Raw genomic sequence first — 288,358 nt, forward strand, 5'->3', positions numbered from 1 at the left:
CAGACACCACTCTATAACTCACCTGGACCAGCCCACGTTGACCCCATACACCACTTTATAACTCACCTGGATCAGCCCACGTTGACACCACTATATAAGTCACCTGGACCAGCCCACGTTGACCCCAGACACCACTATATAACTCACTTGGACCAGCCCACGTTTCCCCAGACACCACTATATAACTCACCTGGACCAGCCCACGTTGACCCCAGACACCACCATATAACTCACCTGGACCAGCCCACGTTTCCCCAGACACCACTCTATAACTCACCTGGACCAGCCCACGTTGACCCCAGACACCACTCTGTAACTCACCTGGACCAGCCCACGTTGACCCCAGACACCACTCTATAACTCACCTGGACCAGCCCACATTGACCCCAGACACCACTCTATAACTCACCTGGACCAGCCCACGTTGACCCCAGACACCACTCTATAACTCACCTGGACCAGCCCACGTTGACCACAGACACCACTCTATAACTCACCTGGACCAGCCCACGTTGACCACAGACACCACTATATAACTCACCTGGACCAGCCCGCGTTGACCCCAGACACCACAGTATAACTCACCTGGACCAGCCCACGTTGACCACAGACACCTCTATATAACTCACCTGGACCAGCCCACGTTGACCCCAGACACCACTTTATAACTCACCTGGATCAGCCCACGTTGACACCACTATATAAGTCACCTGGACCAGCCCACGTTGACCCCAGACACCACTATATAACTCACCTGGACCAGCCCACGTTTCCCCAGACACCACTATATAACTCACTTGGACCAGCCCACGTTGACCCCAGACACCACCATATAACTCACCTGGACCAGCCCACGTTGACCCCAGACACCACTCTATAACTCACCTGGACCAGCCCACGTTGACCCCAGACACCACTCTATAACTCATCTGGACCAGCCCACATTGACCCCAGACACCACTCTATAACTCACCTGGACCAGCCCACGTTGACCCCAGACACCACTCTATAACTCACCTGGACCAGCCCGCGTTGACCCCAGACACCACTCTATAACTCACCTGGACCAGCCCACGTTGACCCCAGACACCACTCTATAACTCACCTGGACCAGCCCACGTTGACCAAAGACACCACTATATAACTCACCTGGACCAGCCCGCGTTGACCCCAGACACCACTCTATAACTCACCTGGACCAGCCCACGTTGACCCCAGACACCACTCTATAACTCACCTGGACCAGCCCACGTTGACCCCAGACACCACTCTATAACTCACCTGGACCAGCCCACGTTGACCAAAGACACCACTCTATAACTCACCTGGACCAGCCCACGTTGACCAAAGACACCACTATATAACTCACCTGGACCAGCCCGCGTTGACCCCAGACACCACTCTATAACTCACCTGGACCAGCCCACGTTGACCCCAGACACATCTCTATAACTCACCTGGACCAGCCCACGTTGACCCCAGACACCACTCTATAACTCACCTGGACCAGCCCACGTTGACCCCAGACACCACTCTATAACTCACCTGGACCAGCCCACGTTGACCAAAGACACCACTCTATAACTCACCTGGACCAGCCCACGTTGACCAAAGACACCACAATATAACTCACCTGGACCAGCCCGATTTGACCCCAGACACCACTCTATAACTCACCTGGACCAGCCCACGTTGACCCCAGACACCACTATATAACTCACCTGGACCAGCCCACGTTTCCCCAGACACCACTATATAACTCACCTGGACCAGCCCACGTTGACCCCAGACACCACCATATAACTCACCTGGACCAGCCCACGTTTCCCAAGACACCACTCTATAACTCACCTGGACCAGCCCACGTTGACCACAGACACCACTATATAACTCACCTGGACCAGCCCATGTTGACCAAAGACACCACTATATAACTCACCTGGACCAGCCCACGTTGACCCCAGACACCACTATATAACTCACCTGGACCAGCCCACGTTTACCCCAGACACCACACTATAACTCACCTGGACCAGCCCACGTTGACCACAGACACCACTATATAACTCACCTGGACCAGCCCACGTTGACCCCAGACACCACACTATAACTCACCTGGACCAGCCCACGTTGACCCCAGACACCACTCTATAACTCACCTGGACCAGCCCACGTTGACCACAGACACCACTATATAACTCACCTGGACCAGCCCATGTTGACCAAAGACACCACTATATAACTCACCTGGACCAGCCCACGTTGACCCCAGACACCACTATATAACTCACCTGGACCAGCCCACGTTTACCCCAGACACCACACTATAACTCACCTGGACCAGCCCACATTGACCACAGACACCACTATATAACTCACCTGGACCAGCCCACGTTGACCCCAGACACCAAACTATAACTCACCTGGACCAGCCCACGTTGACCCCAGACACCACTCTATAACTCACCTGGACCAGCCCACGTTGACCCCAGACACCACACTATAACTCACCTGGACCAGCCCACGTTGACCCCAGACACCACTCTATAACTCACCTGGACCAGCCCACGTTGACCACAGACACCACTATATAACTCACCTGGACCAGCCCGCGTTGACCCCAGACACCACAGTATAACTCACCTGGACCAGCCCACGTTGACCACAGACACCACTATATAACTCACCTGGACCAGCCCACGTTGACCCCAGACACCACTCTATAACTCACCTGGACCAGCCCACGTTGACCCCATACACCACTTTATAACTCACCTGGATCAGCCCACGTTGACACCACTATATAAGTCACCTGGACCAGCCCACGTTGACCCCAGACACCACTATATAACTCACCTGGACCAGCCCACGTTTCCCCAGACACCACTATATAACTCACCTGGACCAGCCCACGTTGACCCCAGACACCACCATATAACTCACCTGGACCAGCCCACGTTTCCCCAGACACCACTCTATAACTCACCTGGACCAGCCCACGTTGACCCCAGACACCACTCTATAACTCACCTGGACCAGCCCACGTTGACCCCAGACACCACTCTATAACTCACCTGGACCAGCCCACATTGACCCCAGACACCACTCTATAACTCACCTGGACCAGCCCACGTTGACCCCAGACACCACTCTATAACTCACCTGGACCAGCCCACGTTGACCACAGACACCACTCTATAACTCACCTGGACCAGCCCACGTTGACCACAGACACCACTATATAACTCACCTGGACCAGCCCGCGTTGACCCCAGACACCACAGTATAACTCACCTGGACCAGCCCACGTTGACCACAGACACCACTATATAACTCACCTGGACCAGCACACGTTGACCCCAGACACCACTCTATAACTCACCTGGACCAGCCCACGTTGACCCCATACACCACTTTATAACTCACCTGGATCAGCCCACGTTGACACCACTATATAAGTCACCTGGACCAGCCCACGTTGACCCCAGACACCACTATATAACTCACCTGGACCAGCCCACGTTTCCCCAGACACCACTATATAACTCACCTGGACCAGCCCACGTTGACCCCAGACACCACCATATAACTCACCTGGACCAGCCCACGTTTCCCAAGACACCACTCTATAACTCACCTGGACCAGCCCACGTTGACCACAGACACCACTATATAACTCACCTGGACCAGCCCATGTTGACCAAAGACACCACTATATAACTCACCTGGACCAGCCCACGTTGACCCCAGACACCACTATATAACTCACCTGGACCAGCCCACGTTTACCCCAGACACCACACTATAACTCACCTGGACCAGCCCACGTTGACCACAGACACCACTATATAACTCACCTGGACCAGCCCACGTTGACCCCAGACACCACACTATAACTCACCTGGACCAGCCCACGTTGACCCCAGACACCACTCTATAACTCACCTGGACCAGCCCACGTTGACCACAGACACCACTCTATAACTCACCTGGACCAGCCCGCGTTGACCCCAGACACCACAGTATAACTCACCTGGACCAGCCCACGTTGACCACAGACACCACTATATAACTCACCTGGACCAGGCCACGTTGACCCCAGACACCACTCTATAACTCACCTGGACCAGCCCACGTTGACCCCATACACCACTTTATAACTCACCTGGATCAGCCCACGTTGACAAAACTATATAAGTCACCTGGACCAGCCCACGTTGACCCCAGACACCACTATATAACTCACTTGGACCAGCCCACGTTTCCCCAGACACCACTATATAACTCACCTGGACCAGCCCACGTTGACCCCAGACACCACCATATAACTCACCTGGACCAGCCCACGTTTCCCCAGACACCACTCTATAACTCACCTGGACCAGCCCACGTTGACCCCAGACACCACTCTGTAACTCACCTGGACCAGCCCACGTTGACCCCAGACACCACTCTATAACTCACCTGGACCAGCCCACGTTGACCCCAGACACCACTCTATAACTCACCTGGACCAGCCCACGTTGACCACAGACACCACTCTATAACTCACCTGGACCAGCCCACGTTGACCACAGACACCACTCTATAACTCACCTGGACCAGCCCACGTTGACCACAGACACCACTATATAACTCACCTGGACCAGCCCGCGTTGACCCCAGACACCACAGTATAACTCACCTGGACCAGCCCACGTTGACCACAGACACCTCTATATAACTCACCTGGACCAGCCCACGTTGACCCCAGACACCACTTTATAACTCACCTGGATCAGCCCACGTTGACACCACTATATAAGTCACCTGGACCAGCCCACGTTGACCCCAGACACCACTATATAACTCACCTGGACCAGCCCACGTTTCCCCAGACACCACTATATAACTCACTTGGACCAGCCCACGTTGACCCCAGACACCACCATATAACTCACCTGGACCAGCCCACGTTGACCCCAGACACCACTCTATAACTCACCTGGACCAGCCCACGTTGACCCCAGACACCACTCTATAACTCATCTGGACCAGCCCACATTGACCCCAGACACCACTCTATAACTCACCTGGACCAGCCCACGTTGACCCCAGACACCACTCTATAACTCACCTGGACCAGCCCGCGTTGACCCCAGACACCACTCTATAACTCACCTGGACCAGCCCACGTTGACCCCAGACACCACTCTATAACTCACCTGGACCAGCCCACGTTGACCAAAGACACCACTATATAACTCACCTGGACCAGCCCGCGTTGACCCCAGACACCACTCTATAACTCACCTGGACCAGCCCACGTTGACCCCAGACACCACTCTATAACTCACCTGGACCAGCCCACGTTGACCCCAGACACCACTCTATAACTCACCTGGACCAGCCCACGTTGACCAAAGACACCACTCTATAACTCACCTGGACCAGCCCACGTTGACCAAAGACACCACTATATAACTCACCTGGACCAGCCCGCGTTGACCCCAGACACCACTCTATAACTCACCTGGACCAGCCCACGTTGACCCCAGACACAACTCTATAACTCACCTGGACCAGCCCACGTTGACCCCAGACACCACTCTATAACTCACCTGGACCAGCCCACGTTGACCCCAGACACCACTCTATAACTCACCTGGACCAGCCCACGTTGACCAAAGACACCACTCTATAACTCACCTGGACCAGCCCACGTTGACCAAAGACACCACAATATAACTCACCTGGACCAGCCCGATTTGACCCCAGACACCACTCTATAACTCACCTGGACCAGCCACGTTGACCCCAGACACCACTCTATAACTCACCTGGACCAGCCCACGTTGACCCCAGACACCACTCTATAACTCACCTGGACCAGCCCACGTTGACCATAGACACCACTCTATAACTCACCTGGACCAGCCCACGTTGACCCCAGACACCACTCTATAACTCACCTGGACCAGCTCACGTTGACCCCACTCTATAACTCAGGTGAGTTATAGAGTGGGGTCAACGTGGGCTGGTCCAGGTGAGTTATAGAGTGGTGTCTGCATGTCAACGTGGGCTGGTCCAGGTGAGTTATAGAGTGGGGTCAACATGGGCTGGTCCAGGTGAGTTATAGAGTGGTGTCTGGGGTCAACGTGGGCTGGTCCAGGTGAGTTATATAGTGGTGTCTGGGGAAACGTGGGCTGGTCCAGGTGAGTCATAGAGTGGTGTCTGGGGTCAACGTGGGCTGGTCCAGGTGAGTTATAGAGTGGTGTCTGGGGTCAACGTGGACTGGTACAGGTGAGTTATAGAGTGGTGTCTGCATGTCAACGTGGGCTGGTCCAGGTGAGTTATAGAGTGGGGTCAACATGGGCTGGTCCAGGTGAGTTATAGAGTGGGGTCAACGTGGGCTGGTCCAGGTGAGTTATAGAGTGGTGTCTGGGGTCAACGTGGGCTGGTCCAGGTGAGTTATATAGTGGTGTCTGGGGAAACGTGGGCTGGTCCAGGTGAGTTATAGAGTGGTGTCTGGGGTCAACGTGGGCTGGTCCAGGTGAGTTATAGAGTGGTGTCTGGGGTCAACGTGGACTGGTACAGGTGAGTTATATAGTGGTGTCTGGGGTCAATGTGGGCTGGTCCAGGTGAGTTATAGTGTGATGTCTGGGGTCAACGATCTCAGTGACTTTCAACGTGGCACCGTCATTGGATGCCACCTTTCCAACAAGTTAGTTTGTCAAATTTATGCCCTGCTAGAGCTGCCCCGGTCAACTGTAGTTTTTTGTTATTGTGAAGTGGAAACGTCTAGAAGCAACAATGGCTCAGCAGCAAAGTGGTAGGCCACACAAACTCCCAGAACGGGACCGCCGAGCGCTGAAGCGCGTAAAAATCGTCTGTTCTCGGTTACAACACACAGATAGACATAGAGACAGACCAACACACAGATAGACATAGAGACAGACCAACACACAGATAGACATAGAGACAGACCAACACACAGATAGACATAGAGACAGACCAACACACAGATAGACAGGGAGACAGACCAACACACAGATAGACATAGAGACAGACCAACACACAGATAGACATAGAGACAGACCAACACACAGATAGACATAGAGACAGACCAACACACAGATAGACATAGAGACAGACCAACACACAGATAGACATAGAGACAGACCAACACACAGATAGACATAGAGACAGACCAACACACAGATAGACATAGAGACAGACCAACACACAGAAAAAGGATGAGCAGACTCTCTATGTTTAATTTAATGACATATTAGTTTTATTGAATGACACCAGAAAGTCACACAGACACGGCGATGACGATAACGTGGACAATTAATATCATACATCTATGGGACAACCGAGGTATCGATAGCACTGTCCAACGTGGCCGCTGTCAGGTAAACAACATCTGGGATTTTAGTCAAGATGAAAAATTATAAAGCTATAGGTCAAGCATGTGTGTCGCTGTGTGAGAGAGGTATCTGTGGCAGCGCAGTGTGGCGATAGTGGGCTTTGAGGTTGGTATATACAGTATTTGCGTGTGTGTGTGTGTGTGTGTGTGTGTGTGTGTGTGTGTGTGTGTGTGTGTGTGTATATATGAAGTGATCTCCAACAGTATTGGGACGGTGACACATTTGTTGTTGTTTTGTCTCTGTAATCCAGCACTTTGGATTTGAAATGATACAATGACTATGAGGTTAAAGTGCAGAGCGTTTGTGATATGTCTATATGTTATATGTGTATTAAAGTACTAAAAAGTGCGTATTTTGTCCCAGATTCACAGCGAGCAATGAGGACATTAAGCTTGTGACTCTGCACATTTGTAGGATGTATTTGCTGTTTGTTTTGGTTGTGTTACAGATTATTTTGTGCCTAATAGAAATGAATGGTAACTAAACTATTGTATAATTTTGGTGTCATTTTTATTGTAAATAAGAATAGAATATGTTTCTAAACACTTCTACATTAATGTCCTGAATGAATCGTAAATAATGATGAGTAAGAAAGTTACAGATGCACAAATACCACGACATGCTAACCTCTCACCATTACAATAACAGGGGAGGTTAGCATTTTATATCATACCCCCAAGACATGCTAACCTCTCACCATTACAATAACAGGGGAGGTTAGCATTTTATATCATACCCCCAAGACATGCTAACCTCTCACCATTACAATAACAGGGGAGGTTAGCATTTTATATCATACCCCCAAGACATGCTAACCTCTCACCATTACAATAACAGGGGAGGTTAGCATTTTATATCATACCCCCAAGACATGCTAACCTCTCACCATTACAATAACAGGGAAGGTTAGCATTTTATATCATAACCCTACGACATGCTAACCTCTCACCATTACAAGGGGGGGGGTTATGATATTTGTGCCTCAGTCATTGTATCATTTCAAACCCAAAGTGATGGATTACAGAGCCAAAACAACAACAAATGGGTCACTGTCCCAATACTTTTGGAGCTCACCGTATACGTCCTGTAAACGTGTGTGTGTGTGTGTGTGTGTGTGTGTGTGTGTGTGTGTGTGTGTGTGTGTGTGTGTGTGTGTGTGTGCGTGTGAGGTTGTTAAGCTTCCTTGTTTCTCACTGGCTCATCTCAGCTTCCTTCTCAGGGTTGAAGGGTCAACTAGCCAGACAGCTGGCTGTGGGCGGGGCAGCGCGCGGGCGGGGCAGCGGGCGGAGGCAGCAAGGGGTGGGCATGGCTAGACGCCCCTGGACGGTCCTCAGGTTCTTACCTCGCTGCAGTTTGGGTGTGCAGGACGCCGTAAGGGGCGGGGCGGCGGACATGGACTCTGGCCCGGCGGGCGTGGTCGGCAGCGCTGGTCCCCTGGCGTCCTCCGGTTGAGCCCCTTGAGCTGCCGCGTTGCACCGTCAAGACCCTGCTCATGTCCTGACCTGTTTCCGGCTGGCTGGGTTGACTCAGCTGAATCGTCTGGATTGATTGGCTACTGGGTTGGCTCATCTGGTTGACCTGGGCAACGGGGCACGTCCTTTGGCACTCGGCACGCGTCAGGAAATTGTTGTTGTTGCCGTGGCAGCCGCCGTACCAGAAGTGGGAGCACTTGGAGGCGGTGACGTCGTAGAAGTATCGGCCCGTCCAGCCACTGCAGGAGCCGGCTGCCTTGGGCAGCGAACAGGTGGTTCTGGGAACTTCAGAGGGGGAGGAAACAGGAAGACATTTTACACTTCTCTCCTTTTAGTACCAGCATCCATTAGAACATCAACAAATGAACAACAACAAAAAGGTGGTACGAGAAAGTGTAAAAGGTACAATAGGTTTTTCATGTTTTATACTGTATTAATATAATGTCATATTCAAGGAACACCAATAACGAATTAACAATAACTAGCTAAACCGCTACTGCCAGTCTCTCTATCGAGCAGAGATAATACCCCTCGTTCCCTTCCTCCCTCCTCCCCTCGTTCCCTTCTCCCTCCTCCCCTCTCCCTTCCTCACTGCACCTATTCTCTCTTCCCTTCTCCCTCCACCCCTCTCCCTTCCTCACCACACCTATTCTCTCTTCCCTTCACCCTCCTCCCATTCACTCCTCCCCCTCCTCCCGTTCCCTCCTTCCCCTCCCCTGTCCTACCGTTGTATGGTGGGTCGGGGCAGCCCTCTCCATTGGGACCTGTGGCTACGAACATACGGTCGAAACAGCACCCGTAGGTGGTTAGACGACACTGGATACTGTTCTCAGCTGGAAGAGGAGCCTGGGAGGAGGAGAGAGGAAGAGAGAGAGACAGTGATAGAAAGAGAGAGAGACCCCTATCAGATCACAGCAAAATCACAGTCCACTTGAACAGAGCAATACTCAATCACGAGGCATCAAAGCCAAAGGAACTGAATAATATTAAGAAATACTATAGATGGAAGGAAAGTAGTGTGGAAACAACAAATTCAATCCCTTTCAGACAACTTCCTGGGCAAAAGATTTCACTGTAATAGTGAAGGTGTAAACTTGGTAGTAGAAAACCTAAACTGTATATTTGACCTCTCAGCTTCCCTAATCAATCTAAAAATGTCAAGCAGACAACCTAAGAAAATTAACAACAACAACAACAACAAATGGTTTGATGAAGAATGCAAAAACCTAAGAAAGCAATTGAGAAACCTGTCCAACCAAAAACCATACAGACCCATAAATCCTTTGCCTTCACTATGGTGAATCACTAAAACAATACAGAAATACACTACGGAAAAAGAAGGAACAGCACGTCAGAAATCAGCTCAATGTAATTGAAGAATCCATAGAATCTAACCACTTCTGGGAAAATTGGAACCACAACACAAATGTATTGTTAACAAACTATAGTTTTGGCAAGTCGGTTAGGACATATACCTTGTGCATGACACAAGTAATTTTTCCAACAATTGATTACAGACAAATTATTTCACTTATAATTCACTGTGTCACAATTCCAGTGGGTCAGAGGTTTACATACACTAAGTTGACTGTGCATTTAAACAGCTTGGAAAATTCCAGAAAATTATGTCATGGCTTTAGAAGCTTCTGATAGGTTAATTGACAAAATTTGAGTCAATTGGAGGTGTACCTGTGAATGTATTTCAAGGCCTACCTTCAAACTCAGTGCCCATTTGCTTGACATCATTGGGAAATCAAAAGAAATCAGCCAAGACCTCAGAAAAACAATTGTAGACCTCCACAAGTTTGGTTCATCCTTGGGAGCAATTTCCAAACGCCTGAAGGTACAATGTTCATCTGTACAAACAATAGTACGCAAGTACAAACACCATGGGACCACACAGCCGTCATACCGCTCAGGAAAGAGATGCCTTCTGTCTCCTAGAGATGAACGTACTTTGGTGTGAAAGTGCAAATCAATCCCAGAACAACAGCAAAGGACCTTGTGAAGATGCTGGAGGAAATAGGTACAAAAGTATCTATATCCACAGTAAAACGAGTCCTATATCGACATAAGCTGAAAGGCCGCTCAGCAAGGAAGAAGCCACTGCTCCAAAACCGCCATAAAAAAAGCCAGACTACGGTTTGCAACTGCACATGGGGACAAAGATTGTACTTTTTGGAGAAATGTCCTCTGGTCTGATGAAACAAAAATAGAACTGTTTGGCCATAATGACAATCGTTATGTTTGGAGGAAAAAGAGGGATGCTTGCAAGCCGAAGAACACCATCCCAACCGTGAAGCACGGGGGTGGCAGCATCATGTTGTGGGGGTGCTTTGTTGCAGGAGGGACTGGTGCACTTCACAAAATAGATGGCATCATGAGGGAGGAAAATTATGTGGATATATTGAAGCAACATCTCAAGACATCAGTCAGGAAGTTAAAGCTTGGTCGCAAATGGGTCTTCCAAATGGACAACGACCCCAAGCATACTTCCAAAGTTGTGGCAAAATGGCTTAAGGACAACAAGGTCAAGGTATGGTCCCGTGTGGCTCAGTTGGTAGAGCATGGTGTTTGCAACGCCAGGGTTGTGGGTTCGATTCCCACGGGGGACCAGTACGGGAAAAATGTATGAAATGTATGCACTCACTACTGTAAGTCGCTCTGGATAAGAGCGTCTGCTAAATGACTAAAATGTAAATGTAAAATGTATTGGAGTGGCCATCACAAAGCCCTGACCTCAATCCTATAGAACATTTGTGGGAAGAACTGAAAAAGCGTGTGTGAGCAAGGAGGCCTACAAACCTGACTCAGTTACACCAGCTCTGTCAGGAGGAATGGGACAAAATTCACCCAACTTATTGTGGGAAACTTGTGGAAGACTACCCAAAACGTTTGACCCAAGTTAAACAATTTAAAGGCAATGCTACCAAATACTAATTGAGTGTATGTAAACTTCTGACACACTGGGAATGTGATGAAATAAATAAAAGCTGAAATAAATCATTCTCTCTAGCATTATTCTGCCATTGAACATTCTTAAAATAAAGTGGTGATCGTAAATGACCTAAGACAGGGAATTTTTACTAGGATTAAATGTCAGGAATTGTGAAAAACTGAGTTTAAATGTATTTGGCTAAGGTGTATGTAAACTTCCGACTTCAACTGTATAAATTTGTAATAATGACAATTACAACAATATCGAATGAACAATGAACACTTTTATTTTAACTTAATGTAATACTTAAATAAAATCTATTTAGTCTCAAATAAATAATGAAACATGCTCAATTTGGTTTAAATAATGCAAAAACACAGTGTTTGAGAAGAAAGTAAAAGTTCAATATGTGCCATGTAAAAAAGCTAACGTTTAAGTTCCTTGCTCAGAACATATGAAATATAATGGCTCAATATTCACAGTTCTTTAATATTCACAGTTGAGAAGTTTTAGGTTGTAGTTATTATAGGAATTATGACTCGTCGACTATTTCTCTCTATACCATTTGTATTTCATATACCTTTGGCTATTGGATGTTCTTATAGGCACTTTAGTATTGCCAGCCTTGTCTCAGGAGTTGATAGGCTTGAAGTCATAAACAGCTCTGTGCTTCAAGCATTGCTAACAGCTGCTGGCAAACGCATTAAAGTGCTGTTGGAATGAATGCTTACGAGCCTTCTGCTGCCTACCACCTCTCAGTATGACTGCTCTATCAAATATCAAATCATAGACTTAATTATAATAAAGACACAGAAATACGAGCCTTTGGTCATTAACTTGTTATGGATAGGGGGCAGTATTTTCACGGCCGGATAAAAAACGTACCCGATTTAATCTGATTATTACTACTGCCCAGAAACTAGAATATGCATATAATTATTAGCTTTGGATAGAAAACACTCCAAAGTTTCTAAAACTGTTTGAATGGTGTCTGTGAGTATAACAGAACTCATTTGGCAGGCCAAAACCTGAGAAGATTCCTTACAGGAAGTGCCCTCTCTGACCATTTCTTGGCCTTCTACACTCTCTTTATTGAAAACTGAGGATCTCTGCTGTAACGTGACACTTCCTACGACTCCCATAGGCTCTCAGAAGGCGGCAGAACGGTGAATGATGACTTTGCAGGCCATGGCTGAAAAACAGTAGCGCATTTGGATAGTGGTCGATCTGAGAACAATGAGACTGGGGGCGCGTGCATGAGAAGACTCCATGTTTTTATTTTCAGTCTTTGAACAAAAACAACGACTCCCGGGTGGAATATTATCGCTTTTTTACGAGAAAAATCGCATAAAAATTGATTTTAAACAGCGTTTGACATGCTTCGAAGTACGGTAATGGAATATTTTGAAATGTTTTGTCACGAAACGCGCCGGGCGCGTCACCCTTCGGATAGTGTCTTGAACGCACAACAAAACGCCGCTATTTGGATATAACTATGGATTATTTGGAACCAAACCAACATTTGTTATTGAAGTAGAAGTCCTGTGAGTGCATTCTGACGAAGAACAGCAAAGGTAATCCAATTTTTCTTATAGTAAATCTGAGTTTGATGAGGGCCAAACTTGGTGGGTGTCAAAATAGCTAGCCCGTGATGGCGAGCTATCTACTCAGAATATTGCAAAATGTGCTTTCACCGAAAAGCTATTTTAAAATCGGACATAGCGATTGCATAAAGGAGTTCTGTATCTATAATTCTTAAAATAATTGTTATGTTTTTTGTGAACGTTTATCGTGAGTAATTTAGTAAATTCACCGGAAGTTTCGGTGGGTATGCTAGTTCTGAACGTCACATGCTAATGTAAAAAGCTGGTTTTTGATATAAATATGAACTTGATTGAACAAAACTTGCATGTATTGTATAACATAATGTCCTAGGCGTGTCATCTGATGAAGATCATCAAAGGTTAGTGCTGCATTTAGCTGTGGTTTTGTTTTTTGTGACATTATATGCTAGCTTGAAAAATGGGTGTCTGATTATTTTTGGCTGGGTACTCTGCTGACATAATCTAATGTTTTGCTTTCGCTGTAAAGCCTTTTTGAAATCGGACAGTGTGGTTAGATAAAGGAGAGTCTTGTCTTTAAAATGGTGTAAAATAGTCATATGTTTGAAAAATTGAAGTTTTCGGATTTTCGAGGACGTTGTATTTCGCGCCACGCCCATCATTGGATATTGGAGCAGGTGTTCCGCAAGCGGAACGTCTAGATGTAAGAGGTTAATATTGTCAAATCCGGAAACTATAATTTAGAAAACAAAATGTTTATTCTGTCAGTGAAATACGGAATCGTTCTGTATTTTATTGAACGGGTGTCACGATTCCCACCGACGGTGGCGCCCCCTCCTGCTCGGGTGGCGCTCGGCGGTCGTCGTCACCGGCCTATTAGCTACTACCGATCCCCTTTTTGGTTTTCCCTTTTTTTGGTTTTGGGCACCTGAGGCCAATTAGCTATTAGAGGGGGTATTTAGTTTAGCTGGCCCGTCCGTTGTTTGTGCGGGATTAATTTTGTTCATTGACGACGTGTTGTTCGTCGGCTTTACCTTGTCGCCTAATTATATTTATTCCCTATGTTTGGGAACTTTTGTTTATTCTCCAGTGTTATTAAAAAACACCACTCCCTGTGTTCGCTGCTTCCTGCGCCTCATTCCTCCTACACGACTACCGAAGCCATTACAGAATCCCGCACCAAGAAAAGGCATGGAATCAGTGGGAGCAGCGGGCACTCCTCTTCCCTCGATGGAGGAACGTGTGCTTCACCACACTACGGTCCTACACCGCATCGGATCGGCAATGGACCAGATGATGGAGAGGATGGACCGATGGGAGAGAAGTGGAATCCTCTCTCCACCTCCACCTCGTCCGATACAGCCACCTTCGCCTCCTACTACGTCTGGCTCTGGCGCGCTTCGTTTGGCACTCCCAAGGGAGTACGATGGGGAGGCGGCTGGGTGCCAGGGGTTTTTGCTCCAGCTTGAGCTGTACCTGGCCACCGTCAGACCTGCTCCCACAGGAGAGGAGAGCGTGAGTGCCCTTGTTTCCTGCCTGACGGTCCGGGCTCTGGAATGGGCTAATGCGGTCTGGAACAGCCCAGACTCGGCGAGGGACCACTACCCAGAGTTCACCCGCCGCGTTCGGGCCGTGTTTGACCACCCTCCAGAAGGAAGAGCGGCGGGTGAACGGCTGTTCCACCTCAGGCAGGAGACGAGGAGTGCTCAGGACTTCGCGCTGGAGTTCAGGACCTTGGCTGCTGGGGCGGGGTGGAACGACAGGGCCCTCATAGACCACTACAGCTGCAGTCTCCGGGCGGACGTCCGCAGAGAGCTGGCCTGTCGGGACACAGCTCTGTCCCTGGACGAGCTGATAGACATGTCCATACGTCTCGACAATTTGCTGGCTGCCTGCGGGCGTTCGGAGAGGGTCCTGCCCGTTCCACCCCCGTGCACCCCCGCTCCTACCCCTATGGAGGTAGGGGGGGCCGTGCCAAGGGGCACCGGAGGAGGTGGCTCCTCCTGCACCAGCTGTGGTCGGAGAGGACACACGGCCGACCGGTGCTGGAGGAGCCAGTCTGGGAGTCGAGAGGGCAGGCAGAACACTTCTCGGTCACCTCAGGTGAGTCAGCACCAGAGTCACCCAGAACCCCCTGTTGGTCACGTGTTTTTACCTGTTTTGTTTACCAAATTTTTTCCCTCTTCCCAGCATAGGGCGCTAGTCGATTCAGGCGCAGCTGGGAACCTTATGGATCGTGGACTTGCCATTAAGCTGGGCATTCAGCGGGTGCCGTTAGATTCCCCCTTCCCCGTGTACTCCCTACATAGCCGACCATTAGGGTCAGGGCTAGTCAGGGAGTCTACGGTGCCACTGGACATGGTAACGCAGGGGAATCATAAGGAACGCATTCGTTTTTTCCTTATTGATTCGCCTGCGTTTCCGGTGGTGCTGGGGGTCCCCTGGCTGGCTGGTCACAATCTCCGTATTTCGTGGAAACAGGGGGTTCTCCAGGGGTGGTCAGAGGAGTGTTCAGGGAGGTGTCTAGGATTTTCCATAGGTGCCACGTTGGTGGAAAGTCCAGACCAGGTGTCCACCGTGCGCATTCTCCCTGAATACGCCGATTTGGTGATCGCTTTTTGTAAAAAGAGGGCGACTAAATTACCACCTCATCGACAGAGGGATTGTGCGATAGATCTCCAGGTTAACGCTGCGCTTCGCAGGAGTCACGTGTACCCCTTGTCACAGGAGGAGATGGCGGCTATGGAGACATATGTCACGGAATCCCTGGGACAGGGGTACATTCGGCCCTCCATCTCACCCGCTTCCTCGAGTTTGTTTTTTGTGAAGAAAAAGGAGGGAGGTCTGCATCCGTGCATTGATTACCGAGGTCTAAACGCTATCACGGTGGGGTTTAGTTACCCACTACCTCTCATCGCTACGGCGGTGGAATCATTTCACGGAGCACAGTTCTTCACAAAACTGGATCTCAGGAGCGCGTATAATCTGGTGCGTATCAAGAAGGGAGACGAGTGGAAAACCGCCTTTAGTACCACATCAGGCCATTATGAGTACCTCGTCATGCCGTATGGGTTGAAAAATGCTCCAGCCGTCTTTCAATCCTTTGTTGACGAAATTCTCAGGGACCTGCACGGGCAGGGCGTGATAGTCTATATCGATGACATTCTGATATATTCCGCCACCCGCTCCGCGCATGTGTCCCTGGTGCGCAAGGTGCTTGGTAGACTGCTGGAGCATGACCTATACGTTAAGGCTGAGAAGTGTGAGTTTTCCAAACGAGCCGTCTCCTTTCTGGGTTATCGCATTTCCACCACGGGGGTGGTGATGGAGTGTGACCGCGTTAAGGCCGTGCGTAATTGGCCGACTCCAACCACGGTGAAGGAGGTGCAGCGGTTCTTAGGCTTTGCCAATTACTACCGGAGGTTTATCCGGGGTTTTGGCCAGGTAGCGGCTCCCATTACCTCACTGCTGAAGGGGGGACCGGTGCGTTTGCGATGGTCGACGGAGGCGGACAGAGCCTTCAAGAAGTTGAAGACGCTGTTCACCGACGCACCCGTGTTGGCGCACCCGGACCCGTCTTTAGCGTTCATAGTGGAGGTGGACGCATCCGAGGCTGGGGTGGGTGCCGTGCTATCACAGCGCTCGGGTACGCCATCGAAACTCCGCCCCTGCGCTTTCTTTTTGAAGAAGCTCAGTTCGGCGGAGCGTAACTACGATGTGGGGGACAGGGAGTTGCTAGCGGTGGTCAAAGCCCTGAGGGTGTGGCGGCACTGGCTTGATGGCGCTAAGCACCCCTTTCTCATCTGGACCGACCACCGAAACCTGGAGTACATCCGGGCAGCGAGGAGAATGAATCCACGTCAGGCGAGGTGGGCCATGTTCTTCGCCCGGTTTAGGTTTACCATCTCCTATAGACCGGGTTCGCTGAATACTAAAGCCGACGCGCTGTCCCGTCTCTATGACACGGAGGACCAGCCCATCGATCCAACTCCCATCATTCCAGCGTCTAGGCTGGTGGCACCAGTGGTATGGGAGGTGGACGCGGACATCGAGCGGGCATTGGTGTTGGAACCTGCGCCTGCGCAGGTGCCCGTGGGGCGCATGTATGTACCGCTCGGTGTTCGTGATCGTTTGATTCGGTGGGCGCACACGCTACCTACTGCGGGTCATCCTGGTGAGGCGAGGACAGTGCGGAGTCTAAGGGGGAAGTACTGGTGGCCCACCTTGGCTAAGGACGTGAGGTCCTATGTCTCTTCCTGTTCGGTGTGTGCCCAGAGTAAGGCTCCTAGGCATCTACCGAGAGGGAAGTTCCAGCCCCTCACCGTTCCACAACGACCATGGTCGCACCTGTCCATCGACTTCTTGACAGATCTTCCCCCCTCTCAGGGGAACACGGCGATTCTGGTGGTTGTGGATCGGTTCTCTAAGTCCTGCCGTCTCCTCCCATTGCCCGGTCTCCCTACGGCCCTGCAGACTGCGGAGGCCCTATTCACCCACGTCTTCCGGCACTACGGGGTGCCGGAGGACATTGTCTCTGATCGAGGTTCCCAGTTCACATCCAGGGTCTGGAGAGCGTTTATGGAGCGGCTGGGGGTCTCGGTCAGTTTGACCTCCGGTTATCACCCCGAGAGCAATGGGCAGGCGGAGAGGGTGAACCAGGAGGTGGGCAGGTTCCTGAGGTCGTATTGCCAGGACCGGCCAGGGGAGTGGGCAAGGTATATTCCCTGGGCTGAATTGGCCCAGAACTCACTTCGCCACTCCTCTACTTTCAGTGTGTGTTAGGTTACCAGCCGGTCCTGGCACCATGGCACCGGAGCCAGACCGAGGCTCCTGCGGTGGAGGACTGGGTCCAGCACTCCAAGGAGACCTGGAGAGCCGTCCAGGACTCACTAAAGGAGGCCAGTGCACGGCAGAAGAGGAGTGCTGACCGCCACCGCAGTGAGGCACCCGTGTTCGCACCGGGAGACAGGGTCTGGCTCTCGACCCGGAACCTGCCCCTCCGCGTGCCCTGCTGGAAGCTGGGGCCGCAGTGTGTGGGGCCCTTCAAAGTCCTGAGGAGGATAAACGAGGTGTGTTATTGGTTGCAACTCCCTTCCTATTACCGTATTAACCCCTCGTTTCATGGGTCTCTCCTCAGGCCGGTGGTAGCTGGTCCCCTTCAAGATGAGATGAGGTGCCGGAGGTCCCTCCGCCCCCTCTGGACATCGGGGGGTCCCCGGCGTACAGCATACGGGCCATTCTGGACTCGAGACGCCGGGCGAGGGGCCTGCAGTACCTCGTGGACTGGGAGGGGTACGGCCCGGAGGAGAGGTGCTGGGTGCCGGCGGAGGACGTCCTGGACCCATCTATGTTGAGGGATTTCCACCACCTCCGTCCGGATCGCCCTGTGCCTCGCCCTCCGGGTCGACCTTGAGGCCGGTGTCGGCGCGCTGCGGGAGCCGCGCATCAGGAGGGGGGTACTGTCACGATTCCCACCGACGGTGGCGCCCCCTCCTGCTCGGGTGGCGCTCGGCGGTCGTCGTCACCGGCCTATTAGCTACAACCGATTCCCTTTTTGGTTTTCCCTTTTTTTGGTTTTGGGCACCTGTGGCCAATTAGCTATTAGAGGGGGTATTTAGTTTAGCTGGCCCATCCGTTGTTTGTGCGGGATTAATTTTGTTCATTGACGACGTGTTGTTCGTCGGCTTTACCTTGTCGCCTATTTGTATTTATTCCCTATGTTTGGGAACTTTTGTTTATTCTCCAGTGTTATTAAAAAACACCACTCCCTGTGTTCGCTGCTTCCTGCGCCTCATTCCTCCTACACGACTACTGAAGCCATTACAACGGGTTGCATCCCTAAGTCTAAATATTCCTGTTACATTGCACAGCCTTCAATGCTATGTCATAATTATGTACAATTCTGGCAAATTAGTTCGCAACGAGCCAGGCGGCCCAAACTGTTGCATATACCCTGACTCTGCGTGCAATGAAAGTTAATATTGCCTGCAGACATGAAGTTCTTTTAACTAAATATGCAGGTTTAAAAAAATATACTTCTGTGTATTGATTTTAAGAAAGGCATTTATGTTTATGGTTAGGTACAGTCGTGCAACGATTGTGCTTTTTTTGCGAATGAGCTTTTGTTAAATCATCCCCCGTTTGGCGAAGTAGGTAATACCTAGTAATATCATCAACCATGTGTAGTTGACTAGTGATTATGTGAAGATTGATTGTTTTTTTATAAGATAAGTTTAATGCTTACCTTGGCTCCTTGCTGCACTCGCATAACAGGTGGTCAGCCTGCCACTCAGTTTTACTCGTGGAATGCAATGTAATCGGCCATAATCGGCGGAAAAAAAATGCCATTTACCGATTGTCATGAAAACTTGAAATCGGCCCTAATTAATCAGCCATGCCGATTAATCGGTCGACCTCTACACTAAACAAACAACACGAAGAGTTATCTATCCAAAACAGAGAGTACACAGTGGCAGAATACCTGACCACTGTGACTGACCCAAACTTAAGGAAAGCTTTGACTATGTACAGACTCAGTGAGCACAGTCTTGCTATTGAGAAAGGCCGCTGTAGGCAGACCTGGCTCTCAATAGAAGACAGGCTATGTGCACACTGCCCACAAAATGAGGTGGAAACTGAGCTGCACTTCCTAACCTCCTGCCAAATGTATGACCATATTAGAGACACATATTTCCTTCAGATTACACAGATCCACAAAGAATTTGAAAACAAATCCAATTTTGATAAACTCACATATCTACTGGGTGAAATACCACAGTGTTCCATCACAGCAGCAAGATTTGTGGCCTGTTGCCACAAGAAAAGGGCAACCAGTGAAGAACAAACACCATTGTAAAATACAACCCATATTTATGCTTATTTACTTTCCCTTTTGTACTTTAACCATTTGTACATCGTTACAACACTGTATATATATACACATAATATGACATTTGTAATGTCTTTATTCTTTTGAAACTTCTGTATGTGTAATGTTTACTGTTAATTTTTATTGTTGATTTCACTTTTGTATAATATCTACCTCACTTGCTTTGGCAATGTTAACATATGTTTCCCATGCCAATAAAGCCCCTTGAATTGAATTGATTTGAGAGGGACATAAGGTTTTGATAGAGAGAGAGAGGGGGACATAAGGTTTTGATAGAGAGAGAGAGAGAGAGAGAGGGGGACATAAGGTTTTGATAGATAGATAGAGAGATAGCGAGATAAAGAGATAAAGAGAGAGAGAAGGTTTTGATAGAGAGGGGCTCAGAGAGGAGGTTATAGGATAGAGGAAGTACAGGTCCTTACTTGGGGAACATATTCCAGACAGTCTTCCCTGTTGGGCCTCTGTGATACAGTCACACCATCCCTGCAACATCCATACCTGAGGGATTTAGTCAGACAGACAGAGAGGGATTTAGTCAGACAGACAGAGGGGGAGGGATTTAGTCAGACAGACAGAGGGGGAGGGATTTAGTCAGACAGACAGAGGGGGGGATTTAGTCAGACAGACAGAGGGAGGGATTTAGTCAGACAGACAGAGGGAGGGATTTAGTCAGACAGAGAGAGAGGGATTTAGTCAGACAGACAGAGGGGGAGGGATTTAGTCAGACAGACAGAGGGATTTAGTCAGACAGGCAGAGGGGGAGGGATTTAGTCAGACAGACAGAGGGGGGGATTTAGTCAGACAGACAGAGGGAGGGATTTAGTCAGACAGACAGAGGGAGGGATTTAGTCAGACAAACAGAGGGAGGGATTTAGTCAGACCGAGAGGGAGGAAAGGAGGGATTTAGTCAGACAGACAGAGGGAAGGAGGTATTTAGTCAGACAGACAGAGGGAGGGATTTAGTCAGACCGAGAGGGAGGAAAGGAGGGATTTAGTCAGACAGACAGAGGGAGGGATTTAGTCAGACAGACAGAGAGGGAGGGATTTTGTCAGACAGACAGAGAGGGAGGGATTTAGTCAGACAGACAGAGAGGGAGGGATTTAGTCAGACAGACAGAGAGGGAGGGATTTAGTCAGACAGACAGAGAGGGAGGGATTTAGTCAGACAGACAGAGAGGGAGGGATTTAGTCAGACAGACAGAGGGAGGGAGGGAGAGTTTGAGCAGAGGACTGTGCCCAAGCCCATGTTAAAAATACCACTGGTCTGTAACCTAAATGCATGTAGACTTGTACGGTAGACCCCATTCTAGCCCCATAAAGACAACAACCTGCTGGTGGTTCTGAAGGATAGTCTGGACAGAGCTGTGTGTGTGTGTGTGTGTGTGTGTGTGTGTGTGTGTGTGTGTGTGGTCTACCTGGTGGTTGTACAGAAAGCCTGCTCAGGGCGTGGAGCCCAGCGGGACACCTGTGGGCAGCCTAGACCCCCTGTCCCCCCAGCTGCCGTGGTGCCGTCTGGGCAGCAGCCGTAGTAGGACTGGCTACAGTGTTGGGCCGGCAGGGAGCCGTGAGGGTGGTACACTGTGCTGGTCTGGCGGTTGACACTGTCTGGTCTGTGGACTGACAGGAACATGGGATTACATGGGGACCTTGGTGAGAGAACGAAGAACAGTCAATGGAAGGAGAGCTGCTGTCCGAGTTAAACATCAGTCTTGTCAGAGAGTACAGCTCACACAGGGGTCAGAGAGTACAGCTCACACAGGGGTCAGAGAGTACAGCTCACACAGGGGTCATAGGTCAGAGAGTACAGCTCACACAGGGGTCATAGGTCAGGGGTCAGAGAGTACAGCTCACACAGGGGTCAGAGAGTACAGCTCACACAGGGGTCAGAGTTCAGGGGTCAGAGGTCAGCGGCCAGGGTTCAGAGGTAAGGGGTAGAAAGAGACTGGATCACAGTAATGACTATTGTTATTAGAACCACAGTGAGAGAACATACAGCAACATGATGACAGGTCACACCACAGAGAACTCAGCTAGTCACATAGAGATCAAACAGCAGGGAAATGTCACACAGAGAACTCAGCTAGACACATAGAGATCAAACAGCAGGGAAATGTCACACAGAGAACTCAGCTAGTCACATAGAGATCAAACAGCAGGGAAATGTCACACAGAGAACTCAGCTAGTCACATAGAGATCAAACAGCAGGGAAATGTCACACAGAGAACTCAGCTAGTCACATAGAGATCAAACAGCAGGGAAATGTCACACAGAGAACTCAGCTAGACACATAGAGATCAAACAGCAGGGAAATGTCACACAGAGAACTCAGCTAGACACATAGAGATCAAACAGCAGGGAAATGTCACACAGAGAACTCAGCTAGTCACATAGAGATCAAACAGCAGGGAAATGTCACACAGAGAACTCAGCTAGACACATAGAGATCAAACAGCAGGGAAATGTCACACAGAGAACTCAGCTAGTCACATAGAGATCAAACAGCAGGGAAATGTCACACAGAGAACTCAGCTAGACACATAGAGATCAAACAGCAGGGAAATGTCACACAGAGAACTCAGCTAGACACATAGAGATCAAACAGCAGGGAAATGTCACACAGAGAACTCAGCTAGTCACATAGAGATCAAACAGCAGGGAAATGTCACACAGAGAACTCAGCTAGACACATAGAGATCAAACAGCAGGGAAATGTCACACAGAGAACTCAGCTAGACACATAGAGATCAAACAGCAGGGAAATGTCACACAGAGAACTCAGCTAGTCACATAGAGATCAAACAGCAGGGAAATGTCACACAGAGAACTCAGCTAGACACATAGAGATCAAACAGCAGGGAAATGTCACACAGAGAACTCAGCTAGTCACATAGAGATCAAACAGCAGGGAAATGTCACACAGAGAACTCAGCTAGACACATAGAGATCAAACAGCAGGGAAATGTCACACAGAGAACTCAGCTAGACACATAGAGATCAAACAGCAGGGAAATGTCACACAGAGAACTCAGCTAGACACAGAGATCAAACAGCAGGGAAATGTCACACAGAGAACTCAGCTAGACACATAGAGATCAAACAGCAGGGAAATGTCACACAGAGAACTCAGCTAGTCACATAGAGATCAAACAGCAGGGAAATGTCACACAGAGAACTCAGCTAGTCACATAGAGATCAAACAGCAGGGAAATGTCACACAGAGAACTCAGCTAGACACAGAGATCAAACAGCAGGGAAATGTCACACAGAGAACTCAGCTAGACACATAGAGATCAAACAGCAGGGAAATGTCACACAGAGAACTCAGCTAGTCACATAGAGATCAAACAGCAGGGAAATGTCACACAGAGAACTCAGCTAGACACATAGAGATCAGACAGCAGGGAAATGTCACACAGAGAACTCAGCTATTCACATAGAGATCAAACAGCAGGGAAATGTCACACAGAGAACTCAGCTAGACACATAGAGATCAAACAGCAGGGAAATGTCACACACACTGTCCAGACCAGCGCTCACTCACACATATTTTCAAATCAGACTGACAAAGCCCACGGACCCCAGAAAACGTGTTCATCAGAACAGGATGATTAGTGGGGGCTGTGAAAGGATGGAGTGATGGTGAGTAGTAGTAGATTATATTGAAGATTAGGTGAAAAAGGGGAGAGAGGAGAAGTGAGACTGGAACACAACTCACACACTGTCATGTGTTGAGAAGGGGAGAGAGCAGAAGTGAGACTGGAACACTGTCATGTGCTGAGAAGGGGAGACAGGAGAGGTGAGACTGGAACACTGTGTTGAGAAGGGGAGAGAGCAGAAGTGAGACTGGAACACAACTCACACACTGTCATGTGGTGAGAAGGGGAGACAGGAGAAGTGAGACTGGAACACTGTGTTGAGAAGGGGAGAGAGGAGAAGTGAGACTGGAACACAACTCACACACTGTCATGTGGTGAGAAGGGGAGACAGGAGAAGTGAGACTGGAACACTGTGTTGAGAAGGGGAGAGAGGAGAAGTGAGACTGGAACACTGTGTTGAGAAGGGGAGAGAGGAGAAGTGAGACTGGAACACTATCATGTGTTGAGAAGGGGAGAGAGTGTGTTCAGTGTTCAGCTACGATGCTTTTTGGTGACAGAACTGGTTAAAGGAACAAATGGATGAATTAAAAACAGAGTATCTGTGATATCAGGAGAAACCTGAATGAAAGTCAAGGACAAGTTGACTTGGACAGATAGACAGAAGGATGGAAGAATGAGTCAGATACCTGTGGCGTGGTCTGGCATGTAGGGAGTGAAACCATACTGTGTGTTGTCATGTCCTCTGGGATCCTGCATACTGGGAGTCACTGGACAGAGAGATAGAGACAGATATAAATATATAGGCAGCTATAGTATACTGGGAGTCACTGGACAGAGAGATGGAGTCAGATATAAATATATAGCCAGCTATAGTATACTGGGAGTCACTGGACAGAGAGATGGAGACAGATATAAATATATAGCCAGCTATAGTATACTGGGGGTCACTGGACAGAGAGATGGAGACAGATATAAATATATATTCAGCTATAGTATACTGGGAGTCACTGGACAGAGAGATGGAGACAGATATAAATATATAGACAGCTATAGTATACTGGGAGTCACTGGAGAGAGAGATGGAGATATAAATATATAGCCAGCTATAGTATACTGGGAGTCACTGGACAGAGAGATGGAGATATAAATATATAGCCAGCTATAGTATACTGGGAGTCACTGGACAGAGAGATGGAGATATAAATATATAGCCAGCAATAGTATACTGGGAGTCACTGGACAGAGAGATGGAGACAGATATAAATATATAGCCAGCTATAGTATACTGGGAGTCACTGGACAGAGAGATGGAGATATAAATATATAGCCAGCTATAGTATACTGGGGGTCACTGGACAGAGAGATGGAGACAGATATAAATATATAGCCAGCTATAGTATACTGGGGGTCACTGGACAGAGAGATGGAGATATAAATACATAGCCAGCTATAGTATACTGGGAGTCACTGGACAGAGAGATGGAGATATAAATATATAGCCAGCTATAGTATACTGGGAGTCACTGGACAGAGAGATGGAGACAGATATAAATATATAGCCAGCTATAGTATACTGGGGGTCACTGGACAGAGAGATGGAGACAGATATAAATGTATAGCCAGCTATAGTATACTGGGAGTCACTGGACAGAGAGATGGAGACAGATATAAATATATAGACAGCTATAGTATACTGGGAGTCACTGGACAGAGAGATGGAGACAGATATAAATATATAGCCAGCTATAGTATACTGGGGGTCACTGGACAGAGAGATGGAGACAGATATAAATGTATAGCCAGCTATAGTATACTGGGAGTCACTGGACAGAGAGATGGAGACAGATATAAATATATAGCCAGCTATAGTATACTGGGAGTCACTGGACAGAGAGATGGAGATATAAATATATAGACAGCTATAGTATACTGGGAGTCACTGGACAGAGAGATGGAGACAGATATAAATATATAGCCAGCTATAGTATACTGGGAGTCACTGGACAGAGAGATGGAGATATACATATATAGCCAGCTATAGTATACTGGGAGTCACTGGACAGAGAGATGGAGATATAAATATATAGCCAGCTATAGTATACTGGGAGTCACTGGACAGAGAGATGGTGATATAAATATATAGCCAGCTATAGTATACTGGGAGTCACTGGACAGAGAGATAGAGACAGATATAAATATATAGACAGCTATAGTATACTGGGAGTCACTGGACAGAGAGATGGAGATATAAATATATAGACAGCTATAGTATACTGGGAGTCACTGGACAGAGAGATGGAGACAGATATAAATATATAGCCAGCTATAGTATACTGGGAGTCACTGGACAGAGAGATGGAGATATAAATATATAGCCAGCTATAGTATACTGGGAGTCACTGGACAGAGAGATGGAGATATAAATATATAGCCAGCTATAGTATACTGGGAGTCACTGGACAGAGAGATGGAGATATAAATATATAGACAGCTATAGTATACTGGGAGTCACTGGACAGAGAGATGGAGACAGATATAAATATATAGACAGCTATAGTATACTGGGAGTCACTGGACAGAGAGATGGAGACAGATATAAATATATAGCCAGCTATAGTATATTGGGGGTCACTGGACAGAGAGATAGAGACAGATATAAATATATAGAAAGCTATAGTATACTGGGAGTCACTGGACAGAGAGATGGAGACAGATATAAATATATAGCCAGCTATAGTATACTGGGGGTCACTGGACAGAGAGATGGAGATATAAATATATAGCCAGCTATAGTATACTGGGGGTCACTGGACAGAGATATGGAGACAGATATAAATATATAGCCAGCTATAGTATCCTGGGGGTCACTGGACAGAGAGATGGAGATATAAATATATAGCCAGCTATAGTATACTGGGAGTCACTGGACAGAGAGATGGAGACAGATATAAATATATAGCCAGCTATAGTATACTGGGAGTCACTGGACAGAGAGATGGAGATATAAATATATAGCCAGCTATAGTATACTGGGAGTCACTGGACAGAGAGATGGAGACAGATATAAATATATAGCCAGCTATAGTATACTGGGAGTCACTGGACAGAGAGATGGAGATATAAATATATAGCCAGCTATAGTATACTGGGAGTCACTGGACAGAGAGATAGAGACAGATATTAATATATAGACAGCTATACTATACTGGGAGTCACTGGACAGAGAGATGGAGACAGATATAAATATATAGACAGCTATAGTATACTGGGAGTCACTGGACAGAGAGATGGAGATATAAATATATAGCCAGCTATAGTATACTGGGAGTCACTGGACAGAGAGATGGAGACAGATATATATATATAGCCAGCTATAGTATACTGGGAGTCACTGGACAGAGAGATGGAGGCAGATATAAATATATAGACAGCTATAGTATACTGGGAGTCACTGGACAGAGAGATGGAGATATAAATATATAGCCAGCTATAGTATACTGGGAGTCACTGGAAGGAGAGATGGAGATATAAATATATAGCCAGCTATAGTACACTGGGAATCACTGGACAGAGAGATAGAGACAGATATAAATACATAGACAGCTATAGTATACTGGGAGTCACTGGAAGGAGAGATGGAGATATAAATATATAGCCAGCTATAGTATACTGGGAATCACTGGACAGAGAGATAGAGACAGATATAAATACATAGACAGCTATAGTATACTGGGAGTCACTGGACAGAGAGATAGAGACAGATATAAATATATAGCCAGCTATAGTATACTGGGAGTCACTGGACAGAGAGATAGAGACAGATATAAATATATAGCCAGCTATAGTATACTGGGAGTCACTGGACAGAGAGATGGAGACAGATATAAATATATAGCCAGCTATAGTATACTGGGAGTCACTGGACAGAGAGATGGAGACAGATATAAATATATAGACAGCTATAGTATACTGGGAGTCACTGGACAGAGAGATGGAGACAGATATAAATATATAGACAGCTATAGTATACTGGGAGTCACTGGACAGAGAGATGGAGACAGATATAAATATATAGTCAGCTATAGTATACTGGGAGTCACTGGACAGAGAGATGGAGATATAAATATATAGCCAGCTATAGTATACTGGGAGTCACTGGACAGAGAGATAGAGACAGATATAAATATATAGCCAGCTATAGTATACTGGGAGTCACTGGACAGAGAGATAGAGATATAAATATATAGACAGCTATAGTATACTGGGAGTCACTGGACAGAAAGATAGAGATATACATATATAGCCAGCTATAGTATACTGGGGGTCACTGGACAGAGAGATAGAGACAGATATAAATATATAGCCAGCTATAGTATACTGGGAGTCACTGGACAGAGAGATAGAGACAGATATAAATATATAGCCAGCTATAGTATACTGGGAGTCACTGGAAGGAGAGATGGAGATATAAATATATAGCCAGCTATAGTACACTGGGAATCACTGGACAGAGAGATAGAGACAGATATAAATACATAGACAGCTATAGTATACTGGGAGTCACTGGAAGGAGAGATGGAGATATAAATATATAGCCAGCTATAGTATACTGGGAATCACTGGACAGAGAGATAGAGACAGATATAAATACATAGACAGCTATAGTATACTGGGAGTCACTGGACAGAGAGATAGAGACAGATATAAATATATAGCCAGCTATAGTATACTGGGAGTCACTGGACAGAGAGATAGAGACAGATATAAATATATAGCCAGCTATAGTATACTGGGAGTCACTGGACAGAGAGATGGAGACAGATATAAATATATAGCCAGCTATAGTATACTGGGAGTCACTGGACAGAGAGATGGAGACAGATATAAATATATAGACAGCTATAGTATACTGGGAGTCACTGGACAGAGAGATGGAGACAGATATAAATATATAGACAGCTATAGTATACTGGGAGTCACTGGACAGAGAGATGGAGAAAGATATAAATATATAGTCAGCTATAGTATACTGGGAGTCACTGGACAGAGAGATGGAGATATAAATATATAGCCAGCTATAGTATACTGGGAGTCACTGGACAGAGAGATAGAGACAGATATAAATATATAGCCAGCTATAGTATACTGGGAGTCACTGGACAGAGAGATGGAGACAGATATAAATATATAGACAGCTATAGTATACTGGGAGTCACTGGACAGAGAGATGGAGACAGATATAAATATATAGCCAGCTATAGTATACTGGGAGTCACTGGACAGAGAGATGGAGACAGATATAAATATATAGCCAGCTATAGTATACTGGGAGTCACTGGACAGAGAGATGGAGAAAGATATAAATATATAGTCAGCTATAGTATACTGGGAGTCACTGGACAGAGAGATAGAGACAGATATAAATATATAGCCAGCTATAGTATACTGGGAGTCACTGGACAGAGAGATAGAGATATAAATATATAGACAGCTATAGTATACTGGGAGTCACTGGACAGAAAGATAGAGATATACATATATAGCCAGCTATAGTATACTGGGGGTCACTGGACAGAGAGATAGAGACAGATATAAATATATAGCCAGCTATAGTATACTGGGAGTCACTGGACAGAGAGATAGAGACAGATATAAATATATAGCCAGCTATAGTATACTGGGAGTCACTGGACAGAGAGATGGAGACAGATATAAATATATAGCCAGCTATAGTATACTGGGAGTCACTGGACAGAGAGATGGAGACAGATATAAATATATAGCCAGCTATAGTATACTGGGAGTCACTGGACAGAGAGATGGAGATATAAATATATAGACAGCTATAGTATACTGGGAGTCACTGGACAGAGAGATGGAGATATAAATATATAGCCAGCTATAGTATACTGGGAGTCACTGGACAGAGAGATGGAGATATAAATATATAGCTAGCTATAGTATACTGGGAGTCACTGGACAGAGAGATGGAGACAGATATAAATATATAGCTAGCTATAGTATACTGGGAGTCACTGGACAGAGAGATAGAGACATATATAAATATATAGCCAGCTATAGTATACTGGGAGTCACTGGACAGAGAGATAGAGACAGATATAAATATATAGCCAGATATAGTATACTGGGAGTCACTGGACAGAGAGATGGAGACAGATATAAATATATAGCCAGCTATAGTATACTGGGAGTCACTGGACAGAGAGATGGAGACAGATATAAATATATAGCCAGCTATAGTATACTGGGAGTCACTGGACAGAGAGATGGAGATATAAATATATAGCCAGCTATAGTATACAGGGGGTCACTGGACAGAGAGATGGAGACAGATATAAATATATAGACAGCTATAGTATACTGGGAGTCACTGGACAGAGAGATAGAGACAGATATAAATATATAGCCAGCTATAGTATACTGGGAGTCACTGGACAGAGAGATGGAGACAGATATAAATATATAGACAGCTATAGTATACTGGGAGTCACTGGACAGAGAGATGGAGACAGATATAAATATATAGCCAGCTATAGTATACTGGGAGTCACTGGACAGAGAGATGGAGATTTAAATATATAGCCAGCTATAGTATACTGGGAGTCACTGGACAGAGAGATGGAGACAGATATAAATATATAGCCAGCTATAGTATCCTGGGAGTCACTGGACAGAGAGATGGAGACAGATATAAATATATAGCCAGCTATAGTATACTGGGGGTCACTGGACAGAGAGATAGAGACAGATATAAATATATAGCCAGCTATAGTATACTGGGAGTCACTGGACAGAGAGATGGAGACAGATATAAATATATAGACAGCAATAGTATACTGGGGGTCACTGGACAGAGAGATGGAGATATAAATATATAGCCAGCTATAGTATACTGGGGGTCACTGGACAGAGAGATGGAGACAGATATAAATATATAGCCAGCTATAGTATACTGGGAGTCACTGGACAGAGAGATGGAGATATAAATATATAGCCAGCTATAGTATACTGGGAGTCACTGGACAGAGAGATGGAGATATAAATATATAGCCAGCTATAGTATACTGGGAGTCACTGGACAGAGAGATGGAGACAGATATAAATATATAGCCAGCTATAGTATACTGGGAGTCACTGGACAGAGAGATGGAGACAGATATAAATATATAGCCAGCTATAGTATACTTGGAGTCACTGGACAGAGAGATGGAGACAGATATAAATATATAGCCAGCTATAGTATACTGGTAGTCACTGGACAGAGAGATGGAGACAGATATAAATATATAGCCAGCTATAGTATACTGGGAGTCACTGGACAGAGAGATGGAGACAGATATAAATATATAGCCAGCTATAGTATACTGGGAGTCACTGGACAGAGAGATGGAGATATAAATATATAGCCAGCTATAGTATACTGGGAGTCACTGGACAGAGAGATGGAGACAGATATAAATATATAGCCAGCTATAGTATACTGGGAGTCACTGGACAGAGAGATGGAGACAGATATAAATATATAGCCAGCTATAGTATACTGGGAGTCACTGGACAGAGAGATGGAGATATAAATATATAGCCAGCTATAGTATACTGGGAGTCACTGGACAGAGAGATGGAGATATAAATATATAGCCAGCTATAGTATACTGGGGGTCACTGGACAGAGAGATGGAGACAGATATAAATATATAGCCAGCTATAGTATACTGGGAGTCACTGGACAGAGAGATGGAGACAGATATAAATATATAGCCAGCTATAGTATACTGGGAGTCACTGGACAAGAGAGATGGAGACAGATATAAATATATAGCCAGCTATAGTATACTGGGAGTCACTGGACAGAGAGATGGAGATATAAATATATAGCCAGCTATAGTATACTGGGAGTCACTGGACAGAGAGATGGAGACAGATATAAATATATAGCCAGCTATAGTATACTGGGAGTCACTGGACAGAGAGATGGAGATATAAATATATAGCCAGCTATAGTATACTGGGAGTCACTGGACAGAGAGATGGAGACAGATATAAATATATAGCCAGCTATAGTATACTGGGAGTCACTGGACAGAGAGATAGAGACAATATAAATATATAGACAGCTATAGTATACTGGGAGTCACTGGACAGAGAGATGGAGACAGATATAAATATATAGCCAGCTATAGAATACTGGGAGTCACTGGACAGAGAGATGGAGACAGATATAAATATATAGCCAGCTATAGTATACTGGGAGTCACTGGACAGAGAGATGGAGACAGATATAAATATATAGCCAGCTATAGAATACTGGGAGTCACTGGACAGAGAGATGGAGACAGATATAAATATATAGCCAGCTATAGTATACTGGGAGTCACTGGACAGAGAGATGGAGACAGATATAAATATATAGCCAGCTATAGTATACTGGGAGTCACTGGACAGAGGGATGGAGACAGATATAAATATATAGCCAGCTATAGTATACTGGGAGTCACTGGACAGAGAGATGGAGATATAAATATATAGCCAGCTATAGTATACTGGGAGTCACTGGACAGAGAGATGGAGACAGATATAAATATATAGCCAGCTATAGTATACTGGGAGTCACTGGACAGAGAGATGGAGACATATATAAATATATAGACAGCTATAGTATACTGGGAGTCACTGGACAGAGAGATGGAGACAGATATAAATATATAGCCAGCTATAGAATACTGGGAGTCACTGGACAGAGAGATGGAGACAGATATAAATATATAGCCAGCTATAGTATACTGGGAGTGTCACGGCTGTTGTCGGTGAATGAGGACCAAAACGCAGCAGGTACGTGAATGCTCATCTTGATTTTTAATTATCTTTCAAAACGAACATACAAAATAACAAAAACACGAACGATCAACAAAAACAGTCTGGTAAGGCACAAGGCGAAACACAGAACAATCACCCACAAATCACACATACAAACACACCCTAATATATGGAACTCTCAATCAAAGGCAGATAGACAACACCTGCCTTCAACTGAGAGTCCCAACCCCAATCAACCAAACATAGAAACACACAACCTAGACTAACCATAGAATACTAAACATAAACCAAAACCCGGAATTACTAAATCAAACACCCTTTACACAAAACACACCACCCCGAACCACATAAAACAAATACCCCCTGCCACGCCCTGACCAAACTACAAAACAATTAACCTTATATACTGGCCAGGACGTGACAGGGAGTCACTGGACAGAGAGATGGAGATATAAATATATAGCCAGCTATAGTATACTGGGAGTCACTGGACAGAGAGATGGAGATATAAATATATAGCCAGCTATAGTATACTGGGAGTCACTGGACAGAGAGATGGAGACAGATATAAATATATAGCCAGCTATAGTATACTGGGAGTCACTGGACAGAGAGATGGAGACAGATATAAATATATAGCCAGCTATAGTATACTTGGAGTCACTGGACAGAGAGATGGAGACAGATATAAATATATAGCCAGCTATAGTATACTGGTAGTCACTGGACAGAGAGATGGAGACAGATATAAATATATAGCCAGCTATAGTATACTGGGAGTCACTGGACAGAGAGATGGAGACAGATATACATATATAGACAGCTATTGTATACTGGGAGTCACTGGACAGAGAGATGGAGACAGATATAAAAATATAGACAGCTATAGTATACTGGGAGTCACTGGACAGAGAGATGGAGACAGATATAAATATATAGCCAGCTATAGTATACTGGGAGTCACTGGACAGAGAGATAGAGACAGATATTAATATATAGCCAGTTATAGTATACTGGGGGTCACTGGACAGAGAGATGGAGATATAAATATATAGCCAGCTATAGTATACTGGGAGTCACTGGACAGAGAGATGGAGACAGATATAAATATATAGCCAGCTATAGTATACTGGGAGTCACTGGACAGAGAGATGGAGATATAAATATATAGCCAGCTATAGTATACTAGGAGTCACTGGACAGAGAGATGGAGACAGATATAAATATATAGCCAGCTATAGTATACTGGGAGTCACTGGACAGAGAGATGGAGATATAAATATATAGCCAGCTATAGTATACTGGGAGTCACTGGACAGAGAGATGGAGACAGATATAAATATATAGCCAGCTATAGTATACTGGGAGTCACTGGACAGAGAGATGGAGATATAAATATATAGCCAGCTATAGTATACTGGGAGTCACTGGACAGAGAGATGGAGACAGATATAAATATATAGCCAGCTATAGTATACTGGGAGTCACTGGACAGAGAGATGGAGACAGATATAAATATATAGCCAGCTATAGTATACTGGGAGTCACTGGACAGAGAGATGGAGATATAAATATATAGCCAGCTATAGTATACTGGGAGTCACTGGACAGAGAGATGGAGATATAAATATATAGCCAGCTATAGTATACTGGGGGTCACTGGACAGAGAGATGGAGACAGATATAAATATATAGCCAGCTATAGTATACTGGGAGTCACTGGACAGAGAGATGGAGACAGATATAAATATATAGCCAGCTATAGTATACTGGGAGTCACTGGACAGAGAGATGGAGATATAAATATATAGACAGCTATAGTATACTGGGAGTCACTGGACAGAGAGATGGAGATATAAATATATAGCCAGCTATAGTATACTGGGAGTCACTGGACAGAGAGATGGAGACAGATATAAATATATAGCCAGCTATAGTATACTGGGAGTCACTGGACAGAGAGATGGAGACAGATATAAATATATAGCCAGCTATAGTATACTGGGAGTCACTGGACAGAGAGATGGAGATATAAATATATAGCCAGCTATAGTATACTGGGAGTCACTGGACAGAGAGATGGAGACAGATATAAATATATAGCCAGCTATAGTATACTGGGAGTCACTGGACAGAGAGATGGAGACAGATATAAATATATAGCCAGCTATAGTATACTGGGAGTCACTGGACAGAGAGATGGAGATATAAATATATAGCCAGCTATAGTATACTGGGAGTCACTGGACAGAGAGATGGAGACAGATATAAATATATAGCCAGCTATAGTATACTGGGAGTCACTGGACAGAGAGATGGAGATATAAATATATAGCCAGCTATAGTATACTGGGAGTCACTGGACAGAGAGATGGAGACAGATATAAATATATAGCCAGCTATAGTATACTGGGAGTCACTGGACAGAGAGATGGAGATATAAATATATAGCCAGCTATAGTATACTGGGAGTCACTGGACAGAGAGATGGAGATATAAATATATAGCCAGCTATAGTATACTGGGGGTCACTGGACAGAGAGATGGAGACAGATATAAATATATAGCCAGCTATAGTATACTGGGAGTCACTGGACAGAGAGATGGAGACAGATATAAATATATAGCCAGCTATAGTATACTGGGAGTCACTGGACAGAGAGATGGAGACAGATATAAATATATAGCCAGCTATAGTATACTGGGAGTCACTGGACAGGGAGATGGAGATATAAATATATAGCCAGCTATAGTATACTGGGAGTCACTGGACAGAGAGATGGAGACAGATATAAATATATAGCCAGCTATAGTATACTGGGAGTCACTGGACAGAGAGATAGAGACATATATAAATATATAGACAGCTATAGTATACTGGGAGTCACTGGACAGAGAGATGGAGACAGATATAAATATATAGCCAGCTATAGTATACTGGGAGTCACTGGACAGAGAGATGGAGACAGATATAAATATATAGCCAGCTATAGTATACTGGGAGTCACTGGACAGAGAGATGGAGACAGATATAAATATATAGCCAGCTATAGTATACTGGGAGTCACTGGACAGAGAGATGGAGACAGATATAAATATATAGCCAGCTATAGTATACTGGGAGTCACTGGACAGAGAGATGGAGACAGATATAAATATATAGCCAGCTATAGTATACTGGGAGTCACTGGACAGAGAGATGGAGATATAAATATATAGCCAGCTATAGTATACTGGGGGTCACTGGACAGAGAGATAGAGACAGATATAAATATATAGCCAGCTATAGTATACTGGGGGTCACTGGACAGAGAGATGGAGACAGATATAAATATATAGCCAGCTATAGTATACTGGGAGTCACTGGACAGAGAGATGGAGACAGATATAAATATATAGCCAGCTATAGTATACTGGGAGTCACTGGACAGAGAGATAGAGACAGATATAAATATATAGCCAGCTATAGTATACTGGGAGTCACTGGACAGAGAGATGGAGACAGATATAAATATATAGCCAGCTATAGTATACTGGGAGTCACTGGACAGAGAGATGGAGAGATATAAATATATAGCCAGCTATAGTATACTGGGAGTCACTGGACAGAGAGATGGAGACAGATATAAATATATAGCCAGCTATAGTATACTGGGAGTCACTGGACAGAGAGATGGAGACAGATATAAATATATAGCCAGCTATAGTATACTGGGAGTCACTGGACAGAGAGATAGAGACAGATATAAATATATAGACAGCTATAGTATACTGGGAGTCACTGGACAGAGAGATGGAGAGATATAAATATATAGCCAGCTATAGTATACTGGGAGTCACTGGACAGAGAGATGGAGAGATATAAATATATAGCCAGCTATAGTATACTGGGAGTCACTGGACAGAGAGATGGAGACAGATATAAATATATAGCCAGCTATAGTATACTGGGAGTCACTGGACAGAGAGATGGAGAGATATAAATATATAGCCAGCTATAGTATACTGGGAGTCACTGGACAGAGAGATGGAGACAGATATAAATATATAGCCAGCTATAGTATACTGGGAGTCACTGGACAGAGAGATGGAGACAGATATAAATATATAGCCAGCTATAGTATACTGGGAGTCACTGGACAGAGAGATGGAGACAGATATAAATATATAGCCAGCTATAGTATACTGGGAGTCACTGGACAGAGAGATGGAGACAGATATAAATATATAGCCAGCTATAGTATACTGGGAGTCACTGGACAGAGAGATGGAGACAGATATAAATATATAGCCAGCTATAGTATACTGGGAGTCACTGGACAGAGAGATGGAGCAGATATAAATATATAGCCAGCTATAGTATACTGGGAGTCACTGGACAGAGAGATGGAGACAGATATAAATATATAGCCAGCTATAGTATACTGGGAGTCACTGGACAGAGAGATGAGACAGATATAAATATATAAGCCAGCTATAGTATACTGGGGGTCACTGGACAGAGAGATGGACAGATATAAATATATAGCCAGCTATAGTATACTGGGAGTCACTGGACAGAGAGATGGAGACAGATATAAATATATAGCACAGCTATAGTATACTGGGAGTCACTGGACAGAGAGATAGAGACAGATATAAATATATAGCCAGCTATAGTATACTGGGAGTCACTGGACAGAGAGATGGAGACAGATATAAATATATAGCCAGCTATAGTATACTGGGAGTCACTGGACAGAGAGATGGAGACAATATAAATATATAGCCAGCTATAGTATACTGGGAGTCACTGGACAGAGAGATGGAGACAGATATAATATATATAGCCAGCTATAGTATACTGGGAGTCACTGGACAGAGAGATGGAGACAGATATAAATATATAGCCAGCTATAGTATACTGGGAGTCACTGGACAGAGAGATGGAGACAGATATAAATATATAGCCAGCTATAGTATACTGGGAGTCACTGGACAGAGAGATGGAGACAGATATAAATATATAGCCAGCTATAGTATACTGGGAGTCACTGGACAGAGAGATGGAGACAGATATAAATATATAGCCAGCTATAGTATACTGGGAGTCACTGGACAGAGAGATGGAGACAGATATAAATATATAGCCAGCTATAGTATACTGGGAGTCACTGGACAGAGAGATGGAGACAGATATAAATATATAGCCAGCTATAGTATACTGGGAGTCACTGGACAGAGAGATGGAGACAGATATAAATATATAGCCAGCTATAGTATACTGGGAGTCACTGGACAGAGAGATGGAGACAGATATAAATATATAGCCAGCTATAGTATACTGGGAGTCACTGGACAGAGAGATGGGAGATATAAATATATAGCCAGCTATAGTATACTGGGAGTCACTGGACAGAGAGATGGAGACAGATATAAATATATAGCCAGCTATAGTATACTGGGAGTCACTGGACAGAGAGATGGAGAAGATATAAATATATAGCCAGCTATAGTATACTGGGAGTCACTGGACAGAGAGATGGAGACAGATATAAATATATAGCCAGCTATAGTATACTGGGAGTCACTGGACAGAGAGATGGACAGATATAAATATATAGCCAGCTATAGTATACTGGGAGTCACTGGACAGAGAGATGGAGACAGATATAAATATATAGCCAGCTATAGTATACTGGGAGTCACTGGACAGAGAGATGGAGACAGATATAAATATATAGCCAGCTATAGTATACTGGGAGTCACTGGACAGAGAGATGGAGACAGATATAAATATATAGCCAGCTATAGTATACTGGGAGTCACTGGACAGAGAGATGGAGACAGATATAAATATATAGCCAGCTATAGTATACTGGGAGTCACTGGACAGAGAGATGGAGAGATATAAATATATAGCCAGCTATAGTATACTGGGAGTCACTGGACAGAGAGATGGAGACAGATATAAATATATAGCCAGCTATAGTATACTGGGAGTCACTGGACAGAGAGATGAGAGATATAAATATATAGCCAGCTATAGTATACTGGGAGTCACTGGACAGAGAGATGGAGAAGATATAAATATATAGCCAGCTATAGTATACTGGGAGTCACTGGACAGAGAGATGGAGACAGATATAAATATATAGCCAGCTATAGTATACTGGGAGTCACTGGACAGAGAGATGGAGACAGATATAAATATATAGCCAGCTATAGTATACTGGGAGTCACTGGACAGAGAGATGGCAGATATAAATATATAGCCAGCTATAGTATACTGGGAGTCACTGGACAGAGAGATGGAGACAGATATAAATATATAGCCAGCTATAGTATACTGGGAGTCACTGGACAGAGAGATGGAGACAGATATAAATATATAGCCAGCTATAGTATACTGGGAGTCACTGGACAGAGAGATGGAGACAGATATAAATATATAGCCAGCTATAGTATACTGGGAGTCACTGGACAGAGAGATGGAGACAGATATAAATATATAGCCAGCTATAGTATACTGGGAGTCACTGGACAGAGAGATAGAGACAGATATAAATATATAGCCAGCTATAGTATACTGGGAGTCACTGGACAGAGAGATGGAGACAGATATAAATATATAGCCAGCTATAGTATACTGGGAGTCACTGGACAGAGAGATGGAGATATAAATATATAGCCAGCTATAGTATACTGGGAGTCACTGGACAGAGAGATGGAGACAGATATAAATATATAGCCAGCTATAGTATACTGGGAGTCACTGGACAGAGAGATGGGACAGATATAAATATATAGCCAGCTATAGTATACTGGGAGTCACTGGACAGAGAGATGGAGACAGATATAAATATATAGCCAGCTATAGTATACTGGGAGTCACTGGACAGAGAGATGGACAGATATAAATATATAGCCAGCTATAGTATACTGGGAGTCACTGGACAGAGAGATGGAGACAGATATAAATATATAGCCAGCTATAGTATACTGGGAGTCACTGGACAGAGAGATGGAGACAGATATAAATATATAGCCAGCTATAGTATACTGGGAGTCACTGGACAGAGAGATGGAGACAGATATAAATATATAGCCAGCTATAGTATACTGGGAGTCACTGGACAGAGAGATGGAGACAGATATAAATATATAGCCAGCTATAGTATACTGGGAGTCACTGGACAGAGAGATGGAGAAGATATAAATATATAGCCAGCTATAGTATACTGGGAGTCACTGGACAGAGAGATGGAGACAGATATAAATATATAGCCAGCTATAGTATACTGGGAGTCACTGGACAGAGAGATGGAGACAGATATAAATATATAGCCAGCTATAGTATACTGGGAGTCACTGGACAGAGAGATGGAGACAGATATAAATATATAGCCAGCTATAGTATACTGGGAGTCACTGGACAGAGAGATGGAGACAGATATAAATATATAGCCAGCTATAGTATACTGGGAGTCACTGGACAGAGAGATGGAGACAGATATAAATATATAGCCAGCTATAGTATACTGGGAGTCACTGGACAGAGAGATGGAGACAGATATAAATATATAGCCAGCTATAGTATACTGGGAGTCACTGGACAGAGAGATGGAGACAGATATAAATATATAGCCAGCTATAGTATACTGGGAGTCACTGGACAGAGAGATGGAGACAGATATAAATATATAGCCAGCTATAGTATACTGGGAGTCACTGGACAGAGAGATAGAGACAGATATAAATATATAGCCAGCTATAGTATACTGGGAGTCACTGGACAGAGAGATGGAGACAGATATAAATATATAGCCAGCTATAGTATACTGGGAGTCACTGGACAGAGAGATGGAGACAGATATAAATATATAGCCAGCTATAGTATACTGGGAGTCACTGGACAGAGAGATGGAGACAGATATAAATATATAGCCAGCTATAGTATACTGGGAGTCACTGGACAGAGAGATGGAGACAGATATAAATATATAGCCAGCTATAGTATACTGGGAGTCACTGGACAGAGAGATGGAGACAGATATAAATATATAGCCAGCTATAGTATACTGGGAGTCACTGGACAGAGAGATGGAGACAGATATAAATATATAGCCAGCTATAGTATACTGGGAGTCACTGGACAGAGAGATGGAAGATATAAATATATAGCCAGCTATAGTATACTGGGAGTCACTGGACAGAGAGATGGAGACAGATATAAATATATAGCCAGCTATAGTATACTGGGAGTCACTGGACAGAGAGATGGGAAGATATAAATATATAGCCAGCTATAGTATACTGGGAGTCACTGGACAGAGAGATGGGACAGATATAAATATATAGCCAGCTATAGTATACTGGGAGTCACTGGACAGAGAGATGGAGACAGATATAAATATATAGCCAGCTATAGTATACTGGGAGTCACTGGACAGAGAGATGGAGCAGATATAAATATATAGCCAGCTATAGTATACTGGGAGTCACTGGACAGAGAGATGGAGACAGATATAAATATATAGCCAGCTATAGTATACTGGGAGTCACTGGACAGAGAGATGGAGACAGATATAAATATATAGCCAGCTATAGTATACTGGGAGTCACTGGACAGAGAGATGGAGACAGATATAAATATATAGCCAGCTATAGTATACTGGGAGTCACTGGACAGAGAGATGGAGACAGATATAAATATATAGCCAGCTATAGTATACTGGGAGTCACTGGACAGAGAGATGGAGACAGATATAAATATATAGCCAGCTATAGTATACTGGGAGTCACTGGACAGAGAGATGGAGACAGATATAAATATATAGCCAGCTATAGTATACTGGGAGTCACTGGACAGAGAGATAGAGACAGATATAAATATATAGCCAGCTATAGTATACTGGGAGTCACTGGACAGAGAGATGGAGACAGATATAAATATATAGCCAGCTATAGTATACTGGGAGTCACTGGACAGAGAGATAGAGACAGATATAAATATATAGCCAGCTATAGTATACTGGGAGTCACTGGACAGAGAGATAGAGACAGATATAAATATATAGCCAGCTATAGTATACTGGGAGTCACTGGACAGAGAGATGGAGACAGATATAAATATATAGCCAGCTATAGTATACTGGGAGTCACTGGACAGAGAGATGGAGACAGATATAAATATATAGCCAGCTATAGTATACTGGGAGTCACTGGACAGAGAGATGGAGACAGATATAAATATATAGCCAGCTATAGTATACTGGGAGTCACTGGACAGAGAGATGGAGACAGATATAAATATATAGCCAGCTATAGTATACTGGGAGTCACTGGACAGAGAGATGAGACAGATATAAATATATAGCCAGCTATAGTATACTGGGAGTCACTGGACAGAGAGATGGAGACAGATATAAATATATAGCCAGCTATAGTATACTGGGAGTCACTGGACAGAGAGATGGAGACAGATATAAATATATAGCCAGCTATAGTATACTGGGAGTCACTGGACAGAGAGATGGAGACAGATATAAATATATAGCCAGCTATAGTATACTGGGAGTCACTGGACAGAGAGATGGAGACAGATATAAATATATAGCCAGCTATAGTATACTGGGGGTCACTGGACAGAGAGATGGAGACAGATATAAATATATAGCCAGCTATAGTATACTGGGAGTCACTGGACAGAGAGATGGAGACAGATATAAATATATAGCCAGCTATAGTATACTGGGAGTCACTGGACAGAGAGATGGAGACAGATATAAATATATAGCCAGCTATAGTATACTGGGAGTCACTGGACAGAGAGATGGAGACAGATATAAATATATAGCCAGCTATAGTATACTGGGAGTCACTGGACAGAGAGATGGAGACAGATATAAATATATAGCCAGCTATAGTATACTGGGAGTCACTGGACAGAGAGATGGAGACAGATATAAATATATAGCCAGCTATAGTATACTGGGAGTCACTGGACAGAGAGATGGAGACAGATATAAATATATAGCCAGCTATAGTATACTGGGAGTCACTGGACAGAGAGATGGAGACAGATATAAATATATAGCCAGCTATAGTATACTGGGAGTCACTGGACAGAGAGATGGAGACAGATATAAATATATAGCCAGCTATAGTATACTGGGAGTCACTGGACAGAGAGATGGAGACAGATATAAATATATAGCCAGCTATAGTATACTGGGAGTCACTGGACAGAGAGATGGAGACAGATATAAATATATAGCCAGCTATAGTATACTGGGAGTCACTGGACAGAGAGATGGAGACAGATATAAATATATAGCCAGCTATAGTATACTGGGAGTCACTGGACAGAGAGATGGAGACAGATATAAATATATAGCCAGCTATAGTATACTGGGAGTCACTGGACAGAGAGATGGAGAGATATAAATATATAGCCAGCTATAGTATACTGGGGGTCACTGGACAGAGAGATGGAGACAGATATAAATATATAGCCAGCTATAGTATACTGGGAGTCACTGGACAGAGAGATGGAGAAGATATAAATATATAGCCAGCTATAGTATACTGGGAGTCACTGGACAGAGAGATGGACAGATATAAATATATAGCCAGCTATAGTATACTGGGAGTCACTGGACAGAGAGATAGAGACAGATATAAATATATAGCCAGCTATAGTATACTGGGAGTCACTGGACAGAGAGATAGAGACAGATATAAATATATAGCCAGCTATAGTATACTGGGAGTCACTGGACAGAGAGATAGAGACAGATATAAATATATAGCCAGCTATAGTATACTGGGAGTCACTGGACAGAGAGATAGAGACAGATATAAATATATAGCCAGCTATAGTATACTGGGGGTCACTGGACAGAGAGATGGAGACAGATATAAATATATAGCCAGCTATAGTATACTGGGAGTCACTGGACAGAGAGATAGAGACAGATATAAATATATAGCCAGCTATAGTATACTGGGAGTCACTGGACAGAGAGATGGAGACAGATATAAATATATAGCCAGCTATAGTATACTGGGGGTCACTGGACAGAGAGATGGAGACAGATATAAATATATAGCCAGCTATAGTATACTGGGAGTCACTGGACAGAGAGATGGAGATATAAATATATAGCCAGCTATAGTATACTGGGGGTCACTGGACAGAGAGATGGAGACAGATATAAATATATAGACAGCTATAGTATACTGGGAGTCACTGGACAGAGAGATGGAGACAGATATAAATATATAGCCAGCTATAGTATACTGGGAGTCACTGGACAGAGAGATGGAGACAGATATAAATATATAGCCAGCTATAGTATACTGGGAGTCACTGGACAGAGAGATGAGAGATATAAATATATAGCCAGCTATAGTATACTGGGAGTCACTGGACAGAGAGATGGAGACAGATATAAATATATAGACAGCTATAGTATACTGGGGGTCACTGGACAGAGAGATAGAGACAGATATAAATATATAGCCAGCTATAGTATACTGGGGGTCACTGGACAGAGAGATGGAGATATAAATATATAGCCAGCTATAGTATACTGGGGGTCACTGGACAGAGAGATGGAGACAGATATAAATATATAGCCAGCTATAGTATACTGGGAGTCACTGGACAGAGAGATGGAGACAGATATAAATATATAGCCAGCTATAGTATACTGGGAGTCACTGGACAGAGAGATGGAGACAGATATAAATATATAGCCAGCTATAGTATACTGGGAGTCACTGGACAGAGAGATGGAGACAGATATAAATATATAGCCAGCTATAGTATACTGGGAGTCACTGGACAGAGAGATGGAGACAGATATAAATATATAGCCAGCTATAGTATACTGGGAGTCACTGGACAGAGAGATGGAGAGATATAAATATATAGCCAGCTATAGTATACTGGGAGTCACTGGACAGAGAGATGGAGACAGATATAAATATATAGCCAGCTATAGTATACTGGGAGTCACTGGACAGAGAGATGAGAAGATATAAATATATAGCCAGCTATAGTATACTGGGAGTCACTGGACAGAGAGATGGAGACAGATATAAATATATAGACAGCTATAGTATACTGGGAGTCACTGGACAGAGAGATGGAGACAGATATAAATATATAGCCAGCTATAGTATACTGGGAGTCACTGGACAGAGAGATGGAGACAGATATAAATATATAGCCAGCTATAGTATACTGGGAGTCACTGGACAGAGAGATGAGAAGATATAAATATATAGCCAGCTATAGTATACTGGGAGTCACTGGACAGAGAGATGGAGACAGATATAAATATATAGACAGCTATAGTATACTGGGAGTCACTGGACAGAGAGATGGAGACAGATATAAATATATAGCCAGCTATAGTATACTGGGAGTCACTGGACAGAGAGATGAGACAGATATAAATATATAGCCAGCTATAGTATACTGGGGGTCACTGGACAGAGAGATGGAGACAGATATAAATATATAGCCAGCTATAGTATACTGGGAGTCACTGGACAGAGAGATGGAGACAGATATAAATATATAGCCAGCTATAGTATACTGGGAGTCACTGGACAGAGAGATGGGACAGATATAAATATATAGCCAGCTATAGTATACTGGGAGTCACTGGACAGAGAGATGGAGACAGATATAAATATATAGCCAGCTATAGTATACTGGGAGTCACTGGACAGAGAGATGGAGACAGATATAAATATATAGCCAGCTATAGTATACTGGGAGTCACTGGACAGAGAGATGGAGACAGATATAAATATATAGCCAGCTATAGTATACTGGGAGTCACTGGACAGAGAGATGGAGATATAAATATATAGCCAGCTATAGTATACTGGGAGTCACTGGACAGAGAGATGGAGACAGATATAAATATATAGCCAGCTATAGTATACTGGGGGTCACTGGACAGAGAGATGGAGACAGATATAAATATATAGCCAGCTATAGTATACTGGGGGTCACTGGACAGAGAGATGGAGACAGATATAAATATATAGCCAGCTATAGTATACTGGGAGTCACTGGACAGAGAGATGGAGACAGATATAAATATATAGCCAGCTATAGTATACTGGGAGTCACTGGACAGAGAGATGAGCAGATATAAATATATAGCCAGCTATAGTATACTGGGAGTCACTGGACAGAGAGATGGAGACAGATATAAATATATAGCCAGCTATAGTATACTGGGAGTCACTGGACAGAGAGATGGAGACAGATATAAATATATAGCCAGCTATAGTATACTGGGAGTCACTGGACAGAGAGATGGAGCAGATATAAATATATAGCCAGCTATAGTATACTGGGGGTCACTGGACAGAGAGATGGAGACAGATATAAATATATAGCCAGCTATAGTATACTGGGAGTCACTGGACAGAGAGATGGAGACAGATATAAATATATAGCCAGCTATAGTATACTGGGAGTCACTGGACAGAGAGATGGAGACAGATATAAATATATAGCCAGCTATAGTATACTGGGAGTCACTGGACAGAGAGATGAGCAGATATAAATATATAGCCAGCTATAGTATACTGGGAGTCACTGGACAGAGAGATGGAGACAGATATAAATATATAGACAGCTATAGTATACTGGGAGTCACTGGACAGAGAGATGGAACAGATATAAATATATAGACAGCTATAGTATACTGGGAGTCACTGGACAGAGAGATGGAGCAGATATAAATATATAGCCAGCTATAGTATACTGGGAGTCACTGGACAGAGAGATGGAGACAGATATAAATATATAGCCAGCTATAGTATACTGGGAGTCACTGGACAGAGAGATGGAGAAGATATAAATATATAGCCAGCTATAGTATACTGGGAGTCACTGGACAGAGAGATGGAGACAGATATAAATATATAGCCAGCTATAGTATACTGGGAGTCACTGGACAGAGAGATGGGAGATATAAATATATAGCCAGCTATAGTATACTGGGAGTCACTGGACAGAGAGATAGAGACAGATATAAATATATAGCCAGCTATAGTATACTGGGAGTCACTGGACAGAGAGATGAGACAGATATAAATATATAGCCAGCTATAGTATACTGGGAGTCACTGGACAGAGAGATGGAGACAGATATAAATATATAGCCAGCTATAGTATACTGGGAGTCACTGGACAGAGAGATGGAGACAGATATAAATATATAGCCAGCTATAGTATACTGGGAGTCACTGGACAGAGAGATGGAGACAGATATAAATATATAGCCAGCTATAGTATACTGGGGGTCACTGGACAGAGAGATGGAGACAGATATAAATATATAGCCAGCTATAGTATACTGGGAGTCACTGGACAGAGAGATGGAGACAGATATAAATATATAGCCAGCTATAGTATACTGGGAGTCACTGGACAGAGAGATGGAGACAGATATAAATATATAGCCAGCTATAGTATACTGGGAGTCACTGGACAGAGAGATGGAGACAGATATAAATATATAGCCAGCTATAGTATACTGGGGGTCACTGGACAGAGAGATGGAGACAGATATAAATATATAGCCAGCTATAGTATACTGGGAGTCACTGGACAGAGAGATAGAGACAGATATAAATATATAGCCAGCTATAGTATACTGGGAGTCACTGGACAGAGAGATGGGACAGATATAAATATATAGCCAGCTATAGTATACTGGGAGTCACTGGACAGAGAGATGGAGACAGATATAAATATATAGCCAGCTATAGTATACTGGGGGTCACTGGACAGAGAGATGGAGACAGATATAAATATATAGCCAGCTATAGTATACTGGGAGTCACTGGACAGAGAGATGGAGACAGATATAAATATATAGCCAGCTATAGTATACTGGGAGTCACTGGACAGAGAGATGGCAGATATAAATATATAGCCAGCTATAGTATACTGGGAGTCACTGGACAGAGAGATGGAGCAGATATAAATATATAGCCAGCTATAGTATACTGGGGGTCACTGGACAGAGAGATAGAGACAGATATAAATATATAGCCAGCTATAGTATACTGGGAGTCACTGGACAGAGAGATGGAGACAGATATAAATATATAGCCAGCTATAGTATACTGGGGGTCACTGGACAGAGAGATGGAGACAGATATAAATATATAGCCAGCTATAGTATACTGGGAGTCACTGGACAGAGAGATGGACAGATATAAATATATAGCCAGCTATAGTATACTGGGAGTCACTGGACAGAGAGATAGAGACAGATATAAATATATAGCCAGCTATAGTATACTGGGAGTCACTGGACAGAGAGATGGAGAAGATATAAATATATAGCCAGCTATAGTATACTGGGAGTCACTGGACAGAGAGATGAGACAGATATAAATATATAGCCAGCTATAGTATACTGGGAGTCACTGGACAGAGAGATGGAGACAGATATAAATATATAGCCAGCTATAGTATACTGGGAGTCACTGGACAGAGAGATGGAGACAGATATAAATATATAGCCAGCTATAGTATACTGGGAGTCACTGGACAGAGAGATAGAGACAGATATAAATATATAGCCAGCTATAGTATACTGGGAGTCACTGGACAGAGAGATGGAGACAGATATAAATATATAGCCAGCTATAGTATACTGGGAGTCACTGGACAGAGAGATGGAGACAGATATAAATATATAGCCAGCTATAGTATACTGGGAGTCACTGGACAGAGAGATGGAGACAGATATAAATATATAGCCAGCTATAGTATACTGGGAGTCACTGGACAGAGAGATGGAGACAGATATAAATATATAGCCAGCTATAGTATACTGGGAGTCACTGGACAGAGAGATGGAGACAGATATAAATATATAGCCAGCTATAGTATACTGGGAGTCACTGGACAGAGAGATAGAGACAGATATAAATATATAGCCAGCTATAGTATACTGGGAGTCACTGGACAGAGAGATAGAGACAGATATAAATATATAGCCAGCTATAGTATACTGGGAGTCACTGGACAGAGAGATGGAGCAGATATAAATATATAGCCAGCTATAGTATACTGGGAGTCACTGGACAGAGAGATGGAGACAGATATAAATATATAGCCAGCTATAGTATACTGGGGGTCACTGGACAGAGAGATGGAGACAGATATAAATATATAGCCAGCTATAGTATACTGGGAGTCACTGGACAGAGAGATGGAGACAGATATAAATATATAGCCAGCTATAGTATACTGGGAGTCACTGGACAGAGAGATGGAGACAGATATAAATATATAGCCAGCTATAGTATACTGGGAGTCACTGGACAGAGAGATGGAGACAGATATAAATATATAGCCAGCTATAGTATACTGGGAGTCACTGGACAGAGAGATGGAGACAGATATAAATATATAGCCAGCTATAGTATACTGGGAGTCACTGGACAGAGAGATGGAGACAGATATAAATATATAGCCAGCTATAGTATACTGGGAGTCACTGGACAGAGAGATGGAGACAGATATAAATATATAGCCAGCTATAGTATACTGGGAGTCACTGGACAGAGAGATGGAGACAGATATAAATATATAGCCAGCTATAGTATACTGGGAGTCACTGGACAGAGAGATAGAGACAGATATAAATATATAGCCAGCTATAGTATACTGGGAGTCACTGGACAGAGAGATGGGAAGATATAAATATATAGCCAGCTATAGTATACTGGGAGTCACTGGACAGAGAGATGGGACAGATATAAATATATAGCCAGCTATAGTATACTGGGAGTCACTGGACAGAGAGATGGAGACAGATATAAATATATAGCCAGCTATAGTATACTGGGAGTCACTGGACAGAGAGATGGAGACAGATATAAATATATAGCCAGCTATAGTATACTGGGAGTCACTGGACAGAGAGATGGGACAGATATAAATATATAGCCAGCTATAGTATACTGGGGGTCACTGGACAGAGAGATGGAAGATATAAATATATAGCCAGCTATAGTATACTGGGAGTCACTGGACAGAGAGATGAGCAGATATAAATATATAGCCAGCTATAGTATACTGGGGGTCACTGGACAGAGAGATGGGACAGATATAAATATATAGCCAGCTATAGTATACTGGGAGTCACTGGACAGAGAGATGGAGACAGATATAAATATATAGCCAGCTATAGTATACTGGGAGTCACTGGACAGAGAGATGGAGACAGATATAAATATATAGACAGCTATAGTATACTGGGAGTCACTGGACAGAGAGATGGGAGATATAAATATATAGACAGCTATAGTATACTGGGAGTCACTGGACAGAGAGATGGACAGATATAAATATATAGCCAGCTATAGTATACTGGGAGTCACTGGACAGAGAGATGGAGACAGATATAAATATATAGACAGCTATAGTATACTGGGAGTCACTGGACAGAGAGATGGGACAGATATAAATATATAGACAGCTATAGTATACTGGGGGTCACTGGACAGAGAGATGGGAGATATAAATATATAGCCAGCTATAGTATACTGGGAGTCACTGGACAGAGAGATGGAGACAGATATAAATATATAGCCAGCTATAGTATACTGGGAGTCACTGGACAGAGAGATGGAGACAGATATAAATATATAGCCAGCTATAGTATACTGGGAGTCACTGGACAGAGAGATAGAGACAGATATAAATATATAGCCAGCTATAGTATACTGGGAGTCACTGGACAGAGAGATGAGACAGATATAAATATATAGCCAGCTATAGTATACTGGGAGTCACTGGACAGAGAGATGGAGACAGATATAAATATATAGCCAGCTATAGTATACTGGGAGTCACTGGACAGAGAGATGGAGACAGATATAAATATATAGCCAGCTATAGTATACTGGGGGTCACTGGACAGAGAGATAGAGACAGATATAAATATATAGCCAGCTATAGTATACTGGGGGTCACTGGACAGAGAGATGGAGACAGATATAAATATATAGCCAGCTATAGTATACTGGGAGTCACTGGACAGAGAGATGGAGACAGATATAAATATATAGCCAGCTATAGTATACTGGGAGTCACTGGACAGAGAGATGGAGTCAGATATAAATATATAGCCAGCTATAGTATACTGGGAGTCACTGGACAGAGAGATGGAGACAGATATAAATATATAGACAGCTATAGTATACTAGGAGTCACTGGACAGAGAGATGGAGATATAAATATATAGCCAGCTATAGTATACTGGGAGTCACTGGACAGAGAGATGGAGACAGATATAAATATATAGCCAGCTATAGTATACTGGGAGTCACTGGACAGAGAGATGAGACAGATATAAATATATAGCCAGCTATAGTATACTGGGAGTCACTGGACAGAGAGATGAGACAGATATAAATATATAGCCAGCTATAGTATACTGGGAGTCACTGGACAGAGAGATGAGACAGATATAAATATATAGCCAGCTATAGTATACTGGGGGTCACTGGACAGAGAGATGGAGCAGATATAAATATATAGCCAGCTATAGTATACTGGGAGTCACTGGACAGAGAGATGGAGACAGATATAAATATATAGCCAGCTATAGTATACTGGGAGTCACTGGACAGAGAGATGGAGATATAAATATATAGACAGCTATAGTATACTGGGAGTCACTGGACAGAGAGATAGAGACAGATATAAATATATAGCCAGCTATAGTATACTGGGAGTCACTGGACAGAGAGATGGAGCAGATATAAATATATAGCCAGCTATAGTATACTGGGAGTCACTGGACAGAGAGATGGAGAAGATATAAATATATAGCCAGCTATAGTATACTGGGAGTCACTGGACAGAGAGATGGAGACAGATATAAATATATAGCCAGCTATAGTATACTGGGGGTCACTGGACAGAGAGATGGAGACAGATATAAATATATAGCCAGCTATAGTATACTGGGAGTCACTGGACAGAGAGATGGAGAGATATAAATATATAGCCAGCTATAGTATACTGGGAGTCACTGGACAGAGAGATGGAGATATAAATATATAGCCAGCTATAGTATACTGGGAGTCACTGGACAGAGAGATAGAGACAGATATAAATATATAGCCAGCTATAGTATACTGGGAGTCACTGGACAGAGAGATGGAGACAGATATAAATATATAGCCAGCTATAGTATACTGGGAGTCACTGGACAGAGAGATGGAGACAGATATAAATATATAGCCAGCTATAGTATACTGGGAGTCACTGGAGAGAGATGAAGATATAAATATATAGCCAGCTATAGTATACTGGGAGTCACTGGACAGAGAGATGGAGACAGATATAAATATATAGCCAGCTATAGTATACTGGGAGTCACTGGACAGAGAGATGGAAGATATAAATATATAGCCAGCTATAGTATACTGGGAGTCACTGGACAGAGAGATAGAGACAGATATAAATATATAGCCAGCTATAGTATACTGGGAGTCACTGGACAGAGAGATACAGATATAAATATATAGCCAGCTATAGTATACTGGGAGTCACTGGACAGAGAGATGGAGACAGATATAAATATATAGCCAGCTATAGTATACTGGGAGTCACTGGACAGAGAGATGGCAGATATAAATATATAGCCAGCTATAGTATACTGGGAGTCACTGGACAGAGAGATGAGACAGATATAAATATATAGCCAGCTATAGTATACTGGGAGTCACTGGACAGAGAGATGAGACAGATATAAATATATAGCCAGCTATAGTATACTGGGGGTCACTGGACAGAGAGATGGAGATATAAATATATAGCCAGCTATAGTATACTGGGAGTCACTGGACAGAGAGATGGAGACAGATATAAATATATAGCCAGCTATAGTATACTGGGAGTCACTGGACAGAGAGATGGGACAGATATAAATATATAGACAGCTATAGTATACTGGGAGTCACTGGACAGAGAGATGGCAGATATAAATATATAGACAGCTATAGTATACTGGGAGTCACTGGACAGAGAGATGAGACAGATATAAATATATAGCCAGCTATAGTATACTGGGGGTCACTGGACAGAGAGATGAGAGATATAAATATATAGCCAGCTATAGTATACTGGGAGTCACTGGACAGAGAGATGGAGACAGATATAAATATATAGCCAGCTATAGTATACTGGGAGTCACTGGACAGAGAGATGGGACAGATATAAATATATAGACAGCTATAGTATACTGGGAGTCACTGGACAGAGAGATGGCAGATATAAATATATAGCCAGCTATAGTATACTGGGAGTCACTGGACAGAGAGATGGAGACAGATATAAATATATAGACAGCTATAGTATACTGGGAGTCACTGGACAGAGAGATGGAGATATAAATATATAGACAGCTATAGTATACTGGGGGTCACTGGACAGAGAGATGGAGATATAAATATATAGCCAGCTATAGTATACTGGGAGTCACTGGACAGAGAGATGGAGACAGATATAAATATATAGCCAGCTATAGTATACTGGGAGTCACTGGACAGAGAGATGGAGACAGATATAAATATATAGCCAGCTATAGTATACTGGGGGTCACTGGACAGAGAGATGGAGACAGATATAAATATATAGCCAGCTATAGTATACTGGGAGTCACTGGACAGAGAGATGGAGACAGATATAAATATATAGCCAGCTATAGTATACTGGGAGTCACTGGACAGAGAGATAGAGACAGATATAAATATATAGCCAGCTATAGTATACTGGGAGTCACTGGACAGAGAGATGGAAGATATAAATATATAGCCAGCTATAGTATACTGGGAGTCACTGGACAGAGAGATGGAGACAGATATAAATATATAGCCAGCTATAGTATACTGGGAGTCACTGGACAGAGAGATGGAGACAGATATAAATATATAGCCAGCTATAGTATACTGGGGGTCACTGGACAGAGAGATAGAGACATATATAAATATATAGCCAGCTATAGTATACTGGGGGTCACTGGACAGAGAGATGGAGACAGATATAAATATATAGCCAGCTATAGTATACTGGGAGTCACTGGACAGAGAGATGGAGACAGATATAAATATATAGCCAGCTATAGTATACTGGGAGTCACTGGACAGAGAGATGGAGACAGATATAAATATATAGCCAGCTATAGTATACTGGGAGTCACTGGACAGAGAGATGGAGACAGATATAAATATATAGCCAGCTATAGTATACTGGGAGTCACTGGACAGAGAGATGGAGACAGATATAAATATATAGCCAGCTATAGTATACTGGGAGTCACTGGACAGAGAGATGGAGACAGATATAAATATATAGCCAGCTATAGTATACTGGGAGTCACTGGACAGAGAGATGGAGAGATATAAATATATAGCCAGCTATAGTATACTGGGAGTCACTGGACAGAGAGATGGAGACAGATATAAATATATAGCCAGCTATAGTATACTGGGAGTCACTGGACAGAGAGATGGACAGATATAAATATATAGCCAGCTATAGTATACTGGGAGTCACTGGACAGAGAGATGGAGATATAAATATATAGCCAGCTATAGTATACTGGGAGTCACTGGACAGAGAGATGAGACAGATATAAATATATAGCCAGCTATAGTATACTGGGAGTCACTGGACAGAGAGATGGAGACAGATAAATATATAGCCAGCTATAGTATACTGGGAGTCACTGGACAGAGAGATGGAGACAGATATAAATATATAGCCAGCTATAGTATACTGGGAGTCACTGGACAGAGAGATGGAGATATAAATATATAGACAGCTATAGAATACTGGGAGTCACTGGACAGAGAGATGGAGATATAAATATATAGACAGCTATAGTATACTGGGAGTCACTGGACAGAGAGATGGAGATATAAATATATAGCCAGCTATAGTATACTGGGAGTCACTGGACAGAGAGATGGAGATAGATATAAATATATAGCCAGCTATAGTATACTGGGGGTCACTGGACAGAGAGATGGAGACAGATATAAATATATAGCCAGCTATAGTATACTAGCGGTCACTGGACAGAGAGATGGAGACAGATATAAATATATAGCCAGCTATAGTATACTGGGAGTCACTGGACTGAGAGATGGAGATATAAATATATAGCCAGCTATAGTATACTGGGAGTCACTGGACAGAGAGATGGAGATATAAATATATAGCCAGCTATAGTATACTGGGGGTCACTGGACAGAGAGATAGAGACAGATATAAATATATAGCCAGCTATAGTATACTGGGAGTCACTGGACAGAGAGATGGAGACAGATATAAATATATAGCCAGCTATAGTATACTGGGAGTCACTGGACAGAGAGATGGAGACAGATATAAATATATAGCCAGCTATAGTATACTGGGAGTCACTGGACAGAGAGATGGAGATATAAATATATAGCCAGCTATAGTATACTGGGAGTCACTGGACAGAGAGATAGAGATAGATATAAATATATAGCCAGCTATAGTATACTGGGAGTCACTGGACAGAGAGATGGAGATATAAATATATAGCCAGCTATAGTATACTGGGAGTCACTGGACAGAGAGATAGAGACAGATATAAATATATAGCCAGCTATAGTATACTGGGAGTCACTGGACAGAGAGATGGGAGATATAAATATATAGCCAGCTATAGTATACTGGGAGTCACTGGACAGAGAGATGGAGACAGATATAAATATATAGCCAGCTATAGTATACTGGGAGTCACTGGACAGAGAGATGGCAGATATAAATATATAGCCAGCTATAGTATACTGGGAGTCACTGGACAGAGAGATGAGCAGATATAAATATATAGCCAGCTATAGTATACTGGGAGTCACTGGACAGAGAGATAGAGATATAAATATATAGCCAGCTATAGTATACTGGGGGTCACTGGACAGAGAGATGGAGATATAAATATATAGCCAGCTATAGTATACTGGGAGTCACTGGACAGAGAGATGGAGACAGATATAAATATATAGCCAGCTATAGTATACTGGGAGTCACTGGACAGAGAGATGGAGATATAAATATATAGACAGCTATAGTATACTGGGAGTCACTGGACAGAGAGATGGGAGATATAAATATATAGCCAGCTATAGTATACTGGGAGTCACTGGACAGAGAGATGGGCAGATATAAATATATAGCCAGCTATAGTATACTGGGAGTCACTGGACAGAGAGATGGAGACAGATATAAATATATAGACAGCTATAGTATACTGGGAGTCACTAGACAGAGAGATGGAGATATAAATATATAGACAGCTATAGTATACTGGGAGTCACTGGACAGAGAGATGGAGATATAAATATATAGACAGCTATAGTATACTGGGAGTCACTGGACAGAGAGATGGAGATATAAATATATAGCCAGCTATAGTATACTGGGAGTCACTGGACAGAGAGATGGAGACAGATATAAATATATAGACAGCTATAGTATACTGGGAGTCACTGGACAGAGAGATGGAGATATAAATATATAGCCAGCTATAGTATACTGGGGGTCACTGGACAGAGAGATGGAGATATAAATATATAGCCAGCTATAGTATACTAGGGGGTCACTGGACAGAGAGATGGAGATATAAATATATAGCCAGCTATAGTATACTGGGGGTCACTGGACAGAGAGATGGAGACAGATATAAATATATAGCCAGCAATAGTATACTGGGAGTCACTGGACAGAGAGATAGAGACAGATATAAATATATAGCCAGCTATAGTATACTGGGGGTCACTGGACAGAGAGATGGAGACAGATATAAATATATAGCCAGCTATAGTATACTGGGAGTCACTGGACAGAGAGATAGAGACAGATATAAATATATAGACAGCTATAGTATACTGGGGGTCACTGGACAGAGAGATGGAGATATAAATATATAGCCAGCTATAGTATACTGGGAGTCACTGGACAGAGAGATGGAGACAGATATAAATATATAGACAGCTATAGTATACTGGGAGTCACTGGACAGAGAGATGGAGATATAAATATATAGACAGCTATAGTATACTGGGGGTCACTGGACAGAGAGATGGAGATATAAATATATAGCCAGCTATAGTATACTGGGAGTCACTGGACAGAGAGATGGAGACAGATATAAATATATAGCCAGCTATAGTATACTGGGAGTCACTGGACAGAGAGATGGAGATATAAATATATAGCCAGCTATAGTATACTGGGAGTCACTGGACAGAGAGATGGAGACAGATATAAATATATAGCCAGCTATAGTATACTGGGAGTCACTGGACAGAGAGATAGAGACAGATATAAATATATAGCCAGCTATAGTATACTGGGAGTCACTGGAGAGAGATGAAGATATAAATATATAGCCAGCTATAGTATACTGGGAGTCACTGGACAGAGAGATGGAGACAGATATAAATATATAGCCAGCTATAGTATACTGGGAGTCACTGGACAGAGAGATGGAGACAGATATAAATATATAGCCAGCTATAGTATACTGGGAGTCACTGGACAGAGAGATGGAGACAGATATAAATATATAGCCAGCTATAGTATACTGGGAGTCACTGGACAGAGAGATAGAGACAGATATAAATATATAGCCAGCTATAGTATACTGGGAGTCACTGGACAGAGAGATGGAGATATAAATATATAGCCAGCTATAGTATACTGGGAGTCACTGGACAGAGAGATGGAGATATAAATATATAGCCAGCTATAGTATACTGGGGGTCACTGGACAGAGAGATGGAGACAGATATAAATATATAGCCAGCTATAGTATACTGGGGGTCACTGGACAGAGAGATGGAGACAGATATAAATATATAGCCAGCTATAGTATACTGGGAGTCACTGGACAGAGAGATGGAGACAGATATAAATATATAGCCAGCTATAGTATACTGGGAGTCACTGGACAGAGAGATGGAGACAGATATAAATATATAGCCAGCTATAGTATACTGGGAGTCACTGGACAGAGAGATGGAGACAGATATAAATATATAGCCAGCTATAGTATACTGGGAGTCACTGGACAGAGAGATGGAGACAGATATAAATATATAGCCAGCTATAGTATACTGGGAGTCACTGGACAGAGAGATGGAGACAGATATAAATATATAGCCAGCTATAGTATACTGGGAGTCACTGGACAGAGAGATGGAGACAGATATAAATATATAGCCAGCTATAGTATACTGGGGGTCACTGGACAGAGAGATAGAGACAGATATAAATATGTATAGCCAGCTATAGTATACTGGGAGTCACTGGACAGAGAGATGGAGATATAAATATATAGACAGCTATAGTATACTGGGGGTCACTGGACAGAGAGATGGAGATATAAATATATAGACAGCTATAGTATACTGGGGGTCACTGGACAGAGAGATGGAGAGATATAAATATATAGCCAGCTATAGTATACTGGGAGTCACTGGACAGAGAGATGGAGAGATATAAATATATAGCCAGCTATAGTATACTGGGAGTCACTGGACAGAGAGATGGAGACAGATATAAATATATAGCCAGCTATAGTATACTGGGAGTCACTGGACAGAGAGATGGAGATATAAATATATAGCCAGCTATAGTATACTGGGGGTCACTGGACAGAGAGATGGAGATATAAATATATAGCCAGCTATAGTATACTGGGGGTCACTGGACAGAGAGATAGAGATATAAATATATAGCCAGCTATAGTATACTGGGGGTCACTGGACAGAGAGATGGAGATATAAATATATAGCCAGCTATAGTATACTGGGAGTCACTGGACAGAGAGATGGAGACAGATATAAATATATAGCCAGCTATAGTATACTGGGAGTCACTGGACAGAGAGATGGAGATATAAATATATAGCCAGCTATAGTATACTGGGAGTCACTGGACAGAGAGATGGAGATATAAATATATAGACAGCTATAGTATACTGGGAGTCACTGGACAGAGAGATGGAGAGATATAAATATATAGACAGCTATAGTATACTGGGAGTCACTGGACAGAGAGATGGAAGATATAAATATATAGCCAGCTATAGTATACTGGGAGTCACTGGACAGAGAGATGGAGACAGATATAAATATATAGACAGCTATAGTATACTGGGAGTCACTGGACAGAGAGATGGAGATATAAATATATAGACAGCTATAGTATACTGGGAGTCACTGGACAGAGAGATGGAGATATAAATATATAGACAGCTATAGTATACTGGGAGTCACTGGACAGAGAGATGGAGATATAAATATATAGACAGCTATAGTATACTGGGAGTCACTGGACAGAGAGATGGAGATATAAATATATAGACAGCTATAGTATACTGGGGGTCACTGGACAGAGAGATGGAGACAGATATAAATATATAGCCAGCTATAGTATACTGGGAGTCACTGGACAGAGAGATGGAGACAGATATAAATATATAGCCAGCTATAGTATACTGGGAGTCACTGGACAGAGAGATGGAGACAGATATAAATATATAGCCAGCTATAGTATACTGGGAGTCACTGGACAGAGAGATGAAGATATAAATATATAGCCAGCTATAGTATACTGGGAGTCACTGGACAGAGAGATGGAGACAGATATAAATATATAGCCAGCTATAGTATACTGGGAGTCACTGGACAGAGAGATGGAGACAGATATAAATATATAGCCAGCTATAGTATACTGGGAGTCACTGGACAGAGAGATAGAGACAGATATAAATATATAGCCAGCTATAGTATACTGGGAGTCACTGGACAGAGAGATGGAGATATAAATATATAGCCAGCTATAGTATACTGGGAGTCACTGGACAGAGAGATAGAGACAGATATAAATATATAGCCAGCTATAGTATACTGGGAGTCACTGGACAGAGAGATAGAGACAGATATAAATATATAGCCAGCTATAGTATACTGGGAGTCACTGGACAGAGAGATGGAGACAGATATAAATATATAGCCAGCTATAGTATACTGGGAGTCACTGGACAGAGAGATGGAGACAGATATAAATATATAGCCAGCTATAGTATACTGGGAGTCACTGGACAGAGAGATGGAGACAGATATAAATATATAGCCAGCTATAGTATACTGGGAGTCACTGGACAGAGAGATAGAGATATAAATATATAGCCAGCTATAGTATACTGGGAGTCACTGGACAGAGAGATGGAGACAGATATAAATATATAGCCAGCTATAGTATACTGGGGGTCACTGGACAGAGAGATGGAGACAGATATAAAGGTATAGCCAGCTATAGTATACTGGGAGTCACTGGACAGAGAGATGGAGTCAGATATAAATATATAGCCAGCTATAGTATACTGGGAGTCACTGGACAGAGAGATGGAGACAGATATAAATATATAGCCAGCTATAGTATACTGGGAGTCACTGGACAGAGAGATAGAGACAGATATAAATATATAGCCAGCTATAGTATACTGGGAGTCACTGGACAGAGAGATGGAGACAGATATAAATATATAGCCAGCTATAGTATACTGGGAGTCACTGGACAGAGAGATGGGAGATATAAATATATAGCCAGCTATAGTATACTGGGGAGTCACTGGACAGAGAGATGGACAGATATAAATATATAGCCAGCTATAGTATACTGGGGGTCACTGGACAGAGAGATAGAGATATAAATATATAGCCAGCTATAGTATACTGGGGGTCACTGGACAGAGAGATGGAGATATAAATATATAGCCAGCTATAGTATACTGGGAGTCACTGGACAGAGAGATGGAGACAGATATAAATATATAGCCAGCTATAGTATACTGGGAGTCACTGGACAGAGAGATGGAGATATAAATATATAGACAGCTATAGTATACTGGGAGTCACTGGACAGAGAGATGGAGATATAAATATATAGACAGCTATAGTATACTGGGAGTCACTGGACAGAGAGATGGAGATATAAATATATAGACAGCTATAGTATACTGGGAGTCACTGGACAGAGAGATGGAGAGATATAAATATATAGACAGCTATAGTATACTGGGAGTCACTGGACAGAGAGATGGAGACAGATATAAATATATAGACAGCTATAGTATACTGGGAGTCACTGGACAGAGAGATGGACAGATATAAATATATAGACAGCTATAGTATACTGGGAGTCACTGGACAGAGAGATGGAGATATAAATATATAGACAGCTATAGTATACTGAGAGTCACTGGACAGAGAGATGGAGATATAAATATATAGACAGCTATAGTATACTGGGAGTCACTGGACAGAGAGATGGAGATATAAATATATAGCCAGCTATAGTATACTGGGAGTCACTGGACAGAGAGATGGAGACAGATATAAATATATAGCCAGCTATAGTATACTGGGAGTCACTGGACAGAGAGATGGAGACAGATATAAATATATAGCCAGCTATAGTATACTGGGGGTCACTGGACAGAGAGATGGAGACAGATATAAATATATAGCCAGCTATAGTATACTGGGAGTCACTGGACAGAGAGATAGAGACAGATATAAATATATAGACAGCTATAGTATACTGGGAGTCACTGGACAGAGAGATGGAGACAGATATAAATATATAGCCAGCTATAGTATACTGGGAGTCACTGGACAGAGAGATGGAGACAGATATAAATATATAGACAGCTATAGTATACTGGGAGTCACTGGTCAGAGAGATGGAGATATAAATATATAGACAGCTATAGTATACTGGGGGTCACTGGACAGAGAGATGGAGATATAAATATATAGCCAGCTATAGTATACTGGGAGTCACTGGACAGAGAGATGGAGACAGATATAAATATATAGCCAGCTATAGTATACTGGGAGTCACTGGACAGAGAGATGGAGACAGATATAAATATATAGCCAGCTATAGTATACTGGGAGTCACTGGACAGAGAGATGGAGATATAAATATATAGCCAGCTATAGTATACTGGGAGTCACTGGACAGAGAGATAGAGACAGATATAAATATATAGCCAGCTATAGTATACTGGGAGTCACTGGACAGAGAGATGGAGACAGATATAAATATATAGCCAGCTAGAGTATACTGGGAGTCACTGGACAGAGAGATGGAGACAGATATAAATATATAGCCAGCTATAGTATACTGGGGGTCACTGGACAGAGAGATGGAGACAGATATAAATATATAGCCAGCTATAGTATACTGGGAGTCACTGGACAGAGAGATAGAGATATAAATATATAGCCAGCTATAGTATACTGGGAGTCACTGGACAGAGAGATAGAGACAGATATAAATATATAGACAGCTATAGTATACTGGGAGTCACTGGACAGAGAGATGGAGACAGATATAAATATATAGCCAGCTATAGTATACTGGGAGTCACTGGACAGAGAGATGGAGACAGATATAAATATATAGACAGCTATAGTATACTGGGAGTCACTGGACAGAGAGATGGAGATATAAATATATAGACAGCTATAGTATACTGGGGGTCACTGGACAGAGAGATGGAGATATAAATATATAGCCAGCTATAGTATACTGGGAGTCACTGGACAGAGAGATGGAGACAGATATAAATATATAGCCAGCTATAGTATACTGGGAGTCACTGGACAGAGAGATGGAGACAGATATAAATATATAGACAGCTATAGTATACTGGGAGTCACTGGACAGAGAGATGGAGATATAAATATATAGCCAGCTATAGTATACTGGGAGTCACTGGACAGAGAGATGGAGACAGATATAAATATATAGCCAGCTATAGTATACTGGGAGTCACTGGACAGAGAGATGGAGACAGATATAAATATATAGCCAGCTAGAGTATACTGGGAGTCACTGGACAGAGAGATGGAGACAGATATAAATATATAGCCAGCTATAGTATACTGGGGGTCACTGGACAGAGAGATGGAGACAGATATAAATATATAGCCAGCTATAGTATACTGGGGGTCACTGGACAGAGAGATAGAGATATAAATATATAGCCAGCTATAGTATACTGGGGGTCACTGGACAGAGAGATAGAGACAGATATAAATATATAGCCAGCTATAGTATACTGGGGGTCACTGGACAGAGAGATAGAGACAGATATAAATATATAGCCAGCTATAGTATACTGGGAGTCACTGGACAGAGAGATGGAGACAGATATAAATATATAGCCAGCTATAGTATACTGGGAGTCACTGGACAGAGAGATAGAGACAGATATAAATATATAGCCAGCTATAGTATACTGGGAGTCACTGGACAGAGAGATGGAGACAGATATAAATATATAGACAGCTATAGTATACTGGGAGTCACTGGACAGAGAGATAGAGACAGATATAAATATATAGCCAGCTATAGTATACTGGGAGTCACTGGACAGAGAGATGGAGATATAAATATATAGCCAGCTATAGTATACTGGGAGTCACTGGACAGAGAGATGGAGACAGATATAAATATATAGACAGCTATAGTATACTGGGGGTCACTGGACAGAGAGATGGAGACAGATATAAATATATAGCCAGCTATAGTATACTGGGAGTCACTGGACAGAGAGATGGAGACAGATATAAATATATAGCCAGCTATAGTATACTGGGAGTCACTGGACAGAGAGATGGAGACAGATATAAATATATAGCCAGCTATAGTATACTGGGAGTCACTGGACAGAGAGATGGAGACAGATATAAATATATAGCCAGCTATAGTATACTGGGGGTCACTGGACAGAGAGATAGAGATATAAATATATAGCCAGCTATAGTATACTGGGGGTCACTGGACAGAGAGATGGAGACAGATATAAATATATAGCCAGCTATAGTATACTGGGAGTCACTGGACAGAGAGATGGAGACAGATATAAATATATAGCCAGCTATAGTATACTGGGAGTCACTGGACAGAGAGATGGAGATATAAATATATAGCCAGCTATAGTATACTGGGAGTCACTGGACAGAGAGATGGAGACAGATATAAATATATAGACAGCTATAGTATACTGGGAGTCACTGGACAGAGAGATGGAGATATAAATATATAGCCAGCTATAGTATACTGGGAGTCACTGGACAGAGAGATAGAGACAGATATAAATATATAGCCAGCTATAGTATACTGGGAGTCACTGGACAGAGAGATGGAGACAGATATAAATATATAGCCAGCTATAGTATACTGGGAGTCACTGGACAGAGAGATGGAGATATAAATATATAGCCAGCTATAGTATACTGGGAGTCACTGGACAGAGAGATGGAGACATATATAAATATATAGACAGCTATAGTATACTGGGAGTCACTGGACAGAGAGATGGAGACAGATATAAATATATAGCCAGCTATATTATACTGGGAGTCACTGGACAGAGAGATGGAGATATAAATATATAGCCAGCTATAGTATACTGGGAGTCACTGGACAGAGAGATAGAGACAGATATAAATATATAGCCAGCTATAGTATACTGGGAGTCACTGGACAGAGAGATAGAGACAGATATAAATATATAGCCAGCTATAGTATACTGGGAGTCACTGGACAGAGAGATGGAGACAGATATAAATATATAGACAGCTATAGTATACTAGGAGTCACTGGACAGAGAGATAAAGACAGATATAAATATATAGCCAGCTATAGTATACTGGGAGTCACTGGACAGAGAGATGGAGACAGATATAAATATACAGCCAGCTATAGTATACTGGGGGGTCACTGGACAGAGAGATAGAGATATAAATATATAGCCAGCTATAGTATACTGGGAGTCACTGGACAGAGAGATGGAGACAGATATAAATATATAGCCAGCTATAGTATACTGGGAGTCACTGGACAGAGAGATGGAGATATAAATATATAGCCAGCTATAGTATACTGGGAGTCACTGGACAGAGAGATGGAGACAGATATAAATATATAGCCAGCTATAGTATACTGGGAGTCACTGGACAGAGAGATGGAGACAGATATAAATATATAGCCAGCTATATTATACTGGGAGTCACTGGACAGAGAGATGGAGAGATATAAATATATAGCCAGCTATAGTATACTGGGAGTCACTGGACAGAGAGATAGAGACAGATATAAATATATAGCCAGCTATAGTATACTGGGAGTCACTGGACAGAGAGATGGAGAAGATATAAATATATAGCCAGCTATAGTATACTGGGAGTCACTGGACAGAGAGATGGAGAGATATAAATATATAGCCAGCTATAGTATACTGGGGGTCACTGGACAGAGAGATAGAGACAGATATAAATATATAGCCAGCTATAGTATACTGGGAGTCACTGGACAGAGAGATGGAGACAGATATAAATATATAGCCAGCTATAGTATACTGGGAGTCACTGGACAGAGAGATGGAGACAGATATAAATATATAGCCAGCTATAGTATACTGGGAGTCACTGGACAGAGAGATGGAGAAGATATAAATATATAGCCAGCTATAGTATACTGGGAGTCACTGGACAGAGAGATAGAGATAGATATAAATATATAGCCAGCTATAGTATACTGGGAGTCACTGGACAGAGAGATGGAGATATAAATATATAGCCAGCTATAGTATACTGGGAGTCACTGGACAGAGAGATAGAGACAGATATAAATATATAGCCAGCTATAGTATACTGGGAGTCACTGGACAGAGAGATGGAGACAGATATAAATATATAGCCAGCTATAGTATACTGGGAGTCACTGGACAGAGAGATGGAGACAGATATAAATATATAGCCAGCTATAGTATACTGGGAGTCACTGGACAGAGAGATGGAGATATAAATATATAGCCAGCTATAGTATACTGGGAGTCACTGGACAGAGAGATAGAGATATAAATATATAGCCAGCTATAGTATACTGGGGGTCACTGGACAGAGAGATAGAGATATAAATATATAGCCAGCTATAGTATACTGGGGGTCACTGGACAGAGAGATGGAGATATAAATATATAGCCAGCTATAGTATACTGGGAGTCACTGGACAGAGAGATAGAGACAGATATAAATATATAGCCAGCTATAGTATACTGGGAGTCACTGGACAGAGAGATGGAGACAGATATAAATATATAGACAGCTATAGTATACTGGGAGTCACTGGACAGAGAGATGGAGATATAAATATATAGACAGCTATAGTATACTGGGAGTCACTGGACAGAGAGATGGAGATATAAATATATAGACAGCTATAGTATACTGGGAGTCACTGGACAGAGAGATGGAGACAGATATAAATATATAGACAGCTATAGTATACTGGGAGTCACTAGACAGAGAGATGGAGACAGATATAAATATATAGACAGCTATAGTATACTGGGAGTCACTGGACAGAGAGATGGAAGATATAAATATATAGACAGCTATAGTATACTGGGAGTCACTGGACAGAGAGATGGAGAGATATAAATATATAGACAGCTATAGTATACTGGGAGTCACTGGACAGAGAGATGGAGACAGATATAAATATATAGACAGCTATAGTATACTGGGAGTCACTGGACAGAGAGATGGAGATATAAATATATAGCCAGCTATAGTATACAGGGGGTCACTGAACAGAGAGATGGAGATATAAATATATAGCCAGCTATAGTATACTAGGGGGTCACTGGACAGAGAGATGGAGATATAAATATATAGCCAGCTATAGTATACTGGGGGTCACTGGACAGAGAGATGGAGACAGATATAAATATATAGCCAGCTATAGTATACTGGGAGTCACTGGACAGAGAGATAGAGACAGATATAAATATATAGCCAGCTATAGTATACTGGGAGTCACTGGACAGAGAGATGGAGACAGATATAAATATATAGCCAGCTATAGTATACTGGGAGTCACTGGACAGAGAGATAGAGACAGATATAAATATATAGACAGCTATAGTATACTGGGGGTCACTGGACAGAGAGATGGAAGATATAAATATATAGCCAGCTATAGTATACTGGGAGTCACTGGACAGAGAGATGGAGACAGATATAAATATGTATAGACAGCTATAGTATACTGGGAGTCACTGGACAGAGAGATGGAGATATAAATATATAGACAGCTATAGTATACTGGGGGTCACTGGACAGAGAGATGGAGATATAAATATATAGCCAGCTATAGTATACTGGGAGTCACTGGACAGAGAGATGGAGACAGATATAAATATATAGCCAGCTATAGTATACTGGGAGTCACTGGACAGAGAGATGGAGAGATATAAATATATAGCCAGCTATAGTATACTGGGAGTCACTGGACAGAGAGATGGAGACAGATATAAATATATAGCCAGCTATAGTATACTGGGAGTCACTGGACAGAGAGATAGAGACAGATATAAATATATAGCCAGCTATAGTATACTGGGAGTCACTGGACAGAGAGATGGAGATATAAATATATAGCCAGCTATAGTATACTGGGAGTCACTGGACAGAGAGATAGAGACAGATATAAATATATAGCCAGCTATAGTATACTGGGAGTCACTGGACAGAGAGATGGAGACAGATATAAATATATAGCCAGCTATAGTATACTGGGAGTCACTGGACAGAGAGATGGAGACAGATATAAATATATAGCCAGCTATAGTATACTGGGAGTCACTGGACAGAGAGATAGAGACAGATATAAATATATAGCCAGCTATAGTATACTGGGAGTCACTGGACAGAGAGATGGAGATATAAATATATAGCCAGCTATAGTATACTGGGAGTCACTGGACAGAGAGATGGAGAGATATAAATATATAGCCAGCTATAGTATACTGGGGGTCACTGGACAGAGAGATGGAGACAGATATAAATATATAGCCAGCTATAGTATACTGGGGGTCACTGGACAGAGAGATGGAGACAGATATAAATATATAGCCAGCTATAGTATACTGGGAGTCACTGGACAGAGAGATGGAGACAGATATAAATATATAGCCAGCTATAGTATACTGGGAGTCACTGGACAGAGAGATGGAGACAGATATAAATATATAGCCAGCTATAGTATACTGGGAGTCACTGGACAGAGAGATGGAGACAGATATAAATATATAGCCAGCTATAGTATACTGGGAGTCACTGGACAGAGAGATGGAGACAGATATAAATATATAGCCAGCTATAGTATACTGGGAGTCACTGGACAGAGAGATAGAGACAGATATAAATATATAGCCAGCTATAGTATACTGGGAGTCACTGGACAGAGAGATGGAGACAGATATAAATATATAGCCAGCTATAGTATACTGGGAGTCACTGGACAGAGAGATAGAGACAGATATATATATGTATAGGCAGCTATAGTATACTGGGAGTCACTGGACAGAGAGATGGAGATATAAATATATAGACAGCTATAGTATACTGGGGGTCACTGGACAGAGAGATGGAGATATAAATATATAGACAGCTATAGTATACTGGGGGTCACTGGACAGAGAGATGGAGATATAAATATATAGCCAGCTATAGTATACTGGGAGTCACTGGACAGAGAGATGGAGATATAAATATATAGCCAGCTATAGTATACTGGGAGTCACTGGACAGAGAGATGGAGACAGATATAAATATATAGCCAGCTATAGTATACTGGGAGTCACTGGACAGAGAGATGGAGATATAAATATATAGCCAGCTATAGTATACTGGGGGTCACTGGACAGAGAGATGGAGACAGATATAAATATATAGCCAGCTATAGTATACTGGGGGTCACTGGACAGAGAGATAGAAGATATAAATATATAGCCAGCTATAGTATACTGGGAGTCACTGGACAGAGAGATGGAGAGATATAAATATATAGCCAGCTATAGTATACTGGGAGTCACTGGACAGAGAGATGGAGACAGATATAAATATATAGCCAGCTATAGTATACTGGGGGTCACTGGACAGAGAGATGGAGACAGATATAAATATATAGACAGCTATAGTATACTGGGAGTCACTGGACAGAGAGATGGAGATATAAATATATAGACAGCTATAGTATACTGGGAGTCACTGGACAGAGAGATGGAGAGATATAAATATATAGACAGCTATAGTATACTGGGAGTCACTGGACAGAGAGATGGAGAGATATAAATATATAGACAGCTATAGTATACTGGGAGTCACTGGACAGAGAGATGGAGACAGATATAAATATATAGACAGCTATAGTATACTGGGAGTCACTGGACAGAGAGATGGGAGATATAAATATATAGCCAGCTATAGTATACTGGGAGTCACTGGACAGAGAGATGGAGAGATATAAATATATAGACAGCTATAGTATACTGGGAGTCACTGGACAGAGAGATGGGACAGATATAAATATATAGCCAGCTATAGTATACTGGGAGTCACTGGACAGAGAGATGGGACAGATATAAATATATAGACAGCTATAGTATACTGGGAGTCACTGGACAGAGAGATGGAGACAGATATAAATATATAGCCAGCTATAGTATACTGGGAGTCACTGGACAGAGAGATGGAGACAGATATAAATATATAGCCAGCTATAGTATACTGGGAGTCACTGGACAGAGAGATGGAGACAGATATAAATATATAGCCAGCTATAGTATACTGGGAGTCACTGGACAGAGAGATGGAAGATATAAATATATAGCCAGCTATAGTATACTGGGAGTCACTGGACAGAGAGATGGAGACAGATATAAATATATAGCCAGCTATAGTATACTGGGAGTCACTGGACAGAGAGATGGAGACAGATATAAATATATAGCCAGCTATAGTATACTGGGAGTCACTGGACAGAGAGATAGAGACAGATATAAATATATAGCCAGCTATAGTATACTGGGAGTCACTGGACAGAGAGATGGAGAGATATAAATATATAGCCAGCTATAGTATACTGGGAGTCACTGGACAGAGAGATAGAGACAGATATAAATATATAGCCAGCTATAGTATACTGGGAGTCACTGGACAGAGAGATAGAGACAGATATAAATATATAGCCAGCTATAGTATACTGGGAGTCACTGGACAGAGAGATGGAGCAGATATAAATATATAGCCAGCTATAGTATACTGGGAGTCACTGGACAGAGAGATGGAGACAGATATAAATATATAGCCAGCTATAGTATACTGGGAGTCACTGGACAGAGAGATAGAGACAGATATAAATATATAGCCAGCTATAGTATACTGGGAGTCACTGGACAGAGAGATGGAGATATAAATATATAGCCAGCTATAGTATACTGGGAGTCACTGGAGAGAGATGAAGATATAAATATATAGCCAGCTATAGTATACTGGGGGTCACTGGACAGAGAGATGGAGACAGATATAAATGTATAGCCAGCTATAGTATACTGGGAGTCACTGGACAGAGAGATGGAGTCAGATATAAATATATAGCCAGCTATAGTATACTGGGAGTCACTGGACAGAGAGATGGAGACAGATATAAATATATAGCCAGCTATAGTATACTGGGAGTCACTGGACAGAGAGATGGAGACAGATATAAATATATAGCCAGCTATAGTATACTGGGAGTCACTGGACAGAGAGATGGAGACAGATATAAATATATAGCCAGCTATAGTATACTGGGAGTCACTGGACAGAGAGATGGAAGATATAAATATATAGCCAGCTATAGTATACTGGGGGTCACTGGACAGAGAGATGGAGAGATATAAATATATAGCCAGCTATAGTATACTGGGGGTCACTGGACAGAGAGATAGAGAGATATAAATATATAGCCAGCTATAGTATACTGGGAGTCACTGGACAGAGAGATGGAGATATAAATATATAGCCAGCTATAGTATACTGGGAGTCACTGGACAGAGAGATGGAGACAGATATAAATATATAGCCAGCTATAGTATACTGGGAGTCACTGGACAGAGAGATGGAGACAGATATAAATATATAGACAGCTATAGTATACTGGGAGTCACTGGACAGAGAGATGGAAGATATAAATATATAGACAGCTATAGTATACTGGGAGTCACTGGACAGAGAGATGGGAGATATAAATATATAGACAGCTATAGTATACTGGGAGTCACTGGACAGAGAGATGGAGAAGATATAAATATATAGACAGCTATAGTATACTGGGAGTCACTGGACAGAGAGATGGAGACAGATATAAATATATAGACAGCTATAGTATACTGGGAGTCACTGGACAGAGAGATGGAGAAGATATAAATATATAGACAGCTATAGTATACTGGGAGTCACTGGACAGAGAGATGGAGACAGATATAAATATATAGACAGCTATAGTATACTGGGAGTCACTGGACAGAGAGATGGAGACAGATATAAATATATAGACAGCTATAGTATACTGGGAGTCACTGGACAGAGAGATGGAGAGATATAAATATATAGCCAGCTATAGTATACTGGGAGTCACTGGACAGAGAGATGGAGACAGATATAAATATATAGCCAGCTATAGTATACTGGGGGTCACTGGACAGAGAGATGGAGACAGATATAAATATATAGCCAGCTATAGTATACTGGGAGTCACTGGACAGAGAGATAGAGACAGATATAAATATATAGACAGCTATAGTATACTGGGAGTCACTGGACAGAGAGATAGAGACAGATATAAATATATAGCCAGCTATAGTATACTGGGAGTCACTGGACAGAGAGATGGAGACAGATATAAATATATAGACAGCTATAGTATACTGGGAGTCACTGGACAGAGAGATGGACAGATATAAATATATAGACAGCTATAGTATACTGGGAGTCACTGGACAGAGAGATGGAGACAGATATAAATATATAGCCAGCTATAGTATACTGGGAGTCACTGGACAGAGAGATGGAGACAGATATAAATATATAGCCAGCTATAGTATACTGGGAGTCACTGGACAGAGAGATGGAGACAGATATAAATATATAGACAGCTATAGTATACTGGGAGTCACTGGAGAGAGATGAAGATATAAATATATAGCCAGCTATAGTATACTGGGAGTCACTGGACAGAGAGATAGAGACAGATATAAATATATAGCCAGCTATAGTATACTGGGAGTCACTGGACAGAGAGATGGAGACAGATATAAATATATAGCCAGCTAGAGTATACTGGGAGTCACTGGACAGAGAGATGGAGACAGATATAAATATATAGCCAGCTATAGTATACTGGGAGTCACTGGACAGAGAGATGGAGACAGATATAAATATATAGCCAGCTATAGTATACTGGGGGTCACTGGACAGAGAGATGAGACAGATATAAATATATAGCCAGCTATAGTATACTGGGAGTCACTGGACAGAGAGATAGAGACAGATATAAATATATAGCCAGCTATAGTATACTGGGAGTCACTGGACAGAGAGATGGAGACAGATATAAATATATAGCCAGCTATAGTATACTGGGAGTCACTGGACAGAGAGATGGAGACAGATATAAATATATAGACAGCTATAGTATACTGGGAGTCACTGGACAGAGAGATGGGCAGATATAAATATATAGACAGCTATAGTATACTGGGGGTCACTGGACAGAGAGATGGAGAGATATAAATATATAGCCAGCTATAGTATACTGGGAGTCACTGGACAGAGAGATGGAGAGATATAAATATATAGCCAGCTATAGTATACTGGGAGTCACTGGACAGAGAGATGGAGACAGATATAAATATATAGCCAGCTATAGTATACTGGGAGTCACTGGACAGAGAGATGGAGACAGATATAAATATATAGACAGCTATAGTATACTGGGAGTCACTGGACAGAGAGATGGAGAAGATATAAATATATAGCCAGCTATAGTATACTGGGAGTCACTGGACAGAGAGATAGAGACAGATATAAATATATAGCCAGCTATAGTATACTGGGAGTCACTGGACAGAGAGATGGAGACAGATATAAATATATAGCCAGCTAGAGTATACTGGGAGTCACTGGACAGAGAGATGGAGACAGATATAAATATATAGCCAGCTATAGTATACTGGGGGTCACTGGACAGAGAGATGGAGACAGATATAAATATATAGCCAGCTATAGTATACTGGGGGTCACTGGACAGAGAGATGAGAGATATAAATATATAGCCAGCTATAGTATACTGGGAGTCACTGGACAGAGAGATAGAGACAGATATAAATATATAGCCAGCTATAGTATACTGGGGGTCACTGGACAGAGAGATGGAGACAGATATAAATATATAGCCAGCTATAGTATACTGGGAGTCACTGGACAGAGAGATGGAGACAGATATAAATATATAGCCAGCTATAGTATACTGGGAGTCACTGGACAGAGAGATAGAGACAGATATAAATATATAGCCAGCTATAGTATACTGGGAGTCACTGGACAGAGAGATGGAGACAGATATAAATATATAGACAGCTATAGTATACTAGGAGTCACTGGACAGAGAGATAGAGACAGATATAAATATATAGCCAGCTATAGTATACTGGGAGTCACTGGACAGAGAGATGGAGACAGATATAAATATATAGCCAGCTATAGTATACTGGGAGTCACTGGACAGAGAGATGGAGACAGATATAAATATATAGACAGCTATAGTATACTGGGGGTCACTGGACAGAGAGATGGAGACAGATATAAATATATAGCCAGCTATAGTATACTGGGAGTCACTGGACAGAGAGATGGAGACAGATATAAATATACAGCCAGCTATAGTATACTGGGAGTCACTGGACAGAGAGATGGAGACAGATATAAATATATAGCCAGCTATAGTATACTGGGAGTCACTGGACAGAGAGATGGAGACAGATATAAATATATAGCCAGCTATAGTATACTGGGAGTCACTGGACAGAGAGATAGAGAGATATAAATATATAGCCAGCTATAGTATACTGGGGGTCACTGGACAGAGAGATGGAGACAGATATAAATATATAGCCAGCTATAGTATACTGGGAGTCACTGGACAGAGAGATGGAGACAGATATAAATATATAGCCAGCTATAGTATACTGGGAGTCACTGGACAGAGAGATGGACAGATATAAATATATAGCCAGCTATAGTATACTGGGAGTCACTGGACAGAGAGATGGAGACAGATATAAATATATAGACAGCTATAGTATACTGGGAGTCACTGGACAGAGAGATGGAGATATAAATATATAGCCAGCTATAGTATACTGGGAGTCACTGGACAGAGAGATAGAGACAGATATAAATATATAGCCAGCTATAGTATACTGGGAGTCACTGGACAGAGAGATGGAGACAGATATAAATATATAGCCAGCTATAGTATACTGGGAGTCACTGGACAGAGAGATGGACAGATATAAATATATAGCCAGCTATAGTATACTGGGAGTCACTGGACAGAGAGATGGAGACAGATATAAATATATAGACAGCTATAGTATACTGGGAGTCACTGGACAGAGAGATGGAGACAGATATAAATATATAGCCAGCTATATTATACTGGGAGTCACTGGACAGAGAGATGGAGATATAAATATATAGCCAGCTATAGTATACTGGGAGTCACTGGACAGAGAGATAGAGACAGATATAAATATATAGCCAGCTATAGTATACTGGGAGTCACTGGACAGAGAGATAGAGACAGATATAAATATATAGCCAGCTATAGTATACTGGGAGTCACTGGACAGAGAGATGGAGACAGATATAAATATATAGACAGCTATAGTATACTAGGAGTCACTGGACAGAGAGATAAAGACAGATATAAATATATAGCCAGCTATAGTATACTGGGAGTCACTGGACAGAGAGATGGAGACAGATATAAATATATAGCCAGCTATAGTATACTGGGGGTCACTGGACAGAGAGATGAGAGATATAAATATATAGCCAGCTATAGTATACTGGGGGTCACTGGACAGAGAGATGGAGACAGATATAAATATATAGCCAGCTATAGTATACTGGGAGTCACTGGACAGAGAGATGGAGAGATATAAATATATAGCCAGCTATAGTATACTGGGAGTCACTGGACAGAGAGATGGAGACAGATATAAATATATAGCCAGCTATAGTATACTGGGAGTCACTGGACAGAGAGATGGAGACAGATATAAATATATAGCCAGCTATAGTATACTGGGAGTCACTGGACAGAGAGATGAAGATATAAATATATAGCCAGCTATAGTATACTGGGAGTCACTGGACAGAGAGATGGAGACAGATATAAATATATAGCCAGCTATAGTATACTGGGAGTCACTGGACAGAGAGATAGAGACAGATATAAATATATAGCCAGCTATAGTATACTGGGAGTCACTGGACAGAGAGATGGAGACAGATATAAATATATAGACAGCTATAGTATACTAGGAGTCACTGGACAGAGAGATAAAGACAGATATAAATATATAGCCAGCTATAGTATACTGGGAGTCACTGGACAGAGAGATGGAGACAGATATAAATATACAGCCAGCTATAGTATACTGGGAGTCACTGGACAGAGAGATGGAGACAGATATAAATATATAGACAGCTATAGTATACTAGGAGTCACTGGACAGAGAGATAGAGACAGATATAAATATATAGCCAGCTATAGTATACTGGGAGTCACTGGACAGAGAGATGGAGACAGATATAAATATATAGCCAGCTATAGTATACTGGGGGTCACTGGACAGAGAGATGGAGACAGATATAAATATATAGCCAGCTATAGTATACTGGGGGTCACTGGACAGAGAGATGGAGATATAAATATATAGCCAGCTATAGTATACTGGGGGTCACTGGACAGAGAGATGGAGACAGATATAAATATATAGCCAGCTATAGTATACTGGGGGTCACTGGACAGAGAGATAGAGACAGATATAAATATATAGACAGCTATAGTATACTGGGGGGTCACTGGACAGAGAGATAGAGATATAAATATATAGCCAGCTATAGTATACTGGGGGTCACTGGACAGAGAGATGGAGACAGATATAAATATATAGACAGCTATAGTATACTGGGGGTCACTGGACAGAGAGATGGAGACAGATATAAATATATAGCCAGCTATAGTATACTGGGAGTCACTGGACAGAGAGATGGAGATATAAATATATAGCCAGCTATAGTATACTGGGAGTCACTGGACAGAGAGATGGAGACAGATATAAATATATAGACAGCTATAGTATACTGGGAGTCACTGGACAGAGAGATGGAGACAGATATAAATATATAGCCAGCTATAGTATACTGGGAGTCACTGGACAGAGAGATGGAGACAGATATAAATATATAGCCAGCTATAGTATACTGGGAGTCACTGGACAGAGAGATGGAGACAGATATAAATATATAGCCAGCTATAGTATACTGGGGGTCACTGGACAGAGAGATGGAGACAGATATAAATATATAGCCAGCTATAGTATACTGGGGGTCACTGGACAGAGAGATGGAGATATAAATATATAGCCAGCTATAGTATACTGGGGGTCACTGGACAGAGAGATGGAGACAGATATAAATATATAGCCAGCTATAGTATACTGGGAGTCACTGGACAGAGAGATGGAGACAGATATAAATATATAGACAGCTATAGTATACTGGGGGGTCACTGGACAGAGAGATAGAGATATAAATATATAGCCAGCTATAGTATACTGGGAGTCACTGGACAGAGAGATGGAGACAGATATAAATATATAGCCAGCTATAGTATACTGGGAGTCACTGGACAGAGAGATGAGACAGATATAAATATATAGCCAGCTATAGTATACTGGGAGTCACTGGACAGAGAGATGGAGACAGATATAAATATATAGCCAGCTATAGTATACTGGGAGTCACTGGACAGAGAGATGGAGACAGATATAAATATATAGCCAGCTATAGTATACTGGGAGTCACTGGACAGAGAGATGGGAAGATATAAATATATAGCCAGCTATAGTATACTGGGAGTCACTGGACAGAGAGATGGAGACAGATATAAATATATAGCCAGCTATAGTATACTGGGAGTCACTGGACAGAGAGATGGAGACAGATATAAATATATAGCCAGCTATAGTATACTGGGAGTCACTGGACAGAGAGATAGAGACAGATATAAATATATAGACAGCTATAGTATACTGGGAGTCACTGGACAGAGAGATGGAGACAGATATAAATATATAGCCAGCTATAGTATACTGGGAGTCACTGGACAGAGAGATGGAGACAGATATAAATATATAGCCAGCTATAGTATACTGGGAGTCACTGGACAGAGAGATGGAGACAGATATAAATATATAGCCAGCTATAGTATACTGGGGGTCACTGGACAGAGAGATAGAGACAGATATAAATATATAGCCAGCTATAGTATACTGGGAGTCACTGGACAGAGAGATGGAGACAGATATAAATATATAGACAGCTATAGTATACTGGGAGTCACTGGACAGAGAGATGAGACAGATATAAATATATAGCCAGCTATAGTATACTGGGGGTCACTGGACAGAGAGATGGAGACAGATATAAATATATAGCCAGCTATAGTATACTGGGAGTCACTGGACAGAGAGATGGACAGATATAAATATATAGCCAGCTATAGTATACTGGGAGTCACTGGACAGAGAGATGGAGACAGATATAAATATATAGCCAGCTATAGTATACTGGGAGTCACTGGACAGAGAGATAGAGACAGATATAAATATATAGCCAGCTATAGTATACTGGGAGTCACTGGACAGAGAGATGGGAGATATAAATATATAGCCAGCTATAGTATACTGGGAGTCACTGGACAGAGAGATAGAGACAGATATAAATATATAGCCAGCTATAGTATACTGGGAGTCACTGGACAGAGAGATGGAGACAGATATAAATATATAGCCAGCTATAGTATACTGGGAGTCACTGGACAGAGAGATGGAGACAGATATAAATATATAGACAGCTATAGTATACTGGGAGTCACTGGACAGAGAGATGGAGACAGATATAAATATATAGCCAGCTATAGTATACTGGGGGTCACTGGACAGAGAGATGGAGACAGATATAAATATATAGCCAGCTATAGTATACTGGGAGTCACTGGACAGAGAGATGGAGACAGATATAAATATATAGCCAGCTATAGTATACTGGGAGTCACTGGACAGAGAGATGGAAGATATAAATATATAGCCAGCTATAGTATACTGGGAGTCACTGGACAGAGAGATGGAGACAGATATAAATATATAGCCAGCTATAGTATACTGGGAGTCACTGGACAGAGAGATGGAGACAGATATAAATATATAGCCAGCTATAGTATACTGGGAGTCACTGGACAGAGAGATGGACAGATATAAATATATAGCCAGCTATAGTATACTGGGAGTCACTGGACAGAGAGATAGAGACAGATATAAATATATAGCCAGCTATAGTATACTGGGAGTCACTGGACAGAGAGATAGAGACAGATATAAATATATAGCCAGCTATAGTATACTGGGAGTCACTGGACAGAGAGATGGAGACAGATATAAATATATAGACAGCTATAGTATACTGGGAGTCACTGGACAGAGAGATAGAGACAGATATAAATATATAGCCAGCTATAGTATACTGGGAGTCACTGGACAGAGAGATGGAGACAGATATAAATATATAGCCAGCTATAGTATACTGGGGGTCACTGGACAGAGAGATAGAGATATAAATATATAGCCAGCTATAGTATACTGGGGGTCACTGGACAGAGAGATGGAGACAGATATAAATATATAGCCAGCTATAGTATACTGGGAGTCACTGGACAGAGAGATGGAGATATAAATATATAGCCAGCTATAGTATACTGGGAGTCACTGGAGAGAGATGAAGATATAAATATATAGCCAGCTATAGTATACTGGGAGTCACTGGACAGAGAGATAGAGACAGATATAAATATATAGCCAGCTATAGTATACTGGGAGTCACTGGACAGAGAGATGGAGACAGATATAAATATATAGCCAGCTATAGTATACTGGGAGTCACTGGACAGAGAGATGGAGATATAAATATATAGCCAGCTATAGTATACTGGGAGTCACTGGACAGAGAGATAGAGACAGATATAAATATATAGCCAGCTATAGTATACTGGGAGTCACTGGACAGAGAGATAGAGACAGATATAAATATATAGCCAGCTATAGTATACTGGGAGTCACTGGACAGAGAGATGGAGACAGATATAAATATATAGACAGCTATAGTATACTGGGAGTCACTGGACAGAGAGATAGAGACAGATATAAATATATAGCCAGCTATAGTATACTGGGAGTCACTGGACAGAGAGATGGAGACAGATATAAATATATAGCCAGCTATAGTATACTGGGAGTCACTGGACAGAGAGATGGAGACAGATATAAATATATAGACAGCTATAGTATACTGGGAGTCACTGGACAGAGAGATAGAGACAGATATAAATATATAGCCAGCTATAGTATACTGGGAGTCACTGGACAGAGAGATGGAGACAGATATAAATATATAGCCAGCTATAGTATACTGGGGGTCACTGGACAGAGAGATGGAGACAGATATAAATATATAGCCAGCTATAGTATACTGGGAGTCACTGGACAGAGAGATGAAGATATAAATATATAGCCAGCTATAGTATACTGGGAGTCACTGGACAGAGAGATGGAGACAGATATAAATATATAGCCAGCTATAGTATACTGGGGGTCACTGGACAGAGAGATAGAGACAGATATAAATATATAGCCAGCTATAGTATACTGGGGGTCACTGGACAGAGAGATGGAGATATAAATATATAGCCAGCTATAGTATACTGGGAGTCACTGGACAGAGAGATGGAGACAGATATAAATATATAGACAGCTATAGTATACTGGGAGTCACTGGACAGAGAGATAGAGACAGATATAAATATATAGCCAGCTATAGTATACTGGGAGTCACTGGACAGAGAGATAGAGACAGATATAAATATATAGCCAGCTATAGTATACTGGGAGTCACTGGACAGAGAGATGGAGACAGATATAAATATATAGACAGCTATAGTATACTGGGAGTCACTGGACAGAGAGATAGAGACAGATATAAATATATAGCCAGCTATAGTATACTGGGAGTCACTGGACAGAGAGATGGAGACAGATATAAATATATAGACAGCTATAGTATACTGGGGGTCACTGGACAGAGAGATGGAGACAGATATAAATATATAGCCAGCTATAGTATACTGGGGGTCACTGGACAGAGAGATGGAGACAGATATAAATATATAGCCAGCTATAGTATACTGGGAGTCACTGGACAGAGAGATGGAGATATAAATATATAGCCAGCTATAGTATACTGGGAGTCACTGGACAGAGAGATGGAGATATAAATATATAGACAGCTATAGTATACTGGGAGTCACTGGACAGAGAGATGGAGACAGATATAAATATATAGACAGCTATAGTATACTGGGAGTCACTGGACAGAGAGATGGAGACAGATATAAATATATAGACAGCTATAGTATACTGGGAGTCACTGGACAGAGAGATGGAGATATAAATATATAGACAGCTATAGTATACTGGGAGTCACTGGACAGAGAGATGGAGACAGATATAAATATATAGACAGCTATAGTATACTGGGAGTCACTGGACAGAGAGATAGAGATATAAATATATAGCCAGCTATAGTATACTGGGAGTCACTGGACAGAGAGATGGAGACAGATATAAATATATAGACAGCTATAGTATACTGGGAGTCACTGGACAGAGAGATAGAACAGATATAAATATATAGCCAGCTATAGTATACTGGGGGTCACTGGACAGAGAGATGGAGCAGATATAAATATATAGCCAGCTATAGTATACTGGGAGTCACTGGACAGAGAGATGGAGACAGATATAAATATATAGACAGCTATAGTATACTGGGAGTCACTGGACAGAGAGATAGAGATATAAATATATAGCCAGCTATAGTATACTGGGAGTCACTGGACAGAGAGATGGAGACAGATATAAATATATAGCCAGCTATAGTATACTGGGGGTCACTGGACAGAGAGATGGAGATATAAATATATAGACAGCTATAGTATACTGGGAGTCACTGGACAGAGAGATGGGAGATATAAATATATAGACAGCTATAGTATACTGGGGGTCACTGGACAGAGAGATGGAGCAGATATAAATATATAGCCAGCTATAGTATACTGGGAGTCACTGGACAGAGAGATAGAGACAGATATAAATATATAGACAGCTATAGTATACTGGGGGTCACTGGACAGAGAGATAGAGACAGATATAAATATATAGCCAGCTATAGTATACTGGGAGTCACTGGACAGAGAGATGGAGACAGATATAAATATATAGCCAGCTATAGTATACTGGGGGTCACTGGACAGAGAGATGGAGATATAAATATATAGCCAGCTATAGTATACTGGGAGTCACTGGACAGAGAGATGGAGAGATATAAATATATAGCCAGCTATAGTATACTGGGGGTCACTGGACAGAGAGATGGAGACAGATATAAATATATAGACAGCTATAGTATACTGGGAGTCACTGGACAGAGAGATAGAGACAGATATAAATATATAGCCAGCTATAGTATACTGGGAGTCACTGGACAGAGAGATGGAGACAGATATAAATATATAGCCAGCTATAGTATACTGGGGGTCACTGGACAGAGAGATAGAGACAGATATAAATATATAGCCAGCTATAGTATACTGGGGGTCACTGGACAGAGAGATGGAGACAGATATAAATATATAGCCAGCTATAGTATACTGGGAGTCACTGGACAGAGAGATGGAGACAGATATAAATATATAGACAGCTATAGTATACTGGGAGTCACTGGACAGAGAGATGGAAGATATAAATATATAGCCAGCTATAGTATACTGGGGGTCACTGGACAGAGAGATGGAGACAGATATAAATATATAGCCAGCTATAGTATACTGGGAGTCACTGGACAGAGAGATGGAGACAGATATAAATATATAGACAGCTATAGTATACTGGGGGTCACTGGACAGAGAGATGGAGATATAAATATATAGCCAGCTATAGTATACTGGGAGTCACTGGACAGAGAGATGGAGACAGATATAAATATATAGCCAGCTATAGTATACTGGGAGTCACTGGACAGAGAGATGGAGATATAAATATATAGCCAGCTATAGTATACTGGGAGTCACTGGACAGAGAGATGGAGATATAAATATATAGACAGCTATAGTATACTGGGAGTCACTGGACAGAGAGATGGAGATATAAATATATAGCCAGCTATAGTATACTGGGAGTCACTGGACAGAGAGATGGAGATATAAATATATAGCCAGCTATAGTATACTGGGAGTCACTGGACAGAGAGATAGAGACAGATATAAATATATAGCCAGCTATAGTATACTGGGGGTCACTGGACAGAGAGATAGAGACAGATATAAATATATAGGCAGCTATAGTATACTGGGGGTCACTGGACAGAGAGATGGGAAGATATAAATATATAGCCAGCTATAGTATACTGGGAGTCACTGGACAGAGAGATGGAGACAGATATAAATATATAGACAGCTATAGTATACTGGGAGTCACTGGACAGAGAAATGGAGATTTACATATATAGCCAGCTATAGTATACTGGTAGTCACCTGACAGAGAGATGGAGATATAAATATATAGCCAGCTATAGTATACTGGGAGTCACTGGACAGAGAGATGGAGACAGATATAAATATATAGCCAGCTATAGTATACTGGGAGTCACTGGACAGAGAGATGGAGACAGATATAAATATATAGCCAGCTATAGTATACTGGGAGTCACTGGACAGAGAGATGGAGACAGATATAAATATATAGCCAGCTATAGTATACTGGGAGTCACTGGACAGAGAGATAGAGACAGATATAAATATATAGACAGCTATAGTATACTGGGAGTCACTGGACAGAGAGATGGAGATATAAATATATAGCCAGCTATAGTATACTGGGAGTCACTGGACAGAGAGATGGAGATATAAATATATAGCCAGCTATAGTATACTGGGAGTCACTGGACAGAGAGATGGAGACAGATATAAATATATAGCCAGCTATAGTATACTGGGAGTCACTGGACAGAGAGATGGAGACAGATATAAATATATAGCCAGCTATAGTATACTGGGAGTCACTGGACAGAGAGATAGAGACAGATATAAATATATAGACAGCTATAGTATACTGGGAGTCACTGGACAGAGAGATGGAGATATAAATATATAGCCAGCTATAGTATACTGGGAGTCACTGGACAGAGAGATGGAGACAGATATAAATATATAGCCAGCTATAGTATACTGGGAGTCACTGGACAGAGAGATAGAGACAGATATAAATATATAGCCAGCTATAGTATACTGGGAGTCACTGGACAGAGAGATGGAGACAGATATAAATATATAGCCAGCTATAGTATACTGGGAGTCACTGGACAGAGAGATGGAGACAGATATAAATATATAGCCAGCTATAGTATACTGGGAGTCACTGGACAGAGAGATGGAGACAGATATAAATATATAGCCAGCTATAGTATACTGGGAGTCACTGGACAGAGATGGAGACAGATATAAATATAAAGCCAGCTATAGTATACTGGGAGTCACTGGACAGAGAGATAGAGACAGATATAAATATATAGACAGCTATAGTATACTGGGAGTCACTGGACAGAGAGATGGAGATATAAATATATAGCCAGCTATAGTATACTGGGGGTCACTGGACAGAGAGATGGAGATATAAATATATAGCCAGCTATAGTATACTGGGGGTCACTGGACAGAGAGATGGAGACAGATATAAATATATAGCCAGCTATAGTATACTGGGAGTCACTGGACAGAGAGATGGAGACAGATATAAATATATAGCCAGCTATAGTATACTGGGAGTCACTGGACAGAGAGATAGAGACAGATATAAATATATAGACAGCTATAGTATACTGGGAGTCACTGGACAGAGAGATGGAGATATAAATATATAGCCAGCTATAGTATACTGGGGGTCACTGGACAGAGAGATGGAGATATAAATATATAGCCAGCTATAGTATACTGGGAGTCACTGGACAGAGAGATAGAGACAGATATATATATATAGCCAGCTATAGTATACTGGGGGTCACTGGACAGAGAGATGGAGATATAAATATATAGCCAGCTATAGTATACTGGGAGTCACTGGACAGAGAGATAGAGACAGATATATATATATATATATATAGCCAGCTATAGTATACTGGGGGTCTCACCCTGTGGGTGGTAGCAGGGCTGTGTGTTGCAGGTCTCCAATGTGAGGGGTTTAGGGACGACGTTACAGTGTTCCACTGGGTACAGGTTCCTCTCTCTGTCAGAACACATCACCTGGCGCTCACGCAGACCTGACTCACAACTCTTAGAGCACTGGAGACGGGAGAGGAGGAGGAGAAGAGGGAGGAGGAGGAGAGGGAGGAGGAGGAGAGGAGAGGAGAAGATGGAGGAGAGGAGACGGAGAGGAGGAGAGGGAGGAGGAGGAGGGGAAGAGAGGAGGAGGGGGGAAGAGAGGAGGAGAGGAATGATGTGAGTGGTTAAGCGTGCGTGTTTGTATGTGTGACCTTGAGAGTGTGTTAACTGTGTGTGTTTGTAACGTCTGTCTGTCAGTCTGTGCCACTCACCAGTCCCCAGTCTCCAACGTGCCAGCTCACGGGCAGTAGGCATGCGGGCATGGAGCAGGGCTGGGTGGCTACGGGGCGGAGTGAGGCGGAGCAGGACGTGTCTGCTAACTGGACTGATGCTTCTCCTACACACATCACCTCTCTGGACTGATCCCCTGTCCCACATGTTACTGAACACTGCAGAGTAACACACCACAGTTAGACTGAACACTGCAGAGAACCAGTCAGACTGAACACTGCAGAGAACCAGTCAGACTGAACACTGCAGAGAACCAGTCAGACTGAACACTGCAGAGAACCAGTCCAGTAAATTGACTGAGTTAAATTGGATTAGATTAGATTGGATTAGACTAGATCGGATTAAATTAGATTAGATTGGATTGGATTAAATTGGATTAGATTGGATTGGATCAAATTGGATTAGATTGGATTAAATTGGATTAGATTGGATTAGATTAAATTGGGTTAGATTGGATTGAATTAGATTAGATTGGATTAGATTGGATTAGATTAAATTGGGTTAGATTGGATTGGATTCAATTTGATTAGAGTCATCACTTATTGTCTGTTCTTCAAATAAATGTATGTGCTTTATGTACAGAAAATGCAAAGAGAGACATACAAACAATTCATGAATATGATAGTTTAAGGAATTCACTCCAACCATGGTGACAATTTACGTATGACTCTTTCATTAGTGAACCCCCGTCGCCCTGCTGCTCAGCTTCAGTACCTACCAAGCTCCAGGCAGAGGCTCTCCAGGAGGCACACTGCTGCATGTTACAGGCCTGCAGGGTAAGCGGGGCTAGAGTGTAGGCTGCACAGACTCCGTCCTCCACCACGCGGGGCCCTGATGCATCATGGGAGACACACTGCACGCTGCGCACCTGGGAACCACCGCCGCACGACACTGAGCACGCGTTCCACTCACCTGTTTTCCAGCTAACAGGAAGTAAAGAGAGACAGGAGTTAACGTTTTGATGTTACTTAGCCCTGAGACATGGCTGTAAACTCCTATGGCAGGGCGTCAAACTCAATTCATGGAGGGCTCAGCGTCACCTGGTTGTCTAGGTCTTCATTAATGAATTAGGAACTTCCTTCACCTGGTTGTCTAGGTCTTCATTAATGAGTTAGGAACTTCCTTCACCTGGTTGTCTAGGTCTTCATTAATGAGTTAGGAACTTCCTTCACCTGGTTGTCTATGTCTTCAATAATGAGTTAGGAACTTCGTTCACCTGGTTGTCTAGGTCTTCATTAATGAGTTAGGAACTTCCTTCACCTGGTTGTTTAGGTCTTCATTAATGAGTTAGGAACTTCGTTCACCTGGTTGTCTAGGTCTTCATTAATGAGTTAGGAACTTCCTTCACCTGGTTGTCTAGGTCTTCATTAATGAGTTAGGAACTTCCTTCACCTGGTTGTCTATGTCTTCAATAATGAGTTAGGAACTTCCTTCACCTGGTTGTCTATGTCTTCAATAATGAGTTAGGAACTTCGTTCACCTGGTTGTCTAGGTCTTCATTAATGAGTTAGGAACTTCCTTCACCTGGTTGTCTATGTCTTCAATAATGAGTTAGGAACTTCCTTCACCTGGTTGTCTATGTCTTCAATAATGAGTTAGGAACTTCCTTCACCTGGTTGTCTATGTCTTCAATAATGAGTTAGAAACTTCCTTCACCTGGTTGTCTATGTCTTCAATAATGAGTTAGGAACTTCCTTCACCTGGTTGTCTAGGTCTTCAATAATGAGTTAGGAACTTCCTTCACCTGGTTGTCTATGTCTTCAATAATGAGTTAGGAACTTCCTTCACCTGGTTGTCTATGTCTTCAATAATGAGTTAGGAACTTCCTTCACCTGGTTGTCTAGGTCTTCATTAATGAGTTAGGAACTTCCTTCACCTGGTTGTCTAGGTCTTCATTAATGAGTTAGGAACTTCCTTCACCTGGTTGTCTAGGTCTTCATTGGACACAAATGGAAAGGATAAAACAACAACCAGCAGCCACTCTGCCGTCCAGGAAGTGAGTTTGACAGCCCTGTCCAATGGCGTGTCTCTGAATGTACAAACATGTCTGAGGGTTAAAAGCTATTCTATTCTTGGTCAGACTCAGTACTGTAGCCACAAAACCCTCCACCCACAGCTACCCACGCACACTACAGTCCCAGGCCCCTCCACCCGCAGCTACCCACGCACACCACAGACCCAGGCCCCTCCACCCGCAGCTACCCACACCACAGACCCAAGCCCCTCCACCTGCAGCAACCCACACCACAGACCCAGGCCCCTCCACCCGCAGCTACCCACACCACAGACCCAGGCCCCTCCACCTGCAGCTACCCACACCACAGACCCAGGCCCCTCCACCTGCAGCTACCCACACACACCACAGACCCAGGCCCCTCCACCCACAGCTACCCACGCACACCACAGTCCCTCCACCCGCAGCTACCCACGCACACCACAGTCTTTCCACCCGCAGCTACCCACGCACACCACATACCCAGGCCCCTCCACCCGCAGCTACCCGCACCACAGACCCAGGCCCCTCCACCCACAGCTACCCACCCACAACTCCAGGCCCCTCCACCTGCAGCAACCCACACCACAGACCCAGGCCCCTCCACCCACAGCTACCCACCCACAACTCCAGGCCCCTCCACCTGCAGCAACCCACACCACAGACCCCTCCACCCACAGCTACCCACACACAACTCCAGGGTCCTCCACCCGCAGCTACCCACGCACACTACAGTCCCAGGCCACTCCACCCACAGCTACCCACACACAACTCCAGGGTCCTCCACCCGCAGCTACCCACGCACACCACAGACTCAGGCCCCTCCACCCACAGCTACCCACGCACACCACAGACCCAGGCCCTTCCACCTGCAGCTACCCACACCACAGACCCAGGCCCCTCCACCCACAGTTACCCACGCACACCACAGACCCAGGCCCCTCCACCCGCAGCTACCCACACCACAGACCCAGGCCACCCACCCGCAGCTACCCACACACACCACAGTCCCTGGCCCCCTCCACCCACAGCTACCCACACCACAGACCCAGGCTCCTCCACCTGCAGCAACCCACACCACAGTCCCTCCACCTGCAGCTACCCACACACACCACAGTCAGAAACTGATGCTACAAACCTCAAAGCAAGCAACTAACCAGGAGGGCTATTCCAGGTTATTTCCCCTCACTGGTTAGTCTAGACTTTAACACACCAAAGTCCACAAGCAGTGTTGAGTACACGTAAAACAGACATTTAGCTAACAGAGGTCTCCTGTGACTTAATATATACATAGCAAAATATTGCCCTTACACACTGGTGCCCTACTGGGGTTAATACTGATATATACACACACTAGTACTGTACTGGGGTTAATACTGATATATATACACACACTAGTACTGTACTGGGGTTAATACTGATATATACACACTGGTACTGGGTTAATACTGATATATATATACACTAGTACTGTACTGGGGTTAATAATGATATATATACACACTAGTACTGTACTGGGGTTAATACTGATATATATACACTAGTACTGTACTGGGGTTAATACTGATATATACACACACTAGTACTGTACTGGGGTTAATACTGATATATACACACACTAGTACTGTACTGGGGTTAATACTGATATATACACACTAGTACTGTACTGGGGTTAATACTGATATATATACACACTAGTACTGAACTGGGGTTAATACTGATATATACACACTGATATATACACACTAGTACTGTACTGGGGTTGATACTGATATATACACACTAGTAATGTACTGGGGTTAATACTGATATATACACACTGGTACTGTACTGGGGTTAATACTGATATATATACACACTAGTACTGTACTGGGGTTAATACTGATATATAAACACACACGTAATGTACTGGGGTTAATACTGATATATACACACTAGTACTGTACTGGGGTTAATACTGATATATATACACAATAGTACTGTACTGGGGTTAATACTGATATATACACACTGATATATACACACTAGTACTGTACTGGGGTTAATACTGATATATATACACACTAGTACTGTACTGGGGTTAATACTGATATAAACAAACTAGTAATGTACTGGGGTTAATACTGATATAAACACACTAGTAATGTACTGGGGTTAACACTGATATATACACACTAGTACTGTACTGGGGTTAATACTGAAATATACACACTAGTACTGTACTAGGGTTAATACTGATATATACACACTAGTACTGTACTGGGGTTAATACTGATATATATACACTAGTACTGTACTGGGGTTAATACTGATATATACACACTAGTACTGTACTGGGGTTAATACTGATATATACACACTAGTACTGTACTGGGGTTAATACTGATATATATACACACTAGTACTGTACTGGGGTTAATACTGATATATACACACTAGTACTGTACTGGGGTTAATACTGATATATACACACTAGTACTGTACTGGGGTTAATACTGATATATACACACTAGTACTGTACTGGGGTTAATACTGATATATACACACTAGTACTGTACTGGGGTTAATACTGATATATATACACACTAGTACTGTACTGGGGTTAATACTGATATATACACACTAGTACTGTACTGGGTTAATACTGATATATATATACACTGGTACTGGGTTAATACTGATATATACGCACTGGTACTGGGTTAATACTGATATATATACACACTAGTAATGTACTGGGGTTAATACTGATATATATACACACTAGTAATGTACTGGGGTTAATACTGATATATACACACTGGTCCTGTACTGGGGTTAAAACTGATATATATACACACTAGTACTGTACAGGGGTTAATACTGATATATACATACACTAGTAATAAACTGGGGTTAATACTGATATATACACACTAGTACTGTACTGGGGTTAATACTGATATATATACACACTAGTAATGTACTGGGGTTAATACTGATATATATACACACTAGTACTGTACTGGGGTTAATACTGATATATACACACTAGTACATTACTGGGGTTAATACTGAAATATACACACTAGTACTGTACTGGGGTTAATACTGATATATATACACTGGTACTGGGTTAATACTGATATATACACACTGGTACTGGGTTAATACTGATATAAACACACTAGTAATGTCCTGGGGTTAATACTGATATATCTACACACTAGTACTGTACTGGGGTTAATACTGATATATACACACTGGTACTGTACTGGGGTTAAAACTGATATATATACACACTAGTACTGTACTGGGGTTAATACTGATATATACACACACTAGTAATATACTGGGGTTAATACTGATATATACACACTAGTACTGTACTGGGGTTAATACTGATATATATACACACTAGTAATGTACTGGGGTTAATACTGATATATATACACACTAGTACTGTACTGGGGTTAATACTGATATATATACACGAGTACTGTACTGGGGTTAATACAGATATATACACACCGGTACTGTACTGGGGTTAATACTGATATATACACACTAGTACTGTACTGGGGTTAATACTGATATATACACACTAGTACTGTACTGGGGTTAATACTGATATATACACACTAGTACTGTACTGGGGTTAATACTGATATATACACACTAGTACTGTACTGGGGTTAATACTGATATATACACACTAGTACTGTACTGGGGTTAATACTGATATATATACACACTAGTACTGTACTGGGGTTAATACTGATATATACACACTAGTACTGTACTGGGTTAATACTGATATATATACACACTAGTACTGTACTGGGGTTAATACTGATATATACACACTAGTACTGTACTGGGGTTAATACTGATATATATATACACTGGTACTGGGTTAATACTGATATATACGCACTGGTACTGGGTTAATACTGATATATATACACACTAGTAATGTACTGGGGTTAATACTGATATATATACACACTAGTAATGTACTGGGGTTAATACTGATATATACACACTAGTACTGTACTGGGGTTAATACTGAAATATACACACTAGTACTGTACTGGGGTTAATACTGATATATACACACTAGTAATGTACTGGGGTTAATACTGATATATACACACTAGTACTGTACTGGGGTTAATACTGATATATATACACGAGTACTGTACTGGGGTTAATACAGATATATACACACCGGTACTGTACTGGGGTTAATACTGATATATACACACTAGTACTGTACTGGGGTTAATACTGATATATACACACTAGTACTGTACTGGGGTTAATACTGATATATACACACTAGTACTGTACTGGGTTAATACTGATATATATACACACTAGTACTGTACTGGGGTTAATACTGATATATACACACTAGTACTGTACTGGGGTTAATACTGATATATACACACTAGCACTGTACTGGGTTAATACTGATATATATACACACTAGTACTGTACTGGGGTTAATACTGAAATATACACACTAGTACTGTACTGGGGTTAATACTGATATATATATACACTGGTACTGGGTTAATACTGATATATACGCACTGGTGCTGGGTTATTACTGATATATATACACACTAGTAATGTACTGGGGTTAATACTGATATATACACACTAGTACTGTACTGGGGTTAATACTGATATATACACACTAGTACTGTACTGGGGTTAATACTGATATATACACACTAGTACTGTACTGGGGTTAATACTGATATATACACACTAGTACTGTACTGGGGTTAATACTGATATATATACACACTAGTACTGTACTGGGGTTAATACTGATATATACACACTAGTACTGTACTGGGGTTAATACTGATATATACACACTGGTCCTGTACTGGGGTTAAAACTGATATATATACACACTAGTACTGTACAGGGGTTAATACTGATATATACATACACTAGTAATATACTGGGGTTAATACTGATATATACACACTAGTACTGTACTGGGGTTAATACTGATATATATACACACTAGTAATGTACTGGGGTTAATACTGATATATATACACACTAGTACTGTACTGGGGTTAATACTGATATATACACACTAGTACATTACTGGGGTTAATACTGAAATATACACACTAGTACTGTACTGGGGTTAATACTGATATATATACACTGGTACTGGGTTAATACTGATATATACACACTGGTACTGGGTTAATACTGATATAAACACACTAGTAATGTCCTGGGGTTAATACTGATATATCTACACACTAGTACTGTACTGGGGTTAATACTGATATATACACACTGGTACTGTACTGGGGTTAAAACTGATATATATACACACTAGTACTGTACTGGGGTTAATACTGATATATACACACACTAGTAATATACTGGGGTTAATACTGATATATACACACTAGTACTGTACTGGGGTTAATACTGATATATATACACACTAGTAATGTACTGGGGTTAATACTGATATATATACACACTAGTACTGTACTGGGGTTAATACTGATATATATACACGAGTACTGTACTGGGGTTAATACAGATATATACACACCGGTACTGTACTGGGGTTAATACTGATATATACACACTAGTACTGTACTGGGGTTAATACTGATATATACACACTAGTACTGTACTGGGGTTAATACTGATATATACACACTAGTACTGTACTGGGGTTAATACTGATATATACACACTAGTACTGTACTGGGGTTAATACTGATATATACACACTAGTACTGTACTGGGGTTAATACTGATATATATACACACTAGTACTGTACTGGGGTTAATACTGATATATACACACTAGTACTGTACTGGGTTAATACTGATATATATACACACTAGTACTGTACTGGGGTTAATACTGATATATACACACTAGTACTGTACTGGGGTTAATACTGATATATATATACACTGGTACTGGGTTAATACTGATATATACGCACTGGTACTGGGTTAATACTGATATATATACACACTAGTAATGTACTGGGGTTAATACTGATATATATACACACTAGTAATGTACTGGGGTTAATACTGATATATACACACTAGTACTGTACTGGGGTTAATACTGATATATACACACTAGTACTGTACTGGGGTTAATACTGATATATACACACTAGTACTGTACTGGGGTTAATACTGATATATACACACTAGTACTGTACTGGGGTTAATACTGATATATATACACACTAGTACTGTACTGGGGTTAATACTGATATATACACACTAGTACTGTACTGGGTTAATACTGATATATATACACACTAGTACTGTACTGGGGTTAATACTGATATATACACACTAGTACTGTACTGGGGTTAATACTGATATATATATACACTGGTACTGGGTTAATACTGATATATACGCACTGGTACTGGGTTAAAACTGATATATATACACACTAGTAATGTACTGGGGTTAATACTGATATATATACACACTAGTAATGTACTGGGGTTAATACTGATATATACACACTGGTCCTGTACTGGGGTTAAAACTGATATATATACACACTAGTACTGTACTGGGGTTAATACTGATATATACATACACTAGTAATATACTGGGGTTAATACTGATATATACACACTAGTACTGTACTGGGGTTAATACTGATATATATACACACTAGTAATGTACTGGGGTTAATACTGATATATATACACACTAGTACTGTACTGGGGTTAATACTGATATATACACACTAGTACATTACTGGGGTTAATACTGAAATATACACACTAGTACTGTACTGGGGTTAATACTGATATATATACACTGGTACTGGGTTAATACTGATATATACACACTGGTACTGGGTTAATACTGATATAAACACACTAGTAATGTCCTGGGGTTAATACTGATATATCTACACACTAGTACTGTACTGGGGTTAATACTGATATATACACACACTAGTAATATACTGGGGTTAATACTGATATATACACACTAGTACTGTACTGGGGTTAATACTGATATATATACACACTAGTAATGTACTGGGGTTAATACTGATATATATACACACTAGTACTGTACTGGGGTTAATACTGATATATATACACGAGTACTGTACTGGGGTTAATACAGATATATACACACCGGTACTGTACTGGGGTTAATACTGATATATACACACTAGTACTGTACTGGGGTTAATACTGATATATACACACTAGTACTGTACTGGGGTTAATACTGATATATATACACACTAGTACTGTACTGGGGTTAATACTGATATATATATACACTGATACAGGGTTAATACTCATATATACGCACTGGTACTGGGTTAATACTGATATATATACACACTAGTAATGTACTGGGGTTAATACTGATATATACACACAAGTACTGTACTGGGGTTAATACTGATATATATACACTGGTACTGGGTTAAAACTGATATAGACACACTGGTACTGGGTTAATACTGATATATATATACACTAGTAATGTACTGGGTTTAATACTGATATATACACACTAGTACTGTACTGGGGTTAATACTGATATATACACACTAGTACTGTACTGGGGTTAATACTGATATATACACACTAGTACTGTACTGGGGTTAATACTGATATATACACACTAGTACATTACTGGGGTTAATACTGAAATATACACACTAGTACTGTACTGGGGTTAATACTGATATATACACACTAGTAATGTACTGGGGTTAATACTGATATATACACACTAGTACTGTACTGGGGTTAATACTGATATATATACACGAGTACTGTACTGGGGTTAATACAGATATATACACACCGGTACTGTACTGGGGTTAATACTGATATATACACACTAGTACTGTACTGGGGTTAATACTGATATATACACACTAGTACTGTACTGGGGTTAATACTGATATATACACACTAGTACTGTACTGGGTTAATACTGATATATATACACACTAGTACTGTACTGGGGTTAATACTGATATATACACACTAGTACTGTACTGGGGTTAATACTGATATATACACACTAGCACTGTACTGGGTTAATACTGATATATATACACACTAGTACTGTACTGGGGTTAATACTGAAATATACACACTAGTACTGTACTGGGGTTAATACTGATATATATATACACTGGTACTGGGTTAATACTGATATATACGCACTGGTACTGGGTTATTACTGATATATATACACACTAGTAATGTACTGGGGTTAATACTGATATATACACACTAGTACTGTACTGGGGTTAATACTGATATATACACACCAGTACTGTACTGGGGTTAATACTGATATATACACACTAGTACTGTACTGGGGTTAACACTGATATATACACACTAGTACTGTACTGGGGTTAATACTGAAATATACACACTAGTACTGTACTAGGGTTAATACTGATATATACACACTAGTACTGTACTGGGGTTAATACTGATATATACACACTAGTACTGTACTGGGGTTAATACTGATATATATACACACTAGTACTGTACTGGGGTTAATACTGATATATATATACACTGATACAGGGTTAATACTCATATATACGCACTGGTACTGGGTTAATACTGATATATATACACACTAGTAATGTACTGGGGTTAATACTGATATATACACACTAGTACTGTACTGGGGTTAATACTGATATATACACACAAGTACTGTACTGGGGTTAATACTGATATATATACACTGGTACTGGGTTAAAACTGATATATACACACTGGTACTGTACTGGGGTTAATACTGATATATACACACTAGTACTGTACTGGGGTTAATACTGATATATACACACTAGTACTGTACTGGGTTTAATACTGATATATACACACTAGTACTGTACTGGGGTTAATACTGATATATACACACTAGTACTGTACTGGGGTTAATACTGATATATACACACTAGTACTGTACTGGGGTTAATACTGATATATACACACTGGTACTTCACTGGGGTTAATACTGATATATACACACTAGTACTGGTTTAATACTGATATATATACACACTAGTAATGTACTGGGGTTAATACTGATATATACACACTAGTACTGTACTGGGGTTAATACTGATATATACACACTGGTACTGTACTGGGGTTAATACTGATATATACACACTAGTAATGTACTGGGGTTAATACTGATATATACACACTGGTACTGTACAGGGGTTAATACTGATATATACACACTAGTACTGTACTGGGGTTAATACTGATATATATACACACTAGTACTGTACTGGGGTTAATACTGATATATATATACACTGGTACTGGGTTAATACTGATATATACGCACTGGTACTGGGTTAATACTGATATATATACACACTAGTAATGTACTGGGTTAATACTGATATATATACACACTAGTACTGTACTGGGGTTAATACTGATATATATACACACTAGTACTGTACTGGGGTTAATACAGATATATACACCGGTACTGTTCTGGGGTTAATACTGATATATACACACTAGTACTGGGTTAATACTGATTATATACACACTGGTACTGGGTTAATACTGATGTATATACACACTAGTAATGTACTGGGGTTAATACTGATATATACACTCTAGTACTGTACTGGGGTTAATACTGATATATACACAAAAGTACTGTACTGGGGTTAATACTGATATACACACACTGGTACCTACATGGGTTAATACTGATATATACACACTAGTACTGTACTGGGTTTAATACTGATATATATACACTGGTACTGGGTTAATACTGATATATGCACACTGGTACTGGTTTAATACTGATATATATACACACTAGTAATGTACTGGGGTTAATACTGATATATACACACTAGTACTGTACTGGGGTTAATACTGATATATACACACTGGTACTGTACTGGGGTTAATACTGATATATACACACTAGTACTGTACTGGGGTTAATACTGATATATACACACTAGTACTTTACTGGGGTTAATACTGATATATACACACTAGTACTGTACTGGGGTTAATACTGATATATATACACACTAGTACTGTACTGGGGTTAATACTGATATATACACACTAGTACTGTACTGGGTTAATACTGATATATATACACACTAGTACTGTACTGGGGTTAATACTGATATATACACACTAGTACTGTACTGGGGTTAATACTGATATATACACACTAGTACTGTACTGGGGTTAATACTGATATATACACACTAGTACTGTACTGGGGTTAATACTGATATATACACACTAGTACTGTACTGGGGTTAATACTGATATATATACACACTAGTACTGTACTGGGGTTAATACTGATATATACACACTAGTACTGTACTGGGTTAATACTGATATATATACACACTAGTACTGTACTGGGGTTAATACTGATATATACACACTAGTACTGTACTGGGGTTAATACTGATATATATATACACTGGTACTGGGTTAATACTGATATATACGCACTGGTACTGAGTTAATACTGATATATATACACACTAGTAATGTACTGGGGTTAATACTGATATATACACACTAGTACTGTACTGGGGTTAATACCAATATATACACACTAGTACTGTACTGGGGTTAATACTGATATATATATACACTGGTACTGGGTTAATACTGATATATACACACTGGTACTGGGTTAATACTGATATAAATACACTAGTAATGTCCTGGGGTTAATACTGATATATATACACACTAGTAATGTACTGGGGTTAATACTGATATATACACACTGGTCCTGTACTGGGGTTAAAACTGATATATATACACACTAGTACTGTACTGGGGTTAATACTGATATATACATACACTAGTAATATACTGGGGTTAATACTGATATATACACACTAGTACTGTACTGGGGTTAATACTGATATATATACACACTAGTAATGTACTGGGGTTAATACTGATATATATACACACTAGTACTGTACTGGGGTTAATACTGATATATACACACTAGTACATTACTGGGGTTAATACTGAAATATACACACTAGTACTGTACTGGGGTTAATACTGATATATATACACTGGTACTGGGTTAATACTGATATATACACACTGGTACTGGGTTAATACTGATATAAACACACTAGTAATGTCCTGGGGTTAATACTGATATATATACACACTAGTACTGTACTGGGGTTAATACTGATATATATACACACTGGTACTGTACTGGGGTTAAAACTGATATATATACACACTAGTACTGTACTGGGGTTAATACTGATATATACACACACTAGTAATATACTGGGGTTAATACTGATATATACACACTAGTACTGTACTGGGGTTAATACTGATATATATACACACTAGTAATGTACTGGGGTTAATACTGATATATATACACACTAGTACTGTACTGGGGTTAATACTGATATATATACACGAGTACTGTACTGGGGTTAACACAGATATATACACACCGGTACTGTACTGGGGTTAATACTGATATATACACACTAGTACTGTACTGGGGTTAATACTGATATATACACACTAGTACTGTACTGGGGTTAATACTGATATATATACACACTAGTACTGTACTGGGGTTAATACTGATATATATATACACTGGTACAGGGTTAATACTCATATATACGCACTGGTACTGGGTTAATACTGATATATATACACACTAGTAATGTACTGGGGTTAATACTGATATATACACACTAGTACTGTACTGGGGTTAATACTGATATATACACACAAGTACTGTACTGGGGTTAATACTGATATATATACACTGGTACTGGGTTAAAACTGATATATACACACTGGTACTGGGTTAATACTGATATATATACACACTAGTAATGTACTGGGTTTAATACTGATATATACACACTAGTACTGTACTGGGGTTAATACTGATATATACACACTAGTACTGTACTGGGGTTAATACTGATATATACACACTAGTACTGTACTGGGGTTAATACTGATATATACACACTGGTACTTCACTGGGGTTAATACTGATATATACACACTAGTACTGTACTGGGGTTAATACTGATATATACACACTAGTACTGTACTGGGTTTAATACTGATATATATACACTGGTACTGGGTTAATACTGATATATACACACTAGTACTGGTTTAATACTGATATATATACACACTAGTAATGTACTGGGGTTAATACTGATATATACACACTAGTACTGTACTGGGGTTAATACTGATATATACACACTGGTACTGTACTGGGGTTAATACTGATATATACACACTAGTAATGTACTGGGGTTAATACTGATATATACACACTGGTACTGTACAGGGGTTAATACTGATATATACACACTAGTACTGTACTGGGGTTAATACTGATATATATACACACTAGTACTGTACTGGGGTTAATACTGATATATATATACACTGGTACTGGGTTAATACTGATATATACGCACTGGTACTGGGTTAATACTGATATATATACACACTAGTAATGTACTGGGTTAATACTGATATATATACACACTAGTACTGTACTGGGGTTAATACTGATATATATACACACTAGTACTGTACTGGGGTTAATACAGATATATACACCGGTACTGTTCTGGGGTTAATACTGATATATACACACTAGTACTGGGTTAATACTGATTATATACACACTGGTACTGGGTTAATACTGATGTATATACACACTAGTAATGTACTGGGGTTAATACTGATATATACACTCTAGTACTGTACTGGGGTTAATACTGATATATACACAAAAGTACTGTACTGGGGTTAATACTGATATACACACACTGGGACCTACTGGGGTTAATATTGATATATACACACTAGTACTGTACTGGGGTTAATACTGATATATATACACTGGTACTGGGTTAATACTGATATATACACACTGGTACTGGGTTAATACTGATATATATACACACTAGTAATGTACTGGGTTAATACTGATATATACACACTAGTACTGTACTGGGGTTAATACTGATATATACACACAAGTACTGTACTGGGGTTAATACTGATATATATACACTGGTACTGGGTTAAAACTGATATATACACACTGGTACTGGGTTAATACTGATATATATACACACTAGTAATGTACTGGGTTTAATACTGATATATACACACTAGTACTGTACTGGGGTTAATACTGATATATACACACTAGTACTGTACTGGGGTTAATACTGATATATACACACTAGTACTGTACTGGGGTTAATACTGATATATACACACTGGTACTTCACTGGGGTTAATACTGATATATACACACTAGTACTGTACTGGGGTTAATACTGATATATACACACTAGTACTGTACTGGGTTTAATACTGATATATATACACTGGTACTGGGTTAATACTGATATATACACACTAGTACTGGTTTAATACTGATATATATACACACTAGTAATGTACTGGGGTTAATACTGATATATACACACTAGTACTGTACTGGGGTTAATACTGATATATACACACTGGTACTGTACTGGGGTTAATACTGATATATACACACTAGTAATGTACTGGGGTTAATACTGATATATACACACTGGTACTGTACAGGGGTTAATACTGATATATACACACTAGTACTGTACTGGGGTTAATACTGATATATATACACACTAGTACTGTACTGGGGTTAATACTGATATATATATACACTGGTACTGGGTTAATACTGATATATACGCACTGGTACTGGGTTAATACTGATATATATACACACTAGTAATGTACTGGGTTAATACTGATATATATACACACTAGTACTGTACTGGGGTTAATACTGATATATATACACACTAGTACTGTACTGGGGTTAATACAGATATATACACCGGTACTGTTCTGGGGTTAATACTGATATATACACACTAGTACTGGGTTAATACTGATTATATACACACTGGTACTGGGTTAATACTGATGTATATACACACTAGTAATGTACTGGGGTTAATACTGATATATACACTCTAGTACTGTACTGGGGTTAATACTGATATATACACAAAAGTACTGTACTGGGGTTAATACTGATATACACACACTGGGACCTACTGGGGTTAATACTGATATATACACACTAGTACTGTACTGGGGTTAATACTGATATATATACACTGGTACTGGGTTAATACTGATATATACACACTGGTACTGGGTTAATACTGATATATATACACACTAGTAATGTACTGGGGTTAACACTGATATATACACACTAGTACTGTACTGGGGTTAATACTGATATATACACACTAGTACTGTACTGGGGTTAATACTGATATATATACACTGCTACTGTACTGGGGTTAATACAGATATATACACACTAGTACTGAGTTAATACTGATATATACACACTGGTACTGGGTTAATACTGATGTATATACACACTAGTAATGTACTGGGGTTAATACTGATATATACACTCTAGTACTGTAATGGGGTTAATACTGATATATACACACGAGTACTGTACTGGGGTTAATACTGATATATACACAATGGTACCTACTGGGGTTAATACTGATATATACACACTAGTACTGTACTGGGGTTAATACTGATATATACACACTAGTACTGTACTGGGTTTAATACTGATATATATACACTGGTACTGGGTTAATACTGATATATACACACTGGTAGTGGTTTAATACTGATATATATACACACTAGTAATGTACTGGGGTTAATACTGATATATACACACTAGTACTGTACTAGGGTTAATACTGATATATACACACTGGTACTGTACTGGGGTTAATACTGATATATACACACTAGTAATGTACTGGGGTTAATACTGATATATATACACACTAGTACTGTACTGGGGTTAATACTGATATATACACACTAGTAGTGTACTGGGGTTAATACTGATATATATATATATATATATACACGAGAACTGTACTGGGGTTAATAGAGATATATACACACCGTTACTGTATTGGGGTTAATACTGATATATACACACTAGTACTGTACTGGGGTTAATACTGATATATACACACTAGTACTGTACTGGGGTTAATACTGATATATATACACTGGTACTGGGTTAATACTGATATATACGCACTGGTACTGGGTTAATACTGATATATATACACACTAGTAATGTACTGGGTTTAATACTGATATATACACACTAGTACTGTACTGGGGTTAATACTGATATATATACACACTAGTACTGTACTGGGGTTAATACTGATATATACACACTAGTACTGTACTGGGGTTAATACTGATATATATATATACACTAGTACTGTACTGGGGTTAATAGAGATATATACACACCGGTACTGTATTGGGGTTAATACTGATATATACACACTAGTACTGTACTGGGGTTAATACTGATATATACACACTAGTACTGTACTGGGGTTAATACTGATATATATATACACTGGTACTGGGTTAATACTGATATATACGCACTGGTACTGGGTTAATACTGATATATATACACACTAGTAATGTACTGGGTTTAATACTGATATATACACACTAGTACTGTACTGGGGTTAATACTGATATATACACACTAGTACTGTACTGGGGTTAATACTGATATATACACACACTTGTACTGTACTGGGGTTAATACTGATATATATACACACTAGTACTGTACTGGGGTTAATACTGATATATACACACTAGTACTTTACTGGGGTTAATACTGATATATATACACTAGTACTGTACTGGGGTTAATACAGATATATACGCACCGGTACTGTCGGGGTTAATACTGAATGTATACACACTAAATGTACTGGGTTTAATACTGATATATACACACTGGTACTGTGGGGTTAATACTGATATATACACACTAGTAATGTACTGGGGTTAATACTGATATATACACACACTAGTACTATACTGGGGTTAATACTGATATATATACACACTAGTACTGTACTGGGGTTAATACTGATATATACACACTAGTACTTTACTGGGGTTAATACTGATATATATACACTAGTACTGTACTGGGGTTAATACAGATATATACACACCGGTACTGTACTGGGGTTAATACTGATATATATACACTGGTACTGGGTTAATACTGATATATACACACTGGTACTGGTTTAATACTGATATATATACACACTAGTACTGTACTGGGGTTAATACTGATATATACACACTAGTACTGTACTGGGGTTAATACTGATATATACACACTAGTACTGTACTGGGGTTAATACTGATATATACAAACTAGTACTGTACTGGGGTTAATACTGATATATACACACTAGTACTGTACTGGGGTTAATACTGATATATACACACTAGTACTGTACTGGGGTTAATACTGATATATAAACACACTAGTACTGTACTGGGGTTAATACTGATATTTATACACACTAGTACTGTACTGGGGTTAATACTGATATATACACACTAGTACTGTACTGGGGTTAATACTGATATATATATACACTGGTACTGGGTTAATACTGATATATACACACTGGTACTGGGTTAATACTGATATATATACACACTAGTAATGTACTGGGGTTAATACTGATATATACACACTAGTACTGTACTGGGGTTAATACTGATATATACACACTGGTACTGTACTGGGGTTAATACTGATATATACACACTAGTACTGTACTGGGGTTAATACTGATATATACACACACTAGTACTGTACTGGGGTTAATACTGATATATATACACACTAGTACTGTACTGGGGTTAATACTGATATATACACACTAGTACTGTACTGGGGTTAATACTGATATATACACCGGTACTGTACTGGGGTTAATACAGATATATACACCGGTACTGTTCTGGGGTTAATACTGATATATACACACTAGTACTGGGTTAATACTGATTATATACACACTGGTACTGGGTTAATACTGATGTATATACACACTAGTAATGTACTGGGGTTAATACTAATATATACACTCTAGTACTGTACTGGGGTAAATACTGATATATACACACTAGTACTGTACTGGGGTTAATACTGATATACACACACTGGTACCTACTGGGGTTAATACTGATATATACACACTAGTACTGTACTGGGTTTAATACTGATATATATACACTGGTACTGGGTTAATACTGATATATGCACACTGGTACTGGGTTAATACTGATGTATATACATACTAGTAATGTACTGGGGTTAATACTGATATATACACTCTAGTACTGTACTGGGGTTAATACTGATATATACACACGAGTACTGTACTGGGGTTAATACTGATAGATACACACTGGTACCTACTGGGGTTAATACTGATATATACACACTAGTACTGTACTGGGGTTAATACTGATATATATATATATACACTGGTACTGGGTTAATACTGATATATACGCACTGGTACTGGGTTAATACTGATATATATACACACTACTAATGTACTGGGGTTAATACTGATATATACACACTAGTACTGTACTGGGGTTAATACTGATATATACACACTAGTACTGTACTGGGGTTAATACTGATATATATATACACTGGTACTGGGTTAATACTGATATATACACACTGGTACTGGGTTAATACTGATATATATACACACTAGTAATGTACTGGGTTAACACTGATATATACACACTAGTACTGTACTGGGGTTAATACTGATATATACACACTAGTACTGTACTGGGGTTAATACTGATATATACACACTAGTACTGTACTGGGGTTAATACTGATATATACACACTAGTACTGTACTGGGGTTAATACTGATATATACACACACTAGTACTGTACTGGGGTTAATACTGATATATATACACACTTGTACTGTACTGGGGTTAATAGTGATATATACACACTAGTACTGTACTGGGGTTAATACTGATATATATATACACACTAGTACTTACTGGGGTTAATACAGATATATACACAACGGTACTGTACTGGGGTTAATACTGATGTATACACACTAGTACTGGGTTAATACTGATATATACACACTGGTACTGGGTTAATACTGATGTATATACACACTAGTAATGTACTGGGGTTAATACTGATATATACACTCTAGTACTGTACTGGGGTTAATACTGATATATACACACTAGTACTGTACTGGGGTTAATACTGATATATACACACTGGTACCTACTGGGGTTAATACTGATATATACACATTAATACTGTACTGGGGTTAATACTGATATATACACACTAGTACTGTACTGGGTTTAATACTGATATATATACACTGGTACTGGGTTAATACTGATATATACACACTAGTACTGGTTTAATACTGATATATATACACACTAGTAATGTACTGGGGTTAATACTGATATATACACACTAGTACTGTACTGGGGTTAATACTGATATATACACACTGGTACTGTACTGGGGTTAATACTGATATATACACACTAGTAATGTACTGGGGTTAATACTGATATATACACACTGGTACTGTACTGGGGTTAATACTGATATATACACACTAGTACTGTACTGGGGTTAATACTGATATATATATACACTGGTACTGGGTTAATACTGATATATACGCACTGGTACTGGGTTAATACTGATATATATACACACTAGTAATGTACTGGGTTAATACTGATATATATACACACTAGTACTGTACTGGGGTTAATACTGATATATACACACTAGTACTGTACTGGGGTTAATACTGATATATACACACTAGTACTGTACTGGGGTTAATACTGATATATATACACTGGTACTGGGTTTAATACTGATATATACACACTGGTACTGGGTTAATACTGATATATACACACTGGTACTGGGTTAATACTGATATATATACACACTAGTAATGTACTGGGGTTAATACTGGTATATACACACTAGTACTGTACCGGGGTTAATACTGATATATACACACTAGTACTGTACTGGGGTTAATACTGATATATACACACTAGTAATGTACTGGGGTTAATACTGATATATACACACTAGTACTGTACTGGGGTTAATAATGATATATACACACACTTGTACTGTACTGGGGTTAATACTGATATATATACACACTAGTACTGTACTGGGGTTAATACTGATATATACACACTAGTACTTTACTGGGGTTAATACTGATATATATACACTAGTACTGTACTGGGGTTAATACAGATATATACACACCGGTACTGTACTGGGGTTAATACTGATGTATACACACTAGTACTGGGTTAATACTGATATATACACACTGGTACTGGGTTAATACTGATGTATATACATACTAGTAATGTACTGGGGTTAATACTGATATATACACTCTAGTACTGTACTGGGGTTAATACTGATATATACACACTAGTACTGTACTGGGGTTAATACTGATATATACACACTGGTACCTACTGGGGTTAAAACTGATATATACACACTAGTACTGTACTGGGGTTAATACTGATATATACACACTAGTACTGTACTGGGTTTAATACTGATATATATACACTGGTACTGGGTTAATACTGATATATACACACTGGTACTGGTTTAATACTGATATATATACACACTAGTACTGTACTGGGGTTAATACTGATATATACACACTAGTACTGTACTGGGGTTAATACTGATATATACACACTAGTACTGTACTGGGGTTAATACTGATATATACACACTAGTACTGTACTGGGGTTAATACTGATATATACACACTAGTACTGTACTGGGGTTAATACTGATATATACACACTAGTACTGTACTGGGGTTAATACTGATATATAAACACACTAGTACTGTACTGGGGTTAATACTGATATTTATACACACTAGTACTGTACTGGGGTTAATACTGATATATACACACTAGTACTGTACTGGGGTTAATACTGATATATATATACACTGGTACTGGGTTAATACTGATATATACACACTGGTACTGGGTTAATACTGATATATATACACACTAGTAATGTACTGGGGTTAATACTGATATATACACACTAGTACTGTACTGGGGTTAATACTGATATATACACACTGGTACTGTACTGGGGTTAATACTGATATATACACACTAGTACTGTACTGGGGTTAATACTGATATATACACACACTAGTACTGTACTGGGGTTAATACTGATATATATACACACTAGTACTGTACTGGGGTTAATACTGATATATACACACTAGTACTGTACTGGGGTTAATACTGATATATACACCGGTACTGTACTGGGGTTAATACAGATATATACACCGGTACTGTTCTGGGGTTAATACTGATATATACACACTAGTACTGGGTTAATACTGATTATATACACACTGGTACTGGGTTAATACTGATGTATATACACACTAGTAATGTACTGGGGTTAATACTAATATATACACTCTAGTACTGTACTGGGGTAAATACTGATATATACACACTAGTACTGTACTGGGGTTAATACTGATATACACACACTGGTACCTACTGGGGTTAATACTGATATATACACACTAGTACTGTACTGGGTTTAATACTGATATATATACACTGGTACTGGGTTAATACTGATATATGCACACTGGTACTGGGTTAATACTGATGTATATACATACTAGTAATGTACTGGGGTTAATACTGATATATACACTCTAGTACTGTACTGGGGTTAATACTGATATATACACACGAGTACTGTACTGGGGTTAATACTGATAGATACACACTGGTACCTACTGGGGTTAATACTGATATATACACACTAGTACTGTACTGGGGTTAATACTGATATATACACACTAGTACTGTACTGGGTTTAATACTGATATATATACACTGGTACTGGGTTAATACTGATATATACACACTGGTAGTGGTTTAATACTGATATATATACACACTAGTAATGTACTGGGGTTAATACTGATATATACACACTAGTACTGTACTAGGGTTAATACTGATATATACACACTGGTACTGTACTGGGGTTAATACTGATATATACACACTAGTAATGTACTGGGGTTATTACTGATATATATACACACTAGTACTGTACTGGGGTTAATACTGATATATACACACTAGTACTGTACTGGGGTTAATACTGATATATATATATACACGAGTACTGTACTGGGGTTAATAGAGATATATACACACCGGTACTGTATTGGGGTTAATACTGATATATACACACTAGTACTGTACTGGGGTTAATACTGATATATACACACTAGTACTGTACTGGGGTAAATACTGATATATATACACTGGTACTGGGTTAATACTGATATATACGCACTGGTACTGGGTTAATACTGATATATATACACACTAGTAATGTACTGGGTTTAATACTGATATATACACACTAGTACTGTACTGGGGTTAATACTGATATATACACACTAGTACTGTACTGGGGTTAATACTGATATATACACACTAGTACTGTACTGGGGTTAATAGAGATATATACACACCGGTACTGTATTGGGGTTAATACTGATATATACACACTAGTACTGTACTGGGGTTAATACTGATATATACACACTAGTACTGTACTGGGGTAAATACTGATATATATACACTGGTACTGGGTTAATACTGATATATACGCACTGGTACTGGGTTAATACTGATATATATACACACTAGTAATGTACTGGGTTTAATACTGATATATACACACTAGTACTGTACTGGGGTTAATACTGATATATACACACTAGTACTGTACTGGGGTTAATACTGATATATACACACTAGTACTGTACTGGGGTTAATACTGATATATACACACTAGTACTGTACTGGGTTAATACTGATATATATACACACTAGTACTGTACTGGGTTTAATACTGATATATACACACTAGTACTGTACTGGGTTAATACTGATATATATACACACTAGTACTGTACTGGGGTTAATACTGATATATACACACTAGTACTGTACTGGGGTTAATACTGATATATATATATACACTGGTACTGGGTTAATACTGATATATACGCACTGGTACTGGGTTAATACTAATATATATACACACTACTAATGTACTGGGATTAATACTGATATACACACACTAGTACTCTACTGGGGTTAATACTGATATGTATACACACTAGTACTGTACTGGGGTTAATACTGATATATACACACTAGTACTGTACTGGGGTTAATACTGATATATACACACTAGTACTGTACTGGGGATAATACTGATATATATACACACTAGTACTGTACTGGGGTTAATACTGATATATACACACTAGTACTGTACTGGGGTTAATACTGATATATATACACTAGTACTGTACTGGGGTTAATACAGATATATACACCGGTACTGTACTGGGGTTAATACAGATATATACACCGGTACTGTACTGGGGTTAATACTGATTATATACACACTGGTACTGGGTTAATACTGATGTATATACACACTAGTAATGTACTGGGGTTAATACTGATATATACACTCTAGTACTGTACTGGGGTTAATATTGATATATACACACTAGTACTGTACTGGGGTTAATACTGATATACACACACTGGTACCTACTGGGGTTAATACTGATATATACACACTAGTACTGTACTGGGTTTAATACTGATATATATACACTGGTACTGGGTTAATACTGATATATGCACACTGGTACTGGTTTAATACTGATATATATACACACTAGTAATGTACTGGGGTTAATACTGATATATACACACTAGTACTGTACTGGGTTTAATACTGATATATACACACTGGTACTGTACTGGGGTTAATACTGATATATACCCACTACTAATGTACTGGGGTTAATACTGATATATACACACTAGTACTGTACTGGGGTTAATACTGATATATACACACTAGTACTGTACTGGGGTTAATACTGATATATATACACTGGTACTGTACTGGGGTTAATACTGATATATACACACTAGTACTGGGTTAATACTGATTATATACACACTGGTACTGGGTTAATACTGATAGATATACACACTAGTAATGTACTGGGGTTAATACTGATATATACACTCTAGTACTGTACTGGGGTTAATACTGATATATACACACTAGTACTGTACTGGGGTTAATACTGATATATACACACTGGTACTGTACTGGGGTTAATACTGATATATACACACTAGTACTGTACTGGGGTTAATACTGATATATACACACTAGTACTGTACTGGGGTTAATACAGATATATACACACCGGTACTGTACTGGGGTTAATACTGATATATACACACTAGTACTGTACTGGGGTTAATACTGATATATACACACTAGTACTGTACTGGGGTTAATACTGATATATATACACTGGTACTGGGTTAATACTGATATATACGCACTGGTACTGGGTTAATACTGATATATATACACACTAGTAATGTACTGGGGTTAATACTGATATATACACACTAGTACTGTACTGGGGTTAATACTGATATATACACACTAGTACTGTACTGGGGTTAATACTGATATATACACACTAGTACTGTACTGGGGTTAATACTGATATATACACACTAGTACTGTACTGGGTTAATACTGATATATATACACACTAGTACTGTACTGGGGTTAATACTGATATATACACACTAGTACTGTACTGGGTTAATACTGATATATATACACACTAGTACTGTACTGGGGTTAATACTGATATATACACACTAGTACTGTACTGGGGTTAATACTGATATATATATACACTGGTACTGGGTTAATACTGATATATACGCACTGGTACTGGGTTAATACTGATATATATACACACTAGTAATGTACTGGGGTTAATACTGATATATACACACTAGTACTGTACTGGGGTTAATACTGATATATACACACTGGTACTGTACTGGGGTTAATACTGATATATACACACTAGTAATTTACTGGGGTTAATACTGATATATACACACTAGTAATTTACTGGGGTTAATACTGATATATACACACTAGTACTGTACTGGGGTTAATACTGATATATACACACTAGTACTGTACTGGGGTTAATACTGATATATATACACTGGTACTGGGTTAATACTGATATATACACACTGGTACTGGGTAAATACTGATATATATACACACTAGTAATGTACTGGGGTTAATACTGATATATACACACTAGTACTGTACTGGGGTTAATACTGATATATACACACTGTTACTGTACTGGGGTTAATACTGATATATACACACTAGTACTGTACTGGGGTTAATACTGATATATACACACACTAGTACTGTACTGGGGTTAATACTGATATATATACACACTAGTACTGTACTGGGGTTAATACAGATATATACACACCGGTACTGTACTGGGGTTAATACTGATATATACACACTAGTACTGTACTGGGGTTAATACTGATATATACACACTAGTACTGTACTGGGGTTAATACTGATATATATACACTGGTACTGGGTTAATACTGATATATACTCACTGGTACTGGGTTAATACTGATATATATACACACTAGTAATGTACTGGGGTTAATACTGATACATACACACTAGTACTGTACTGGGGTTAATACTGATATATACACACTAGTACTGTACTGGGGTTAATAGTGATATATACACACTAGTACTGTACTGGGGTTAATACTGATATATACACACTAGTACTGTACTGGCTTAATACTGATATATATACACACTAGCACTGTACTGGGGTTAATACTGATATATACACACTAGTACTGTACTGGGTTAATACTGATATATATACACACTAGTACTGTACTGGGGTTAATACTGATATATACACACTAGTACTGTACTGGGGTTAATACTGATATATATATACACTGGTACTGGGTTAATACTGATATATACGCACTGGTACTGGGTTAATACTGATATATATACACACTACTAATGTACTGGGGTTAATACTGATATATACACACTAGTACTGTACTGGGGTTAATACTGATATATACACACTAGTACGGTACTGGGGTTAATACTGATATATATACACTGGTACTGGGTTAATACTGATATATACACACTGGTACTGGGTTAATACTGATATATATACACACTAGTAATGTACTGGGGTTAACACTGATATATACACACTAGTACTGTACTGGGGTTAATACTGATATATACACACTAGTACTGTACTGGGGTTAATACTGATATACACACACTGGTACCTACTGGGGTTAATACTGATATATACACACTAGTACTGTACTGGGTTTAATACTGATATATATACACTGGTACTGGGTTAATACTGATATATACACACTGGTACTGGGTTAATACTGATATATATACACACTAGTAATGTACTGGGGTTAACACTGATATATACACACTAGTACTGTACTGGGGTTAATACTGATATATACACACTAGTACTGTACTGGGGTTAATACTGATATATACACACTAGTACTGTACTGGGGTTAATACTGATATATACACACTAGTACTGTACTGGGGTTAATACTGATAAATATATATACACACTAGTACTGTACTGGGGTTAATACTGATATATACACACTAGTACTGTACTGGGGTTAATACTGATATATATATATACACTGGTACTGGGTTAATACTGATATATACACACTGGTACTGGGTTAATACTAATATATATACACACTAGTAATGTACTGGGGTTATTACTGATATATACACACTAGTACTGTACTGGGGTTAATACTGATATATACACACTGGTACTGTACTGGGGTTAATACTGATATATACACACTAGTACTGTACTGGGGTTAATACTGATATATACACACACTAGTACTGTACTGGGGTTAATACTGATATATATACACACTAGTACTGTACTGGGGTTAATACTGATATATACACACTAGTACTGTACTGGGGTTAATACTGATATATACACACTAGTACTGTACTGGGGTTAATACTGATACATATACACTAGTACTGTACTGGGGTTAATACAGATATATACACACCGGTACTGTACTGGGGTTAATACTGATATATACACACTAGTACTGGGTTAATACTGATTATATACACACTGGTACTGGGTTAATACTGATAGATATACACACTAGTAATGTACTGGGGTTAATACTGATATATACACTCTAGTACTGTACTGGGGTTAATACTGATATATACACACTAGTACTGTACTGGGGTTAATACTGATATATACACACTGGTACTGTACTGGGGTTAATACTGATATATACACACTAGTACTGTACTGGGGTTAATACTGATATATACACACTAGTACTGTACTGGGTTTAATACTGATATATATACACTGGTACTGGGTTAATACTGATATATACACACTGGTACTGGTTTAATACTGATATATATACACACTAGTAATGTACTGGGGTTAATACTGATATATACATATTAGTACTGTACTGGGGTTAATACTGATATATACACACTAGTACTGTACTGGGGTTAATACTGATATATACACACTAGTACTGTACTGGGGTTAATACTGATATATACACACTAGTACTGTACTGGTGTTAATACTGATATATACACACACTAGTACTGTACTGGGGTTAATACTGATATATATACACACTAGTACTGTACTGGGGTTAATACTGATATATACACACTAGTACTGTACTGGGGTTAATACTGATATATATATATACACTGGTACTGGGTTAATACTGATATATATACACACTAGTAATGTACTGGGGTTAATACTGATATATACACACTAGTACTGTACTGGGGTTAATACTGATATATACACACTGGTACTGTACTGGGGTTAATACTGATATATACACACTAGTACTGTACTGGGGTTAATACTGATATATACACACACTAGTACTGTACTGGGGTTAATACTGATATATATACACACTAGTACTGTACTGGGGTTAATACTGATATATACACACTAGTACTGTACTGGGGTTAATACTGATATATACACACTAGTACTGTACTGGGGTTAATACTGATATATATACACTAGTACTGTACTGGGGTTAATACAGATATATACACAACTACAGTACCTTCGGAAAGTATTCATACCCCTTGACTTTTTGCAAATGTTCTTGTGTTACAGCCAAAAATTAAAACAGATTTCTCACCTGTCTACACACAATACCCCATAATCATCTACATAAGTATTCACACCAGTCAATACATGTTAGAAATCACCTGTCAGCGATTACAGCTGTGAGTCTTTCTGGGTAAATCTCTAAGAGATTTTCACACCTGGATTGTACAATATTTGCACATGATTCTTTTGTAAAAGATCTGTCAAGTTGGTTGTTAATCCATGCCACAAAGCCATTTTCAAGTCCAAACTGTAACTAGGCCACTCAGGAACATTCAATTCAGTATATATTTGACCTTGTGTTTTAGGTTATTGTCCTGCTGAAAGGTGAATTTGTCTCCCAGTTTCTGTTGGAAAGCAGACTGAGCCAGGTTTACCTCTAGACCTATACCTGTGCTTAGCTCTATTCCATTTCTTTTTATCCTAAAAAACCTCCCCAGTTTTTAACAATAACAAGCATACACATAACATGATGCAGACACCACCATGCTTGAAAATATGAAAAGTGGTATTCAGTGATGTGTTGGATTTGCCCCAAACATAACATTTTGTATTCAGGACATAAAGTGAATTTCTTCGCCATATTTTTTCCAGTTTTACTTTAGTGCCTTGTTGCAAACAGGATGCATGTTTTGGAATATTTTGTATCTGTACAGGCTTCCTTCTTTTCACTCTGTCAATTAGGTTAGTATTGTGGAGTAACTACAATGTTGTTGATCCATCCTCAGTTTTCTCCTATCACAGCCATTAAACTCTGTGACTGTTTTAAAGTCACCATTGGCCTCATGTTGAAATCTCTGAGCAGTTTCCTTCCTCTCCGGCAATTGAGTTAGGAAGGACACCTGTATCTTTGTAGTGACTGGGTGTTTTGATACACCATCCAAAGTGTAATTAATAACTTCAACGTGCTCAAAGGGATATTCAATGTCTGCTTTTTTATTTTTACCCTTCTACCAATAGGTGCACTTCTTTGCGAGGCATTGGAAAACCTCCCTGGTCTTTGTGGTTGAAAGTCACTGCTCGACTGAGGGACATTACAGATAATTGTATGTGTGGGGTACAGAGATGAAGTAGTGATTAAAAAATCATGATAAACACTATTATTCCACACAGAGTGAGTCCATGCAACTTATTATGTGACTTGTTAGGCAAATATTTTCTCCTGAACGTATTTAGGCTTGACTTAACAAAAGGGTTGAATATTTATTGACTCAAGACATTTCAGCTTTTCATTTTTAATTATTTTGTAAACATTTCTAAAAACCTAATTCAACTTTGACATTATGGGGTATTATGTTTAGGCCAGTGACGCAAACTCTCAATTTAATCAATTTAAATTCAGTAACAACAAAATATGGAAAAGGTCTAAGGGTATGAACACTTTCTGAAGACCAAACACCCAGACATACTGATATACAGTTGAAGTCGGAAGTATACATACACTTGGGTTGGAGTTATTAAAACTAGTTTTTCAACCACTCTACAAATTTCTTGTTAACAAACTAGAGTTTTGGCAAGTCAGTTAGGACATCTACTTTGTGCATGACACAAGTAATTTTTCCAACAATTGTTTACAGACAGATTATTTCACTTATAATTCACTGTATCACAATTCCAGTGGGTCAGAAGTTTACATACACTAAGTTGACTGTGCCTTTAAACAGCTTGGAAAATTCCAGAAAATTATGTCATGGCTTTAGAAACTTCTGATAGGCTAATTGACATCATTTGAGTCAATTGGAGGTGTACCTGTGGATGTATTTCAAGGCATACCTTCAAACTCAGTGCCTCTTTCCTTGACATCATGGGAAAATCAAAAGAAATCAGCCGAGACCTCAGAAAAAAAATTGGAGACCTCCACAAGTTTGGTTCATCCTTGGGAGCAAATTCCAAACGCCTGAAGGTACCACGTACATCTGTACAAACAATAGTACGCAAGTACAAACACCATGGGACCACGCAGCCGTCATACCGCTCAGGAAGGAGACACGTTCTGTCCTCCTAGAGATGAACGTACTTTGGCGCGAAAAGAACAACAGCAAAGGACCTTGTGAAGATGCTGGAGGAAACGGGTACAAAAATATCTATATCCACAGTAAAAAGAGTCCTATCTCAACATAACCTGAAAGGCCGCTCAGCAAGGAAGAAGCCACTGCTCCAAAACCGCCATAAAAAAAGCCAGACTACGGTTTGCAACTGCACATGGGGACAAAGATCGTACTTTTAGGAGAAATGTCCTCTGGTCTGATGAAACAAAAATAGAACTATTTGGCCATAATGACCATCGTTATGTTTGGAGGAAAACGGGGGACGCTTGCAAGCTGAAGAACATCATCCCAACCGTGAAGCACGGGGGTGGCAGCATCATGTTGTGGGGGTGCTTTGCTGCAGGAGGGACTGGTGCACTTCACAAAATAGATGGCTTCATGAGAAAGGAAAATTATGTGGATATTTTGAAGCAACATCTCAAGACATCAGTCAGGAAGTTAAAGCTTGGTCGCAAATGGGTCTTCCAAATGGACAATGACCCCAAGGATACTTCCAAAGTTGTGGCAAAATGGCTTAAGGACAACAAAGTCAAGGTATTGGAGTGACCATCACAAAGCCCTGAACTCAATCCTATAGAAAATGTGTGGGCAGAACTGAAAAGTGTGTGCGAGCAAGGAGGCCTAAAAACCTGACTCAGTTATACCAGCTCTGTCAGTAGGAATGGGACAAAATTCACCCAACTTATTGTGGGAAGCTTGTGGAAGGCTACCCGAAACGTTTGACCCAAGTTAAACAATTTAAAGGCAATGCTACCAAATACTGATTGAGTGTATGTAAACTTCTACCGAACTGGGAATGTGATGAAAGAAATAAAAGCTGAAATAAAGAATTCTCTCTACTATTATTCTGACATTTCACATTCTTAAAATAAAAGTGGTGATCCTAACTGACCTAAGACAGGGAATTTTTACTAGGATTAAATGTTAGGAATTGTGAAAAACTGAGTTTAAATGTATTTGGCTAAGGCGTATGTAAACTTCCGACTTCAACTGTATAGACCAGACCACCATGCTGATATATAGACCAGACCACCACGTGAAGGAGATGGGAGGAGATGGGAGGAGAGGGAGGAGGAGGAGAGAGTCTCTGTGCTGGATAGTTGCCCCCTCACCCAACATGGAGAACAGGCTTCAACACTGAACACAGACTGAGACAGACACTCCTACTGAACTCAAACACATACCAGGGAGAAGTGCTGCGCTGTAGCTCTGTGTGTTAGATGTGTACAGGCTTTCTTTGACCTTTTAGGTTAGCATTACAGGTTAGCATTACATGCCCATAGTGGATGATGTGTCTATAATGTCCAGGTTAGCATTACATGCCCTTAGTGGATGATGTGTCTATAATATCCAGGTTAGCATTACATGCCTATAGTGAATGATGTAGTAAATGAAATATATTGAATCTTTGGCCTATTTGACCTAGTGTATATGAAGACATGATCTCATATACGCACTAACTGTAAATCTCTCTGGATAAGAGTGTCTTCTAAATGACTAACTGTATAAATATATCCCCGGTGTTTGAGCTCTGGGGATCAGCGGGGCCACCGTAGGCCCTGGGTTACCTGTACACATATGTTCTGGGGCTTTCAGAGGGCGTCCACGCATTTGGCTGATACAGGTACGCCATCCTTTATGAACAGGGACAACAACATCACCCACAACAGTGAGACCTGGGGTGTATTCATTAGTGCACATCGTAGCATACCGCAGCAAAACGTTTCGTAACGGAAAAAATATTTTCAACAAAAACAAGAGTTTATTTTGGACAAATTCAGGTAGGTCCCGCCCTGTTTCGTTACGTTTGCTTCTGTTTGCTTCAATTTAGTTTCTAGTGAATACACCCCAGACAGCTAGGAGTCCAACCAGACAGCTAGGAGTCCAGCCAGACAGCTAGGAGACAGCTAGGAATCCAGCCAGACAGCTAGGAGACCAGCCAGACAGATAGGAGACAGCTAGGAGTCCAGCCAGACAGCTAGGAGTCCAGCCAGACAGCTAGGAGACAGCTAGGAGTCCAGCCAGACAGCTAGGAGTCCAGCCAGTCAGCTAGGAGTCTAGCCAGACAGCTAGGAGACAGCTAGGAGTCCAACCAGACAGCTAGGAGTCCAGCCAGACAGCTAGGAGACAGCTAGGAGTCCAGCCAGACAGCTAGAAGTCCAGCCAGACAGCTAGGAGACCAGCCAGACAGCTAGGAGTCCAGCCAGACAGCTAGGAGAGCTAGGAGTCCAGCCAGACAGCTAGGAGCTCAGCCAGACAGCTAGGAGCCCAGCCAGACAGCTAGGAGTCCAGCTAGACAGCTAGGAGCCCAGCCAGACAGCTAGGAGTCCAGCCAGACAGCTAGGAACCCAGCCAGACAGCTAGGAGTCCAGCCAGACAGCTAGGAGACAGCTAGGAGTCCAGCCAGACAGCTAGGAGTCCAGCCAGACAGCTAGGAGACAGCTAGGAGTCCAGCCAAACAGCTAGGAGTCCAGCTAGACAGCTAGGAGTCCAGCCAGACAGCTAGGAGTCCAGCTAGACAGCTAGGAGACAGCTAGGAGTCCAGCCAGACAGCTAGGAGTCCAGCCAGACACCTAGGAGCCCAGCCAGACAGCTAGGAGACAGCTAGGAGTCCAGCCAGACAGCTAGGAGCCCAGCCAGACAGCTAGGAGACAGCTAGGAGTCCAGCCAGACAGCTAGGAGTCCAGCCAGACAGCTAGGAGTCCAGCCAGACACCTAGGAGCCCAGCCAGACAGCTAGGAGACAGCTAGGAGCCCAGCCAGACAGCTAGGAGTCCAGCCAGACAGCTAGGAGTCCAGCCAGACAGCTAGGAGTCCAGCCAGACAGCTAGGAGCCCAGCCAGACAGCTAGGAGACAGCTAGGAGTCCAGCCAGACAGCTAGGAGTCCAGCCAGACAGCTAGGAGCCCAGCCAGACAGCTATGAGACAGCTAGGAGTCCAGCCAGACAGCTAGGAGTCCAGCCAGACAGCTAGGAGCCCAGCCAGACAGCTAGGAGACAGCTAGGAGTCCAGCCAGACAGCTAGGAGCCCAGCCAGACAGCTAGGAGTCCAGCCAGACAGCTAGGAGTCCAGCCAGACAGCTAGGAGCCCAGCCAGACAGCTAGGAGGCCAGCCAGACAGCTAGGAGTCCAGCCAGACAGCTAGGAGCCCAGCCAGACAGCTAGGAGACAGCTAGGAGTCCAGCCAGACAGCTAGGAGCCCAGCCAGACAGCTAGGACACAGCTAGGAGGCCAGCCAGACAGCTAGGAGCCCAGCCAGACAGCTAGGACACAGCTAGGAGGCCAGCCAGACAGATAGGAGTCCAGCCAGACAGCTAGGAGGCCAGCCAGACAGCTAGGAGGCCAGCCAGACAGCTAGGAGGCCAGCCAGACAGCTAGGAGGCCAGCCAGACAGCTAGGAGGCCAGCCAGACAGCTCCCGCATGGACTCACACACTACTGAACCCAGATCAGTCATAAAGAGGTATCATTGTACTCCTCCAAAAGCCTTTTCACACCGCATTGTCCTTAGCCCCAGGCTAAGACTGGCTCTGGGCTAGCTTATCCCGTAATCACACACACATTTATTAACTATGTACAAAGTTTTGCAGCTTTTGATGCACTGACTGTAAATAACTAACACCATTTACTTGAAAAGTCTCTTGTTGATTTCCCAAAAGGAGTTATTATGATACGTAGCCCCCACTAGTGCCCGGCTGACTCACCGACGGGTCTGAGGGCACGTCTGAGGGTTGCAGGTGCGGTTTGTGAGGGGGCGTGGCAGGGCGGTGCACAGGTAGTCTGGGTAGGCCTCGTTATCGATGGCACAGAACACCAGACGGGACTGGTAGCCTGGTGGAGGAAGGAAAAGGGGAACAGAAGGAGGAAAGTCAAGGAGGAGGAAGAAGAAGAAGAAGGACCAAGTCAAGATAGGTCAGAAACATCATGTAAGCAAAAAGACTCCAGTGACATTAGATTAAAGTAAGGTGACATTAGATTAAAGTAAGGTATTAGATTAAAGTAAAGTGACAGATTAAAGTAAAGTGACAGATTAAAGTAAGGTATAAGATTAAAGTAAAGTGACATTAGATTAAAGTAAAGTGACATTAGATTAAAGTAAGGTGACAGATTAAAGTAAAGTGACATTAGATTAAAGTAAAGTGACAGATTAAAGTAAGGTATTAGATTAAAGTAAAGTGACAGATTAAAGTAAGGTATTAGATTAAAGTAGAGTGACATTATATTAAAGTAAAGTGACATTAGATTAAAGTAAAGTGCCATTAGATTCAAGTAAAAAGGGACTAGGGTTGCAACATTTCAATACATTTCCCCAAAATCCTGCTTGGAAGATTCCGGAATTTCCTGCTTATTCCCTCCTGATTCCGGGATTGTTTCAAATGTAATTTCAGAAAAAATCTAGGAAGTTGGGGAAAGTAACCAAAATATTGCAACCCCAGAAGGACACGTACCTGATCCACACTCTCTGCTGCAGCTAGACCAGGAGCCGAAGCTCCAGTAATACCCCTCTCTGGAGCGACCGTTAGGGAGGTAGTACTCGTAATCTACTCCCTGGTTATGCTCCTGGATGATCAACTGAAGGGGGGGGGGGAGAGACAGAAATAGATCAAAACCTCTGCCTTTATTTCATTTAACCGAGTACAGAGACAGACAGACAGACAGACAGACAGACAGACAGACAGACAGACAGACAGACAGACAGACAGACAGACAGACAGACAGACAGACAGACAGACAGACAGACAGACAGACAGACAGACAGACAGACAGACAGACAGACAGACAGACAGACAGACAGACAGACAGACAGGTCATCAGAGGATATCTTGGGTCTTTTTCAACACTGGTATGTTTGATGAAAGATTACAGTTATTATCAGAAGGCCATCCTCTGGATATTTTTGATGACCGTAGGAGTTAGCAAGACAGCACAACAGACCAGGGATCAGACCACAACAGACCTGGGACCAGACTACAACAGACCTGGGATCAGACTACAACAGACCTGGGATCAGACTACAACAGACCACAACAGACCTGGGATCAGACTACAACAGACCTGGGACCAGACCACAACAGACCTGGGACCAGACCACAACAGACCTGGGATCAGACTACAACAGACCTGGGACCAGACCACAACAGACCTGGGACCAGACCACAACAGACCTGGAATCAGACTACAACAGACCTGGGACCAGACTACAACAGACCTGGGACCAGACTACAACAGACCTGGGACCAGACTACAACAGACCTGGAATCAGACCACAACACACCTGGGACCAGACCACAACACACCTGGGACCAGACCACAACACACCTGGAATCAGACTACAACACACCTGGAATCAGACTACAACAGACTTGGGACCAGACTGGGACCAGACTACAACAGACCTGGGACCAGACTACAACAGACCTGGGATCAGACTACAACAGACCTGGGATCAGACTACAACAGACCACAACAGACCTGGGATCAGACTACAACAGACCTGGGATCAGACTACAACAGACCACAACAGACCTGGGATCAGACTACAACAGACCACAACAGACCTGGGATCAGACTACAACAGACCTGGGACCAGACCACAACAGACCTGGGACCAGACCACAACAGACCTGGAATCAGACTACAACAGACCTGGAATCAGACTACAACAGACCTGGGACCAGACTACAACAGACCTGGGACCAGACTACAACAGACCTGGGACCAGACTACAACAGACCTGGGACCAGACCACAACACACCTGGGACCAGACCACAACACACCTGGGACCAGACCACAACACACCTGGAATCAGACTACAACACACCTGGAATCAGACTACAACAGACTTGGGACCAGACTGGGACCAGACTACAACAGACCTGGGACCAGACTACAACAGACCTGGGATCAGACTACAACAGACCTGGGATCAGACTACAACAGACCACAACAGACCTGGGATCAGACTACAACAGACCTGGGATCAGACTACAACAGACCACAACAGACCTGGGATCAGACTACAACAGACCTGGGACCAGACCACAACAGACCTGGGACCAGACCACAACAGACCTGGAATCAGACTACAACAGACCTGGAATCAGACTACAACAGACCTGGGACCAGACTACAACAGACCTGGGACCAGACTGGGACCAGACTACAACAGACCTGGGACCAGACCACAACACACCTGGGACCAGACCACAACACACCTGGGACCAGACCACAACACACCTGGAATCAGACTACAACACACCTGGAATCAGACTACAACAGACTTGGGACCAGACTGGGACCAGACTACAACAGACCTGGGACCAGACTACAACAGACCTGGAATCAGACTACAACAGACCTGGGACCAGACTACAACAGACCTGGGACCAGACTACAACAGACCTGGAATCAGACTACAACAGACCTGGGACCAGACTACAACAGACCTGGGACCAGACTACAACAGACCTGGGACCAGACTACAACAGACCTGGGATCAGACTACATCAGACCTGGGACCAGACTACAACAGACCTGGGACCAGACGACAACAGACCTGGGACCAGACTACAACAGACCTGGGACCAGACTACAACAGACCTGGGACCAGACTACAACAGACCTGGGATCAGACTACAACAGACCTGGGACCAGACTACAACAGACCTGGGACCAGACTACAACAGACCAGACTACAACAGACCTGGGACCAGACTACAACAGACCTGGGACCAGACTACAACAGACCAGACTACAACAGACCAGACTACAACAGACCTGGGACCAGATTACATCTTTGGGGGTCTGTTTGATGAAAGATGACTCTTACTGCCACTGATTTGGCAGTAATTTAGAGGCTATTATGAAGGTTTTACTTGCAATGATGGTGATGGTCTGGAATTGTTTTACTTACTTTAACTGAATGCCCTAGTTTTGATTCCCTCTGGCTAAGTGCGTCTGCTCAAGAACTAAGGGGCAGTTTCCCAAACACAGATTAAGTCTTGTCCTAGATTAAAGCATTCTTTTATGGAGATCTGCGTTCCGGGAAACTGCCCGTATATGACTAAAATGTCAAATGAAAAGGTACTTTAAAACACATGACATAAACCCCAATGTTTCAGGTCTATAACAGCTGAGGAGGTAGTTGTGTGACTCTGACCTCTTTTTTTTGTGATATTTATTTTTTCATAATAATTGTCAGAAAACATACATACAAAATGAAGTTACAACCTCCCCCGAACCTAATCCCACCCCACCCAAGGACCTAAAGGATCAACTGACTAAAGGACCTAAAGGATCAACTGTCTAAAGGACCTAAAGGATCAACTGACTAAAGGACCTAAAGGATCAACTGACTAAAGGACCTAAAGGATCAACTGTCTAAAGGACCTAAAGGATCAACTGACTAAAGGACCTAAAGGATCAACTGACTAAAGGACCTAAAGGATCAACTGTCTAAAGGACCTAAAGGATCAACTGACTAAAGGACCTAAAGGATCAACTGTCTAAAGGACCTAAAGGATCAACTGTCTAAAGGACCTAAAGGATCAACTGACTAAAGGACCTAAAGGATCAACTGACTAAAGGACCAACTGACTAAAGGATCAACTGACTAAAGGACCTATAGGATCAACTGACTAAAGGACCTAAAGGATCAACTGATTCCTCTGACCTCTATGACCAGTGGCTCGGTGGTGGGTCCACGACCGATGATGGTCTCAGGAGTCATCTCTCCCTCAGCCCCTCTCTGGTAGTATAGCATGGTGCCAGCTACTGGAGCGGCCCTGGAGAACTCAATCACCCAGTGGCCGTTCAGGTAGTACTCGCCACGCAGGTTCTTAATGGCTGGTGAAACAGACACAGACAGACAGAGACAAAGACAGGCAGACACAGACAGAGACGGGTAGAGACAGGCAGAGACAGAGACAGGCAGACACAGACAGGCAGACACAGACAGAGACGGGTAGAGACACGCAGAGACAGACAGACAGAGACGGGTAGAGACAGGCAGAGACAGAGACAGGCAGAGACAGAGACAGGCAGACACAGACAGAGACAGGCAGAGACAGGCAGAGACAGACAGAGACAGGCAGAGACAGAGACAGGCAGAGAAAGAGACAGGCAGAGACAGAGAGACAGAGACACAGACAGACAGAGACACAGACAGACAGAGACACAGATAGAGACACAGACAGACAGAGACACAGACAGAGACAGATATAAGACACACACACACACACAGTAGAGTCAGAGTTCAGAGTCACAGATCCTCAGAGACAGAAGGACTAGATTTCAGAGTCACAGATCATCAGAGACAGAAGGACTAGATTTCAGAGTCACAGATCATCAGAGACAGAAGGACTAGATTTCAGAGTCACAGATCATCAGAGACAGAAGGACTAGATTTCAGAGTCACAGATCATCAGAGACAGAAGGACTAGATTTCAGAGTCACAGATCATCAGAGACAGAAGGACTAGATTTCAGAGTCACAGATCCTCAGAGACAGAAGGACTAGATTTCAGAGTCACAGATCCTCAGAGACAGAAGGACTAGAGTTCAGAGTCACAGATCATTACACCACCATAGAACACAGCTTTTCTGGTACAACTGTCCTATTGCCATCTCATGTCCTGTCATCCGGTTATCCAGGTAGTTAAAGACTCACTTAGGTAGTTAAAGACTCACTAAGGTAGTTAAAGACTCACTAAGGTAGTTAAAGACTCACTAAGGTAGTTAAAGACTCACTAAGGTAGTTAAAGACTCACTTAGGTAGTTAAAGACTCACCCGGGCAGTAAGGGACTCACCCGGGCAGTTAGGGACTCACCCGGGCAGTTAGGGACTCACCCGGGCAGTTAGGGACTCACCCAGGTAATTACGAGTGGCAACAGTCTCTCTGATGTGGATGGAGGTGGCTCCCACAGGGATGATAAACATCTGGTTATACCCTGGGAGGGAGGAGAACAGGAGAGATAGAACAGCTGGTTATAGTCTGGGAGGGAGGAGAACAGGAGAGAGTGGGCTGTAACGGGAGCTCGATCCATGGATCCTGGGGTGAAGAGGTAAGAGAACTGTACCTTTGGGCAGGTTGTTCATGTTGAAGGTGCTCCTGACGGGGTAGCAGGACTGTCCGTTGCCCCCACACTGCAGACAGGGGTCATCCTGCTGGAGGGATTCCAGCATGTTGTCACAGCCCAGACGCTACAGGGGGGGATAGGGAGGGAGAGAGGGACATGGGTTAGAGCAGGCCTCTCCGACCCTGTTCCTGGAGAGCTACCCTCCTGTAGGTTTACACCAGGGCTCTCCGACCCTGTTCCTGGAGAGCTAACCTCCTGTAGGTTTACACCAGAGCTCTCCAACCCTGTTCCTGGAGAGCTAACCTCCTGTAGGTTTTAACTCCAACCCTGTTCCTGGAGAGCTAACCTCCTGTAGGTTTTAACTCCAACCCTGTTCCTGGAGAGATAACCTCCTGTAGGTTTTAACTACAACCCTGTTCCTGGAGAGATAACCTCCTGTAGGTTTTAACTCCAACCCTGTTCCTGGAGAGCTAACCTCCTGTAGGTTTTAGCTCCAACCCTAATCTAACACACCGGATTCTAACAATTAGCTGGTTGATAAGCTGGGGTTGGAGAGAAAACCTACAGGAGGTTATCTCTCCAGCAACAGGGTTGGAGAGTCCTGGGTTGGAGGGATAGAGAAAGAAACCCAGCCAGCAGCACGCAGGCCACACCCTGGAAGGAAAGAGAGATACTAGGTCTGGAAGGAGAGAGAGATACTAGGACTGGAAGGAGAGAGAGATACTAGGACTGGAAGGAGAGAGAGATACTAGTACTGGAAGGAGAGAGAGATACTAGGTCTGGAAGGAGAGAGAGATACTAGGACTGGAAGGAAAGAGAGATACTAGGTGTGGAAGGAGAGAGAGATACTAGGTCTGGAAGGAGAGAGAGATACTAGGTGTGGAAGGAGAGAGAGATACTAGGTCTGGAAGGAGAGAGAGATACTAGGACTGGAAGGAGAGAGAGATACTAGGTCTGGGAAGGTGTTTGAGTAGCTATGAAGATCCCATCAGTGGGATTCAGGAAGAGTAGAAGGCTGTCACAACTCAATACAGGTTTAAGTTATAGGGAAACTAAAGTTATAAGTAATAGGGAAACTGAAGTTATAGGGAAACTGAAGTCAGAGTGAAACATGTTGAGGTCAGAGTGAAACATGATGAGGTCAGAGTGAAACATGTTGAGGTCAGAGTGAAACATGTTGAGGTCAGAGTGAAACATGTTGAGGTCAGAGTGAAACATGTTGAGGTCAGAGTGAAACATGATGAGGTCAGAGTGAAACTGATAAATGGAGTGAAACATGTTGAGGTCAGAGTGAAACATGTTGAGGTCAGAGTGAAACTGATAAATGGAGTGAAACATGTTGAGGTCAGAGTGAAACATGTTGAGGTCAAAGTGAAACATGTTGGGGTCAGAGTGAAACATGTTGGGGTCAGAGTGAAACATGTTGAGGTCAGAGTGAAACTGTTGATAAATTCCATCCAACACCCCCTTAATAATCACAACGCCTCTTCTGTTATTCAGCCTAAAGTTGAATGCTACCTCTCACACACACACACCTACCTTACAGACTCCATCTACACAGACATCTTTCCTCCCAGGGTGGCAGGGCGTGCCGTCGGCCACAGCTGCCCTGTGGCGATAGAAGAAGTTCTCTCCTCTGGGCATACAGTTCAACTCACACAGGTTGTCAGCTGATGGGACACACAAACACACCTTTAGTTCACCCTTCCACATCTGTCATCATCTGGAATTTGCATAACTTTACCAGTAATATATACATTTTACATTTTAGTCATTTAGCAGACGCTCTTATCCAGAGCGACGTACAGTAGTGAATGCATACATTTCATACATTTTTTTCTCCGTACTGGTCCCCCGTGGGAATCGAACCCACAACCCTGGCGTTGCAAACACCATGCTCTACCAACTGAGCCACACGGGACCACAGTGGTATATTCCAGTGGTCTGCTAAACATTGCTGTTCAGTTCGCTGTATTATAATTATTAGTCTTTACCAAACATTATATAGTCTTTACCAAACATTATATTGTCTTTACCAAACATTATATAGTCTTCACCAAACCGTATACAGTCTTTACCAAACCGTATACAGTCTTTACCAAACCTTATACAGTCTTTACCAAACCTTATACAGTCATTACAAACCGTATACAGTCTTTACCAAACCGTATAGTCTTCACCAAACCTTATACAGTCTTCACCAAACCTTATACAGTCTTTACCAAACCTTATAGAGTCTTTACCAAACCTTATACAGTCTTCACCAATCCGTATAGTCTTTACCAAACCGTGTACAGTCTTTACCAAACCTTATACAGTCTTCACCAAACCGTATACAGTCTTCACCAAACCGTATACAGTCTTTACCAAACCTTATACAGTCTTTACCAAACCTTATACAGTCTTTACCAAACCTGTATAAAGCCCCGGGCCCTTAGGCCCTTCTGACTCACCTCCATAGTATGGAAGCCATTTGTAGTGTTTTCCCTGGAAGTCAGATCCATCAAACTGAGAACACTGCTCTTCTCTGAAGTCCCTAGATCCCTCTGGGCAGTCCTGGGTGATACACAAGGACAGGTAATGGGGTCAGGGGTTAGGAGTCAAGGGATAATTAGGGGTCAGGGCATAGGCTGATAGAGAGTGTTGGTTCTTTCCTGTCAGTGATATGAACTGAACATAAAATAAATGGTTTATTCCCAAAGATTAACAACTGAGTCGATACCGCCAATTTGGTGCCTTTGGAGAAATGTAACCTGGTCACCTAATGTTCAACTTAATGTAAAATTTTTTTTTTTGTTTTCCCATCTCAAGAGGTTAAACAAAAAAAGTTCAATAGTAAGTAACTAATTAGTGCCAAATAAAATAACAGGGTTGACCGTAACAGGGTTGACCGTAACAGGGATGACCATAACAGGGTTGACCGTAACAGGGATGACCGTAACAGGGTTGACCGTAACAGGGTTTAACAGGGATGACCGTAACAGGGATGACGGTAACAGGGTTGACCGTAACAGGGTTGACCGTAACAGGGTTGACCGTAACAGGGTTTAACAGGGATGACCGTAACAGGGTTGACCGTAACAGGGTTGACTGTTACAGGGTTTAACAGGGATGACCGTAACAGGGATGACTGTAACAGGGTTGACCGTAACAGGGTTGACCGTTACAGGGATGACCGTAACAGGGTTGACCGTAACAGGGTTTAACAGGGATGACCGTAACAGGGTTGACTGTGACAGGGTTGACCGTAACAGGGTTTAACAGGGATGACCGTAACAGGGATGGCCCATAACAGGGTTGACCGTAACAGGGTTTAACAGGGTTGACCGTAACAGGGTTGACCGTAACAGGGTTGGACGTAACAGGGTTGACCGTAACAGGGATGACCGTAACAGGGTTGACCGTAACAAACAGGGTTGACCGTAACAGGGTTGACCGTAACAAGGTTGACCGAAACAGGGATGACCGAAACAGGGTTGACCGTAACAAACAGGGTTGACCGTAACAGGGATGACCATAACAGGGTTGACCGTAACAGGGTTGACCGTAACAGGGTTGACCGTAACTGGGTTGACCGTAACTGGGTTGACGAGTTACACAGTTACACAGGCTTGACAGAAGGACGAGTCAAAATGCAGAATTTTGCACTTCAGCAAGTCTTTATTCATTTAAAAAAAATGATTTATTGAATTCTCCACCTGGTTTATATTAAATAATACATTAAATATAAATTGCTTTTACACTTCAATATTTGTAGACAATTTCTACTATAAATTTCTACTATAAAATTTTGATATTTTATATCAAAAGGGATGAAAAAGGCAATAATTTCGTGGAAAGATCCAAATGCTCTGGTAGCTGTGAGAGAGTTACACCAAGATGAATAGTCTGTGAGATAAAGTTTTTGGGGGATTTGGGGAATTTTTGCAACCCTAGCATGTTGTTTACCTGGATATTACAGGAGCTGTAGGACTTGTCTGGTCCCACACAGTTATTCCCTCCGTCGGTCCTGTACAACGGATTAAAAGGAGAGACATCAAGAGGTTATTCATGGTTTAAAGAAAGGATAAAGACTAGAGCTAATTCATGAGTAATCTGGTCCCAGATCTGTTCTGTCTTGCCAATACATGTTCGGCATGACAACATCCTGGAAGTTGGCAAGACAGCATAAACAGATCTGGGACCAGGCTACATTCAGTGGGCTCAGAGCTCCAAGGCTGAACTTTCCCCTAGGTACTGACCCAGGATCAGCATTTAGGGGGCAATGTCACTCTCCAACCGGGCTCAGAGGAGAGATAATGACATAATGAAGATAATGTAGTCATTAAGGCTGACCTTTCACATACATCAGTACACAGGCAGGCTGCAGGCAGACAACCATGAGGCAGTGAGGTGTTGACAAACAAAATGACACCCTATTCCCTACGTAGCGCACTACTTTCAACCACAGCTCTATGGGTCCTGGTCAAAAGTAGTGGCCTATATAGGGAATAGGGTGCCATTTGGTACACAGTCCCTACAAGAGCTTTGGTTTCCTGCAGTATGTACAGCAGAGGAGGCTGGTGGGAGGAGCTATAGGAGGACGGGCTCGTTGGAATGGAACAAATGGAACTGTATGGAAACTACAACGTTTGACTCCGTACTGTTGATTCCGTTCCAGCCATTACAACAAGCCTGTCCTCCTATAGCGCCTCCCACCAGCCTCCACTGATGTACAGGAGGTGTAGGGTGAAGTTGCCCCTCCCACGCTGATCCCGAGTCAGTTTTTTCCACTCATGGTTTAAGTCCTCCTCCAGTCTCATTTTCACCTTTTTATATTTTTTATTAATATATTTGTATTTAAGTTTTAACAATAATTATTACACAGAAACATAAGATGTAGTTTATACGCACGACCCCCCACCAAAAATCCAACCCTCTTAACGCCTCTGAACCGACCTAACTAATTAAGTGGGTAGTTGGGTATTGGTCTGTAATTATATGAGGGGACCCTACACATTCATAGAAATGAATACAAATGCATTCCTTTTCACCTCATTTATCACTTGATTTACTTAACAAAAGGCACATGTCAATAGGTGGACCAGGTGTATAACATGACATGGCACAATGGGGTTGGGGGAGGGGCTCCTTTATGGTTCCCGCAAGCAATGTGATGACATCACATCTTGACCATCAGACCAATCTCCTTGAATGTCCAAACTCATTGAATGTCCAATCTCCTTGAATGTCCAATCTCCTTGAATGTCCAATCTCCTTGAATGTCCAATCTCCTTGAATGTCCAAACTCCTTGAATGTCCAATCTCCTTGAATGTCCAATCTCCTTGAATGTCCAATGTCCTTGAACTGTGCAGTTGTCTAATGTGATGTTAAAAACATATTTGTTTACCCTTTATTGTGTGTACTTGACTGTATTTATACTTGAGGAAAAAGTTCAAAAATCACTGGATGACATAGGGGGATAGGGGGAAGGGAAGCTAATCCTTGATCTGCACCAAGGGGAAATTCCCTGGAGCCCACACAAGTTGGTGTTGGTACGAGCTGGTATTCAGAGGTTGGTGTTGGTAAGAGCTGGTATTCAGAGGATGGTGTTGGTAAGAGCTGGTATTCAGAGGTTGGTGTTGGTAAGAGCTGGTATTCAGAGGGTGGTGTTGGTACGAGTTGGTATTCAGAGGGTGGTGTTGGTAAGAGCTGGTATTCAGTGGGTGGTGTTGGTACGAGCTGGTATTCAGAGGGTGGTGTTGGTACGAGTTGGTATTCAGAGGGTGGTGTTGGTAAGAGCTGGTATTCAGTGGGTGGTGTTGGTACGAGCTGGTATTCAGAGGGTGGTGTTGGTACGAGTTGGTATTCAGAGGGTGGTGTTGGTAAGAGCTGGTATTCAGAGGGTGGTGTTGGTAAGAGCTGGTATTCAGAGGGTGGTGTTGGTAAGAGCTGGTATTCAGAGGGTGGTGTTGGTAAGAGCTGGTATTCAGAGGGTGGTGTTGGTAAGAGCTGGTATTCAGAGGGTGGTGTTGGTACGAGCTGGTATTCAGAGGGTGGTGTTGGTAAGAGCTGGTATTCAGAGGTTGGTGTTTGTAAGAGCTGGTATTCAGAGGGTGGTGTTGGTAAGAGCTGGTATTCAGAGGGTGGTATTGGTAAGAGCTGGTATTCAGAGGGTGGTGATGGTAAGAGCTTTCCCTCCAGACTTGTATTCTATCAATAACAAGGTGTTTAGCCAGGCTTGTTATGCCTGAGACTAAATACCAGACATGTCCCATCTTTATGATTCCACGAGTAAGAGCCTGAAGCTGGAACGCGTACGAGAGGGGAGAGAAAAGGGGGATACCTAGTCAGTTGTACAACTGAATGCCTTCGACTGAAATATGTCTTCCGCATTTAACCCAACCCCTCTGAATCAGAGAGGTGCGGGGGCTGCCATTATCGACATCCACATCTTCGGCGCCCGGGGAACAGTGGGTTAACTGCCTTGTTCAGGGGCAGAACGACAGATTTTTACCTTGTCAGCTCGGAGATTCGATCCAGCAACCTTTCGGTTACTGGCCCAACGCTCTAACAACTAGGCTAGTGTTATACCTCCATGACGAGTTCAATCTTGAAGCTGAGGGAGGGTAAGGCTGGTCAACAGTAGAGCTCTATGGGCCCTGGTCAACAGTAGAGCTCTATGGGCCCTGGTCAACAGTAGAGCCCTATGGGCCCTGGTCAACAGTAGAGCTCTATGGGCCCTGGTCAACAGTAGAGCTCTATGGGCCCTGGTCAACAGTAGAGCTCTATGGGCCCTGGTCAACAGTAGAGCTCTATGATTCCTGGTCAACCGTAGAGCTCTATGGGCCCTGGTCAACAGTAGAGCTCTATGGGCCCTGGTCAACAGTAGAGCTCTATGGGCCCTGGTCAACAGTAGAGCTCTATGATCCTTGGTCAACAGTAGAGCTCTATGGGCCCTGGTCAACAGTAGAGCTCTATGAACCCTGGTCAACAGTAGAGCTCTATGAGCCCTGGTCAACAGTAGAGCTCTATGGGCCCTGGTCAACAGTAGAGCTCTATGGGCCCTGGTCAACAGTAGAGCCCTATGATCCCTGGTCAACAGTAGAGCTCTATGGGCATTGGTCAACAGTAGGGCACTAAACAGGGAATAGGGAGCCATTTGGGACGTATCCTAAGTGTTATTCACTTCACCCAGGCTCAGACTATCCTCCTCCTCCACCTCCTCCTCCCTTTATGTTTGAACAACACGGTAACTGTTGGCAACATGGTAACTGGTACCTGTGAAGGGAACATTAACACTTCCTGTAATAGGGTGCAGGAGGAGGTCAAGTCAACAGAGTGATGTGGTCTAACAATTGAAGATAGGTACAGGTACTGGACAGGCTGACTAATGTTCCTGACGAGACACAACACAACAGACCAGGTGGACAGTAGCCTCAGGAAGTAGCAATGCACCAGCTGGGGGAAGGCAGGTAGCACGGAGGCTGGGCTGGGTGCACCAACTGGGGGAAGGCAGGTAGCATGGAGGCTGGGTGCACCAGCTGGAGGGAGGCAGGTAGCATGGAGGCTGGGTGCACCAGCTGGGAGAAGGCAGGTAGCACGGAGGCTGGGCTGGGTGCACCAGCTGGGGGGAGGCAGGTAGCATGGAGGCTGGGCTGGGTGCACCAACTGGGGGAAGGCAGGTAGCACGGAGGCTGGGTGCACCAGCTAGGGTGAAGGCAGGTAGCACGGAGGCTGGGCTGGGTGCACCAGCTGGGGGAAGGCAGGTAGCACGGAGGCTGGGCTGGGTGCACCAGCTGGGGGAAGGCAGGTAGCACGGAGGCTGGGCTGGGTGCACCAGCTGGAGGGAGGCAGGTAGCATGGAGGCTGGGCTGGGTGCACCAGCTGGAGGGAGGCAGGTAGCACGGAGGCTGGGCTGGGTGCACCAGCTGGGGGAAGGCAGGTAGCACGGAGGCTTGGCTGGGTGCACCAGCTGGGGGAAGGCAGGTAGCACGGAGGCTGGGTGCACCAGCTGGGGGAAGGCAGGTAGCACGGAGGCTGGGCTGGGTGCACCAGCTGGGGGTGGCAGGTAGCACGGAGGCTGGGCTGGGTGCACCAGCTGGGGGAAGGCAGGTAGCACGGAGGCTGGGCTGGGTGCACCAGCTGGGGGAAGGCAGGTAGCACGGAGGCTGGGCTGGGTGCACCAGCTGGGGGGTGGCAGGTAGCACGGAGGCTGGGCTGGGTGCACCAGCTGGGGGAAGGCAGGTAGCACGGAGGCTGGGCTGGGTGCACCAGCTGGGGGGTGGCAGGTAGCACGGAGGCTGGGCTGGGTGCACCAGCTGGGGGAAGGCAGGTAGCACGGAGGCTGGGCTGGGTGCACCAGCTGGGGGGTGGCAGGTAGCACGGAGGCTGGGCTGGGTGCACCAGCTGGGGGAAGGCAGGTAACTACTGTCAAGACATTTGTCTTATTTCTGTTCAGCCGACTGTTATTAAACTGACTGTCTGGCTGGCTAACTGACTGACTGGCTGGCTAATTGGCTAACTGACTGTCTGGCTGCCTAACTGACTGTCTGGCTGGCTAACTGACTGTCTGGCTGCCTAACTGACTGTCTGGCTGGCTAACTGACTGTCTGGCTGGCTAACTGGCTGTCTGGCTGGCTGGCTAACTGACTGTCTGGCTGGCTAACTGACTGACTGTCTGGCTGGCTAACTGGCTGTCTGGCTGGCTGGCTAACTGACTGTCTGGCTGGCTGGCTAACTGACTGTCTGGCTGGCTGGCTAACTGACTGTCTGGCTGGCTGGCTAACTGACTGTCTGGCTAGATAACTGACTGTCTGGCTAGCTAACTGACTGTCTGGCTGGCTAACTGACTGTCTGGCTAGCTAACTGACTGTCAGGCTGGTTAACTGACTGTCTGGCGTGTAACGGGGTAGAGCAGCATTTGGGCGTGTTAGATTAACAGTGACAGCATTAATGATTCAACAGGTAGAGAGTATTTAATGGTAGCCATGGGTGCTAGGGCATGGATGGAGATAAAGGCACAATACGCTTTTCCCTGTACAGTGATACAAAGCTCTCTCTGTCTCGCTCTCATGTGCCAAATCACAGATTTATATTTCCATGTCCCTTCAACTGACAGTACATTAAAAGGATTTGACTCCGCTGTCAAGACATTTGTCTCATCTCTGTTCCAAAGTGTGAAATGAAATTAACCAATGACATCAGTGTAGCTGTGCTTCAGCATGTCTAGGAAGCCATCTCTGTTTGAATAAATTCCTCCTAACTGAGATCTAAGCAGACCCAGCCTTCAGCCCAGTGCCCGCAGACCCAGCCTTCAGCCCAGTCCCCACAGACCCAGCCTTCATCCCAGTGCCCGCAGACCCAGCCTTCAGCCCAGTGCCCGCAGACCCAGCCTTCAGCCCAGTGCCCACAGACCCAGCCTTCAGCCCAGTGCCCACAGACCCAACCTTCAGCCCAGTCCCCGCAGACCCAGCCTTCAGCCCACAGACCCAGCCCAGTGCCCGCAGACCCAGCCTTCAGCCCAGTGCCCACAGACCCAGCCTTCAGCCCAGTGCCCACAGAGCCAGCCTTCAGCCCAGTGCCCACAGACCCAGCCTTCAGCCCAGTGCCCACAGACCCAACCCTGGAAAAACACTTTCAGCTTTGAGATTGTTCCTTTAACACACCACTACATCGTAAAACTCAACCTGCCATCACTAAATCGTACTGAAAAAGCTGCTGCTGACTAACGTTTGTGGCGATTTGCGATAGCAGCATAAATATCTGATTTATCTGTGTCTGCAGGGCAGTATAGATCACTGCTGGGAAAGGGGGATGAACTATGAAGAACAAAGTCAAAGTCACTCATATACAACCAAACTCCTTAGGAAGGATTTGGGGGTGTAGTGACCCCAGGGGGAATGACACGTCATGTAAGACTCCTTGAGTCTGTACCTCCTCATCCAGTTAGAATGGGAGACTACACGATCATCCTGCTGTACATGGGGAGACATGTAAGACTCCTTGAGTCTGTACCTCCTCATCCAGTTAGAATGGGAGACTACACGATCATCCTGCTGTACATGGGGAGACATGTAAGACTCCTTGAGTCTGTACCTCCTCATCCAGTTAGAATGGGAGACTACACGATCATCCTGCTGTACATGGGGAGACGTAAGACTCCTTGAGTCTGTACCTCCTCATCCAGTTAGAATGGGAGACTACACGATCAGCCTGCTGTACATGGGGAGACATGTAAGACTCCTTGAGTCTGTACCTCCTCATCCAGTTAGAATGGGAGACTACACGATCATCCTGCTGTACATGGGGAGACATGTAAGACTCCTTGAGTCTGTACCTCCTCATCCAGTTAGAATGGGAGACTACACGATCATCCTGCTGTACATGGGGAGACATGTAAGACTCCTTGAGTCTGTACCTCCTCATCCAGTTAGAATGGGAGACTACACGATCATCCTGCTGTACACGGGGAGACATGTACTTTACTTTCCCCTCTTCATAATATTATGAGATGCAAGAGGGAACAAGCAGACTGGATTCCAACTATATGATTTATGGACAAAGCGCTTAGCTTAGCTCTATCCCTCCCCTCTCTCCATTGCTCCTCTCTCTCTCTCTCTCCTGCATAATCAACCTCCAGCACAACAAGCCACAAATATAGATTCCTTTCAACACACACTCAACCACCGCTAGTAAAATCTGTCAAGAAGGAAAGACGCTGTATAATTGGTTCACAACGAGTGTTCCTGTGACACAGTAACAAGTTCCCTTCTCATCTTCTGTTGGCTTCACAGCACGCTGAGGCCGCAGAAGGCAACACCCAACTTAAAGATAGAGATCCTATTCAAAGTTAAACTGCCACTCCCTACATGTATGTTGTCGAAATCGGTTCAGCCACCGGGCTTCTCCCTTCATGGCGCTGACAGAGATAAACACCTCACTGGGAAGAGGAAGGGTGGGGGTGTATGCTTCATGATTAACAACTCATCGTGTAATCATAACAACATACAGGAACTCAAGTCCTTCTGCTCATCCGATCTAGAATTCCATACAATCAAATGCCGGCTATTTTACCTACCAAGAGAATTCTCGTCAGTTATAGTCACATATGTGTACATTCCCCCTCAAGTGAACACCAAGACGGCCCTCAATGAACTTCACTGGACTCTATATAAACTGGAAACCATATATCCTGCGGCTGCATTTATTGTAGCTGGGGATTTTAACAAAGCAAATTTGAGAACAAGGCTACCTAAATTCTATCAGCATATTGATTGCACGACTCGCAGGGCTATTACTCTCGATCACTGCTACTCTAACTTCTGCGACGCATACAAAGCCCTCCCCCGCCCTCCCTTCGTCAAATCCGACCATGACGCCATCTCGTTCGTTCCGTCTTGTAGGCAGAAACTCAAACAGGATGTACCAGTGACGAGAATCATTCAACACTGGTCTGATCAATCGGAAGCCACGCTTCAAGATTGTTTTGATCACGCGGACTGGAATATGTTTCCGTTCAGCCTCAGAGAACAACATTGACCTATACGCTGACTCGGTGGGTGAGTTTATAAAGAAGTGCATTGGAGATGTTGTACCCACTGTGATTATTAAAACCTACCCTAACCAGAAACTGTGGATGGATGGCGGCATTCGCACAAAACTGAACGCTTTCAGTTTTGTGTTTAACCAGTCCCGCATTTAACCATGGAAAGAGGTCTGGAAATATAGCTGAATATAAACAGTGTAGTTATTCCCTCCGCAAGGCAATCAAACAAGCGAAATGTCGGTACAGTCGCAATTCAACGGCTCAGACACAAGACGTATGTGGCAGGGGTCTACAGGAAATCACAGAACTACAAAAACAAAAACAGCCAAGTCACAGACACTCTGAAGTCACGCTTCCAGACAAACTAAACCCCTTCTTTTCCCGTTTTGAGGATAATACAGTGCCACTGTCGCGGCTCGCTAACAAGGACTGCGGCCCCCCTCCTCTCCTTCTCCATGGCTGACGTAAGTAAAACATTTAAACATGTTAACCCTCTCAAGGCTGACCCTCAGCTCAGCATTCAACACCATAGTACCCTCCAAGCTCATCATCAAGCTGAGTGGCACAGTGGTCTAAGGCACTAGCTGTGCCACTAGTCTCTGTCGCATCCGGCCGCGACCGGAAGGCTCTTGGGGCCACGCACAATTGGCCCAGCGACGTCCGGGTTATGGGAGGGTTTGGCCGGCAGGAATATCCTTGTCTCATTGCGCACTAGCAACTCCTGTGGCAGGCCGGGCGCAGTGCAGGCTGACACGGTTGCCAGGTGTACGGTGTTTCCTCTGACACACTGGCTTCCGGGTTGGATGGGCATTGTGTCAAGAAGCAGTGCGGCTTGGTTGGGTTGTGTTTCGGAGAAGGCATAGCTCTCAACCTTCGCCTCTCCCGAGTCCGTACGGGAGTTGCAGCGATGAGACAAGACTGTAACTACTACCAATTGGAAACCACGAAATTGGGGAGAAAAAAGGGGTGAAAAAAAGCTGGAGGCCCTGGGTCTCAACCCCGCCCTGTGCGACTGGGTCCTGGACTTTCTGACGGGCCGCCCCCAGGTGGTGAAGGTAGGAAACAACATCTCCACTTTGCTGAATCTCAACACTGGGGCCACACAAGGGTGTGTGCTCAGCCCTCTCCTGTACTCCATGTTCACCCATGACTGCATGGCCATGCACGCCTCCAACTCAATCATCAAGTTTGCAGACGACAACAGTAGTGGGCCTGATCACCAACAATGACAAGACAGCCTACAGGGAGGAGGTGAGGGCACTCGGAGTGTGGTGTCAGGAAAACAACCTCTCACTCAACATCAACAAAACAAAGGAGATGATCATGGACTTCAGGAAACAGCAGAGGGAGCACCCCCCTATCCACATCGACGGGACAGTAGTGGAGAAGGTGGAAAGTTTTAAGTTTCTGGTTGTACACATCACAAACAAACTGAAATGGTCCACCCACACAGACAGTGTGGTGAAGAAGGCGCAACAGCGCCTCTTCAACCTCAGGAGGCTGAAGAAACGTGGCTTGTCACCCAAAACCCTGACAAACTTTTACAGATGCACAATCGAGATCATCCTGTCGGACTGTATCACAGCCTGGTACGGCAACTGCACCGCCCTCAACCGCAAGGCTCTCCAGAGGGTTGTGCAGTCTGCACAACGCATCACCGGGGCAAACTACCTGCCCTCCACGACACCTACAGCACCCGATGTCACAGGAAGGCCAAAAAGATCATCAAGGACAATAACCAAAATGGATCACTAGTCACTTTAAACAATGCCACTTTAATAATGTTTACATATCTTACATTACTCATATCACATGTATATACTGTATTTTATACCATATATTGCACCTTGCCTATAACGCTCGGCCATCGCTCATCCATATACTTATATGTACATATTCTCATTCACCCCTTTAGATTTGTGTGTATTAGGTAGTTGTTGGGGAATTGTCAGATTACTTGTTAGATATTACTGCACTGTCGGAACTAGAAGCACAAGCATTTCACTACACTCGCATTAACATCTGCTAACCATGTGTATGTGACCAATAACATTTGATTTGACCTTGTAAAACACAGGGCAGCCTAGAGTGGACAGAGAAACACAGGGGTAGCCTAGAGTGGACAGAGGAACACAGGGGTAGCCAAGAGTGGACAGAGAAACACAGGGGTAGCCTAGAGTGGACAGAGAAACACAGGGGTAGCCTAGAGTGGACAGAGAAACACAGGGGTAGCCTAGAGTGGACAGAGAAACACAGGGGTAGCCTAGAGTGGACAGAGAAACACAGGGGTAGCCTAGAGTGGACAGAGAAACACAGGGGTAGCTTAAAGTGGACAGAGAAACACAGGGGTAGCCTAGAGTGGACAGAAAAACACAGGGGTAGCCTAGAGTGGACAGAGAAACACAGGGGTAGCCTAGAGTGGACAGAGAAACACAGGGGTAGCCTAGAGTGGACAGAGAAACACAGGGGTAGCCTAGAGTGGACAGAGAAACACAGGGGTAGCCTAGATTAGACAGAGAAACACAGGGGTAGCCTAGTGGACAGACAAACACAGGGGTAGCCTAGAGTGGACAGAGAAACACAGGGGTAGCCTAGAGTGGACAGAGAAACACAGGGGTAGCCTAGAGTGGACAGAGAAACACAGGGGTAGCCTAGAGTGGACAGAGAAACACAGGGGTAGCTTAAAGTGGACAGAGAAACACAGGGGTAGCCTAGAGTGGACAGAAAAACACAGGGGTAGCCTAGAGTGGACAGAGAAACACAGGGGTAGCCTAGAGTGGACAGAGAAACGCAGGGGTAGCCTAGAGTGGACAGAGAAACACAGGGGTAGCCTAGATTAGACAGAGAAACACAGGGGTAGCCTAGTGGACAGAGAAACACAGGGGTAGCCTAGATTAGACAGAGAAACACAGGGGTAGCCTAGTGGGCAGAGAAACACAGGGGTAGCCTAGATTAGACAGAGAAACACAGGGGTAGCCTAGTGGACAGAGAAACACAGGGGTAGCCTAGATTAGACAGAGAAACACAGGGGTAGCCTAGTGGACAGAGAAACACAGGGGTAGCCTAGATTAGACAGAGAAACACAGGGGTAGCCTAGTGGACAGAGAAACACAGGGGTAGCCTAGATTAGACAGAGAAACACAGGGGTAGCCTAGAGTGGACAGAGAAACACAGGGGTAGCCTAGATTAGACAGAGAAACACAGGGGTAGCCTAGTGGACAGAGAAACACAGGGGTAGCCTAGATTAGACAGAGAAACACAGGGGTAGCCTAGAGTGGACAGAGAAACACAGGGGTAGCCTAGATTAGACAGAGAAACACAGGGGTAGCTTAGTGGACAGAGAAACACAGGGGTAGCCTAGATTAGACAGAGAAACACAGGGGTAGCCTAGAGTGGACAGAGAAACACAGGGGTAGCCTAGATTACACAGAGAAACACAGGGGTAGCCTAGTGGACAGAGAAACACAGGGGTAGCCTAGATTAGACAGAGAAACACAGGGGTAGCCTAGAGTGGACAGAGAAACACAGGGGTAGCCTAGAGTGGACAGAGAAACACAGGGGTAGCCTAGAGTGGACAGAGAAACACAGGGGTAGCTTAAAGTGGACAGAGAAACACAGGGGTAGCCTAGAGTGGACAGAGAAACACAGGGGTAGCCTAGAGTGGACAGAGAAACACAGGGGTAGCCTAGAGTGGACAGAGAAACACAGGGGTAGCCTAGAGTGGACAGAGAAACACAGAGGTAGCCTAGTGGACAGAGAAACACAGGGGTAGCCTAGAGTGGACAGAGAAACACAGGGGTAGCCTAGAGTGGACAGAGAAACACAGGGGTAGCCTAGATTAGACAGAGAAACACAGGGGTAGCCTAGTGGACAGAGAAACACAGGGGTAGCCTAGATTAGACAGAGAAACACAGGGGTAGCCTAGTGGACAGAGAAACACAGGGGTAGCCTAGATTAGACAGAGAAACACAGGGGTAGCCTAGTGGACAGAGAAACACAGGGGTAGCCTAGATTAGACAGAGAAACACAGGGGTAGCCTAGAGTGGACAGAGAAACACAGGGGTAGCCTAGATTAGACAGAGAAACACAGGGGTAGCCTAGTGGACAGAGAAACACAGGGGTAGCCTAGATTAGACAGAGAAACACAGGGGTAGCCTAGAGTGGACAGAGAAACACAGGGGTAGCCTAGATTAGACAGAGAAACACAGGGGTAGCCTAGTGGACAGAGAAACACAGGGGTAGCCTAGATTAGACAGAGAAACACAGGGGTAGCCTAGAGTGGACAGAGAAACACAGGGGTAGCCTAGATTAGACAGAGAAACACAGGGGTAGCCTAGTGGACAGAGAAACACAGGGGTAGCCTAGATTAGACAGAGAAACACAGGGGTAGCCTAGAGTGGACAGAGAAACACAGGAGTAGCCTAGATTAGACAGAGAAACACAGGGGTAGCCTAGTGGACAGAGAAACACAGGGGTAGCCTAGATTAGACAGAGAAACACAGGGGTAGCCTAGAGTGGACAGAGAAACACAGGGGTAGCCTAGATTAGACAGAGAAACACAGGGGTAGCCTAGTGGACAGAGAAACACAGGGGTAGCCTAGATTAGACAGAGAAACACAGGGGTAGCCTAGAGTGGACAGAGAAACACAGGGGTAGCCTAGATTAGACAGAGAAACACAGGGGTAGCCTAGTGGACAGAGAAACACAGGGGTAGCCTAGATTAGACAGAGAAACACAGGGGTAGCCTAGAGTGGACAGAGAAACACAGGGGTAGCCTAGATTAGACAGAGAAACACAGGGGTAGCCTAGTGGACAGAGAAACACAGGGGTAGCCTAGATTAGACAGAGAAACACAGGGGTAGCCTAGTGGACAGAGAAACACAGGGGTAGCCTAGATTAGACAGAGAAACACAGGGGTAGCCTAGTGGACAGAGAAACACAGGGGTAGCCTAGATTAGACAGAGAAACACAGGGGTAGCCTAGTGGACAGAGAAACACAGGGGTAGCCTAGATTAGACAGAGAAACACAGGGGTAGCCTAGTGGACAGAGAAACACAGGGGTAGCCTAGATTAGACAGAGAAACACAGGGGTAGCCTAGTGGACAGAGAAACACAGGGGTAGCCTAGATTAGACAGAGAAACACAGGGGTAGCCTAGTGGGCAGAGAAACACAGGGGTAGCCTAGATTAGACAGAGAAACACAGGGGTAGCCTAGTGGACAGAGAAACACAGGGGTAGCCTAGATTAGACAGAGAAACACAGGGGTAGCCTAGTGGACAGAGAAACACAGGGGTAGCCTAGATTAGACAGAGAAACACAGGGGTAGCCTAGTGGACAGAGAAACACAGGGGTAGCCTAGATTAGACAGAGAAACACAGGGGTAGCCTAGAGTGGACAGAGAAACACAGGGGTAGCCTAGATTAGACAGAGAAACACAGGGGTAGCCTAGTGGACAGAGAAACACAGGGGTAGCCTAGATTAGACAGAGAAACACAGGGGTAGCCTAGAGTGGACAGAGAAACACAGGGGTAGCCTAGATTAGACAGAGAAACACAGGGGTAGCTTAGTGGACAGAGAAACACAGGGGTAGCCTAGATTAGACAGAGAAACACAGGGGTAGCCTAGAGTGGACAGAGAAACACAGGGGTAGCCTAGATTAGACAGAGAAACACAGGGGTAGCCTAGAGTGGACAGAGAAACACAGGGGTAGCCTAGAGTGGACAGAGAAACACAGGGGTAGCCTAGATTAGACAGAGAAACACAGGGGTAGCCTAGTGGACAGAGAAACACAGGGGTAGCCTAGATTAGACAGAGAAACACAGGGGTAGCCTAGAGTGGACAGAGAAACACAGGGGTAGCCTAGATTAGACAGAGAAACACAGGGGTAGCCTAGTGGACAGAGAAACACAGGGGTAGCCTAGATTAGACAGAGAAACACAGGGGTAGCCTAGAGTGGACAGAGAAACACAGGGGTAGCCTAGATTAGACAGAGAAACACAGGGGTAGCCTAGTGGACAGAGAAACACAGGGGTAGCCTAGATTAGACAGAGAAACACAGGGGTCGCCTAGTGGACAGAGAAACACAGGGGTAGCCTAGATTAGACAGAGAAACACAGGGGTAGCCTAGAGTGGACAGAGAAACACAGGGGTAGCCTAGATTAGACAGAGAAACACAGGGGTAGCCTAGTGGACAGAGAAACACAGGGGTAGCCTAGATTAGACAGAGAAACACAGGGGTAGCCTAGAGTGGACAGAGAAACACAGGGGTAGCCTAGATTAGACAGAGAAACACAGGGGTAGCCTAGTGGACAGAGAAACACAGGGGTAGCCTAGATTAGACAGAGAAACACAGGGGTAGCCTAGTGGACAGAGAAACACAGGGGTAGCCTAGATTAGACAGAGAAACACAGGGGTAGCCTAGTGGACAGAGAAACACAGGGGTAGCCTAGATTAGACAGAGAAACACAGGGGTAGCCTAGTGGACAGAGAAACACAGGGGTAGCCTAGATTAGACAGAGAAACACAGGGGTAGCCTAGTGGACAGAGAAACACAGGGGTAGCCTAGATTAGACAGAGAAACACAGGGGTAGCCTAGTGGACAGAGAAACACAGGGGTAGCCTAGATTAGACAGAGAAACACAGGGGTAGCCTAGTGGACAGAGAAACACAGGGGTAGCCTAGATTAGACAGAGAAACACAGGGGTAGCCTAGTGGACAGAGAAACACAGGGGTAGCCTAGATTAGACAGAGAAACACAGGGGTAGCCTAGTGGACAGAGAAACACAGGGGTAGCCTAGATTAGACAGAGAAACACAGGGGTAGCCTAGTGGACAGAGAAACACAGGGGTAGCCTAGATTAGACAGAGAAACAGGAAAGTAAGAAAGAAAGAAACAACAAAGAACAACAACACTCTCTTACCTCTGGCTGACACATCTCCTGGTCCTTATGGTAACCCCACTCCCACAGCTCCGACTACATTCTCCATAGGGACTCCATTCCTCCCAGTAGTCCCCATTGGGTAGCTGGACATACACAACAACACGTTATGGGCTGTGTCCCAAATGGCACCCTATTCCCTATTGAGTGCACTACTTTAGACCAGGACCCACAGGGCTTTATAGGAATACGATACTTTAGACCAGAGCCCATGCCAATGACGGAGTCTGGTAAAGCAGGCAAAGCTCCTGACTCAGCCTACCTCGTGTCTACAGCCTACCTCGTGTCTACAGCCTACCCCCCTGTCTACAGCCTACCCCCCTGTCTACAGCCTACCCCCTGTCTACAGCCTACCCCCCTGTCTACAGCCTACCCCCCTGTCTACAGCCTACCCCCATGTCTATAACCTACCCCCCTGTCTACAGCCTACCCCCCTGTCTACAACCTACCCACCTGTCTACAACCTACCCCCCTGTCTACAGCCTACCCCCCTGTCTACAGCCTACCCCCCTGTCTACAGCCTACCCCCCTGTCTACAGCCTACCCACCTGTCTATAACCTACCCCCCTGTCTACAGCCTACCCCCCTGTCTACAGTCTACCCCCTGTCTACAGCCTACCCCCCTGTCTACAACCACCCCCCTGTCTACAGCCTACCCTCCTTTCTATAACCTACCCCCTGTCTACAGCCTACCCCCTGTCTATAACCTACCCACCTGTCTACAGCCTACCCCCCTGTCTACAGCCTACCCCCTGTCTACAGCCTACCCCCCTGTCTACAGCCACCCCCCTGTCTACAGCCTACCCTCCTGTCTATAACCTACCCCCTGTCTACAGCCTACCCCCTGTCTATAACCTACCCACCTGTCTACAGCCTACCCCCTGTCTACAGTCTACCCCCTGTCTACAGCCTACCCCCCTGTCTACAACCTACCCACCTGTCTACAGCCTACCCCCCTGTCTATAGCCTACCCCCCTGTCTACAGCCTACCCCCCTGTCTACAGCCTACCCCCCTGTCTACAGCCTACCCCCCTGTCTACAGCCTGGCTCAGGGTTCCCTATCTCAGACACTCTATCTATGCCTCTCTACACTGTCTCACCATCTACCTCACCACTACCCTGTTACCTACCTCACCACTACCCTGTCACCTACCTCACCACTACCCTGTCACCTACCTCACCACTACCCTGTCATCTACCTCACCACTACCCCCTCACCTACCTCACCACTACCCTGTCACCTACCTCACCACTACCCTGTCATCTACCTCACCACTACCCTGTTACCTACCTCACCACTACCCTGTCACCTACCTCACCACTACCCTGTCACCTACCTCACCACTACCCTTCACCTACCTCACCACTACCCTGTCACCTACCTCACCACTACCCTGTCTCCTACCTCACCACTACTACATATTGATCCATAGTGCTGTATGGTACAGTGAGGGCCTCCATAGTGCTGTATGGTACAGTGAGGGCCTCCATAGTGCTGTATGGTACAGTGAGGGCCTCCATAGTGTTGTATGGTACAGTGAGGGCCTCCATAGCGCTGTATGGTACAGTGAGGGCCTCCATAGTGCTGTATGGTACAGTGAGGGCCTCCATAGTGCTGTATGGTACAGTGAGGGCCTCCATAGTGCTGTATGGTACAGTGAGGGCCTCCATAGTGCTGTATGGTACCGTGAGGGCCTCCATAGTGCTGTATGGTACCGTGAGGGCCTCCAAGTCAACCAGTGTGTTTTTCCAGTACTCCTTTTGCTATTCTCATTTTTCTAGTCCTCCTGGTTTTGACCCTTGCCTGTTTCTGGACTTTGTACCCGCCTGCCTGACCATTCTGCCTGCCTTGACCACGAGCCTGTCTGCCATTCTGTACCTCCTGGACTCTGATCTGGTTTTGACCTTTTTGCCTGTCCACGACCATTCTCTTGCCTAATCCTTTGGATTATTAAACATGGTAAGACTCCAACCATCTGCCTCCTGGGTCTCGCCTTGTGCCTTGATACATTTGTAAAATAAAAAATAAAAACATATTTCCTCTTTGACATTATGGGGTATTGTGTGCAGACCAGTGACACAACATCGCAATTTAATCCATTTTAAATTCAGGCTGTAACACAACAGAATGTGTAAAAAGTCAAGGGGCTGTGAAGACTTTCTGAAGGCACTGTATCTATCCAAAGTACAGGGGGTGCTGTATGTGACCTCTGTATGATGGATATAACACCTTACTGTAACATAGGTTAGATGTGACCCCTGTACCTGACCGACTGCTTTTCCCACCTGACTATATGTATTCCCTGAATATAATAATATTATAAAATACTATTCAGATGTACATCACATCTGCTTACCAGGAGAGCTGGAGCCAGGAACAGCTGCAGAGCAGACAGATACCACAGCATGTTCATCTTTCGCCTGGTGGAGATGAAAGGACGACAAGTTAGTCTTATAAAGTTATACTGTCGTTATTCTAAATTACCTGTAGACCTTCTAGCCTGTAGACCTTCTAGTCTGTAGACTTTAAATCAAATCAAACTTTATTTTGTCACACGTGCCCGAATTCAACAAGTGTAGACCTTACCGTGAAATGCTTTACTTACAAGCCTTTAACCTCTCTAGGGTAGGGGGCAGTATTTGCACGGCCGGATAAAAAACGTACCCGATTTTAATCTGGTTATTACTACTGCCCAGAAACTAGAATATGCATATAATTGTTTGATTTGGATAGAAACACCCTAAAGTTTCTAAAACTGTTTGAATGGTGTCTGTGAGTATAACAGAACTCATATGGCAGGCAAAAACCTGAGAAGATTCCTTACGGGAAGTGCCCTCTCTGACCATTTCTTGGCCTTCTACACTCTCTTTATTGAAAACTGAGGATCTCTGCTGTAACGTGACACTTCCTACGGCTCCCATAGGCTCTCAGAAGGCGGCAGAACGTTGAATAATGACTTTGCAGGCCATGGCTGAAAAACAGTAGCGCATTTGGATAGTGGTCTATCAGAGAACAATGAGACTGGGGGCGCGTGCACGAGACGACTCCATGTTTTTATTTTTTCGTCTTTGAACGAAAACAGGGTTTCCCGGTCGGAATATTATCGCTTTTTTACGAGAAAAATCGCATAAAAATTGATTTTAAACAGCGGTTGACATGCTTTGAAGTACGGTAATGGAATATTTAGAATTTTTTTGTCACGAAGCGCGTCACCCTTCGTCACCCTTCGGATAGTGTCTTGAACGCACAAACAAAACAGAGGATATTTGAACATAACTATGGATTATTTTGAACCAAACCAACATTTGTTATTGAAGTAGAAGTCCTGGGAGTGCATTCTGACGAAGAACAGCAAAGGTAATCTAATTTTTCTTATAGTAAATCTGAGTTTGGTGTGGGCCAAACTTGGTGGGTGTCAAAATAGCTAGCCCGTGATGGCGAGCTATCTACTCAGAATATTGCAAAATGTGCTTTTGCCGAAAAGCTATTTTAAAATCGGACATAGCGATTGCATAAAGGAGTTCTGTATCTATAATTCTTAAAATAATTGTTATGTTTTTTGTGAACGTTTATCGTGAGTAATTTAGTAAATTCACCGGAAGTTTGCGGTGGGTATGCTAGTTCTGAACGTCACATGCTAATGTAAAAAGCTGGTTTTTGATATAAATATGAACTTGATTGAACAAAACATGCATGTATTGTATAACATAATGTCCTAGGAGTGTCATCTGATGATCAAAGGTTAGTGCTGCATTTAGCTGTGGTTTGGGTTTATGTGACATTATATGCTAGCTTGAAAAATGGGTGTCTGATTATTTCTGGCTGGGTACTCTGCTGACATAATCTAATGTTTTGCTTTCGTTGTAAAGCCTTTTTGAAATCGGACAATGTGGTTAGATTAACGAGAGTCTTGTCTTTAAAATGGTGTAAAATAGTCATATGTTTGAGAAATTATAGTAATAGTGTTTCTAAGGTATTTGAATATCGCTCCACGGGATTCCACTGGCTGTTGAGTAGGTGGGACGATTTCGTCCCACATACCCTAGAGAGGTTTAACCAACAGTGCAGTTCAAGAAGAGTTATTAAAATATTTACCAAATAAAGTAAAGAAAAAAAATAATAAAAAGTAACACAACAACGAGGCTATATACAGGGGTTACCGGTACCGAGTCAATGTGCGGAGTTACAGGTTAGAGGTAATTTGTACATGCAGGTAGGGGTGAAGTGACTATGAATAGATAGTAAACAGCGAATATCAGCAGTGTCATAGTCCGGTGGCCATTTGATTAATTGTTCAGCAGTCTTATGGTTTGGAGGTAGAAGCTGTTAAGGAGCCTTTTTGTCCTAGACTTGGCGCTCCAGTACCGCTTGCCGTGCGGTAGCAGAGAAGTCTATGACTTCGGTGACTGGAGTCTCTGACAATTTCATGGGCTTTCCTCTGACACTGTCTATTATATAGTTCCTGGATTGCAGGAAGCTTGGTCCCAGTGATGTACTGGGTCGTACGCACTACCCTCTGTAGCACCTTGCGGTCAGAGGCCGAGCAGTTGCCATACCAGGCGGTGATGAAACCGGTCAGGATGCTCTCGATGCTGTAGAACTTTTTGAGGATCTGGGGACCCATGATAAATCTTTTTAGTCTCCTGAGGGGGGAAAAGGTTTTGTCGTGCCCTCTTCACAACTGTCTTGGTGTTAATGGGGGGCCTGGTCAGCTCTCCTTTTCCTGTAGTCCACGATCAGCTCCTTTGTCTTGCTCACATTGAGGGAGAGGTTGTTGTCCTGGCACCACACTGCCAGGTGTCTGACCTCCTCCCTATAGGCTGTCTCATCATTGTTGGTGATCAGGCCTAACACTGTTTTGTCATCAGCAAACTTAATGATGGTGTTGGAGTCGTGTTTGGCCACGCAGTCGTGGGTGAACAGGGAGTACAGGAGGGGAATAAGTACACCCCTGAGGGCAGTGTTGAGGATCAGCGTGGCAGACGTGTTGTTGCCTACCCTTACCTCCTGGGGGCGGCCCTTCAGGACGTCCAGGATCTATTTCCAGATGGAGGTTTTTAGTCCCAGGTTCCTTAGCTTAGTGATGAGCTTCGTGGGCACTATGGTGTTGAACGCTGAGCTGTAGCCAATGAACAGCATTCTCACAGGTGTTCCTTTTATCCAGGTGCGAAAGGGCCGTGTGGAGTGCAATTGAGATTGCGTCATCTGTGGATCTGTTGGGGCGGTATGCGAATTGGAGTGGGTCTAGGGTATCCGAGAGGATGCTGTTGATGTGAGCCATGACCAGCCTTTCAAAGCACTTCATGGCTACCGACGTGAGTGCTACAGGGCGGTAATCATTTAAGCAGGTTACCTTCACTTCCTTGGGCACAGGGACTATGGTGTTCTGCTTGAAACATGTAGGTATTACAGACTCAGTCAGGGACAGGTTGAAAATGTCAGTGAAGACACTTGCCAGTTGGTCCACGCATACTTTGAGTACACGTCCTGGTAATCCTTCTTGCCCCACGGCTTTGTGAATGTTGACCTATTTAAAGGTCTTGCTCACATCAGCTACAGAGAGCATTATCACCAGAACAGCTGGTGCTCTCGTGCATGCTTCAGTGTTGCTTGCCTCAAAGCTGGTGGTCCCAGCGCGCACGACCCACGTGGAGTTCCAGGTCTCCGGCAGCCGGTCAACTGCCGGTCTGCGGCCAACAAGGCAGATTTAATCTCAGCCTATGCTACCCTCCAGTCCCTCGACTTCTTGGCGCTGACGGAAACATGGATTACCACAGATAACACTGCTACTCCTACTGCTCTCTCCTCGTCTGCCCACGTGTTCTCGCACACCCCGAGAGCTTCTGGTCAGTGGGGTGGTGGCACTGGGATCCTCATCTCTCCCAAGTGGACATTCTCTCTTTCTCCCCTGACCCATCTGTCTATTGCCTCCTTTGAATTCCATACTGTCACAGTTACCAGCCCTTTCAAGCTTAACATCCTTATCATTTATCGCCCTCCAGGTTCCCTTGGAGAGTTCATCAATGAGTTTGACGCCTTGATAAGTTCCTTTCCTGAGGATGGCTCACCTCTCACAGTTCTGGGTGACTTTAACCTCCCCACGTCTACCTTTGACTCATTCCTCTCTGCCTCCTTCTTTCCACTCCTCTCCTCTTTTGACCTCAGCCTCTCACCTTCCCCCCCTACTCACAAGGCAGGCAATACGCTTGACCTCATCTTTACTAGATGCTGTTCTTCCACTAATCTCATTACAACTCCCCTCCAAGTCTCCGACCACTACCTTGTATCCTTTTCCCTCTTGCTCTCATCCAACACTTCTCACTCTGCCCCTACCCGGATGGTATTGCGCCGTCCCAACCTTCGCTCTCTCTCCCCCGCTACTCTCTCCTCTTCCATCCTATCATCTCTTCCCTCTGCTCAAACCTTCTCCAACCTATTTCCTGATTCTGCCTCCTCAACCCTCCTCCTCCCTTTCTGCATCCTTTGACTCTCTATGTCCCCTATCCTCCAGGCCGGCTCGGTCCTCCCCTCCTGCTCCATGGCTCGACGACTCATTGCGAGCTCACAGAACAGGGCTCCGGGCAGCCGAGCGGAAATGGAGGAAAACTCGCCTCCCTGCGGACCTGGCATCCTTTCACTCCCTCCTCTCTACATTTTCCTCTTCTGTCGCTGCTGCTAAAGCCACTTTCTACCACTCTAAATTCCAAGCATCTGCCTCTAACCCTAGGAAGCTCTTTGCCACCTTCTCCTCCCTCTTGAATCCTCCTTCCCCCTCCCCTCCCTCTCTGCGGATGACTTCGTCAACCATTTTGAAAAGAAGGTCGACGACATCCGATCCTCGTTTGCTAAGTCAAACGACACCGCTGGTCCTGCTCACACTGCCCTACCCTATGCTTTGACCTCTTTCTCCCCTCTCTCTCCAGATGAAATCTCGCGTCTTGTGACGGCCGGCCGCCCAACAACCTGCCCGCTTGACCCTATCCCCTCTTCTCTTCTCCAGACCATTTCCGGAGACCTTCTCCCTTACCTCACCTCGCTTATCAACTCATCCTTGACCGCTGGCTACGTCCCTTCCGTCTTCAAGAGAGCGAGAGTTGCACCCCTTCTGAAAAAACCTACACTCGATCCCTCCGATGTCAACAACTACAGACCAGTATCCCTTATTTCTTTTCTCTCCAAAACTCTTGAACGTGCCGTCCTTGGCCAGCTCTCCTGCTATCTCTCTCAGAATGACCTTCTTGATCCAAATCAGTCAGGTTTCAAGACTGGTCATTCAACTGAGACTGCTCTTCTCTGTGTCACGGAGGCTCTCCGCACTGCTAAAGCTAACTCTCTCTCCTCTGCTCTCATCCTTCTAGACCTATCAGCTGCCTTTGATACTGTGAACCATCAGATCCTCCTCTCCACCCTCTCCGAGTTGGGCATCTCCGGCGTGGCCCACGCTTGGATTGCGTCCTACCTGACAGGTCGCTCCTACCAGGTGGCGTGGTAAGAATCTGTCTCCGCACCACGTGCTCTCACCACTGGTGTCCCCCAGGGCTCTGTTCTAGGCCCTCTCCTATTCTCGCTATACACCAAGTCACTTGGCTCTGTCATATCCTCACATGGTCTCTCCTATCATTGCTATGCAGATGACACACAATTAATCTTCTCCTTTCCCCCTTCTGATAACCAGGTGGTGAATCGCATCTCTGCATGTCTGGCAGACATATCAGTGTGGATGACGGATCACCACCTCAAGCTGAACCTCGGCAAGACGGAGTTGCTCTTCCTTCCGGGGAAGGACTGCCCGTTCCATGATCTCGCTATCACGGTTGACAACTCCATTGTGTCCTCCTCCCAGAGTGCTAAGAACCTTGGCGTGACCCTGGACAACACCCTGTCGTTCTCCACTAACATCAAGGCGGTGACCCGATCCTGTAGGTTCATGCTCTACAACATTCGCAGAGTACGACCCTGCCTCACACAGGAAGCGGCGCAGGTCCTAATCCAGGCACTTGTCATCTCCCGTCTGGATTACTGCAACTCGCTGTTGGCTGGGCTCCCTGCCTGTGCCATTAAACCCCTACAACTCATCCAGAATGCTGCAGCCCGTCTGGTGTTCAACCTTCCCAAGTTCTCTCACGTCACCCCGCTCCTCCGCTCTCTCCACTGGCTTCCAGTTGAAGCTCGCATCCGCTACAAGACCATGGTGCTTGCCTACGGAGCTGTGAGGGGAACGGCACCTCCGTACCTTCAGGCTCTGATCAGGCCCTACATCCAAACAAGGGCACTGCGTTCATCCACCTCTGGCCTGCTGGCCCCCCTACCTCTGAGGAAGCACAGTTCCCGCTCAGCCCAGTCAAAACTGTTCGCTGCTCTGGCACCCCAATGGTGGAACAAGCTCCCTCATGACGCCAGGACAGCGGAGTCAATCACCACCTTCCGGAGACACCTGAAACCCCACCTGTTTAAGGAATAACTAGGATAGGATAAAGTAATCCCTCTAACCCCCCCCCCCCAAAAAAAAAGATTTAGATGCACTATTGTAAAGTGGTTGTTCCACTGGATATCATAAGGTGAATGCACCAATTTGTAAGTCGCTCTGGATAAGAGCGTCTGCTAAATGACTTAAATGTAAATGTAAATAAAAGGCATTTAGCTCATCTGGTAGGCTCGCGTCACTGGGCAGCTCGCGTCCTGGTTTCCCTTTTGTACTCCGTAATAGTTTTCAAGCCCTGCCACATCCGACAAGTGTCACAGCCGCTTATAGTCTGTTACAGTCTGTAGACCTTATACTCTGTATCCATATTTTCTGTTTTTGTTTTTCACAACGTCAGCAGTGATGCTAAACGGAGCAGTGTGGGAGCTACAGTTCTGGCGTTTACGTTGGAAGTTTTGGTCGGCTATGGCCAGCCAGCCAGCCAGTCAGCCAGCCAGCCAGCCAACTAACCTCCAACCAACCAACAAATCAACCAGCCAACCAACCAACTTCCAATCAACCAGCCAGCCAACCTCAAGAGAGAAGGCACCACCAGCCCATCTATATCTGTAATGACAGAGAGAGTTTGTTGGGAAACCAAACCATTTCAGAGCATCACTTTTGGACATTGCCATTCTGTAAATAAACAGAATAGTCAGCGTTGGAACCAGAACCATCTGTACAGCAGAAGAGTGCACAGCACCAGAACCATCTGTACAGCAGAAGAGTGCACAGCACCAGAACCATCTGTACAGCAGAAGAGTGCACAGCAAACCTGCCATTCTCCCTCTCTCTGGACTTAATTGCTTTATTGAGATGAAATATTGTCACTACGCTGTGTTGTTCTGTGTGGTGATCAGCTGGAGAGCCTGTTGTTTGTTTTCCTTGGCTGTTATGTTATCAGGGCAGCTGGTAACTGGCTGACATGGCTTGCTGGACCCAGTAAACCCTCCCTAGACCCTGAGACTAGCCTAGCCTGCTGGACACAGCCACTCCCTAGCCCCTGAGGCTAGCCTAGCTTGCTGGACACAGACACTCTTGACCCCCTGAGACTAGCCTAGCCTGCTGGACACAGTAGACCCTCCCTAGCCCCTGAGACTAGCCTAGCCTGATGGACACAGACACTCTTGACCCCTGAGGCTAGCCTAGCCTGATGGACCCAGTAAACCCTCTCAACCCCCTGAGACTAGCCTAGCCTGCTGGACCCAGACACTCTTGACCCCCTGAGGCTAGCCTAGCCTGCTGGACCCAGACACTCTTGACCCCCTGAGGCTAGCCTAGCCTGATGGACTCAGTAGGTCAGTGCTACCAGCCTGACAAGCTCTCTGGGGTTGCCTGCTGATAGCCACCTAGCCCACTGGATGGCTACCGGCTATTTGTTTGATTTCCGACTGTTATCAGGGCAGTAGGGGGGTTTCTGTAGCCTGATGATGCCGGACTGTACCTGCCACGCCCTCTCTACCCCTTGAGACTAGCTTATTATACTGGAGCTACCAGCCTAGTATACCGGACCTACCAGCCTAGTATACCGGAGCTACCAGCCTAGTATACCGGAGCTACCAGCCTAGTATACCGGAGCGATCTGCCTAGTATACCGGAGCTACCTGCCTAGTATACTGGAGGTTACCCACAGGGCTACAGGTAGCCTCCTAGCCTGGTCCAAGACCTGTTTGTGCTGTCTTTCCAACTCCTATTGTCATTGGCCACCAAACATAATGACCTTAGGAGTTGACATTGGCAAGACGGCACAAACAGATCTGGAACCAGGCCATGCGTAGCCTACCGGACGCCCACACACTCTACAAACACATTTAGCCCAGGTCAGGCCGCTGGATGGTTGGTGGGTGGACACTCCATGTGATTGGGGTAGAGCGGGGCAGAGCGGGGGGGGGCAGAGCCGGAAGCTGGGGGGGGGGGGCAGAGACGGAAGCTGGGGGGGCAGAGCCGGAAGCTGGGGGGGCAGAACCATCTTCTTAGCTTTGCTTTGCTTTTCCTCGGGGGGCTTTCTTTTGTTTTCATCTTATGTTTGTTGACGTCACGCCTGCTCCCGCTATCTGGCGCTCATCACACACACACACCTATCACCAAGGTTACGCGTGTCAGCGCTTCATTGGACTCATCTGGACTATTTTACTTTATTGATTGCCTCCCCTATATCTGTCACTTCCTCAGTTTCTTCCCCTTAACGTTGTTTTGTTTCCCCTGTCCAGACGCTGTCCTTGTTCTGTTTCACGTCCAATATTTATTAAAATGTTCATTCCCTGTACTTGCTTCTCGTTTACCAGCGTCTGTCCTTACAGTAGTAAATATTTCAGCTTTTATTTGTATCGTTTATTTGTCGTTTTTTTCCTGTAAAGCACATTGCGTTGCATTCGATGTCTGAAATGTGCTGTAGAAATAAAGCTTGATTTGATGCTACCAAGGATTCTGGGAGGCAGCGAGGGGTGGCAGCGAGGGGAGGCTGGGTGGCAGCGAGGGGAGGCTGGGTGGCAGCGAGGGGCAACATAGCGGACACTGCTCGGGACTGATCTAACTGCCCATAATTGCACTCACTTGAAGCTTGTTATTGGCGTCAGCGTCCCTATGAACCTATTGTGCTCAACTTATTATGGCAAGGATTCAACTCTCACTAACGCTTCGAACACACCGACAGCATCATTGCGTAACACACCGACAGCATCATTGCGTAACACACCAACAGCATCATTGCGTAACACACCGACAGCATCATTGCGTAAAATAGCAAGCAGAATCATCTGGATATGTATGCTACATAAGTTCAACATTCACCTCCTGCTACCATTTCTGTCAAGCCGTCTAGCATACTGTCCGACGCATACGATAAATCCAAAGAACGCACCACACCGAACGCACTGCAACTGCCTCTGTAACCGCAATGCTGCAAGGTAAACGCAGCTTCATGGGGAAATTAATGTAATTCTGGTGTACCACAATGCAAAAAAAAACTGTCGGTGTGATCGAAGCGTAACACCATCAATGGATTGGGCTGCACAAATTCAGTACTGAGACCAGACCCATTCCTGGTCCACAGTAGCAAAGACGCACACATGTAAAAACACACTTGCACACACACGCACACACACACACACACACACACACACACGTGAGCGCGCGTGTCGAATACACACATGCACGCATACATACTGTCCATCAAAAAAGTAATGCATATTGTGAATAACTTATTTAATCAGTGTTGTGATAACAGGATAAAGCAAGTACAGTTAAGTGTTTTTTGTGTGTACATGCTGAACACTAAGTATTGCATAGAATAAAATAGAAACAGGGAGAAAAAAAATTTAGAGTGAAAAAAAAGTGATGCTGTCCACACTGCCAGTCTGTGCATGCTGCTGTTGAGAGTCCCACAGCAGGGTGGAGATAGCCCAAACCCTTTGGGGGAAACTATTTGCCAGAAGAAAAAAAACTATAGCCTCGGTTTGTAATCTGTGAGTTCTGCTCATGTTAGTTCATTTGTAAACTCGGGAAATAAATAGCCCAGTAGTAGGTTACAAATGTAGAAAAACAACTCTTGTAAAAGTCAATATGCCTCAAAAATCCGAATAAAAAGTTGTTAGAATTTACCTGGTGAGCGTTTCTGCGTCCCTTCAACTCTCCCCCCCAAAAAAAACACCTTGTGAATTTTCGCTGCGCTGGTGTTGTGGTGCCTCTGGGTTCCAAGGGAGGGTTTTAGTTCTAGAGCCCTGTTTATGTCGTTGTAAGACAACTCCTGCTCTGAACAGATTCTCTAGCTACTAGACACTTTTCCTTTCTCTTTTTAACAGGATATTGAAACCAGGAGAAACAGTCGAGTCTATAGCCACTGGAAGTAGTTTGTGGGTGCTGCAAATTGTTTTCTTCAAAGGGGAGAGTTACCCGCGCTACAGACGCCTATTATTAAAGGCCTAGTCCACTACTTTTGGGGGTGAAAACGTTTATTTATTTTTTTCATTCGTGGGGGGAGTGGGGTGTTGCAGCACCCTCAGAACCCTTACTTCCAGCAGCTATGGTCCAGTCGGTGTTAAAACCTCCTCTGTCAGAGTCACTCAGGCTAACCGCATCTTGCCTTGTCTACGTGGTGGTGGTCACATTGCGCCAATGTGCAGAAGTCAAATCGAGACTTTATTTTGAGGCTATAATTTCAGATTGTAAAAATAACTGTTAATGAGCATTTGTAGATTTAAAGATCCTTCTTCACAGCATGAATATGCAGGATTTAACTTTTAATTTGTTATTTTCGTTTTTACATGCCAGTGGTTATAGAATTACAATGAGTCTAGCACGGGGTAGCAGGTAGCCTAGTGGTTAGCGCATTGGACAAGTAGCCAAAAAGTTGTTGGATTGAATCCCCGAGCTGACAAGGTAAAAATCTGTCATTCTGCACCTGAACAAGGCAGTTAACCCACTGTTCCCTGGTAGGCTGTCATTATAAATAAGAATTTGTTCTTAACTGACTTGCCTAGTTAAATAAAAAATATATAAAAAATATAAAAATTGCAGTGTCGGGTTATGTGTAATAACAGCTTTACTATTACCAGGGTGTACATAGAGGTACATGTGTATCTACGGGTCTTTCACCCAGACCCTTCAAAGTTCAACATGTTAAATCAGAGAAAAACACAATAGATTATATCATATATTATAAATATATCTGTAGGCCAACATGATCTATTATGTCTTCACAGCGAGGAGAGAGAAGCTGTGAACAAGGAATTGTCACGTCCTGACCATAGTAAGCTGTTATTTTCTATGGTAGAGTAGGTCAGGGCGTGACAGGGGGGGACGGGGGGGGTTTCTAGTTTAGTTTTTCTATGTTGTCATGTTCTAGTTTTGTATTTCTATGTTGGGTTGTTCTAGTATTGTATTTCTATGTTGGGCTTTGTTTGGGATGATCTCCAATTAGAGGTAGCTGGTCATCGTTGTCTCTAATTGGAGGTCATATTTAAGTTGGTGTTTGTCCCACCTGGGTTTGTGGGGGATTGTCTTTGAGTAGTGTATGTTTCACCTCTGCGTCACGGTTTGTTGTTTTTGTTAGTTCAGTTTATTGTTTAAGTATCGCATAGTTTCACGCTGAAAATAAAATGTTTAACGACACACACACACACTGCACTTTGGTCCGCTCATTCCTACGACAACCGTGACAGAAATACAACCGATTAAGATAGAATTTATATGACCATGCACCAAAACACATCTATGTAATCACAGATCTGTATGTGGCTGAAAGAGTGTGTCATCAGCCTAAATCAACCTTGAAGGGCTCCAAGACCCCAAGTGGTGCCCTAAATCAGGTCTCAAAAGAGCTGGTTGTGTTTTCTACATTTTGGAGAACTTAATTATTTATTTATTTATTATTTAACTAGGCAAGTCAGTTAAGAATAAATTCTTATTTACAATGACTGCCTAGGAACAGTGGGTTGACTGCCTTGTTCAGGGACAGAACGACAGATTTTTTTTTTTACCTTGTCAACTCTGGGATTCAATCTAGCAACCTTTCGGTTACTGGCCCAATGCTCTAACCACTAGGCTACCCTGCGGCCTCGGCAGTTAAGGATCATAAAGGAGAGAAATGAAATATACCAAAGTAATACATCTAAGGTTGAACATGTCAACCATACACTATAAATAAGGGGTGTCATAAGCCTAAAGCGTGAATGGCTTCAAGGCAGATGTCATAATCACTAACAATTAGTTGTGTTTTCCCACATTTTGGAGAATTTTCCTGAAGGAAATTAAGTGTAGCAATGGGAAATAAACCACGAAAGGAACTATATATAATACAAAGAAAGACCTTGTAAAAGAGACGTTTAGACGTCAACATGTTAATATCTGTTGTATCCAAGACCATTGATCCCTACCATGTCTCTTGTTAAACTATCACTTGAGAAGTACAGAGACGATCAGTTACTTAGTAAACAGAGACGATCAGTTACTTAGTAAACAGAGACGATCAGTTAGTTAGTAAACAGAGAGGATCACTTAGTTAGTAAACAGAGCGGTTATTTGGGTTTTTTTTTTTTAAAGAGGAAACCGCCAGAGCCCATATAATGACTATGTTTATGAAAACTACCAACATGTGTTCCCAGAACTGGCTTCCCCTCCCCCCACCACATCTCTTTCAGGGGTGAGGTTTCTCTCCTCTCTTTCGGGGGGGGGGCTTGGTGGGGGTTTTACGAGCACAGTGATTTAAGCTTCGGCTCGCTTTTAGACAGAAATAGCGAAAACAGACTGTTATTATGGACAGCCCAGTAGTACCTAGTGGTAGATCTGGGCTGTGGAATTATGGATAAAATTACATTTTTATTTGCCGCAGGCGCTAAATACCTTACCGTGAAATGCTTATTTACAAGCCCCTTAAACCATCAATTCAAGAGCCACTATGAGATTTCTCCCTCCGCATGTAAACAGAATGAGCGATATAACATTCTCAATAAAGACCAATGGTAGCCGTCACATATTCATCAAGATCTTTATTACAATCTTAAATCTCTTCAATTCATTTTTGGTTTGTTGTTGAATCGTTCACTTGATCATAAGAGCTTAGAACTTTGATACTTGATACATTTGTACAGTTTGGGACCTGGACGTTTTCCCGAAATTATGTCAATGAAATTTACAGGGAATTAAGTTATCAAATTGTAGGGAAAGCATGTATTGGTCTCTGATGAAAGACCAAATAAGACAGTAGTACTATAAAGTGGTCATCACTCAGACTTGGGTCTATGATAGCCATAGGGGGAAGACTCAGGTCTATGATAGCTAGAAGGGGAAGACTCGGGTCTATGATAGCCATAGGGGGAAGACTCGGGTCTATGATAGCCATAGGGGGAAGACTCGGGTCTATGATAGCCATAGGGGGAAGACTCGGGTCTATGATAGCCATAGGGGGAAGACTCGGGTCTATGATAGCCATAGGGGGAAGACTCAGGTCTATGATAGCCATAAGGGGAAGACTCAGGTCTATGATAGCCATAAGGTGAAGACTCAGGTCTATGATAGCCATAAGGGGAAGACTCAGGTCTATGATAGCTAGAGGGGGAAGATTTGGGTCAATGATAGCTAGAGGGGGAAGATTTGGGTCTATGATAGCCATAGGGGGAAGACTCAGGTCTATGATAGCTAGAAGGGGAAGATTTGGGTCTATGATAGCTAGAGGGGGAAGACTTGGGTCTATGATAGCCATAGGGGGAAGACTTGGGTCTATGATAGCTAGAAGGGGAAGACTCGGGTCTATGATAGCTAGAAGGGGAAGACTTGGGTCTATGATAGCTAGAAGGGGAAGACTTGGGTCTATGATAGCTAGAAGGGGAAGACTTGGGTCTATGATAGCCATAGGGGGAAGACTTGGGTCTATGATAGCTAGAGGGGGAAGACTTGGGTCTATGATAGCTAGAGGGGGAAGACTTGGGTCTATGATAGCTAGAGGGGGAAGATTCGGGTCTATGATAACTAGAAGGGGAAGACTCAGGTCTATGATAGCTAGAAGGGGAAGACTCAGGTCTATGATAGCTAGAAGGGGAAGACTTGGGTCTATGATAGCTAGAGGGGGAAGATTCGGGTCTATGATAACTAGAAGGGGAAGACTCAGGTCTATGATAGCTAGAAGGGGAAGACTCAGGTCTATGATAGCTAGAAGGGGAAGACTCAGGTCTATGATAGCTAGAAGGGGAAGACTCGGGTCTATGATAGCTAGAGGTGGGAGACTTGGGTCTATGATAGCTAGAGGGGGAACACTCAGGTCTATGATAGCTAGAAGGGGAAGACTCAGGTCTATGATAGCCATAGGGGGAAGACTCAGGTCTATGATAGCTAGAGGGGGAAGACTCGGGTCTATGATAGCTAGAAGGGGAAGACTTGAGTCTATGATAGCTAGAGGGGGAAGACTCGGGTCTATGATAGCTAGAGGTGGGAGACTCAGGTCTATGATAGCTAGAAGGGGAAGACTTGGGTCTATGTTAGCTAGAGGGGGAAGACTCGGGTCTATGATAGCTAGAAGGGGAAGACTCAGGTCTATGATAGCCATAGGGGGAAGACTCAAGTCTATGATAGCTAGAGGGGGAAGACTCGGGTCTATGATAGCTAGAAGGGGAAGACTTGAGTCTATGATAGCTAGAGTGAGGAATGGGGATGGGGGCGTGGGTCTATGATAGCTAGAGTAAGGAATGGGGATGGGGGAGGGGGAGAACTTGGGTCTATGATGGCCAGAGTAAGAAATGGGGATGAGGGAGAGAGCAATCAGGGTCCATATTCACAAAGTGACTCACACTCTATGACAAAGTAGAATAGCCATTGTCCACTTTTGTCATGTCCATCCTATGTACCCCATAGATGTAGATACCAAAGACTATAAATAATGAAAACTCTGCAGGTTGCCAAGTGTCCATCTGATCTCCTGTATACCCCAAGCAGTTCCAAGTACCACGCCTGGCTCAATGCCCATCAGTGATGTAATCCTCTGTGTGTTGGGGCTTCTTGATCTCCTCGCGCCGCCGTCTGAGCGTGCATGGCATAGAGGTGGATAGAGGGTGCATTTGATGGTAATCTAGCAGAAGGGGTACTCAACTCTTACTCTACAAGGTCCGGAGTACAGCTGATTTATTTGTTCTAACGGATCATTAATATCACCCCACCTGGTGTCCCAGGTCTAAATCAGCCCCTGTTCATTAATATCACAACCACCTGGTGTCCCAGGTCTAAATCAGCCCCTGATCATTAATATCACAACCACCAGGTGTCCCAGGTCTAAATCAGCCCCTGATCATTAATATCACAACCACCTGGTGTCCCAGGTCTAAATCAGCCCCTGATCATTAATATCACCCCACCTGGTGTCCCAGGTCTAAATCAACCCCTTATTATTAATATCACCCCACCTGGTAACCCAGGTCTAAATCGAGCGCTGATCATTAATATCACCCCACCTGGTATCCCAGGTCTAAATCAGCCCCTGATCATTAATATCACCCCACCTGGTGTCCCAGATCTAAATCAGCCCCTGATCATTAATATCACCCCCACCTGGTGTCCCAGGTCTAAATCAGCCCCTGATCATTAATATCACCCCACCTGATGTACCAGGTCTAAGTTAGCCCCTGATCATTAATATCACCCCACCTGGTATCCCAGGTCTAAATCAGCCCCTGATCATTAATATCACCCCACCTGGTGTCCCAGATCTAAATCAGCCCCTGATCATTAATATCACCCCCACCTGGTGTCCCAGGTCTAAATCAGCCCCTGATCATTAATATCACCCCACCTGATGTACCAGGTCTAAGTTAGCCCCTGATCATTAATATCACCCCACCTGGTATCCCAGGTCTAAATCAGCCCCTGATCATTAATATCACCCCCACCTGGTGTCCCAGGTCTAAATCAGCCCCTGATCATTAATATCACCCCCACCTGGTGTCCCAGGTCTAAATCAGCCCCTGATCATTAATATCACCACCACCTGGTGTCCCAGGTCTAAATCAGCCCCTGATCATTAATATCACCCCCACCTGGTGTCCCAGGTCTAAATCAGCCCCTGATCATTAATATCACCCCACCTGGTGTCCCAGGTCTAAATCAACCCCTGATCATTAATATCACCCCACCTGGTGTCCCAGGTCTAAATCAAGCCCTGATCATTAATATCACCCCACCTAGTGTCCCAGGTCTAAATCAGCCCCTGATCATTAATATCACCCCACCTGATGTCCCAGGTCTAAATTAGCCCCTGATCATTAATATCACCCCACCTGGTGTCCCAGGTCTAAATCAGCCCCTGATCATTAATATCACCCCACCTAGTGTCCCAGGTCTAAATCAGCCCCTGATCATTAATATCACAACCACCTGTTGTCCCAGGTCTAAATCGGGCCCTGATCAATAATATCACCCCACCTGTTGTCCCAGGTCTAAATCAGGCCCTAATCATTAATATCACCCCACCTGGTGTCCCAGGTCTAAATCAGCCTAGTTAAATAAAAAGTTACATTACAAAAAAAAATTGAAAAAAAATAGGAAAATTAAAAAGAGGAAGAATTAAAGAAAGAAAGAAAAAAGAAGTGGAACTGGCTTGGAGGCCCAGATGTGAATTTAAGGGCTCGAGTAAATCTCTATAGAATAAGACCTCACGTGTTCAAGCACCAGGGTGTGGTTATAGTCGGGCAGTGAACACATGATCACCCAATCCAGTATCAGATGTTTGTTTTTTTTGTTGGTCTAATCAACACTATCACACTTACCAACCAACCCAGCCACTGTAATTTGATAGATGCTCAAGATTTCGTTTGAGGATCTTCCAACCTGGCTGTTACTAACTACAGGGTTTTTTCATTTCCTGTAGAACACCATGTGAGCACAATGATTGTGTCCCAAATGGCACACTCTTTCCTTTTTAGTGCACTCCTTATAGGGTATAGGGTGCCAGGTAGGACTATAGGCCCTGGTCAAAAGTAGTGCACTAAATAGGGACTAGGGTACCATTTGAGACACACACACACACACACACACACACACACACGCGGTACCCTTTTAAATGTCTCCGTTACAGTTTACCTCAGAGCTCTCCAGCCCTGTTCCTGGAGAGATACCGTCCTGTAGGTTTACACCAGGGCCCTCCAGCCCTGTTCCCAGAGATCCACCGTCCTGTAGGTTTTTGCGCCAACCCTATTCTAGAACACCTGATTCTAATAATTAGCTGGTTGAAAAGATGAATCTGGTTAGTTACAACTGGGGTTGGAGCAAAAACCTACAGGAGGGTCGCTCTCCAGGGACAGGGTTGGAGGGCCCTGGTGTAAACCTACAGAAGGGTATCTCTCCAGGGACAGGGTTGGAGAGCCCTGGTTTAAACCTACAGGAGGGTAGCTCTTCAGGAACAGGGTTGGAGAGCTCTGGTGTAAACCTACAGGAGGGTGTCTCTCCAGGGACAGGGTTGGAGAGACCTGGTGTAAACATACAGGAGGGTATCTCTCCAGGGACAGGGTTGGAGAGCCCTGGTTTGGTATACCTCATAAACCATGGTGGCCACAAGGATGGGCCCTCTGCTAGAATCCACAGTCCCCACATCCTCTCCTCACAGAAATCCCCAATCTGCTGTCTTGGTCATTACATCTAAATACAGCTTTATAGTACACACTAAGCCACATAATTTAAGTTCACATTGGAATTACTTCACTTTATATTCATCCCATCCTTGACGTCGGTTAAAATGCACACACAACACACACACACACACACACACACACACACACACACACACACACACACACACACACACACACACACACACACACACACACACACACACACACACACACACACACACACAAATATATTACGCAGTCTATACATTTAGAAGAACAACCCACACCAACCCTACATGACATGCCAAACCCCTGCCCTAATTAATTTGAACAACTCAAACCCCCCCCCCCAAAAAAAAACAGGCATTTTCCTCTTGCATATAACACAATCCATCCTTATTTTTTCAGACATTTTACCCACTTTCTCCCAACCATCTAATAACCCACCCTAACCTTCTCACCCACCGTCAACCCCTCCATGCTCCTTTTCACACAGTCCCTTCTCCCTCTCAGTTGATTCCATCCAGTTCGTGCCCCAGTGGGATTATTTCCTCCCCCCCCAAAGATCCTCAGAGCCCATTTCAACCGTCACCTCCTTCGCTCTTTCTCACAGTTGCTTGCTGAGTTTGCGTGCCTGTCTCTCCTTGGCGTCGAAGGCGTACTTGGTGTCCTGTAGTCGTTCTATAATCTCCTTGGCTTCCTTCATGTCCAGAGTTAACTGATTATATTTCTCCAGAAGCTCCTGGTTCTCCCTGCGGAGGTCCACCACCAGTTGGCTAAGCTCCTCACTCTGCTTCCCACAGTGAAGCTTCAGAGCCTCCATCTCCGTCAGGGTCAACTCCATACGTTTCACCAGACCCTCCAGCTTGTCCTTCGACGACATCTTGTTGTCCTTTGCCAAGTCGGGACAAAGCTTCTTCTCAAGCTTCTTGTTCTCAACGTGTAGATGGAGAGTTTCTACAGGTGGTCGTTCAGTTTGTTTTCGTAAAGCTTCGTGATGAGCTTCTTGTACTTGTATAGACGAGAGCTTCTTGAATTCCTCACTTTGTGGCCTAAGCTTCTGCGAGTGGTCGCCTGATTTGGCCGAAAGACAAAGGTGTTAATAAAGGAAGCTGCTATCCCAGGTGGTAAATTAGGATATTCGTCTCCTCTCAGGTTGACCAACGTCTGTGTTGGTTGGTTACCTGTTAGTTACCTGTCCTGTCCTGTTCCGGAGGGGACTATTTAAAGCCTAATCCCCTAGTCCCCGCGTGTCTCACATGTGCCACTTCCTCCTCCTCACTCCATCTCTAATCCCGTTAGCAGAAAGCTATCCTGGGCCACGGCCCACGGAAAGCTATCCTGGGCCACGGCCCACGTAGGGCTACACGTAGACAGACATCACAATGACAGTCACACCCCTTACAGGACCTACTCCCCCCCCCCCCCCCACACCGAGCCTGATTAGAGCACATTCTGTCTACAGAGGAAACTGTCACACCCTTGTCCTACCCACAGAGCCTAGTCCATCTAGAGGAAACTGTCACACCCTTGTCCTACGCACAGAGCCTAGTCCATCTAGAGGAAACTGCCCCCTCCCAAAGAGAATGACGGCTTAGTTCTTATAGCCTGCTCCTGAACCAGACAGCACTAAGAGGTAGATGGGGCAGAGGGCATGTGCGAATTAAAAGGAAGTCATAATAGCCAAATGTAAATCAAGATGTTCACATGGAGTGTGAAAGAAAAAGTGAGTCTCACTAACTCACTCCTCTTCGCTAACTCGCTCATCTTCGCTAACTCACTCATCTTCGCTAACTCGTCGTAGCGTCTCCACATTTGGACCTCGAAGCTGTCCTATTCTGGGCCGGGTACCAGGCTGACTTTTGGGTTTCCAGTGACTTCCATCCCAGTATTGTCTGAATGGTTTGGTAGGAGGTCCCAGTACTGTCTGAATGGTTTAGGAGGTCCCAGTACTGTCTGAATGGTTTAGTAGGAGGTCCCAGTACTGTCTCAATGGTTTGGTAGGAGGTCCCAGTACTGTCTGAATGGTTTAGGAGGTCCCAGTACTGTCTCAATGGTTTGGTAGGAGGTCCCAGTACTGTCTCAATGGTTTGGTAGGAGGTCCCAGTACTGTCTCAATGGTTTGGTAGGAGGTCCCAGTATTGTCTGAATGGTTTGGTAGGAGGTCCCAGTACTGTCTCAATGGTTTGGTAGGAGGTCCCAGTACTGTCTCAATGGTTTGGTACGAGGTCCCAGTACTGTCTCAATGGTTTGGTAGGAGGTCCCAGTACTGTCTCAATGGTTTGGTAGGAGGTCCCAGTACTGTCTCAATGGTTTGGTACGAGGTCCCAGTACTGTCTGAATGGTTTGGTAGGAGGTCCCAGTACTGTCTGAATGGTTTGGTAGGAGGTCCCAGTACTGTCTGAATGGTTTGGTAGGAGGTCCCAGTACTGTCTGAATGGTTTGGTAGGAGGTCCCAGTACTGTCTGAATGGTTTGGTAGGAGGTCCCAGTACTGTCTCAATGGTTTGGTAGGAGGTCCCAGTACTGTCTGAATGGTTTGGTAGGAGGTCCCAGTACTGTCTCAATGGTTTGGTACGAGGTCCCAGTACTGTCTGAATGGTTTGGTAGGAGGTCCCAGTACTGTCTGAATGGTTTGGTAGGAGGTCCCAGTACTGTCTGAATGGTTTGGTAGGAGGTCCCAGTACTGTCTGAATGGTTTGGTAGGAGGTCCCAGTACTGTCTGAATGGTTTGGTAGGAGGTCCCAGTACTGTCTGAATGGTTTGGTAGGAGGTCCCAGTACTGTCTGAATGGTTTGGTACGAGGTCCCAGTACTGTCTGTATGGATCAAGAGGCGTCATGAGTAGCCAACAACGTGAAGTGAAAAGCAGGCCTCCCGAGTGGTGAGTGCTGCTAAGGCACTTCACCAGGAGTGCAGAGGGGCGACACAACAACCTGATACAATTCCACGTTGTGTCACAGCCGGCTGTGACTGGGAGATCACAATTGACCAGCACAATTGACCAGCACCGTCCATAAAAAAACTGAAATAGTACATTTACATAAGAATTCAGACCCTTTACTCAGTACTTGGTTGAAGCACCTTTTGGCAGCGATTACAGCCTCGAGTCTTCTTGGGTATGACGCTACAAGCTTGGCACAGCTGTGTTTGGGGAGTTTCTCTCATTCTTCCCTCCCCACAGGTGTGATTACTACCTCTGTGGGTTTAGAGCTTGAAGTAGTCACCTCATACAAGTACTTGGGAGTGTGGCTAGGCGGTACACTGTCCTTCTCTCAGCACATATCAAAGCTGCAGGCTAAAGTTACATCTAGACTTGGTTTCCTCTATCGTAATCGTTCCTCTTTCACCACAGCTGCCAAACTAAACCTCATTCAGATGACCATCCTACCCATGCTAGATTACGGAGATATAATTTATAGATCGACAGGTAAGGGTGCTCTCGAGCAGCTAGATGTTCTTTACCATTCGGCCATCAGATTTTCCACCAATACTCCTTATAGGACACATCACTGCACTCTATACTCCTCTGTAAATTGGTCATCTCTGTATACCTGTCACAAGACCCACTAGTTGATGCTTATTTATAAAACCCTCTTATGCCTCACTCCCCCCTATCTGAGATATCTACTGCAGCCCTCATCCTCCAGATACAACACCCGTTCTGCCAGTCACATTCTGTTAAAGGTCCCCAAAGCACACACATCCCTGAGTTGCTCGTCTTTTCAGTTCATTGCAGCTAGCGACTGGAACAAACTGCAACAAACACTCAAAATTGACCGTTTTATCTCCATCTCTTCATTCAAAGACTCAATCACGGACACTCTTACTGACAGTTGGGGCTGCTTTGCATGATGTATTGTTGTCCCTACCTTCTTACCCTTTGTGCTGTTGTCGGTGCCCAATAATGTTTGCACCATGTTTTGTGCTGCTACCATGTTGTGTTGTCATGGGTTGCTGCCTTGCTATGTTGTCGTCTTAGGTCTCTCTTTATGTACTGTTGTGTTGTCGCTCTTGTCGTGATGTGTGCTTTGTCCTATATTGATATATTTTACATATAAACAAAAAAAGAAACGTCCTCTCACTGTCAACTGCGTTTATTTTCAGCAAACTTAACATGTGTAAATATTTGTATGAACAGAAGATTCAACAACTGAGACAAAGTGAACAAGTTCCACAGGCATGTGACTAACAGAAATGGAATAATGTGTCCCTGAACAAAGGGGAGGTTAAAATCAAAAGTAACAGTCAATATCTGGTGTGGCCACCAGCTGCATTAAGTACTGCAGTGCATCTCCTCCTCATGGACTGCACCAGATTTGCCAGTTCTTGCTGTGAGATGTTACCCCACTCTTCCACCAAAGCACCTGCAAGTTCCCAGACATTTCTGTGGGAAATGGCCCTAGACCTCACCCTCTGATCCAACAGGTCCCAGACGTGCTCAATAGGATTGAGATCCAGGCTCTTCGCTGGCCATGGCAGAACACTGAGGTTAAACCAGGCCCTGTGTGTCCCCAGGTGCTCTCATTTGTTGACTTCTGCAACCGTAAAAGCCTTGGGTTCATGCATGATAACATCAGAAGCCTCCTCCCTAAATTTGCTTTATTCACTGCTTTAGCACACTCCTCCAACCCTGATGTCCTAGCTGTGTCTGAATCCTGGCTTAGGAAGGCCACCAAAAATTCTGAAATTTCTATTCCCAATTACAACATTTTCAAGATAGAACTGCTAAAGGGGGCGGAATTGCAATCTACTGTAGAGATAGCATGCAGAGTTCTGTCATACTATCCAGGTCTATGCCAAAACAGTTCTAGCTTCTAATTTTAAAGATCCATCTCTCCAGAAATAAGTTCCTTACTGTTGCCGCTTGTTATAGACTCCCCTCAGCTCCCAGCTGTGCCCTGGACACCATGTGTGAATTGATTGCCCCCCATCTATCGTCAGAGTTTGTACTGCTAGATGACCTAAATTGGGATATGCTTAACACCCGGCCGTCCTACAATTTAAACTAGATGCTTTGTTGCAACCCCTATTACTAGTCTGTTCAACCTCTTTCGTATTGTCTAGATTCCTAAAGATTGGAAAGCGGCTGCAGTCATCCCCCTCTTCAAAGAGGGAGACACTCTAGACCCAAACTGTTACAGACCTATATCCATCCTGCCCCATCCTGCCCTGTCTTCAAAAGCCAAGTGAACAAACAGATCACAGACCATTTCGAATCCCACCATAACTTCTCCACTATGCAATCCGGTTTCCAAGCTGGTAACAGGTGCACGTCAGCCCCGCACTGCGACCTGCATGCTCTCGTTGGCTGGCCCTAGCTTAATATTCATCGCCAAACCCACTGGCTCCAGGTCATCTACAGGTATTTGCTAAGTAAAGCTCTGCCTGAACTCAGCTCACTGGTCACCATAGCAACACCTACCCATAGCACGTGCTCCAGCAGGTATATTTCACTGGTCATCCCCAAAGCCAACACCTCCTTTGGCGGCCTTTCCTTCCAGTTCTCTGCTGCCAGTGACTGGAACGAATTGCAAAAATCACTGAAGCTGGAGACTTACATAGTTGAAGTCGGAAGTTTACATACACCTTAGCCAAATACATTTAAACTCAGTTTTTCACAATTCCTGACATTTAATCCTAGTAAAAATTCCCTGTCTTAGGTCAGTTAGGATCACCACTTTATTTTAAGAATGTGAAAAGTCAGAATAATGTTAGAGGATGATTTATTTCAGCTTTTCTTTCTTTCATCACATTCCCAGTGGGTCAGAAGTTTACATACACTCAATTAGTATTTGGTAGCATTGCCTTTAAATTGTTTAACTTGGGTCAAACGTTTCGGGTAGCCTTCCACAAGCTTCCCACAATAAGTTGGGTGAATTTTGTCCCATTCCTCCTGACAGAGCTGGTATAACTGAGTCAGGTTTGTAGGCCTCCTTGCTCGCACACGCCTTTTCAGTTCTGTCCACAAATGTTCTATAGGATTGAGGTCAGGGCTTTGTGATGGCCACTCCAATACCTTGACTTTGTTGTCCTTAAGCCATTTTGCCACAACTTTGGACATATGCTTGGTCCATTTGGATGACCCATTTGCGACCAAGCTTTAACTTCCTGACTGATGTCTTGAGATTTTGCTTCAATATATCCACATAATTTGCCTTTCTCATGATGCCATCTATTTTGTGAAGTGCACCAGTCCCTCCTGCAGCAAAGCACCCCCACAACATGATGCGGTCACCCCCGTGCTTCACGATTGGGATGGTGTTCTTCGGCTTGCAAGCCTCCCCCTTTTCCCACCAAACATAACATGGGTCATTATGGCCAAACAGTTCTATTTTTGTTTCATTAGACCTGAGGACATTTCTCCAAAAAGTGCGATCTATATCCCCATGTGCAGTTGCAAACAGTAGTCTGGCTTTTTTATGGCGGTTTTGGAGCAGTGGCTTCTTCCTTGCTGAGCAGCCTTTCAGGTTATGTTGGTATAGGACTCATTTTACTGTGGATATAGATTCTTTTGTACCTGTTTCCTCCAGCATCTTCACAGGGTCCTTTGCTGTTGTTCTGGGATTGATTTGCACTTTTCGCACCAAAGTGCATTCATCTCTATGAGACAGAACACGCCTCCTTCCTGAGCGGTACGACGGCTGCATGGTCCCATGGTGTTTATACTTGCGTACTAATTGTTTGTACAGATGAACGTGGTACCTTCAGGTGTTTGGAAATTGCTCCCAAGGATGAACCAGACTTGTGGAAGTCTACAAATTATTTTCTGAGGTCCTGGCTGATTTCTTTTGATTTTCACATGTCAAGCAAAGAGGCACTGAGTTTGAAGGTAGGCCTTGAAATACATCCACAGGTACACCTCCAATTGACTCAAATGATGTCAATTAGCCTATCAAAAGCCATTACTTAATTTTCTGGAATTTTCCAAGCTGTTTAAAGGCAAAGTCAACTTGGTGTATGTAAACTTCTGACCCACTGGAATTGTGATACAGTGAATTATAAGTGAAATAATCTGTCTGTTAACAATTGTTGGAAAAATGACTTGTGTCATGCACAAAGTAGATGTCCTAACCGACTTGCCAAAACTATAGTTTGTTAACAAGAAATTTGGGGAGTGGTTGAAAAACGAGTTTTAATAACTCCAACCTAAGTGTATGTAAACTTCCGACTTCAACTGTATCTCCCTCACTAACTTTAAAAGTCAGCTGTCAGAGCAGCTTACCGATCGCTGCAGCTGTACACAGCCCATTTGTAAATAGCCCATCCAACCAACTACCTACCTCATCCCCATATTTGTTTTTGTTTTTCTGCACACCAGTATTTCTACTTGCACATCCTCATCTGCACATATATCACTCCAGTGTAAATTGCCAAATTGTAATTACTTCGCCACTGTGGCCTATTTATTGCCTTACCTCCTTACTTCATTTGCACACACTGTATACTGATTTTTCTATTGTGTTATTGACTGTAAGTTTTTTTATCCCATGTGTAACTCTGTGTTGTTGTTTTTGTCGCACTGCTTTGCTTTATCTTGGCCAGGTCGCAGTTGTAAATGAGAACTTGTTCTCAACTGGCCTACCTGGTTAAATAAAGGTGAAGAAAAAAAAACTGGCACCATTGGTGGTATCTGCTTAAAACATGTTGGTATTACAGACTCAGACAGGGAGAGGTTGAAAATGTCAGTGAAGACACTTGCCAGTTGGTCAGCACATGCTCGCAGTACACGTCCTGGTAATGCGTCTGGCCCTGCGGCCTTGTGAATGTTGACCTGTTTAAATATCTTACTCACATCGGCTGCGGAGAGCGATTACACAGTCTTTCAGAACAGCTGTTGCTCTCGTGCATGTTTCAGTGTTGTTTGCCTCGAAGCGAGCATAGAAGTAGTTTTTCTCATCTGGTAGGCTTGTGTCACTGGGCATCTCTCGGCTGTGCTTCCCACAGTGCCATCCATTTTGTCACCAAAATTCCCATATACTACCCACCACTGTGACCTGTACGCTCTCGTTGGCTGGCCCTCGCTTCGTACTCGTCGCCAAACCCACTGGCACCAGGACACCTACAAGTATTTGCTAGGTAAAGCCCCGCCTTATCTCAGCTCACTGGTCACCATAGCAGCACCCACCCATAGCACGCGCTCCAGCAGGTATATCTCACTGGTCACCCCAAAGCCAACTCCTCCTTTGGCGTCCTTTCCTTCCAGTTCTCGCTGGCAATAACTGGAACAAACTGCAAAAATCACTGAAGCTGGAGACTCATATATCCCTCACTAGCTTTAAGCACCAGCTGTCAGAGCAGCTCACAGATCACTGCACCTGTACATAGCCCACCTGTAAATAGCCCATCCAACAACCTCATCCCCATAATGTATTTATTTATCTTGCTCCTTTGCACCCCAGTATCTCTACTTGCACATTCATCTTCTGCACATCTACCATCCCAGTGTTTAATTGCTATATTGTAATTACTTCGCCACCATGGCCTATTTATTGCCTTACCTCCCTTATCTTACCTAATTTGCACACACTGTATATAGACTTTTTTTCTACTGTATTATTGACTGTATGTTTGTTTATTCCATGTCTAACTGTGTTGTTGTATGTGTCGAACTGCTTTGCTTTATCTTGACCAGGTCGCAGTTGTAAATGAGAACTTGTTCTCAACTAGCCTACCTGGTTAAATAAAGGTGAAATAAAAATAAATAAAAGTAGTTTGTAATGGTTTGCAAGCCCTGCCACATTCGACGAGCGTCACAGCCGGTGTGGTACTTATTTTAGTCCTGTACTGACGCTTTGCCTGTTTGATGGTTCGTCAGAGGGCATAGCGGGATTTCTTATAAGCTTCCAGGTTAGAGTCCTGCTCCTTGAAAGCGGCAGCTGTAGCCATTAGCTCAGTGCGGATGTTGCCTGTAATCCATGGCTTCTGGTTGGGGTATGTATGTACGGTCACTGTGGGTACGACGTCATTGATGCACTTATTGATGAAGCCAATGACTGATGTGGTGTACTCCTCAATGCCATCGGAGGAATCCAGGAACATATTCCAGTCTGTGCTAGCAAAACAGTCCTGTAGCTTAGCATCTGCTTCATCTGACCACTTTTTTATTTGCTCTAGTCACTGGTGCTTCCTGCTTTAATTTTTGCTTGTAAGCAGGAATCAGGAGGATAAAATGATGTTCAGATTTGCCAAATGGAGGGCGAGGGAGTGTTTTATCTAGCCTAGCTGTAGAAGAACGCACATCTGCACAGTTTTACATTCTGTCGTTTAATGACATGTGCCACTCATTCTGACAACCCATTATCCGTAAAGCAGCACACTGTCGTAAACCATAACAACGTACAGTATGACGTACAGAACGTCTACCATACATAATATTTCCCCCCCCTTTCCAAAACCAGGGACTGGTACCATATATAAAATGTCCATAGGGCAAGAACCTAGAGTGATACCTATAAGAAATAAACATTAACCCTTAAACGGAAGCACTCTCCAAACTAGCCAGTTCAGTCCATTAACCTGGAGGTTGACTAAGACACCTACCGGAGCCTAAGAATGAAAAGAGGTTAAGTAGTCCCCCAGATGAGCAGGGCGAGTTTGTGCCCGCATAGGCCTTTCTTCAACTGCCACCGCTTGTGGCTCTGGCCCTTGGGGAGCCCACAGAGGCTGGGGCTCGGATGGTAGTGGTGGGGGAGGTCCATCCGGTGGCGTCTCTGGCCTGCATGTCTGTTCTGTGTGCATTCGTATTCCTCGAGGGGCAGAGACTTTTCTGAGGCGGCTGGCGTGCCAGCGTGATCCATTGGTCAACATGAATGTGGCGGGCCCCAGTTGTCGACTGACCTGCAGGGGTTCCGACCAGAATGAGGCCATTTTGTTGCACCGCTGAGGCCGTCGGGCTCGGACCCAGTCAGACACTTGGATGATCGACTTCTTCACCCTGTGTGCCTTGTCAAAACGCTGTTTCATTGCTCTTTGGTGCCTGGTCACTGCCTGCTGTTCTTGGGTGCACCTAGTCGCCGGTTCTGCTACTCTCTGTGTTCTGCGTCTGTCCAGTGGCAGTTCCATCTCACGACCTAGCATGAGGGATGCCGGGGAGGCCTGTATTGTTGTGTGTTTGCTTGCTCTGTAGTGCATTAGCGTTTGATTCAAAGCAGTTAGGAACGTGCACCCCTGGACCAGGTGCGCTCTGATGCCATTCTTCAGCGTTTGGTTGAAGCGTTCCACGCCTCCGTTAGCTTGTGGGTTGTAGTAGGCCGTGCGGATGTGTTTGATTCCCTTGTTGCTGAGATATGAGGAGAACTCGGCAGAGGTTAGCTGGGGCCCATTGTCCGTGGTAAGGGTGAGGGGTAGGCCCCACCTTGTGAACAGGCTGTCTAGGATGTCCACGATGGCCTGTGCTGTGACAGTTCCGACAGGAACCACTTCTGGCCACTTAGAGTGGAGGTCATACACCACCACCAGGAAGCGCTGATGGTGAGGGACTGCGTGTCCATGGATCTCGCCACAGATGTCCAGTTGGATGTGCTCCCAGGGGCGGGACGGTCATGCGAGAGGCTGCAGGGGGGGTGGGGTGGACTGTCCTGTTTTCCCACTAAGGAGGCATGCAGCACAATCCCTGACCAGGGCTTCAATGTCGTGGTTGATGCCTGGCCACCACACAAGGTCTCGACATCGCTGTTTGACCTTCACTATGCCTAAGTGCCCCTTGTGCGCCATGGATAGAACACGCGCATGCAGACCACTCGGGACCACGGTGCAAAACCCTCGAGAGACACAGACTTCTGCCCAGCAAGAAAGTTCGTGCTTCACCCTGGCAAAAGTCGCCAGCGCTTCTGGCACGTGTGCTGGCCATCCAGTGCGTATGTAGGTGCGCAGGGTAGACGGTGTGGGATCCTGTTCCGATGCTTGCTTCAGCTCCTCCAGTGAGACGACTGACTGAAGAGGAGCGTAAAGTATTTGTACCAGCTCTGTTTCGTTGTCGTCTGGCAAGACGGTCGGAGTAGGAGCGTCAAAGGAGTGTGAGAGGAGGTCTGCCACCACGTTATCCTTCCCCGGAGTGAATTTCAGCTGATAGTCGTACTGTCTGAGGCGGTCGGCCCATCTGTGCAGCCGAAGTGGCTTGTGGCCAGTTCCTGATGCCGACAGTAGCGTTGTGAGGGACTGGTGGTCGGTACGGAGCGTGAACAGACGGCCATATAGGTATAGGTGCCACCTTTCGCACGCGCAGACACAGGCCAGTGCTTCTCGTTCGCCCACAGAGTACCGTTGTTCTGTGGGGCTCAGGGCCCTTGAGGCAAAGGCGATGGGCCTCTCAATGCCCTTCTGCAGCTGTGAAAGGACAGCTCCTAGTGCTCCAGCTGAGGCATCACATGTGACAATGGTGGGGCAGACGGGGTCAAAGTGAGCCAAGACTGGGGCTGTGGTGAGCTGGCTCTTCAGTGAGCGGACCGTGTCTGAGCAGGCTGCCATCCAGGCCCATGGCTCATCCTTCTTGAGGAGCTGGCGAAGGGGCGCTGTGGTCTGAGAGTAGTGGGGCAGAAACCGGAGGTAGTAAGCTGTCATGCCCAAGAATGAGGCCACCTGAGAGGCTGAGGTCGGTTCCGGGATCCTGTGGACGGCTTCAATGTTCGACATGAGTGGGGCAATGCCTTTGGCCGACAGGCGGAACCCCACAAACTCGACGGCTGGAGCTGCAAAGGTGCACTTTCCACCATTAAGGGTCAGGTTGTTCTGCAGTTAAGCGCTGAATACTCTGTGGAGTCGATAATCATGGATGTGGTCAGGGCCGTGGACCACGATGTCATCCAGATAGACCGCCACCCCAGGTATTCCAGCGAGGATGGTGCTCATCACCTTCTGGAAGCAGCTGGGGGCGGAGCTAAGTCCAAAAGGCATGCGTGTATATCTGAACACGCCAGCATGTGTGACAAAGGCCGTGAGGTCTCTGCTAGCTGCATGGAGGGGTACCTGAAGATAACCCTGACGAAGGTCAAGCTTTGTGAAGATCGTGGAGCCATGGAATTGTGCGGTCAGCTCCTCAGCTGTAGGCAAGGGGTACTTATCCGGGACAACGGCCTTGTTCACAGCACGGAGATCCACACAGGTACGGATTCCACCTGACTTTTTGGTTGCAATGACCAAGTTTGAAATCCAGGGGGCAGCGTTGACTGGCTCAATGATGCCTGCATCCAACTGTGCCTGGAGATCTTTTGTGATGTCATCACGTAGTGCAAAGGGAATGCGCCGCAGGGGCTGCATGACTGGGGTCACTTCCGGATTCACTAGGGGCCTGTGAGTAAAGGCTGTGAGGCAGCCCAGTCCATCAAACAGAGTTGGCCAGTTCTGTTGCCATGTGCAGGTAACCTGGTGGATAGCTGACCCACTGTCATCTCTGTGTGAATCCCAAGCCTGTGAAGAGGTCGATGCCCAAGAGGTTGGCACCCCGCTTTGCAACATGAAATGTGAATGATGGCAGATGCTTGGTGCCGTAGTGTACTGGGACCTGGAGGGTGCCTACAATGTCTATCTTGGATCTGCCGTACCCACACAGGGCAGTGGAGGGCTGTTGGAGTGGTAGGTGACTGAAAAACTTGTAGTAAGTGGCAAGGTTGGACACCGCAGCGCCAGTATCCAGCAGCAAAGGAAAACCCACCTCACCCAGCTGCACAGTGCATGTCCTGAATGACACATGGTTGGTGGAGACAGTTCGGATTTCCGTGTGTTCATGTTGAGGAGTGAGATGAAACTAAGGGCCTGTGCTGGGTGGAGCTAGTAGCTGGGGCAGAACGACACACTTTCGCAAAGTGATTGTATTTTGAACTGTTCTTACATATTTTCCCATGGGCTGGGCAGTTTGAAGCCCTTGAATTGTGAGAGCTAGCCCCACAGTTGCCACAGCTACTTCTGTTTGTTTGTCTGTGTGCCTGCTGCACGGGCATGCCGGTGTCTGTGTCCATGCAGCTATCGACGTGGGAGGCCGTGCGCAGCGCCTGATCGTTGTAGTGCGCCTGTTCGGGCTGAAGCTGCTGTGTGAGAATGGCTGGGGGCCGAGTGTATGCTGCAGAGCTGTCTGTTAGCATAGTATAGCATTCGAACGCCGCTTCAACCTGGAGTGCTATTTTAATAGCTCCATCTAGTTGTAAATTATCCGATTCCAAAAGCAGTTTCTCCCTTGTCTTTTCACATAACGTCCCCTATATCAACTGATCCCTGATGATCTCGTCCTGAAGTGTGCCGTAGTTACAAGAGCTAGCCAAATCCCTCAGATTAGCCACGTAGCTTTGAATGGACTCACCCGGCCGTTGGTGTCTCTTCCGTAGCCGGTAGCGTCGGAGGTAGCGTCGCTCTTTCCCGGCGAAGTGGTTCCGTAGGAGGCTGACTGCAGCAGTGAATGTAGGAGCCGATCCAAGCGCTCTGAAAATCCTCTGTCCCTCTGTACCGAGGCAGTGACGGAGCAGTGCCGTCCTCCGCTTGTCGGACATTGTAGAAAAGTCCATAGCTTCGAGATAAGTGTTAAAGCTGTCGAGCCAGTTATTCCACGGGACTGGAGGTTCGCCAGGCACGGCGAGGAATGGTGCTGCCGGTGGCAAACTAAATTCATCCCATTCTCGTCGCCAATGTTATATCTAGCCTAGCTGTAGAAGAACGCACATCTGCACAGTTTCACATTGTACATCACTCTGTCGTTTAATGACATGTGCCACTCATTCTGACAACCCATTCATCCGTAAAGCAGCACACTGTCGTAAACCATAACAACGTACAGTATGACGTACAGCACGTCGTACCATACATAACAGGGAGAGCTTTGTACATGTCTCTGTGTGTGGAGTAAAGCTGGTCCCGACTTTTTTTCCCTCTGGTTGCACATTTAACATGCTGATAGAAATGTGGTAAAAGGGATTTAAGTTTCCCTGCATTAAAGTCCCCGGCCACAAGGAGCGCCACCCCTGGATGAGAGTTTTCTTGTTTGCTTATGGCGGAATACAGCTCCTTCAATGCTGTCTTACCACCACAGTCAGAGGCTGGCACCATGTAAACAGCTACGAAAAACACAGGTCACAACTCTCTAGGTAGGTAGTGTGCTCTACAGTTTATCATGAGATACTCTACCTCAGGCGAGCAATAGCTCGAGACTTCCTTAGATATCGTGCACCAGCTGTTATTTACAAAAATACATAGTCTGCCACCCCTTGCCTTACCAGACGCTGCTGTTCTATCCTGCCTATACAGCGTATAACCAGCCAGCTGTATGTTGATAATGTCGTCGTTCAGCAACGACTCCATGAAGCATAAGATATTACAGTTTTGAATGTCCCGTTGGTAGTTTAATCTTCCACGCAGGTAATCTATTTTATTGTCCAAAGATTGCACGTTTGCTAGGAGAATTAGAAGGAAGTGGGGGTTTATTCAATCGCTTACGAATTCTCAGAAGGCTGCCCGCCCTCCGGACCCTTTTTCTCTGCCTCCTCTTCACGCAAATCACGGGGATCTGGGGCCTGTTCCCGAGAAAGCAGTACATCGTTCGCCGTCGGCCTCATCAGATTCATTAAAGGAAAAAAAGGATTCTGCTAGTCCGTGGTGAGTAATCACAGTCCTGATAAGATGTTACAGTTTTTGATGTCTCATTGGTAGGATAATCTTAATCGTAGGTCATCAACTTTTATTTACCAATGACTGCATGTTAGCAAGAAGAACGGATGGCAGTAGGAGTTTACTCGCTCGCCTACGGATTCTCAGAAGGCAGCCCGATCTGTGGCCCCTTTTTCCTGCGTCTTTTCTTCACACAAAAGGCGTGGATCTGGGCCTGTTCCAGTCGGACTCGTTAAAGGAAAAAGTTTCTTCCAGTCCGCGGTGAGTAATCGCTGTTCTCATGTCCAGAAGTTATTTTCGGTCATAAGAAACGGTAGCGGCAACATTATGTACAAAATAAGTAAAAAAATAAGTTACAAACAACGCAGATAAACAAACAAAATAAACACAATCGGTTGGGGGCACGTAAAACGTCTGCCTTCTGCTCCGGCGCCATCCCATCTGGTTTGCACTTAGTCCCACTATCATTTGTTTTTCCAACAGGACAACGACCCAAAACACACCTCCAGGCTGTGTAAGGGCTATTTGACCAAGAAGGAGAGTGATGGAGTGTTGCATCAGATGACCTGGCCTCCACAATCACCCGACCTCAACCCAATTTGAAATGGTTTGGGATGAGTTGGACCGCAGAGTGAAGGAAAAGCAGCCAACAAGTGCTCAGCATATGTGGGAACTCCTTCAAGACTGTTGGAAAAGCATTCCAGGTGAAGATGTTTGAGAGAATGCCAAGAGTGTTCAAAGCTGTCATCAAGGCAAAGGGTGGCTACTTTGAAGAATCTCAAATATAAAATATATTTTGATTTGTTTAACACTTATTTGGTTACTACATGATTCCAAATGTGTTATTTCATAGTTATGTCTTCACTATTATTCTACAATGTAGAAAATAGTAAAAATAAAGACAAACCCTTGAATGAGTAGGTGTGTCCAAACTGTTGACTGGTACTGTATATAAATAAGGTATTTCTGTTTTTCAATCTTTATAAATTTGTTAAAATGTATCATGAAGTGCTTCGAGAAGGTAGTCAAAGACCATATCACCTCCTCGACACACTAGACCCTCTCCAATGTGTCTACCACCCTGACACTGCCCTTAACCACCTGGACAAAAGGAATGCATATATATGCAAGGATGCTGTTCATTGACTACAACTCAACCTTCAATACCATAGTACCCTAAAAGCTCATTACAAAGCTCATGGCCCTGAACTTTCTCCCTATGCAACCATGTCCTGGACTTCCTGACGGGTTAAGCAACATTACCTCCTCGACATGGATTCTCAACATGGGGGCCCTCACAGTGTTCTATAGGAGCACCATCGAGAGCATACTGTCGGACTCCATCACAGCCTGGTACGGCAACTCCACCGCCTCGGCCCACAAGGCTCTTCAGAGGGTGAACGCACCATTGGGTGCTCACTGCCTGCCCTCCAGGACAACTACAACACCAAGTAGTGCACTATATAGGGAATAGGGTGGACTCTGGTCTAAAGTAGTGCACTATAAAGGGAATAGGGTGCCGTTTAGGGCATGGCTCTGGAGTTCTGATGGATGAACAAAGCAAAATTCTATGTTATTGATCTGGGAAAAAATTGTTTATTATTTTATCTAACTAGGCAAGTCAGTTAAGAACAAATTCTTATTTACAATGACAGTGTAGGAACAGTGGGTTAACTGCCTTGTTCAGGGGCAGAACGACAGATATTATACCTTGTCAGCTGGAGGATTCGATCTAGCAACCTTTCGGTTACTAGTCCAACGCTCTAACCACTAGGCTACCCTGCCGCCCCTCCACTCTAACCACTAGGCTACCCTGCCGCCCCTACACTCCAACCACTAGGCTACGCTGCCGCCCCCGGGAATGACGAGAAAAAAAAGTTTACCAGTTATTCTAATTACCATCAGTTACATCACTATGTCACGTGACAGTCTGTTAGAGTAGGTCAAGGCCTAAACCGTCAGTTTAACAAAGTCCCCTCTGAAGTCCGACCCCTTTTCAGGGGGGAGAGTGCCAGGGTTCTTCTCCACCTCTGTTTTGGGGGTTTGTGTGGGTCTCCAAGACGACATTAGAACAATGACAATAGTAACCATAGAAATAGTCATCATTCTACACTGAACAAAAAACCATCAACGTAACATTGTAAAGTGTTGGTCCCATGTTTCATGAGCTGAAATAAAAGATCCCAGAAATGTACCATATGAACAAAATAGTTTATTTCTCTCCAATGTTGTGCACACATTTGTTTTACATCCCTGTTAGTGAGCATTTCTCCTTTGGCCAAGATAATCCATCCACCTGACAGGTGTGGCATATCAAGAACTGATTAAACAGCATGATCATTACACAGGTGCACCTTGTGCTGGGGACAATAAAAGGCCACTCTAAAATGTGCCACACAACACAATCCCACAGACATCTCAAGTTTTGAGAAAGCGTGCAATTGGCATGCTGACTGCAGGAGTGTTCATCAGAGCTGTTGTCAGAGAATTTAATATTCATCTCTCCGCCATTAGAAAATTTGGCAGTATGTCCAACCGGTCTCACGACCGCAGACCACATCAACCCAGGACCTCCACAGGACCTACTGCTCTTTTGTGGGGGGAAAAAACTCATTCTGATTGGCTGGGCCTGGCTGTCAAGTGGGTCGGCTGCGCCCCAGTGGGTGGGCCTGGCTGTCATGTGGGTCGGCTGCGCCCTTGCCCAAATGTGAAATCCATAGATTAGGGTCTAGTGGATTCATTTCAGTTGACTGATTGTCCTCATATGAACTGTAACTCAGTAAAATCGTTGAAATTGTTGCGTTTATATTTTAGTACAGCTCTGTGGTGGTGGTACGCACACCTGTACACCGTGACCTCCCTATAACTTTAGAGGACTGTCTGTGGTGAAAACAAGCAGCTTTCGGAAGAGGGAGGCATATCCATCACTTTTTAAAACGAGGACAGTATGAACCAATCTAAAGCCATCATTGTTAAGCGCTTGAACCACAACAAGAGTTGCCGTGGGGACTGGGGGACCCCCCCCTCCCCTTCCTCCAAACCCACTCTTCTGTGGGGGGGGTCCTGCTAAATGTAGAACTGGTGCAGAGCCAGCTGGTCCATAAAGGGTCTGACACAGTGGTCTGATGCGAAGTAGAACACCAAGCCAAAGAATATTGAGATAGGGAGGGCCTTCTTAAATACAGCCAGGAGAAGAAGAGTCAAACACAGGCCCTGTGGAGAGAGGAGAGAGAGAGAAGAACAGATTAGTCAGACAAAAGTAAAAAGGCAGAGAGAAAAACAGACTATAGTGAATGACTAGTGAGCTTGAGACAGATAAATAATACATAGCTATGAGGAGCTTCCATACAGCTATTTGTTTGTATGACGGATGCCCGGCCAAACTGAACAATCAGGGGAGAAGAGTCTTGGTCAGGGAGGTGACCAAGGACCCGATGGTCACTCTGACAGAGCTCTGGATTTCCTCTCTGCAGCACTCCACCAATCAGGCCTTTATGGTAGAGTGGCCAGACGAAAGCCACTCAGTAAAAGGCACATGACAGCCCGCTTGGAGTTTGCCAAAAGGCACCTAAAGGACTCTCAGACCATGAGAAACAAGATTTTCTGGGTCTGATGAAACCAAGATTGAACTTTTTGGCCTGAATGCCAAGCGTCACGTCTGGAGGAAACCTGGCACCATCCCTACGGTGAAGCATGGTGGTGGCAGCATCATGCTGTGGGGATGTTTTTCAGCGGCAGGGACTGGGAGACTAGTCAGGATCGAGGGAAAGATGAACTGAGCAAAGTACAGAGAGATCCTTGAAGAAAACCTGCTCCAGAGCGCTCAGGACCTCAGACTGGGGCGAAGGTTCACCTTCCATCAGGACAACGACCCTAAGCACACAGCCAAGAAAACGCATGAGTGGCTTTGGGACAAGTCTCTGAATGTCCTTGAGTGGCCCAGCCAGAGCCCAGACTTGAACCTGATCTAACATCTCTGGAGAGACCTGAAAATAGCTGTGCAGCGACGCTCCCCATCCAACCTGACAGAGCTTGAGATGATCTGCAGAGAAGAATGGGAGAAACTCCCCAAATACAGGTGTGCCAAGCTTGTAGCGTCATACCCAAGAAGACTCGAGGCTGCAGTCGCTGCCAAAAGGTGCTTCAACAAAGTAGTGAGTTAAAAACTGTTTTTAGAGAAAGAAAGAGAGAGAAAGAGAGGTGTGTTACTGTGGTAATGAGTAGTTGTATACTCACAATGAGTATGGCTACGAAGCAAGCCAGAGTAGTGTTCCAGTCTCCACTAGCTGCAGCCGAGGCCTTCCCCACCAGCATGCTGTAGAAGATGAAGTCTCCTAGACCCAGCTTCACTCCCCCTGGGAATCAGAACCATGTTATAACACACTGACCCTAACCCTGTAACCCTGTAACCCCAACTCTATCCTCAACAACATACTCTGTAGAAGATGAAGTCTCCTAGACCCAGTTTCACCATACAAAAAAAAAAAAAGATTACATTTTTTCCCTCCCAATTCTATCCGTCATGTTGACAGATTCAAATTTTCTGCAGGCAGAACCTCTGGCTGTTTGTGTGATACTACAACATTGTAACATAGTCACAGGACAACACCACGGACATGCAGAGCTTTCAGAAAGTATTCATACTCATTGACTACATATTCCACATTTTGATGTGTTACAACCTGAATTCAAAATAGATTAAAAATATATTTTTCCTCTCACCCCATCAACACACAATACCCACATAATGACAGTGAAAACATGTTAAGACATTTTTGAAAATGAAATACAGAAAACCTCAAATTTACATAAGTATTCACACCAGTCAATACATGTTAGAATCACCTTTGGCAGCGATTACAGCTGTGAGTGTTTCTGGGTAAGTCTCTTTAAGAGCTTTTCACACCTGGATTGTGCAACATTTGCCCATTATGCTTTACAAATTTCTTCAAACTCTGTCAAATTGGTTGTTGATCATTGCTAGACAACCATTTAAGTCTTGCCATTGATATTCAAGCCGATTTAAGTCAAAGCTATAACTCGGCCATACAGGAATATTCACGGTCTTCTTGAACCAGGTTTTCCTCTAGGATTTTGCCTTTGCTTAGTTCCATGCCATTTCTCTTTTATCCTGAAAAACTCCCCAGTCCTTAACGATTACAAACATACCCATAACATGATGCAGTCACCAGTATGCTTGAAAATATGGAGTGGTACTCAGTAATGTGTTGTATTGAATTTGCCCCAAATACAACACTTTGTATTCAGGACAAAAAGTTACTTGCTTTGCCACATTTTTTGCAGGTATAGAGCGGTGTCTGCGGTATAGAGTGGTGTCTGCGGTATAGAGCGGTATGTTTACATTTAGCAAGCTTCAATGCCTATTCTAATAAAACATTCTACACTACTATGCCCCAAAGAAAGTGTTTCTGTTCTGCTCCGTAACGTTCCGGTTCTGCTCCGTAACGTTCCGGTTCTGCTCCGTAACATTCCGGTTCTGCTCCGTAACATTCCGGTTCTGCTCCGTAACATTCCGGTTCTGCTCCGTAACATTCCGGTTCTGCTCCGTAACATTCCGGTTCTGCTCCTGTTCTGCTCCGTAACGTTCCTGTTCTGCTCCTGTTCTGCTCCGTAACGTTCCTGTTCTGATCCTGTTCTGCTCCGTAACGTTCCTGTTCTGATCCTGTTCTGCTCCGTACCGCTCCTGTTCTGCTCCGTAACGCTCCTGTTCTGCTCCGTAACGCTCCTGTTCTGCTCCGTAACGCTCCTGTTCTGCTCCGTAACGCTCCTGTTCTGCTCCGTAACGCTCCTGTTCTGCTCCGTAACGCTCCTGTTCTGCTCCGTAACGCTCCTGTTCTGCTCCGTAACGCTCCTGTTCTGCTCCGTAACGCTCCTGTTCTGCTCCTGTTCTGCTCCTGCTCTGCAACGTTACTGTTCTGTTCCGCTTCTGTTCTGTAACTGTTCTGTACGGCTTCTGTTCTGTTCTGTAATGTTATATTACAGTTCTGCAACATTACTGTTCTGTAACGTAACTGTTCTGTTCTGCTAGGTAACGTTACCGTTCTGAACTACTTCCGTTCCGCTACTGTAACTGTTATGTACTGCTTCTGTAACGTACTGTTCTGTACTGCTAATGTCCTGTAATGTAACGTTTCTGTTCTGTTACTGTTTACCGTTCTGTTACTGTTTACCGTTCTGTTACCGTTTACCGTTCTGTAATATTACTGTCCTGTCACCGTTCCGTAATGTCACCGTTCCGTAATGTCACCGTTCCGTAATGTCACCGTTCCGTACTCACTCTCCTCGTCATCATCGTCCATTATGGGTGGTCTGTCAGAGGGGCGCTGTTGGATCTGCCGTCGGGTCTCGTCCGTGGACTGGAGGGGCCCCAGCTGCTCCTGATTCCCCATCCAGTTAGGGGTGAATTCTCCGTCATCCTCAGGGGGGCTGGGCCCAGGGCCAGAGACGGGGGGGCTGCTGCAGTGGAGAGAAGAAGTCAGATATTATTATTGTTTTAAACACTGGAGATAAAAAGCCATAAAAATAGTCATGTTTTTGGGGTGCCATTGGGCCAGGGCTAACGGGGCTGCAGGGACAAGGGGGTAGAGATGAATCAACTATAATACACTGGAAGTGGCTGAGGGAGTCTGGGCCCCGGGCCATGGGGTGATGGAGAGGCATTTAAATAAAACCGTGGAGAAGACAAAGGAAGGTTTTTAAGTATCTTGCTCATGAGCACAACTCATTGAGATTTTGAAAGTTGACAGTTCAGAGCCCACTTTCTAAAGCTAAATCAACATACTATTTAAAAGAGAAAGTTTTAGTGGACAGGTGAAGAAGAGTCACCTTGACTATCAGGCCGAGACCCCCCCCCCCAGGTGAAGAAGAGTCATCCTGACCGACTATCAGGCCGAGACCCCCCCCCCCAGGTGAAGAAGAGTCATCCTGACTGACTATCAGGACGAGACTCTCCCACAGGTGAAGAAGAGTCACCCTGACTGACTATCAGGCCGAGACTCTCCCACAGGTGAAGAAGAGTCACCCTGACTGACTATCAGGCCGAGACTCTCCCACAGGTGAAGAAGAGTCACCCTGACTGACTATCAGGCCGAGACTCTCCTACAGGTGAAGAAAAGTCACCCTGACTGACTATCAGGACGAGACTCTCCTACAGGTGAAGAAGAGTCACCCTGACTGACTATCAGGCCGAGACTCTCCCACAGGTGAAGAAGAGTCACCCTGACTGACTATCAGGCCGAGACTCTCCTACAGGTGAAGAAGAGTCACCCTGACTGACTATCAGGCCGAGACTCTCCTACAGGTGAAGAAGAGTCACCCTGACTGACTATCAGGCCGAGACTCTCCTACAGGTGAAGAAGAGTCACCCTGACTGACTATCAGGCCGAGACTCTCCTACAGGTGAAGAAGAGTCACCCTGACTGACTATCAGGCCGAGACTCTCCTACAGGTGAAGAAGAGTCACCCTGACTGACTATCAGGCCGAGACTCTCCTACAGGTGAAGAAGAGTCACCCTGACTGACTATCAGGCCGAGACTCTCCTACAGGTGAAGAAAAGTCACCCTGACTGACTATCAGGCCGAGACTCTCCTACAGGTGAAGAAGAGTCACCCTGACTGACTATCAGGCCGAGACTCTCCTACAGGTGAATTAGAGTCACCCTGACTGACTATCAGGCCGAGACTCTCCTACAGGTGAAGAAAAGTCACCCTGACTGACTATCAGGCCGAGACTCTCCCACAGGTGAAGAAGAGTCACCCTGACTGACTATCAGGCCGAGACTCTCCTACAGGTGAAGAAGAGTCACCCTGACTGACTATTCAGGACGAGACTCTCCTACAGGTGAAGAAGAGTCACCCTGACTGACTATCAGGCCGAGACTCTCCTACAGGTGAAGTAGAGTCACCCTGACTGACTATCAGGCCGAGACCCCCCCCCCCCCCAGGTGAAGAAGAGTCACCCTGACTGACTATCAGGACGAGACTCTCCTACAGGTGAAGAAGAGTCACACTGACTGACTATCAGGACGAGACTCTCCTACAGGTGAAGAAGAGTCACACTGACTGACTATCAGGCCGAGACTCTCCTACAGGTGAAGAAGAGTCACCTTGACTATCAGGACGAGAGTCTCCCACAGGTGAAGAAGAGTCACCTTAACTATCAGGCCGAGCGACGGGTGCTTCTGTTGAGTTCTTCCTGGTCAGTGGTCTGTGTCCGAGGCCAGTGTCTGCCATGTTGACCAGCCACACCATGGTCGCTGGGGAGAGAGAGAGGTAGATGCATTAGCTAGGCAGCTATGGGGATTTGAGGTGGTAGAAGTTGAGCTGGAAGACTGTGGCAGACGCTGATAAAGGCAAACTGTCATACATCCTCAAGATATCATCTGTACACCAGATTCACTGCCTTGTCTCGTATAGTATAAAGTAGAAACAGCAGTGATAGACAACTGTAAAGCAAAGCAAGAGGGTCATCAATAGCATGCAAAGTACCATTAAATAAAGGTGTGATGTGACGTGTGTCTTACAGGAGTAGATGAGAGCTGGGAAGATGGGTTCGTTCCTCTCCTGAGCTGTCTCCACTAAGATACGTAGAGGACCTTTCGGGCAGAGCACTGCTAGCAGATCTATGGAGGGAGAAACAGGGGTCGTATTCATCACAGCACCGCTGGGAGGGAGAAACAGGGTCGTATTCATCAGAGCACTGCAAACAGATCTATGGAGGGAGAAACAGGTTCGTATTCATCAGAGCAGATCTATGGAGGGAGAAACAGGTTCGTATTCATCAGAGCAGATCTATGGAGGGAGAAACAGGTTCGTATTCATCAGAGCAGATCTATGGAGGGAGAAATAGGTTCGTATTCATCAGAGCAGATCTATGGAGGGAGAAACAGGTTCGTATTCATCAGAGCAGATCTATGGAGGGAGAAACAGGTTCGTATTCATCAGAGCAGATCTATGGAGGGAGAAACAGGTTCGTATTCATCAGAGCAGATCTATGGAGGGAGAAACAGGTTCGTATTCATCAGAGCAGATCTATGGAGGGAGAAATAGGTTCGTATTCATCAGAGCAGATCTATGGAGGGAGAAATAGGTTCGTATTCATCAGAGCAGATCTATGGAGGGAGAAATAGGTTCGTATTCATCAGAGCAGATCTATGGAGGGAGAAACAGGTTCGTATTCATCAGAGCAGATCTATGGAGGGAGAAACAGGGGTCGTATTCATCACAGCACCGCTAGTAGATCTATGGAGGGAGAAACAGGGGTCGTATTCATCAGAGCAGATCTATGGAGGGAGAAACAGGGGTCGTATTCATTAGAGCACATCGTAGAAAAACGATTTGCAACAGAAAATAAGAACAAGCGTTTATTGGACAAGCTCAGGTAGCCACTCCCTGTTTTCAGTGCGTTTTCTTCCATTTGGTGCCTAATGAATATGACCCAGAACTTTGAGTCAGGATAGAATAGTGTTGGAGCCAGAACAGAGGGCTCTTTGAGAGAACAAGTAGAACGATGTAAGTAATGGATAATCAACGAGGGGCTAAGCGTTCTATTGAAATTAATGAACGACGTGGAAGGTGTGTTCCCTTGACGCGCTAGCGGAGAATAATGAACAACGTGGAAGGTGTGTTTTGAAGCGCTAGCGGAGTGGAACTGACCTTCCACGGAGTTGCATTATTTTCCAGAGAACACATAAAGCCCCGAGTTGATTCTCCCTTTTATACCGTGGCTATAGTTTAATGTGTTAATATGCCGGTAGAAATGTGTTCAACATCCACCGAAGTAGCTAGCGAGTTTATTAGATAGCTACAGTAGTTGCCGTGGTAACCAAACAGACTTGCTAGCTTAGATAACCAAACCATCGGTCCTAGTTTGCTATTATAAGAATCGAATTCAACAATACCAACACTGTTTTCAATTTGACTTTTGCTTTCAAAAGCAGCTCCAACAAAACATGTAAAAATGAACAACAGCCATTTAATTCTACCATGCAAATATACCGTGCGCTATAGAGAAAATAATCCATGCTCTAGAACGCCCTTCAAGCCTATCAGAAAAGAGTATCTACAATGCCATGGTATAATTAAGCAATAAGGCACGAGGGGGTGTGGTATATCGCCAATATACCACGGCTAACAGGCTGACCGTGCGCGAGCGTTGCAAAATACATTTTGAAATTTATGTTATTCAATTATTGCACCCACACTGCTCGTCTGCGTATTGGTTTATAGAAGCTGGTACCCACGTGCCATCTCATTGGTTATACCCATGTGGGTGATTGAAAGACGAACTGTTTCGCCGGTTGTTGTGGTAATACTATGAAAGTGTAGATGCCAATCACCATATAAGTTCAAAGATGAAAAAGCCTGGAAGGAGGAGAGATGACTAGAAACAATTCGGTTGACCGTTTTATGTGTGGATTAATTGTCGGAGTAGAGGACCTTGTGCATTTCAGGTAAAATAACAACTCAATGTTTATATCCCAGGACAAATAAGCTAGCAACAACAAGCTAGCTAAATAGGACAAATTAGCTAGCAAGCGCAAGCTAACTATCCATAAATGTTTAACCTCGACCTCGGCGTTACTCTGGACCCTGATCTCTCTTTTGAAGAACATATCAAGACTGTTTCAAGGGCAGCTTTCTTCCATCTACGTAACACTGCAAAAATCAGAAACTTTCTGTCCACAAATGATGCAGAAAAATGTATCCATGCTTTTGTTATTTCTAGGTTGGACTACTGCAATCCTCTGCTTTCCGGCTACCCGGATAAAGCACTAAATAAACTTCAGTTAGTGCTAAATACGGCTGCTAGAATCCTGACTAGAACCAAAAAATGTGATCATATTACTCCAGTGCTAGCCTCTCTACACTGGCTTCCTGTTAAGGCAAGGGCTGATTTCAAGGTTTTACTGCTAACCTACAAAGCATTACATGGGCTTGCTCCTACCTATCCTTTCGATTTGGTCCTGCCGTACATACCTACACGTACGCTACGGTCACAAGACGCAGGCCTCCTAATTGTCCCTAGAATTTCTACGCAAACAGCTGGAGGCAGGGCCTTCTCCTATAGAGCTCCATTTCTATGGAATGGTCTGCCTACCCATGTGAGAGATGCAGACTCGGTCTCAACCTTTAAGTCTTTACTGAAGACTCATCTCTTCAGTGGGTCCTATGATTGAGTGTAGTCTGGCCCAGGAGCGTGAAGGTGAACGGAAAGCCTCTGGAGCAACGAACCGCCCTTGCTGTCTCTGCCTGGCCGGTTCCCCTCTCTCCACTGGGATTCTCTGCCTCTAACCCTATTACAGGGGCTGAGTCACTGGCTTACTGGTGTTCTTCCATGCCGTCCCTAGGAGGGGTGCGTCACTTGAGTGGGTTGAGTCACTGACGTGGTCTTCCTGTCTGAGTTTGCGCCCCCCCTTGGGTTGTGCCGTGGCGGAGATCTTTGTGGGCTATACTCGGCCTTGTCTCAGGATGGTAAGTTGGTGGTTGAAGATATCCCTCTAGTGGTGTGGAGGCTGTGCTTTGGCAAAGTGGGTGGGGTTATATCCTTCCTGTTTGGCCCTGTCCGGGGGTATCGTCGGATGGGGCCACAGTGTCTCCTGACCACTCCTGTCTCAGCCTCCAGTATTTATGCTGCAGTAGTTTGTGTCGGGGGGCTAGGGTCAGTCTGTTATATCTGGAGTATTTCTCCTGTCTTATCCAGTGTCCTGTGTGAATTTAAGTATGCTCTCTCTAACTCTCTCTTTCTCTCTCTCGGAGGACCTGAGCCCTAGGACCATGCCTCAGGACTACCTGACATGATGACTCCTTGCTGTCCCCAGTCCACCTGGCCGTGCTGCTGCTCCAGTTTCAACTGTTCTGCCTGCGGCTATGGAACACTGACCTGTTCACCGGACGTGCTACCTGTCCCAGACCTGCTGTTTTCAACTCTCTAGAGACAGCAGGAGCGGTAGAGATACTCTCAATGATCGGCTATGAAAAGCCAACTGACATTTACTCTTGAGGTGCTGACCTGTTGCACCCTCGAACAACCACTGTGATTATTATTATTTGACTCTGTTGGTCACCTATGAACATTTGAAAATCTAGGCCATGTTCTGTTATAATCTCCACCCGGCACAGCCAGAAGAGGACTGACCACCCCTCATAGCCTGGTTCCTCTCTAGGTTTCTTCCTAGGTTCTGGCCTTTCTAGGGAGTTTTTCCTAGCCACCGTGCTTCTACACCTGCATTGCTTGCTGTTTGGGGTTTTAGGCTGGGTTTCTGTACAGCACTTTGAGATATCAGCTGATGTAAGAAGGGCTATATAAATACATTTCATTTGAATTGATTTGATTTAATGCTTTTCGACCTGTCCCCAAATTCATGTAATTGGTTCAGAGTTTGTTTTGATATTTTAACCTGCGTGTCATGATCGCGTTTGGGGGACAAAAATGTACGCGCGCAGCCGGTTTGGGTTCTGTGTTAGGGCTGTTCTTACACACAACGCGGTGTGCCTGGATACAGCCCTTAGCCGTGGTATATTGGCCATATATCACAAACCCCCGAGGTGCCTTATTGCTATTATAAACTGGTTACCAACGTATTTAGAGCAGTATAAATAAATGTTTTGTCATTCCCATGGTATAACGGTCTGATATACCACAGTTGTCAGCCAATCAGCATTCACGGCTGGAACCACCCTGTTTATAATCTGAGGTAAAGAATGGCTGAGAGAAAAACGATATACCAACACCAATTGCAAGGATAAAAACAGAGCTTTAAAATCAGGACAAACATTGTTCAGGGGAAATTATGTTGGACCCAAAACACAGGGCTCTTTGACAGACAGACCCAAGTAAAAATCCTAGTAAAAAAATGGAATCAGAGTTAAAGAATGACTGACTAGCTGGGGTGAAAACTCTAAACTCTACACCAACTATCCCTGGGGTCCTCTTGTTACTAGCTCTTAGATCTCACAATATCTGTGGTCTGCTACCGCAAGCTGACCACTGGCACTGTTACAGTCAATAAACCGAAACTGACCACTACTGTACTTCGGTCTGCTGGCCGACATGCTGACCACTCCTCAGGTTAAATAAACCTACTACAATGACCACTAACTACACTGTTGTGCCAAGTTGACCACTCCTGGACATTATTCTCAGACAGTGTCTGCGTCGGAATTTAACCCTATTCCCTACATAGTGCACTACTTTTTGACCAGAGCCCAAGTCCAAAGTAGTGCACTATATAGGGAATAGGGTGCCATTTGGGACTCACATACACTGTCTGTCAGGAAGGGAACAGCTTGCTGAAGAAAATGTGGTCTTTATCTAAGGTTGTCTTGACCTTAGCTCTCACCTCCACTTCCTGTACCTCATGGGTGTTTCCTGTTTGTTGGCCAGTCAGATGGGTTGCTGGGGGGGGTCACTTGTCAGACCCACCACCCCAATCCCATTGTCCTACCCAGAGTTTTTACATATCTTTTCATTTTCAGACCCACCACTCCCTCACAGGAACACTTGTCTTCCCACAAAAATGTCTTAATTTAATCTCTGAGCCTGTCAATATCATACAGACCATTATAACTTTTAACGGGATACTTCCCCAGAGTCAGATATACTTGTGGATAGCATTTTTATGTCTTTACATCCAGTATGAAGGAAGTTAGAGGTAGTTTAGCAAGCCAATGCTACTTAGCTTTTGCGCAATGACTGGAAGTCTATGGCATCTACTAACATGCTAGCAGATACCATAGACTTCCAGTCATTATACTAAAGCTAGTTAGCAATTGCGCTAGTGCTAGTTAGCAGCTTCCATCAAACTGCACACAGACATAAAAACGTTATCCACGAGTTCATCGGACTCTGGGGAAGTAGAGAAAGGGCCTCATTGCCAAAATCCCCAAAGTCTCCATTTAACCGTCTGAGAATTACACAAATACAGAGTAGCTAATACGAGACGAAGTCCTCACTGGAGCAAGCTAGGTCTTCAGAGACAAAACATAGTCTCCCTAGGTAAAGCCTCATGGCCAGAGAGCAGCCTCACCAAAGTGACTAGATGATAACAAAGAAGTCCAGAAACTACCTCTCTTCCAATAGAATTCTCCATTGTAGGGCCTCTGAGTTTAAACCCTTTGTGGCCTCACCAGGGGTCACTAATTACATTCAGCCGTGGGCCGATCTTTCTTTGAGCGGATGGTCGGGGGACCAAAACATAGTGATTAATAATTTGTACACACCAGATTGACCACAAGAATCCCAAACAGATACAGTATTTGACCTAAACAGAATGATTTCAAACCTTGATTGCATCCATTTGAATTCAAATTGATTTTTGATAGCACCCCTTTTGATTTGAACGAAACCTTCCATATATATTTGACCATCGTAGAAGGGTTCAGAAAGTGACTTTTTTGGACATTCGAGAGATAAAACTGCTCAAAGTTGACTCCTTTTGACCCCCCACCATACCATGAGACATCCATGTCTTCATCACTGGAAAATATAAAATGGTTGAGATTGATCAATACTGAACAAAAAAATTAAAACGCAACATGTAAAGTGTTGGTCCCATGTTTCATGAGCTGAAATAAAATATCTCAGAAAATGTTCCATACGCACAAAACACTTATTTCTCTCAAATGTTGCACACAAATTTGTTTACATCCCTGTTAGTGAGCATTTCTCCGTTTGCCAAGATAATCCAGCCACCTGACAGGTGTGGCATATCAAGAAGCTGATTAACTTCACTAGGATAGGAGGCAGCATTCTGAATTTTGGATGAAAAGCGTGCCCAAACTAAACTGCCTGCTACTCAGGCCCAGAAGCTAGGATATGCATATAAATCGGTAGATATGGATAGAAAACACTCTAAAGTTTCCAAAACTGTTAAAATTATGTCTGCGAGTATAACAGAACTCATACGGCAGGCAAAACCCCGAGACAATTCCAACCAGGAAGTGGGAAATCTGAGGTTAGTTGTTTTTTTAAGTGATTGCCTATCCAATATCCTGTGTCTGTGGGGTCAGATTGCACTTCCTAAGGCTTCCAGTAGATGTCAACAGTCTTTAGAAGTTGTTTCAGGCTTGTATTGTGAAAGGGGATCGAATAAGAGCTTTTTCAACAAGTGGTCAAGCTGAAAGACATTAGTCTGGCGCGTGGCCGTGAGCGCGACGCTCGTTCTCTTTCCTTTCTAATGACAACGGAATTGTCCGGTTGGAATATTATTGGTTTATGATTAAAAACATCCTAAAGATTGATTATATACATCGTTTGACATGTTTCTACTAACTTTAATGGAACTTTTTTGACTTTTCATCTGGACTTTGTGCCCGCGCTTTGTGCATTTTTGGATTACTGGACTAAACGCGCAAACAAAAAGGAGGTATTTGGACAAAGATGAACTTTATCGAACATTTATTGTCTAACATGGACACCTGGGTGGTGTGCTTTCACCGTAAAGCCTTTTTGAAATCGGACACAGCGGCTGGATTAACAAGATCCTTTAATCCTATGTATAACACTTGTATCTTTCATCAATGTTTATGATGAGTATTTCTGTAATTTGATGCGGCTCTCTGCAATTTCACCGGATGTTTGTTTGAGACAATGCATTTTTTAACATAACGTGCCAATTTCAAATGAGGTTTTTGGACATAAAGATTAACTTTATCGAACAAAACACACATTTATTGTCTAACATGGAGTCCTGGGAGTGTCATCCGGTGAAGATCAAAGGTTAGTGATTAATTTTAACACTATTTCTGACTTTTGTGACACCTCTCCTTCTTTGGAAAATGGCTGTATGGTTTTCTGTGGCTAGGCGCTGACCTAACACATTAGTATGCTAGCTAACTCTTTCATACGTTTTGCAAATTCGTAACATATAATACGAACTGTAATTCATAACATTGGTAATGGACATCCACAAATTAATACCATACGAAATGTAACATATCATACCAAATGTAGTGTCTCGGATTTACATACAGAATAATAGGAAATGCTCAGACCAGGTTGGCCAGGATGTCCACTCAGGCTGGTACTCACCATAGACAGATATAACAGCCAGGATGAGCCAGGCGGTCCACTCAGGAAAGCTACTCACCATAGACAGATATAACGGCCAGGATGAGCCAGGCGGTCCACTCAGGAAGGTACTCACCATAGACAGATATAACAGCCAGGATGTCCACTCAGGAAGGTACTCACCATAGACAGATATAACAGCCAGGATGAGCCAGGCGGTCCACTCAGGAAGGATGTCACCATAGACAGGTATAGCAGCCAGGATGAGCTAGGCGGTCCACTCCGGAAGGATGTGACCATAGACAGATATAGCAGCCAGGATGAGCCAGGCAGTCCACTCAGGAAAGGTATTCACCATAGACAGATATAACAGCCAGGCGGTCCACTCAGGAAAGGTACTCACCATAGACAGATATAACAGACAGGATGAGCCAGGCGGTGCACTCAGGAAGGTACTCACCATAGACAGATCTAAAAGCCAGGTTGAGCCAGGCGGTCCACCCAGGAAGGTACTCACCATAGTCAGATATAGCAGCCAGGATGAGCCAGGCGTTCCACTCAGGAAGGTACTCACCATAGACAGATAACAGCCAGGATGAGCCAGGTGGTCTACTCAGGAAAGGTACTCACCATAGACAGATATAACAGCCAGGATGAGCCAGGCGGTCTACTCAGGAAAGGTACTCACCATAGACAGATATAACAGCCAGGATGTCCACTCAGGAAGGTACTCACCATAGACAGATATAACAGCCAGGATGTCCACTCAGGAAGGTACTCACCATAGACAGATATAACAGCCAGGATGAGCCAGGCGGTCCACTCGGGAAGGTACTTGATGAAGACCAGAGCCATGAGAGCAGAGATCATGATGAGATAGGCCTGCTGCAGACGTAGAGGACCCTTCCAGTGGATACAGATCATCCCTATATCCCCGAAGTTCCACACGATCACAGACAGAGTGATCCAGTCCATCGCCACGTTGTACGTCTTGAACACTTCTCTGGGAGGACAGACCGGGGGGGGGGGATTTGTCAATTAGGGTTTATTAGACAAACATTTGTGACAAGTTACCAGGTATGGTTAATGTACAACACAACAGGATATGTACTAGACTCACACAGTTTATCAACTGATTTCCGTGATCGACGACGGATTACCGTGATCGACGACGGAATACCGTGATCGACGACGGAATACCGTGTTCTACGACGGAATACCGTGATCTACGACGGATTACCGTGATCTACGACGGAATACCGTGATCTACGACGGAATACCGTGATCTACGACGGAATACCGTGATCTACGACGGAATACCGTGATCTACGACGGAATACCGTGTTCTACGACTGATTACCGTGATCTAGACCTTTGATTGAGGAGAGAAAATAAAAAAGACTGGACTCACTTGAGGTAGATGAAAGAGAAGAAGAACAAGAGGAGGAGAAAGGAGAAGAACAGCCAGCCTTGAATCACCTGTAGGGACACAGAGATCAATATTTGGTCATTTATTAGGATGCCAATAAGCTGTTGCAAAAGCAGCAGCTACTCTTCCTGGGGTCCACACAAAACATGAAACATAATCCAGAACATTATTAGACAAGAACAGCTCAAGGACAGAACTACATATATTTTTTTTAAAGGCACATGTAGCCTACATATCAATGCAGACACACAAACTATCTAGGTCAAATAGGGGAGAGGTGTTGTGCTGCGAGGTGTTGCTTTATCTGTTTTTTGAAACCTAGGTTTGCTGTTTATTTGAGATGAGATGGTAGGAAGTTCCATGCAATAAGGGCTCTATATACTACTGTGCGTTTTCTTTAATTTGTTCTGGATGTGGGGACTATGAAAAGACCCCTGGTGGCATGTCTGATGGGATAAGTGTGTGTGTTAGAGCTGTGTGTAAATTGACTATGCAAACTATTTGGGATTTAACACTTTTCTTATAAAAAGAAGTGATGCAGTCAGTCTCTCCTCAACTCTTAGCCAAGAGAGACTGGCATGCATAGTATTTATACCAGCCCTCTGATTACAATGAAGAGCAAGATATGCCGCTCTGTTCTGGGCCAGTTGCAGTTTAACTTGGTCTTTCCTTAGAGCACTCGACCACACAACTGGGAAATAATCAAGATTAGACAAAAATAGAGCCTGCAGAACTTACTTTTTGGAGTGTGGTGTCAAAAAAGCAGAGCATCTCATTATTACGGACAGACCTCTCCCCATCTTTGCAACCATTGAATCTATATGGTTTTGACCATGACAGTTTACAATCTAAGGTAATGCCAAGTAATTTAGTCTCCTCAACTTGTTCAACAGCCACACCATTCATTACCAGATTCAGCTGAGGTATAGAACTTAACTTGTTATGGATAGGTGGCAGTATTTTCACGGCCGGATAAAAAAACGTACCCGATTTAATCTGATTATTACTCCTGCCCAGAAACTAGAATATGCATATAATTATTAGCTTTGGATAGAAAACACTCCAAAGTTTCTAAAACTGTTTGAATGGTGTCTGTGAGTATAACAGAACTCATTTGGCAGGCCAAAACCTGAGAAGATTCCAAACAGGAAGCGCCCTCTGACCATTTCTTGCCCTTCTTGATCATCTCTATCCAAAACAGGGGATCTCTGCTGTAACGTGACATTTTCTAACGCTCCCATAGGCTCTCAGAAGGCGCCAGAACGTTGAATGATGACTTTGCAGGCCATGGCTGAAAAACAGTAGCGCATTTGGTAAGTGGTCGATCTGAGAACAATGAGACTGGTGCGCGCGTGCACGAGATGACTCCATGTTTTCATTTTCAGTCTTTGAACGAAAACAACGACTCCGGGTCGGAATTTTATCGCTTTTTTACGAGAAAAATCGCATAAAAATGTATTTTAAACAGCGTTTGACATGCTTCGAAGTACGGTAATGGAATATTTTGAATTTTTTTGTCACGAAACGTGCCGGGCGCGTCACCCTTCGGATAGTGTCTTGAACGCACAACAAAACGCCGCTATTTGGATATAACTATGGATTATTTGGAACCAAACCAACATTTGTTATTGAAGTAGAAGTCCTGGGAGTGCATTCTGACGAAGAACAGCAAAGGTAATCCAATTTTTCTTATAGTAAATCTGAGTTTGGTGAGTACCAAACTTGGTGGGTGTCAAAATAGCTAGCCCGTGATGGCGAGCGATCTACTCAGAATATTGCAAAATGTGCTTTCACCGAAAAGCTATTTTAAAATCGGACACCGCGATTGCATAAAGGAGTTCTGTATCTATAATTCTTAAAATAATTATGTTTTTTGTGAACGTTTATCGTGAGTAATTTAGTAAATTCACCGGAAGTGTTCGGTGGGAATGCTAGTTCTGAACGTCACATGCTAATGTAAAAAGCTGGTTTTTGATATAAATATGAACTTGATTGAACAAAACATGCATGTATTGTATAAGAGACAGGAGGTACATTGTCATGTTTAGATAACGTCAAACTGGCTGCATACATGTTCAGCATGTCACTGTATCTGTACACACATGGAGAGGGATGAAACATACTGAGATGAGTGATACCAGTGTTGTGTTCAACAGGCACAAAGCGGAAGAAAACGGACTGAATCCAAGAAGTGAAATGTTCGTTTTCTGTAGCAAAATGTTTTACATATTGTGCCCCATTGAATATTACCCAGATAGCATTGTCAGAGCACTAAATATATATATATATATATATATATATATATATCTTACCCTGTAGCAGCGGTACTTGTATTAGAGCTGGGCAATACGGCCAAAATATTATATCACTGTATTTAAAAAACAATTGGACAGTATGACGGTATTTTTAGTTTTTGAATAATAAAAAAGTTATACATTTGCTTTATGAGTAGTGAGTGATCCCAGGGTGCTTTATGAGTAGTGAGTGATCCCAGGGTGCTTTATGAGTAGTGAGTGATCCCAGGGTGCTTTATGAGTAGTGAGTGATCCCAGGGTGCTTTATGAGTAGTGAGTGATCCCAGGGTGCTTTATGGGGAGTGAGTGATCCTAGGGTGGCAACACAAACATTCTAAGTGATTTCAATGAGTCTTTCTCCATTCTGATTAGTTGAAATTGAATTGAACAGTATTAACCAAAACAAATTTCTGCACTTTTATAATTTCTGCATTTCCTGCACTCAATTGCAGTGGTGGAAAAAGTACCCAATTTTCATACTTGAGTAAAAGTAAAGATATATTAATAGAAAATTACTCAAGTAAAAGTGAAAGTATGAATAATTTCAAATTCCTTATATTAAAGCAAACCAGATGGCACAACTTTCTTGCTTTTTCAATTTACGGATAGCAAGGGGCACAGTACAACACTCAGACATCATTTACAAACGAAGCATTTGTGTTTAGTGAGTTTAGAGGCAGTAGATGACCAGGGATGTTCTCTGTTTAGTGAGTTCTCCAGATCAGAGGCAGTAGGGACGACCAGGGATGTTCTCTGTTTAGTGAGTCCTCCAGACCAGAGGCAGTAGGGATGACCAGGGATGTTCTCTGTTTAGCGAGTCCCCCAGATCAGAGGCAGTCGATGACCAGGGATGTTCTCTTGACAAGTGCGTGAATTAGACCATTTTCCGGTCCTGCTAAGCATTCAAAATGTAACGGCATTAGCGGCATCTCTTACCCTGTAGCAGCGGTACTTGTATAGCAGCATCTATTACCCTGTAGCAGCGGTACTTGTATAGCAGCATCTCTTACCCTGTAGCAGCGGTACTTGTATAGCAGCATCTCTTACCCTGTAGCAGCGGTACTTGTATAGCAGCATCTCTTACCCTGTAGCAGCGGTACTTGTATAGCAGCATCTCTTACCCTGTAGCAGCGGTACTTGTATAATAGCATCTCTTACCCTATAGCAGCAGTACTTGTATAATAGCTTCTCTTACCCTGTAGCAGCAGTACTTGTATAATAGCATCTCTTACCCTGTAGCAGCGGTACTTGTATAATAGCATCTCTTACCCTGTAGCAGCGGTACTTGTATAATAGCATCTCTTACCCTGTAGCAGCGGTACTTGTATAATAGCTTCTCTTACCCTGTAGCAGCGGTACTTGTATAGTATGATCTCCTACCCTGTAGCAGCGGTACTTGTATAGCGGCATCTCTTACCCTGTAGCAGTGGTACTTGTATAGTAGTGGTACTTGTATAATAGCATCTCTTACCCTGTAGCAGCGGTACTTGTATAGCAGCACCAGCACCATGGTCATGACTATGATGACACTGATCATGATGGCGGCGTTGAGGACTGAGTTGAGTGCTCGCTGCCCTATTGTGTCTGTGTCCTCTGGGAACGGGGTGTAGATCCTAGACGAGACATTAGACAATACAGGTAACTATCACGATCCTGGACAATTCGTAATATATGTCAGACAACTACAGTGCCTTCAGAAAGTATTCAAACCCAAAATGTTTGTTTTGTTACAACCTGAATTTATACCTAGGCAGACGAGGCGCGCACCTCTACGGCGTAGGCAGACGAGGCGCGCACCTCTACGGCGTAGGCAGACGAGGCGCGCACCTCTACGGCGTAGGCAGACGAGGCGCGCACCTCTACGGCGTAGGCAGACGAGGCGCGCACCTCTACGGCGTAGGCAGACGAGGCGCGCACCTATATGACGTAGGTAGACGAGGTCCACACCTATATACCGTAGGTAGACGAGGTACATACTTCCAACAACTAAACAAGTTCAAGTCCAGCAGTCATTTGAATAGGTAAGAAAATGTAAGCGAGACAACGCAAAAGGCGAAGTCCATTAAACAGCAAGATAATTGAATTCATTGCCTTTGACAATCAACCGTTCTCTGTCGTGGATGATGTTGGCTTTCGCCGACTGGCCGAGCACCTCGAGCCCCGGTACACACTACCAAGCAAGGCGCTATTTTTCACGTTGCCCTACCAGAGTTACATAGTATTGTTGAAACACATCCATGAGCTACTTGCTATAGCTATTCGCTTCCCGACTGACATTTGGACCGGCGATGTCAGCCCCATGAGCATGCCGAGTCTGACAGCACAGTGGGTCGACGAGGATTTCATACTGAGGAAAGCCGTATTCCCTGCTCAAGAATGTGCTGGTTCTTATATCGCTGCTGCCATTTCAAATGGCATTTGAGAACATGAACACACTCCTAGCGCCAGTCGAACTACTGACTCGAGAAATAAGCTAATCAACCACGGACGTGATATCCTCTGTCATGGCATTGAAACGCCTACTCGACAAAACTGCCCACACCGACCGTGGGGTTAAAACTTACCAAAGTACTCTACTAGAGGCTGTGAACAAGCGAGCCGGTGGTATTCTCTCTGAGCCTCTTTACTGTGTCGCCACCATGCTCGATGCTAGGTACAAGGACCGCTACTTCGACGCTGACAAGATACAGGGTTTACGTGAAATGTTACAGACACAGGATGGAAACAGTGACAGTGCGCACCGAGGAAGAGGCGCCACGGACAGACAGAGCTGAAACTTCACTGCTTGACATGTATGATGAAATCCTGGTTGAGAATGAAACGACTGAACAACGAAACAGCACAGCAAGTAAGTGAAATAAATAGGTTTTGATGATGTTTTACTGGGACATACGTAAATACCAACAAAATAACTTTTTGGTCAGTGTGGTGTGTAACCTGTATTTAACTTGGCAAGTCAGTTAAGAACAAATATATATATATTTTTTTACAATGAGGGCCTACCCCGGACGACGCTGGGCCAATTGTGCACCGCCGTATGGGACTCCTAATCATGGCCCGATGTTATACAGCCTGAATCGAGATGCAGTGCCTTAGACCGCTGCGTCCATGTGGGTGTGTGTTTGTGTGTGTTTTAACTATTTAACTGTACTAGAATGCTTAAAACGGCCACTAAAATTTCAAACAAACATCAACATCGTTTTTGGGGGCAAGGAAAATATTGGATATCGGCCAGAAATGACATACCGGTGCATCCCTAGTGTTTAACATGTTTCAATGACTACCTCATCTCTGTACCCCACACATACAGATAATTGTAAGGTCCCTCAGTCGAGCAGTGAATTTCAAACACAGATTCAACCACTAAGACCAGGGAGGTTTTCCAATGCCTTGCAAAGAAGGGCACCTATTGGTAGATAGGGTAAAAAAAATTAAAAAAAAGACATCGAATATCCCTTTGAGCATGGTGAAGTTATTAATTACACTTTGGATGGTGTATCAAAACATCAAGTCACTACAAAGATACAGGTGTCCTTCCTAACTCAGTTGCCAGAGAGGAAGGAAACCGCTCAGGGATTTCACCATGAGGCCAATGGTGACTTTAAAACAGTTATAGAGTTTAATGTCTGTGATAGGAGAAAACTGAGGATGGACTAACAACATTGTAGTTACTCCACAATTCTAACCTAAATGACAGAGTGAAAAGAAGTCTGTACAGAATAAAAATATCACAAAACATGCATCCTGTTTGCAACGAGGCATTAAAGTAATACTGCCAAAAATGTGGCAAAGCAATTCACTTTTTGTCCTGAATACAAAGAGTTGGATTTGATTTGCCCCAAACATAACACATTGACTTAAAATCTATGGCAAAACTTGAAAATGGCTGTCTAGCAATGTTCAACAACCAATTTGACAGAGCTTGAAGAATGTTGAAAATAATAAATAAAATGGGCAAATATTGTACAATCCAGGTGTGGAAAGCTCTTAGAGACTTACCCAGAAAGACTCAACTGTAATCGCTGGCGCTGCCAATGGTGAATCCAACATGTATTGACTCAGGGGTGGGAATACTTAAAAAGAAACTAAATGGAGCTAAGCACAGGAAATATATATTTCTGTATTTCTTTTTCAATAAATGTGAAGAGAGAGAAAAAAAAGAGAAAAACATGTTTTTTCACTTTGTCATTATAGGTTATTAGATGGGTGAGTTTTTTTTTTCTTTTTCGTATTTAATACATTTTGAATTCAAGCTGTAAAAACTAAATTTGCCTGAAAACCCACCTCTTTAAGGAATACCTGGGATAGGATATAGTAATCCTTCTAACCCCCCCAAAAAAGATATAGATGTACCATTGTAAAGTGGTTGTTCCACTGGATATCATAAGGTGAATGCACCAATTTGTAAGTCGCTCTGGATAAGAGCGTCTGCTAAATGACGTAAATGTAAAAACTAAATGTGGAATAAGTAAAGGGGCATTAATAGTTTCTGAAGGCACTGTATCATGATCCCAGACAACACAATAGATAACATTATTACAACATCAGACAACTATCAGAAATACTCAGAGTATCCTATTCTGAATCCATACAAACCGTCCCTTTACTTTGCATTATTATCTAGTCTGTGTTTCTGCTGTTTGACCTACAGCCTACAGGTAAACACACTGAACAAAATGGGCCTTTTGTTATTAGGTCAACCACATAGTTCTGCCAGTGGCCCAGTTAGATCTGTAATGATGACCCATCAACATATTATGTGTTATCTTATCACCATCTAGTGGTTCTCGCTGATCAACTTCACCCAAAGTCAAAAAACAAGTCACTCCTTGTTTTATATTCTGCAATCCTGAGACCATCTGTAGCCGTGGTTACAACAACCCTCTCTCCCGTTCAATCTGTAGCCGTGGTTCCAACAACCCTCTCTCTCTCCCCCGTTCAATCTGTAGCCGTGGTTCCAACAACCCTCTCTCTCTCTCCCGTTCAATCTGTAGCCGTGGTTACAACACTCTCTCTCTCGTTCAATCTGTAGCCGTGGTTACAACAACCCTCTCTCTCTCCCGTTCAATCTGTAGCCGTGGTTACAACATCTCTCCCTCTCTCTCCCTCTCTCTCTCTCTCCCTCTCTCCCTCTCCCTCCCTCTCCCTCCCTCTCCTCCATCTCCTTAACCCAGAACATCACCAGTACGTTGTCATAACGTCGCCAGCACTCACAGCCTCTGTCCGTCGTTCTGGGTGTAGAAGCTGACGGACTTGATGGTTGCCACAATGACCACCATGCAGAGAGTGACGGGGACGAACAGCATGATGACGTGTTTGGCCCCGTACTTCAGTGTCAACTCTTCATCCTCGTCCTCCTCGCTCTCTACCACCTGGGGGGAGCGTTGCGGGGGGGCTGTGACGGGGGGGCTGTCCGTTCTGCTCCGCCCTGCCCACACCTCTGGCCCGTACCCTCAGCTCGGTGGGCTGGTTCTGGGTTGGCACTGGAGCATCAGTCGCCTGGAGGAAAAACAGAGGGTGACATATTTGGCAGGGGACAGGGGAAATGCACATTGATCAATATTTCTGTAAATGTTTCTGTTCACAACCGTGGGGACAGTCAGCATACAGCATCACATGGCTGATATCATTTAGCCTGGTCCCAGATCTGTTTGTGCCGTCTTGCCAACTAAAATGAAAACCATAGGGGACCAGGCTACACATCATTCACTGAGTCAACCAAAACCCTCCCATTTATGAGGTAGGATGTCACCAGAGGTGACAGTAACTCCAGTAATAACAACAACATTACTGTGTCACACTTCAAATCAAATCAAATGTATTTGTCACATACACATGGTTAGCAGGTGTTAATGCGAGTGTAGCGAAATGCTTGATGCTTCTAGTTCCGACCATGCAGTAATATCTAACAAGTAATCTAACCTAACAATTTCACAACAACTACCTTATACACACACACACAAGTGTAAAGGAATGAATACGAATATGTACATAAAAATATATGAATGAGTGATGGCCGTGCGGCATAGGCAAGATGCAGTAGATGGTATAGAGTACAGTATATACATATGAGATGAGTAATGTAGGTTATGAAAACATTATATAAAGTGGCATTGTTTAAAGTGGCTAGAGATACATTTAATTACATCAAGATGGCAAGATGCAAGATGCAGTAGATGGTATAGAGTACAGTATATACATATGAGATAAATAATGTAGGTTATGTAAAAATTATATAATATAAAGTGGCTAGTGATAAATTGTTTACATCAATTTTTCCATTATTAAAGTGGCTTGAGTTGAGTCAGTATGTTGGCAGCAGCCTCTCTGTGTTAGTGATGGCTGTTTAACAGTCTGATGGCCTTGAGATAGAAGCTGTTTATCAGTCTCTCGGTCCCCACTTTGATGCACCTGTACTGACCTCGCCTTCTGGATGGTAGCAGAGTGAACAGGCAGTGACATCGGGTGGTGTAGGTGTCCTGGAGGGCAGGTAGTTTGCCCCCGGTGATGCGTTGTGCAGACCTCACTACCCTCTGGAGAGGCTTACGGTTATGGGCGGAGCAGTTGCCGTACCAGACGGTGATACAGCCCAACAGGATGCTCTTGTGCATCTGTAAAAGTTTGAGTGTTTTTGGGGACAAGCAGAATATCTTCAGCCTCCTGAGGTTGAAGAGGCGCTGCTGCACCTTCTTCACCACGCTGTCTGTGTGGGTGGATCATTTCAGTTTGTCCTTGAGGTGTATGCCGAGGAACTTAAAACTCTCCACCCTCTCCACTACTGTCCCGTCAATGTAGATAGGGGGCTGCTCCCTCTGCTGTTTCCTGAAGTCCACGATAATCTCCTTTGTTTTGATGACGTTGAGTGAGAGGTTGTTTTCCTGACACCACACTCCGAGGGCCCTCACCTCCTCCCTGTAGGCCGTCTCGTCGTTGTTGGTAATCAAGCCTACTACTGTTGTGTCGTCTGCAAACTTGATGATTGAGTTGGAGGCGTGCATGGCCACGCAGTCGTGGGTGAACAGGGAGTACAGGAGAGGGCTGAGAACGCACACTTGTGGGGCCCCAGTGTTGAGGATCAGCGGGGTGGAGATGTTGTTACCTACCCTCACCACCTGGGGGCGGCCTGTCAGAAAGTCCAGGACCCAGCTGCACAGGGCGGGTCTCAAGCTTAATGACGAGTTTGGAGGGTACTATGGTGTTAAATGCTGAGCTGTAGTCGATGAACAGCATTCTTACATAGGTATTCCTCTTGTCCAGATGGGTTAGGGCAGTGTGCAGTGCGATGGCGATTGCATCGTCTGTGGACCTATTGGGTCGGTAAGCAAATTGGAGTGGGTCTAGGGTGTCAGGTAGGGTGGAGGTGATATGGTCCTTGACTAGTCTCTCAAAGCACTTCATGATGACGGAAGTGAGTGCTACAGGGCGGTAGTCATTTAGCTCAGTTACCTTAGCTTTCTTGGGAACAGGAACAATGGTGGCCCTCTTGAAGCATGTGGGGATAGCAGACTGGGATAAGGATTGACTGATTCTCAGGCCAACCACGTTTGTGTATCCAGAGCCACGTCGTATGGCCTGGAACTCAGCGCTCTATTGTCCCTCTAATCACTTCATGATTTAATTTGAAAAATCTGAATGATGAGGACCTTTGGTGATGGGAGTTATACCTCCCATTCAGAAAAGGACACAGGAAAGCCCAGAACCCAATAATCATGAATAAAAAAAAAAATGTAACCAATTCCGAAAAGACAAATCGGTCCGATTCAAGTGAGGGAAGTAGCAGAAAATCCAATTGTTTTGCTACTTTATTAAACCGTAGCCATCTCACACAGACAGGCACAGAGGACAGACAGGTACAGAGGACAGACAGGTACAGAGGACAGACGGGCACAGAGGACAGACAGGCACAGAGGACAGACAGGCACAGAGGACAGACAGGCACAGAGGACAGACAGGCAGACGAGGCCGTGCGGTGTGCGTGAATGTGTGATTTAAGACACGGGAGGCTCAGAGCAATGGAGCAGGCACGGAAGGAGACCGCAACCACTTCTCTTACGCTAGACTAACTTCTTGCTAAGTATTTCATCATCCCATCTGATTACATAGTACCCGTCTTGACTGCATCAAAATGAGAGAAGCAAGCTAGCTAACTAGGCTAATTGAGGCTAGCCATAACGTTACTGCGCTTCTCACCGTCCTACAGTTAGTTACACATAACAACATTAATATTCTAGTCTGAATAGCAGCCTTTAGGTCGCTGTAGCCTCTCTCATTTTAAATTCTTTTAAAATTCTTTTAAATTCTGTCATTTTAATTCCATCTTCCTTTGATTAGATATCCCCCTAACTTGCTTTCCACACCAGGGGCGAAAATCTGATATCAACTTTGGAGGGGACAATTACATTAAATTTTCTAAAGAGAAATTCCTGAGGGGGACACCAAAAGTAGTGCTGTAACACATAGCCTACGTTTAATATGGTAAATGTATATTGAGGAACCAAAGAAATAAGGTGTTTGCCGTACTCCTAAGTACCGGTACCCAAAACTACACAACTAATCACAACAGCAATATCATTGCCTTTAACAAATCTTAGTTCAGTCACCAGTTTAAGTTGAGAGTGGGGGTATCCATGGCATTTTCCAATTATGTTCCTATTTTACAAGTTAAAAAAATGGAGAACCTTTCATAATGTTGCCAAACGAAGACTCAACAAACTTACCTGAGACTCCCTGTCTCTGCCAGTCTGTCCCTGCATATCTGTCCCCAACTCTGCTGTCTGTTTGCCATCTGTTGCCTGCTCTGCCTAATGACATCATTGTGAAACATTTCCATTAGAATTTCATTTCTTTCTTATGAACATTTTATCAACTAGTCTGAGATATTAGGCTACTAGGGTTCTTACTTTATGTTTTGGTGTACTGAAAAATACTCTGATGTCCATCTTTTTTCTGCCATTTTTCTACCTGGTTGGCTACACACACACAGTATGTAGGTTATTTACAGTAGGAGATGGGCTTCTATCATCTTATCTTCTATCATTCTATATGGGCTTCGATCTAAAAAGTAGCTATCAAATGTGAAACGGATTGCAGTGACAAGAGTTGACAGCTGTATGAGTTCACCATTTACACAACATATGCTGCAACCTTTTGTAATTTTAATAGTTTGTTTCATATTGGCTGGCTTCTAACAATAGCTGAATTTGCAAAGCTAGCGAGCACCAATTCAGTGGTGTTTGCTATAATCTTTGCTACCCGGGTTAAATAAAGGTGAAATAAAATATATAAATAAAAGTTCCCTTGCGACAATTTAGCTTTTGCAACGAGACCATTAAATATATTTAAAACAATGGTAGAAGAGAGTGTAGTTCTGTTCAGTTTATCGCTAACCTTATCACAGGGACTTTGAAGCACTAACTTACATGCATGCTGATCTTGGAATAAATTGACGATAGCAAAGATTCCATCTTTGACGACGCCACATAAATGGAATAGGTACTAGCTAGCTTAATAGTTAATATTTGCGCGCTAGCTCTGCATATTCAGCTAGTGTGTGTGCGCGATTGACTGGATTAACCTCACGTCAGTTACATGCATTGAGTGCCTTTCAGACAGTAGATATGACCTCTACGTTACCTAGCAAGCTAAGGAACTGGCAGTGGATCAAACCATTGTGAGGCAAAGGGTGGGGGGGGGTCGCAATCTTTTGAAACTTAAAAACGCGCTATTAAGTGTCTATAATCAGCACAATTGCTTTCATTGCGTATTATTAATATTATTTAAATTACATAGTTATGTTTCAGTGATATATTGGGGGAGACAATCATATTTTTCCCAGGATGGGGGGGGGGGTCGTGTTCCCCCCGTCCCCCCCGGGATTTCCGCCCCTGTTCCACACAAGCGGAAAAGCAACGCATTTGCCTCTTTCAGCTGACCCACTAAAGTGAGACTTTAGTTCTGGGTTAACCCGAGATGACAACACCACCAAAGTTGGCCACAAGCTACAAGAGAGAACACATAATAGACGAGAATTATTTCTCATAATTAAAAAAATAAAAATAAATAAATCACAGTAAATAACTCACCATATTGTTCTCGACATCCTCCACATTGTTGGCCATGGTTGTAAGAGCAGACTCCTGCCCTCACCTACAAATCAAGTTGTCCTGTCCTGCCTTGAATAATAGAATCACTGTTTTAATACACGGCATATATCGGTGGTATAAAGCATACAAATCATTTGACAGCATATGAAAATCAACAGCCAGGAGGCACACTTCAACATGGATATCATAAGGTGAATGCACCAATTTGTTAGTCGCTCTGGATAAGAGCGTCTGCTAAATGACGTAAATGTAAACATAACTGTTTAGTGTTGACATTTGTGGTTATGATTACTTGATTCCAATCATTAACTTTTGAGTTAATCCAGCAGACAGTTCCTCCTGTCACTAAACTAGGTAGTTAACTAGTCTGGCCTGGGTGTTTGCTACCCTATTCATAGACGCTAACTGCTTCAGCACCTATTGACTTTAGTATTGTGAGGAGTGCCTGGGGAATGTCATTGCCAGAGAGGGGAATTGTGGGGGTCCCTGGGGTTTGGGGAGAAGAGGCCCCTCTGTATGGGGTATATGCATGACTTGTGGTGCGGTTTTGTGAACATAAGAAACATCTTTCATATCAGTAATAAATCATTATCCAAAAAAACAAAAAGGGTTAAACTACTACACACCTTTTTATATAGTTAGTGTTCTTACACGTACTTTTTACAGCGCTTGTTTAGTGAAGACAGGTGCAAGACATAGGCGGCCACCTGTACCAACTAGTTATCTAGCATGTTCCCAACAGCATAACGGACCTGTGCAAAACTTCTACAGTAAGTGTATTTTTTTGTTTTTCCTGTGAAAGATATCTTTCTCGCTGATATGAAAGGGGGCATATCTGCACATGTTTCGATAAGCGTTTAGCAGGCTATGATTGACGTTTCTAAAAAATGTTAAAAACACTGTGTCGGAATTGTAGTAAACAAAGAAGGATTTTTTTTTTCAAGAACTACGTTAAGCTAGTTAGCGAATTAATAATAATTCATAAATTATTGCTACAATATACAATGGCTATATTGACCACAGAGCCTAGATATGGCACACAAAAGACGCGAGAACTAATAACCAAAGCAAGAAGCTAACGTTAATTTACTAATTCAGGTTGGCTGGTTTGGTTAGTTTACTAGCTAGATAACCAATGTGTATGGTTGAGAGATGGTAGTTGTCCGATACTTACCTACTATCACCAGGCGATGCTTCTGACTATGATAACAACATTACAGGAAAGTTTGAAAGTCTGGCTTAATTAAAACCCGGCAATTGGCACTCTTCCTTGTTGTTCCTTTCTAGTTTCAAGCATAGAGAAAATATTCCTATATAGTTCCTATTATGGCGTCTGTGAGCGCACGGGCAGCGCCATTGAGGCCATCTCCATTTTGAAGTAGTAAATGTTCTTCTTCACGATTGGCTGATCCTGCCCTGGCATGACTCCAACAGAGTCACCAGGAGGGTTCAGCCAATGAAGTCCCACCAAGTTGACTATATTAAAATGGTGAAAGCCCTCAATGCAGCTGCCCATACTAATTCGGCCTTTGGTCCATTAGAGCCTCTATCTATTCTCTATGATTTTCAAGAGGCCATCCGGCTACTGTACTTCCTCTCCCGTCCACAGGGTAAGTGTTTAAACGGGTTCATTGGGACATCCACACACTCAACCCTGCCTGAACCATTATAAATGTAAACAGCAATGGGGGGTAGGGACGGCCAAAAGGTCCACTATCACAGCACTTGGTGTGCATTTAGAATCGAAACGTTTTGTTGTACTGCAATTTCTCGGTAGCATTGTTTGTAGCAAGTTGTCATCACCCTACACGTTTTCACTAAATATATCTTTTGTAACGAAATACCTGATAAAACCACACCGACACAGCCATACACGCCCCCTTCTCACGTTGTTAGTTATAATTCCGGTTTCAAGAAGTAATTTCCGCTTTCTCTTTTATTTATTTTTTATTTTATTACCAACAAATCAATACAGGAAGTACACTAGGGAACACAAGTATATATGGATAATATACAATGGACAATTGAGCTAGGGGGTAAAATATCACATTACACAAGGACCTGAAGGGACATGCATACACTTATAATTCTAACAGCTTTTTTGTTAGTAGAGTATTTAATTGTCTTAAAATACAGTTCAATTTCTTTTTGTAGTGTAAGAAAATGTTGTTGTTTTTGTTTGTAAATTTACATTTGTGAATATGAAATTTGACCAAAAGAACAATGAAGTTAATTCCATTAAAATGTTTCAACTTATTTCTATCGTAGGTAAAGAATCCAAGCAGTACATATCTCCATAATAGCGTACAATCGTCATAAATGTGTTCAATTATAAATCTACTGATGTCTTGCCACTGTTTTCTTACATGAATACAATGCCCAAAAAAGATGTAACACTGTTTCTGTGTGGTCATTACAAAAGGAGCAATTTGAGTTTATGTTTTCCTTAAACTTCACCATAGCAACACCCACCTGTAGCACGCGCTCCAGCAGGTATATCTCTCTGGTCACCCCTAAAGCCAATTCCTCCTTCGGCCGCCTCTCCTTCCAGTTCTCTGCTGCCAATGACTGGAACGAACTACAAAAATCTCTGAAACTGGAAACACTTATCTCCCTCACTAGCTTTAAGCACCAGTTGTCAGAGCAGCTCACAGATCACTGCACCTGTACATAGCCCATCTATAATTTAGCCCAAACAACTACCTCTTCCCCTACTGTATTTATTTATTTATTTATTTTGCTCCTTTGCACCCCATTATTTATATTTCTACTTTGCACTTTCTTCCACTGCAAATTTACCATTCCTTTGTTTTACTTGCTATATTGGATTTACTTTGCCACCATGGCCTTTTTTGCCTTTACCTCCCTTATCTCACCTCATTTGCTCACATTGTATATAGACTTATTTTTCTACCGTATTATTGACTGTATGTTTGTTTTACTCCATGTGTAACTCTGTTGTTGTATGTGTCGAACTGCTTTGCTTTATCTTGGCCAGGTCGCAATTGTAAATGAGAACTTGTTCTCAACTTGCCTACCTGGTTAAATAAAGATGAAATAAAAACTTCTTCATATGGTGGTTGGCAGGATAATATTTATGAATAATTTTAAAGGAAACTTCCTTAATTTTGTTAACAAGTAGGTATGTGTGTGGCAACATACAAACTTTTTACCAACAGATATTATCAATAAATCCGTTCCAATAAGGCATGACATAAGGTATAGATACAACATCCTGTTGAAACAAGGTTCGTATCGCTCTGTTGTTGAATGGACCAAAAGAGAAACAAATCATACCTACTGATGAGTCAACAGGGTTAATGGAAGGTAGGCTATGAGGATCAAGTCTTGACACGTTCCTGAATAATAAAGCAACGCCTAAGGGAATGGCATCTAAAACAATTGCAACATCTTTAGGTGTTACAGGGACCTTGTAAAGTGATAAGAATTCTTTATAAGTGAGTAAAATACCCTCTGCATTTACCAGTTGGCTCACCGATAGGATATTATTTCAGAACCAATATTCTAAAAACAAAGAAGTATTTTTATACAATATATCCTGATTATTCCATATATAATATCTGTGTGGAGAAAAATTATGTTTATAAATTAAGGACCATGATGAGAACCTGCTGATGAAAAGCAGAAATTTTCACTGGAACTTTGTCAATATTATAATTGCAAAACAATATGAAGTTAAGGCCACCAAAAGTAGAGAAGACATGATGAGGAATTAAATTCCAGATAGAAGTGGGTCTTCTTAGGAATTGTTTTATCCAATTGATCTTAAAAGTATTATTTAATGTAGTAAAGCCCAGAAAATTCAGCCCACCATTCTCATAAGTGTTCATTATAACAGTTTTCCTAATGTAATGGGTACGGTTTCTCCACAGAAAGTTGAAAAGCATCTGGTCTATCTCCTTGCTTATTTTACTGTCAAGATATAAAGATAGAGCACCATATGTTAGTCTAGAGATACCTTCAGCCTTGGTTATTAGGACTCTTCCTTTTAAAGATAAGTCCCTCTGTAGCCATTGATTTAGCTTCTTCTGTTTCTTTTTTAATAAGACGGTTAAAATTTACTAAGCCTCTAGACTTCTGATCCTTTGTGATGGTTATGCATAAATATGTAAGTTCTTCTTTTACTGGAATGCCATAATATGAAGGTGTCACACAATCTTTGACAACCATGAGATCACATTTATTAATGTTAAGATATAGACCAAACGCTTTGGAAAAGGATTGTATCACATTGATCGATATGGGAATTTGGTTAGCATCTTTCAGAAAAAGTGTAGTATCATCAGCCAGCTGGCTTATAATAATTTCTTTACCAGCTATGGAAATACCTTGTACAGGACTATTATTTAAAGAATTTGCAAGAAGTTGGATGATTAATAAAAACAGGTACCGGAGAGATAGGACAACCTTGCCTAATTCCTCTCTTTAACTCAAATCTAGGTGAGGTGCCATATTTCAATTTGATAGAGCTGTTACCATTTGTATAGAGAGTCTTAATAGCCTTTCAGAAAAAATCCCCAAAGCCAAGTCTCTCAAGGGAGTGGAAGAGGAACTGATGCTCTACTGTGTCAAATGCTTTATAAAAATCTAAAAATAATATGAAGCTATCCTCGGTTATTAGGTCTGAGTAGTCAAGTATTACTAATACTAGTCTGACATTGTTAGAAATATGTCTGTTCCACATGAATCCAGACTGTGTTTCATCAATGATTGCATCCAGGACTTCATTAATTATTTTTGCAAGTAGAAAGGCTAATATCTTATAATCATTATTAAGAAGACAAATTGGACGCCAGTTATCGATGAGCAGCACTTATTTTTTAGGCTTAGGTATCAGTGTTATATAACCTCTGAGTCATTGTAAGAGGGAGAACATAGTTTTTAATACTCTCTAAAAAGACTTCAAATAGGAAGGGAGCTACTTGTTCAAAAATAATTTGTAAAATTCTGATGTAATTCCATCCACACCTGGTGATTTATTGTTCTTTAGATGTTTGTTAGAGTCTAATCGCTTCAACTTTGATGGGTTCATCACACTGTTTAGATTCTATATCACTGATAGAGTGAACATTATTCAGTGAGTCAAAAAAACATATCTGTGGATTCTTGACAGTACGTAGAGCTATACAATTTTCTGTAAAAAATTGCTACAGTATTTACCGATTTTAATTTAAATAAAAAATTAATTTCCGCTTTCTCGTTTTCCTAGTAAATCGAGTGTTTGCATCATTGCAGCAACATTAGTGTCAAGGCAGCAAACTTTTTATGATACAAAAATCTATACGTCCTTCTTAAAACAATTAACACAAAACATCATAAACAGAAACACATACAGGGTTTTTACATTGAAATAGCATACTATTCAGTACTATTCTGCTGAGTTTTATTTTGAAGGCAAAATCCGTAAACCGGTAGTGTTAATGTTGCTGCCACTGAGGTATAATTAAAACGTTTGTTAATAATTGCTTTGCCACATTGAATAGCGAGCGTTATTATACCTCAGTGGCAGCAACATTAACACTACTGGTTTTCGGGTTTTGCCTTCAAAATATAATTCTGCGGTAAAACGCTATTTGTAAGATAAAAAATCAATATTTTTTTGCAACTTTGCATAGTGCATCATGTTAATTTTTAAAACATACGTGTATAACTACATGGGGGAATCTAAACTAAAGACAATTACTACTTTATATAAGATAAAGAATATTGTAAAGTGGAGCACATTAAGCAATGGTTAGAGCATAAGTAAATTAATGTAAAGAACATAGTAGCCTACTGGTAAAAATAAATATATGTGGCGGAGATCTTTAGCGGAGATCTTTGTGGGCTATACTCGGCCTTGTCCCGGGATGGTATGTTGGTGGTTGGAGATATCCCTCCAGTGGTGTGGAGGCTGTGCTTTGGCAAAGTGGGTGGGGTTATATCCTACCTGTTTGGCCCTGTCCGGGGGTTTCATCGGATGGGGCCACAGTGTCTCCTGACCCCTCCTGTCTCAGCCTCCAGTATTTATGCTGCAGTAGTTTATGTGTCGGGGGGCTAGGGTCAGTCTGTCACATCTGGAATATTTCTCTTGTCTTTTCCAGTGTCCTGTGTGAATTTAAATATGCTCTCTCTAATTCTCTCTTTCTCTTTCTTTCTCTCTCTCGGAGGACCTGAGCCCTAGGACCATGCCTCAGGACTACCTGGCTTGATGACTCCTTGCTGTCCCCAGTTCACCTGGCCGTGCTGCTGCTCCAGTTCCAACTGTTCTGCCTGCAGCTATGGAACCCTGACCTGTTCACCGGACGTGCTACCTGTCCCAGACCTGTTGTCCCAGACCTGCTGGAACCCTGACCTATTCACCGGACGTGCTACCTGTCCCAGACCTGCTGTTTTCAACTCTCTAGAGACAGCAGGAGCGGTAGAGATACTCTCAAAGATCGGCTATGAAAAAGCCAACTGACACTTACTCTTGTGTTACTGACTTGTTGCACCCTCGACAACTACAACTACAGGCTCTGATCAGGCCCTACACCCAAACAAGGGCACTCCGTTCATCCACCTCTGGCCTGCTCGCCTCCCTACCTCTGAGGAAGCACAGTTCCCGCTCAGCCCAGTCAAAACTGTTCGCTGCTCTGGCACCCCAATGGTGGAACAAGCTCCCTCACGACGCCAGGACAGCGGAGTCAATCACCACCTTCCGGAGACACCTGAAACCCCACCTCTTCAAGGAATACCTGGGATAGGATAAAGTAATCCTTCTAACCCCCCCTTAAAAGATTTAGATGCACTATTGTAAAGTGGTTGTTCCACTGGATATTATAAGGTGAATGCACCAATTTGTAAGTCGCTCTGGATAAGAGCGTCTGCTAAATGACTTAAATGTAAATGTTAAATGTACTATGATTATTATTATTTGACAATACTGGTCATTTATGAACATTTGAACATCTAGGCCATGTGCTGTTATAATCTCCACCCGGCACAGCCAGAAGAGGACTGGCCACCCCTCATAGCCTGGTTCCTCTCTAGGTTTCTTCCTAGGTTTTGGCCTTTCTAGGGAGTTTTTCCTAGCCATCGTACTTCTACACCTGCATTGCTTGCTGTTTGGGGTTTTAGGCTGGGTTTCTGTACAGCACTTTGTGATATCAGCTGATGTAAGAAGGGTTATATAAATACATTTGATTTGATATTTGATTTGAATTACCAGCCTCATAAGATGCAGCCCAAATAAATGCTTCAGAGTTCAAGTAACAGACACATCTCAACATCAACTGTTCAGAGGAAACTGCGTGAATCAGGCCTTAATGGTCGAACTGCTTCAAAGAAACCACTACTAAAGGACACCAATAAGAAGAGACTTGCTTGGGCCAAGAAACACGAGTAATGGACATTAGACCGGTGGAAATCGGTCCTTTGTGTCACATCCTGACCAGTATAAGGGTTATTTGTTATTGTAGTTTGGTCAGGACGTGGCAGAGGGTATTTTGTTTATGTGGTTCGGGGTGGTGTTTTATGTAGTAGGGTTTTAGATTTATTATTTCCGGGTTTATGTTCTAGGTTTGTATTTTCTATGTGGTCTCTAGTCTTTTGTATTTCTATGTCTAGTTTATTGGGGTTGGACTCTCAATTGGAGGCAGGTGTTTTCTAGTTGCCTCTGATTGAGAGTCCTATATATGGGTATGTGTTTGGTTAAGTGTTTGTGGAAGATTGTTTCTTGTTTTGCCTGTGTGAGCATGACAAGACTGTTTTGTTGTTTGTGAGTTCTTCATTTTGTTATTTTGGTGTTCTCTTGATTTAAAATAAATTAACAAGATGAGCATCCACATTCCTGCTGCGTTTTGGTCCTCTATTCCCGACGACAGCCGTTACACTTTGGGATTTTTTAGATTTTTGGTTCCAACCACCGTGTCTTTGTGAGACACAGAGTAGGTGAACGGATGATCTTTGCATGTGTTTTTCCCACCGTGAAGCATGGAGGAAGAGATGTGATGGTGTGGGGATGCTTTGCTGGTGACACTGTCTGTGATTTATTTAGAATTCAAGGCACACAACCAGCATGGCTACCACAGCATTCTGCAGCGATACGCCATCCCATCTGGTTTGGGCTTAGTGAGACTATCATTTCTTTTTCAACAGGACAATGACCCAACACACCTCCAGGCTGTGTAAGGGCTATTTGACCAGGAAGGAGAGTGATCACCCAACCTCAACCCAATTGAGATGAGTTGGACCGCAGAGTGAAGGAAAAGCAGCCAACAAGTGCTCAGCATATGTGGGAACTCCTTCAAGACTGTTGGAAAAGCATTCCAGGTGAAGCTGGTTGAGAGAAGCGAGCATAAGTTATTTAGCTTGTCTGGTAGCTTGCGTCACTGGCCAGCTCTCGGCTGTGCTTCCCTTTGTAGTCTGTAATAGTTTGCAAGCCCTGTCACATCCAACGTGCATCAAAGCCAGTGTAGTACGATTCGATCTTAGTCCTGTATTGATGCTTTGCCTGTTTGATGGTTCGTCGGAGGGCATAGTGGGATTTCTTATAATATTCCCGGTTAGAGTCCCGCTCCTTAAAAGCGGTGGCTCTACCCTTTAGCTCAGTGTGAATGTTGCCTGTAATCTATGGCTTCTGGTTGGGGTATATACCTACGGTCACTGTGGGGACGGCATCCTCGATGCACTTATTGATGAAGCCAGTGACTGATGTGGTGTACTCCTCAATGCCATCGGAAGAATCCCGGAACATATTCCAGTCTGTGCTAGCAAAACAGTCCTGTAGTTTAGCATCTGATTCATCTGACCACTTCCGTATTGACCGAGTCACTGGTACTTCCTGCTTTAGTTTTTGCTTGTAAGCAGGAATCAGGAGGACATAATTATGGACAGATTTGCCAAATGGAGGGCGAGGTAGAGCTTTGTACGTGTCTCTGTGTGTGGAGTAAAGGTGGTCTAGAGTTTTTTTCCCCTCTGGTTGCACATTTAACATGCTGATAGAAATGAGGTAAAACTGATTTAAGTTTCCCTGCATTAAAGTCCCCGGCCACTAGGAGCGCCGCCTCTGGATGAGGTATACAGCTTATGGAGGTATACAGCTCATTGAGTGCAGTTTTAGTGCCAGCATCGGTCTGTGGTGGTATGTAGACAGCTACGAAAAATACGGAAACTCTCTAGGTAGATAGTGTGGTCTACAGCTTATCATGAGATACTCTACCTCAGGTGAGCAAAACCTTGAGACTTCCTTATATATCGTGCACCAGCTGTTGTTCACATATATGCATAGGCTCCTTCCCCGTGTCTTACCAGAGGCTGCTGTTCTATCCTGACGATACAGTGTATAACCCACTAGCTGTATGTTCTTAATGTCCTCGTTCAGCCACGACTCTGTGAAACAGAAGATATTACCGTTTTTAATGTCCCGTTAGTAGGATATACGTGCTCTCAGCTCGTCCCATTTATTTTCTGGTGATTGAACATTAGCTAGCAGGACGGAAGGCAAGGGCAGATTAGCCAATCCTCGCCTGGTCCTCACAAGGCACCCTGATCTTTTTCCACAAAATCTCAGTTTCCTTCTTCAGCGAATCACAGGGATCTGGGCCTGGTCTGGTTTCTGTAGTAGTATATCCCTCCCGTCCGACTCATTGAAGAATAACTCTTCTTCCAGTTCGAGGTGAGTAATCGCTGTTCTGATATCCAGAAGCTGTTTTCGGTCATAAGAGACGGTAGCAGCGACATTATGTACAAAACAAGTTACGAACAACGTGAAAAAAACTAACTAAATATCATGGTTGCTTAAGAGGCGATTAGACAGCAGCCCTCCCCTCCGCCACCAACAATGTAGAAAATAGTAAACATAAAGAAAAACCCTGGTATGAGCAGGTGTTTCCAAACTTTTGACTGGTACTGTATATATATTTATACTCTGGACTCCGACATTGCTGGTCCTAATATTTATATTTTTCTTAATTCCATTCTTTTACTTTTAGATTTGTGTGTATTGTTCTGTATTATTAGATATTACTGCACTGTTGGAGCTAGGAACGCAAGCATTTCGCTACACCCGCAGTGACATCTGCTAAATATGTCTATGCGACTAATAACATTTGATTTGGATGCAATTGTGATATGTAATTTTTAAGAAAAGTCTTAGTCTTACTAAAAAAGATTGCAGTTTTAAAAGTGCAATAACTGCTGTCGACTGTGTTTTTTTTTTGGAAGCAGTTATTGCACATTAACTGCAAGGTACTGCAGTTGAACTGCAGTTACACTGCTAAATTACTGCGGTATTTGTAGCATACTGCAGTTATACTGCACTCTGACGGCAATCTTTTTTTTTTTAAAGGGATGTGTTGTGCTGCGCAAACAAATTGCACTGTACAGGAAAAATTGATAGTGTGTCCATAAAATCAGGGCTCATTATACTCACTAGAGTCCCTTAGAATACAAGAAATTGTGAGTTTGAACATAAAAGCTAGGTCATAGCAAGGATTTCTGGACTTTTTCTGTGGTCAGAGAGTTTATAATGGGATGCCTGGATACTATACGGTAAAAATGTAGTACTTGTACAGGAAAAACGATTGATTGCGTATCTGTAAAACCACGGTCCAGTCTATTCGCTGGAATCTACCTTTTCAAGGCTAGCACATTGCTATTTTATGAGGCAATAATATGTCACAAAAAAAAACAACACATCCCTGCTACTTTCAGTCTAAAAAAAAATAAAAAATCCAAGATGCACTTTGATTTGACACCTTTTGATTAATTTGAGACCAGAGTGGGTTGAAGAAAAGTATTGTTAACTGTTGATAGGAATAACTGGGGTGATACTAGAGCCGGCCCTGTGGCTCAGTTGGTAGAGCATGGTGTTTGCAACGACAGCATCGAATTGAACCCAGGGTTGTGGGTTCGATTCCCATCGGGGGCCAGTACAAAAAAAAAACTTTATAAGCCAATATGTATTTCAAATACAGTGTATTCCTTTATGAAAAAAATATTGCAGTCAGAGTGCAGTATAACCGCAGTTCAACTGTGTTTCCTGTCCTGTTAAGCATTCAAAATGTAACCAGTACTTTTGGGTGTCAGGGAAAATGTATGGAATGAAAAGTACATCATTTTCTTTAGGAATGTAGTGGAGTAAAGGTTGTCAAAAATATAAATAGTAAAGTACGGATACCCCAAAAAAAACACAAGTATTTTTACTTAAGTACTTTACACCACTACTTTTACTGCAGTTTCAAAACTGCAATCTTTTTTTTTTGTAAGGGTTGCATTGGGAGCATTGATTTGTTTTAAAAGACAAATTTAATGCAAATGTCACTTAAATATGAACAAATATGAATTATTGTTAATGTTTAGACAATTATTTTTCGTACGGTATATCATGAATAAATACAGGTTAATTACACTTTTCTTTTACGTGGGCGAATTTTATTTTGAAATGACCGAAATTCCATGACCCGGAAGTATTTTTTTTAGCCGAGACGGTTTCGTAGATAGCACAGCCACAAAGTCAAAATTGTCTATATCTTAAAAATGTACGAAAACAAAAATAATTCACTTTTTGGTCTTAATTTAAGGCTATAGTTAGACATAAGGTTAGCCGTGTGGTTAAAGTTAGGTTTTAAATACAATTTTAAGAACATAATTTCTTAGAAATGGGCGGGGTTTATGACTTTGTGGGTGTGGTAACTAATGACGAGACGCTGATATCGAGTAGAACAAGATCCATTACTCGACGCGGTGAAGGAATTATCCAAAACATGGTTAGTTTTTTGTTTCTTTTAAAATAGCATGTCTACATTTCTGTTTTAAGTGGTTTTCCAGAGTAAAACAAAAATAAATATTCGATTGCTTGCTAGCTTTTTATTTTTTAAATGTTGCGTGCATGTCAATCAACGGATGCTAGCTAACGCGTTAGCTAATGTTAGTGAAGTGATTTTTTTATTTTTTTATTTTTTTAAACGTGTTGGTTATAAACCTGTCTGACATCATTATTACATGGTTTTGTATTAATCTTCAGTTAGATGTTGTAGTCTGCGTGTCCATTGATATGTCTGTGTTAAATTCCGAGTTAAACTAGTTCCAGTACTAACGTTTTAGTTAGCGACGACAGTAATTGTATCAATGGGGGGGGGGGTAGCGAAAACAGATGCCTGGCTTTTGGTCCTGTGTTGCAGGATGATCCAGCTCATAACTTTTTAACTGAGGTCGTCTAGAAATATTATTTTACCTTAATGTAAAGCATTTTATTTGATGAGATTCAAAGTTGTACTCATTGTACAGTTGTACTCATTTTGTTACTCATAAGTGATGTTAGTTCAAAGGCCGGTAGATGGCGATGGTGAGTCGTGTCATATAACCGTCCGAAGGGAATGTTTGCAGCCGGTGTGGTGAGAGAACTTGATCGGTTGAACTATGGCAAAAAAAATGCTCCGTAGAGCTAAGCATGTTGCACTGGGACACGTTTTAATATTGTGAAAGCCTCTCGTTTTACAATGGGGTCCGCCGTGGTTCTGTGTATTCAAGTTATGCTAATATATTTGAGACCATCGTATTGCAGTTAATTTCGTCTTTGACTTAAGTCAAGTATCTCTGAGTAGTAGACCTAAACAGGGAAACAACCAGTCCCAGACAGTTCACGATAGAATATACCAGTGTCCTTTACTACCTAAATTATTCGGACCCTTACAAAGCAAGGGCAGTTTTGAAAGTGCTGTAACTGCAGTCGAGTTGTATTTTGGACACAGTAATTACAGAATAACTGCAGTTGAACTGCAATTATACTGTAACTGCAGTTACACTACAAAATGATTGCAGTTAAAAAAAATAATTGGGATGCAGTATTTGCAGTTATACTGCACTCTGGCTGCAATCTTTTTTTTGTAAGGGGATCTGGTTCATCTGGAATACATTCAAAATAGAGATAATTAAAATGGTGTTTTCTTTGAAAACATGAGCCTGGCTGAGAATAGTACATTCTGTTTTCTGCCAGAGTGTGGCGCTGTTTACCACAATTTTCTCCAAGTCCATAATGAACCCATACTCTCCATTGTCTTACCTACTACAGCAACAACTTTATTTGCCCTTTTATAGAAAACTTTATTTTTATTGATATATATATATATATATATATTTTTAACTAATGACTCAAAGGTGTGTGACCATTAACATTGGCTGCATATCTACATTTTAGTCATTTAGCAGATGCTCTTATCCAGAGCGATTTACAGTAGTGAATGCATACATTTCATACATTTATTATTTTTTTTTCCTGTACTGGTCCCCCGTGGGAATTGAACCCACAACCCTGGCGTTGCAAACACCATGCTCTACCAACTGAGCCACACAGGACCATCTATTGTCCTTCTCCCAAAGTGTGGACTTGCACAATTTAATTTTTTTTTTTTAACTAGGCAAGTCAGTTAAGAACAGATTCTTATTTACAATGACGGCCTACACCGGCCAAACCCGGACGGCGCCCTATGGGACTCCCAATCACGTCCGGTTGTGATACAGCCTAGATTTGAACCAGGGTGTCTGGTGACGCCTCTAGCACTGAGATGCAGTGCCTTAGACCGCTGCGCCACATTTCTTCACATCTCAGGAATTTAACAATGGTGTAAAGTAGCTCAAGCCAATGCTTGGATATCCATGAGGAGAAGGATGGACAATTGGTATGCAGCCATTGATTTCAGGTGGCTTCATCAACAGACGGACTGTGTCCCAAAGAGCAACCTTATTCCCTATACATAGTGCACTAATGCTGACCAAGGAAGGCCCTTAAGGCTCTGGTCAAAAGTAGTATACAGGGAAAAGTTTTAGGGAATAGGGTTGCCCTTTGGAACGCGTTCTGCCTGTTGAGCCCCAACCAGCTTATAGGAAACCATTTCTCCATCCCATTCCCCTCCAGTTAAGCAAACAAAGGGGGAGAGGCTGCGACGATAAGTACATTTTTAAATTTTTTTTTATTTAACTGTCAATGACTATTTGATAACGTTTTTTTTTGTCGTTTTAATAAAACTGTGAATACATCTATTCATTGATGGAATATTCAGACTGAAAATGAGAGGAATTCAGACCAATGAGAGGAATTAGTTGCCATTGTGTTGTTGCCATTCAGCCTCATCTAGCCTTGATATGGAATAACGGAGTAAACACCTCTGCTTTAGGAAATCATTTTGGGGGGGAGGAAAGTAACACTCCCAGTTTACACAAATCTTTATTTGACTTGCTGTAATAACAGAGTTACAGACCCGTGTAAAAGCATACATGAATTCTCTAACATTGTCTTTTAATTTAAAATGAAAGCATATTCTTCCTTCATTCACCTTTTTTTTTTTTATAAGGAAAAGATCAAAAGCAGTAATAATGTCCAGCAGGCTCAGACAATATCCATATTGACTTTATAGACAGTACTAACACTGGTCAGGTGGATTTTCATATAAATGTAATGGTCTTCATGTTTCTGGGTGTGTGGCAACTCAGTGACCTTGAGGGGGAGAAATAAACAATGGAGGCAGGTAGAGGGGGGGCAGGCATGTCCAGGTGCCAGGCCAGGGTGTCCTCAGTCCTAGTGCTTCAGCACCCCCCCCCTCTCCCCTCTCTGTACTGGCGCTAGAGAATAATCAATAGTGTTGTTGTGGATAGTGGATATCTGACTCAGAAACACACACACACACGTTTGACCTGGCTGTGATACTTTAGTACTACTTATATAACTTTACTGAGTCAATTCAGGTAGCAGTCAATGTCCTGCGTTTTGTGTTAACCATGGCAACCAGCAATGTAAATAAAGAGATTTTTATTTTATTTAACTAGGCAAGTCAGTTAAGAACAAATTCTTCTTTTGAATGACAGCCTAGGAACAGTGGGTTGACTGCCTTGTTCAGGGGCAGAAGGACAGATTTGTATCTCGTCAGCTCGGGGATTTGAACTTGCAACCTTTTGGTTACTAGCCCAATGCTCTAACCACTAGGCTACACTGCCGTCCAATGTGCCTCTGTCGTCTTACTGTATTGTTCATGTCAGCCAGGACCATCTTTTCAAAGAAACACCATTTATTTCAATCTCTAGTTGAGGAAAATAAGTTTTTGTTCTGATCACAAGGAAATCCTAACAAATCAGTTAACGAGTCCAGTTAGGCAGAACAATCTGAATGTTCTATCAGGAAGTGAGAACAATTAGTTTCTCTGGCTGTTATATGGCTGCTACTAGAAATACTATAATTAAGCAATACGTCCCAAGGAGGTGTGGTATATGGCCAATATACCACGGTTAAGGGCTGTTCTTAGTTACGGAGTGCCTGGATACAGCCCTTAGCCGTGGTATATTGGCCATATACCACAAACCCCAGAGGTGCCTTATTGCTATTATAAACTGGTTACCAACGTAATTAGAGTAGTAAAAATAAATGCTTGGTCATACCTGTGGTATACCGTCTGATATACCACAGCTGTCAGCCAATCAGGATTCAGGGCTTGAACCACCCAGAGTTTTTAACAATAAATAAATATACTATAAACTTCTCTCCGTATTAAATTGCATAGCCGACACAGACCCACCGCGGACCTTTTTGACAAATAACTCTGTGTGAAGAGGCGTCCCACGGTCTGTTTTTTGTCGACGAGCTCCGTATATTCCAAACACTGACGATAACCAGATGATCCCAATCATTTATGTAGTAAATGAAGCTTCTAGTATGTTCCTTTGAGAACTGTCTGGGACACGTTGTTTTACTACTAAAATATATTTTACTTAAGTCAAAGACAAGATTAACTTCAATATATTGGTCTCAAATATATTAGCATAACTAGGCTACACAGAACGACGATGGACCCATAGTAAAAACGAGAGGCTTTTCACCATATTAAAACGGCAACATGTCTATTTCCGGGTTACGGATCGCTCCTTTGAAATAAGAGCTCGTATCGTCGCATACCAATTGATCGCCACATCGGCTATACACTCCTATCCCCCTGGACCGCTTCGTTCATAAAACATTTTCCGTTCAGGCTGCAGAGGTGTTGATTTAATCCTTTAAATCTATTGATGTCACTCTAACAACAACAACAAAAAAATTAAATCCACATCGTCCGTCAATTTAAACTAGAGATCTTTTTTTGTTGTTGCATGGGCTGCGTCTCATTCCGCCCAATGTCGGCATTCTGCGGCCCCAAAAAAAAGAGGCCATTTTATGCTCCAAAAAATGTGGTCGCGGTTCCGTATCGCAACACATTGCCATTTTTGTAGTTATTTTTTTTATTTAACTAGGGAAGTCAGTTAAGAACAAATTCTTATTTACAATGACGGCCTCCTGCGGGGACGGGGGAATAAAAATTATAGGACAAAACACACATCATGACGAGAGACACTACAACACTACATAAAGAGACCTAAGACGACAACATAGCAAGGCAGCAACACATGACAACACAGCATGGTAGCAACACAACATGACAACAACATGGCAGCAGCACAAAACATGGTGCAAACATTATTGGGCACCGACAACAGCACAAAGGGCAAGAAGGTAGAGACAACAATACATCACACAAAGTAGCCACAACTGTCAGTAAGAGTGTCCATAATTGAGTCTTTGAATGAAGAGACAAAACTGTCCAGTTTGAGTGTTTTGTTGCAGCTCGTTCCAGTCGCTAGCTGCAGCGAACTGAAAAGAGGAGCGACCCAGGTGTGTGTGCTTTGGGGACCTTTAACAGAATGTGACTGGCAGAACGGGTGTTGTATCTGGAGGATGAGGGCTGCAGTAGATATCTCAGATAGGGGGGAGTGAGGCCTAACACGGAACCCAAACCGGCTGCGTGCCATTGTGCATAAATGTATTTTGTCCCCCTACACAACTGCGATCACAACACGCAGGTTAAAATATCAAAAGAAATTCTGAATCAATGACATTCATTTGGGGACAGGTTGAAAAGCATTAAACATTTATGGCAATTTAGCTAGCTAGCTTGCACTTGCTAGCTAATTTGTCCTATTTAGCTAGCTTTCTGTTGCTAGCTAATTTGTCCTGGGATATAAACATTGAGTTGTTATTTTACCTGAAATGCACAAGGTCCTCTACTCCGACAATTAATCCACACATTAAACGGTCAACCGAATCGTTTCTAGTCATCTCTCTTCCTTCCAGGCTTTTTCTTCTCTGGACTTTATATTGCGATTGGCAACTTTCATAAATTAGGTGCATTACCACCACTGACCTCGTTCGTCTTTCAGTCACCCACGTGGGTATAACCAATGAAGGAGATGGTACCTGCTTCTATAAACCAATGAGATGGGAGAGGCAGGACTTGCAGCACGATCTGTGTCAGAAATAGCGGTGTAGTCAACCTGTAAGACTTGATGGTTGGTGGGGGGCGGGAGGTCCTGTATAAACACAAACTCACTTCCTTGACAACGGCTCTGTGCTGCTTCGTGAAGAACCAGAAGTATGAATGGCCTGACTTCTAGTCCCGTGTGGCTCAGTTGGTAGAGAGCATGGTGTTTGCAATGCCAGGGTTGTGGGTTTGATTCCCACGGGGGACCAGTACGGAGAAAAAAAATGTATGACATGTATGCACTCACTACTGTAAGTCGCTCTGGATAAGAGCGTCTGCTAAATGACTAAAATGTAAATGTACAGAGGCTGTATGATTGTAAATGCTCAACCGCCAATGTAGACGTCAGATTGATCATGCAGTGCCTTTTAGGCCATATATCCACCAGATGCGCATGTGTTTTGCCATATGTTGTTTTTGCCGGATGTCTAGCCTGCATTTTCCACACTTGATGCACATGTCCTTCGCAAGGCTGCAGAACAGTTTGTAGCATGGAGAAGATCCTGTTCGACCAAAGCTAATATACAGAATAAAAACCATCAACGCAACATCTAAAGTGTTGGTCTCATGTTTCATGAGCTGAAATAAAAGATCCCAGAAATGTTCCATTCCCACAAAAAGCTTATTTCTCTCAAATTTTGTCCACAGATTTGTTTACATCCCTTTTAGTGAGCATTTCTCTTTTGGTCAAGAGAAACCATCCACCTGACAGGTGTGACATATCAAGAAGCTGATTAAACAGCAGGATCATTACACAGGTGCACCTTATGCTGGAGACAATAAAAGGCCACTAAAATGTGCAGGTTTGTCACAACACAATGCCACAGCTGTGTAAAGTTTTGAGGGAGAGTGCAATTCGCATGCTCACTGCAGGAATGACAACCAGAGAATTTAATGTTATTTTCTCTACCGTAAGCAGCCTCCAAATTCGTCCAACCTGCCTTACTACAGCAGACCACGTGTATGGCGTTGTGTGGGCAAGCGGTTTGCTGATGTTTACATTTACATTTACATTTAAGTCATTTAGCAGACGCTCTTATCCAGAGCGACTTACAAAATGGTGCATTCACCTTATGATATCCAGTGGAACAACCACTTTACAAAAGTGCATCTAAATCTTTTAAGGGGGGGGTTAGAAGGATTACTTTATCCTATCCCAGGTATTCCTTGAAGAGGTGGGGTTTCAGGTGTCTCCGGAAGGTGGTGATTGACTCCGCTGTCCTGGCGTCGTGAGGGAGCTTGTTCCACCATTGGGGTGCCAGAGCAGCGAACAGTTTTGACTGGGCTGAGCGGGAACTGTGCTTCCTCAGAGGTAGGGAGGCGAGCAGGCCAGAGGTGGATGAACGGAGTGCCCTTGTTTGGGTGTAGGGCCTGATCAGAGCCTGAAGGTACGGGGGTGCCGTTCCCCTCACAGCTCCGTAGGCAAGCACCATGGTCTTGTAGCGGATGCGAGCTTCGACTGGAAGCCAGTGGAGAGAGCGGAGGAGCGGGGTGACGTGAGAGAACTTGGGAAGGTTGAACACCAGACGGGCTGCGGCGTTCTGGATGAGTTGTAGGGGTTTAATGGCACAGGCAGGGAGCCCAGCCAACAGCGAGTTGCAATAATCCAGACGGGAGATGACAAGTGCCTGGATTAGGACCTGCGCCGCTTCCTGTGTGAGGCAGGGTCGTACTCTGCGAATGTTGTAGAGCATGAACCTACAGGATCGGGTCACCGCCTTGATGTTGGTGGAGAACGACAGGGTGTTGTCCAGGGTCACGCCAAGGCTCTTAGCACTCTGGGAGGAGGACACAAGGGAGTTGTCAACCGTGATGGCGAGATCATGGAACGGGCAGTCCTTCCCCGGGAGGAAGAGCAGCTCCGTCTTGCTGAGGTTCAGCTTGAGGTGGTGATCCGTCATCCACACTGATATGTCTGCCAGACATGCAGAGATGCGATTCGCCACCTGGTTGTCAGAAGGGGGAAAGGAGAAGATTAATTGTGTGTCATCTGCATAGCAATGATATGAGAGACCATGTGAGGATATGACAGAGCCAAGTGACTTGGTGTATAGCGAGAATAGGAGTGGGCCAAGAACAGAGCCCTGGGGGACACCAGTGGTGAGAGCACGTGGTGCGGAGACAGATTCTCGCCACGCCACCTGGTAGGAGCGACCTGTCAGGTAGGACGCAATCCAAGCGTGGGCGGCGCCGGAGATGCCCAGCTCGGAGAGGGTGGAGAGGAGGATCTGATGGTTCACGGTATCAAAGGCAGCAGATAGGTCTAGAAGGATGAGAGCAGAGGAGAGAGAGAGTTAGCTTTAGCAGTGCGGAGAGCCTCCGTGACACAGAGAAGAGCAGACTCAGTTGAATGCCCAGTCTTGAAACCTGACTGATTAGAATCAAGAAGGTCATTCTGAGAGAGATAGCAAGAGAGCTGGCCAAGGACGGCACGTTCAAGAGTTTTGGAGAGAAAGGAAAGAAGGGATACTGGTCTGTAGTTGTTGACATCGGAGGGATCGAGTGTAGGTTTTTTCAGAAGGGGTGCAACTCTCGCTCTCTTGAAGACGGAAGGGACGTAGCCAGCGGTCAAGGATGAGTTGATGAGCGAGGTGAGGTAGGGGAGAAGGTCTCCGGAAATGGTCTGGAGAAGAGAGGAGGGGATAGGGTCAAGTGGGCAGGTTGTTGGGCGGCCGGCCGTCACAAGACGCGAGATTTCATCTGGAGAGAGAGGGGAGAAAAAGGTCAAAGCACAGGGTAGGGCAGTGTGAGCAGGACCAGCAGTGTCGTTTGACTTAGCAAACGAGGATCGGATGTCGTCAACCTTCTTTTCAAAATGGTTGACGAAGTCATCCGCAGAGAGGGAGGAGGGGGAGGAGGATTCAGGAGGGAGGAGAAGGTAGCAAAGAGCTTCCTAGGGTTAGAGGCAGATGCTTGGAGTTTAGAGTGGTGGAAAGTGGCTTTAGCAGCAGAGACAGAAGAGGAAAATGTAGAGAGGAGGGAGTGAAAGGATGCCAGGTCCGCAGGGAGGCGAGTTTTCCTCCATTTCCGCTCGGCTGCCCGGAGCCCTGTTCTGTGAGTCGTCGAGCCACGGAGCAGGAGGGGAGGACCGAGCCGGCCTGGAGGATAGGGGACAGAGGAAATCAAAGGATGCAGAGAGGGAGGAGAGGAGGGTTGAGGAGGCAGAATCAGGAGATAGGTTGGAGAAGGTTTGAGCAGAGGGAAGAGATGATAGGATGGAAGAGGAGAGAGTAGCGGGAGAGAGAGAGCGAAGGTTGGGACGGCGCAATACCATCCGAGTAGGGGCAGAGTGAGAAGTGTTGGATGAGAGCGAGAGGGAAAAGGATACAAGGTAGTGGTCGGAGACTTGGAGGGGAGTTGCAATGAGATTAGACTATCAGTGATTTATTTAGAATTCAAGGCACACTTTACCAGCATGGCTACCACAGCATTCTGCAGCGATACGCCATCCCATCTGGTTTGGGCTTAGTCCCAATATCATTTGTTTTTCAACAGAACAATGACCCAAAACCACCTCCAGGCTGTGTAAGGGCTATTTGACCAAGAAGGAGAGGGATTGAGTGCTGCATCAGATGACTTGGCCTCCACAATCACCCGACAACCCAATTTGAAATGGTTTGGGATGAGTTGGACCGCAGAGTGAAGGAAAAGCAGCCAACAAGTGCTCAGCATATGTGGGAACTCATTCAAAACTGTTGGAAAGTATTCCAGAGAAAGTTGGTTGAGAGAATTCGAAGTGTGTGCAAAGCTGTCAAGGCAAAGGGTGGATATTTTGAAGAATCTCAAATATAAAATATACTTTGATTTGTTTAACACTTTTTTTTTTTTTGGTTACTACATGATTCCATATGTGTTATTTCATAGTTTTTGATGTCTTCACTATTATTCTATAATGTAGAAAATAGTAAAAATAAAGAAAAACCCTTGAATGAGCAGCTGTCCAAACTTCTGACTGGTACTGTATTTTTTTGGGGGGGGGGCTCCCCCACTTAGGGGTTCGTGCTCTCTGATTGGCTCAAAGTCAAGTTTTTGTCCACTAACGAGCATTGCGATTCGCTACCGGGTCGGCACGCAGCAGGTACCGCTTTTGTTCTAGCAAAAGAAGGAACGGCCTCACGCTGTGTTAATAAGTACCAATCAGCAGTCTATTGGCAGTGAGATTCTCTGTTTTTTTATGCTTTATTAAAACTGAAATGTTGTTTTGAATACTGAACAGCTTCTACCCCCAAATAGTTAGTGTAGGTAGCTATTGGTTAACTATCTGCATTGACCCTTTTTGCACCAACTCTTTTGACTCATCACGTACGCTGTTATCTATCCTGTTGCCTAGTCACTTTACCCATACCTAATATGTACATACATGGATCTAGCTCAATTCCCTCGTACTCCTACCCGCCGACTCGGTACTGGTACCCCGCATATATAGCCTAGTTATCATTACTCATTGTGTATTTGTTCCTCGTTCTTTATTAAAAATTATTTTTCTTTTTTCTCTCTCTGCATTGTTGGAAAGGGCCCATAAGTCAGCATTTCACTGTTAGTCTACACTTGTTGTTTAGGAAGCATTTCACTGTTGTTTAGGAAGCATTTCACTGTTAGTCTACACCTGTTGTTTAGGAAGCATTTCACTGTTGTTTAGGAAGCATTTCACTGTTGTTTAGGAAGCATTTCACTGTTAGTCTACACCTGTTGTTTAGGAAGCATTTCACTGTTAGTCTACACTTGTTGTTTAGGAAGCATTTCACTGTTAGTCTACACTTGTTGTTTAGGAAGCATTTCACTGTTGTTTAGGAAGCATTTCACTGTTAGTCTACACCTGTTGTTTAGGAAGCATTTCACTGTTAGTCTACACTTGTTGTTTAGGAAGCATTTCACTGTTGTTTAGGAAGCATTTCACTGTTAGTCTACACCTGTTGTTTAGGAAGCATTTCACTGTTAGTCTACACTTGTTGTTTAGGAAGCATTTCACTGTTGTTTAGGAAGCATTTCACTGTTGTTTAGGAAGCATTTCACTGTTAGTCTACACTTGTTGTTTAGGAAGCATTTCACTGTTGTTTAGGAAGCATTTCACTGTTAGTCTACACCTGTTGTTTAGGAAGCATTTCACTGTTAGTCTACACTTGTTGTTTAGGAAGCATTTCACTGTTGTTTAGGAAGCATTTCACTGTTAGTCTACACTTGTTGTTTAGGAAGCATTTCACTGTTGTTTAGGAAGCATTTCACTGTTCGTCTACACCTGTTGTTTTGGAAGCATTTCACTGTTGTTTAGGAAGCATTTCACTGTTCGTCTACACCTGTTTGTTTAGGAAGCATTTCACTGTTCGTCTACACCTGTTTGTTTAGGAAGCATTTCACTGTTAGTCTACACCTGTTTGTTTAGGAAGTATGTGACCAATAACATGAGATAATGTGTTGTTGCAGTCTCACACGATCCTGTTGGTCCAGCCCACCAAGAGGCCAGAGGGACGGACGTATGCTGATTATGAATCAGTCAACGAGTGCATGGAAGGTACATTTGACAGCCACCTAAAGTGACAGAGAAGGATATAGAACCCACATCGTCTGTGAGACAGTACTGACCCCGCAGAGGGGGGGAAAAAACAACGTGATGAAACATTTTTAAATGGCTTTTTTTTTTTTTTAGATGGTCAACCAGTTTAAACTATCACTAATCTATACATCTCTTTGACAGGTGTGTGTAAGATGTACGAGGAACACCTAAAGAGAATGAATCCAAACAGTCCATCCATCACCTATGACATCAGTCAACTGTTTGACTTCATTGATGACCTGGCTGACCTCAGCTGCTTGGTGTAAGTCTGGTGACGTTCCAGGAAGCGTTGCAACTTGTCTGTGTAGGCAACCTGGAACGTCTCCCAGTCCTAGTTATTGTTCTTTCGTCTGAAATGAATCTTTCTGAACGATATCAAATGCCATATATTTGTTTTGGGGGGAGGGTGGAATGTATTTACTAATAACCCGGTTGTTTTAATTTGCGTTAGAGTTGTTGTAAGGGTATTATGCATGCCCTATAATGTCTTATAGTTCACTATAACACCAGTGTTAGATCTGCAGGCATCAAGTGAAGTGTCACCGAAGTGTGCACTTCACTTCTTCTGTTAAGAAACATCCTAGGGTTGAGGATTTCTATCGCCTCGTGAGGCTCAATTTTGATGGGGACACTCCGTCTCTCTTTCTCCGCTAGGTACCGTGCGGACACACAGACGTACCAGCCGTACAACAAGGACTGGATCAAGGAGAAGATTTACGTGCTGCTGCGACGCCAGGCCCAACAGGCTGGAAAATGAGACTACAGTCCTTTAGTTCCAGGCTGCACTGCACTGCAGACTGTCAGCTAACCACATCATACAATACAGCAATCTGATGACAACTGCGTAGTCAATGACATTGGTTGATGCAGTGCAACGTCTGCAATGTAGTCTGCCTGGAACGCGACCAATCTATGACGGAAGAGGTCAGGGTGGGTGGGGGTGGGGCGTTTGATAGGAACAGAGAAGGGTTGAATTATGTTATTATGAGTCCTGAATATTATGCTATCTTATAAGTTGTCTCAGTGAGAACTTTTCTATTAGGATGGGGTGAAGTGTTTTTTTTTTATTTTATTTTGAAATGTTTGTATTTAAAATTGTTTCTCCTTTATGAAGATGTCTTTACTTAAATAAATAAAAAATTCAAAAAGCAAGAAATACTCTGGGTTTTTGTGTTACTGTTAAATGTTTGTGTTCTGTACTCATAAGGAGATGACTTGTCCACTGAGGCCTGCTTTGAATTCCTACTAAACTCAGCAAGAAAAAGAAATGTCCCTTTTTCAGGACCCTGTCTTTCAAAGATAATTTGTAAAATTAAAATAACTTCACAGATCTTCATTGTAAAGGGTTTAAACACTGTTTCCCATGCTTGTTCAATGAACCATAAACAATTAATGAATATGCACCTGTGGAACGGTTGTTAAGACACTAACAGCTTACAGACGGTAGGCAATTAAGGTCACAGTTATGAAAACTTTGGACACTAAAGAGGCCTTTCTGCTGACTCTGGAAAAACACCAAAAGAAAGATGCCCAGGATCCCTGCTCATCTACGTGAACGTGCCTTAGGCATGCTGCAAGGAGGCATGAGGACTGCAGATTAGGTCAGGGCAATAAATTGCAATGTCCGTACTGTGAGACGCCTAAGACAGCACTACAGGGAGACAGGACGGACAGCTGATCGTCCTCTCAGTTTAACAACACCTGCACAGGATCGGTACATCCGAACATCACACCTGCGGGACAGGTACAGGATGGCAACAACAACTGCCCGAGTTACACCAGGAATGCGCAATCCCTCCATCAGTGTTCAGAATGTCCACAATAGGCTGAGAGAGGCTGGACTGAGGGCTTGTAGGCCTGTTGTAAGGCTGGTCCTCACCAGACATCACCGGCAACAACGTTGCCTATGGGCACAAACCCACCGTCGCTGGACCAGACAGGACTGGCAAAATTTGATGCTGATAGGTTTATTACGGGGGAAGGCCTGTTAGTCAGTGGCTATTTGATGCGTATCTGTTTGTTATGGGGGAAGGCCTGTCAGTCAGTGGCTATTTGATGCTGATAGGTTTATTATGGGGGAAGGCCTGTCAGTCAGTGGCTATTTGATGCGTATCTGTTTATTATGGGGGAAGGCCTGTCAGTCAGTGGCTATTTGATGCTGATAGATTTATTATGGTGGAAGGCCTGTCAGTCAGTGGCTATTTGATGCTGATAGGTTTATTATGGGGGAAGGCCTGTCAGTCAGTGGCTATTTGATGCTGAAAGGTGTATTATGGGGGAAGGCCTGTCAGTCAGTGGTTATTTGATGCTGATAGGTTTATTATGGGGGAAGGCCTGTCAGTCAGTGGTTATTTGATGCTGATTGGTTTATTATGGGGGAAGGCCTGTCAGTCAGTGGCTATTTGATGCTGATTGGTTTATTATGGGGGGAAGGCCTGTCAGTCAGTGGTTATTTGATGCTGATAGGTTTGTTATGGGGGAAGGCCTGTCAGTCAGTGGCTATTTGATGCTGATAGGTTTATTATGGGGGAAGGCCTGTCAGTCAGTGGCTATTTGATGCTGATTGGTTTATTATGGGGGGAAGGCCTGTCAGTCAGTGGTTATTTGATGCTGATTGGTTTATTATGGGGGAAGGCCTGTCAGTCAGTGGCTATTTGACGCTGATTGGTTTATTATGGGGGAAGGCCTGTCAGTCAGTGGCAATTTGATGCTGCTAGGGTTATTATCGGGGAAGGCCTGTCAGTCAGTGGCTTTTTGATGCTGATAGGTTTATTATGGGGGAAGGCCAGTCAGTCAGTGGCTATTTGATGCGGATTGGTTTATTATGGGGGAAGGCCTGTCAGTCAGTGGCTATTTGATGCTGATAGGTTTGTTATGGGGAAGGCCTGTCAGTCAGTGGCTATTTGATGCTGATAGGTTTATTATGGGGGAAGGCCTGTCAGTCAGTGGCTATTTGATGCGTATCTGTTTATTATGGGGGAAGGCCTGTCAGTCAGTGGCTATTCAATGCTGATAGGTGTATTATGAGGGAAGGCCTGTCAGTCAGTGGCTATTTGATGCTGATAGGTTTATTATGGGGGAAGGCATGTCAGTCAGTGGCTATTTGATGCTGATAGGTTTATTATGGTGGAAGGCCTGTCAGTCAGTGGCTATTTGATGCGTATCTGTTTATTATGGGGGAAGGCCTGTCAGTCAGTGGCTATTTGATGCTGATAGGTTTATTATGGGGGAAGGCCTGTTAGTCAGTGGCTATTTGATGCTGATAGGTTTGTTATGGGTGAAGGCCTGTCAGTCAGTGGCTATTTGATGCTGATAGGTTTATTATGGGGGAAGTCCTGTCAGTCAGTGGCTATTTGATGCTTATCTGTTTATTATGGGGGAAGGCCTGTCAGTCAGTGGCTATTTGATGCTGATAGGTTTATTATGGGGGAAGGCCTGTCAGTCAGTGGCTATTTGATGCGTATCTGTTTATTATGGGGGAAGGCCTGTCAGTCAGTGGCTATTTGATGCTGATAGGTTTATTATGGGGGAAGGCCTGTCAGTCAGTGGCTATTTGATGAGTATCTGTTTATTATGCGGGAAGGCCTGTCAGTCAGTGGCTATTTGATGCGTATCTGTTTATTATGGGGGAAGGCCTGTCAGTCAGTGGCTATTTAATGCTGATAGATTTATTATGGTGGAAGGCCTGTCAGTCAGTGGGTATTTGATGCTCATAGGTTTATTATGGGGGAAGGCCTGTCAGTCAGTGGCTATTTGATGCTGAAAGGTGTATTATGGGGGAAGGCCTGTCAGTCAGTGGTTATTTGATGCTGATAGGTTTATTATGGGGGAAGGCCTGTCAGTCAGTGGCTATTTGATGCTGATTGGTTTATTATGGGGGGAAGGCCTGTCAGTCAGTGGTTATTTGATGCTGATTGGTTTATTATGGGGGAAGGCCTGTCAGTCAGTGGCTATTTGATGCTGATTGGTTTATTATGGGGGAAGGCCTGTCAGTCAGTGGCTATTTGACGCTGATTGGTTTATTATGGGGGAAGGCCTGTCAGTCAGTGGCTATTTGACGCTGATAGGTTTATTATGGGGGAAGGCCTGTCAGTCAGTGGCTATTTGACGCTGATAGGTTTATTATGGGGGAAGGCCTGTCAGTCAGTGGCTTTTTGATGCTGATAGGTTTATTATGGGGGAAGGCCAGTCAGTCAGTGGCTATTTGATGCGTATCTGTTAATTATGGGGGAAGGCCTGTCAGTCAGTGGCTATTTGATGCTGATAGGTTTATTATGGGGGAAGGCCTGTTAGTCAGTGGCTATTTGATGTGTACCTGTTTATTATGGGGGAAGGCCTGTCAGTCAGTGGCTATTTGATGCTGATAGGTTTATTATGGGGGAAGGCCTGTCAGTCAGTGGCTATTTGATGCTGATAGGTTTATTTTGGGGGAAGGCCAGTCAGTCAGTGGTTATTTGATGCTGATAGGTTTATTATGGGGGAAGGCCTGTTAGTCAGTGGCTATTTGATGCGTATCTGTTTATTATGGGGGAAGGCCTGTCAGTCAGTGGCAATTTGATGCTGATAGGTTTATTATGGGGGAAGGCCTGTCAGTCAGTGGCTATTTGATGCGTATCTGTTTATTATGGGGGAAGGCCTGTCAGTCAGCGGCTATTTGATGCGGATCTGTTTATTATGGGGGAAGGCCTGTCAGTCAGTGGCTATTTGATGCGGATCTGTTTATTATGGGGGAAGGCCTGTCAGTCAGTGGCTATTTGATGCTGCTAGGTTTATTATGGGGGAAGGCCTGTCAGTCAGTGGCTATTTGATGCTGATAGGTTTATTATGGGGGAAGGCCTGTCAGTCAGTGGCTATTTGATGCTGATAGGTTTATTATGGGGGAAGTCCTGTCAGTCAGTGGCTATTTGATGCGTATCTGTTTATTATGGGGGAAGGCCTGTCAGTCAGTGGCTATTTGATGCTGATAGGTTTATTATGGTGGAAGGCCTGTCAGTCAGTGGCTATTTGATGCGTATCTGTTTATTATGGGGGAAGGCCTGTCAGTCAGTGGCTATTTGATGCTGATAGGTTTATTATGGGGGAAGGCCTGTCAGTCAGTGGCTATTTGATGCGTTTCTGTTTATTATGGGGGATGGCCTGTCAGTCAGTGGCTATTGGATGCTGATTTTTTATCATGGGGGAAGGCCTGTCAGTCAGTGGCTATTTGAGGCTGCTAGGTTTATTATGGGGAAAGGCCTGTCAGTCAGTGGCTATTTGATGCTGATAGGTTTATTATGGGGAAGGCATGTCAGTCAGTGGCTATTTGATGCTGATAGGTCTATTATGGGGGACGGCCTGTCAGTCAGTGGCTATTGGATGCTGATTTTTTTATTATGGGGGAAGGCTTGTCAGTCAGTGGCTATTTGATGCAGATAGGTTTATTATGGGGGAAGGCCTGTTAGTCAGTGGCTATTTGATGCGTACCTGTTTATTATGGGGGAAGGCCTGTCAGTCAGTGGCTATTTGATGCTGATAGGTTTATTATGGGGGAAGGACTGTCAGTCAGTGGTTATTTGATGCTGATAGGTTTATTATGGGGGAAGGCCTGTCAGTCAGTGGCTATTGGTTGCTGATTTTTTATTATGGGGGAAGGCCTGTCAGTCAGTGGCTATTTGATGCTGATAGGTTTATTATGGGGGAAGGCCTGTCAGTCAGTGGCTATTTGATGCCGATAGGTGTATTATGGTGGAAGTCCTTTCAGTCAGTGGCTATTTGATGCGTATCTGTTTATTATTGGGGAAGGCCTGTCAGTCAGTAGCTATTTGATGCTGATAGGTTTATTATGGGGGAAGGCCTGTCAGTCAGTGGCTATTTGATGCTGATATGTTTATTATGGGGGAAGGTCTGTCAGTCAGTGGCTATTTGATGCTGATAGGTTTGTTATGGGTGAAGGCCTGTCAGTCAGTGGCTATTTGATGCTGATAGGTTTATTATGGGGGAAGTCCTGTCAGTCAGTGGCTATTTGATGCGTATCTGTTTATTATGGGGGAAGGCCTGTTAGTAAGTGGCTATTTGATGCGTACCTGTTTATTATGGGGGAAGGCCTGTCAGTCAGTGGCTATTTGATGCTGATAGGTTTATTATGGGGGAAGGCCTGTCAGTCAGTGGCTATTTGATGCTGATAGGTTTATTTTGGGCGAAGGCCTGTCAGTCAGTGGCTATTTGATGCGTATCTGTTTATTATGGGGGAAGGCCTGTCAGTCAGTGGCTATTTGATGCTGATAGGTATATTATGGGGGAAGGGCTGTTAGTCAGTGGCTATTTGATGCGTATCTGTTTATTATGGGGGAAGGCCTGTCAGTCAGTGGCTATTTGATGCTGATAGGTTTATTATGGGGGAAGGCCTGTCAGTCAGTGGCTATTTTATGCGTATCTGTTTATTATGGGGGAAGGCCTGTCAGTCAGTGGCTATTGGATGCTGATTTTTTTATTATGGGGGAAGGCCTGTCAGTCAGTGGCTATTTGATGCTGCTAGGTTTATTATGGGGAAAGGCCTGTCAGTCAGTGGCTATTTGATGCTGATAGGTTTATTATGGGGGAAGGCAAGTCAGTCAGTGGCTATTCGATGCTTATAGGTTTATTATGGGGGCAGGCCTGTCAGTCAGTGGCTATTTGATGATCGTATCTGTTTATTATGGAGGAAGGACTGTCAGTCAGTGGCTATTTGATGCTGATAGGTTTATTATGGGGGAAGGCCTGTCAGTCAGTGGCTATTTGATGTGTATCTGTTTATTATGGGGGAAGGCCTGTCAGTCAGTGGCTATTTGATGCTGATCGGTTTATTATGGGGGAAGGCCTGTCAGTCAGTGGCTATTTGATGCTGATACGGTTTATTATGGGGGAAGGCCTGTCAGTCAGTGGCTATTTGATGCGTATCTGTTTATTATGGGGGAAGGCCTGTCAGTCAGTGGCTATTTGATGCTGATCGGTTTATTATGGGGGAAGGCCTGTCAGTCAGTGGCTATTTGATGCGTATCTGTTTATTATGGGGGAAGGCCTGTCAGTCAGTGGCTATTTGATGCTGATAGGTTTATTATGGGGGAAGGCCTGTCAGTCAGTGGCTATTTGATGCTGATAGGTTTATTATGGGGGAAGTCCTTTCAGTCAGTGGCTATTTGATGCTGATAGGTTTATTATGGGGGAAGGCCTGTCAGTCAGTGGCTATTTGATGCTGATAGGTTTATTATGGGGGAAGGCCTGTCAGTCAGTGGCTATTTGATGCTGATAGGTTTATTATGGGGGAAGGCCTGTCAGTCAGTGGCTATTGGTTGCTGATTTTTTATTATGGGGGAAGGCCTGTCAGTCAGTGGCTATTTGATGCTGATAGGTTTATTATGGGGGAAGGCCTGTCAGTCAGTGGCTATTTGATGCTGATAGGTGTATTATGGTGGAAGTCCTTTCAGTCAGTGGCTATTTGATGCTGATAGGTTTATTATGGGGGAAGGCCTGTCAGTCAGTGGCTATTTGATGCTGATAGGTTTATTATGGGGGAAGGCCTGTCAGTCAGTGGCTATTTGATGCTGGTAGGTTTGTTATGGGGGAAGGCCTGTCAGTCAGTGGCTATTTGATGCTGATACTGTTTATTATGGGGGAAGGCCTGTCAGTCAGTGGCTGTTTGATGCTGATATGTTTATTATGGGGGAAGGGCTGTCAGTCAGTGGCTATTTGATGCTGATACGTTTATTATGGGGGAAGGCCTGTCAGTCAGTGGCTATTGGATGCTGATATGTTTTATTATGGGGGAAGGCCTGTCAGTCAGTGGCTATTTGATGCTGATAGGTTTATTATGGGGGAAGGCCTGTCAGTCAGTGGCTATTTGATGCTGATAGGTTTATTATGGGGGAAGGCCTGTCAGTCAGTGGCTATTTGATGCGTATCGGTTTATTATGGGGAAAGGCCTGTCAGTCAGTGGCTATTTGATGCTGATCTGTTTATTATGGGGGAAGGCCTGTCAGTCAGTGGCTATTTGATGCTGATAGGTTTATTATGGGGGAAGGCCTGTCAGTCAGTGGCTATTTGATGCTGATAGGTTTATTATGGGGGAAGGCCTGTCAGTCAGTGGCTATTTGATGCTGATCGGTTTATTATGGGGGAAGGCCTGTCAGTCAGTGGCTATTTGATGCTGATCGGTTTATTATGGGGAAGGCCTGTCAGTCAGTGGCTATTTGATGCTGATAGGTTTATTATGGGGGAAGGCCTGTCAGTCAGTGGCTATTTGATGCGTATCTGTTTATTATGGGGGAAGGCCTGTCAGTCAGTGGCTATTTGATGCTGATGTTTTATTATGGGGGAAGGCCTGTCAGTCAGTGGCTATTTGATGCTGATAGGTTTATTATGGGGGAAGGCCTGTCAGTCAGTGGCTATTTGATGCTGATAGGTTTATTATGGGGGAAGGCCTGTCAGTCAGTGGCTATTTGATGCTGATAGGTTTATTATGGGGGAAGGCCTGTCAGTCAGTGGCTATTTGATGCTGATAGGTTTATTATGGGGGAAGGCCTGTCAGTCAGTGGCTATTTGATGCGTATCGGTTTATTATGGGGGAAGGCCTGTCAGTCAGTGGCTATTTGATGCTGATAGGTTTATTATGGGGGAAGGCCTGTCAGTCAGTGGCTATTTGATGCGTATCTGTTTATTATGGGGGAAGGCCTGTCAGTCAGTGGCTATTTGATGCGTATCTGTTTATTATGGGGGAAGGCCTGTCAGTCAGTGGCTATTTGATGCTGCTAGGTTTATTATGGGGGAAGGCCTGTCAGTCAGTGGCTATTTGATGCTGATAGGTTTATTATGGGGGAAGGCCTGTCAGTCAGTGGCTATTTGATGCTGATAGGTTTATTATTGGGGAAGGCCTGTCAGTCAGTGGCTGTTGGATGCAGATTTTTTATTATGGGGGAAGGCCTGTCAGTCAGTGGCTATTGGTTGCTGATTTTTTTATTATGGGGGAAGGCCTGTCAGTCAGTGGCTATTTGATGCTGCTAGGTTTATTATGGGGAAAGGCCTGTCAGTCAGTGGCTATTTGATGCTGATAGGTTTATTATGGGGGAAGGACTGTCAGTCAGTGGCTATTTGATGCTGATAGGTTTATTATGGGGGAAGGCCTGTCAGTCAGTGGCTATTGGTTGCTGATTTTTTATTATGGGGGAAGGCCTGTCAGTCAGTGGCTATTTGATGCTGGTAGGTTTATTATGGGGGAAGGCCTGTCAGTCAGTGGCTATTTGATGCTGATAGGTGTATTATGGGGGAAGGCCTGTCAGTCAGTGGCTATTTGATGCTGATAGGTTTATTATGGGGGAAGGCCTGTCAGTCAGTGGCTATTTGATGCTGATAGGTTTATTATGGGGGAAGGCCTGTCAGTCAGTGGCTATTTGATGCTGGTATGTTTATTATGGGGGAAGGCCTGTCAGTCAGTGGCTATTTGATGGTGATAGGTTTATTATGGGGGAAGTCCTGTCAGTCAGTGGCTATTTGATGCTGATTGTTTTATTATGGGGGAAGGCCTGTCAGTCAGTGGCTATTTGATGCTGATCGGTTTATTATGGGGGAAGGCCTGTCAGTCAGTGGCTATTTGATGCTGATAGGTTTATTATGGGGGAAGGCCTGTCAGTCAGTGGCTATTTGATGCTGATAGGTTTATTATGGGGGAAGGCCTGTCAGTCAGTGGCTATTTGATGCTGATAGGTTTATTTTGGGGGAAGGCCTGTCAGTCAGTGGCTATTTGATGCGTATCTGTTTATTATGGGGGAAGGCCTGTCAGTCAGTGGCTATTTGATGCTGATAGGTTTATTATGGGGGAAGGCCTGTCAGTCAGTGGCTATTTGATGCGTATCTGTTTATTATGGGGGAAGGCCTGTCAGTCAGTGGCTATTTGATGCTGATAGGTTTATTATGGGGGAAGGCCTGTCAGTCAGTGGCTATTTGATGCGTATCTGTTTATTATGGGGGAAGGCCTGTCAGTCAGTGGCTATTGGATGCTGATTTTTTTATTATGGGGGAAGGCCTGTCAGTCAGTGGCTATTTGATGCTGCTAGGTTTATTATGGGGAAAGGCCTGTCAGTCAGTGGCTATTTGATGCTGATAGGTTTATTATGGGGGAAGGCAAGTCAGTCAGTGGCTATTTGATGCTTATAGGTTTATTATGGGGGAAGGCCTGTCAGTCAGTGGTTATTTGATCGTATTTTTTTATTATGTGGGAAGGCCTGTCAGTCAGTGGCTATTTGATGCTGATAGGTGTATTATGGGGGAAGTCCTTTCAGTCAGTGGCTATTTGATGCTGATAGGTGTATTATGGGGGAAGTCCTTTCAGTCAGTGGCTATTTGATGCTGATAGGTTTATTATGGGGGAAGGCCTGTCAGTCAGTGGCTATTTGATGCTGATAGGTTTATTATGGGGGAAGGCCTGTCAGTCAGTGGCTATTTGATGCTGGTAGGTTTATTATGGGGGAAGGCCTGTCAGTCAGTGGTTTTTTGATGGTGATAGGTTTATTATGGGGAAGGCCTGTCAGTCAGTGGCTATTTGTTGCTGATAGTTTTATTATGGGGGAAGGCCTGTCAGTCAGTGGCTATTTGATGCTGATAGGTTTATTATGGGGGAAGGTCTGTCAGTCAGTGGCTATTTGATGCTGATAGGTTTATTATGGGGGAAGGCCTGTCAGTCAGTGGCTATTTGATGCTGATAGGTTTATTATGGGGGAAGGCCTGTCAGTCAGTGGCTATTTGATGCTGATAGGTTTATTTTGGGGGAAGGCCTGTCAGTCAGTGGCTATTTGATGCGTATCTGTTTATTATGGGGGAAGGCCTGTCAGTCAGTGGCTATTTGATGCTGATAGGTTTATTATGGGGGAAGGCCTGTCAGTCAGTGGCTATTTGATGCGTATCTGTTTATTATGGGGGAAAGCCTGTCAGTCAGTGGCTATTTGATGCTGATAGGTTTATTATGGGGGAAGGCCTGTCAGTCAGTGGCTATTTGATGCGTAACTGTATATTATGGGGGAAGGCCTGACAGTCAGTGGCTATCGGATGATGATTTTTTTATTATGGGGGAAGGCCTGTCAGTCAGTGGCTATTTGATGCTGATTGGTTTATTATGGGGAAAGGCCTGTCAGTCAGTGGCTATTTGATGCTGATAGGTTTATTATGGGGGAAGGCAAGTCAGTCAGTGGCTATTTGATGCGTATCTGTTTATTATGGGGGAAGGCCTGTCAGTCAGTGGCTATTTGATCCTGTTTTTTTTATTATGGGGGAAGGCCTGTCAGTCAGTGGCTATTTGATGCTGATAGGTGTATTATGGGGGAAGTCCTTTCAGTCAGTGGCTATTTGATGCTGATAGGATTATTATGGGGGAAGGCCTGTCAGTCAGTGGCTATTTGATGCTGATAGGTTTATTATGGGGGAAGGCCTGTCAGTCAGTGGCTATTTGATGCGTATCTGTTTATTATGGGGGAAGGCCTGCCAGTCAGTGGCTATTTGATGCTGATAGGTTTATTATGGGGGAAGGCCTGTCAGTCAGTGGTTATTTGATGCGTATCTGTTTATTATGGAGGAAGGACTGTCAGTCAGTGGCTATTTGATGCTGATAGGTTTATTATGGGGGAAGGCCTGTCAGTCAGTGGCTATTTGATGCGTATCTGTTTATTATGGGGGAAGGCCTGTCAGTCAGTGGCTATTGGATGATGATTTTTTTATTATATGGGAAGGCCTGTCAGTCAGTGGCTATTTGATGCGTATCTGTATATTATGGAGGAAGGACTGTCAGTCAGTGGCAATTTTATGCTTATCTGTTTATTATGGGGGAAGGCCTGTCAGTCAGTGGCTATTTGATGCTGCTAGGTTTATTATGGGGAAAGGCCTGTCAGTCAGTGGCTATTTGATGCTGATAGGTTTATTATGGGGAAGGCATGTCAGTCAGTGGCTATTTGATGCTGATAGGTTTATTATTGGGGAAGGCCTGTCAGTCAGTGGCTATTTGATGCGTAACTGTATATTATGGGGGAAGGCCTGACAGTCAGTGGCTATCGGATGATGATTTTTTTATTATGGGGGAAGGCCTGTCAGTCAGTGGCTATTTGATGCTGCTTGGTTTATTATGGGGGAAGGCCTGTCAGTCAGTGGCTATTTGATGCTGATAGGTTTATTATGGGGGAAGGCAAGTCAGTCAGTGGCTATTTGATGCGTATCTGTTTATTATGGGGGAAGGCCTGTCAGTCAGTGGCTATTGGATGCTGATTTTTTATTATGGGGGAAGGCCTGTCAGTCAGTGGCTATTTGATGCTGATAGGTTTATTATGGGGGAAGGCCTTTCAGTCAGTGGCTATTTGATGCTGATAGGTTTATTATGGGGGAAGGCCTGTCAGTCAGTGGCTATTTGATGCTGATAGGTTTATTATGGGGGAAGGCCTGTCAGTCAGTGGCTATTTGATGCGTATCTGTTTATTATGGGGGAAGGCCTGCCAGTCAGTGGCTATTTGATGCTGATAGGTTTATTATGGGGGAAGGCCTGTCAGTCAGTGGCTATTTGATGCGTATCTGTTTATTATGGGGGAAGGACTGTCAGTCAGTGGCTATTTGATGCTGATAGGTTTATCATGGGGGAAGGCCTGTCAGTCAGTGGCTATTTGATGCTACTAGGGTTATTATGGGGAAAGGCCTGTCAGTCAGTGGCTATTTGATGCTGATAGGTATATTATGGGGAAGGCATGTCAGTCAGTGGCTATTTGATGCTGATAGGTTTATTATGGGGGAAGGCCTGTCAGTCAGTGGCTATTTGATGCGTATCTGTTTATTATGGGGGAAGGCCTGTCAGTCAGTGGCTATTGGATGATGATTTTTTATTATGGGGGAAGGCCTGTCAGTCAGTGGCTATTTGATGCTGATAGGTGTATTATGGGTGAAGTCCTTTCAGTCAGTGGCTATTTGATGCTGATAGGTTTATTATGGGGGAAGGCCTGTCAGTCAGTGGCTATTTGATGCGTATCTGTTTATTATGGGGGAAGGCCTGCCAGTCAGTGGCTATTTGATGCTGATAGGTTTATTATGGGGGAAGGCCTGTCAGTCAGTGGCTATTTGATGCGTATCTGTTTATTATGGGGGAAGGACTGTCAGTCAGTGGCAATTTTATGCTTATCTGTTTATTATGGGGGAAGGCCTGTCAGTCAGTGGCTATTTGATGCTGCTAGGTTTATTATGGGGAAAGGCCTGTCAGTCAGTGGCTATTTGATGCTGATAGGTTTATTATGGGGAAGGCATGTCAGTCAGTGGCTATTTGATGCTGATAGGTTTATTATTGGGGAAGGCCTGTCAGTCAGTGGCTGTTGGATGCAGATTTTTTTATTATGGGGGAAGGCCTGTCAGTCAGTGGCTATTTGATGCTGATAGGTTTATTATGGGGGAAGGCCTGTCAGTCAGTGGCTATTTGATGCTGATAGGTTTATTATGGGGGAAGGCCTGTTAGTCAGTGGCTATTTGATGCGTATCTGTTTATTATGGGGGAAGGCCTGTCAGTCAGTGGCTGTTTGATGCTGATATGTTTATTATGGGGGAAGGGCTGACAGTCAAGGGCTATTTGATGCTGATAGGTTTATTATGGGGGAAGGCCTGTCAGTCAGTGGCTATTTGATGCTGATAGGTTTATTATGGGGGAAGTCCTGTCAGTCAGTGGCTATTTGATGCTGATAGGTTTATTATGGGGGAAGGCCTGTTAGTCAGTGGCTATTTGATGCTGATAGGATTATTATTTGGAAAGGCCTGTCAGTCAGTGGCTATTTGATGCTGATAGGTATATTATGGGGGAAGGCCTGTCAGTCAGTGGCTATTTGATGCGTATCCGTTTATTATGGGGGAAGGCCTGTCAGTCAGTGGCTATTGGATGATGATTTTTTTATTATGTGGGAAGGCCTGTCAGTCAGTGGCTATTTGATGCTGATAGGTGTATTATGGGTGAAGTCCTTTCAGTCAGTGGCTATTTGATGCTGATAGGTTTATTATGGGGGAAGGCCTGTCAGTCAGTGGCTATTTGATGCTGATAGGTTTATTATGGGGGAAGGCCTGTCAGTCAGTGGCTATTTGATGCTGATAGGTTTATTATGGGGGAAGGCCTGTCAGTCAGTGGCTATTTGATGCGTATCTGTTTATTATGGGGGAAGGCCTGCCAGTCAGTGGCTATTTGATGCTGATAGGTTTATTATGGGGGAAGGCCTGTCAGTCAGTGGCTATTTGATGCGTATCTGTTTATTATGGGGGAAGGACTGTCAGTCAGTGGCTATTTGATGCTTATCTGTTTATTATGGGGGAAGGCCTGTCAGTCAGTGGCTATTTGATGCTGATAGGTTTATTATGGGGGAAGGCCTGTCAGTCAGTGGCTATTTGATGCGTATCTGTTTATTATGGGGGAAGGCCTGTCAGTCAGTGGCTATTTGATGCGTATCTGTTTATTATGGGGGAAGGCCTGTCAGTCAGTGGCTATTTGATGCTGCTAGGTTTATTATGGGGAAAGGCCTGTCAGTCAGTGGCTATTTGATGCTGATAGGTTTATTATGGGGAAGGCATGTCAGTCAGTGGCTATTTGATGCTGATAGGTTTATTATGGGGGAAGGCCTGTCAGTCAGTGGCTGTTTGATGCTGATTTTTTTATTATGGGGGAAGGCCTGTCAGTCAGTGGCTATTTGATGCTGATAGGTTTATTATGGGGGATGTCCTGTCAGTCAGTGGCTATTTGATGCTGATAGGTTTATTATGGGGGAAGGCCTGTCAGTCAGTGGCTATTTGATGCGTATCTGTTTATTATGGGGGAAGGCCTGTCAGTCAGTGGCTGTTTGATGCTGATATGTTTATTATGGGGGAAGGGCTGACAGTCATTGGCTATTTGATGCTGATAGGTTTATTATGGGGGAAGGCCTGTCAGTCAGTGGCTATTTGATGCTGATAGGTTTATTATGGGGGATGTCCTGTCAGTCAGTGGCTATTTGATGCTGATAGGTTTATTATGGGGGAAGGCCTGTCAGTCAGTGGCTATTTGATGCTGATAGGTTTATTATTGGGGAAGGCCTGTCAGTCAGTGGCTATTTGATGCTGATAGGTTTATTATGGGGGAAGGCATGTCAGTCAGTGGCTATTTGATGCTGATAGGTTTATTATGGGGGAAGGCCTGTCAGTCAGTGGCTATTTGATGCGTATCGGTTTATTATGGGGGAAGGCCTGTCAGTCAGTGGCTATTGGATGCTGATGTTTTATTATGTGGGAAGGCCTGTCAGTCAGTGGCTATTTGATGCTGATAGGTGTATTATGGGTGAAGGCCTTTCAGTCAGTGGCTATTTGATGCTGATAGGTTTATTATGGGGGAAGGCCTGTCAGTCAGTGGCTATTTGATGCTGATAGGTTTATTATGGGGGAAGGCCTGTCAGTCAGTGGTTATTTGATGCTGATAGGTTTATTATGGGGGAAGGCCTGTCAGTCAGTGGCTATTTGATGCGTATCTGTTTATTATGGGGGAAGGCCTGCCAGTCAGTGGCTATTTGATGCTGATAGGTTTATTATGGGGGAAGGCCTGTCAGTCAGTGGTTATTTGATGCGTATCTGTTTATTATGGAGGAAGGACTGTCAGTCAGTGGCTATTTTATGCTGATCGGTTTATTATGGGGGAAGGCCTGTCAGTCAGTGGCTATTTGATGCTGCTAGGTTTATTATGGGGAAAGGCCTGTCAGTCAGTGGCTATTTGATGCTGATAGGTTTATTATGGGGAAGGCATGTCAGTCAGTGGCTATTTGATGCTGATAGGTTTATTATGGGGGAAGGCCTGTTAGTCAGTGGCTATTTGATGCGTATCTGTTTATTATGGGGGAAGGCCTGTCAGTCAGTGGCTGTTTGATGCTGATATGTTTATTATGGGGGAAGGGCTGACAGTCAAGGGCTATTTGATGCTGATAGGTTTATTATGGGGGAAGGCCTGTCAGTCAGTGGCTATTGGATGCTGATGTTTTATTATGGGGGAAGGCCTGTCAGTCAGTGGCTATTTGATGCTGCTAGATTTATTATGGGGGATGTCCTGTCAGTCAGTGGCTATTTGATGCTGATAGGTTTATTATGGGGGAAGGCCTGTTAGTCAGTGGCTATTTGATGCGTATCTGTTTATTATGGGGGAAGGCCTGTCAGTCAGTGGCTGTTTGATGCTGATATGTTTATTATGGGGGAAGGGCTGACAGTCAAGGGCTATTTGATGCTGATAGGTTTATTATGGGGGAAGGCCTGTCAGTCAGTGGCTATTTGATGCTGATAGGTTTATTATGGGGGATGTCCTGTCAGTCAGTGGCTATTTGATGCTGATAGGTTTATTATGGGGGAAGGCCTGTCAGTCAGTGGCTATTTGATGCGTATCCGTTTATTATGGGGGAAGGCCTGTCAGTCAGTTGCTATTGGACGATGATTTTTTTATTATGTGGGAAGGGCTGTCAGTCAGTGGCTATTTGATGCTGATAGGTGTATTATGGGTGAAGTCCTTTCAGTCAGTGGCTATTTGATGCTGATAGGTTTATTATGGGGGAAGGCCTGTCAGTCAGTGGCTATTTGATGCTGATAGGTTTATTATGGGGGAAGGCCTGTCAGTCAGTGGTTATTTGATGCTGATAGGTTTATTATGGGGGAAGGCCTGTCAGTCAGTGGCTATTTGATGCGTATCTGTTTATTATGGGGGAAGGCCTGCCAGTCAGTGGCTATTTGATGCTGATAGGTTTATTATGGGGGAAGGCCTGTCAGTCAGTGGTTATTTGATGCGTATCTGTTTATTATGGAGGAAGGACTGTCAGTCAGTGGCTATTTTATGCTTATCTGTTTATTATGGGGGAAGGCCTGTCAGTCAGTGGCTATTTGATGCTGCTAGGTTTATTATGGGGAAAGGCCTGTCAGTCAGTGGCTATTTGATGCTGATAGGTTTATTATGGGGAAGGCATGTCAGTCAGTGGCTATTTGATGCTGATAGGTTTATTATTGGGGAAGGCCTGTCAGTCAGTGGCTGTTGGATGCAGATTTTTTTATTATGGGGGAAGGCCTGTCAGTCAGTGGCTATTTGATGCTGATAGGTTTATTATGGGGGATGTCCTGTCAGTCAGTGGCTATTTGATGCTGATAGGTTTATTATGGGGGAAGGCCTGTTAGTCAGTGGCTATTTGATGCGTATCTGTTTATTATGGGGGAAGGCCTGTCAGTCAGTGGCTGTTTGATGCTGATATGTTTATTATGGGGGAAGGGCTGACAGTCAAGGGCTATTTGATGCTGATAGGTTTATTATGGGGGAAGGCCTGTCAGTCAGTGGCTATTGGATGCTGATTTTTTATTATGGGGGAAGGCCTGTCAGTCAGTGGCTATTTGATGCTGCTAGATTTATTATGGGGGATGTCCTGTCAGTCAGTGGCTATTTGATGCTGATAGGTTTATTATGGGGGAAGGCCTGTTAGTCAGTGGCTATTTGATGCGTGATATGTTTATTATGGGGTAAGGCCTGTCAGTCAGTGGCTGTTTGATGCTGATAGGTTTATTATGGGGGAAGGCCTGTCAGTCAGTGACTATTTGATGCTGATAGGTTTATTATGGGGGAAGGCCTGTCAGTCAGTGGCTATTTGATGCTGATAGGTTTATTATGGGGGATGTCCTGTCAGTCAGTGGCTATTTGATGCTGATAGGTTTATTATGGGGGAAGGCCTGTTAGTCAGTGGCTATTTGATGCTGATAGGATTATTATTGGGAAAGGCCTGTCAGTCAGTGGCTATTTGATGCTGATAGGTATATTATGGGGAAGGCATGTCAGTCAGTGGCTATTTGATGCTGATAGGTTTATTATGGGGGAAGGCCTGTCAGTCAGTGGCTATTTGATGCGTATCCGTTTATTATGGGGGAAGGCCTGTCAGTCAGTGGCTATTGGATGATGATTTTTTTATTATGTGGGAAGGCCTGTCAGTCAGTGGCTATTTGATGCTGATAGGTGTATTATGGGTGAAGTCCTTTCAGTCAGTGGCTATTTGATGCTGATAGGATTATTATGGGGGAAGGCCTGTCAGTCAGTGGCTATTTGATGCTGATAGGTTTATTATGGGGGAAGGCCTGTCAGTCAGTGGTTATTTGATGCTGATAGGTTTATTATGGGGGAAGGCCTGTCAGTCAGTGGCTATTTGATGCGTATCTGTTTATTATGGGGGAAGGCCTGCCAGTCAGTGGCTATTTGATGCTGATAGGTTTATTATGGGGGAAGGCCTGTCAGTCAGTGGTTATTTGATGCGTATCTGTTTATTATGGAGGAAGGACTGTCAGTCAGTGGCTATTTTATGCTTATCTGTTTATTATGGGGGAAGGCCTGTCAGTCAGTGGCTATTTGATGCTGCTAGGTTTATTATGGGGAAAGGCCTGTCAGTCAGTGGCTATTTGATGCTGATAGGTTTATTATGGGGGAAGGCATGTCAGTCAGTGGCTATTTGATGCTGATAGGTTTATTATTGGGGATGGCCTGTCAGTCAGTGGCTGTTGGATGCAGATTTTTTATTATGGGGGAAGGCCTGTCAGTCAGTGGCTATTTGATGCTGATAGGTTTATTATGGGGGATGTCCTGTCAGTCAGTGGCTATTTGATGCTGATAGGTTTATTATGGGGGAAGGCCTGTTAGTCAGTGGCTATTTGATGCGTATCTGTTTATTATGGGGGAAGGCCTGTCAGTCAGTGGCTGTTTGATGCTGATATGTTTATTATGGGGGAAGGGCTGACAGTCAAGGGCTATTTGATGCTGATAGGTTTATTATGGGGGAAGGCCTGTCAGTCAGTGGCTATTGGATGCTGATTTTTTATTATGGGGGAAGGCCTGTCAGTCAGTGGCTATTTGATGCTGCTAGATTTATTATGGGGGATGTCCTGTCAGTCAGTGGCTATTTGATGCTGATAGGTTTATTATGGGGGAAGGCCTGTTAGTCAGTGGCTATTTGATGCGTATATGTTTATTATGGGGGAAGGCCTGTCAGTCAGTGGCTGTTTGATGCTGATAGGTTTATTATGGGGGAAGGCCTGTCAGTCAGTGACTATTTGATGCTGATAGGTTTATTATGGGGGAAGGTCTGTCAGTCAGTGGCTATTTGATGCGTATCTGTTTATTATGGGGGAAAGCCTGTCAGTCAGTGGCTATTGGATGCTGATTTTCTTTATTATGTGGGAAGGCCTGTCAGTCAGTGGCTATTTGATGCTACTAGGTTTATTACGGGGAAAGGCCTGTCAGTCAGTGGCTATTTGATGCTGATAGGTATATTATGGGGAAGGCATGTCAGTCAGTGGCTATTTGATGCTGATAGGTTTACTATGGGGGAAGGCCTGTCAGTCAGTGGCTATTTGATGCTGATAGGTTTATTATGGGGGATGTCCTGTCAGTCAGTGGCTATTTGATGCTGATAGGTTTATTATGGGGGAAGGCCTGTTAGTCAGTGGCTATTTGATGCGTATCTGTTTATTATGGGGGAAGGCCTGTCAGTCAGTGGCTGTTTGATGCTGATATGTTTATTATGGGGGAAGGGCTGACAGTCAAGGGCTATTTGATGCTGATAGGTTTATTATGGGGGAAGGCCTGTCAGTCAGTGGCTATTGGATGCAGATTTTTTATTATGGGGGAAGGCCTGTCAGTCAGTGGCTATTTGATGCTGATAGGTTTATTATGGGGGGATGTCCTGTCAGTCAGTGGCTATTTGATGCTGATAGGTTTATTATGGGGGAAGGCCTGTCAGTCAGTGGCTATTTGATGCGTATCTGTTTATTATGGGGGAAGGCCTGTCAGTCAGTGGCTATTTGATGCTGATATGTTTATTATGGGGGAAGGGCTGACAGTCAGTGGCTATTTGATGCTGATAGGTTTATTATGGGGGAAGGCCTGTCAGTCAGTGGCTATTTGATGCTGATAGGTTTATTATGGGGGATGTCCTGTCAGTCAGTGGCTATTTGATGCTGATAGGTTTATTATGGGGGAAGGCCTGTCAGTCAGTGGCTATTTGATGCGTATCCGTTTATTATGGGGGAAGGCCTGTCAGTCAGTGGCTATTGGATGATGATTTTTTTATTATGTGGGAAGGCCTGTCAGTCAGTGGCTATTTGATGCTGATAGGTGTATTATGGGTGAAGTCCTGTCAGTCAGTGGCTATTTGATGCTGATAGGATTATTATGGGGGAAGGCCTGTCAGTCAGTGGCTATTTGATGCTGATAGGTTTATTATGGGGGAAGGCCTGTCAGTCAGTGGCTATTTGATGCTGATAGGTTTATTATGGGGGAAGGCCTGTCAGTCAGTGGCTATTTGATGCGTATCTGTTTATTATGGGGGAAGGCCTGCCAGTCAGTGGCTATTTGATGCTGATAGGTTTATTATGGGGGAAGGCCTGTCAGTCAGTGGTTATTTGATGCGTATCTGTTTATTATGGGGGAAGGCCTGTCAGTCAGTGGCTATTTGATGCTTATCTGTTTATTATGGGGGAAGGCCTGTCAGTCAGTGGCTATTTGATGCTGCTAGGTTTATTATGGGGAAAGGCCTGTCAGTCAGTGGCTATTTGATGCTGATAGGTTTATTATGGGGAAGGCATGTCAGTCAGTGGCTATTTGATGCTGATAGGTTTATTATTGGGGAAGGCCTGTCAGTCAGTGGCTGTTGGATGCTGATTTTTTATTATGGGGGAAGGCCTGTCAGTCAGTGGCTATTTGATGCTGATAGGTTTATTATGGGGGAAGTCCTGTCAGTCAGTGGCTATTTGATGCTGATAGGTTTATTATGGGGGAAGGCCTGTTAGTCAGTGGCTATTTGATGCGTATCTGTTTATTATGGGGGAAGGCCTGTCAGTCAGTGGCTGTTTGATGCTGATATGTTTATTATGGGGGAAGGGCTGACAGTCAAGGGCTATTTGATGCTGATAGGTTTATTATGGGGGAAGGCCTGTCAGTCAGTGGCTATTGGATGCTGATAGTTTTATTATGGGGGAAGGCCTGTCAGTCAGTGGCTATTTGATGCTGCTAGATTTATTATGGGGGATGTCCTGTCAGTCAGTGGCTATTTGATGCTGATAGGTTTATTATGGGGGAAGGCCTGTTAGTCAGTGGCTATTTGATGCGTGTATGTTTATTATGGGGTAAGGCCTGTCAGTCAGTGGCTGTTTGATGCTGATAGGTTTATTATGGGGGAAGGCCTGTCAGTCAGTGGCTATTTGATGCTGATAGGTTTATTATGGGGGAAGGCCTGTCAGTCAGTGGCTATTTGATGCTGATAGGTTTATTATGGGGGAAGTCCTGTCAGTCAGTGGCTATTTGATGCTGATAGGTTTATTATGGGGGAAGGCCTGTTAGTCAGTGGCTATTTGATGCTGATAGGATTATTATTGGGAAAGGCCTGTCAGTCAGTGGCTATTTGATGCTGATAGGTATATTATGGGGAAGGCATGTCAGTCAGTGGCTATTTGATGCTGATAGGTTTATTATGGGGGAAGGCCTGTCAGTCAGTGGCTATTTGATGCGTATCCGTTTATTATGGGGGAAGGCCTGTCAGTCAGTGGCTATTGGATGATGATTTTTTTATTATGTGGGAAGGCCTGTCATTCAGTGGCTATTTGATGCTGATAGGTGTATTATGGGTGAAGTCCTTTCAGTCAGTGGCTATTGGATGCTGATTTTCTTTATTATGTGGGAAGGCCTGTCAGTCAGTGGCTATTTGATGCTACTAGGTTTATTACGGGGAAAGGCCTGTCAGTCACTGGCTATTTGATGCTGATAGGTATATTATGGGGAAGGCATGTCAGTCAGTGGCTATTTGATGCTGATAGGTTTATTATGGGGGAAGGCCTGTCAGTCAGTGGCTATTTGATGCGTATCTGTTTATTATGGGGGAAGGCCTGTCAGTCAGTGGCTATTGGATCATGTTTTTTTTATTATGTGGGAAGGCCTGTCAGTCAGTGGCTATTTGATGCTGATAGGTGTATTATGGGGGAAGTCCTTTCAGTCAGTGGCTATTTGATGCTGATAGGATTATTATGGGGGAAGGCCTGTCAGTCAGTGGCTATTTGATGCTGATAGGTTTATTATGGGGGAAGGCCTGTCAGTCAGTGGCTATTTGATGCGTATCTGTTTATTATGGGGGAAGGCCTGCCAGTCAGTGGCTATTTGATGCTGATAGGTTTATTATGGGGGAAGGCCTGTCAGTCAGTGGTTATTTGATGCGTATCTGTTTATTATGGAGGAAGGACTGTCAGTCAGTGGCTATTTGATGCTGATAGGTTTATTATGGGGGAAGGCCTGTCAGTCAGTGGCTATTTGATGCTACTAGGGTTATTATGGGGAAAGGCCTGTCAGTCAGTGGCTATTTGATGCTGATAGGTATATTATGGGGAAGGCATGTCAGTCAGTGGCTATTTGATGCTGATAGGTTTATTATGGGGGAAGGCCTGTCAGTCAGTGGCTATTTGATGCGTATCTGTTTATTATGGGGGAAGGCCTGTCAGTCAGTGGCTATTGGATGATGATTTTTTTATTATATGGGAAGGCCTGTCAGTCAGTGGCTATTTGATGCTGATAGGTGTATTATGGGTGAAGTCCTTTCAGTCAGTGGCTATTTGATGCTGATAGGATTATTATGGGGGAAGGCATGTCAGTCAGTGGCTATTTGATGCTGATAGGTTTATTATGGGGGAAGGCCTGTCAGTCAGTGGTTATTTGATGCTGATAGGTTTATTATGGGGGAAGGCCTGTCAGTCAGTGGCTATTTGATGCGTATCTGTTTATTATGGGGGAAGGCCTGCCAGTCAGTGGCTATTTGATGCTGATAGGTTTATTATGGGGGAAGGCCTGTCAGTCAGTGGCTATTTGATGCGTATCTGTTTATTATGGAGGAAGGACTGTCAGTCAGTGGCTATTTTATGCTTATCTGTTTATTATGGGGGAAGGCCTGTCAGTCAGTGGCTATTTGATGCTGCTAGGTTTATTATGGGGAAAGGCCTGTCAGTCAGTGGCTATTTGATGCTGATAGGTTTATTATGGGGAAGGCATGTCAGTCAGTGGCTATTTGATGCTGATAGGTTTATTATTGGGGAAGGCCTGCCAGTCAGTGGCTGTTGGATGCAGATTTTTTTATTATGGGGGAAGGCCTGTCAGTCAGTGGCTATTTGATGCTGATAGGTTTATTATGGGGGATGTCCTGTCAGTCAGTGGCTATTTGATGCTGATAGGTTTATTATGGGGGAAGGCCTGTTAGTCAGTGGCTATTTGATGCGTATCTGTTTATTTTGGGGGAAGGCCTGTCAGTCAGTGGCTGTTTGATGCTGATATGTTTATTATGGGGGAAGGGCTGACAGTCAAGGGCTATTTGATGCTGATAGGTTTATTATGGGGGAAGGCCTGTCAGTCAGTGGCTATTTGATGCTGATAGGTTTATTATGGGGGAAGGCCTGTCAGTCAGTGGCTATTTGATGCTGATAGGTTTATTATGGGGGAAGGCCTGTTAGTCAGTGGCTATTTGATGCTGATAGGATTATTATTGGGAAAGGCCTGTCAGTCAGTGGCTATTTGATGCTGATAGGTATATTATGGGGAAGGCATGTCAGTCAGTGGCTATTTGATGCTGATAGGTTTATTATGGGGGAAGGCCTGTCAGTCAGTGGCTATTTGATGCGTATCTGTTTATTATGGGGGAAGGCCTGTCAGTCAGTGGCTATTTGATGCTGATAGGTTTATTATGGGGGAAGGCCTGTCAGTCAGTGGCTATTTGATGCGTATCTGTTTATTATAGAGGAAGGACTGTCAGTCAGTGGCTATTTGATGCTGATCGGTTTATTATGGGGGAAGGCCTGTCAGTCAGTGGCTATTTGATGCTGCTAGGTTTATTATGGGGAAAGGCCTGTCAGTCAGTGGCTATTTGATGCTGATAGGTTTATTATGGGGGAAGGCCTGTCAGTCAGTGGCTGTTTGATGCTGATAGGTTTATTATTGGGGAAGGCCTGTCAGTCAGTGGCTGTTGGATGCAGATTTTTTTATTATGGGGGAAGGCCTGTCAGTCAGTGGCTATTTGATGCTGATAGGTTTATTATGGGGGATGTCCTGTCAGTCAGTGGCTATTTGATGCTGATAGGTTTATTATGGGGGAAGGCCTGTCAGTAAGTGGCTATTTGATGCGTATCTGTTTATTATGGGGGAAGGCCTGTCAGTCAGTGGCTGTTTGATGCTGATATGTTTATTATGGGGGAAGGGCTGACAGTCAAGGGCTATTTGATGCTGATAGGTTCATTATGGGGGAAGGCCTGTCAGTCAGTGGCTATTGGATGCTGATTTTTTATTATGGGGGATGTCCTGTCAGTCAGTGGCTATTTGATGCTGCTAGATTTATTATGGGGGATGTCCTGTCAGTCAGTGGCTATTTGATGCTGATAGGTTTATTATGGGGGAAGGCCTGTTAGTCAGTGGCTATTTGATGCGTATATGTTTATTATGGGGGAAGGCCTGTCAGTCAGTGGCTATTTGATGCTGATAGGTTTATTATGGGGGAAGGCCTGTCAGTCAGTGACTATTTGATGCTGATAGGTTTATTATGGGGGAAGGTCTGTCAGTCAGAGGCTATTTGATGCGTATCTGTTTATTATGGGGGAAAGCCTGTCAGTCAGTGGCTATTGGATGCTGATTTTCTTTATTATGTGGGAAGGCCTGTCAGTCAGTGGCTATTTGATGCTACTAGGTTTATTACGGGGAAAGGCCTGTCAGTCAGTGGCTATTTGATGCTGATAGGTATATTATGGGGAAGGCATGTCAGTCAGTGGCTATTTGATGCTGATAGGTTTATTATGGGGGAAGGCCTGTCAGTCAGTGGCTATTTGATGCGTATCTGTTTATTATGGGGGAAGGCCTGTCAGTCAGTGGCTATTGGATGATGATTTTTTTATTATGTGGGAAGATCTGTCAGTCAGTGGCTATTTGATGCTGATAGGTGTATTATGGGGGAAGTCCTTTCAGTCAGTGGCTATTTGATGCTGATAGGATTATTATGGGGGAAGGCCTGTCAGTCAGTGGTTATTTGATGCTGATAGGTTTATTATGGGGGAAGGCCTGTCAGTCAGTGGCTATTTGATGCGTATCTGTTTATTATGGGGGAAGGCCTGTCAGTCAGTGGCTATTTGATGCTGATAGGTTTACTATGGGAGAAGGCCTGTCAGTCAGTGGTTATTTGATGCGTATCTGTTTATTATGGAGGAAGGACTGTCAGTCAGTGGCTATTTGATGCTGATAAGTTTATTATGGGGGAAGGCCTGTCAGTCAGTGGCTATTTGATGCTTATCTGTTTATTATGGGGGAAGGCCTGTCAGTCAGTGGCTATTTGATGCTGATAGGTATATTATGGGGAAGGCATGTCAGTCAGTGGCTATTTGATGCTGATAGGTTTATTATGGGGGAAGGCCTGTCAGTCAGTGGCTATTTGATGCGTATCTGTTTATTATGGGGGAAGGCCTGTCAGTCAGTGGCTATTGGATGATGATTTTTTTATTATATGGGAAGGCCTGTCAGTCAGTGGCTATTTGATGCTGATAGGTGTATTATGGGTGAAGTCCTTTCAGTCAGTGGCTATTTGATGCTGATAGGATTATTATGGGGGAAGGCATGTCAGTCAGTGGCTATTTGATGCTGATAGGTTTATTATGGGGGAAGGCCTGTCAGTCAGTGGTTATTTGATGCTGATAGGTTTATTATGGGGGAAGGCCTGTCAGTCAGTGGCTATTTGATGCGTATCTGTTTATTATGGGGGAAGGCCTGCCAGTCAGTGGCTATTTGATGCTGATAGGTTTATTATGGGGGAAGGCCTGTCAGTCAGTGGTTATTTGATGCGTATCTGTTTATTATGGAGGAAGGACTGTCAGTCAGTGGCAATTTTTGATGCTGATAGGTTTATTATGGGGAAGGCCTGTCAGTCAGTGGCTATTTGATGCTTATAGGTTTATTATGGGGGATGTCCTGTCAGTCAGTGGCTATTTGATGCTGATAGGTTTATTATGGGGGAAAGCCTGTTAGTCAGTGGCTATTTGATGCGTATCTGTTTATTTTGGGGGAAGGCCTGTCAGTCAGTGGCTGTTTGATGCTGATAGGTTTATTATGGGGGAAGGGCTGACAGTCAATGGCTATTTGATGCTGATAGGTTTATTATGGGGGAAGGCCTGTCAGTCAGTGGCTATTTGATGCTGATAGGTTTATTATGGGGGATGTCCTGTCAGTCAGAGGCTATTTGATGCTGATAGGTTTATTATGGGGGAAGGCCTGTTAGTCAGTGGCTATTTGATGCTGATAGGATTATTATTGGGAAAGGCCTGTCAGTCAGTGGCTATTTGATGCTGATAGGTATATTATGGGGAAGGCATGTCAGTCAGTGGCTATTTGATGCTGATAGGTTTATTATGGGGGAAGGCCTGTCAGTCAGTGGCTATTTGATGCTGATAGGTTTATTATGGGGGAAGGCCTGTCAGTCAGTGTTTATTTGATGCTGATAGGTTTATTATGGGGGAAGGCCTGTCAGTCAGTGGCTATTTGATGCGTATCTGTTTATTATGGGGGAAGGCCTGCCAGTCAGTGGCTATTTGATGCTGATAGGTTTATTATGGGGGAAGGCCTGTCAGTCAGTGGCTATTTGATGCGTATCTGTTTATTATGGGGGAAGGACTGTCAGTCAGTGGCTATTTGATGCTTATCTGTTTATTATGGGGGAAGGCCTGTCAGTCAGTGGCTATTTGATGCTGCTAGGTTTATTATGGGGAAAGGCCTGTCAGTCAGTGGCTATTTGATGCTGATAGGTTTATTATGGGGAAGGCCTGTCAGTCAGTGGCTATTTGATGCTGATAGGTTTATTATTGGGGAAGGCCTGTCAGTCAGTGGCTGTTGGATGCAGATTTTTTATTATGGGGGAAGGCCTGTCAGTCAGTGGCTATTTGATGCTGATAGGTTTATTATGGGGGAAGTCCTGTCAGTCAGTGGCTATTTGATGCTGATAGGTTTATTATGGGGGAAGGCCTGTTAGTAAGTGGCTATTTGATGCGTATCTGTTTATTATGGGGGAAGGCCTGTCAGTCAGTGGCTGTTTGATGCTGATATGTTTATTATGGGGGAAGGCCTGACAGTCAGTGGCTATTTGATGCTGATAGGTTTATTATGGGGGAAGGCCTGTCAGTCAGTGGCTATTGGATGCTGATTTTTTATTATGGGGGAAGTCCTGTCAGTCAGTGGCTATTTGATGCTGCTAGATTTATTATGGGGGATGTCCTGTCAGTCAGTGGCTATTTGATGCTGATAGGTTTATTATGGGGGAAGGCCTGTCAGTCAGTGGCTATTTGATGCGTATCTGTTTATTATGGGGGAAGGCCTGTCAGTCAGTGGCTGTTTGATGCTGATAGGTTTATTATGGGGGAAGGCCTGTCAGTCAGTGGCTATTTGATGCTGATAGGTTTATTATGGGGGAAGGCCTGTCAGTCAGTGGCTATTTGATGCGTATCTGTTTATTATGGGGGAAGGCCTGTCAGTCAGTGGCTATTGGATGCTGATTTTCTTTATTATGGGGGAAGGCCTGTCAGTCAGTGGCTATTTGATGCTGCTAGGTTTATTATGGGGAAAGGCCTGTCAGTCAGTGGCTATTTGATGCTGATAGGTATATTATGGGGAAGGCATGTCAGTCAGTGGCTATTTGATGCTGATAGGTTTATTATGGGGGAAGGCCTGTCAGTCAGTGGCTATTTGATGCGTATCTGTTTATTATGGGGGAAGGCCTGTCAGTCAGTGGCTATTGGATGCTGATTTTTTATTATGGGGGAAGGCCTGTCAGTCAGTGGCTATTTGATGCTGATAGGTGTATTATGGGGGAAGTCCTTTCAGTCAGTGGCTATTTGATGCTGATAGGATTATTATGGGGGAAGGCCTGTCAGTCAGTGGCTATTTGATGCTGATAGGTTTATTATGGGGGAAGGCCTGTCAGTCAGTGGTTATTTGATGCTGATAGGTTTATTATGGGGGAAGGCCTGTCAGTCAGTGGCTATTTGATGCGTATCTGTTTATTATGGGGGAAGGCCTGTCAGTCAGTGGCTATTTGATGCTGATAGGTTTATTATGGGGGAAGGCCTGTCAGTCAGTGGCTATTTGATGCGTATCTGTTTATTATGGGGGAAGGACTGTCAGTCAGTGGCTATTTGATGCTGATAGGTTTATTATGGGGGAAGGCCTGTCAGTCAGTGGCTATTTGATGCTTATCTGTTTATTATGGGGGAAGGCCTGTCAGTCAGTGGCTATTTGATGCTGATAGGTTTATTATGGGGGAAGGCAAGTCAGTCAGTGGCTATTTGATGCTGATAGGTTTATTATGGGGGAAGGCCTGTCAGTCAGTGGCTATTTGATGCGTATCTGTTTATTATGGGGGAAGGCCTGTCAGTCAGTGGCTATTGGATGATGATTTTTTTATTATATGGGAAGGCCTGTCAGTCAGTGGCTATTTGATGCTGATAGGTGTATTATGGGTGAAGTCCTGTCAGTCAGTGGCTATTTGATGCTGATAGGTTTATTATGGGGGAAGGCATGTCAGTCAGTGGCTATTTGATGCTGATAGGTTTATTATGGGGGAAGGCCTGTCAGTCAGTGGTTATTTGATGCTGATAGGTTTATTATGGGGGAAGGCCTGTCAGTCAGTGGCTATTTGATGCGTATCTGTTTATTATGGGGGAAGGCCTGCCAGTCAGTGGCTATTTGATGCTGATAGGTTTATTATGGGGGAAGGCCTGTCAGTCAGTGGCTATTTGATGCGTATCTGTTTATTATGGGGGAAGGCCTGTCAGTCAGTGGCAATTTGATGCTGATCTGTTTATTATGGGGGAAGGCCTGTCAGTCAGTGGCTATTTGATGCTGCTAGGTTTATTATGGGGAAAGGCCTGTCAGTCAGTGGCTATTTGATGCTGATAGGTTTATTATGGGGAAGGCATGTCAGTCAGTGGCTATTTGATGCTGATAGGTTTATTATTGGGGAAGGCCTGTCAGTCAGTGGCTGTTTGATGCAGATTTTTTTATTATGGGGGAAGGCCTGTCAGTCAGTGGCTATTTGATGCTGATAGGTTTATTATGGGGGATGTCCTGTCAGTCAGTGGCTATTTGATGCTGATAGGTTTATTATGGGGGAAGGCCTGTTAGTCAGTGGCTATTTGATGCGTATCTGTTTATTTTGGGGGAAGGCCTGTCAGTCAGTGGCTGTTTGATGCTGATATGTTTATTATGGGGGAAGGGCTGACAGTCAAGGGCTATTTGATGCTGATAGGTTTATTATGGGGGAAGGCCTGTCAGTCAGTGGCTATTTGATGCTGATAGGTTTATTATGGGGGATGTCCTGTCAGTCAGTGGCTATTTGATGCTGATAGGTTTATTATGGGGGAAGGCCTGTTAGTCAGTGGCTATTTGATGCTGATAGGATTATTATTGGGAAAGGCCTGTCAGTCAGTGGCTATTTGATGCTGATAGGTATATTATGGGGAAGGCATGTCAGTCAGTGGCTATTTGATGCTGATAGGTTTATTATGGGGGAAGGCCTGTCAGTCAGTGGCTATTTGATGCTGATAGGTTTATTATGGGGGAAGGCCTGTCAGTCAGTGGCTATTTGATGCTGATAGGTTTATTATGGGGGAAGGCCTGTCAGTCAGTGGCTATTTGATGCGTATCTGTTTATTATGGGGGAAGGCCTGTCAGTCAGTGGCTATTTGATGCTGATAGGTTTATTATGGGGGAAGGCCTGTCAGTCAGTGGTTATTTGATGCGTATCTGTTTATTATGGGGGAAGGACTGTCAGTCAGTGGCTATTTGATGCTTATCTGTTTATTATGGGGGAAGGCCTGTCAGTCAGTGGCTATTTGATGCTGATAGGTTTATTATGGGGGAAGGCCTGTCAGTCAGTGGCTATTTGATGCTGATAGGTTTATTATGGGGAAGGCATGTCAGTCAGTGGCTATTTGATGCTGATAGGTTTATTATTGGGGAAGGCCTGTCAGTCAGTGGCTATTTGATGCTGATATTTTTATTATGGGGGAAGGCCTGTCAGTCAGTGGCTATTTGATGCTGATAGGTTTATTATGGGGAAGGCCTGTCAGTCAGTGGCTATTTGATGCTGATAGGTTTATTATGGGGGAAGGCCTGTCAGTCAGTGGCTATTTGATGCGTATCTGTTTATTATGGGGGAAGGCCTGTCAGTCAGTGGCTGTTTGATGCTGATCTGTTTATTATGGGGGAAGGCCTGTCAGTCAGTGGCTATTTGATGCTGATAGGTTTATTATGGGGGAAGGCCTGTCAGTCAGTGGCTATTTGATGCTGATAGTTTTATTATGGGGGAAGGCCTGTCAGTCAGTGGCTATTTGATGCTGATAGGTTTATTATGGGGGAAGGCCTGTCAGTCAGTGGCTATTTGATGCTGATAGGTTTATTATGGGGGAAGGCCTGTCAGTCAGTGGCTATTTGATGCGTATATGTTTATTATGGGGGAAGGCCTGTCAGTCAGTGGCTATTTGATGCTGATAGGTTTATTATGGGGGAAGGCCTGTCAGTCAGTGGCTATTTGATGCTGATAGGTTTATTATGGGGGAAGGCCTGTCAGTCAGTGGCTATTTGATGCGTATCTGTTTATTATGGGGGAAGGCCTGTCAGTCAGTGGCTATTGGATGCTGATTTTTTTATTATGGGGGAAGGCCTGTCAGTCAGTGGCTATTTGATGCTGCTAGGTTTATTATGGGGAAAGGCCTGTCAGTCAGTGGCTATTTGATGCTGATAGGTTTATTATGGGGGAAGGCATGTCAGTCAGTGGCTATTTGATGCTGATAGGTTTATTATGGGGGAAGGCCTGTCAGTCAGTGGCTATTTGATGCGTATCTGTTTATTATGGGGGAAGGCCTGTCAGTCAGTGGCTATTTGATGCTGATAGGTTTATTATGGGGGAAGGCCTGTCAGTCAGTGGCTATTTGATGCTGATAGGTTTATTATGGGGGAAGGCCTGTCAGTCAGTGGCTATTTGATGCTGATAGGTTTATTATGGGGGAAGGCCTGTCAGTCAGTGGCTATTTGATGCTGATAGGTTTATTATGGGGGAAGGCCTGTCAGTCAGTGGCTATTTGATGCTGATAGGTTTATTATGGGGGAAGGCCTGTCAGTCAGTGGCTATTTGATGCGTATCTGTTTATTATGGGGGAAGGCCTGTCAGTCAGTGGCTATTTGATGCTGATAGGTTTATTATGGGGGAAGGCCTGTCAGTCAGTGGCTATTTGATGCGTATCTGTTTATTATGGGGGAAGGCCTGTCAGTCAGTGGCTATTTGATGCTGATATGTTTATTATGGGGGAAGGCCTGTCAGTCAGTGGCTATTTGATGCTGATAGGTTTATTATGGGGGAAGGCCTGTCAGTCAGTGGCTATTTGATGCTGATCTGTTTATTATGGGGGAAGGCCTGTCAGTCAGTGGCTATTTGATGCTGATAGGTTTATTATGGGGGAAGGCCTGTCAGTCAGTGGCTATTTGATGCTGATAGGTTTATTATGGGGGAAGGCCTGTCAGTCAGTGGCTATTTGATGCTGATAGGTTTATTATGGGGGAAGGCATGTCAGTCAGTGGCTATTTGATGCTGATAGGTTTATTATGGGGGAAGGCCTGTCAGTCAGTGGCTATTTGATGCTGATAGGTTTATTATGGGGGAAGGCCTGTCAGTCAGTGGCTATTTGATGCGTATCTGTTTATTATGGGGGAAGGCCTGTCAGTCAGTGGCTATTTGATGCTGATATTTTTATTATGGGGGAAGGCCTGTCAGTCAGTGGCTATTTGATGCTGCTAGGTTTATTATGGGGAAAGGCCTGTCAGTCAGTGGCTATTTGATGCTGATAGGTTTATTATGGGGAAGGCATGTCAGTCAGTGGCTATTTGATGCTGATAGGTTTATTATGGGGGAAGGCCTGTCAGTCAGTGGCTATTTGATGCTGATTGTTTATTATGGGGGAAGGCCTGTCAGTCAGTGGCTATTTGATGCTGATAGGTTTATTATGGGGAAGGCATGTCAGTCAGTGGCTATTTGATGCTGATAGGTTTATTATGGGGGAAGGCCTGTCAGTCAGTGGCTATTTGATGCTGATAGGTTTATTATGGGGAAGGCCTGTCAGTCAGTGGCTATTTGATGCTGATAGGTTTATTATGGGGGAAGGCCTGTCAGTCAGTGGCTATTTGATGCTGGTAGGTTTATTATGGGGGAAGGCCTGTCAGTCAGTGGCTTTTTGATGCTGATAGGTCTATTATGGGGGAAGGCCTGTCAGTCAGTGGCTATTGGATGCTGATTTTTTTATTATGGGGGAAGGCCTGTCAGTCAGTGGCTATTTGATGCTGATAGGTTTATTATGGGGGAAGGCCTGTCAGTCAGTGGCTATTTGATGCTGATAGGTTTATTATGGGGGAAGGCCTGTCAGTCAGTGGCTATTTGATGCTGATAGGTTTATTATGGGGGAAGGCCTGTCAGTCAGTGGCTATTTGATGCTGATAGGTTTATTTTGGGTGAAGGCCTGTCAGTCAGTGGCTATTTGATGCGTATCTGTTTATTATGGGGGAAGGCCTGTCAGTCAGTGGCTATTTGATGCTGATAGGTTTATTATGGGGAAGGCCTGTTAGTCAGTGGCTATTTGATGCGTATCTGTTTATTATGGGGGAAGGCCTGTCAGTCAGTGGCTATTTGATGCTGATAGGTTTATTATGGGGGAAGGCCTGTCAGTCAGTGGCTATTTGATGCGTATCTGTTTATTATGGGGGAAGGCCTGTCAGTCAGTGGCTATTTGATGCTGATGGTTTTTATTATGGGGGAAGGCCTGTCAGTCAGTGGCTATTTGATGCTGATTGGTTTATTATGGGGAAAGGCCTGTCAGTCAGTGGCTATTTGATGCTGATAGGTTTATTATGGGGGAAGGCATGTCAGTCAGTGGCTATTTGATGCGTATATGTTTATTATGGGGGAAGGCCTGTCAGTCAGTGGCTATTTGATCCTGTTTTTTTTATTATGGGGGAAGGCCTGTCAGTCAGTGGCTATTTGATGCTGATAGGTTTATTATGGGGGAAGGCCTGTCAGTCAGTGGCTATTTGATGCTGATAGGTTTATTATGGGGGAAGGCCTGTCAGTCAGTGGCTATTTGATGCTGATAGGTTTATTATGGGGAAGGCCTGTCAGTCAGTGGCTATTTGATGCGTATCTGTTTATTATGGGGGAAGGCCTGTCAGTCAGTGGCTATTTGATGCTGATAGGTTTATTATGGGGGAAGGCCTGTCAGTCAGTGGCTATTTGATGCGTATCTGTTTATTATGGAGGAAGGACTGTCAGTCAGTGGCTATTTGATGCTGATAGGTTTATTATGGGGGAAGGCCTGTCAGTCAGTGGCTATTTGATGCTGATCGGTTTATTATGGGGGAAGGCCTGTCAGTCAGTGGCTATTTGATGCTGATAGGTTTATTATGGGGGAAGGCCTGTCAGTCAGTGGCTATTTGATGCTGATAGGTTTATTATGGGGGAAGGCCTGTCAGTCAGTGGCTATTTGATGCGTATCTGTTTATTATGGGGGAAGGCCTGTCAGTCAGTGGCTATTGGATGATGATTTTTTTATTATATGGGAAGGCCTGTCAGTCAGTGGCTATTTGATGCTGATAGGTGTATTATGGGTGAAGGCCTTTCAGTCAGTGGCTATTTGATGCTGATAGGTTTATTATGGGGGAAGGCCTGTCAGTCAGTGGCTATTTGATGCTGATAGGTTTATTATGGGGGAAGGCCTGTCAGTCAGTGGTTATTTGATGCTGATAGGTTTATTATGGGGGAAGGCCTGTCAGTCAGTGGCTATTTGATGCGTATCTGTTTATTATGGGGGAAGGCCTGCCAGTCAGTGGCTATTTGATGCTGATAGGTTTATTATGGGGGAAGGCCTGTCAGTCAGTGGTTATTTGATGCGTATCTGTTTATTATGGAGGAAGGACTGTCAGTCAGTGGCTATTTGATGCTTATATGTTTATTATGGGGGAAGGCCTGTCAGTCAGTGGCTATTTGATGCTGCTAGGTTTATTATGGGGAAAGGCCTGTCAGTCAGTGGCTATTTGATGCTGATAGGTTTATTATGGGGAAGGCATGTCAGTCAGTGGCTATTTGATGCTGATAGGTTTATTATTGGGGAAGGCCTGTCAGTCAGTGGCTATTTGATGCTGATAGTTTTATTATGGGGGAAGGCCTGTCAGTCAGTGGCTATTTGATGCTGATAGGTTTATTATGGGGAAGTCCTTTCAGTCAGTGGCTATTTGATGCTGATAGGTTTATTATGGGGGAAGGCCTGTCAGTCAGTGGCTATTTGATGCGTATCTGTTTATTATGGGGGAAGGCCTGTCAGTCAGTGGCTGTTTGATGCTGATATGTTTATTATGGGGGAAGGCCTGTCAGTCAGTGGCTATTTGATGCTGATAGGTTTATTATGGGGGAAGGCCTGTCAGTCAGTGGCTATTTGATGCTGATAGGTTTATTATGGGGGGAAGTCCTGTCAGTCAGTGGCTATTTGATGCTGATAGGTTTATTATGGGGGAAGGCCTGTCAGTCAGTGGCTATTTGATGCTGATAGGTTTATTATGGGGGAAGGCCTGTCAGTCAGTGGCTATTTGATGCTGATAGGTTTATTATGGGGAAGGCCTGTCAGTCAGTGGCTATTTGATGCTGATAGGTTTATTATGGGGGAAGGCCTGTCAGTCAGTGGCTATTTGATGCGTATAGGTTTATTATGGGGGAAGGCCTGTCAGTCAGTGGCTATTTGATGATGATAGTTTTATTATGGGGGAAGGCCTGTCAGTCAGTGGCTATTTGATGCTGATAGGTTTATTATGGGGAAGGCATGTCAGTCAGTGGCTATTTGATGCTGATAGGTTTATTATGGGGGAAGGCCTGTCAGTCAGTGGCTATTTGATGCTGATAGGTTTATTATGGGGGAAGGCCTGTCAGTCAGTGGCTATTTGATGCTGATAGTGTTTATTATGGGGGAAGGCCTGTCAGTCAGTGGCTATTTGATGCTGATAGGTTTATTATGGGGGAAGGCCTGTCAGTCAGTGGCTATTTGATGCGTATCTGTTTATTATGGGGGAAGGCCTGTCAGTCAGTGGCTATTTGATGCTTATATGTTTATTATGGGGGAAGGCCTGTCAGTCAGTGGCTATTTGATGCTGATAGGTTTATTATGGGGGAAGGCCTGTCAGTCAGTGGCTATTTGATGCTGATAGGTTTATTATGGGGAAGGCATGTCAGTCAGTGGCTATTTGATGCTGATAGGTTTATTATTGGGGAAGGCCTGTCAGTCAGTGGCTGTTTGATGCTGATTGTTTATTATGGGGGAAGGCCTGTCAGTCAGTGGCTATTTGATGCTGATAGGTTTATTATGGGGGAAGGCCTGTCAGTCAGTGGCTATTTGATGCGTATCGGTTTATTATGGGGGAAGGCCTGTCAGTCAGTGGCTATTTGATGCGATACTGTTTATTATGGGGGAAGGCCTGTCAGTCAGTGGCTATTGGAGGCTGATATGTTTATTATGGGGGAAGGTCTGTCAGTCAGTGGCTATTTGATGCTGATAGGTTTATTATGGGGGAAGGCCTGTCAGTCAGTGGCTATTTGATGCTGATAGGTTTATTATGGGGGAAGGCCTGTCAGTCAGTGGCTATTTGATGCTGATAGGTTTATTATGGGGGAAGGCCTGTCAGTCAGTGGCTATTTGATGCTGATAGGTTTATTATGGGGGAAGGCCTGTCAGTCAGTGGCTATTTGATGCTGATAGGTTTATTATGGGGAAGGCCTGTCAGTCAGTGGCTATTTGATGCTGATAGGTTTATTATGGGGGAAGGCCTGTCAGTCAGTGGCTATTTGATGCTGATAGGTTTATTATGGGGGAAGGCCTGTCAGTCAGTGGTTATTTGATGCTGATAGGTTTATTATGGGGGAAGGCCTGTCAGTCAGTGGCTATTTGATGCGTATCTGTTTATTATGGGGGAAGGCCTGTCAGTCAGTGGCTATTTGATGCTGATAGGTTTATTATGGGGGAAGGCCTGTCAGTCAGTGGTTATTTGATGCGTATATGTTTATTATGGGGGAAGGACTGTCAGTCAGTGGCTATTTGATGCTTATATGTTTATTATGGGGGAAGGCCTGTCAGTCAGTGGCTATTTGATGCTGATAGGTTTATTATGGGGAAAGGCCTGTCAGTCAGTGGCTATTTGATGCTGATAGGTTTATTATGGGGAAGGCCTGTCAGTCAGTGGCTATTTGATGCTGATAGGTTTATTATTGGGGAAGGCCTGTCAGTCAGTGGCTATTTGATGCAGATTTGTTTATTATGGGGGAAGGCCTGTCAGTCAGTGGCTATTTGATGCTGATAGGTTTATTATGGGGGAAGGCCTGTCAGTCAGTGGCTATTTGATGCTGATAGGTTTATTATGGGGGAAGGCCTGTCAGTCAGTGGCTATTTGATGCGTATCTGTTTATTATGGGGGAAGGCCTGTCAGTCAGTGGCTATTTGATGCTGATATGTTTATTATGGGGGAAGGCCTGTCAGTCAGTGGCTATTTGATGCTGATAGGTTTATTATGGGGGAAGGCCTGTCAGTCAGTGGCTATTTGATGCTGATAGTTTTATTATGGGGGAAGGCCTGTCAGTCAGTGGCTATTTGATGCTGATAGGTTTATTATGGGGGAAGGCCTGTCAGTCAGTGGCTATTTGATGCTGATAGGTTTATTATGGGGGAAGGCCTGTCAGTCAGTGGCTATTTGATGCGTATATGTTTATTATGGGGGAAGGCCTGTCAGTCAGTGGCTGTTTGATGCTGATAGGTTTATTATGGGGGAAGGCCTGTCAGTCAGTGGCTATTTGATGCTGATAGGTTTATTATGGGGGAAGGCCTGTCAGTCAGTGGCTATTTGATGCGTATATGTTTATTATGGGGGAAGGCCTGTCAGTCAGTGGCTATTGGATGCTGATTTTTTTATTATGGGGGAAGGCCTGTCAGTCAGTGGCTATTTGATGCTGCTAGGTTTATTATGGGGAAAGGCCTGTCAGTCAGTGGCTATTTGATGCTGATAGGTTTATTATGGGGGAAGGCATGTCAGTCAGTGGCTATTTGATGCTGATAGGTTTATTATGGGGGAAGGCCTGTCAGTCAGTGGCTATTTGATGCGTATCTGTTTATTATGGGGGAAGGCCTGTCAGTCAGTGGCTATTTGATGAGTATCTGTTTATTATGGGGGAAGGCCTGTCAGTCAGTGGCTATTTGATGCTGATAGGTTTATTATGGGGGAAGGCCTGTCAGTCAGTGGCTATTTGATGCTGATAGGTTTATTATGGGGGAAGGCCTGTCAGTCAGTGGCTATTTGATGCTGATAGGTTTATTATGGGGGAAGGCCTGTCAGTCAGTGGCTATTTGATGCTGATAGGTTTATTATGGGGGAAGGCCTGTCAGTCAGTGGCTATTTGATGCGTATCGGTTTATTATGGGGGAAGGCCTGTCAGTCAGTGGCTATTTGATGCTGATAGGTTTATTATGGGGGAAGGCCTGTCAGTCAGTGGCTATTTGATGCGTATCTGTTTATTATGGGGGAAGGCCTGTCAGTCAGTGGCTATTTGATGCTGATAGGTTTATTATGGGGGAAGGCCTGTCAGTCAGTGGCTATTTGATGCTGATCTGTTTATTATGGGGGAAGGCCTGTCAGTCAGTGGCTATTTGATGCTGATAGGTTTATTATGGGGGAAGGCCTGTCAGTCAGTGGCTATTTGATGCTGATGGTTTATTATTGGGGAAGGCCTGTCAGTCAGTGGCTATTTGATGCTGATAGGTTTATTATGGGGGAAGGCCTGTCAGTCAGTGGCTATTTGATGCTGATAGGTTTATTATGGGGGAAGGCAAGTCAGTCAGTGGCTATTTGATGCTGATAGGTTTATTATGGGGGAAGGCCTGTCAGTCAGTGGCTATTTGATGCTGATAGGTTTATTATGGGGGAAGGCCTGTCAGTCAGTGGCTATTTGATGCGTATCTGTTTATTATGGGGGAAGGCCTGTCAGTCAGTGGCTATTGGATGCTGATTTTTTATTATGGGGGAAGGCCTGTCAGTCAGTGGCTATTTGATGCTGCTAGGTTTATTATGGGGAAAGGCCTGTCAGTCAGTGGCTATTTGATGCTGATAGGTTTATTATGGGGAAGGCATGTCAGTCAGTGGCTATTTGATGCTGATAGGTTTATTATGGGGGAAGGCCTGTCAGTCAGTGGCTATTGGTTGCTGATTTTTTATTATGGGGGAAGGCCTGTCAGTCAGTGGCTATTTGATGCTGATAGGTTTATTATGGGGGAAGGCCTGTCAATCAGTGGCTATTTGATGCTGATAGGTTTATTATGGGGGAAGTCCTTTCAGTCAGTGGCTATTTGATGCTGATAGGTTTATTATGGGGAAGGCCTGTCAGTCAGTGGCTATTTGATGCTGATAGGTTTATTATGGGGGAAGGCCTGTCAGTCAGTGGCTATTTGATGCTGATAGGTTTATTATGGGGGAAGGCCTGTCAGTCAGTGGTTTTTTGATGGTGATAGGTTTATTATGGGGAAGGCCTGTCAGTCAGTGGCTATTGGTTGCTGATTTTTCATTATGGGGGAAGGCCTGTCAGTCAGTGGCTATTTGATGCTGATAGGTTTATTATGGGGGAAGGTCTGTCAGTCAGTGGCTATTTGATGCTGATAGGTTTATTATGGGGGAAGGCCTGTCAGTCAGTGGCTATTTGATGCTGATAGGTTTATTATGGGGGAAGGCCTGTCAGTCAGTGGCTATTTGATGCTGATAGGTTTATTTTGGGGGAAGGCCTGTCAGTCAGTGGCTATTTGATGCGTATCTGTTTATTATGGGGGAAGGCCTGTCAGTCAGTGGCTATTTGATGCTGATAGGTTTATTATGGGGGAAGGCCTGTTAGTCAGTGGCTATTTGATGCGTATCTGTTTATTATGGGGGAAGGCCTGTCAGTCAGTGGCTATTTGATGCTGATAGGTTTATTATGGGGGAAGGCCTGTCAGTCAGTGGCTATTTGATGCGTAACTGTATATTATGGGGGAAGGCCTGACAGTCAGTGGCTATCGGATGATGATTTTTTTATTATGGGGGAAGGCCTGTCAGTCAGTGGCTATTTGATGCTGCTTGGTTTATTATGGGGAAAGGCCTGTCAGTCAGTGGCTATTTGATGCTGATAGGTTTATTATGGGGGAAGGCAAGTCAGTCAGTGGCTATTTGATGCGTATCTGTTTATTATGGGGGAAGGCCTGTCAGTCAGTGGCTATTGGATCATGTTTTTTTTATTATGTGGGAAGGCCTGTCAGTCAGTGGCTATTTGATGCTGATAGGTGTATTATGGGGGAAGTCCTTTCAGTCAGTGGCTATTTGATGCTGATAGGTTTATTATGGGGGAAGGCCTGTCAGTCAGTGGCTATTTGATGCTGATAGGTTTATTATGGGGGAAGGCCTGTCAGTCAGTGGCTATTTGATGCGTATCTGTTTATTATGGGGGAAGGCCTGTCAGTCAGTGGCTATTTGATGCTGATAGGTTTATTATGGGGGAAGGCCTGTCAGTCAGTGGTTATTTGATGCGTATCTGTTTATTATGGGGGAAGGCCTGTCAGTCAGTGGCTATTTGATGCTGATAGGTTTATTATGGGGGAAGGCCTGTCAGTCAGTGGCTATTTGATGCTGCTAGGTTTATTATGGGGAAAGGCCTGTCAGTCAGTGGCTATTTGATGCTGATAGGTTTATTATGGGGGAAGGCAAGTCAGTCAGTGGCTATTTGATGCTGATAGGTTTATTATGGGGGAAGGCCTGTCAGTCAGTGGCTATTTGATGCGTATCTGTTTATTATGGGGGAAGGCCTGTCAGTCAGTGGCTATTTGATGATGATTTTTTTATTATAGGGGAAGGCCTGTCAGTCAGTGGCTATTTGATGCTGATAGGTTTATTATGGGTGAAGGCCTTTCAGTCAGTGGCTATTTGATGCTGATAGGTTTATTATGGGGGAAGGCGTGTCAGTCAGTGGCTATTTGATGCTGATAGGTTTATTATGGGGGAAGGCCTGTCAGTCAGTGGCTATTTGATGCTGATAGGTTTATTATGGGGGAAGGCCTGTCAGTCAGTGGCTATTTGATGCGTATCTGTTTATTATGGGGGAAGGCCTGTCAGTCAGTGGCTATTTGATGCTGATAGGTTTATTATGGGGGAAGGCCTGTCAGTCAGTGGCTATTTGATGCGTATCTGTTTATTATGGGGAAGGACTGTCAGTCAGTGGCTATTTGATGATTATCTGTTTATTATGGGGGAAGGCCTGTCAGTCAGTGGCTATTTGATGCTGATAGGTTTATTATGGGGAAAGGACTGTCAGTCAGTGGCTATTTGATGCTGATAGGTTTATTATGGGGAAGGCATGTCAGTCAGTGGCTATTTGATGCTGATAGGTTTATTATGGGGGAAGGCCTGTCAGTCAGTGGCTTTTGGTTGCTGATTTTTTATTATGGGGGAAGGCCTGTCAGTCAGTGGCTATTTGATGCTGATAGGTTTATTATGGGGGAAGGCCTGTCAGTCAGTGGCTATTTGATGCTGATAGGTTTATTATGGGGGAAGGCCTGTCAGTCAGTGGCTATTTGATGCGTATCTGTTTATTATGGGGGAAGGCCTGTCAGTCAGTGGCTGTTTGATGCTGATATGTTTATTATGGGGGAAGGGCTGACAGTCAGTGGCTATTTGATGCTGATAGGTTTATTATGGGGGAAGGCCTGTCAGTCAGTGGCTATTTGATGCTGATAGGTTTATTATGGGGGAAGTCCTGTCAGTCAGTGGCTATTTGATGCTGATAGGTTTATTATGGGGGAAGGCCTGTCAGTCAGTGGCTATTTGATGCTGATAGGTTTATTATTGGGGATGTCCTGTCAGTCAGTGGCTATTTGATGCTGATAGGTTTATTATGGGGAAGGCATGTCAGTCAGTGGCTATTTGATGCTGATAGGTTTATTATGGGGGAAGGCCTGTCAGTCACTGGCTATTTGATGCGTATAGGTTTATTATGGGGGAAGGCCTGTCAGTCAGTGGCTATTTGATGATGATTTTTTATTATGGGGGAAGGCCTGTCAGTCAGTGGCTATTTGAAGCTGATATGTTTATTATGGGTGAAGTCCTTTCAGTCAGTGGCTATTTGATGCTGATAGGATTATTATGGGGGAAGGCCTGTCAGTCAGTGGCTATTTGATGCTGATAGGTTTATTATGGGGGAAGGCCTGTCAGTCAGTGGTTATTTGATGCTGATAGGTTTATTATGGGGGAAGGCCTGTCAGTCAGTGGCTATTTGATGCGTATCTGTTTATTATGGGGGAAGGCCTGTCAGTCAGTGGCTATTTGATGCTGATAGGTTTATTATGGGGGAAGGCCTGTCAGTCAGTGGTTATTTGATGCGTATCTGTTTATTATGGAGGAAGGACTGTCAGTCAGTGGCTATTTTATGCTTATCTGTTTATTATGGGGGAAGGCCTGTCAGTCAGTGGCTATTTGATGCTGCTAGGTTTATTATGGGGAAAGGCCTGTCAGTCAGTGGCTATTTGATGCTGATAGGTTTATTATGGGGAAGGCATGTCAGTCAGTGGCTATTTGATGCTGATAGGTTTATTATTGGGGAAGGCCTGTCAGTCAGTGGCTGTTGGATGCAGATTTTTTTATTATGGGGGAAGGCCTGTCAGTCAGTGGCTATTTGATGCTGATAGGTTTATTATGGGGGAAGGCCTGTCAGTCAGTGGCTATTTGATGCTGATAGGTTTATTATGGGGGAAGGCCTGTCAGTCAGTGGCTATTTGATGCGTATCTGTTTATTATGGGGGAAGGCCTGTCAGTCAGTGGCTGTTTGATGCTGATCTGTTTATTATGGGGGAAGGCCTGAAGTCAGTGGCTATTTGATGCTGATAGGTTTATTATGGGGGAAGGCCTGTCAGTCAGTGGCTATTGGATGCTGATTTTTTTATTATGGGGGAAGGCCTGTCAGTCAGTGGCTATTTGATGCTGATAGGTTTATTATGGGGGAAGTCCTGTCAGTCAGTGGCTATTTGATGCTGATAGGTTTATTATGGGGGAAGGCCTGTTAGTCAGTGGCTATTTGATGCGTATCTGTTTATTATGGGGGAAGGCCTGTCAGTCAGTGGCTATTTGATGCTGATATGTTTATTATGGGGGAAGGCCTGACAGTCAGTGGCTATTTGATGCTGATAGGTTTATTATGGGGGAAGGCCTGTCAGTCAGTGGCTATTTGATGCTGATAGGTTTATTATGGGGGAAGTCCTGTCAGTCAGTGGCTATTTGATGCTGATAGGTTTATTATGGGGGAAGGCCTGTCAGTCAGTGGCTATTTGATGCTGATAGGTTTATTATTGGGGAAGGCCTGTCAGTCAGTGGCTATTTGATGCTGATAGGTTTATTATGGGGGAAGGCCTGTCAGTCAGTGGCTATTTGATGCTGATAGGTTTATTATGGGGGAAGGCCTGTCAGTCAGTGGCTATTTGATGCTGATAGGTTTATTATGGGGGAAGGCCTGTCAGTCAGTGGCTATTTGATGCTGATAGGTTTATTATGGGGGAAGGCCTGTCAGTCAGTGGCTATTTGATGCTGATAGGTTTATTATGGGGGAAGGCCTGTCAGTCAGTGGCTATTTGATGCGTATCTGTTTATTATGGGGGAAGGCCTGTCAGTCAGTGGCTATTTGATGCTGATAGGTTTATTATGGGGGAAGGCCTGTCAGTCAGTGGTTATTTGATGCGTATCTGTTTATTATGGGGGAAGGCCTGTCAGTCAGTGGCTATTTGATGCTGATAGGTTTATTATGGGGGAAGGCCTGTCAGTCAGTGGCTATTTGATGCTGATAGGTTTATTATGGGGGAAGGCCTGTCAGTCAGTGGCTATTTGATGCTGATAGGTTTATTATGGGGGAAGGCCTGTCAGTCAGTGGCTATTTGATGCTGATAGGTTTATTATGGGGGAAGGCCTGTCAGTCAGTGGCTATTTGATGCGTATATGTTTATTATGGGGGAAGGCCTGTCAGTCAGTGGCTATTTGATGATGATATTTTTATTATGGGGGAAGGCCTGTCAGTCAGTGGCTATTTGATGCTGATAGGTTTATTATGGGGAAGGCCTGTCAGTCAGTGGCTATTTGATGCTGATAGGTTTATTATGGGGGAAGGCCTGTCAGTCAGTGGCTATTTGATGCTGATAGGTTTATTATGGGGGAAGGCCTGTCAGTCAGTGGTTATTTGATGCTGATAGGTTTATTATGGGGGAAGGCCTGTCAGTCAGTGGCTATTTGATGCGTATCTGTTTATTATGGGGGAAGGCCTGTCAGTCAGTGGCTATTTGATGCTGATAGGTTTATTATGGGGGAAGGCCTGTCAGTCAGTGGCTATTTGATGCGTATATGTTTATTATGGGGGAAGGACTGTCAGTCAGTGGCTATTTGATGCTTATATGTTTATTATGGGGGAAGGCCTGTCAGTCAGTGGCTATTTGATGCTGATAGGTTTATTATGGGGGAAGGCCTGTCAGTCAGTGGCTATTTGATGCTGATAGGTTTATTATGGGGAAGGCCTGTCAGTCAGTGGCTATTTGATGCTGATAGGTTTATTATTGGGGAAGGCCTGTCAGTCAGTGGCTATTTGATGCTGATATTTTTATTATGGGGGAAGGCCTGTCAGTCAGTGGCTATTTGATGCTGATAGGTTTATTATGGGGGAAGGCCTGTCAGTCAGTGGCTATTTGATGCTGATAGGTTTATTATGGGGGAAGGCCTGTCAGTCAGTGGTTTTTTGATGGTGATAGGTTTATTATGGGGAAGGCCTGTCAGTCAGTGGCTATTTGATGCTGATTGTTTTATTATGGGGGAAGGCCTGTCAGTCAGTGGCTATTTGATGCTGATAGGTTTATTATGGGGGAAGGCCTGTCAGTCAGTGGCTATTTGATGCTGATAGGTTTATTATGGGGGAAGGCCTGTCAGTCAGTGGCTATTTGATGCTGATAGGTTTATTATGGGGGAAGGCCTGTCAGTCAGTGGCTATTTGATGCTGATAGGTTTATTATGGGGGAAGGCCTGTCAGTCAGTGGCTATTTGATGCGTATATGTTTATTATGGGGGAAGGCCTGTCAGTCAGTGGCTATTTGATGCTGATAGGTTTATTATGGGGGAAGGCCTGTCAGTCAGTGGCTATTTGATGCGTATATGTTTATTATGGGGGAAGGCCTGTCAGTCAGTGGCTATTTGATGCTGATAGGTTTATTATGGGGGAAGGCCTGTCAGTCAGTGGCTATTTGATGCGTATCTGTTTATTATGGGGGAAGGCCTGTCAGTCAGTGGCTATTTGATGCTGATAGTTTTATTATGGGGGAAGGCCTGTCAGTCAGTGGCTATTTGATGCTGATAGGTTTATTATGGGGGAAGGCCTGTCAGTCAGTGGCTATTTGATGCTGATAGGTTTATTATGGGGGAAGGCCTGTCAGTCAGTGGCTATTTGATGCGTATCTGTTTATTATGGGGGAAGGCCTGTCAGTCAGTGGCTATTGGATGCTGATTTTTTATTATGGGGGAAGGCCTGTCAGTCAGTGGCTATTTGATGCTGATAGGTTTATTATGGGGGAAGGCCTGTCAGTCAGTGGCTATTTGATGCTGATAGGTTTATTATGGGGGAAGGCCTGTCAGTCAGTGGCTATTTGATGCTGATAGGTTTATTATGGGGGAAGGCCTGTCAGTCAGTGGCTATTTGATGCGTATATGTTTATTATGGGGGAAGGCCTGTCAGTCAGTGGCTATTTGATGCTGATAGGTTTATTATGGGGGAAGGCCTGTCAGTCAGTGGCTATTTGATGCGTATATGTTTATTATGGGGGAAGGACTGTCAGTCAGTGGCTATTTGATGCTGATAGGTTTATTATGGGGAATGCATGTCAGTCAGTGGCTATTTGATGCTGATAGGTTTATTATGGGGGAAGGCCTGTCAGTCAGTGGCTATTTGATGCTGATAGGTTTATTATGGGGGAAGGCCTGTCAGTCAGTGGCTATTTGATGCGTATCTGTTTATTATGGGGGAAGGCCTGTCAGTCAGTGGCTATTTGATGCGTATCTGTTTATTATGGGGGAAGGCCTGTCAGTCAGTGGCTATTTGATGCTGATAGGTTTATTATGGGGGAAGGCCTGTCAGTCAGTGGCTATTTGATGCTGATAGGTTTATTATGGGGAAGGCCTGTCAGTCAGTGGCTATTTGATGCTGATAGGTTTATTATGGGGGAAGGCCTGTCAGTCAGTGGCTATTGGTTGCTGATTTTTTATTATGGGGGAAGGCCTGTCAGTCAGTGGCTATTTGATGCTGATAGGTTTATTATGGGGGAAGGCCTGTCAGTCAGTGGCTATTTGATGCTGATAGGTTTATTATGGGGGAAGTCCTTTCAGTCAGTGGCTATTTGATGCTGATAGGTTTATTATGGGGGAAGGCCTGTCAGTCAGTGGCTATTTGATGCTGATAGGTTTATTATGGGGGAAGGCCTGTCAGTCAGTGGCTATTTGATGCTGGTAGGTTTATTATGGGGGAAGGCCTGTCAGTCAGTGGCTATTTGATGGTGATAGGTTTATTATGGGGAAGGCCTGTCAGTCAGTGGCTCTTGGTTGCTGATAGGTTTTATTATGGGGGAAGGCCTGTCAGTCAGTGGCTATTTGATGCTGATAGGTTTATTATGGGGGAAGGCCTGTCAGTCAGTGGCTATTTGATGCTGATAGGTTTATTATGGGGGAAGGCCTGTCAGTCAGTGGCTATTTGATGCTGATAGGTTTATTATGGGGGAAGGCCTGTCAGTCAGTGGCTATTTGATGCTGATAGGTTTATTATGGGGAAGGCCTGTCAGTCAGTGGCTATTTGATGCGTATCTGTTTATTATGGGGGAAGGCCTGTCAGTCAGTGGCTATTTGATGCTGATAGGTTTATTATGGGGGAAGGCCTGTTAGTCAGTGGCTATTTGATGCGTATCTGTTTATTATGGGGGAAGGCCTGTCAGTCAGTGGCTATTTGATGCTGATAGGTTTATTATGGGGGAAGGCCTGTCAGTCAGTGGCTATTTGATGCGTAACTGTATATTATGGGGGAAGGCCTGACAGTCAGTGGCTATCGGATGATGATTTTTTTATTATGGGGGAAGGCCTGTCAGTCAGTGGCTATTTGATGCTGATAGGTTTATTATGGGGAAAGGCCTGTCAGTCAGTGGCTATTTGATGCTGATAGGTTTATTATGGGGGAAGGCAAGTCAGTCAGTGGCTATTTGATGCGTATCTGTTTATTATGGGGGAAGGCCTGTCAGTCAGTGGCTATTGGATCATGTTTTTTTTATTATGTGGGAAGGCCTGTCAGTCAGTGGCTATTTGATGCTGATAGGTTTATTATGGGGGAAGTCCTGTCAGTCAGTGGCTATTTGATGCTGATAGGTTTATTATGGGGGAAGGCCTGTCAGTCAGTGGCTATTTGATGCTGATAGGTTTATTATGGGGGAAGGCCTGTCAGTCAGTGGCTATTTGATGCGTATCTGTTTATTATGGGGGAAGGCCTGTCAGTCAGTGGCTATTTGATGCTGATAGGTTTATTATGGGGGAAGGCCTGTCAGTCAGTGGTTATTTGATGCGTATCTGTTTATTATGGAGGAAGGACTGTCAGTCAGTGGCTATTTGATGCTGATAGGTTTATTATGGGGGAAGGCCTGTCAGTCAGTGGCTATTTGATGCTGCTAGGTTTATTATGGGGGAAGGCCTGTCAGTCAGTGGCTATTTGATGCTGATAGGTTTATTATGGGGGAAGGCCTGTCAGTCAGTGGCTATTTGATGCTGATAGGTTTATTATGGGGGAAGGCCTGTCAGTCAGTGGCTATTTGATGCGTATCTGTTTATTATGGGGGAAGGCCTGTCAGTCAGTGGCTATTTGATGATGATTTTTTTATTATATGGGAAGGCCTGTCAGTCAGTGGCTATTTGATGCTGATAGGTGTATTATGGGTGAAGTCCTTTCAGTCAGTGGCTATTTGATGCTGATAGGATTATTATGGGGGAAGGCGTGTCAGTCAGTGGCTATTTGATGCTGATAGGTTTATTATGGGGGAAGGCCTGTCAGTCAGTGTTTATTTGATGCTGATAGGTTTATTATGGGGGAAGGCCTGTCAGTCAGTGGCTATTTGATGCGTATCTGTTTATTATGGGGGAAGGCCTGTCAGTCAGTGGCTATTTGATGCTGATAGGTTTATTATGGGGGAAGGCCTGTCAGTCAGTGGTTATTTGATGCGTATCTGTTTATTATGGGGGAAGGACTGTCAGTCAGTGGCTATTTGATGCTTATATGTTTATTATGGGGGAAGGCCTGTCAGTCAGTGGCTATTTGATGCTGCTAGGTTTATTATGGGGAAAGGCCTGTCAGTCAGTGGCTATTTGATGCTGATAGGTTTATTATGGGGAAGGCATGTCAGTCAGTGGCTATTTGATGCTGATAGGTTTATTATGGGGGAAGGCCTGTCAGTCAGTGGCTATTTGATGCTGATTTTTTATTATGGGGGAAGGCCTGTCAGTCAGTGGCTATTTGATGCTGATAGGTTTATTATGGGGGAAGGCCTGTCAGTCAGTGGCTATTTGATGCTGATAGGTTTATTATGGGGGAAGGCCTGTCAGTCAGTGGCTATTTGATGCGTATATGTTTATTATGGGGGAAGGCCTGTCAGTCAGTGGCTGTTTGATGCTGATAGGTTTATTATGGGGGAAGGCCTGACAGTCAGGGGCTATTTGATGCTGATAGGTTTATTATGGGGGAAGGCCTGTCAGTCAGTGGCTATTTGATGCTGATATGTTTATTATGGGGGAAGGCCTGTCAGTCAGTGGCTATTTGATGCTGATAGGTTTATTATGGGGAAGGCATGTCAGTCAGTGGCTATTTGATGCTGATAGGTTTATTATTGGGGAAGGCCTGTCAGTCAGTGGCTATTTGATGCTGATAGGTTTATTATGGGGGAAGGCCTGTCAGTCAGTGGCTATTTGATGCTGATAGGTTTATTATGGGGGAAGGCCTGTCAGTCAGTGGCTATTTGATGCGTATATGTTTATTATGGGGGAAGGCCTGTCAGTCAGTGGCTATTTGATGATGATATTTTTATTATGGGGGAAGGCCTGTCAGTCAGTGGCTATTTGATGCTGATAGGTTTATTATGGGGGAAGTCCTTTCAGTCAGTGGCTATTTGATGCTGATAGGTTTATTATGGGGGAAGGCCTGTCAGTCAGTGGCTATTTGATGCTGATAGGTTTATTATGGGGGAAGGCCTGTCAGTCAGTGGTTATTTGATGCTGATAGGTTTATTATGGGGGAAGGCCTGTCAGTCAGTGGCTATTTGATGCTGATAGGTTTATTATGGGGGAAGGCCTGTCAGTCAGTGGCTATTTGATGCTGATAGGTTTATTATGGGGGAAGGCCTGTCAGTCAGTGGCTATTTGATGCTGATAGGTTTATTATGGGGGAAGGCCTGTCAGTCAGTGGTTATTTGATGCGTATCTGTTTATTATGGAGGAAGGACTGTCAGTCAGTGGCTATTTTATGCTTATCTGTTTATTATGGGGGAAGGCCTGTCAGTCAGTGGCTATTTGATGCTGATAGGTTTATTATGGGGAAAGGCCTGTCAGTCAGTGGCTATTTGATGCTGATAGGTTTATTATGGGGGAAGGCATGTCAGTCAGTGGCTATTTGATGCTGATAGGTTTATTATGGGGGAAGGCCTGTCAGTCAGTGGCTATTTGATGCTGATATTTTTATTATGGGGGAAGGCCTGTCAGTCAGTGGCTATTTGATGCTGATAGGTTTATTATGGGGGAAGTCCTGTCAGTCAGTGGCTATTTGATGCTGATAGGTTTATTATGGGGGAAGGCCTGTTAGTCAGTGGCTATTTGATGCGTATCTGTTTATTATGGGGGAAGGCCTGTCAGTCAGTGGCTATTTGATGCTGATATGTTTATTATGGGGGAAGGCCTGTCAGTCAGTGGCTATTTGATGCTGATAGGTTTATTATGGGGGAAGGCCTGTCAGTCAGTGGCTATTTGATGCTGATATTTTATTATGGGGGAAGGCCTGTCAGTCAGTGGCTATTTGATGCTGATAGGTTTATTATTGGGGAAGGCCTGTCAGTCAGTGGCTATTTGATGCTGATAGGTTTATTATGGGGAAGGCATGTCAGTCAGTGGCTATTTGATGCTGATAGGTTTATTATGGGGGAAGGCCTGTCAGTCAGTGGCTATTTGATGCTGATAGGTTTATTATGGGGGAAGGCCTGTCAGTCAGTGGCTATTTGATGCTGATAGGTTTATTATGGGGGAAGGCCTGTCAGTCAGTGGCTATTTGATGCTGATAGGTTTATTATGGGGGAAGGCCTGTCAGTCAGTGGCTATTTGATGCGTATATGTTTATTATGGGGGAAGGCCTGTCAGTCAGTGGCTATTTGATGCTGATAGGTTTATTATGGGGGAAGGCCTGTCAGTCAGTGGTTATTTGATGCGTATATGTTTATTATGGGGGAAGGCCTGTCAGTCAGTGGCTATTTGATGCTGATAGGTTTATTATGGGGGAAGGCCTGTCAGTCAGTGGCTATTTGAGGCTGCTAGGTTTGTTATGGGGAAAGGACTGTCAGTCAGTGGCTATTTGATGCTGATAGGTTTATTATGGGGAAGGCATGTCAGTCAGTGGCTATTTGATGCTGATAGGTTTATTATGGGGGAAGGCCTGTCAGTCAGTGGCTATTTGATGCGTATCTGTTTATTATGGGGGAAGGCCTGTCAGTCAGTGGCTATTTGATGCTGATTTTTTTATTATGGGGGAAGGCCTGTCAGTCAGTGGCTATTTGATGCTGATAGGTTTATTATGGGGGAAGTCCTTTCAGTCAGTGGCTATTTGATGCTGATAGGTTTATTATGGGGGAAGGCCTGTCAGTCAGTGGCTATTTGATGCTGATAGGTTTATTATGGGGGAAGGCCTGTCAGTCAGTGGTTATTTGATGCTGATAGGTTTATTATGGGGGAAGGCCTGTCAGTCAGTGGCTATTTGATGCGTATCTGTTTATTATGGGGGAAGGCCTGTCAGTCAGTGGCTATTTGATGCTGATAGGTTTATTATGGGGGAAGGCCTGTCAGTCAGTGGTTATTTGATGCGTATCTGTTTATTATGGAGGAAGGACTGTCAGTCAGTGGCTATTTGATGCTGATATGTTTATTATGGGGGAAGGCCTGTCAGTCAGTGGCTATTTGAGGCTGATAGGTTTATTATGGGGAAAGGACTGTCAGTCAGTGGCTATTTGATGCTGATAGGTTTATTATGGGGAAGGCATGTCAGTCAGTGGCTATTTGATGCTGATAGGTTTATTATTGGGGAAGGCCTGTCAGTCAGTGGCTATTGGATGCTGATTTTTTTATTATGGGGGAAGGCCTGTCAGTCAGTGGCTATTTGATGCTGATATGTTTATTATGGGGGAAGGCCTGTCAGTCAGTGGCTATTTGATGCTGATAGGTTTATTATGGGGGAAGGCCTGTTAGTCAGTGGCTATTTGATGCGTATCTGTTTATTATGGGGGAAGGCCTGTCAGTCAGTGGCTATTTGATGCTGATATGTTTATTATGGGGGAAGGCCTGTCAGTCAGTGGCTATTTGATGCTGATAGGTTTATTATGGGGGAAGGCCTGTCAGTCAGTGGCTATTTGATGCTGATAGGTTTATTATGGGGGAAGGCCTGTCAGTCAGTGGCTATTTGATGCTGATAGGTTTATTATGGGGGAAGGCCTGTCAGTCAGTGGCTATTTGATGCTGATAGGTTTATTATTGGGGAAGGCCTGTCAGTCAGTGGCTATTTGATGCTGATAGGTTTATTATGGGGAAGGCATGTCAGTCAGTGGCTATTTGATGCTGATAGGTTTATTATGGGGGAAGGCCTGTCAGTCAGTGGCTATTTGATGCGTATCTGTTTATTATGGGGGAAGGCCTGTCAGTCAGTGGCTATTGGATGCTGATATTTTTATTATGGGGGAAGGCCTGTCAGTCAGTGGCTATTTGATGCTGATAGGTTTATTATGGGGGAAGGCCTTTCAGTCAGTGGCTATTTGATGCTGATAGGTTTATTATGGGGGAAGGCCTGTCAGTCAGTGGCTATTTGATGCTGATAGGTTTATTATGGGGGAAGGCCTGTCAGTCAGTGGTTATTTGATGCTGATAGGTTTATTATGGGGGAAGGCCTGTCAGTCAGTGGCTATTTGATGCTGATAGGTTTATTATGGGGGAAGGCCTGTCAGTCAGTGGCTATTTGATGCGTATCTGTTTATTATGGGGGAAGGCCTGTCAGTCAGTGGCTATTTGATGCTTATCTGTTTATTATGGGGGAAGGCCTGTCAGTCAGTGGCTATTTGATGCTGATAGGTTTATTATGGGGAAAGGACTGTCAGTCAGTGGCTATTTGATGCTGATAGGTTTATTATGGGGAAGGCATGTCAGTCAGTGGCTATTTGATGCTGATAGGTTTATTATGGGGGAAGGCCTGTCAGTCAGTGGCTATTTGATGCTGATATTTTTATTATGGGGGAAGGCCTGTCAGTCAGTGGCTATTTGATGCTGATAGGTTTATTATGGGGGAAGGCCTGTCAGTCAGTGGCTATTTGATGCTGATAGGTTTATTATGGGGGAAGGCCTGTTAGTCAGTGGCTATTTGATGCGTATCTGTTTATTATGGGGGAAGGCCTGTCAGTCAGTGGCTATTTGATGCTGATATGTTTATTATGGGGGAAGGGCTGTCAGTCAGTGGCTATTTGATGCTGATAGGTTTATTATGGGGGAAGGCCTGTCAGTCAGTGGCTATTTGATGCTGATAGTTTTATTATGGGGGAAGGCCTGTCAGTCAGTGGCTATTTGATGCTGATAGGTTTATTATGGGGGAAGGCCTGTCAGTCAGTGGCTATTTGATGCTGATAGGTTTATTATGGGGGAAGGCCTGTTAGTCAGTGGCTATTTGATGCGTATCTGTTTATTATGGGGGAAGGCCTGTCAGTCAGTGGCTATTTGATGCTGATATGTTTATTATGGGGGAAGGCCTGTCAGTCAGTGGCTATTTGATGCTGATAGGTTTATTATGGGGGAAGGCCTGTCAGTCAGTGGCTATTTGATGCTGATAGGTTTATTATGGGGAAGGCCTGTCAGTCAGTGGCTATTTGATGCTGATAGGTTTATTATGGGGGAAGGCCTGTCAGTCAGTGGCTATTTGATGCTGATAGGTTTATTATTGGGAAAGGCCTGTCAGTCAGTGGCTATTTGATGCTGATAGGTTTATTATGGGGGAAGGCAAGTCAGTCAGTGGCTATTTGATGCTGATAGGTTTATTATGGGGGAAGGCCTGTCAGTCAGTGGCTATTTGATGCTTATAGGTTTATTATGGGGGAAGGCCTGTCAGTCAGTGGCTATTTGATGATGATATTTTTATTATGGGGGAAGGCCTGTCAGTCAGTGGCTATTTGATGCTGATAGGTATATTATGGGGAAGGCATGTCAGTCAGTGGCTATTTGATGCTGATAGGTTTATTATGGGGGAAGGCCTGTCAGTCAGTGGCTATTTGATGCTGATAGGTTTATTATGGGGGAAGGCCTGTCAGTCAGTGTTTATTTGATGCTGATAGGTTTATTATGGGGGAAGGCCTGTCAGTCAGTGGCTATTTGATGCGTATCTGTTTATTATGGGGGAAGGCCTGTCAGTCAGTGGCTATTTGATGCTGATAGGTTTATTATGGGGGAAGGCCTGTCAGTCAGTGGTTATTTGATGCGTATCTGTTTATTATGGGGGAAGGACTGTCAGTCAGTGGCTATTTGATGCTTATATGTTTATTATGGGGGAAGGCCTGTCAGTCAGTGGCTATTTGATGCTGATAGGTTTATTATGGGGAAAGGCCTGTCAGTCAGTGGCTATTTGATGCTGATAGGTTTATTATGGGGGAAGGCAAGTCAGTCAGTGGCTATTTGATGCTGATAGGTTTATTATGGGGGAAGGCCTGTCAGTCAGTGGCTATTTGATGCTGATTTGTTTATTATGGGGGAAGGCCTGTCAGTCAGTGGCTATTTGATGCTGATAGGTTTATTATGGGGGAAGGCCTGTCAGTCAGTGGCTATTTGATGCTGATAGGTTTATTATGGGGGAAGGCCTGTCAGTCAGTGGCTATTTGATGCGTATCTGTTTATTATGGGGGAAGGCCTGTCAGTCAGTGGCTATTTGATGCTGATATGTTTATTATGGGGGAAGGCCTGTACAGTCAGTGGCTATTTGATGCTGATAGGTTTATTATGGGGGAAGGCCTGTCAGTCAGTGGCTATTTGATGCTGATATTTTTATTATGGGGGAAGGCCTGTCAGTCAGTGGCTATTTGATGCTGATAGGTTTATTATGGGGGAAGGCCTGTCAGTCAGTGGCTATTTGATGCTGATAGGTTTATTATGGGGGAAGGCCTGTTAGTCAGTGGCTATTTGATGCGTATATGTTTATTATGGGGGAAGGCCTGTCAGTCAGTGGCTATTTGATGCTGATAGGTTTATTATGGGGGAAGGCCTGTCAGTCAGTGGCTATTTGATGCTGATAGGTTTATTATGGGGGAAGGCCTGTCAGTCAGTGGCTATTTGATGCTGATAGGTTTATTATGGGGGAAGGCCTGTCAGTCAGTGGCTATTTGATGCTGATAGGTTTATTATGGGGAAGGCCTGTCAGTCAGTGGCTATTTGATGCTGATAGGTTTATTATTGGGGAAGGCCTGTCAGTCAGTGGCTATTTGATGCTGATAGGTTTATTATGGGGGAAGGCCTGTCAGTCAGTGGCTATTTGATGCTGATAGGTTTATTATGGGGGAAGGCCTGTCAGTCAGTGGCTATTTGATGCGTATATGTTTATTATGGGGGAAGGCCTGTCAGTCAGTGGCTATTTGATGCTGATATTTTTATTATGGGGGAAGGCCTGTCAGTCAGTGGCTATTTGATGCTGATAGGTTTATTATGGGGGAAGTCCTGTCAGTCAGTGGCTATTTGATGCTGATAGGTTTATTATGGGGGAAGGCCTGTCAGTCAGTGGCTATTTGATGCTGATAGGTTTATTATGGGGGAAGGCCTGTCAGTCAGTGGTTATTTGATGCTGATAGGTTTATTATGGGGGAAGGCCTGTCAGTCAGTGGCTATTTGATGCGTATATGTTTATTATGGGGGAAGGCCTGTCAGTCAGTGGCTATTTGATGCTGATAGGTTTATTATGGGGGAAGGCCTGTCAGTCAGTGGCTATTTGATGCGTATATGTTTATTATGGGGGAAGGCCTGTCAGTCAGTGGCTATTTGATGCTTATATGTTTATTATGGGGGAAGGCCTGTCAGTCAGTGGCTATTTGATGCTGATAGGTTTATTATGGGGAAAGGCCTGTCAGTCAGTGGCTATTTGATGCTGATAGGTTTATTATGGGGGAAGGCATGTCAGTCAGTGGCTATTTGATGCTGATAGGTTTATTATGGGGGAAGGCCTGTCAGTCAGTGGCTATTTGATGCTGATTTTTTTATTATGGGGGAAGGCCTGTCAGTCAGTGGCTATTTGATGCTGATAGGTTTATTATGGGGGAAGGCCTGTCAGTCAGTGGCTATTTGATGCTGATAGGTTTATTATGGGGGAAGGCCTGTCAGTCAGTGGCTATTTGATGCGTATCTGTTTATTATGGGGGAAGGCCTGTCAGTCAGTGGCTATTTGATGCGTATCTGTTTATTATGGGGGAAGGCCTGTCAGTCAGTGGCTATTTGATGCTGATAGGTTTATTATGGGGGAAGGCCTGTCAGTCAGTGGCTATTGGAGGCTGATTTTTTATTATGGGGGAAGGCCTGTCAGTCAGTGGCTATTTGATGCTGATAGGTTTATTATGGGGGAAGGCCTGTCAGTCAGTGGCTATTTGATGCTGATAGGTTTATTATGGGGGAAGGCCTGTCAGTCAGTGGCTATTTGATGCGTATCTGTTTATTATGGGGGAAGGCCTGTCAGTCAGTGGCTATTTGATGCTGATAGGTTTATTATGGGGGAAGGCCTGTCAGTCAGTGGCTATTTGATGCTGATAGGTTTATTATGGGGGAAGGCCTGTCAGTCAGTGGCTATTTGATGCGTATATGTTTATTATGGGGGAAGGCCTGTCAGTCAGTGGCTATTTGATGCTGATATGTTTATTATGGGGGAAGGCCTGTCAGTCAGTGGCTATTTGATGCTGATAGGTTTATTATGGGGAAAGGCCTGTCAGTCAGTGGCTATTTGATGCTGATAGGTTTATTATGGGGGAAGGCCTGTCAGTCAGTGGCTATTTGATGCTGATAGGTTTATTATGGGGGAAGGCCTGTCAGTCAGTGGCTATTTGATGCGTATATGTTTATTATGGGGGAAGGCCTGTCAGTCAGTGGCTATTTGATGCATGTTTTTTATTATGGGGGAAGGCCTGTCAGTCAGTGGCTATTTGATGCTGATAGGTTTATTATGGGGGAAGGCCTGTCAGTCAGTGGCTATTTGATGCTGATAGGTTTATTATGGGGGAAGGCCTGTCAGTCAGTGGCTATTTGATGCTGATAGGTTTATTATGGGGGAAGGCCTGTCAGTCAGTGGCTATTTGATGCGTATCTGTTTATTATGGGGGAAGGCCTGTCAGTCAGTGGCTATTTGATGCTGATAGGTTTATTATGGGGGAAGGCCTGTCAGTCAGTGGCTATTTGATGCGTATCTGTTTATTATGGGGGAAGGACTGTCAGTCAGTGGCTATTTGATGCTGATAGGTTTATTATGGGGGAAGGCCTGTCAGTCAGTGGCTATTTGAGGCTGCTAGGTTTATTATGGGGAAAGGCCTGTCAGTCAGTGGCTATTTGATGCTGATAGGTTTATTATGGGGGAAGGCCTGTCAGTCAGTGGCTATTTGATGCTGATAGGTTTATTATGGGGGAAGGCCTGTCAGTCAGTGGCTATTTGATGCGTATATGTTTATTATGGGGGAAGGCCTGTCAGTCAGTGGCTATTTGATGCTGATATTTTTATTATGGGGGAAGGCCTGTCAGTCAGTGGCTATTTGATGCTGATAGGTTTATTATGGGGGAAGGCCTGTCAGTCAGTGGCTATTTGATGCTGATAGGTTTATTATGGGGGAAGGCCTGTCAGTCAGTGGCTATTTGATGCTGATAGGTTTATTATGGGGGAAGGCCTGTCAGTCAGTGGCTATTTGATGCTGATAGGTTTATTATGGGGGAAGGCCTGTCAGTCAGTGGCTATTTGATGCGTATCTGTTTATTATGGGGGAAGGCCTGTCAGTCAGTGGCTATTTGATGCTGATAGGTTTATTATGGGGGAAGGCCTGTCAGTCAGTGGCTATTTGATGCGTATCTGTTTATTATGGGGGAAGGACTGTCAGTCAGTGGCTATTTGATGCTTATCTGTTTATTATGGGGGAAGGCCTGTCAGTCAGTGGCTATTTGATGCTGATAGGTTTATTATGGGGAAAGGCCTGTCAGTCAGTGGCTATTTGATGCTGATAGGTTTATTATGGGGGAAGGCCTGTCAGTCAGTGGCTATTTGATGCTGATAGGTTTATTATGGGGGAAGGCCTGTCAGTCAGTGGCTATTGGATGCTGATTTTTTTATTATGGGGGAAGGCCTGTCAGTCAGTGGCTATTTGATGCTGATAGGTTTATTATGGGGGAAGGCCTGTCAGTCAGTGGCTATTTGATGCTGATAGGTTTATTATGGGGGAAGGCCTGTTAGTCAGTGGCTATTTGATGCGTATCTGTTTATTATGGGGGAAGGCCTGTCAGTCAGTGGCTATTTGATGCTGATATGTTTATTATGGGGGAAGGCCTGTCAGTCAGTGGCTATTTGATGCTGATAGGTTTATTATGGGGGAAGGCCTGTCAGTCAGTGGCTATTTGATGCTGATAGTTTTATTATGGGGGAAGGCCTGTCAGTCAGTGGCTATTTGATGCTGATAGGTTTATTATGGGGGAAGGCCTGTCAGTCAGTGGCTATTTGATGCTGATAGGTTTATTATGGGGGAAGGCCTGTTAGTCAGTGGCTATTTGATGCGTATATGTTTATTATGGGGGAAGGCCTGTCAGTCAGTGGCTATTTGATGCTGATAGGTTTATTATGGGGGAAGGCCTGTCAGTCAGTGGCTATTTGATGCTGATAGGTTTATTATGGGGGAAGGCCTGTCAGTCAGTGGCTATTTGATGCTGATAGGTTTATTATGGGGGAAGGCCTGTCAGTCAGTGGCTATTTGATGCTGATAGGTTTATTATGGGGGAAGGCCTGTTAGTCAGTGGCTATTTGATGCTGATAGGATTATTATTGGGAAAGGCCTGTCAGTCAGTGGCTATTTGATGCTGATAGGTTTATTATGGGGAAGGCCTGTCAGTCAGTGGCTATTTGATGCTGATAGGTTTATTATGGGGGAAGGCCTGTTAGTCAGTGGCTATTTGATGCTGTATCTGTTTATTATGGGGGAAGGCCTGTCAGTCAGTGGCTATTTGATGATGATATGTTTATTATGGGGGAAGGCCTGTCAGTCA

The 288,358-nt window shown here is 43.6% G+C and overlaps 4 protein-coding genes and 1 non-coding gene across 7 annotated transcripts; 2 read left to right on the plus strand and 3 right to left on the minus strand.

The window, feature by feature from the left end:
- Positions 1 to 8,510: 8,510 nt before the first annotated feature.
- LOC106611425 (papilin) lies at positions 8,511 to 156,112 on the minus strand. 2 transcript variants are annotated; one of them, XM_045723758.1, is made up of 20 exons: positions 155,788 to 156,112; positions 146,083 to 146,146; positions 143,708 to 143,811; positions 129,209 to 129,269; positions 127,714 to 127,816; positions 126,800 to 126,930; positions 125,261 to 125,384; positions 125,051 to 125,131; positions 123,856 to 124,028; positions 120,631 to 120,754; positions 119,887 to 120,013; positions 117,754 to 117,819; positions 85,487 to 85,691; positions 84,750 to 84,926; positions 84,348 to 84,498; positions 24,557 to 24,637; positions 21,689 to 21,890; positions 20,696 to 20,771; positions 9,610 to 9,730; positions 8,511 to 9,169 (listed from the first exon to the last, which is right to left on the minus strand). In XM_045723758.1, the coding sequence occupies exons 2-20, from the start codon at positions 146,137 to 146,139 to the stop codon at positions 8,751 to 8,753; spliced, it is 2,583 nt and encodes an 860-aa protein (XP_045579714.1). In that variant the 5' UTR covers positions 146,140 to 146,146; positions 155,788 to 156,112; the 3' UTR covers positions 8,511 to 8,750. The 2 variants fall into 2 exon arrangements, with proteins under 2 accessions (XP_045579714.1, XP_045579715.1); XM_045723759.1 differs by lacking the exon at positions 117,754 to 117,819 and having other exon boundaries at positions 155,788 to 156,110.
- Positions 156,113 to 158,676: 2,564 nt separating this feature from the next.
- LOC106611427 (adhesive plaque matrix protein) lies at positions 158,677 to 162,836 on the minus strand. Of its 2 annotated transcripts, none has more exons than XM_045723760.1 (2): positions 161,802 to 162,836; positions 158,677 to 161,461 (listed from the first exon to the last, which is right to left on the minus strand). In XM_045723760.1, the coding sequence occupies exon 2, from the start codon at positions 160,223 to 160,225 to the stop codon at positions 158,834 to 158,836; it is 1,392 nt and encodes a 463-aa protein (XP_045579716.1). In that variant the 5' UTR covers positions 160,226 to 161,461; positions 161,802 to 162,836; the 3' UTR covers positions 158,677 to 158,833. The 2 variants fall into 2 exon arrangements, with proteins under 2 accessions (XP_045579716.1, XP_045579717.1); XM_045723761.1 differs by lacking the exon at positions 161,802 to 162,836 and adding an exon at positions 161,754 to 161,780.
- An 18,078-nt stretch (positions 162,837 to 180,914) lies between these two features.
- Positions 180,915 to 209,327, minus strand: LOC106611426 (presenilin-1). Its single transcript, XM_045724967.1, has 12 exons — positions 208,895 to 209,327; positions 207,700 to 207,789; positions 202,832 to 203,116; positions 199,089 to 199,230; positions 195,306 to 195,373; positions 194,677 to 194,897; positions 186,408 to 186,506; positions 186,042 to 186,140; positions 184,447 to 184,450; positions 184,163 to 184,341; positions 182,101 to 182,219; positions 180,915 to 181,077 (listed from the first exon to the last, which is right to left on the minus strand). Exons 3-12 carry the CDS (start codon positions 202,921 to 202,923, stop codon positions 180,931 to 180,933), a joined length of 1,170 nt encoding a protein of 389 aa, XP_045580923.1. The 5' UTR covers positions 202,924 to 203,116; positions 207,700 to 207,789; positions 208,895 to 209,327; the 3' UTR covers positions 180,915 to 180,930.
- Positions 209,328 to 218,542: 9,215 nt separating this feature from the next.
- Positions 218,543 to 218,633, plus strand: trnac-gca (transfer RNA cysteine (anticodon GCA)). The gene is given in 2 exon segments: positions 218,543 to 218,580; positions 218,597 to 218,633. It is a non-coding gene; the product is annotated as a tRNA-Cys (tRNA).
- A 757-nt stretch (positions 218,634 to 219,390) lies between these two features.
- LOC106611428 (enhancer of rudimentary homolog) lies at positions 219,391 to 231,744 on the plus strand. Its single transcript, XM_014211624.2, has 4 exons — positions 219,391 to 219,470; positions 230,463 to 230,550; positions 230,734 to 230,854; positions 231,247 to 231,744. The coding sequence occupies exons 1-4, from the start codon at positions 219,468 to 219,470 to the stop codon at positions 231,347 to 231,349; spliced, it is 315 nt and encodes a 104-aa protein (XP_014067099.1). The 5' UTR covers positions 219,391 to 219,467; the 3' UTR covers positions 231,350 to 231,744.
- Positions 231,745 to 288,358: the final 56,614 nt, after the last annotated feature.

The sequence above is a fragment of the Salmo salar genome, chromosome ssa09, assembly GCF_905237065.1.
Source record: "Salmo salar chromosome ssa09, Ssal_v3.1, whole genome shotgun sequence".
NCBI lineage: Eukaryota > Metazoa > Chordata > Actinopteri > Salmoniformes > Salmonidae > Salmo > Salmo salar.

Coding starts and splice junctions, on each gene's coding strand:
- LOC106611425 (XM_045723758.1), bottom strand. CDS start 146,139: ATGAACATGCTGTGGTATCTGTCTGCTCTGCAGCTGTTCCTGGCTCCA. Junction 143,812..146,082: donor TCCTGGCTCCAGCTCTCCTG/GTAAGCAGATGT, acceptor GTGTATGTCCAG/CTACCCAATGGGGACTACTG. Junction 84,927..85,486: donor GAGCCTCTGCCTGGAGCTTG/GTAGGTACTGAA, acceptor GTTACTCTGCAG/TGTTCAGTAACATGTGGGAC.
- LOC106611428 (XM_014211624.2), top strand. Junction 230,551..230,733: donor AGTCAACGAGTGCATGGAAG/GTACATTTGACA, acceptor TCTCTTTGACAG/GTGTGTGTAAGATGTACGAG. Junction 230,855..231,246: donor GCTGACCTCAGCTGCTTGGT/GTAAGTCTGGTG, acceptor TTTCTCCGCTAG/GTACCGTGCGGACACACAGA.
- LOC106611426 (XM_045724967.1), bottom strand. CDS start 202,923: ATGCTGTTCGTCCCCGTCACTCTCTGCATGGTGGTCATTGTGGCAACC. Junction 194,898..195,305: donor TTCTCTTTCATCTACCTCAA/GTGAGTCCAGTC, acceptor CTGTCCTCCCAG/AGAAGTGTTCAAGACGTACA. Junction 182,220..184,162: donor GGACGATGATGACGAGGAGA/GTGAGTACGGAA, acceptor TCTGATTCCCAG/GGGGAGTGAAGCTGGGTCTA.
- LOC106611427 (XM_045723760.1), bottom strand. CDS start 160,225: ATGGCTATCATAGACCTGAGTCTTCCCCTTCTAGCTATCATAGACCCG.